Genomic DNA, 243,793 nt, shown 5'->3' with positions numbered 1-243,793 from the left:
TTAAGCGGTGACTTCAGCGGCTGCGGGCCGGGCGGGGCGGCGCCGTGTCGCCGTGCGCGGCGGCGGGACCAGGCCGCTCCGAGGCGGGCGGGCGGGCGCACTCCTGGCGGGGCCGCGACCTCGCGGGCGGCGCGCGGCGCGGCCATTGGCTCCGGGGCGGCGGCGGGCCGGGCTGCGGGCTGCGGGGCGCGGGGCGCGGGGCGCGGGGCTGGGCCGGCCCGGCCATGGGCGCCCGCGGCGGCCGGGCGGCGGAGGCGCGGAGCCGGCCGCCGGCGCCTTTGTGAGCGGCGCGCGGACAACAAAGGCGCGGCCGGGCGGCCGGAGCGGGTGAGTGCGGCCCGCGGGCGGGGGCCGGGCGCGGGGGCCGGGCGCGGGGTCGCGGGCGCCGGCGGCCGGGACTCCGCGCGGGGGTGTGTGGCCCGGGTGCCTCCAGGGCCGGGGGCGTCTCTGTGCCAGGGTCGTGGGGAGTCCGGGGGCCCCGTTGCCCGGGTCGTCCCGGCCCCCATGCGTGTCTCTGCGCCTGCGGGATCTTTGTGTGTCGCTGGTTCTCCCCGTGTGAGTCCGCTATCTTCTCCGGGCGACCCGGGGTGTGTCTGTGAGTGTGCATCTCGGTGCCTCTGGGTGTGAGTGCACGCCCGCATCTTCCCCGTGCCCCCGTGTGAGTGCGTGTCTCCCGGAGCTGGCATCCTCTCTGCCCTGTGTCCCGGGAGCCTGTGCCTGGGGACGTGTCTCTGGGTGGGAGTCCCCAGAGCCTGGGTCTGCCCTCTGCCTGAGGGTCTCTACTTGTGTCCTTTGAGTGTGAGTGGGTACCTCTGGGTGTGAGTGTGTGTACCCCACTCCCCCACGGGAGTCTCTGTGTCCCTCTGGTGTCCCATCCCTCTGAGTGGTTTCTGTGCATCAGTGTGTGTGTGTGTGTGTGACTCTGTGTCTCACTTTCCCGCCAGTGGACAGAACCTGCAGGTTCTGCTGTCACTGTGCTTCCCCTCCCCCTGTGCTGACCTTGGGGGACCCTGGGATTGCGTGAAGTCAGGGGATGCTCCTGGCGCCTCTGTGCTGGGCTAGCCTCTCCCAGCCTGGACACACACCCTGGGATGGAAAGGGGGGGGGAGGGCTGTCTGGGGGGGTGCCCTGGTCAGAGGGAAGGCCATGGCTACAGAAGCAGAACCGGGTCAGGCCTGGACACTCCTTGAGGCAGGGAAGTGTATCCGGGGTGGGCCCTGCTGGGGATAAAGGCCAGCCCCCTGGCTCCCAGGGGTGGTCTCTGAGAGGGAAGCCCAGGCCTGATGTAGGAGATTGTGGGGAGAGTTCCTCCTCCCTCTCCCAGGGCGGGGGCCCAGGCAGGGGCCAGGAATCTTCTTTTAGCCTGGAAAGTCTGAGGACCCTGGCTCAGGCCACAGCAGGTAGGTCGTGGTGGGTGGACGGCACTTCCCCCCACTTTAGACCTGAGACCTTGCCTCAAAGTCCTTGGCCTTCCTGAGGGATTCAACCAGGGGAAGCCCCTCCCTGCCTGCCTGAAGCACCATCTGCTCCTCCTCGGATGCTGGGGAGAGGGGACAGGTTGTGCACACTCATTAAAATGCTCAGCCCTTCCCTGCAGCCCTGCCTGCATGGCCATCAGCTGCAGCATCCATCTGTCTATCCGTCCACCCACTTATCCACCCAGCACTGTACCCCACAGTGTCCAGTCCTCCTACACATAATTAGAAAGGAGGGCCCAGTCTGGAAATCTCCAAGCTCCCTGTGACTGTGGGTGGGGGCCATCCTGCCCCTTCCTCAGGTTCCAGGGTGACGCTCAGAACCCTCCTCGTGCCTTGAGAGGCCTAAGGTTGTGCTGGGTCTGATTCTCCCTCACCTCCCTCCTGCTTGCCTTCCTGAGGTCCCTGCCCCTCCTTCTTCCACTAAAGCCCTATCACCCTTGCCGTTCCTTCCATAGAAAGCTGGTTCCATCCTTCACCGGTTCATGTCTTACCCAGGACCTCTTCCTCTCTGCCAGCCAGCCAGGCTCACTCATTCTTGTTCACGATGCTGTTCCAGCCTTCACTGAAGGTGGCTTGTTTACGCCCCCAGGGGACTGTAGAGAGCAAGGACCATGTCTGTCCTGATCACCAGCCTGGAACAGTGCCTGACATATAGTAGGTGTTCCTAAATTCTACTGTTTCAAGTTTTAACTTGGGAGGAGTCTGGGGAGGGTGTGTAGCTGGTGGGCTCCTCGGGGCTCAGGGACCAGGTTAGTGTATGAGTAGTAAATGAATTAACAGAATTAACACTATTACCTATGTGTTTGTGGTAAGAGCCAGATGCTAGGCTAGCTGCTTCACATATGTGATCTTTTAAATAGGGAAGGAGCAGAGAGGAAAGCATATAATCATCTTAGTCAGATAAGTTTAGAAAAGATAAAGTGGGTATTATGTATATATGGTAACAGTAACTTAGATTCATATCCCTCTTTCAGGTCGTTGTCTCTTTGTTTCTATAATGGCCCTGATAATTAGGCAAGGGAGATGGGTTTGTACCCATTTTACAGATGAGGACAATCAACCACAGCCTTCAGTGGCTGCCTAAGGTCATGGTTAGTCAGCAAAGGACTCAAGCTTGGGTCTCCCTGACCACCCAGTCCTTGCTTTTTGCAGCTGGAAGGTGGTGAGTGGGCCATTGTCCTTGCCCTCAAGGGGTCTGAAGTCCAGGAAAGAGAATCGGTTTCATAAAAAGCAGAGTGGGCTAAAGTTCTCTGTCCACCCACTGTGCCACCTGGGTCCCAGCTCAGCTCCTTCCTGGCCATGTGTCCCTGGATAGTTCCTTGGTCTCTTTGCCTCGCTGGGGGTTGTCAGAGCCACCTTCCTTTGGGGTCCTGGTCTGATAGAGCTCCCAGGAGTCGCCGTCCTTACAGAGCCTGTGCTGGGCCCTGGGCAGTGGTGTGCTGGAGCCAGTTTGTACCTAAGCATGAGAGTTGATCACTAAATTTTAGGAATTTTGTGAGCTAGCTGTTAAACACAGCCTTTATAAAAAAAATTGTATGTATATAAATTTACAATTATATAAATTATACTAGAAGTAAGGGTAATAAATACTAAAAATGCAGTACTTCCTAATTACTTCACTGTATTTCACTATTACCTATGTGTTTGTGGTTATTTGTGTCTTTTATGTGTGTGGATATATGTTATATATACACAGTCATGTGCCACGTAATGTTTCGGCCAATGGCAGAGAGCATATATGACAGCGGTCCCATGAGATTATAATGGAACTGAATTTCTTGTAAGAAATGTGGTTCAGGGAGTATTTTTTTCTCTGACAGGAGCAGTATATTTGGGGCTTGGCAATAGATTCCTTCTTGCTCACAGCACCTCAGTCCTGAGTGCACAGATTACTCCCCAGTCCATCAGCTACTGACCTGTTTCAGCACAGAGGAGCCGGCCCCCCAGTGCTACATAGTCAGAGGGCTCTACAGCCCCCCAGGCCTGGCTGATGGGCTTCAGAGAACACTGCTGTAAATTTTTTTTTTTTTGAATCCTCTCCCAAGGACCTTTTTCCATTGCTTTTCAGAGAGAGTGGAAGGTAGAGAGAGAGAGAAACATCGATGTGAAAGAGATACATCAATTGGTTGTCTCCCGCACACTCCCCTACCGGGACTGAGGATTGAGCCTGCAACCGAGGTATGTGCCCTTCAGACCATGCTGATGCTCTAACCACTGAGCAAACCTGGCTAGGGCATCTTTGTTGAGGACCTAGGTCCTGTACAAGGACACAGGTCTGCAGGCACTACCTTAACAAGTACTCAGTGCCACTGCCGCTTTAGTAAAAGTTTTCTGTGGTTGTGTGGGACCAGCCTGTCGCTGGGCGTTGAAAATATTTTCCAGTTGTAATGGTGTAAAGCATAGATAAGTTTTATTTCTTCTATCAGTTCAATGCCAGAGAGAGCCTTTTATGCCAGATAGGGCCAATGGAACCAAAAACAAATTTCCCAAGTCAATAGTGAGCCCTTAGTTCTACACTCTCCATGTTAAACACCCTCTTTTTTTCTGAACATACCTTAATCTGACCATGGCTCCGACAGGCAATAGCCAAACCCACGGCCTTCCGTCTTGATTCCTCATTCCTGCTGATCCTCAGGCCACCTTTCACTCCCTCCCGACAGTCACTGTTATGGTGATCTATGTCTCACCCAGCCAGTTTCTCCTCGACATTTCCAATCAGCCCACATCCCTGTTCATGGAGCAGCATTGACAGCTCTCTGTTCTATCTCTGACCCTGTCGGAAGAAAGCCAGGGGAGGATTTGTGGGACAGTGTTTATAAAGTCTAGTAGTGTCCAGTAATGTTCTAGGCCTTCAAACTCACTCACTCACTGCCCAGAGCAACTTCTGGTCCTGTAGGCTCCATTCACTGTCAGTGCCCTGCACAGGTGTACCATTTTTAATCTTTTATACTTTATTTCTACCATTCCTTTTCTGTGTTTAGATACACAGATACTATTACGCTACAGTTGCCTACAGTATTCAGTACAGTAACACGTACAGCTTTGTAGCCGAGGAGCAATAGGCCGCACCATACAGCCTAGGTGTGTGGTGGGCTGTACCATCTAGGTAAGTGCACTGTGACGTTTGCACAAGGGTGAAATGGCCTGACGATGCATCTCTCAGACATACCCCGTTGTTAAATAACAGATGACTGTATAATGTACCTGCTGGTGGCTACTACACATTTCTTCCCAACTGTGTGTTTGGTGGTGTCACCTTGGTACCTTAAAGTTGGCCACAGTGAAAGTATTTGCACCACAGAAATTGGCAAACACTGCAAATCAGCCCTCCTGACCCCCACCCCCAGTCAGTTGTTAAACATTTATCTGCTCACCATGGGGATCCAGCAGTGAGCAACTTGGGCACATCCCGCCCCCTCCCACCCCAGCTTGCATTCTGATGTGACACCACTCCAGAGCTGGTTTAGGGTCCTCACAGGTGCAGAGCAGGAGGGGCGACAGTTGGGCTGGGCCTGCTGTGGTGGTTGGGCTCGTAAGTGGCCCTTAAATGACCTCTCCCTTTGGAAACTGGGTTATTATATTACCATGCACCAAGAAGGAGGGAAATGGGTTGAGGATAAGAGTCTGTTAATTGAGAGCCTGCTTTGCTGTTGATTGAATAACCATACTTAGGGGACCCAGGCATCTGGGAGGCAGAGTGGTGGTGGTGTCCAAGGCTAGATTGTGGACAAGTCAAATAGCTCATGGCTGGTCAAGGTGTGATGGGTGTGATGTCCAGGACCCAGTGGCCAGAGCTGTCTGCGAGAGGCTTAGGCAACAGAAGGCATGACCTATCCATATGGATTCAGGGACAGCATAAGAGAGTAGAGCCAGACTATCGAGTGGACGTCTCTTTACAAAAGTCATGGCTTTTGTTCAGTGCGTGAGCTCTGGTTGGGAGATGGACATGTGTGCAGTTACGTACAGTGGAGGTGTGAGGGCAGGAGAGTGGGATGGGGAGAGAGAAAGGGTCTGGCCTGAAGGAACGGCATGTGCGAAGGCTTAGAGGCATGAGTTGCTGGGAGTTCAGCCTGGCTCGGGTGTCAGGGCAAGTGCTGCACCTTCCTCAGGCCAGAGGGTACAGCACCTTCCTCAGGCCAGAGGGTACAGCATCATCTGGGCACCAGCCAAGGAATCCTGCCACACTCGCCTGCTGGGCGCATCGTATTGTGGGGGTCACCCCTTTCCCTGCACATCTTGAAGGTTTCTTACAAATTTCTTGTTTTACCCGAACTTTCTTCTGTTCCAGCCCTGGAATCTGTGGCTGGTAGAGTCTCAAAAGAGATTTCCATTTTCAAATCAGACCAAACAAAACAGAATTGGGAAGTGGGTCTGCTGCCCTCTCCCTACCCCCAATAATACCAGAAAAGCCGAAGATAAAAGTAACTGAAATTGAGGTTATCCAGTGTTTTTTGGCTACTTCTGCCCTTCACTTAACAATTGAGAGCTTATTTCTTCAGAGACAACTCGTGTTCATGTTATGACTGTACATGCCAGATCCTTTTCATGTGTCAGTTCATTTAATTCCCATACAGATCCTGCAGGTAGGTAGTGTTATCCTATCTTATAGATAAGGGAACTGAGTCCGAGTGGTCGAGTGACCTTCCCCAAGGTCACAATGTTTGTAAGTGGCAGGATTCAAACTAGGTAGTGAGATCTTTCTGTAACCCTACTTCCCGCCTTTATTCTGGGTTCCTTTTCTCTTTGAGGAGGGGAGGGACAGAAGATTCACCGCTGGTCTTGTAATCACAACACACTTTGCCTTTCTTTGATTTGAAATTGATGGGTGGTGTGTTTTCTGTGTTTTTTGTTAATCTTCACCCGAGAATATTTTTTTTCCATTGATTTTTAGAGAGAATGGAAGGGAGGAAGGGAGGGGGGAGAGAGACACAGAGAGAGAGAGATTGATGTGAGAGAGACACATTGATTGGTTGCCCCCTTTTCAGGGCTGGGGATCAAACCTTCAACCCAGGTACGTGCCCTTGACTGGGAATCAAACCCGCAACCCTTCGGTGCACAGGCTGAGGCTCTAACCACTGAGTCACGCCGCCAGGGCCATGTGTTTTTTCACCCGCTTAGCTGGGATCACTGCCCTGTGGTGTAGGGTCAAGGCCGAGAATAGAACCCCAGTGCCCAAACGGGCCCCCCAGGCCTGTTTTCAGGACCGTGCTAATAATAATGGCCCGTATTTATGGAGATTGCTGTAGTAATTGGTCTTATTTAGGGAGTGGCAGTCACGTTGACAGGCGCGGGGCTCCAGGGAGCTTGTTCAGTCATCAGCCATCCTGAGACGTGGGTTGTGTCAACTCCGTTTTGCCCCCGATGAGGCGGACACCCTGATCTGTCACCTTGCTTGTCTAGGTCACACACCTGTGAGGGGTGGAGGCAGCACAGGGTAACCTCGTTCTGTTTGCCCCAGAGCCCCAGCCCCCAGCCCCCAGCCCCCTAAGGCAGTGCCACCCTTTCCAGGACCTGGCCTGGCTGTGCCTTTGATGTCCCTTGGCAGCAGTGGCCACATGTGGTGGGAAACAGGGAAGGACAGTTGACCACTTGACCAGAAGCATAGGCTGTGCCCCCCTCTTGGTTTGAGCCTGGCCCTGAGCCTCCTGCCAAGGGCTTCAGGGGTTCCCCTTCCCACCTGCCTGTCTGTTGAGAGCGTAGTTTTGGCCCAGCCACCGCCCTCCCCGTTCTGTGCAGGGACACTCAGTCCAGGGCAGTGGAGGTGGTTTGGGGTGGCCCCTGCCCACGTCGTGCATAGGGCCGCATGTGAGGCGGCATTTCTGGGTCTGGCCCCCTCCTCCTCTTTGAGATCCTGGCCTCTTGGCCTCCGCAGAAACCCGTTCCAGGGGCCTCCCAGCCATTAGCACTCAGGCCCCAAGGGCTCTCATTACTCCCCTACCTTCCTTGTTTGAAGTGGGCAGACTTGGAGAGAGCTTTAAAATGCGGGCTTGTTATCCAATTTTGCTAGAAAAACAATCGTTTAAATTAAGTAGAGGAATAACAGTCTCTGAAAATTGAAGAAAAATGTTCCTGGACCAAGACATTGCCCAGAACCTTTGAATTACTTCTAAAAATAAAGCTGTATTGTACTTTAAATTATGTGTTACATGATCATTGACGAAAACTTGGAAAATGCAGATAGAAGGAAATGAAACTCTCCATTCCACAGACCCAAAGACCACCTCTCTCAATATCTCATTCATTGATTTTTGGTGATTGATTTGCTCATTTAGTAAGTATCCATTTAGGGTCCAGAAAGAGCCAGGGCTGTGTTGGGCTTGGCAGGTAGATGGGTGCCCTGCTCCTTGCTGGGCCTCTTCCTGTGTCAGACTTTGGGCGACTCACTTGGCTCCTCTGTATCTCAGTTTCCTCATCTGTAAAATGGGAAAATACTAGTTGCTGCGTCATGTGTTGTGTGGATTTGATGAGAAAGTGCAGATGGGCTGCTCTGGACAGTGCCTGGTCGTGGAAGGGCTCAGCGTTGTGGGCGGCGTGATGTCGGTGAGCTGGCCGACCGTCAGCAGCCTTGCCCTGTGGATCTCACGTGATGTCGGAGGGGACAAAACCCAGAGAAACCGCTCAGATTATAAAGTAACTGCATGTGGTCGATGAAAGAATGTCCAACCTAGAGAAAAGTTGTGTGAGAGTTTATTTGAGCCAAAATTTGGAGGACACAGGATCTCAAAGGATTGAGAAAATGCTTGGGAGAGTGGCAGTTCGGTAGTTCTTTCTGTGCATTTGGAGTCAAAGGAGAGAGTAGGGAAAGTCCCACGGAATCCACAGGCGGTGGATTAGGGAGGCGGGAGAAAGCGAGGCGGGGAAATCTCTAGAACTGGATACAAAGCGAAATGGAGAAACACACGCTTCTACCTTGGTGGGTACAGGAGAGTGACCATTGAACATCGACAGCTCATACAGACGGTGTGCAGGCAGCAAGGCAGCAAGGAGGAGCTCGGCGGTCGTGCTCTGGTGCCTGCCGTCGGGTGCCAGGCGTCTGGAAAAGAAAACGACTTCGGCATTTCAAATGTATGTTATCCGAGATGCGTAAGGACATTGACAGTGTTCGCTTTGGGTAAAGGGTGACCTTTGCTAAGGAAGCCACAGGCCTGGTATACGACTTCCCCCTACGACCCGCCCATTTAGGAATTTATGGTCGGCCCATCCTGTGTGGTTCCTTTCCGTCACTGAGCCTGCCAGGCCTGCCGTGTGGCCTCCTGCGCTTGTCGGGTCTCCTGTGTCGCCCCTTTTCGTTCACAGTGTCATGTGATAAGTCCTGTGAAACAGCTGATGCGATGTGATGGGAATAACTGGGGGCCTCTGGGCTGACATTCAGACTGGGGTGTTGTTAGCACATAGACGGGGCGGGTGGGAGCACTCAGAGGTCAGAGGTCAGGTGAAGGAGGGGGAGCCAGGAGAGGAGCAGCCTCTTTCAGGGGCGGGGTCTCCGGGAAACCCACACGGGGTTGTGCTTCGGAAAAGGGCTAGTGGTCAGCAGGGCTGGAGGCCCCTGAGAGCCCACGTTAAGATGAGACAGAAAAGGGGCCACTGGGTTCGGCAACGTGGAGGCAGTTTGGGCCTTTTTGTAAGAGCAGTTTTGGAGGAGTGATGGGGCTGCCATTCGCGGTGGGAGAGGGTCGGGGGGCTGGGAGGTGAGAAAGGAGAGACAGCGTGTGCGGACAGCTTCTGAGGTGCCGGATAGCGAAGGGGGGTTGAGAAAAGGTGTCTCGCTTGGAGGGGAAGCCAGGACACCCAGGAGAAGGATTTGTGCTGGTGGCCAACACACTTGGGGCACCTACAGGAGCCGGATCTTTAGGCGAACCAGAGAGGAGGCGGTCCCCAGTGTGATGATGTGAGTGGGGGGCGGTGTTATGGGAGTAGGAGTGCTCCTTAGGAAATGGGAGAAGTTGGGGCGGATTTGGAGTATACATGAGGGGAGGTTGGGAACAGTCTCATTCGATAGCCTCATGGTTCTCAGTGACACCTTGACCAGGCACACGGGAGGGTGGGGTACAGTCCAACAAAGACTGCCCACGCCAGGAGAGGTCATTTGCAGGCACAATGGGAATGAGCAGAAACTGATGGGTCCCCAAAATGATGGAAGCAGGCGCTTCTTAGCTGGTCCTTTCTGTAGAGGAGGGAACGGATCAGAGAGGTCAGTGGTGTGTCTGAGATGGAAAAAAGGGGCCCACAGTCTCCAGGGTGCTGGGCTGCTGGGGTGTGCGGCCAGTGCTGGTGGACGCGATCTGAGCCAGTTGGGAGCTTGGTGTCGGGAGAACTCGGTCCCTGCAGCAGAAGCCACTTTAGCTGGGCCAGGTTGGACGGCTCCGGGCCCAGTGTTGCCCTCCCCTCCCACTTCTCTTCCTCAGCCGTGAAGTGCACAGAAATCACCTTCGTGCGCCAGGTCTGCACTGAGCACCCTGGGAGGACTAGCTCACTGCATCCTCGCAAAGGTGCAGGTGCTGGTACTGTCCTCACCTTATAGAGGGGCAGAGGCCACCCAGCCAGCTACAAAACCAGGGTGAGGCCCCCTACAGGTGGCCCAGCTATCTCTCTGATAGCATTCCTGTTTGGCAAGAGGAGGAGACCTAGCTCGGGGAGTAGTTAATTTGTTTTTGTTTGTCCGTCCTTGCATTCCTCTCTTCCCAACACGTATTTACCCAGCACAGATTTCTTTATGGAGCTGGCACCAGGCTAGGAGCTAGAGATGAGTAGAATGTGTTTACTCTCTTTCTGCTGGGGGAGGCAGACGACTGGGAGTGCCTAACCCAGGCATAGAAAAGAGAAGCTTCCTAGGGGAGGGTCTGAGCAAAGCAGTCAAGGGGCAGTCAGTCCAGGGAGAGGGAAGCATTGCACAGGGGTGCAAAGGCTGGGGGCAGAGCCATGGGGGATGCTGCTGAAGGGGTCTGAACTTCTCACTAGGAGCTCTCACTTTCTCTTGAGGACTACAGGACGCCGGTCAAGCGTTTCCAGATAGGGAGGGACAGGATCAGAACCTTTTGTCTTTGGTGGAGATGGGGTTAGAAGGGTCAGGAAACATCAGGGAGACCTTTAAGGCTCTGATTCCTAGGTCATTCTGCAAACCCTGCTGCTTCCTCAGTGCCTCCTAAACTCTGCTCATGTCTCTTTTCTAAAAAGGTTCCTGAGACTCAGAGAGGTTAAGCAATTTGCTTGCGGTCACACAGCATGACAAGGCGTCTAGGCAGGAACCTGTCCCTTGAGTGAAACAACCAGTTTCAAGGATGGAAACAGGTGGTGAGTGCCCCCAAGGAGGAGCTCACTGGAGGCTCCAGGTGATGTCACCATCGCACCACCCGCAGGTCCTCTTGTGGTTTTAACCATTGCCCTTGTGCATTCTCAGAGAATGGGCAGTGCCTCTGGGCGGGAGGGGCTGGGCTATTGCTGGGAAGTGGGAGTTGGCCCTCCCCTGAGTCAGGGCCCCATGGGTTGTTTAAGCATTTTCCTGGGCCTTGGCCTCCTCCCCAGTTAGTGACTGGAAAACTTCTTGGGGCTGGGCCGGGGTTTGCTCCTGGACATAGGTCATGTGAGGCCAGTGATGGGGCGATCTTTGCTGGAGGCAGCAGCTATATTTTACAGATGCCAGGCAGAGGCAGAGGCCTCATTTTCAGGGGTCAGGAGAGGAGGGAGCAGTTCCCAGAGACCTGCTCCTTACGAGCCCCTTCACCTTGGGCGGCCGCCTTGCCTCTCTGCAATCTTGGTTATCTGTGAAGTTTGGATGATATGAAATGTGATCCCAAAAGATTGAAAAAATTACCTGTGTTTACTGAGGGCCTGGAGTGTGCCAGGCACCATGTATTATCTTCTTTCAACAATTTGTGGCAATCTTGTGAGCTATATATGGCTAATACCTTCATTTAACAGATGTAGCAACTGAGGAACAGAGAGGGTAAGCAATTTGCCCAAAGTCACACAGCTAGTAAATGACAGAACTGGAACCCTGATCCATCTGACTCTAGACATTTCCCTTGAAACCCTTTGTTTAGCTGAGCCCTTCCTTGGCAAGTTACCTAATAGAATCTTGTGGGGTTCCAGCATTCAGCCCACCCCACTTTGGGACAGCTGATTCAGTCCAACCCCTTAAGTTTTATCACGAGCCTTGGAGCTCCAGTGGGCCTACAGCCCTTTATTCATCACCTCACAGCCACTTGGGGCAGGCTCGGGACCCCAGCCTCCTGGGAATTCCAGCCTCCCGGACCCCAGGGCCTTGGGAAGAGCACTGGATTGGGAACCTGTTGCCTGGGTTCCAGTGAGGATGGTGAAGGAACAGTGACAGGAAGAGCAAAAACAGTGCTTAGTCCACTACTGGACAGTGCAGGCCTCAGCTGCTCACAGCTGCACCCGGGACCAGGGAGAGGTTGGGGTGGGACCTTAGAATCTACATTAAAAAAAAGGCTTCCTCTTGCCCAGACTGCTTGGAGCAGTGGTTGAGCGTTGACCTATGAACCAGGAGGTCGTGGTTAGATTCCTGGTCAGGGCACATGCCCAGGTTGTGGGTTTCGGGCTTGATCCCCAGTAGGGGGCGTGCAGGAGTCAGCCGATCAATGACTCCCTCATCGTTGATGTTTCTATCTCTCTCTTCTTCTCCTTTCCTCTCTCTGAAATCAACAAAAACATATTAAAAAATAAATAATAAAGGCTTCCTCTGACTAAGGTAGTTTTGAAGTCAATAATAGTTCAAGGACCACACTACGAAAAAGGCTGTTAGACTCTTAACCTAAAAATGCTTAGGAGAGTAGAGATCTGTCCGAGTTGGTGCCAGGCTGTACGGCCCTGCTCTGAGATGCCTTCATCCGTAGTCATAGCTTGTAGCTGGGACTCCTTTTCCCCACAAGCTAGCGTTTCCCAAACCTGGCCAATTACTGAAATTGCCAGAAAGCTTTTGAACAAAATACACATTCTTGAGTTTCACCCTTAGAGATTCTGAGCCAGCAGATCTCGGCTGGGGCCTAGAAATCTATGTTTAAAAAGCTTCCTAGGTTCTTTTGTTCATTTGTCATTTATTCAACAAGTATTCATTGAGGCCTGCAATGGCCCAAGCCCAGGGTCAGGCGTGAAGACATCATTGTTAGGCCAGATGCAGCCTTGGGTAGTATTCCACCTATGCTGCAGCCCGGTGAAGGAGGCAGACAGTGATTACATAGGGATGCTCGGCCAAGCTGGGAGAACGTGTCTAGAAAATGGTGGGGTCAAACTAAATACCTGGTCAAAGCTGGGATTCCTAGGTAGCTGAGCTCCAGTAAATTCCAGATTGAAGTAGAGCCCTGTGCCCACTGGTCATTACTTATGGGATCCTATTATTTATTCATTCATTTAGTCATTTATCCATCTATCCATCCATCTATCCATCCACCTACCTACCCACCCACCCACCCATCCATCCACCCACCCACCCACCCATCCATCCACCCACCCACCCACCCATCCATCCACCCACCCATCCATCCACCCACCCACCCATCCACCCATGCACCCATCCATCTATCCATCTATCCATCCACCTACCCGGCCATCCATCCATCCACCCACCCACCCATCCATAATCTCTTGAGTCTCTACCGTGTCCTGAGGACTGCTCTGGGTACTGGAGGGACAGAAATGAAAGGAACTCAGGGAACTCACAGTCTAGTGGTGGAGTCAGAGAAAGTGATTTCAGTCCAGAGTGTTAGGTGCTCAGAGGGGCGAGTGGCCAGCTCTCTCAGTGGGCTTCATGGAGGATTTCCCTGAGGTCTTGTGTTAAGGCAAAATGTAGGTGCTAGTGTCCCCGGCAGAGGAGGTGAGACAGTTTCCAGTCCAAGGATGGACCTTGCCCTTGGGAAGGCAGGTCGTGTGGCTGGGGCAGGTGGGGGAGCCTATTCTGCTCCCAAAGCTCAGGCTCCGCCTTTTGTTTCCCCATGAGACCTGGCCTACAGTAGGTGTTCAACAAACATTCTCATTGGTGAACAGAACAGGGAGATGGGGATCACCCATCAGAAAGAACGGGCCACACCGAGGAGCTTCTGGCTCTGTGCGGCCCTGCACAGGCGGAGGGAATGACACCTCTGCTGGGCAGGGAGAACAGGGAGGGCGATGAGGGGCCTCCCCAGCTCTCACCTTCCTCAGCCTCCTGGGCCTCTAGCTCTTCCCTTGGGCAGATCAGAGCCATTGTGTTTATAAAACCTTCTGAAGCCTGACTCTCCTGCAACTCAAGGGTTCTGCCTGCATATGTGTGTGTGTGTGTGTGTGTGTGTGTGTGTGTGTGTGTGATGGGGACAGAGTCATGCGGGGGTGGAGTACTTACAACGGTGGTTTCTGGAGTCACACCACCTGGTTTTGATTTCTTACTCTGCCTCTTGTCAGCTCTGTGTCCTGGGGCAAGTGTCTCAACCTCCCTGTGTTTCAGTTTCATTTCTCAGCTTGCAAGTTCAGTTTCTCAGCTCATCTGGTTCTTGGACTGATAAAGACAGTTGTCACATGTAGAGCCATGCCTGGTACCCGGTAAACATCCCATAAACAGCTGAAAGATGGATCTTTAGAGGCAGGATGTTTATTAATTAGTCTTGGAGCCAGGAGACCTGGTGTGAATCCTCCCCTCCCCCGCCATACCTCTGACTAATTAGAGACCTTGGCAGGCTGATTCAGGCCCTAGGCTGAGGTTTCTCACCTGGGAAATGGGGAGTGACGCCCCAAACAGTTTCTGGGAGAGGCACTGAGTCTGGTGGTTCCTTCTCTGCATTGGGCTTTATTGAAGTCAGGAAACTTGGGTTTAAACAGCTAGAGTGAAATCTGCATTTGATGAGGGTGGGCCACCTCCACCACCCACAGACGCTGGGGCTCAGTCTTATGTTCGTAGGGCCTCAGCTTTCACCTTCCCATGTTCTCACTGGTTTCTAGGATCCTATGGAAATGGATCATCAGATGACTGGGGCTCTGGGTCTTCAGAGCAAGTGCTACAGGGTGGAGGGTGACACTTGGTCTGCAGAGACATGGGGAAGGGACTGACCTCTCCCGGCCAGCCTGGGTCTGGGTGCCCTGGAGAGACCAGGGTCTCTGACTCCTGTCCCAGATTCAGCACCACTCCCACCTCATGTCCCTGCTTGGCTTGAATTCTCAGGGCTGAGTGACTCAGGCATGCCTCATGCCCCAGAAGATTTGGGTCACAAGCAGGCAAATATTAACTCCACAAATCTAGCTCCAAATGCAAACCTGTTTGGGCTGGCTGCCTAGGGGATGGCCAGGTTCTGAGCCCCCTGCCCGGCTGATGGCCAGGATAAGCAGGTGCCCTCCAGGGGAAAAAAAGGTACTTGCCTCACGCCAGGTGATGGCATTTATTCACCATTGCTGTCCAGTGGGCAGGGCTGCTGTGGTTTTTTTTAAGCAGAGGAGGAGCCTGAGGCATAGAGAGGGCAGGAGGCCTGCTCAGGTTTGCACAGCTAATGGGGCAGATCTGGGGTTGGAACTGGGAGGGTCTCCCTTCCAAGTCCATGCTTTCCCCCTAGGATTCCCAGCAGTCTCCTTGCTGCTGTTAGGGCCACACCAGGATGCTCTGTGGGGCAAGGGTGCTGAGGTTTGCTTTCTGGCTCCTCTGAGGCTTGGTCTCAGATTCCTCTTTTTTTTTTTTAAAAAAAAATCTTTATTGATTTCAGAGAGAGGAAGGGAGAGGGAGAGGGAGAGAGAGAGATAGAAACACCAATGATGAGAGAATCATTGATTGGCTGCCTCCTGTTTGCCCCCTACTGGGGATTGAGCCTGCAACTCGGGCATGTGCCCTGACTGGGAGTTGAACCTCTATCTCCTGGATCACGCCAGCAGGGCTTGAGCAATTTTCTTAACCTCTGTGCCTCTGTTTCCTAATCTGTAAAATGGGGATGACAGTCGTTCTTCTCTCACAGGGTTGTTGCAAAGATTAAAGTAATTACAGGATTAAAGGGCCTAGAATAGCTCTGGGTACTTAGAGGCAATTAGTAAATGTTAGCTGTTGTGATACTGATTTTGGCACTAACTCCTCTGTGGCCCTACGCAACCCAAGGAGCTGCTGCCTTTTTTATGTGCCCAGTGCCTGGGCTCTGGCTTCCACCCCACTCAATACCATTTGCGGTGAGGAAGGACTACCTGGGCCAGGTTTCTGGGGGGCGGGGAGCAGTGGCAGCATGTGGGCCCCTGACTCTCACTGGAAGCCTCTTTCTACCTTCTCTTTGTCTCTGTCCTGCTCACGTGTTCTCACTGATGCTGTGTCCAGATGCTATATGCAGAGATGAAATACTCATGCTGATGGATAGATCCCCCCCAATCTAAGTTCAGGGCCCCTCACAGGAGTGCCTGCAGCCCCCGCATCTCCCCCACAGAAGCACTGCCTGCTATTCAGTATTGGTACCTGTTCAGTTCTCCTTCCCCTGCTGAACTGTGAGGTCCGAGGGGTAGGGACCGATGAATGAGTGTGGAAGGTTGAGCCATATGCTAGGCTAGGCTCAGGGACACAGAAGGGACCTGGCCTCAGAGAGCTCACAGTTGGGTGGTTTATTTAAGAATTCAAAACCAACTGTTTGGTGCCAGAAATTGCACTGGGGTGCTGGGGACAGGAGAGGCCTAACATAGGGCCCCTGCCTTGAAAAGCCGAAGTCTGCCTTCTCTCTCTCTCCCTCTCTCTCTTCTCCCCACCCTTTGTATTTCAGATGCTGGGCCAGGTGGTGGAGGGGCACAGAGAAGTGGGTCGTGGGCCCTGCCCCCAGTCTAGTGGGGAGACCCTCGTGGTATAATGCAGTTTCTTTAGAAACCTGTAGCCTGCTGTTTATCTGCTATGGAAACCAGTGCTCATGACTTTGGCCTTTGTGTCCCTGTGACTAATAACAGTAACACCATCCCGCATTAAAAGGCCAGTATCTGCTCTAGATCTCAGAGGACTTGACCAGGTGCCCTTGGAGTAAATGTTCTCCACCTCGGCACTGGTGACACTCCAGCTGCATAATTCTCTGTTGTGGGGCTGTCCTGGGCACTGTAAGGTGTTTAGCAGCATCCTTGGCCTCTACCCCCTAGATGCCACTAGCATTCCCTGCCCTTGCAGCTATGACAACCAAAATGTCTCCAGACATTGCCAAATGTCCCCTGGGGGACAGAATCGCCCCTAGTTGAGAACTGCTGCCTTAGATGGATTAGTAAGACTATCTGCCTAAGTCAAGGTGGGACGGAAATTTTGAAATCTAATACTGCCTGCTGCCGAAAACAGCAAGAGAGGGAAAAAGAGTCCGTGGGTGCATACTTGACCTTGTTTGGCATAAAATGCAAATGTCCATTGGGAGGGCCCTTGGAGGCTGAGCAGTGTGTGCCTTGGCCCAGACCACACAGAGACAGAGCCCCTGGCAGAATTAACCAGATTGTCGCCTGGTTTTTGTGTCCCTTGCTTTGTGAGGTTATGATGCAGGGCAGGTGATCAGATGACCATGTGGAGTACACAGGGCCAGCATCGGCCCTGGGAGAGTTGAGTCAGTGTTCGGCTGTCCGCCTAAATGTCAGTTCTCCCTCGCCACAGAGCGTATCTGGTTTGTAAGGGTGTAGGGGTTTCTGTAATTGTTTAGCATCTGCCTCCCTGCGGGACTGTGGAATCCAGGAGGGTAGAAGCCAAGGCTGTCTTGCTTACCAGCAAATCCCCAGACCTTGCGTGGTGCCTGGCGTACTGAAGTGCTCAATAAATATTTGTTGACTGATTCAGGGGTGTGGTTGGATGGCAGAAGGGTCCAGAGAGATGAAGACTGGCTTTCCTGCCCTCCCCTTGAATGCTGTTGAGCTTAAAGGTCCCCAGAATGAGGGAGTGGGGCCTGGAGACCTCAGTTCTAACACAGATAGTACGTGTATGGAAGATGTGAGCTCCATCACTCGCGTTCTGGTTTGCACCCTAATGTGGAAAGAGATGGTGTCCCATCTTCTGACCAAGCCCTGGCCGCAGGCAGCCCTTGCATGAACCAGGTGAAGGCTCAGGCTTGGCAGGGAGTGCAGGTGTCCACGCATGCAGTGTCCACACGTGCATTCACCCTTCTGTCCAGCACTGAGCACCTGTTAGGTGTGCTGGCTGTAAGCAGGGAAGAGAGCCCTGAGTCCCACCTGCCCAGCCCCACTCTCTCTCTGCAGGTCCCTCAGGATGCTTCTGATGTTGTTGAGTGACAGCCCTGGGCATGGGGGCGGGGGGTGTCACTTTGCTGCCTGGAGGGGATTTGCCCCTGAATTTAGCCAAATATATTGGAGCTCAAGCGCAGAAGTGGAAGCATCCTGGTTTTTGCAACTCTCCTAGGCTGATATCCAGCCAGCATGCTTTACATAAAGGGGTACATCTGCAGCCAGCTCCGAGGTACCCCACTTGACCACACAAATTCAGGGCCTTGGAATGTCTCTCTGGCACCAAGCACTGAGCTTTGGTCATTGTTGTGTTTCACACCAATGAAAGGAACTCGATTTATCTTTTTGGGGTCCTTCACTTTCCTGACTGTGATCCCCTTCCCTGGAATCTTGACTTTTAAAGGAGTGGGAGGCTGGTGGAGGCTTTGGGAGTTTACACAGCTGAGTATTAGCCTCTGGGCCAGGTCAAACTGGTGGCTGTCCCCGAGCACCTCTGTGGGCACCCCCTGTCCTCAGAGTGGGGTGCTACATGGTGAGATGCTGCATGAGAGGCTACACCCTCTAAGCTTGCTCCCACGTGGAGGGCAATGATGGGGAGGGCCCTAGGATCACTCAGCTCTACCTGGGACAGCGCCCTTCCTGTGGGCCAGGGCAGCTGTTCAGTTAGAAGGTTTTTCATTCATTCATTCATTCATTCATTCATTCAACAAACATTTGCTGAGCACCTACTGTGTTCTAGGCTCTCAGCGAGGCACTTTTTGTGAATGATCTCATTGAATCCTTATAACAATTCTATGTGGTGGGGATTCTTACAGTTTTGTACAGAGATGGGACCAGGGATCAGAATAGTGAAGTAGCATCTTAGTGCCACAGTAAGCGGAGAGCCAGGACCCAACCCAGCTTGACTGCAGAGCTCACTTTCCTAAAAACCACCCATAGGGCATCGTGGCTGCAAAAAAGGAATACCCAAGGGGCCCCAGCAGGGCCAGAGACTGCTGCAGAGCAGGAGCCACTCCAAGTGCAATGGGCCCCCCATTTTCCACTGAACAAGTGGCCGCATCTCTGGCAGCAGGACATAGGCCGGGGTCGGCTCACAGCTCATGGCAGCCAGCGCGGGTTCAGTGCCAAGGACAGGAAGACAGGGAAGTTCAGGAATTCTTTCTAGGACTAGCATGTGAACCGCATCTGAGCTATCCAGTTTCTTTTGTGTTGCATTATGGGGTTGATGAGCACCAGTCTGGTTCTTGTTAAAGTTGATTGTGAAAGAGGACCAGTGATTGGGACTGGCTCCCTGTGGGGATCCTGGTCCTGGATTTGACTCCACCCCAGGACAGCAGGATTCAGGACAGATTCATTTCATGGTTGAAACCACTCTCCCACTCTCTCTGCCCCTAACACCCCCAGCCTAGGCTCCTCACCCTGTCCCACAGCCCCAGACAGCATCTTCTCAGAGGTGTGAAGTTAATAGCCAGGGAGAGAGGGGGATGGGTTCACTGGGGAGGGAGAGGCACCCCTACAGGGGAAAGATGGGGACAGACCTCGGTCTAATCAGGGATCTGTCTCTGATGAACTTGACTTTGGATACTCTACCTCTCTGAGCCTCAGTTTCCTCCTCTGTAACGGGGTTGATCTAGCCCACTCATGGGCTGGCAGGAAGACATGCATTTCTGTGCTTCTCTCCCGGGTTTAGGGGACAAAGGGCAGCTGGCTTGACCCTCCGCCTTCCCTGGGGAGGGGTTTGAATGTAAGTGCTGGCTGCTCCGAGAGTTCAGCCAGAGCTATCCTGGGCCTTGTGGCCAAGGCCTCCGGTCCCCTGGGGCTCCATGCAGGGCCTAACTTTCTGGAGACCTCAAATGCTGCCTGGCCAGCTCCCCGGCCGTGGTCCTGTGGGCCGAGTTGTTTTTAGCTCTGAGTTTTGCAAAGGCTGTTTCTTCCTGCTCAGAGCTGTCTTTGGGACAAAGTAGAGGGTCCCCTCCTTGAGAGAGGCAGAGGGTGGGCCTGGAGAGAGATCGGAGCCAGACTTGGCTCTTGTGGGCCTTGAAAGGGAGGCCTACTCCTCTCCTGGCCTGCCAGCCAGGGGCCCAGCACCCAGCCTGGACCCTGTGCTTCTGTGCTCCCTCCCTAGGCAGCTGGGCATATGGCAGGTCCCTCACCTGTCTGCGTGGGAAAGACTGTGCGTCTCTCCTGCCAGAGCGGTTGAGGGTGGCAGCTGTTGGAGCTTCGGGTCCTGTTGCCTCTCCCAGCCACATGCTTCTGACTCAGCAGAGCAAGAATGTGGTCTTTTTGGGAGCAAGTTCTTAAAAATAGCCCAAGTCCTTCCTCCTGCTCCTCCCCTCTCTCCTCTCTGCTGATCACACCCTGGCTTTGGCCCCAGACCTCTTCTCATACTGGTTTTGGGGAACCGCCCCTTGCACAGCTTGGCGGTGACTCTGTTTACGAAGCCCTCCTGGGAGGAGCCGTTCTGGCTGCAGGCTGATTTCAGATGGGAGGAGACACAGGCCCAGACTGGGATGCCTGGTGGGCCTGGCGCCTTATCCTGTCCCCTGATGGTGGTGGCAGGACGGACACAGACCAAGGGGTTCCTTCATTCATTTAGCAGGTGTGTGTTAAGGCCTAGTGTTTGCCAGGCACTATTCCAGGTCTGTAGGCAGAACAGTGAACAGAAACAACAGTGCCCTGGCCTCTGTGGCGTCTACATTCTCAAAGGGGGAGGCTGTTATAAATACCTTGAAGACAGGGAAGCTGGGGGAGGGGAAGGAGCATGAGGAGGAGGTGTGTGCTATTTTACAGAGGGTGGTGGGGAAGCCTCTGATATGCTGACCTTTGATCAGAGCCCTGAGGAGGTAAGGGAGCACCCATGTGTGTGTGTCCAGGCAGAGGGAACAGCAAGTGCAAAGGCCCTGTGGCTAGAGCCTGTGTGGGGTGTTTGAGGAACTGCACGGTAGTTCTTGTGATGGGGGTCGAGTAAGCTGTAGGGGGAGAGGTGGGATCCGAAGTCAGGGAGGTAGTGGGGGAGGGGGTGCGTCATGTAGGCCCTTGCAGACCAAGGTGAGGACTCTGACTTCCACTCTGAGTGAGGTAGGAAAGCATTTGAGGGTTTGAACAAAGGAGTAACTTGGCTGCTGTGTTGAAAACAAAGTGGAAGCAGGAGACCAATCAAGGGGTTATTTTAATGGTCCCAGGAAGAGCTGATGGCGGTTTGGACCAGGTGGTAGTGGGGGACGTGGGGAATGGTGAGAAGTGGTCAGATTCAGGACATATTTGGAAGGCAGAGCCAACAAGGTATGCTGATGGGTAGGATGGAGGTGTGAGAGAAAGAGGGAGGCAAGGGCGAGTCTGAGGTTTTTTTGTCTGAGTCCTTGGCAGGCCGGAGCTGCCATCAGGTGAGCTGGGAAGGCTGGGAGGAGCAGCGGTGGTGGTGAAGAGTTTGGATGGATGTTGAGATGAAGATGCCCAGTCAGCCACGGGCAGACATGTTGAGCAGGCTGGTTTCCAGGCAGAAGTGTGGATCCAAGGGACACTCAGTCGAGTCATCATTGTGGAGATGGTCTTAAAAACCATGAAATGGGCGAGGTCACCCAGGGAGGCACAGGTGGAGATGGGTTGTGAGCCTGGGAGTGGTCCAGAATTTGGATGTCCTGAGGATGTGGTGGAGGAAAGGGGACCGATCAGGAGCTGGCCAGGAGGAAGAGTGGAGGGAGCATTTAGAGATGGGAGCAGCCAAGTGATGGGGACGTTGAGGTGTGGCTAAGGCATGTCCACTGCATTCGGCATCATGGGGGTCACTGGTGACTCCAGGGAGCCGGCTGGCAGAGCGGTGGGGAGAACACCCAACCTTCCAGGTGCCCTTCTGGAAAATCCAGCTCCCTCCAGCCTCTCTGCCTTTGTTTGGGCCATTTCTTCAGCCTGGACTGTCCATTCTGGCCCTGCATCCACTCTGTTAAGTTGCATGGTCAGGCACAGCTTCATTTCTTGGTCCCGCCTCATCTGACTCCCAGCTCCCCGGCCTGTGAAAGGGGGGAGCAAAGCCCACCTCTCGGGTTTGGTTCTCGCATGGAAGTGCTGCACTGCTAGAATGAGTGTCCTAGGGCCACGCTGGCACTGAATTGCCTGAGAGGTGGCTTCAGATGTGGATACTGACGCTCAGAAAGGTGAAGGAGTAGCACAAAGTACATGCTGTTCCCTTCTGGCCTCCAAGTGTGTGTGCTGTGGGGCCCTATCACATGGGCCACCCAGGACTCAGCTGAGGATCTGGGGCCCTCTGGGGATGAGGGCAGGAGATGAGGTCAGGATAGTTCAGCCCATATTAGGAGACTTTTCCCATCCCCCTTCAGCCTGGCACCTCCTGTCTGGGCTGGATAGCTGGGGACAAAGGGGTTAATGTGCCTGGGGTTTGTGGGGAGGAAGAAGGGCTGGGGACTAGTCTGGTGGCATCCCCAGTCACACATAGACAGGGCCTTGCAGCTTCTGGCTGGCTCTGGTTTCCCAGGCAACAGCCCTCGGGGATCCCCTCTGGAGGGGTATGGGGTGGGTCGTGGGTGGGCTTCTCTGCTTCGAGGCCTCTTCTTGGGGCTACTCCCTCCTGTCCTGACTGGGGATCACTGACCAGGGTCACTCCTAGCCAAGAAAGTCAAAGGAGGAAGGAGGGCGGGGCTGGGGGCGCCTACTCTGGTGGGACAGAGCCTCCATTGTCTGAGGCTCAGTCATTGACCAAGCTTCACCCCTGCCCACAACCAGGAGGGCACTCCTCTCAGAGCCTCCCTCCCCCTTCCCACCCCTGGAAAGCCCATTGAGTGGCCTGGTGCCTAGTGGATGAGGGCAGGAGCTAGCCCTCTTGTCCCTCTGGCATTTGGAGGCTCCTGCCATGGGCTGGGGAGGACCTGGGGCCTGGGGGATGCTTGCCCCACCCCCTTCACCCATGTACTCATCCAGCGCTTGTAGTCCAAGGGTCCTGCCCTGGCTGTCTGCTCACAGCCCAATGATGCCCCTCTTAGTAGCTGCATGGCCTAGGGGACATCCTTCAGCCTGTCCCCTTCCTTTTCCTCATCTGCTATGGGAATTAAATTAGACAGAAATGGAAAAATGTTCAGCATGAGGCCTGGTGCGCGGCAGTGCTCAGATGTCAGCTGTTATCATTTCGAGGACAATCATTTTGTGATCTCAGGGCCGATGAGGGTCACGAAGGGCAGGGCACGGATTCTGATTGATGGTCAGCCTGGACTCAGTTGAGCAGTCTGCAGAATGGGATAACACTGAGCATCCTCCAGCAGCGGGAGAAGCTCTGGGAAGGGAACTAACATTTATTAAGAGCCTGCCAGCATTGTCAGACATCATTTCATTTCCATTTGTCTCTGACCAATGAGGACAGGAGACACAGAGAAGGCGACTCACTTCCCGAGGCCTTGCCACTGGAGAGCAGCAGATATAGTGTTTGAAGCTGGTTCAGTGTTTGAAGCTGGTTCCCTCAGATCCCTGCCCGAGCCCTTTCACATCTCTCTCTTTAAGGCTCTGAGTTCTGGTCATGTTCTTTTTGCTGTAGCTCCTCTGGTGTTTTCTTGGGCCAGGCACCTGGTCTCTCTAGAGCCCCTGGGAGCCCTCTGCCTCCAGACTTCGCAGCAGATGGCCATTTTGCTGGGGCCTCCGAGGCAGTGTGTTGGTGACCTGCCACCCTGCATACACTAGCCGTGCTCTCTCCACTGTCCAGCTGGCACCCCTACCTCTCCCTCTTGTTTCTGGTCTTTCTGGACCGAGCAGAGGACAGCTAGGGGCTGAAGTTCTCACCTGGAACTGTGCTCCTCTTTCTGTTGGGCAGGAAGTCCCACACCTGCAGCTGCCCCAGGCCCAGGGTCTCCCTAGTCTCACCGACTCCACAGTGAGTAGATCCCAAGCAGGGCGAGATTTTCAGGATGGCTGGTTCTAGGCCTCTGGACTTGGCAGCTCAGCAACTGTTGTCTAGCATGTGGGCCAGTGCTCCAGACACTGAGCTGAAAAGAAGAGGTCACAGTCTAGTGAGGGAGATAGTTATACTATGGGTTGTATGTGTCCCAGAATCACGTGTGCTCTTTGATCATAGACTCCCTGGCTGTACCCCTGAGCTACTGAATCTTGTGCCTGGGACACATGTATTTTTTTTTAAAGCTCCACAATCAGGCTTGGGAACCACAGCATGATATGGGTCTGGGGAGTCCTCACAGAGGAGAAACTGGGTCTGGGTTTTGAAGGTTGAGTAGGAGTTTGCTTGCTGGTTATGAAAGAGAATTCCACCTAGAGGGAGCAAATAGCTTGAGCAAAAGGCCCAGAGGTGTAAGATAGGTTGGCATGGTCATGGGCCTGACAGCGCTTCATGAGGGCTGGAACAGAGTTCCCTGTCAGGCACGGGCTGGGAGCTGCTGAGGCCAGAGGGGTCAATGGGGAGGGGGAGGGGCGCATCATCTAGGGCTTGCTTAGAGCCTGGACTTCATTCTGAAGGCCGTGAGGAAGAGTCAGAGGGTGTGTGCTGTGGAACAGTCATTGTGGGGGATAGGTTGGCCAAGTGCACGCCTGACAAGGGCTAAAAGCCAGAGAGACCTCTCGGAGGGTACAGTCGTGTGGAGGAGCTCTGGTCCTGACCAGCCCAAGCACGTGGTCCTGTTCCCCTGTCCCACACCTTTTTTCCTGGCTTCCAGGAGAGAGACATGGGTACCTATGAGGCCAGAGATGGAGGTGGGTGTCTGGGCCAGAACCTATTCCTTGTTTTCCTCAGTGCAACCCTGGGTGGCAGCCACCCTTCCTCTAGCGAGGCTGCCCGACTTGGATGTGCCCGCATCTGCTGCCTTCCCAGCTTCTGGGACTGACTTCTGCCTGCATGGACCCCTCCCCACCCCCTCCTCCCCGACTGGGTCCTCTCTCCAGCGGCCAGCCTCCCCTGTCCTCAAACTCCTGGTCAGACTTCTGCAGCCTCCCTGACTTTCAGGAGCCCTCCAGATATATTTCTCCAGGTCTCATTCAGGAGGAAGAGGGATGGGGCCACTCAACTGAGTGGGGTGGGAGATGGCCCAGGATGGGGTGAGTCACACAGGCTAGTGAGGAGAGGCAGGTGCAGGCTGAAGGAGCTGTTCCCTATGGGCCTTTGGGCTGGGTGGACCTTGAACTCCTGAGGCAAGGGGAACTAAGCATTTTGGTTAAATTAGAGCCTGGAAGACACCTGCCGTGGTGAGCAGGGCTGCTGAGGATGGAGGGTGGTGCTAATGCTGGCTGCTCTTGGGTGGTCCAGGTAATGAGCTTGACCTGCTGAGGCCCACCCTGCAGCCAGGAGCTGGGGGCTTCCTCCCTGGCTCCTCTGCACCTCACCCTGTCTGAATGTGGCCACTCTGAATAGTGTAGTGGGGAAGGGCACTGTTCAGGGGATCTACCTGCCTGGCGGGTGTTGGCAGTCACTCTTAAAGAGATTGACCCCCCCCCCCCCAGCCAAGAGAAGAAACTCCCCTACCACCCAAGCATGACGCTGTTACCATCATAATGATAATAGTGGCCGGTTTGCACGGAGAGCTTACTCTGTGCGAGGTACCTTGCACACCCCACTCAGCCCTCATTCTGTCACCGTGGGAACTGCATGGCAGGGACTCGTGAGAAAGGTGTTCACTGTACTGCCGGCAAGTGCAGACTGGGACCTGAACTCAGATCAAGTAACAAATCTCACCTTTTAAACCACTGTGGTCATGTCTGTGCCACCCATGACCTGACTCCTTTCATGTAGCAGCCCATGGGATCGTCTGGGCAGGTGCTGTCTCCACTTTATAGAGACAAAGCCCTGGGTGCTAAGAAGCCGAGGAAAGGTCAAGGTGACTGAGAGGACCAGGCAGAGCCCAGCCTGCAGGTGGATCTGGCTGTCCCAGGCTGCTGTCCCAGATCCCCACAGTTTGAAGCCCTGGGATCTCAGGGTCCCTCTGTGAGCCACCCCTAGGGTACCTTATACTTTTGGGGTATAGAGTCCAGACACACAGTCCCATTTTCTGTCCCCCATTTCAGTGGTGACAGCTTCAAGGATGAGCATCTTGGCGCTGACTGAGCGTGCCCTGGGGCTTTGTGGTTGACCTCAAGTATGCTGCTGGGAGTCCCGTGGGGCAGGCAGTAGGACTCCCATTTTACAGATGAGGACACTGAGGCTCAGCTTGCCTGCCAGTGGAGCTGAGACTCCAGCCTGGGTCCCTGACTCCCAAGGCAGAGCTGTGGTCATCACAGCCTATGCCCTGAGTGTTAATGACAGCCATAGACCAGTGTGTCCCAAGGACCTTCCAAAGAGCTTTACACATTTTTACTCTTTAGTTCCTTAATAACCTCTTGAGGTGGGTACTTTGTAATTTCCATTTTGCAGGAGAGTAAACTGAAGCCCAGAGATGGGGGTTAAGTAACTCATCCAAGGTGTCATAGCTACTGAGTGGTGGGACCCAGGTGGTATCAGGTAGCCTGGACTCTCTCCTAACTATTGCACCATGAGGGTCTCTAGTGGTGACGTTGGGCTGCTCTGAGCCATCCCCACTCCCTTGTCCACATCCTGTGAGACTAAGGGAGGTGTGTGCACAGTGGTGGCCACATGCCTATGGGCATGCATGGGGCTTGCCAGTCTGTGTCCTTGCCTGGGGACCTCATTGCCCCAGATTAGCTTATAACAGACACCCCCCAGATTCCAGCTTCAAAGTCCAGGGAGGCCATGTGATTACAGGAGTGAGAGTAGGGCTCGGGGGTCAATACCCTCTGACTGATTGCTAGTGTTGTCCCCTGTTCCCTTGCCTCTGTGACCTGGGGCAATGACTTACTCTTCTTAGCCTTGGTTTCCTCATCTGTAAATGGAATAATGCAGATAAAGCTCGGCTTTATGAATGTTGGCATCTCTCTTCCTTTCTGGGGGAAGCCTTGGGCTTGGAGTGGAGGGTGGGAATCAGCCCTGAAGGGTGAGGAGGAAGGGGCTGGCATTAGACTCTCTGGCCTGAGGGGAAGAGCCTGAGTTTCTGCATCATCAGAAAACTGCATTTAAGGAGCAGTTTGCACAGGAGCCTGGGCTGGGCTCCTCCTTTCTTCCTGCTGTAAAATGGGTATACGTTTCCCTGCTCCTTCCTGAGTGGTTCTGAATGAGCCCGCAGGGAGGAGGTAGCTGCTGTGCAGTTGCTGTTTGCTCTTGCAGCATGCAAAGGGGCCTGCAGACATTTTCGTTGGCTTTCCCAAGTCCTTTGCTGGGGATAAAATTTTAGTCCTGAGACTTTCCAGTGTGGGGCTAAAAGGCACAGTCTCACACTTAGTGGAGAGCAGTTTGTATTCAGTCAGAATTGACCCAGCTGATCTGTTTCTAGGAATGTGCCCTTGGCTCATGCATCCCTTCTCTCAAGGTGCTATGTATGGAGGGTGTTAGTTGCTGCATTGTTTACAACATCAAAAACCTGGAAACAGCCTCCGTGTCCATTGGGGGGGCTCCTGAGGGTCCTTGGCATTGGTCAAAAGAAAGGCCAGTGGTGGTTGGGGCTTCCTGGGAAGCTGGGGTTACTGCTCTGCAGCTGCTGTTTTTTCTGGGTTAATGATTTATGATGGGCGAGGGCTGAGCCCTCTCTGGGCTGTGCTGTGCTCCTGGAGCTGCTGGGGAAGGAGTGTGAGAGCTAGCAGGCTGGAGTGCGCGGGTCGTGAGTCAGTGACCCCTCTCTGTTGCCAAAGCTTTGGCCTTGGACTTCATCTAATTAGACTTCTGGCCTTCTTTCCACAGGCGAGCTGCTGGGACGGTGCTGATCTGAGCTGGACTTCGTCTGATGGCTTCCTCCAACCCTCCACAGACTGCCATAGGTACTGTACCCTGGGCTTCTTGCACTTCCCCCCTCTGAGCAGGGCTGTGGGGGCTAGCAGAGGGCCACCAGCTTGGGATCAGGCTGACCCCGGGGTGTGAATCTGGCTCTGCTGGTTGTTAGCTGTGTGACCTTGGCCAACTGACTTTACCCCAGTGGTTTCTGTGTCTGCAACAGGGAAATAATAATTTCCTCCTCAGAGTGGGCTCTGGACAAGGTTTGATTCTTTACCTGTGTCCTTAAGATCCCCTGAAGAGATGGGCAGAGCCCACCTGGGGAAAGAAGTGGGCTGGCGGATGAAGCTTTTGAATTGAGGGTGGGGACCCAAGGTTTGCCGGGAAGGGGCTGGGCCGTCTGTCTCCACCTGTGAAGGTGCCAAGGTCAGGTCATCTAGCAGCGGTAGGCCTTCTAGAGTTGGCATAAAATAAAAACCAAAAAACCCCACCAAAACAAAAAATACTTACACTAATAAAATTATTTGTTCATCTGGAATTCAATTTGACATCCTGTATTTTATCTGGCAACCAGGGCAGTGGGGCCTCAGACACAGCAGGTGGAATCCAGGCCCCACCCAGGGGGAGCTGGACCCAGACCATTTCACCCCCTGGGCCTGGCTTCCTGTCCTCTTGCCCCCATCGGGGGAGGCAGGCATCAGAGTGGTAGCGAGGAGGGCATTCTCGTCAACCTGACCTGCCACTGCCACTTGGATGACTGGGTGTCTCTGTGGCTCCATTTCATCACCCATTAACCTGGGGATAGTAACAACACCCTCTCTTGTGTTGTTGCAAGGCTTAAATATAGGTAAGGCTCTGGTGTGTGGTCACTGATCGATCAGTGAATGGAAGCTGTTGTCACCGTGGGGCGTTGGCAGGGTGCTGCGTGTGCGGCGTGCTCTGCACTGAGCCGTGTTCTTCTCCGGAGGGTGGGGTCAGCACAGCGGACCTGCCTTCTCCACAACAGTGTGGCTTCCTGGGTCCCGGCCTCCTGGCCTCTCTGGGGTTGGCTCTCCCGAGGACGGGGGTTGTCCAGGAAAATTAAAGGTGTGTGTGGCCAGTTCTGGCTGTGCCACCTGTCCAGATGGGTGGGAAGGGCTCGGTTCAGCTGTCAGTTATCCAGGGATGGGCCTCCTGATTTTTCCTTCTGACAAGGAGTGATGTCTGATTGCCTGGGTCTCAGGAGCCTGGGAACAGCACTGGGGACAAGGGCATCTCCTGATTCATGACCGTGACTTTGGGTCCCAGGATGCCCCCCCCCCCGGCCCCTGCTGCCATGATCACCTTGCATCCTTTCTCCTACCTACCTAGGGGGCCAGACGTGGAAAGAGAACAAATTCATTTTATGATTAAATCCATTCAGTTCCATCCAAGAAACATTTGATGGACATTTATTATTCCAGCTCTGTCTTATATCGCTGGCTAGTTTCATCTGGTCGAGCCAGGCTCTTGGCCATTTTTGGCCTCTTTGGGTGCTTCCTGTCTTCTTACCAAATAAAATTCAGATTCCCTGAAACATCTCTTCGGTCATCTTATAGCCCCTTCATTGTTGCTCACGTGTTCAGCTCCACTGGGCTCCTGGATGTTTGTTCTTGGCACCTGCTGTGGCCTCAGCTGGGAACACCTGTCCTCACCTGGTCCTGTCAGACTTCTGCTCATCCCCAGGGCTCTGTGCAGGGCAGCCTTGTGCCTGAGGCCCCGGCTGGCCTGGGCCCCCTCCTTTCTTTCAGCACCGGCTCACTCTCTGGGGTTTTAGGTTTTTTTCCTCTTGCATCTGCCTGCCTCACCCCTCACTGAGCTCCTTGACATTGATCGGTCCCATCTTCTCCCTGAGCCTCCTGGTCCGGGGGCTGCTGGACCAGTTCGTTGAATGTGGGCGTGATTGTGTTGACTGATGGGCTAACTGAGGCCGTTTGTGCTCTTAAAAGGAGAAGGTGCGGAAACGACCCGAGTCCCTGGACATGGTCTGGGCCTGGCCTGTGAGTGGGGAAGGCCTGCCCATCTCACCCCCAGTCAAGGACTGGGCTATGACTCAGGGCAATAGTAATAATAACAATAATAATAATAATAATGTGATGATGACGACGTAATGACAGTGGTAATGAATAGAGTCATCATCATAAGAATGGCTGACACTCAGTGAGCGCATACCTGGCGCCAGGTGCTTTATGTGTATTAGTTCACATAAGTATTTGTGTAAACAAATATTGTGAGGGTTCACTGCTATTACCCTCATTTTACAGACCAGGAAACTGCAGCTTGCAGGGTAAACTAACTTGACCCTCACACAGCCAGTGAGCAGGAGAGCTGGAGTCTGACCCAGGCGGCCTGACTGTAGTCACTGTAGTGATACCGGCCAGTGTAAAGGGAAACCCTCCCAGTCATTGTCTGCCCAGCAGATCCCAGTAGGCAGGGACCAGGGCGCTGAGCCCCCTTAGTCAGGATGGGCCTGTATCCTATAGCCCAGAAATGGTGGGCAGGGACTTTGTGGTCATTTGTTTCAATATTTTTTAAACTTTAAAAAACCCCACAACCCATAGACATGACAACTGGAGTGAGAGTGTGTATGTGTGTATGAATTCAACAAATACTTATGTGCCTACCATGTGCTGGGCACTGTACCAGATGCTGGGGTTACAACAGTGAATGAAATAGGCAAGAATACCTGCCCTCATGAGGCTGTTTTCTCATAGAGGAGACAGACAGTAAAATAAATGAAACTTTGAGCATGTTACATACTCGTAAGGGCCACAGAGAAGAGTAAAGCAGGCAAGGTTAACAGGGAGCCCCAGTGTCTCCATGGGCAGGTTGGGCCAGGGCAGTCTCGCTGGGAGATGATATGTGATAAAGACCTGAAGGAGGGGAGAGTAGAAGACAGACACCTGGGGGAAGATCATTCTGGACCCTGGAGCTGAGAGGGTCAAGATCCTGAGGCAGCAGCCGTGTGGTGCATTCATGGTGCAGCAAGGAGAACAGTGTGGCCGGAGTGGAGTGAGCGAGGGAGCAGTAGGAGGTTCTACGCACACATGTCAACACATGCGCACAGACATGCACACATGCACACACACACACATGCACACACATGAATAGGGCTGCATACACACATTACATGAAGCTGAGACAGTTTTATATATTATATTAACTGAAACAGAAGTGTAAAAGACAATATCAAAAGTAATACTAAATGTGATTTTATGAATATTATAATATTTAAAAACATCTAAAACAAGCAGTTCATAAACAAAACAAAATGCTGCCTGAGAGTGTCCTAATTGACTTTATGGCCCCCCAGGGGGTGGAGAACTATCACTTGAAAACCACTAACCTGGCTTCCCACTCAGCCCCTGCGTTTCCCTTGCTAATGCATCATCATGGGGCCAGGTGTGCAAGGGCTCAGGCGACTTCCAGGAGGCAGCAGGGCTTAGTGGAAAGAGTATGGGACATGAGCAAAGCCAGATCTGGGTTCAGATGCAGCTCCCCACTTATTAGCAGGACACATCACTTTAGCTCTGGAAATCCCTGTGGCTCCATTGCGTGAAAGGGGGGTGGTTGTGAGGCTTCAACAGGGAGCTCCATGGGGCACATTTTAGGCTCTCAGCTGTGATTATTTCTCCACACCTGGGGAAGGAGCTTGTGCCCAGAGGAGTCCACCTGCTGATGTTGGCCCATGGAGTCTCCAGAGCTCCCAGGAGGGGCTGGGTCCCCACCTCAATGGCCTCCACCTGTCATCATCCCATAGAAGTTGGGGAGGGAGGGTGAGCTCTGGGTTTCTGCTGCAGCAAAGCAGCTGAGGAAGGGGCTTCTTGCATTCGATATATTTGCACCTTAAATGTTCTGCTCTGGAGGCCCCCAGGTCACCATGCGGGGAGGGATTGGATTTTTCTGGTCAGAGAGACTGCTGGAATCAGATCTGTCCATCTGTCTGTCTGCTGGTCCATCTACCCATCTCTCTGCTCCATACACCTCCCTGCCCATGCACTTGTCTTCCACCTGTGAGCACACATGGACCAGGCAGTCCTGTCCTCAAGGATCTCAGGCTGGGAGGGGCGGTTGTTACAACAGGTGCTATTATGTAACACAAATACCAGGCACGATGCCCAGCCCTCCATCTACCCGGCAGTTCTCAAGGAGGGGCGATTTTGTCCCCTACGGGGCACTTGACAGTATGCGGAGAGGTTTTTGGTTATCAGAGCTGGAGGGTATTACTGCCTTCTCATGGGTAGAGGTCAGGAGTGCTACTACAGGTCCCGCAGTGTCCCCACAACAGAGACTACACAGCCTCGATGTCAGCGGTAGCGAGGCTGAGAAACCTGACCTACATCTCAGTCCATGTGCACGTCGGCCTCATGGGGTAGGGGCTGTTTTTATTCTTCAGTTCACAGGGGAGGAAACCAAGGTTCAGAGAGGTGCAGTGACTGCCTCAGAACCACACAGCTGGAAGGGGGCCCAGACAGGATGGGCTGAGTGAATGCTTGAGGTTCTGTCCTGCCCCAGATTCTAGGGACGAAGCCTGGGGACCTCAGCGGGTGAAGTGGGAGGAAAGGCAAGGGCTTGTTACACTTCAGGATGGAGAATCTATTCCTTCACTCGTTTACGAAAGTTGCTGGGCTCCGACCCGGGGCCAGGCCAGGACCTGGCCCGTTAAAGGGGCACCAGATTGGTAGGGGAGTGTGAACGGGCACAAAGCACACCCTTACGTGCTCTACAGGAGTGGATGAAGAGAGCAGGGGGCTAAGACAGAGAAGGGGGACAGGGCTTCCTTCAGTTAGGGCGGTGGCTTGGGTCAGGGGCGGGGAGAGTCCCTCTGTTTGAACTGAGCTTTGAGGGGACAACAGGAGGACATGGGCAGGAAGGGGGTCTCCCAGGAGGGAGGGACAGGGCGTGAGGCCGCACTGGACAGACCTCCACGCTGGGAGCACCGCCCCCTAGCCCTGCCCCAGCCAGTCTGCGCCCTGGCACCTTCAGGCTCCAGACACTTCCAGGCAGCTGTGTTTTATGCCAAATAAAGTGCAGCGTGCAGAACGGGTCTGCACGTGCTCATTGGCACACATGCAAAACCCGCAGCCATATACGCACACATGGAAGCACACACGTGTGTACCTGTACACGTGCAGACGCATTTAAACAGCTCCCTTGTTGCTTTCTCGTTTCCCCGACCATCTTGGCGGCTGCTCTTGGTTGGGGGCCATCCTGCATCTAAGGCAGGAGGATGGTGGCCACAAAGAGACGGAAAAGTCACGGGAGTTGATCAATTCCAAGCTCCAACGGGTTATGAGGAGTGGGAAGTGCGTGCTGGGGTACAAGCAGAGTCTGAGGATCAGACCAGGCAAAGCGAGACTGGTCATCCTCATGAGCACCTGTCCAGCCTTGAGAGGTCTGAAATGGAGCCCTAGGCCATGTCGGGGTCCGTCACTGCCGTGGCAATGACATTGAATTGGGCACAGCGTGTGGAAAAGGCTACAGAGTACACACACTGGCTGCCACGGACCCAGGTGATTCTGGCATCGGTAAAAGCACGCCAGAACAGACAGGTGAAAAGTAAATCGTGCAAAGCTGTCCTTTATTAAAAATGGCCAGAGCTTGGTTTAAAAAAAATAAATATAAAAACAAATCGCCTATTTGCTTACAAAATAGGAAAATAGAAAACAAGAGTATGAAAGACGCATTCAAGGACAGATGCACACATGCTCACCGTGGAGCTCGAGCGCTCCGCCTCTCCGTCCACCCCTATCTGCTGATTTTTTTAGTTTTTATTTACTGTTTTCCTCACCTGAGGATATTTTTTCCATTGCTTTTCAGCGAGAGTGGAAGGGAGAGAGAGAGAGAGAAAGAGAGAGGGAGAAAGACACTGATTGGTTGCCTCCCGCACACGCCCTGGACCAGGCCTGGGATCGAGCCTGCAACGTGCCCTTGGCCCGGAATCGAATCCAGGACCCTTCAGTCTGCAGGCCGACGCCCTAACCACGGAGCCAAATGGGCCAGGGCAATCTGCCTTAGAGCTCTAACCCAACCACAGGACACTTCAGGGGCACGGAAGGCCATCTGGCCTGGGCGTGGGTTTAATCTAGTCTCTGGGAACTGCTCTCGATCCCTCGCTTAGACCTGCAGAGCTGCTCACCCATTTCCAGACACCTCCCCCTTGGCCTACCCCTGGGACCCTGCAGCCCAGCTAATACTCCTCCTCCCTTCCAGGGGATCAGCTGGTTCCTGCAGGAGGCCCAGGCCCCTCCCCAGAGGCGGAGGACGACCCTGGAGAGGCCTTTGAGTTTGACGATAGTGACGATGACGAGGACACCAGTGCGGGCCTGGGTGTCCCAGGCGTTGCTCCAGAGTACGCAGACGCCCCACTGATCGATTTCGACGCTGCCCCGGTCACTGGTAAGGTGCTCTGGGATGCTTGGGTCCTCCCATTTCCAGGCCTCTGGGCTGGGGTGGAGGCTCCCTGCTCCCAGTGATGCCTCTGGTCCCTCTGCTGTCCCCAGAAAGCAGGAAGGGAGAAGCCATTGGGAAGAAGCTGCATTCCATTGCCTCCCCTGGGAACTGGGATTCCTCGCATTCCTGCAGCATCTGGTGTGCTTTGGCACATAGTAAATGGAAGTGGTTGGCCCAGCTCTCTGGAGCCACCCCCCCACCCCCCCATAGCTTCTCCCAGGGAATCACATCAGCCAGAGGAGCAGCCTCCCTTTAGTTGGGATTGGAAGGCGGGTAGCCCTGGGGGTGGGAAGGCCCTGATAAGGCTGGTGTTAAATGGCAGCTTCTGGGCTCTTGATTTTGTCATCTGGGAAAGACCGGGGGACCGGACTAGCAGGAACTTCCTGCAGCCTTGGGGACAAGGGACTCCTTGAGGAGCTGGGGGTGGGGGGCAGGCCTAGAGCAGGCAGGGCCGCTGGTTCTGGTTGGAGTTGGGATGTGGGCCATGGGGGTGCGGGTGGGGGCGGTGCACGCAGGACAGGTAAGGGAGCTTGATGACAGTGAAGAGGCTGGGAGAAGGGAGGCGGGCCCTGCAGGCGCCCAGGCTGGCCAGGCCCCGTCTCTAGCACCCCCGGGGAGTCCACCGGCAGCCTCCGGCCTGACGGGCTCTCCCTCTGCTCTTCTCCACAGACGCAGACCCAGACCCAGCGGCTGCACTGCCCCAGACAAAGTAAGTGAGCCTCCTTCCTTCTTTTTTGGTGGCTGGAAAAAGAGGAGAGACTGGGCAGGTGGTGTGGGAAAAGGTGGAGCTGCAGCCAACATGGCTCAGGACAGGCCTTTGGGTAAGGAGGAGCGCAGTTCGAGATCCCTGGACCCGAGGGAAGAGATCAGTCCCTAGAATTCACCCACGTTACTCCAAACCCTGGCTCTGCGCCTTGCTAGCTGCGTGGCTTGAAGGAGTCCTATGGATTCTTTAAATGTAAGTCTGTTCATGCACAAAATGGAAACAGTGAAGTCCTCACCTCGCTGGGTCGTGGCTGAGACTTAGACGGCTGTCTGGTGTTCAGCGCAATGCCTGGCCCGTTGTCTTTGCCATCGCCGTTTGTTTTGCCAGTACCGTTCCCGTGACTGTTGTCGGGGAACCCGTCCTTCTCTATCTGGGAGCCTGTCTGGGGCACAGCAGCCTGATGGTTAAAAGCCTGAATTTGGAGGTGACTGCCTGGGTCTGACTCTGCCCCAGCACTGGCTGTGGGTCCTTGTGTAAGTCACAATCCTCTGGACTTCGGTTTTCTCATCTGTAACATGGGCCACTGCTTCCTCCTTAGAAAAATGCATTGTTCGGTAAGAGGCCCAGCATCACAGCAGGCACCCGGTCAAGGCGGTTACTTTTGCTACCCTTCCCTCTGGGGTCTTGGGCAAGTCAGCTCTGGGGTTGCACGGCACATTTGGGGGTTGGGGCCATAAAAACTGAGGCCTCTCAGAGCTTTACTTATTGCTGCTCACTGCTTGGCTTTGGAGACATGGGTGCTTAGGGAGTCCCCTTCTAAGGGAAGTGTTAGTGGTCCATCCAGGCCCTGGAGTTTATGGCCAGGGAGGGATGTTTGAGACTTCCTTTGTCTTCCAGGTGTGAGTTGGGGGGAAGGCTAATTCTCAGGCAGGTGTTGCCCAACTGGAGGTCTCTATGATGCAGATGTGGCCCTGGACCCCTGGAGCAGAAGGCAGTCCTGGATTCAAATCTCTGTCCACACTTGTATGTGCTCTTTCGTCACTGGGAGTGGGCGGACCCTGTGTGATTAAGGCCCCAAGTGGGAGCTGGCTTTTCCTCCCTGGTCAGGGACCTGCAATGAATCAGCAGTCCTGTAGTACTGGACTGGGGAGATCTGAGATAGCTGTGATCTCCCAGGATGACAGCCCTCCAGGTAGGCTGGGAATGAAGCTGCCCGGAAACTCCCAGTCTGGTAGGGAAGGCAGACACTTCACGATGGGACAGAGAAGGGTGCCCAGGGAACTGGGACACTGGCCCGAAGGAAGCCATGAGGGGGTCTTGGTTGAGCAAGAGAGTGTAAATTCACTGGTGGGAGAGGGGAGGAATGAAAGGAGTACCCACATGGAGGAAGCTACTGGGCAGAGGCCAGGCTGTGTGCAGCGAGCACCCTTGGTTCTTTCAGGCCACACTCCCAGAGACTCCATTCCCTACCTTGGGGTCAGGAGCACAGCCTGGCCTATCCCTGCCCACCTGCTTGCCGTGCCCTGGAGACCTGATGACTGCAGCCAGGTTGTGTGTCTGGCTGGTGCCACGCTGAGGCCATGACCCAGTGGTCCCCAGAGCTGCTGCCTAGTTGTTTTCATCAGCCCACTGGTCGGGACAGCTCAGGGTGGGCCAGGCGTTTCTGAAAGAGGCCTGGTCCTTTAATCCTCCGCCCGCCACTCCGCAGCACTACCCCTTGTCCTATAAGTTGCCCTGGAGCAACCCCAGCTCCCTTGCACACCATCTCCAGGAGGCACCAGGGCCAGAGCTCTGGAGTTCAAATCCCCATTCAGCCCCTCAAGAGCTGGGTGCCTTTGGGCTGCCTGTGAACCTCTCTGAGCCCCAGTTTCCTCATGAGTAAGATGGAAATAATAATACGCACCTTGAAGCATCCTGAGGAATAAATGAGACTGATTATGGGAAGCACGAAATACACACATTGTGTTCACTTCTGCTCCCACCTCCTGTCCAGTTTGGATGGCTCCAATGCATTGGGGCTGGAGGGACAGAGACCGTGTGCCCAGTGCCTTGGACTCCTGGGCTGGGCCTGCATTGCCACGACTGGAGTCTCACCCACAGCAGGCATGGATAAAGATCACACTTGGGTTCCTTTAATGGGGACAGACATTCATGGGACATGAGACTCTGCCCAGCATTGATCACAGCAGGAGTCCTAAGAGGCCTCTGTTCAGCCCCTTACTTTTACAAATGAGGAGACTGAGGGGCAGGACTGCCCAAGGTCACACTCCAGCGGCCCCCTGACTCCTTGTCCAGTGCTCTCCACCTTTCTCCCAGCTTCATCCCTCCCTTCCAGGTCTTCATTTGCTTTGGTTCCAGCCTCTTCCCAGGCCGGTGATTTTCCACTCGGAGTCCTCTGGGAGGTGAATCCATCCAGATCATGTTCCTCCTCCTTGTTACCCAAGAGAAAGGAAAAAACCCCTTGCTTTTCTTTTTAAACTTCCCTAAAGGTAGTCATTAAGCAAACACTGCTTTAAAAAAACACACAAATCTTCAAGTGGAGGACATTTCACCTCTTGTTACTGCATTTTCTCTGTGGCTCACCTGCCCGGGGTTTGGAAATGGCCTTGGGCTTTGCCTGGCTGCCCACCTGGCCTCCAGGGAAGGTCCTCACAGCACAGCTAGAGTAACTGCCCAGATCCAGGCAGAGCTGCAGCGGCAAAGTGGCCTCACTCCTCCCAGGGCCCTTGGAGGGAAGGAGGCAGAGCCAGTCCTCACCCCCGCTCGCCAGCTGGTGGCAGGGGCCTGGCGGGTGAACTGAGGGCTGGGGGCTGGCTCTTCGAGGGTCTGGGAGCCCTAGCTCTGAGCCACAGAGCTGGCTTCAAGCCTTGCCCTGCTGTCACTAGCTGTGTATCACTGGGCATGTGGCTTCCTGTCCCGAGCCTCACTTTCTTAATCAGTAAAATGGAGATAATAAGTCTCCTTTCTCGCAGGGCTCTGTGAGGCGTACGGAAGTTAACATTTTATCCCATGCTTAGTCTAGCTGGCACATACTGGCTGCGCCAAACATATTTACTGTTGTTATTCTGGGCCCTGGTTTAGATTTGGTTTTAGAGGGAGCTGGTTGGGCTCTGTCCCCTGGGAATCCGACGGGCCTGGGTTTGGTCCAGCTCTCACCCACCAGCTACCCCACCTCCAGGAGTCTGCACAGGTGGGGGAATTCCACCTGCCAGGCGGGCGGTGTAATTCAGGTCCAGGGGTGCTGGGTCTGTCTCTGGCTTTGAGGCGTGTGGATTTCCTGGTCCCTTTGCCTGCTTGGTTGGGCTGCCCAGAGGAGGAAGCTGGGCTGCTATGGGGTAAACAGAGCTCCTGGCATTGCTGGGGGGGTGTCATGCCAAGGACTGTGGGGTGAGTTTTAGGGGTGGACTACCCTGCTCGACCACTAAGCTACCCTGCAGGGATGCACTGGGGCTCCAGGTTTGAGCCCAGAATCTCAGACTCTAGCTCATGGTGGGGCTGTGTGGTTAACTCCATATTAATGATCCGATTGTTTGTATGTTTATTAAAGTAAGACCTTTGCCTGCAAGCAGATGCTCTCTAGCTTTTGGGAGAGTTGTTTCTGAGCAGTCGGGATGTCCCGAGCATCCCAACTGGGGAGCCAAGCAGAGTGGACTCAGAGCTGCCTGTGTGATTCTGGGGGAGGCCCCTTCTCTTGAAATGGGAGCAAAGTAAAAGCCAGCGCCCGCCCCTGTCGCCTGCACTGAGGTACTGTGATGGCAGAGGGATGAAGAAGTGTCTTCCCACCTGCAGGCCAGCCCCAGGGGGGCAGCTTGCTGCTGTGTCTTCATTCTCAGGGCTTGGCGTGGTGTCAGGCACAAGGCGGCTGCCGAGGACATGCCTGCTGATGGGTGATGGGTACTGATGGATGGAAGGACGGGTGAGTGGGGCCTGAAAGGTGAGCTTCAGTGTCTCCATGAAAATGAACAGAACACAAGCAGCGTGGAAATGGAATCTCTGCACCTGGGCTCTGATTCTGGCAGCCGCCGGGGGCGGGACAGAGGCTGGCAGGAAGGGAGGCTCAGGGCCGTTGAGTGGCCGAGGCCACACGGTCATAGTCCCCTGATCCTGCCGATGCTGACAGTGTAGGCTGCCATCTACTGAGTGCTTCCTGCACATTATGTCATCTCCTGGGCACAGCAGCCCCGGAGACAGGGACTGCTGATCACTTCCATTTGCAGATTAGGAACTGAGGCTTGGAGTTGGAGTGGTTTACCCAAAATCTGGCAGGGCTGGTAAATCGCAGGGCTGGAGCTTGGCCTGTCTGACCCTTGGAGCCCGCAGGGTTGGCCTTTCCTGGCAGACTTTGCAGCCAGTACACTCACAGCCAGCCTGAGCTCTCGCTGGGGGAGCTGCGGGGGAGCTGGGGTTGAAAGAGTGGCCTTGGGTGCCCAGTGGTCGCTGGCTGCCTGTGTTTTCCTGGACACGCCTCTCACCCCTCACTCAGAGCACTTGATGTGGACTCCGGCCTCCTGGGGAGTTGTTTGCTTTTCCTGCCCTGTTCACTGCCATCCCAGAGGGGCCCCTGCAGTCTCAGCATTTCCTGTTGGGTCAGGCCTTTGGCTCCTGGCCCAGCTGTAGGGACTCACAGTGGCCCACTGGAGGTACCAGTCCTGCTCCACCCTGAGCTTATCCAGACAAGATGGATGGGCCAACATCTCTCACCCAGACATGGACCCAGAGGGAAGCAGCTCGGCACCTGGATTCCTGGAAGGGCCAAGGAGACCGTTCTCTGTGGATGCATCTTGGGCTGACAGGGTCAGGGTGAGAGGAAGCCAGACTCAGGGAAGCAGTGTTTGCACAGAATGGAAACAAGCTGGAGGGCCTGCCTGCAGCCTGGCCTTGGCCTTGTGGCTCCTGAGACCTCTGGGTGGGGAGCAGGGGGAGCAGTTGAACAAGGGTGGAGTAGCCCCAGCCCCCAGAGGAAATTCTCCCTGGGGAGTTCAGTCATGGAGTTATCACTCAAGGTTTTGTGTATTGCTGCAGACCCAGCCTGGAATTGTTTGGAACCCTGGGCTTGGTCAGAAACTTGCCATTTCCCCAAATCCAAGTATTCATAGCCTTTTGTGTCCTGTCCTACAGGGTCTATGTGGGCAGTGGAGTCCCTTGTGGGAGGGTTATGGGGCCCCCTATTCTACTGAAGATGCTCTCTGGCCCCTTGCCAGTCCCTAAATTGGAAGAGCTTTATTTTTCTGGTTTCCTCTTTCCACCCTGGTTAAATGCATTTCCACATCTGAACTATGGCCTTTGGGTCACAGACCCTTTGAGAATCCAGTATAAAAACCACACTGTCTCTCCCCTGAAAAAGCTACACCTGCTCATTTGCGACATTGAGGGCCCTGTCAGGAATCTGGTGAGGTCGATCCCTGGGTCCCTGTAGCAATAGGACTCTGCCGTCTTCAGCTTTTATCTGTGCCTGGCACAGAGAAGCCACAATACTAATAGCTTGCACATGCATGGGCTTTACTGTTTATATAGCCTTCCTACACACATCTCATTTTGATTCTCACAACTGTGGTAGGGAGAAGAATGCTTCCCCCCCCCCCCCCCCCCCGCAAAGAGGTCCATGTTCTAATATCCACAGCCTGTGAAATGTTATCCTACATGGCAAAGGCACTTTCCAGACGTGATTACATTAAGGATCTTGTGATGGGGAGGTTTTCCTGGATTATTCCTCTTGATCCAATGGAGGGAGGCAAGAGGGTCAGAGTCAGAGAGAGAGCGAAAGATGCCTCAGTCTTGACTTTGAAGATGAAGGAGTGGGCCACAAGCCAAGGATTACAGGCTGCTTCCAGGGACTGGAAAAGGGCAAGGGAGCGGGTTTTACCCCGGAGTCCCCAGAAGGAGCACAGCACTGCCAATGCCTTGCTTTAGGCTCATGAAACCCATTTCGGACTTTGGACCTCCACCGCTGTAAGATAATACACTTGTGTTGTTTAAGTCACTGAGCTTGTGGTGATTTGTTACAGCAGCAATAGGAGACTAACACAAGGCCCTGGAAAAAGGGAATTATTATGGGGCACATTGTGCAGACCAGAGAGGTGCAGTCACTGGTCTAGGGGGCCGGGCTGGCAGGTGGTAGCACTTGGGCTCAAAGCCTGAGGTCAGATCCTCTGTTTACTCTTCATCTGCAGAACCCGCTGCCCACCCAGGACAGTGTTGGGGGCTGTCCTTGGCCTGTATTCTGCTGGTCGGCTGGTGTCCTCCCTGCCCTTGACCTCCATTCTCCATCCTCTTAGGGTACAGATCTTTACCGAGCACCTATGATGTGGCAGGCACTGCAGCAACCAGGCAGACAGTCCCTGCCCCTGGGGGCGGGGTGGGGGGCGCTGACAGTCTGTGCAGGGCTGAGTTATTTTCCTGAGCCCAGGGGCAGGGGGAGGGGGTGGGGGTGAGGAATGGGCTCTCGAGCCAGATAATAATGGCCTGCATGGAATCAGAACTTGTTATTGACCATACCCTGTTCTGAGAGCTTTATCTGCCTTATTTCATGAGTCCTCCCCCAGGCTCTCCCAGGCCGGCCCTGTCAAAATCCCCACTTTACATATTCAGAAGCAGGCGCAGAGAGCACCTGTCATCAGCCTGAGGTGACAGAGCCAAGCTGAGATGAGGCAGAGCCCCATTGGCTCCCAGAACCAGTGTTGCAAACCTCTGCCCTGCCGTGTCCCACAGGGATCTGGTTGGGACCCCACCCGCTCTACATAGCAGCCCCATTGCCTTATCTGCCACATTTCCGCTCCGTGAAGTGGAACAGGAGACCCGCCTGATGAAGCCTTTGGAAGGATGAGATGAGATGTCAGAGCAGATGCTTAGTCAGTGAGATGCCCTTTATCACTGTCCCCAAAGGGTGCTGGTCTGACTGGGGCAGATCAGGGCACAAGGGACCCGTGTTGGCCAATGCATTGCTTACCATTTCCTTAGATGTGTTTTCTTTCTCCCTTTTTTTTGGTTACTAATGGTTATACATGTTTGTTGTAGAAAAGTTGGAAAGCACAGAAAATGATAGAGTAAAAGCAAGATTTAATTCTACCACTGTGCGTTCCTGTCCAGCTGCTTTGCTCTGCATATATACAAGTGAATGCACATTTATTTATAGAACTGTGGTTTTATTACACATACTGTTTCATGGTGCATTTTGTGACCTAATTACATAGCAAGAGCATTTTTCCATGGGAACCTGTGTTCTTCTTCAAAACCCCACGTGGTTCCTGATAAGTTATTGCTGGAGCCCTGGCCGGTGTGACACAGTTGGTTGGGCGTTGTTCCATGCACTGAAGAGTTGCCAGTTCGATTCCTGTTTGGGTCACACGCCTGGGTTGTGGGCTTGATCCCCGATGGAGTGCATACAGAGGGCAGCTGATGGGTGTTTCACTCTCACATAGATATTTCTCTCTCTCCCCCTCTCCCTTCCTTTCTCTCTAAAAATCAATAAAAATATAAAAATTAAAATGAACTTGTATTTAGAAAAAAAATAAGGTATTGCTGGGGGTGCAGTGCCTGTTCATGGTCTGATCACAGAGTCCAGGACCCTCCAGATGTCAGGGAGGAAAGTATGTGCAGATCAGAGGCAGGGTCTGGGTCAGCCTCTGGGGCTGTGGGGCCAGGCTCCTGTGTGGAGATGGTTCCCTGGGGGGCCTTGGTGCTCAATCCCCATTGAGGACTGTGCTGTGGATACTGTGTGAGGGGTCCCTTTGCAGATTTCCCCTAGGGGCTCCTCACTGCTGCTACTTGTTCAGTAAGTGGATGTGTCACTGTGTGTGGGGTGGCACAGGACAAGCAGACTGGGTCCTGGGACCCTTCTGTATATGAAGGATGGCCGGCTGCAGCGTGAGGAGGGGAATGCGTACAGGGACCCTGTAACTGGAGGAGGCGGGGGCAGGATGGGGATGGGAAGTGGTGCACGTGGAGAATTTATCCTGTGCCAGACCCTGTGATGAGTATTTTACATGCCTCTTTATTTACCCATTAGCAGAACCCTTAGAGGGAGGTATTGTTGCCCCATTTCACAGATATGGAAACTGAGGCATAGAGAGGTGCTAAGTGCTTTACTGGCCCTATCTCAATCCTCACAGTAGGAAGCAGAATCGATTATTCACTATAGATTATTGACTGTCCCTGTGGCAGAGCCCAGTGGCAGAGCCGTGGTTTTGTCCAGAGCTGCTGGCTTCAGAGTGTTCTGTTCACGCCTCAAACCCATGAGCCTCGGTTCTCAACCCTGGCTGCACACTGGACCCAGCGGGAGCTTGACTGACACCAGTGCCTGGGCGCCTCTGGACCGACGGGTCAGAATTGCTGGGTAGGGCCCCAGGTAACTGCAGGGGTCAGCTGCTTTGAATCATCCCAGCGGATGACTTGAAGGTCCCTCTGACTATAAAATGTTACAGGAACTAGAAAGCGGCCAGAGCCAAAAAGAAATCTGGCAGTGGGATTGATCTGGGCTTAACGTTTTTGTGTCTCTTGGACGTAGGGGTAGTGGAAATGGTGGTGGTGAGAGTTTCAGGGGCGGGCGATGCTCTGAGTAGCGCTATCCTGGGCAAGCCCTCTGTCTCAGGCCTCCGTGTGCTGCAGATCGGGTTGTACTCAAGGCCTTATAAGGCAAAGCTTATTCTGGTCCTTTCTATTTGCCAAAGGTGGAACTTTCCCCCTTTTGTATTAGTCATACCTTGTTCTGGAAGAGGCCCCAGGGATGCCCTGTGTGGGGATGCCCAGATAGGAATCCTCAGCCCGTTTGGTTTGAGGGTCTTCTCCTTGACCACTCACACTCTGTGGGCTCTGGGAAGGGACCCTGTGAAATCTCTTGTCATTGAGGTTCTCTGAGAACCTGGGGGCTGTGCCTGCAGCAGCAGGGGCTGGGGGCACTGCCATTCTCTGCAGTGGGGATTCTTATCTTAAAGAAAATAGGCCAGGGAGGGCATCGGTCATCACTGAGTGTCCACTGTGTGCCAGGGCTGATGGAATGGCGCGGCCAGGACAGAGCAGGTCCTTGCTGTCACAGGGCACTCACTCCCCTCTTGTCCTCGGCTTGTTCCTGGAGAGAGAAGAGGTGAACACAGAAGTGCTCTGAGCTCCATGGTGGCCTTCTGTTGCACTCGACCCAAATCTGGTCCATGAACATTGTCGTTGGGTGCCTGGGAGAGGTCCTTTGTCCGTCTCCTGCCTCCTCTTTTTGGTCAAGCTTCTCATTCTGAGTTCCTCTCCATGGACTCTGCTCCTTTCCTTTATATCCAGTGGCAGGGGCCTCACCTTGTAAGACTGCTGTTATCTCAGCTGACCTTTCTCTCCTGGGCATGCTGAGAGGCATCAGAAGTGCAGGAAGCTCAGATAAGGGTGAGCTAATTGGCCTCTTATTGCTTTTTATGGCTCTTTTATTATCTGGGGAGTCCCCAGAAAGAGTGTTTGCTTACTGGGAAAATTAGACTTCTCAGCCAGGCAGCAGCTGGGAGAGGCTGTCCCCCGGGTGGGTGCAGGGTGGGTCAGTGGCCTTGGCAGGAAGGAGCAAGGAGGGAGGAGGCACCCCAGCCTCATTTCTTGCCATACCCACCGCTTCCCTTGCCTGGGAGGCCCTTTCCTCTGAATGTGCCTGGGGAACCCAAGCCTGGGGCAGCAGAGCCCGGGTCAGAGCAAGGTTTGGGGGCAAACCTCAGCTCTATCGCTTGTGGCCAGGTGACTTGGGGCTAGGTCCTTGCCTGTTCTGAACCTCACTCTCCTCATCTGTGAAATGGTCATAATAAGACATGCACTTGTCCTCAAGCATTTGACATCCTCCAGGCACAGAGTACATGCCAGCAAAGTACAGGGCTGCAGTGGGTAGTGGTGTCCGGCAATCCTGGGAAGACCTGTCCACTCACAGGCGCTGGCCTCTTCCCTCCCTTGGGCCTCCCAGTCTCTCTGCTGGCCTCAGCCATTGAGGCCGAGGGGGTGGTTGTGAAGGTGACTTCTCTATGCTGTGTGACCCACATTTCCCACCCCAGGAAGCCAGGACCAGTACCTGGGCTGGCGACTCAATGGAAATGAGCCCAGGCTAGCTTCTCCAATAGAGGAGGTGGCTTAGATCTGCGTTGTCTTGTATGGTGGCCACAAGCCACATGTGGCTATTTCAACTTAAATTAGTTAAAATTAAACATTAAGGTCACTGTGTTTTGGCAACGTGCAACCAAGAGGCTCATGTTTTCAGCCCCACCCTGGCTTTCAGTGTGTCATAGAGTATTTCCAGAGCCCTTCTAAAGCTGCCTGATCTCACCCAAAAATATCCCCCATCCCCACTCGCCCTTGATGCCACCTTCAGGGTTTACCCGGGACTTTCTCACGTGTTCCCTGGTTGAACTGCACTGCGGCCTAGGAGCTGGGTGGTACGATTTGTATCCAGTATTTTTTTGATTGTGGCATCTTTGTCATAGATATTTTTGCTGCATGACTAATTGGCTGTAAGGCAATTTTGCCATAAAAGAGAAAAAATCATGACAAATAAAAGAGGGAGATTAAAAATGAATAACAGAACTTAAAAAGCTACTGTGAAATACAAAATATTTGAATACATCTGAAATGTGTTTAGGTTTATGGCAATCCTGTGCCAATAACTGACTTTATTTTGTGGATTGTACCTAAGTACCTGTCTTCGTTCTATGGGGAAAATGTGGGTTCACCTCAAAGAGGGCCCTCGGCCCTTCCTTTTCTCTCCTCCCCATATAGCATGTTTCAAAATAAGCAACCAACTCCCCGGCAAGTTGTCCTCTGGAAGAGATGCTAACTATTTTAAGATCACTCCTGTTTATAAACTATTTTCTCCACCAGTTTGTCAATGGAGAAATGAAGCCAGACTGACAACCAGACAGACAAAACAACAATAGCAACAACAAACCAAACTTGTTTTATCTTTTTTTACAGCAATATTGCCTTACAGCCAATTAGTTACGTCATGAAAACGTTCATGGCAAAGTGTCTACCACGAAAGTACCTAGAACACTTACGATTTCTTTTGGACTAAGACTTGAACTTGCGTTTCTGACTCTATCCTGAACGCTCTCTCCTTCCTTTTAAAAAAAACGATGGCTGAATAGCCTAGCGAGGTTCAGTGACCTTAGGTCGCAGTGAATCTGTGATGTCAGTGGATATTTAAATGCAGGTTTCCTACTTCCGAGGCGTCTGGTTGAAAGAGCACAAACTTTGCAGGCAGACAGCCTGCTTTAGATCCCATCTCCCTGTGATGCACCGAGTGACGTTAGTCATTAAGTCTCTGCGAGCCTCAGTTTCCCCATCTGTAGCCCAAGGATGTTAACACCTACCTCATATGCCCTCTTGTGAAATGAAATATGCAAATACAGGGGTGGGCAAAAGTAAGTCTACAGTTGTGAGTACTTGAAACACAATTTATTCTTGTGTTATTATTGATTAGTAATTATATTATTTATTTGTATTACAGCTGTAAACCTGCTTTTGCCCATTCCTTTACAGAGGCAAAGCAGAGCAAGTAGCACCCCACAGGGGCATTGTAACGGTCACCAATTGTCACGGTTAATGCATCAAAGCAAACTTTCAACCAGACTCTGCCAAACCCCCTCATGGACTCCGGCTGGAATGGTTTGGTTCTGTCCGAGCATTTCGGAGCAGCTGCATCCAGCACCTTCTAGATGTCTCTTGCTTGAGCAGATGGTGCTCCCGGAAACAACTGGTCGGGATTGGAGCTCAGGTGGCTCCCTTGGTCCCAGCACCCCCCGCCGGTGCAGTCCAGCCCTGTCCCCTCTTGGCATTTATTTCCGGTCGGTGGAAAGCCTTACCCTAAGACTGTGTCCCTTACCCCAGGGTGACACTGCTGACTTCTGGCAGTGAACTTTGAGCTGAGACCAGCTTCTCTAATAGGTGACTTAGACCTGCATTGTCCTATACAGTGGCCACTAGCCACACACAGCTATTGAAAGTAAAATTAAGTTCCTTCCTTAGTCACATTAGTTCCACCAGCCACATCCAAGTGCTCGGTAGCCATGTGAGGCCCACGGGACAGCACAGACATAGACCGTTTCCATTGTCACAGCTATTTGGGCTGTTACCCGAGACGCAGCCATAAGAGCCCAGCTTTGGGGGCCAGACAAGCGGACTCCACCGTCTGGCTCTGCCCCCCATGGGCAGCATGATCTTGGGCAGGCTCCTCTGCCTGCTGCCTGCAGAGCTGGGAGGGTGAAGGCAAGGGGCCCACTCACAGGAGGCGCTGCTCATTCCCCCCCTCCTTCTCCCTGCACTGTCCTGGTCTTCATCTCCTGCCCCCCACTCCCCCCCCCCCCGCCATCCTCCGCTAAGGGCCAAGGGCTAAGGGCCCGGGTACCAGGAAGTTCAAGGCAGTTCTTGGCCACAGTGGCTGCTGTCTTGGACAGCTGGAGGCCCCTCCCTTCTGGATTGGCCAACGTGGCCTTTGTTTTTTGAGCCTGGGCTTTAAAAAAAAAATCAACAAAAAACTTTCAGCCCGGCCAGTGTGGCTCACCAGTTGAGCATCATTGACCTAGGATCCAGGAGATTGAGGTTCGATTCCTGGTCAGGGCACATGCCCGGGCTGCGGGCTCGATCCCCAGCAGGGGGTGTGCGGGAGGCAGCTGATCAATGACTCTCTCATCATTGATGTTTCTCTCTCTCTCCCCCTCTCCCTTCCTCTCTCTGCTCTGGTCTGTGACACTTTCTCAGCCTTCTCTTGGTCTTTATGATCTTGGCAGCGTCAAGGAGTAATGGGCAGGTATTTTGTAGACTGTCCCTCAATCTGGGTCTGTCTGGCATTTTCCTCATGATTAGACTGGGGTTATGGGCTTGGGTAAGAAAACTGCAGAGGTAGGTGCCCTTCGTATGTCACATCATGTCAGGGGCGCATGATGTCCGAGTGATGTCGCTGGAGATGGTCGAGTGATCGCTTGGCTCGGGTCGGGGGGCCTGCTGTTTCCGCACCGTTTCCCTCTGCACGCCTGCTCCTGGGAGGCAGGTGTCTGAGAGTAACCTGTCCTTCATTCCTCAGGGGTTGAAGCTTTGTCTGTCATGCGTGGTTTTGTGAATCTTTGCAAGCCCTCCTGTCCCCCAGGAGGCGGGTCCCCCAGCCCTGGCCTCCAGCTCCGTGTGGGGGAACAGCGGGGAGATGGAGGTTCCCACTGAGCCTGCGCGGGAGGGAAGACGGGTACCCATGCCTGGGGAGCACCAGGTCCTTACCCCTGTGCCACGTGATCTTTATGCTCTTAGAGCAGCAGGTGGGCCCATGGTGCCTTCTAAAGACAAGGAAGGGGCTTGTCCGAAGCCTCCTTGGCCTCCCGATAATGGCCTTGGGGCCCGAGGCTCCTGTCCTCAGCCTGCCCCTGCTCGTCATGTGCACTGTGTGCTGCTGGAGGCTCCAAGAGCCAGCTTTCCCTGCCTCCCTTGCCATCAGCTCTGTCCCCCGCCCTGTCGGCTCACTGGCACTGTGTCTTGGCCTGCAGGGTGCCAGCTGTGGTGAGTAATGGAGATGCCACGGACACAGCTTTGTCCAGGGTCCGGCGTTCCAGCTGGAAGCGGAAGAGCTCCCGTCGAAGTAAGTCCCCCGCCTAGGTCTTGGCCCCAGGAGGGTGGTGCCAGGATAGCCTCAGAGTCCCCTCCTCTAAGCTGAGAGAGCTGATGTGGGCTGACGGGTCCTCACTGGCTGGGCTGCTGTGGGCTGGGTGGCAGTTCTGAGGTGGATTGGCCACTGCCCACACTTGACAGTTGCCCGTTTGCCCTGAGAGCCACGGTCCAGGAGTGGACCACACATTCATCCATTTATCAGTTCCTCGAATACTTCTGAGGCAGTTGGTGGGGGTGCCCGTGACCAAGACGAGGTTCCTCTGGGAGCAGAGCCAGACACACAGGCAGGTGACTCCCATGAAGAGGGCAGGTGCCAGAGTGGGGAGATCCCATGCGTCCTGAAAGTGGAGAACCAGGGAGCAGGGGCCAGCAAAAGAGTGTCCGGCAGCTCGTGCAGGAGCCCAAGGGCGAGGGGACACCTGGCACTGGGAGCAGTAATGCAGCCATGATTGCATTTCAGTCCAGTCACTGTTGGGGTGTAGCTGCGAGACAGGAGACACGGTGGGGTGGGCTGGAGTCCAGTGAGGAGGCTGGCGAGGAGGGAGGCTGAGCCCGGAGCTAGGAACCTGGACGGAGGTGGATAGGTCTGAAGCCATTGGGAGGCAGAGGCCATGGGGGGAGGGAAAGGGGATTGGGATGAGGCTCTGGGGCCCTGGGACAACTGGAAGCACCACAGTTAGGATGGTGGGGACTTCAGAGGCCATCAGGTCCCATGTCTTCCTGGAGGGCTGTGGGGTGAGGACAGGCTCCCATCAGGGGTGGGGACTGGCCTTCGAAATCCTTGTTCTGTAGGGCCCTATGCCTCTAAAGAGGGCAGAGAGTGGGCACACAGTTTTGGGGAGAGATCTCATTAGATTTTGCATCTAGGGGGCTGCTAACATGGGCAGGCCTCGCTCTCCTCATAGACCTGGAGGGATGTGCTCATTTGCTGAATTTTCATTAATCAGGACCCTGCTGGCTGGGTTTCAGGGGGACTGTTCTTAACCCCTCTCTCCAAATCCATTTCTCTCCCCCTATTTCCACTACTCACTAGGGCTGGTTGTCCCTCCTCTGCGTCTGGGTGGGAGGTGCCTCCTTCAAGGGTAGTGCTGGGGGGCCTGGGCCACTGAAGATGTGCCCGGGTGCTGGGTCTGCTCCCTGCAGGTGTCCTCAGCAGCTGCTGTCAGCCAGATGGGCCAGCCAATGTGTGACAGGGAGGCAGGTGGGGCCTGCCCTGGTCACTGGGAGGGTGCCTTGGAGGGGTTGGGGGGCGGAGAGAAGGAGCGGAACCAGTGTCCTCTTAAGGGCGGCGGGGCAGGGGCTCCCCAGGGCCCAGGCGGCCTGATGCTGGAGGAGGGAGCTGCCAGCTGGTGCAGCCTGATGTCAGCCTGGCAGCCTCCTCGCCTTATCCCTGCCCTTTCCCTCTCCCTTTTCACTCCCAGTCGACCGGTTCACTTTCCCTGCCCTGGATGAAGATGTGATTTATGACGACGTCCCCTGTGAGAGCCTGGATGCCCATCAAGCGGGTAGGGGCCCCTTTCACGCTTCCTTGCTTCTCTAGGGATGCGGTGGGAGGGGCTGGGCCTGGGGAAGGTCTTCTTCCATTTCCTTCCCTCCCCACCCAGCCCATTGCCACTCCTTCCTGCTTTTAAAAACCACTGCAGTCATCCAGGGAGAGGGAGGGGCCAGGCTGGGTGGGGCAGGGGTTAGGGCCTCTGGGCTGGGCACGCTCTGGCTGAGGGGGCCCTGGCGAGTCATTCCACCTCTCCGAGCCTTGATTCCTCTCCCAGGAAAATGGGGTGCTAGTCTGGGCTTCCCAGGCTTGCAGGGAAAGTGACAGCTTGTTAAGTGGTGAAGCAGAGAACGCTGGGAACCCTGTGCCCTCCTCTGGGTGAGGCCCTGGGTGGGCCTGGAAGAGGGGGAGATTGTGGCCTCAGACGGGAGACAGAGTAGAGGGGAGAGAGTCCTGCTGGAGCTGGGCCCAACTCACCCAGGGGGGAGGGGTATTTATTATCCTCATCTTTGCTTGAACACAGGCCAGTGACTCTCATGTTTGTCTCTTGTACTCTGATATTACGTCCTTTCTACAAAGAAATTGCAGAGGCGGGCCTGGGATTTGAACCTGCGTCATTCTGACCTAAGTCCAGCGCTCTGTCTCCTATCCCAGGAGGTCTTGGGCAGCATCTTATGACAGATGAAACACATTTGCTCCCACTGTTTAATCAACCTCATGAGGTCAGCAGGGCAGGCTTATGGCTCCAGTTGACAGTCACATCGGAGAGGTTAAGCCACCAGCCCCAGATCACAGATCCAGGATTTTATGGACATCTGCCCCACTCTGCTTTTTCTTCAACACTATTCTGTCTGCTTTCAGGGGCTCCCCGTGTCGGTGGAACAGCCCCTGCTTTTGAGGGGCTCCTAGTCTGATAGGGGTGGCCTTCACCATCCTTGGGCTATGCACAGTCCCACAGGAGAGACACACAGACATGACAAGACCCATGGGCCCCCAGAGCCACACTCCTGACTCCAGTTCCAGCAACAGGGACAAATGGGCCAATGATAGGTGCCTCCCTTTGCAAGCCCAGGAGGTGCTTAACATCCCTGTGTGTAGCTCATTCGAATCCAGGAGAGGTAGGGAAACAGTGCATTGTGTAGGGAGGCAGTGGTGTCTTGTAGGAAGGTCCCAACCCAGGAAGGAGACCTGAGTGGCCTAAGGCTGCTGTTTAACTTCTGTTGGGCTGTTTTCTCACCTGAATCAAATCAAGCAACTAATTACTTGGTCCCTAGTCTGCCCTGAGCACTAACGTCCCCAGGGTATGGGGAAACTGCCTGTTCCTGCCATCCCACAGTTTTACCCTGAGGTGGTTAAGAGTAGGTGTCAGACAACTTGCCTTTGTATCTCAGCTCTGAGCCTGCAGATTGAGGGCCACCGGCCCCCGGCCTCCACCCACAGGGCTGTGGGAGATTGAGTGAGACAAGACTGTGGCACCTCAGTAGGTCTGCTGCACAGGGACGCTGCTGTGGTTAGTATGACACCTGCCGGCCTGGTCCTGTGTGGACTGATGTGGGCTCATCAGGCACTGGGAGAGGAAGCTATCAACTGAGGTGCAGGCCACACTCGTAGCCCTGGGTTCCAATCTCAGCTCTGCTGTTGATTAGGGCATGGGGACCTTTGGGCCTTGGTTTCTTCATATAAAATCAGAATGTCATCCTGACCTCTCAGGACTTTGGGGAGGGTCACACCAGAGGACTTCTGCTTAATCTCTCTGGGCCTCAGTTGATGCATCTGTAAAATCAGGGCAATAAAGCTCCATCCCTGGGTTGTCGTGTGGATGCCAGTAGAGACTGACATGGAGCACTAGTGGTGGTGGTGAGTGCCCTGCGGAGGGGCTGTGATCTTGAGCACCAGTGAAGCCCGAGGCCCCAGGAAGTGGAGGGTGGGACCAGGACCACTGTGAGGCCCCGAAGGCTGAGGATTTGGCACAGGCTCAGGAATTTGGTGACTCTGTGTCCACTGGAGAGAGCATTTCTAAATGAGCCCAGGGTGGTCACCAGGATGGCAGGGCTTCCGTAGAAAGCAGTGCAGCAAATAGATGGAGCCTGGCCTGGGAGTCTGCACCCCTGCCCCCTTCACTGCCTGACCTTGGGCAAGTCACGTTTCTTCCCTGGGTCCCTGTTTTCTCATCTGTCTAATAGGAGGGGATGATAATTTATACCCTGCTGACCCCGCAGGATTTCCGGGAGAATCCACCAAGAGATGTGGCGTGTAGATGCAGGCAGTTGGGAGGCTGGGCGCCCTTGGAAGCGTGGGGCGGGAGACGGGTGCCATGCCACCATGGTTCTTCCTCAGGGGCAGCCCCAAGCATTGGGGCCTCCACTGCAGTAATAGGACAATCAACCCAGCCCCGTAAAGGTCACAGCCTAATCACCAGCTGCTCCACTCTCTGGAGACATTAGTCACTATTATTTATTGCTTAACAATAACTGCATGCTCCCTCCTGATCCTGGGACCCTAGTTTCCAGCTCAGCCTCAGTGCATCTTCCAGACCTCCCGGCCCCAGCTTGCCTGTGGGGAGCAGGTGGAGGCTTGAGGTCAATGGGATGACATCAAGCCTGCTGAGAGCCCCCTCGAGCGAGGATCAGCAGCTCTTTGCTGGAGCTTTATGTACATATTTTATTTACTCCACCCTTCTGCTTAGCTTACCATTATCATCCCTATTTTACAGAGAGGTCTCTGAAAACCCAAGCTCCCCATTTCCAGCAACATGCTTTTTGAGCAGATTTTTAAAACCCTTCCCAATGCCACATTTTTTGATGTTGACAACAGCATTTTCATCTGCGTGCGTTTCTTGGAGTCTGGCCTCACTTTTGTGAGGTTGGCAGTTCAGTGCTGTAGGTAACAGACCTGCAACTGAAGCCCCAAGCGGTGAAGGTGAAGCTCCAGATCTCCCATTGGGCTGGGGGGGACCCCCATGCTTTAGTCCCAGGACAGTGGCTTCCACCTCAGCCTGGAAGCAGCATCTCACACCTGACTCAGCAGAGACCCCAAGAGTGCCCAGGCCCTGGTGGCACTGTGGCTAGTGGACTCTCAGGCCTTTGTCCCCAAGTTTTCGGTTCAAGACATTTCCTGTGGGGCCTTGCAAGAAAAGGGATCGCTCCTGGACATTGGACCAGGGACGCCCCCTACTGGATGATCCTAGAGCCATGTGGGAAACTCAGGTTTGGGGTGAGGGATGCTGACTCATTTAATGCCCGACCCCCAGGATGCTGAGGCCAGAGCACTCGGTCCATGTCTTCTCTTTTCTACTAAAAAATGCCTAGGAGGCCCAGGATGAGCACTCAGATCCCAGAAAAGTAATGCTGACAATGGGAGGAAATAATTGAGCCTGTCATGCGCCTGACACATTTCTTGTGCTTTTATACATTTTCTCATGTCCTCCTCACTTTACTGGGTGGCTTTTGTGTCTCATCACCTCTTTTTTATGGACAAGGAAGCAGAGGCGGAGCCCCAGGGCCAGCCACCTGCGCGCTTACCTGTCCCCCCCTTCCCCCGTGCACCTGGAATTGGGTCTGGTGGCTTGGCCCGGGCCTCTGCTCACTGCCCCATGGCTTGGCCCACAGGGGCGGAGAGGAGCCTGCTGTATGAGGATGCGCCCCGTGACGGGGCGCCCAGGGAGGTGGAGGACCTAGGCTGGAGCTCCAGTGAGTTTGAGAGCTACAGCGAAGACTCAGAGGAGGAGGCCAAGCCGGAGGCAGAGCCCGCCAAGCACCGAGTGTCCTTCCAGCCCAAGGTGAGAAGGTGGGAGCGTCTCTCGCGCCAGCCAGGGCCCTGAGAACCCCTCAAGGAGGGGTAATGAAGGTGGTGAGAGCCAGGCCTGAAACTCTTACCTAAACGATTCCCAGGAACGCGTGCTGGAGGAAGTGGCCCAGGTGCCCTGACACAGATGACCTGCCGGCATTGATCTTTGGCTGCGGAGAGCCCTAAACCTGGGGTGGGCTTGGTTCATACCTGGCACAGGTGCCCTCCCACCCCACGTCTATGGCAGATCCCACGTTGATCATGATGCTCGTGGGCTCACATCTGGCCTCAGAATCCTCCTCAGCACAGTGCTCCAGGCAGCCCAACCAGCTGATTAGATTTGGCACTTGGATCAAGTCATTTTCATCTTCCTGCACTGTGTTGGTCTGTGTTCTCAGACCAATCAATCCGAGACCCCCACACAGACCCCTGCCTGGGGAGGGGAACAAATGGGGGCTGCTGTGGCTAAGACAGAGCTGCCAGAGGCTCCTTCCCGTGGCCTTTCCAAGTGCCATCCAGGCATTGGTTTCCTCTGATGTTTCTGCCTGGAACAGGATTCATTCTGCTGATTTCAGGAGGGAGTCAGAGGCTGAGAGAAGGGTGGATCGTCTGGTTCCTCCTTTCCCGTGACTTCTCCCATTTATTCTTCAGAAGCCTCTAGAAGGCAGATTCTATCCATGCTGAGATCTGGGATGTAGTGGGAGCAGCTTCTTACAGGCTGGCCCTGCCTGACCACAGGTAGACTGGGTTCCTCTCAGGCGAGCTCAACGTGTTGGCCAGTCCTGCCTGAAGGCCAGGCAGGGACGAGTCAGGGGGTCCCAGACCTAGGCTGGGATTGTGGGCGCCTCCAATTCTTTCCTAGCACTTCCTGCTCCTTTGTAAGTTTGGGGATCCCCTCTGGGAGAGGAGTGCTGGCCAAAGAGTCTTCAGACAGACTTTCCTCAGATCAAGAAGGGCCCCCCAAATCCCCAGGAAACCTGGGAGCTGCGTGGGCCTCTCCTGAACCCTGGCCTTCTCGTGGCTGGGCCCCCATGGGCTGAGCCACGGAAAATGGCCTTGACTTCTTGCTAGCAAAAAAGTCAGCATCTATGATACCTACTGTGTGCTCAGCCCATGTCTTAGGGTATGGCTGGGGTACATGGGGACAGGAAGACCCAAACAGGCTTGGGCAACCTTTGTGGTCTAAGAGATACTGAATGTGAAATAATTTGCCAAAAATGAGACAAAATGCCTTTTGGTAAACATGAGCCCTTGTACCTAAGGCTGTCTGCCTGACGTGGGTGCCATCTGATGGGGTTGGTAAGAGGAGGCTTCCAAGAGAGATGAGCTGGGAGCTGGGGTGCAGAAGCCAGAGGAGATGGAAAGGTATCTAGGCCAAAGGAATGGCCCAGGCAAAAGCCCAGGAACAGGCAATCCCTGCTCCTGTCCTCAGATGGGGCAGCGTGCGCTGTTTTAGGAGAGAAGAGGGGCTTTAGTCATGAAGCCACCACACCCCCTGGGCAGCCTGTCTGTAGGAAGGCAGGATGGGTACTTCTCAGCTCTGCTCTGGGTCTTGGGAGCAAGTGGACTCGATGCCTGGGCAAGCCCTTGTTTTCAGCCTCTGGCTGTCCCTCCTAATCCCCTACAGCCACTTTCCCAGCCCCTGCCTTCTTGCTGGGGACTGGGAGGGTACCACAGGCACCTCTCAGAGGGCAAGAGGTATGGGGACACTGAATCAGGGCTCTCTGGTGGTGGCCCTCAGCATCAGGATCACGTGGTAGCTGGTTGAACTCACACATGCCAGGGCCTCACCCTGCTCAGGGACTCTCGTTCAGGGTTTGGGGTGGCAGGGCAGTGTGCCTTTTAACCAGCACCCTGCCCCCAGGGATGCCAGAGGCCCACAGAGCACTCTGAGAGTGCTGGGCTGGCCCTCACCAGGTCTTGGCCCCAGGGTCTCTGGCTGCTGCCATGAGCTCATGTCCCCTCGCACCCTGAGGCTGGGGCTTTGGACTTTCCTTAGCAGACAAACAACACAGCAGAGTTCTTTGAATTTCTAACCACGAAGACTTTTTCTCTGGCCATGGGCCAAGGCCCTCCTGCTTCCTGAACAGCAGGCTCCAGGAGAACAGGGGATTGTGGAGGGGCCCTTCCCCTGCCACCGACCTCTGCCAGGGAACCCCCCTGAGCCCTGCCTGCAGTGCTTCGCCCTCCTGAACTTCTTGGGACACACCTGCTCCTGTGCCTGGCACTGCAGTGGCTGCATGTTTTGCACACCGCTGCTTGGCTGTGTGTTGTGTGGCTGTGGGGCACTGGGCTGCAGAGATCTGGGGAAGTTTTTGTCCTGTCCTTGGAGCGGGCTCCTTGCACCCTGCCCAGCTGTCAGAGAACTGGTGGAGTTCCTCCTTCAGAGATCTTGAGAGGCCAGCTCTCGGTGGGTGGATTTTTGCCAAAGGAAGTGACCAAGGAGTCTGCAGAGGGACCTCCTTGGAAGCAGCTGACCCAGATGTAAGCAGGAGCCCGATCCTCATATGTTAATAATACCTGCTGGTTACCACCCGTGCTCAGTGGCTGTTATTATTTTTTTCCAGTTGTGGAATGGGCTGCATTGAACTTTTCTGCTTTCTGATTGTGACCTCTTCCTAGTCAAGGTCATTGTGATCGAGCTGGTCAGGGGACAGGGCAGAAAAGCCAGCTCCGACCTCAGCCTTGTTTGCGCCCCTGCTCTGATCTGGCCAGTTCCGTGGGTGACTTCTGACCCCAGGTCTTCTGACCCCTAGAGAGGCAGAGGGCATCAGGTGGCCCACATCGGCTGTCTGATTTTATTGTGTCCATCTTATTTACAGATGAAACAGAACTCAGTACATATCTCAAACTCCCCAGTTTTGGGGGAGTCTGAGTAACTCACAGAAGGATCCCCGTTCTGTTACTTCTTTGTATAATAATCGTGAACCTTTGCCTATTGTGTTTCAGCTTACAGAGCAGTTTCAGTTCTTTTTCCTAATACCCTAGAGTGGTTGGTATTATGGGCACTAAGAGTCTCATTTTGATCATCAGAGAACCTAAGCAACCGTAGCTCAGAGAGGTTAGATGATGTGGTCAGGGTCACACAACCAGTAAGCGGTAGAGCCACACTCATCACACATGATTTGAAAGAAAATACCTCATCCATCCATCCATCCATCCATCCATCCATCCATCCATGCATCCATCCATCCGTCCATCTGTCCATTCGTCTATCTGTCCATCCGTCCACCCATCTGTCCACCCATCCGTCCACCCATCTGTCCATTCATCCATCCATCCATCCCACCATCCATCTATCCAACTACTCAATAGATATTAGCCACTTATTTGAGTAAGAGCATGACGAGAGCTTCCATCTTCTGAGTACTCACTAAACTCTGGGCTTTGCGTGTGTCGTCCATTTAATCTTCTCAGCACTCTCTGAAGTGGGTATTATTAAGGCCAGCGTAGCAGTGGGAAAGCTGGAGCTCAGGTGGAGAGACTTCCCAGCTAGGAAGCGGGCTGTGGTGGTTTGAATGCAGGCTCACCTGCCTCCAGAGCTCGTGCTCTTGGTCTCTGTACTTGTCAGCTTCTCTAGAAGACATGAGTGTCTTGGTCTTCTGTATGCTTTACCAAACATCACTATTGCTTACACACTTCATGCGTTTGAATGTCTGTCTGTTCACCTGTCCATCCATCCATCTTCCCAGATAGTATGTAAGCCAGTCACCCATCCATCCTTACATCCAGGTGTCCCTCCCTCCCTCCCTCCCTCCCTCCCTCCCTCCCTCCCTCCCTCCCTCCCTCCCTCCCTCCCTCCCTCCCTCCCTCCCTCCCTCTACTCATCCACCCCTCCTCTAGTGCTGTGCTAGAGCCAGCTTGCCCTAGCTCACAGGGACCCAAGAACCAATTGCGGGCATCTCTTTCCAACTCCACATCCAGTGATGTCAGGTTGGTAGCTTGAAATGGGTTAGGTGGCAGCATTCTTACCATGGAAATGCTACAAAGCAGAGCTTTTTCCTGGAGAACCAGTAGTTAAATGTTTATCAGCCCAGCACTGTGTCCATCCACCAGTCCATTCATTCTTTCTTCATTCATCTTACTTCTGTTCATCCCTTCTCCATCCATTTGCCCTGCCATACAGTACCTAATTAAATTTATCCATTTGCTCAGTTATCCATTTATCTTTCCATCCATCTATCCATCCATCCATCCATGAGCCTGTCCATCTACCCATCTGCCAACCATCCCTCTGTCCATTCACCCATCTTTCTGTGCGTTTTCCTACTCATCCATTCATCTCTTGCCCACCTATGCCACCCATCCATCCACCTGCCATCCATCCATCTCACAGAGTTGCCAAGAACCTCTTATGTCACAGGCCCCTGGGATGGGGAGATGACAAAGACACAGCCCTTGCCCTCCCAGCACTGTTCCCCTTCCCTGAGAGTGGGCCTGGACTGTTCCCCTCTCACCTCTCCTCCCAGCATCAGGGTGCCCTGCTGCAGAGACCCGGCCCAGCTTCCTGGCATGTTGGGCAGGGCGATGCTGGGGCCAATGCCAGGCGGGAGCCTGGCTGGACTGCTGCTTGGGCCCTGGTCATCCCCAGGTCCCAGGTGCCGCCTGCCCCGAGTTGTCCATCCGCCACTTTACCTGAGTCTCCTTTTTCCTCTGTTGCCCCTGTTTTGTCTCCTTCCTGTCCTGCCTGCTCCTCTCACCTGCTCTCCTTCTGCCTGGCCGCTTGGGGGCTCCAGCTTTCTCCAGACCTGACTAGGCTAAAGGAGAGATACGCCAGGACTAAGAGAGACATCTTGGCTTTAAGAGTTGGGGGGAGAGACATGCAGGAGCTGAAGCACAAGTACGATTGTAAGGTATTGTTTGTCTGTCCCTCCCAAGTCCTGGGGCCACAGAGGGTGGGCCTGAGTCCTGGGCTGCCCCCAAGACCCGAGACCCAGAACCGGCTGCATCTCCCATCCGTGTTGGAACTAGTCGATGCCTCAGCAGGCTCGTTTCTTTCCATGTTCTTACCTCCCCTTTTCTCCCCACTCTCAAGTGAAACTTAGCCACCTGCAGGAATTCCTGGTTGGGTTTTCAAACGTAGGGCCCTCAGAATCACCCGGGGTGCTTTGAAACATGCAGATTCCCGTGCTCCACCCCCAGAGATTCAGATTCTGCAGGTCTGGACCAAGGCCTGGGAGTCTGCATATTTAATAACTATGGTGGATGGGTTTGGGTTACACTTGAAAGATGTGAGTGTTAGTGACATTAGACGTCCCTCCCACTCCTGGCTGTTCAGAGAGATGCAGGGTACCTTCTTCTCAGATGGGACCCAGACTTCTGGATAATGCTGCTGCTGACAGCAATAGCTTCCATTAATTGAGCACCTGCCATGTGCTATGGGCTTTGAAGGCCCATAGGCCTGGGTCTGAATCCCCATCCCAGGACTTTCTGTGTGATCCTGGGCAGGCCTCCTGACCTCTCTGACCTCAGTTTCCTTGCCTGAGAAATGGGGACATTAACAGTTCCAGCCCCTAGGGCAGATGTAAGGATTAGATGAGCTCAGATCTGTTAGGTGCTCCATGCTACGCTTGGCACAGCCGGAGAGCTCAGTGGATGGTGTCAGTATTACTTGTGTGCCTGACTGTCCTGTCCCCAGGGCACCCTGGGAGGCAGCTGTCTCTCACTGCTGTCATTTAGCGGTAGTGAGGACGGTAAGGGTCATGCCAGCGGTCAGCAGCAGAGCTGGGCTTCAAACCCGGGTGTATGCGGGTCAGAGCCTGTATGATCTCCAGCCTGTGGCACTACCCTCCTCGTCAGAACCAGGGGGCTCCCAGGGAGAGGACCAGAAGAGGCACTCTACAGTTTGCAGGGCCCTTTTATAGACGCCCTTTGAGAGGCCTGGGACCCGGGGTCAGGCAGGTTTAACTTCTCAGGAAGCCAAGGCCCAGAGAGGAGCAGGGAGCACATGGAGTACAAGAGACCAAGACCAGGGTGCTCTCCCTGGCCTTGGCCTCTGCTCTGCGAAGATGGGTGGGGTGGCAGGTGAACTTAGGGACACCTTTGGGGTTGTCTTTCACCTGTTCTTTTTTTGCCCGGGAAAATGCCAACAGAAGGGCTTCAGGTGGTTCCCCTAAAGACCCCTTTGGGGGTTCCTAAAACAGCTCCCCCCTCCCCCCATGGCTCTCTGCCAGGACGGGAACTGGGCTCCAGGACAGAGGTTTCCTATCGGGGGGTGTGTGCATGACCTCCTCAGAAGAGGATCCACATCTTTGTGCAGTTTGGGGATCAACATCTGTCCGTCTTGTCAGTCCTCAAAGGTGTTTATGACCCTCCTCGCCCAAAAGGCCAAGCAAGACTTGCTACTCTAGAATTGTCCGTGTAGATGCCGGGAGGGGCTGGGGACTTCCCTTCCCCTCTGCTGGTTGTTTCTAGAAAGTTGACCTTGTTCCTGAAAAGGCAATACCTGTCCCCCCCCCCCCCCCCCGCCTTAGCGCCCACTGGTTGTCAGCAAGCCTTCCTCTCCCAGACCGCCCCCCCCAGTGCCCCGCCCCTTATGCTGGGACCCGGGGTGTTTGGAGGAAGGAGATAGTGAGAGCAGAGACCAGAGCCCCCCAGATAAGTGTTCCTCACCTTCAGCAGAGAGAGAGCTCCAGGAAGGAGAGGGTTGTCCTCGAACCCCACTGCCCATTATGACAGCCATGCGGTCGTCTAACTTCAGACGAATTAAAATGAGACATAAGCAGGAATTCGGGTCCTTACCGCGTCAGCCGCTTTTCAAATGCCGCAGGGCTGTGTCTGCCCGGCATTACCGTGTGGACAGCGCGGGGAGGAAGCATTTCCACCTGTGTCGAAACTTCTCAGTGGCGCTGGCTGTGTGTCGGGGAAGATGCCAGGGCTGGGGTGGGTGCTGAGGGGACAATAGAATGAGCTAGGGGACAGCGGCTCTGTTCGCAGGCCCAGGGAGGCCGCCTTCCCCCCGGGCACGCCTCCTCCCCGTGTCCGTGCCCGTGCCCGCTCCCTGCTCAGCTTGCTGCGCCCGCGTCCTGGGGCCTCCCCGCCCAGGGGAAGCTGCGCCCTGCTCTGTGGCAACTTCAGCTTTCTCCCCTTTCCCGGACAGTGGCTCAGTAAGGAACCTGGGTGTTTGGGGGGCACGGGACGGGCTTCCTCACGCGGGTTCAGCAGATGGCGCGGCGGTGCGGGCTCACCTCCTTGCAATGGCTCCCTAAGTAACCGCCAGCATTTGTGCCGCTTGCTCTCTGCGCAGCGTGCTTCCCAGGCCTGTCTGTTAGCCCTCGCAGCCCTGGGGAGTCTCAGTGGGTCGCGTCCGGGGAGTGGCGGGGCTGGGATTGGACCCAGGCTGGGACTCCAGGCCTCGAGCCTTTCCCCCACGCTACCTTCTCCTTAATTTGATGGGAGTAGGTACTGTATAATTTGTCCCAAAGGGAAAAAAGTCAAGTTAGGACCTCCCCTTGCCCATAAAGAGGGTTCCCCTGAGGGAGCTCCCCCGGGGCATGAATGTCCCATCTTACCCAATCCCAGTAAGTCCCAGGGTGGCACTGCCCACTGTCCTTCTTGGCCTCTGCTGCCACCTCCCTGGGAGGGAATGGGCCCGGGGGTCTTGATGTTTGTAGTCCTGTCCTGGAGGCCTGGGTGGAGCGGGCGGCCCTTGGCGGCAGGTGCCCCAGGGCCTCCCTCAGCTTCTCTGATGAGCCCCTCTGCCTTTGCTCAGATGACCCAGTTCATGAAGGCTGCCAAGAGCGGGACCAAGGATGGGCTGGAGAAGACAAGGATCGCCGTCCTGCGCAAAGTGTCCTTTCTGCACAGGAAAGACGTCCTTGGTGAGGCGCTGTGGGCCGGACTGGGAGGGGGGTTGGTGTCAGCCCTGTGACAGCAGGGACCTTTGGGCAAGGTCACTGGTGTCTGAGCTCCTCTGGCGGTGGGCCTTGGGGACTGAGCCCAAGTGTCAGACCGCTGTCCCAGCCTATTTCCTACTTCTCTTGGAGATGTGGCCTTCTCTTTCAGGAGAGGTGGGGCCTCTTTCTTTAGCATCGCTGCCCTTGCCCTTTGCCATGGCCTTGCCCTTGGCCTCCCGCCTTCCAACCTGTCTGGCTCACCTGGCCTCATCTCGGAGCTCTGTTGTTCATTCCTTCCTTTATCCATCCACCCATCTCTCCATTAGCTGGTATTTACTGAACACCTACTAAGTGCCGCGCCCCATGCTGGCTGCAGGGGCACCAAGGTGAATTGAACGGCATTTCCTCCATGAGCTCCTGCGCAGTGGGGGGGACAGGCATGTAGAAAGGAAATGACAGTACAGATGAGGGGTGACATAGTGGCATGGTGGGGTACCGTGGCGAGAGGTAGAGAAAGTGGGTATGGAATATGGGAATGAAAGGTCAGGGAAGGGCGTAGAGCAGGAGAAGCAGACCCAGGTCAGTCAGCAGGGGGAACAGGAGGGGAGGGATGCTCCGGGGGCAGGAGTGAGCATGTGCAACGGCCGGGAGGCGGGGACATATGAGATGACTTTTGTGATAGCTCACATTTATCGAGTATTTATTGTGTGCCATGCACTACTAACAGCTTTACAGCTCCTCACTTAATCCTTATAAACACCGAAGAGCTACAAAGGACTGTCCTGTTCCCATTTAGAGATGAGGGAACAGGCACAGAGTGGTTCAATGACTTGCCTGGGGATACACAGGCATAGACAGGATGGAGGAGGCTTCTTCCTCCGGCTGGAGTGAGGGTTAGGGGTGAGAGATCGGGGCCAGGTGTTTAAGCCAGGGAGAACTGTGAGGTTCTGTGCCCTCTAGTATTTTACCCTCTCTGTGCCTCAGTTTGCTCATCTGGACAATGGGCTAATACGGCATCTGTCTCAGGGGCCATGGTGAGGATGACTGAGGTGGTGCATGGAAAGAGCCTGGCCCAGACCCCAGCTCCTGCGTGGCAGGCGTTATTCTCGGTGGTGGGGCATGAAGTGGAGTATTTGGTGCCAGGACCGAATCTCACTTTCCTGGGTTCAGACCCCAGTTCCATTGCCTCCTAGCTGTGTGACCCTGCACCGTTAATCCCACCGCTGCACGCGCTAGATGCAGCGCTAAAGCTTTGGGGTCGCCCTGGCCCCAGACAAGGAAGGGGACAGGCCCAGAAGTCATTCCAAACTTAGCGGAGTGGCCTGGAGAAAGGGCAGGGTGGACAGATCGGCTGTCTGGGAGCTGCTCTTGGTCACTGTCCCTACCCCCAGGCCAGCCAGGCGGCCAGCGGGCTCTCCCCAGGCCCTCCCCGCCCAGCCCATTAGCTCAGAGCCTTTCCTAAAGTGACCCTCCCACCAGAGGCGTTATTAATAGCTGTGGTAGGGCTCGAATCACCAGCCAAGAATGCTACCCAGTGGCCAGTGGGGGAAGAGGAAGCCGCAGGGCCGGAGGCTGGGGTGGGTGCGGAGTGATCGCCCGGGTACCATGTGGGCCAGGAAGGAGGGCCTTCACCACCCCCACCCCCAAGCTGTCGTCCGTTGTCCCTCCTCTTCCTCCTCTTCTGTCTCCTGCTCAGGTAAGGGCCCACCTGAGTGTCCCTGCTCTCTTGGCCCCCTGGAGTCCCCGTTGCCACTTCTTCCCAACTTCCCCATGGCACCCACTTCCTGCTGCCCACAGCCACCGCCATGGGGTTTCAGAGCCAGGAGCAGCCAGGGTCCCGTCTCCTCGTGCTCGCATCTCCCTCGTAGGGGCCGGGCCTCCAAGGCCAGACCCTGGCACTCGGCCCAGCCCCCCTTGTTCTCACTGCCGGAGCCTGTCTCCTCTCTTCTTCTCCGGAGATCCACGCCCACCCATGCCCGCGGTGCCCGAAGGACGCCGGCTGAACTTTTTTCCCCCTTACGTCTTTGCATATTTTTTTGAAAGATGAAAGCCCAAAGCCAAACAGCTCATTCTTTTTGGGGCTTTCTTCTCCCTTTTAGGCGTCCAGAAGAAAACTATTTTTAGAGCCTAGTGATGGGGACATAGGCGACAGGCAGTCTGGTGTGGCCCCAGGAACCGCTTATCCCCCAGGACCCTGGGCCCAGCGGGGCTCCCAGTCCTAGAGTCTGAGCAGGGTGTGTTGTCCTTGCCTTGCATGTGTCACTCACCCATCTGACTTTCCAGGTGACTCGGAGGAGGAGGACATGGGGCTCCTGGAGGTCAGCGTTACGGACATGAAGCCCCCAGCCCCGGAGCTGGGCCCCATGCCAGATGGCCTGAGCCCTCAGCAGGTCTGTGGGAGGGGCAAGGGGCTGGGGGTTTTCTCCGGAAGGGATGTTGGAGTCCTAGCCTATTATCTGGGGCCACAAGATCTGCATCTTGAAGGGGAAATGACGATCGGGGACTCTTGGCAGATCCCCAGCTGGGGCCTCGGGCTCTCTTCTCAACCAGCTGCGCACACTCTCCAGACTGGGCCCCGCTGTTGTCCTGGGCGGAGGGGCCCCAGCGTCTGCAGCTTTGCTTCCCACATCCATGGCAACTAGAGCAGCTCCAACTTAGAGGTTTCGAATGAAGGTGGTGTTTGATGGAAGGGACTAGAACTACAAAAGGGCTGAGATGCACTGAACTAGTCCAGCTCAGAGAGGACTGAGCGAGTTGCCCAGTTCCATCTTCCATCCCCCTGTCGTTAAGCTGGGGTCTTGGAATCACCACGGGCTTCCCCTAGGAGCTGGGTCCTCAGGCGATGTCTTCCCTCTCTCAGTGTCACACCGAGATGGGGCGGCTTTGCTCGGGGACCTTGGCTGTCACATTCGATTCCCTCCCAATCTGGGTTTTCCCAGCCACGAAACAGGGTGAGAGACCCCCGCTTTCCTCTGGTTGTGAGGACACTGAGCGAGATGTTGTAGGGGCTCCAAGCTGAATGAAGGGATTTGTCACTTTTTCGGGGTGGCAGAAAATCCTGATGTTCGGCCTCTTTTAAAAATCAGGGAGATATGGCCACACATCTCATCTTGGGAGTATATCTGCCTGTTTCCTTTATTTCTGTTACCTACCTGGCCCCTGAGCAGCGTTGAGATGGTGACCCCTCTTCTCTGCCGAATGCAGAGTTACTGTCAGAGCAGTAGGAGCTGGGCGGGACCCAGGCCCCCAGCTCAGACCTAGGGTTCCTCTTCCTGGCGTTGGCTGGTCTCTGCTCAGGAGCTTTGCATTTCCTGGGCCAGGCAAAATTAGTTATTTAGGCCAGTGGCTTTCAACCAAGGTGATTTTGTGCCCAGGGGGTGTTTGGCAATGTCTGGTGACGTCTTTGGTTGTCACAATTGGGAGATGCTACTGGAATCTAGGGATGTTGCTAAACATCTTACAGTGCAGAGGACAGCCCACAATAATCACCTGGCCCAGATGCCAATGTGCTGACGTTGAGAACTCTGGGAACAGCTTGGGCAACTGGGGCCGTCCCAGGGCCCCTGTCCCCTTCTGCAGCGTGGGGGGCATGGGTGTTTCTCTGGGGTGGGCCCTGGAAGGAAATACCAGTGCTCCAGGCCCCGGGGGTCCCGGACGCTGGCTGTGTGCCGTGCTGGCTCTGTGGCGCGGTTGGCGCAGGCACTGACCATGCTCTCTGCCCGTGCAGGTGGTCCGGAGGCACATCCTGGGCTCCATCGTGCAGAGTGAAGGCAGCTATGTGGAGTCTCTGAAGCGGGTCCTCCAGGTACGGCTCCGGGGCCTCTGGGGAGAGGGCAGCGAGGGCCCCGCAGGGACACTTGGCAAGGAGTGTTTTGGGACTGCGGGTAGTTTTAAGGGGAGGGGGCCAAAGGCCAGAACTTTTATGGGGACAGTGGGACCTCCCGATGGGAGATGCCAAGAATTCCTGTTGCCCTGGTGTTCACGGGAGGGCTGCGTTTTCTGAAACAAAGCTGGGGATCTCTGGAATGAGGGCTGTTTTGGAGAGTCTAGGGCATGTGGTCCTTTTTCGTGTCTGAAAGGGGCCGTGTCTTCCTCGCTACCCCGGGAGCCCTGGGACAGGGCCGTGCCTTCCCATCACACTGGGGCTCTCTGAGGCAGGGGGTAGGTAGGGTGCGCCCATCAGATGCCCAGGGAGTGCTAGATGGTCACGTGACCTGGTTCAGGTGTATCCGCCTGGTCTGTCGTTGGCATTCCTGAAACAGTGAATCTGCTGGGATGTTGTGGGCTCTCGGAGTGAGGCCAACAGGGAAAGGAATTGTCGAGTGGGAGCCCCCTGAGGGGAGCCCCGACCTGCGACCTCAGACAGGTGGAGATGAAAACCTATGTTTCTGACAAAGCTGGGTGGAGAGTGTGGCTCTAGGTCTGGGGGCCAGGGGAGCTCGCTGGGACATCACTGTCGCTGCTCCATCAGACAGACCGGCTCAGGCGCAGGCAGAACCGAGCAGGGCCAGCTCTCCATGGAGCTCCTCCAGGCTGGTGTCTTCCTCCCAACCCAGCTTAACACATGAGTCATGGGCGTGGCTTGTGGGTGGGCACAGAGAGAGGGGCCAGGAGGGTTACATCCATGAGATCCTTCTAGAAGACAGGTGAGTGAGGAGTGAGGGATATGTGCTCCCCCGACAGGAAGGTCCAGGCATGGCCTTGTCCAAGGTGGGTGGAGGGGCTCTGGCCTGGTGTTGGGCACTCACCCCCACCCACCCCGGCAGGATTACCGCAACCCCCTGATGGAGATGGAGCCCAAGGTTCTGAGCCTGCGCAAGTGCCAGATGGTGTTCTTCCGCGTGAAGGAGATCCTGCACTGCCACTCCATGTTCCAGATCGCCCTGTCCTCCCGTGTGGCCGAGTGGGACTCCACCGAGAAGATTGGGGACCTCTTCGTGGCTTCAGTAGGTGTCCTCAAACTCTCTTTTCCTGGCTCACCAAGGGAAAAACCATAGCCTGTCTGACCTTGAGGTCATTTGGGCCAGCCTTCTGCCTCTGCCTGCTCACGTTGTTCAAGTCAGTGGGGTCAGGGGGTGGCAGGGCCTGAATCTGCCCAGTGGTCTGAGCCTGGGGTAGGCATGACACTTTCCAGTGTCCAGTATGTCCTTGGAGATGTTTGTAGGCGTGGTGCTGGTGAACTCCAGGAGACAGGCCACTGTGGGCAGCCACTGGTGGTCTGAAGTTTCCCTGCCAAGCATTCCTGAGTGACCGCTTTTTGCGATGCTCAGACAGACCACACCTTGGCCCCTGGATGATGCCCCAGGGGGTCGGGGCCTCCAAAGTGCACTGGATCATGCTCCAGAAGATCTGGCCTGGTCCCCCTCAGTTTTGCCATGCCTGGCAGCTCTAGGGCCCTCTCAGACCCAGGTCCCCTCTGTGGATTGAGGGATGTGTTGAACTGTGGTTTTTCAAACTGAAATCCATGGGCCCCAGAGAGATTCATGGAGCTAAGGAGGGCGAAGTTGGTGGAACTCCACTCTGACCTGTCTTAGATAATTGGGTTCTGCTAAAAGAAAAAGTACTGTTTTGAAAACCTGAGTGCTCAGTAGATCCGACACCCTGGTCTGTGTGTCTAAGGAGTTTGGAGTCGGGAGCACTGTCCTTGATGGTTTATTTCCAGGGGGCAGTTTATTTCCAGGGGGTGTTGAGGAAATGCATGTTGGAAAGGGGTGTCACACCTGCTTCCCCTTCACCTGTGGGCCAGGGCTGCTGAGCTAGGGCAGGAGGAGTGTCCGGATACCCCTTGTCCCTCCTCTTTCTCCCTGCAACCTCGGCGTCTCTTGGCCTCTCTGAACGAACCCAGTTTCCTCCCCTCACTGGGGTGACAGGTGTGCTGACCTCAGACTAGTGGGGATCCTCCAGGTGGTGCTGTCAATAGGTGTGGTGGTGGTGAGGGTGGGTGCGTTGTGACCCTCCCTCTCCACACCGGTGCCTGTTTCAGTTCTCGAAGTCCATGGTGCTCGATGTATACAGTGACTACGTGAACAACTTCACCAATGCCATGTCCATCATCAAGAAGGCCTGTCTCACCAAGCCCGCTTTCCTCGAGTTCCTCAAGGTGGGCCTGGCGGGGATCCGCAGTCCCTCCCAATAGGGCGGTGGGCAGGAGGGCTTTTAGGAGAGAGGGGGGATTTCAGCCCAGCTTCAGGTATTGTGTCTTCGCCTGGACACCTCCTCTTTCCTTTGGGGCTTGCCTTGCCCCATGGGAAGACAGTGTGTTCCTCCTGCTCCCCAACAGGCGACTCATAAAGAGTTACAGTTTCTGTTAACATCTGGAGATCCTGGGCTTTGCCAGATGTCACAGGAGGCCTGTGACATCTTGGGGATGGGTCGGCCATAGGGAGACCCAGCAGTGCTGGGCCTGTACCTCTGGTGGGCTGGGCTTGGGTGGGTTTCCAGGTATAGCTCAGGGTGTCGCTGGGCTGTCCCTTTTCCTTATTGGTAAAAGAGTGAGGAGAATTTCTCAGAGGGGTGTCTTGGGGTTCATGTGGGAGATTAGAGGTGGAAGGACCAAAAGCCTCATGTAGCTATGGCCAGGCTCCCCAAGATTTCCTTGGGTGTGCATTCAGGTGAGTCAGATGGAAATCCTACCTGCAGGGAGAATGCCACCAGGTGGAAAGTGCAGGTGGGCCAGGAACCCACTGCCCCCATCCAAGAGGGCATCTGACATGGGTCCTGGGGGCCGTGGGGTTATAACAGGTGGAGATGGAGGAGGGGTGTAACAGGGGCAGGGTGGGAGGGCAGAGGTCGAGGCAGGAGGATGGGGTTAGATGAGCGAGTCTGGTTGGATCCTGGGAGCACTGTTGTTGGGGAGTCCTGGGAGAGAACACCCAGAGGCAGCTGCGGTCAGTGTGGGTGGCTCTGGACCTGTAGGACATTGCATTTTGGGCTGTGGGGAGCTGCTGCAGGGTTGTGGGCCCGGGCAGATGGAAGCGGAGGCCAGTGGAGAGGCTGTGGCAGCAGCCTGGGTCACCAGGAACGAGGCCCAGGATCTAGGGGACAGGTGGGTGGACAGAGTGGTAGAAAGAGATACAAGAGACAGGACGGTAAGACTCTTCTGCCCACCCTTCATCGTGGCCTGGGCCTGGCTACTTTAGTTTAAGTGGAGGGAATTGTTGTCTTGGCTACTTCTAGAGGTCCCACCTCGGCAATAAATTGCTGAATTTCCCAGTTGTGCTTTTAGTCCAGAAGCTTAACATGACTGCTGTAGTTTCCCCAGGCTGAGGGGCTGTGTGGGGACCCCCATGGTGGCAGGGAGCCCTGGCCGCGGGACCAGAGAACCCCCTGGCTCTTCTCTCAGGCCCGAGGCTGAGCAGAGTCCAGGGCCCAGGGAGAGGAGCCCATCCCGGGCAGCGGCTGCACCCCGGGGCACTGGGGCCTCGCTGCAGAGGGTCAGCGAATGATTCCACCTCATCTTCAACAGCGACGGCAGGTGTGTAGCCCCGACCGCGTCACACTCTATGGGCTGATGGTGAAGCCCATCCAGAGGTTCCCGCAGTTCATTCTCCTGCTTCAGGTACCACCCGGGATTCCCCATGGTGTGAGCCTGTGGGGTGGGGGCTTCTCACCCGTCATCCCCAACCCGAGCATCTGCTGTGGATTGTGGGCGGGGACTTGCCCCACCCTGGCCCCCTCTTTCTTCACTCCTGGAGTGGAGCCCATCAGATCGGATAGCATATTTCCCATCTCCCCGGTGTGGGATGCTGAGTGGCTGGTGGTGGGTGAGCCCGGGACTCAGGAGGGGAATGAAGGCATGTAGAATCCCAGGACCTGTGGGCTCTGGGCAGGGAGGAGATGCTCAGGGAAGGAGCTGACCTGGGCCACTTCAGGCTTCCCAGGGAGCATTAGGCCTTTCCCCCCACCCCCCAGGGCCCCGAGTCCTTGGGACACCTCTGTCAGGGGTGAGCCCTGCTGCCCAGCTGGGAAGGATGGCTGCCGGCCTAGGGCCCCAGCAGTGTCTTCCTTTCTGTCCTCAGAGCCGCCAGCTGCGAGAGTGGGCTGTCAGCATCACGTTGATCGGTGGATCAGGGATTGGTCCACATGTTTATTTTATTTTTTTCACTCATTAGCTATTTCTTGAGGCCATGCTCTATGTCAGGTACCACCTGTCTTGGCTGCAAGCTGAGCTTTCAGACCTGGTCTCTATAGGGGATGTGGAGGCTGAGGCTTTGCCCTCAGCCAGGGGAGGGTCAGCTAAGGTGGGGTTCTCAGCCCTGGCTCTCTTTGGGCCCTGGCAGGACATGCTGAAGAACACCCCCAGGGGCCACCCGGACAGGCTCTCGCTGCAGCTGGCCCTCACGGAGCTGGAGACGCTGGCCGAGAAGCTCAATGAGCAGAAGCGGCTCGCTGACCAGGTGGCCGAGATCCAGCAGCTGACCAAGAGCGTCAGTGACCGCAGCAGCCTCAACAAGGTGAGTGCCGGGGCCTGCCCACCTGCGTGCCCTGTGCCCTTACCTGTTCACCACCTGCTTCTCTGCCTCCTGCCTCGTGGCCACCACTAGGTGTCAGTGTTCTCTGAGGGAGGGGCTTTGCTTTTCTCGGAGCCCACAGACCTTACCTAGAGGATTAGTCTCACTGGACCCTCACATTTATTGCTATTCATGTTACTCTAGGATAAGAGCTCGTCCATGTAGTTGCCAGTAAAGATACCAGAAGTGATAGTCTAGTATTGTGCTTAAACAAGTGGGCACTGGAGTCAGAGTTCGGGCTTGAATCCAGATTTTGCCACAGGTGCTCGCTGTGTGGCCTCCGGGGGAGTCATACAACCTCTCTGAACCTCACTTGCTCCCACTGAAAGGAGAATTCAAGAGTGCCTGACCCCCAAGGCAAATGAGGGAGTTGGCAAAGCAGCAGGCCCAGTGTCCTTAATACCAGGTGGCTGTTGTCAGTATCAGTGTTATTTTTAAAGAAGAAAGGTGAAAAATCCAATTTGGCAATTTAGGAATATTCTGCCAAAAAAATCTTGAAAAACTTTCAAATGAGCCTGTAGAAACCCCTGTTTTTAAAATACAAAGCCAGTACGCCCCCCCCCCCCAAATAGTCACCTCCTAGAGTCACCTGTTAGTAAACTTCAGTCCTCTATATCTCTATGGCATGTGACATGAGCCACCTGCAGCTGTACCCAGATCTGCACCTGTGCTTCTTTCACTTACTAGAGGGTGGAAGCCGGCCCAGATGGCTCAGGGTGAGGTGGCCCCTCCCCAGGGCACATTGGTGAGAACATGGGTTCTTCTTTCGGGAAGTGACATTATGTGGGGTCATAGGGAGGTGTTCAGATCTTCTGGGGGGAAAAATGGGGAGCCTTCTGGCTCTGTGGGCCGGAAAGCAGAACTAAGGCCAGTGACTAAGGCCAGTGGGATTTCAGCCACATGGGGTGGAACTTTCTAATGGCACAAGAAGGGTTGCTGGGAAAACAGCCCTTTCCAGGTGGGACCACAGTTTACAGTATATAGTGCTCTCTAACCCACATTGCCATTTAAAAAAAAGTTTAATCCTCACCTGAGGATATTTTTTCCCCATTGCTTTTCAGAGAGAGTGGAAGGGGGAGAGGGAGAGAAAGAGAGAGAAACATTGATGTGAGAGAGACACATGGACTGGTTGCCTCCCACACACATCCAGACGGGGGGCAGGGAGCGAACCTGCAACCCAGCTCTGTGCCCTTGACTGGGATGCGCTCAGACCACTGAGCAACACCCACCGGGGCCACATTGCCTTTTTTTTTAAAAAAAAAAAAAAATCTTTATTGATTTCAGAGAGCAGAAGGGAGAGGGAGAGAGAGAGAGAAACATCAATGATGAGAGTCATTGATCAGCTGCCTCCTGCACGACCCCGACTGGGGATCCAGCCCGCAACCCGGGCATGTGCCCGGACCTGGAATCGAACTGCGATCTCCTGGATCCTCGGTCGATGCTCAGCTGCTGAGCCACGCCTGCCTGGGCCACAGTACCATTATGATTTTTTTATCTTGACCGCAGCCTGTGAAGCTGGGCTGGGACAAGACAAGCTGCAGGGTCCCTTGAAATTCTAGGCTTCAGGGGTCCTACATCTTGAGACTCTCCCACCTCAGGCCATATTCAGGCTGCATACAGTAGTTTTAAAAAAAAAAGAATTAGTTGCCATCATTTGAAAATGGAGAGATATGCCATAAAATTCAGACTTGGGGATCTTCCTGAAGGATCGAAAGAGCTGGGACGCTGGCCCACTGGCCCACTTTCCTGCATGGTCACCCGAGCAACAGCTGCCTGCTCCGCTCAGCACCCATCCACATTTTCCCAGTGTATCATTTTCCCATGTTATCTGCTGGCCCCACAGGCATCTGGGTTTGCTTCCCCTATTCCTGAAGGAAAGAGATGGGAAAAAAAGATGGGGTAGAAGAAGAGCCTCCTCCTGGGGGGCCGTCTCCCCATCTGTGATTTGATCAAGGTGGGCATGAAGGCTGGGGGGGTCATCCCTCACCTTCTCCCCGCCTCCAGGCAGGATACCCTCGGCTAGTGACACAGCCTTCTATTTTGGAATGTCGCTCTAGAAAAAGGCTTGGCCATGGCCACCTGTGCTGGTATTTAATGGTCTTTGCACTTGGGAGGATCTTCAGCCCTCTCCTTTAGCTCCTTTTCTGTGACCGCGAGGGTTCCCCTTGCCTCTGCTCACACACCTGTGCAGCTGCAGGGGGAAGAAATTATGAGGCGAAGGAAGCCCGTTTCCATAGCAGTTACTCTGGGAAGAGCCATCTGTTTCTCTCCTGCTCTGTCCCCCATGGGGACCCGGGCAGTAAGGAGTGGTGGTCACTGGCTGGAGGTTAGGAAAACCTGTTGTTGGGCAAGGAACCGAAGGCTCTGAGCCCGTTTCTCTACCTGTCAAGTGTGTGTGTGGGGGTGTTTGATGCATGTGGATGTTGTGAGGAGCATGGTGGTGGCAGCCACCATGCCTTCCCCCTGCCAGGGCCCCCTTGGGCAGTCACAGCCAGTGCTGAGACCAGCCCAGTGAGTTGTCCGTCACCCAGGGGAAAGCAGAAATGAAACTGGGTGGGCCCCAAACGGAACCATGTGGCTATTTCAAAATGTGCCTGCTCAGGACCCTCCAGGGGGATGTTTGTGCAATATCTGGGCTTTCTTTTGTTTTTTACATCTCCCTAAGGGCAGGGGGATGGTTGCCAGAAAGCCCAGGGGACTTTCCTTTCTTAAGTTTTGGGTCAGGGCACACTTGACTGTCTTCCATGGGGCCTGCTGTCTTCAGGGTTCCAGCTATGTTTTCATAAGCTGGTGGTCAGCTTATTGGTAGAAGTAGTGGGGATGGAGGAGCTTGGTCTTAGCAGTTGGGGGGAACCCGAGGAACCTCAAATCTTTTTCTTGTGTTAGGGGCAGTGGGGTATCCCCTGACTCCTATGGCCCAGCCAGGAGCTGGAGGGACAGCGCCTGTGGCCTGGCTCCATCCAAGCTGGGTCTCGGCAAGTCACTTCACCTCTGGGATCTTGGTTTCCCCCCCTGGGGATGGGGATGGCCTCGGGACTGCTGAGCAAATGAAAAGAGAAGCAGAATATTTAGTGCCAAGCACAGTGCGCGCACACAGTGGGGTTTTGTGCCGTTTGGACGTCTGTGTTGACACGAGACATGTGGTTCTTTGGAGACTGACAGGCCTTCTTTCCAGGAGAGGTTGTGGGGTGCTCTACCCTTTTCCTAGTGAGGATGGGGAGGAAGGAGAGGATAACTGTTGTCCTCGGAGTCATGGGTTTTGGGAGTGAATTTTGCCGACACTCTGTCCCCCCAATATTCCCGTTAGTAAAAAGGTGTTTTCCTAGTGGGACCCTAGGTAGGATGGTAGGAAGGGGGGCTCTTGGTGTCCAGCTTGAGATTGGTAAACACCTGTGGACATGCCTGAGGCTTGAAGGTCCTAGGCCACCTCAGAGGGTCACCTCATTGACCAGCAGATATATTCCCCACCCCACTGGGAGCCTTTCCAAGGGGAGAGCCTGGCCGAGGCTGTTCAGTAGGTCAGGGTGCAGGGACAGGACCACTTCCAGGCCAGGCTCTCCCTCGTGAGGTCACACCTCTTCATGGTGAGCTCAGTCGCAGCAGCAGCAGTGGGGACAGCTGCCGTCTAAGAGGTGTCCACCCTGTGCCATATGCCTGTCAGCTTCTTGGGTGTGCGACTTGTACTGTCACATGGGGCCCATGCTCAGAAGGGCCCACGCTGGGTTTAATGCTCTGCTGTTGCCATCTTGAAATTCTTAGTAACTTTTGAATGAGGGGAGCATTTTCTTTCTTTTTAAAAAAATGTTTTTATTGATTTTAGAGAGAGAAGAAGGGGGAGAGAGAGAGAGAGAAACATCGATGAGAGAGAAACATCAATCGGCTGCCTCCTGCATGCCTCCCACTGGGGATCCAGTCTGAAACCGGGGCATGTGCCCTGACCGGGAATGGAACTGTGACCTCCAGGTTCATGGGTTAATGCTCTACCACTGAGCCACAGTGGCTGGGCAAGGGCTGCATTTTCATCTTGCTCTGGGCTTGGTAAGTTATGTAGCCAGGTCTGCTCATGTGTACCTTGGTGACTTGAGTGGTGGAAGTTGTCACCCCACTTGACTGATGAGGTGTGGACAGGTGAAGTGACCTGCCAGAAGGCTTCACAGCTGGTGCTGGGGGAGCCAGGGCTGGAACACGTCTGTGACTCCGGGGATGGTGTCCCTGGCAGTGCTGGTCATGCGGGATTGCCATAGGGACGGGCTGCCAGTGGCTGGCTCACATGAGAAGGATGCTGGCTGCTGGGCAGGGTGGGTGGTCAGAGAACCCAGCGTGTGGTCCTCCCCAGTGCCTCTTGTCGTCCTGGAGGGGTAGGGCGAGGCCCCACTTTATCTTCTGCCTCTCCCAGCCTCCATCTCCTTATAAGAAAATTCTGGGTCTTTGGCATGGTGATGTCTGTGAAACAGCCTGCGTGCTTGTTGGTGTTGACCTTGCTCTGTCCCCCTCCCCCAGATGTTGACCTCAGGCCAGAAGCAGCTGCTCCTCTGTGAGACGCTGACAGAGACTGTGTACGGTGACCGCGGGCAGCTGATTAAGTCCAAGGAGCGCAGGGTCTTCCTGCTCAACGACATGCTGGTCTGTGCCAACATCAACTTCAAGTAAGTGGGCCTGGCCGTCGCCCCTCCTTGGGGACCCATTCCTGTCCTGTCCCAGGCCCTTGGCTGGCCTCTCTGTGACAGGGTCCCTTTGAACTCAGCTTAGGTCTCTGATATCCGGCTTCCTCTCCCATCCCTCTTGGCCTGCTCTGTTCCTGGCCCTGGAGCTAGGAAGCACCTGGAGAGGTCATCGGGGGCCACCCTGGCTCTGGGCAGACAGCTGTCCATGCACAGTGTGGTCTGTCCTGGAGCTCTGCCGTTGGTAACTGAGCAGCCTCCTGGGTTTGGACCACTTTGAAATTCATGAGAATCTTCCTTGTGTCCAGCCCAAATCCCAGCTGCCCTAGCTCACATAGCCCTTCCTCCGGCTAGGTCTCAGCGTTTCTCAGCACGAGCCTGTGCCTTTCTCCCCACCGCCCAGAGCATCTTTTTCCAAAGCAGCCTGGTGTTCTCGTTCAGGGTCAAAGGTTGTAGAAATGCCCAGAACCAGCTGCCAGTCTGTGCCCAGGAGGGTTGGAACCCTGGATGGGGTGAAGGTGATTCTTTAGACTCGTGGCCCATGGGTTGCATTAGGCCTCCAGGAATCTTTAGTTTGGCTCCCATAAGGAATTCACACAAAGATGGAGACATTTGTCTTCTTTTGAAAATTTGAAGATCCCATATTGCCCAGGGCTACACAGGCCTGGAGCTGGGTCATGTGTCCCCTCCTCTGGGCTCGTGCTCTGCTGTTCGTCACCGCCCTCATCCACCGGTTCACTACGCATCCTTTGCTCGGCGCTGTCGGCGGTGGGGATTATGACCCTTCACCAAAGGAGCTGCAGCTGGACCTTACCAGCCGGCTCTTCTCCACTTGTGGAGGGAAATCTCTGCTCTCAGTTTTAACAGCATTTTAAAAACATCACGGGAACAACACTATGGCCACAGTAACCAAGACCCAAGAGGGAAAGCAGTCACCCGTAGTTGAATGTTCATCCCGGCCTGACTCTCCCACCCCTGCCTGGAACACACACGGGGTCAGGGTGCCCGTGGAGTCTTAGACTCGACACCTGGGGTCGGCTGTGCATTCCTGCCCGTGGCCACAGCTGGCGCAGAGTTGGGGATTGTCCATGGTTGTCCACTCTCACACTCACACTCTCACACACACACTCACATACTCACACACTCACACACACACACACTCAGTTGTGGATCCCGCATTCTAGAAAGGGAGCAAGCAGGATTGTTTGGGGACTTGGACACTGTTAATCCATCAGATATTTATTGAGCCCTTACTTTGTGCCAGTTCACAGGTTTAGACAAGACCCAGTCCTGGTAGGGACTCCGGCAGGGAAGCCTCTGTTCCAGGTCAATGTGGCAGTCAGCTTATGGCTGACTCATATACGCACTCACGCATTCATGCACTCACACACACACACACACACACTCAGTCACTCACGCACTCACACTCTCACACTTACGCAGTCACTCAGTCACACACACACACACACTCACACACACACAGTCACGCACTCACACACTCTTACACGCACACACTCACATACACACTCACACACACACTCAGTCACTCACGCACTCATACTCTCATACAGTCAGTCACACACACACACACACTCACGCATTCTCACACTCACACACTCACATGCACTCTCACACACTCACACTCTCACACTCATGCACTCATTCGCACACACACTGTTACACACTCACGCACTCACTCACGCACTCATGCACTCACTTGCACACTCATGCACTCAGTTACTCACACATGCACTCACGCACTCATGCACTCACTCGCACACTCATGCACTCAGTTACTCACACAGTCACTCACTCACGCACTCACTCGCACACTCACGCACTGTAATTTTTCAGGCCCATTGATGTCCTTGACACCACATCTGATCAACACCTTCTCTGCCCACCTAGCATGATGTGAATGTTAGATGGGGATGCTACTGGCCCACTTTGCGGGGGATCAGTTTGGGTGAATTGGGGTGAGTCCTGTGACCTGTCTGAGCATCATCTCGTCCAGAGCAATATAAGCTTCTTAGGAGGGCCGCTGTGGGAGCAGGTGACAGGAGGCTGGTGCCCAGCCCAGTAAGGAGGCCTCTGTGTGGCCCCTCTGCCCACACCTGGCCCGTCCCATTGCCAGCCCCCAGCAGCCTCATTCCCTGTAGAAACCACTCAGTAACAGTAACGACCTTTTCTTCCTTCTTGCCTTTTTCCTCAGGCCTGCCAACCACAGGTAGGGGCTTGGGGGCATTTGGGGGGCTCATGATTCTGGACCTGGGGCTGGGGCCTGAGCACCTGGTGCTTTTGCCTCATCGGCGGCTCCCTGCCCTGCCCGGCTTGGTTTTGGCCTGAGGTGTTGCGCTTGGGCTGGGAGGCGCCTGGCTGGGCTGCTGTGCGGAGGAGCGGCACGTGGGGCTGGCCCTGGGCTGGGTGCCGGTGGCCCCACAGGCCTGGTCTCTCTGTCCTGCAGGGGCCAGCTGGAGATCAGCAGCCTGGTGCCCCTGGGGCCCAAGTACGTGGTGAAGTGGAACACGGCACTGCCGCAGGTGCAGGTGGTAGAGGTGGGCCAGGAGGGCGGCTCCTATGACAAGGACAGCGTTCTCATTCAGCATGCCGGCGCCAAGAAGGCCTCTGCCTCGGGCCAGGCTCAGAGTGAGTATCTGCCTGGCTGCCCCGGGGAGCACCTGCCCAGGCTTAAGGGGCCCACTTGGGGGCCCCCAGGCCAGTGGACCGCTTGGCCCAGAGACTCTTGCTGGTTTGCAGCCCCACAAACACATACCCACAATCCAGACTCCACAAGCACACGCACATCCCACAGCCATATCTCCACCCCACATGCTGGACAGATGCTCCTGGCCCTGCCCACTCCAGCCCCATGTGCCCTCATGCATGCACATGTGTACACACATGTGCGCACACGTGCAGGCACAAGCAACGACTTTTGAGTCAGGAAGCGTGACTTCCAGTCCCTGCCTGGCCATTGCCTACCTCCCTGTGTTCTGTGGGCAGGTGTCACCTCCTCTCTGTGCCTCAGTTTGCCCCTCTGGATAGCGAGGGGCCCAGGTGACACTCACCTTGCACCTTACACCCTCCGGGACCAGGCTCAGGGTTTCCTGGACCTACCTGGGTCCTCCTTCCCCATCCTTACCATCCCCTCAGACACTTTGGGACTCAAGGAGAATGACAACTCGAGGGTGATGCTCGGTGGCCTCTCTCTTTGTTGTGGACTTCTTTCCATCTCCGTGGTGGCCGAGACCACTGTGCTCAGTGCTGCTGCATTAGCTTTCTGGCTGCTGTCCTGCCCTCCACCTTTGTCCCTTCCTGTCCATCCTGTACCCGTCCCCAGAGCCAACTCTTTAAAATGCAGATCAGATCTGTGCATGTCACCAACCCTCCCGAAATAGGCCGGTAGCTTCTCCTGGATCTCAGGATGAAGTTTGGGGGCTCTGACTCAGGCCGTGAGCCCCTCCTGGAGGTGCCCACCCACTGCACTTCCTCAGCCCACTCCTCCCCCTCGATCCCTGGGCTTGGCCACACTCCCTAGGAGGGGAGTGAGCACCCTCCTGCCCCAGGGCCTTCTCCTGCCTCCGCCCTTCCCAAGTGTGCTCATGCCATCTTGTTTTTGTCTACTTGCCTTTACTTATCCTTGCTCAGGTGATCCTTCCTCGGGAAGCCTTTTCTAATTCCTTTGGACTAGACCAGGTTCCCCTCCCACCCCACCCCAGTGCTCTCAAGGCCAGGGTATTGGTTGCTGGTTTGCCCCTTGGTGTGACTGTAGCCCTGCCTGGAGCTGGCTCTAGGTGGCGTTAACAAACGTTTGTTGAATGAATGAAGGGTGCTGAACCGCAGGGCCAGCAGAAAGGAGCACTTAGCTGGGAGCACCTCCCACAGGCTGGGAAGGTGCTTGGCTATACTCCCTCCCCCACCAGCCAGACTCGGGCTCAGGCTCGGGGCTCTGTCCATCGCCTGACCCTGGAGGTTGCCTCATGGGACTGTCAGCAATTCTGGAAACAGGGTGATTGCATCACGCACTCTCGCCCTTGGAGGGCCGGGCCAGACAGCTGCGCCCACGTCTGGATGCTGTGTATCTTCCCCCTGGTCTGTGAGGCTGGAAGGGCTGCCTGCTTGGAGAAGCCTCCCTGGGGAGGGCTCTGGAGCCACCTTCAGCCCAAGCTCTGCTCCACTCCCCCCACTACTCTGCCCTCACCCTGGGACCCTGGTTCAGCAACTGTTGCATCTGTGGCAGCATTGCTGAGATGAAAGCAATATGCTGCCAGACCCCCTTTAAGGGGAAAAAGAATTCTTGTTGAACCCCAGTTGGCCATGAATGACTTTTTATCATATTGTTATTCAAATGTGTGCAAATCTAAGACTAGGTATAATTGACGCCTTATGCTCATAGCCCTCGCACAACCATAAAACCAAAACAAAAATCACAAATAGGATAAAAATGAAGCCACAAAACAATAAAATTCAGATGAACAGCATTAATTTCATGTGATGGGTGATGTTGTTTTGCTGGAACCAAATTGCTCACAATATGGATATGGCCTCCTACGGGGCAGGTTCTTTTGAGTTCCTTGCACCCATAGCGCAGGGTGCCTTATGGTGACCCGCATTTCCCACCAGCTTGCCTGTTGGGGTCCCCGCAGAGCCTGTCTTGTCATTTGTTTGGTGGGAGCCATCACTTCCCTCCCCTGCCCACCTCGCTCCCTGCTCCTATTGGTGACCCGTTGAGGTGGCCCTGCTTAGTACCAAAGCCCACGGGAGCCCTGGCTCCCTGCAGTGGAATGTGGCTTTAAAGCCATTATATCCAGGTGACTCAGGATGTGCATCTGGTTTTTAGATAATCATCTAAATGACAACTCAAAATAACTTCTCTCCCTGGGATTCCATAGATCTCAGCTTGAGAAACTGTGGCCTACAGAATACATCCCAAATGGCATTCAAGGACTTCCCCATCTAGTCCTGCTGGTCCCTGCTGCTCTGTCACCTTCTGCCCATCTCCCATGCCCCTGACACTCCATTTGTATCATCAGCAGAGATCTGGGCATCGTCACCCCGCCCCGTCACTGTCTCCTTGCTCTGATATGCTCCTCAGTACCTTCCACCGTCTGTGGTTGTAACTGACTGCTTCCCCAGTCTTCCCCTTTCCCCAGGCCATAAGCTCCGTAAGAGTAGGGACCCTGTCTGCCTTGTTCATGGCTGTCTCTCTAACACCTGGAATAGAACCTGGCACATAGTAGGTCTTCAGTATGTTTTTGAGCAAGCCACAGTGCCTTTGCACTTTCCATCCTACTTTTTGACAGTGCCCATCACTCTCCTGGCCCGTGAAAGCCCCTCATCTCTTACAGGCACAGGTGGTTCTCAGTCTTCTTGTCTCCTATGACCCTTTGTAGTGCTTGAGTGTGTCCTGGATCCCAGGTGGTAGACTTTACCTGTGATTGGATCTGTGTCCCCCAGTAGATAAGAGCCTAGTAATGTTTCTTTTTGTATCTCTGGTGCCATATCCCTAGGGCTACCCCTCTTCTTTTTTGCAGTGAGTGGATGCTTGGGTTCTCATTCCTGGGGCTCAGCTGGGTCTCTCTCTGCCTAGGTAAGGTGTACTTCGGTCCCCCACGACTCTTCCAGGAGCTGCAGGACCTGCAGAAGGACCTGGCCGTGGTAGAGCAGATCACCCTCCTCATCAGCACACTGCATGGCACCTACCAGGTACACAACGCTGGCCCGGCCTTGTGGGGCTCCAGGCTTCTCCCTGTGGGCAGTGCCCAGACTCAGCAGGCAGACTGGGGGGCGGGGGGGAGGCTGTTCTCCTGGCCCATTCCCCTGATGGGCTGACTCTGAGTTCCCACAGCAGGAGAAGTGGCTACACCCCCTGTTGCTACCTAGAAATCTGGTGTGTGACCCCTGGTTGAAGCTCTAGTTCAGGTTGAGAGGGGCCTGGCTGCCCCGCATTTTTTGTTGTTACTGTTTTCTGCACGGTGGCCAGTCCGTTATGTGGCCCCTTCTTGGCTTTGCCCCAGGCTGGAGAGGAAGCTGGCTAGGAGGGTGTGTCCCTCTCAAAGCAGGGGTGCCAGGTGGTACCTGAACCAAGGGCTGAGCAGCCTGCCTGCCGCCCAGAGCCCAGGGGAGTCAGCCTCCTGCCTGTGGCTGAACGGGTGTCCAGGCTGCTCTCCATGACTTGTCCCCAGCTTCTCTCCCCTGGGGCGCCCCAGCTGCTGTTGGATCTGGTGTGGCTTCTGGGGAGCTAGTGAGCTATGTGTTAACGTCATTCACTTTCTCAACCCTAGAACCTGAACATGACTGTGGCTCAAGACTGGTGCCTGGCCCTGCAGAGGCTGATGCGGGTGAAGGAGGAAGAGATCCACTCGGCCAACAAGTGCCGCCTCAGGCTCCTCCTGCCTGGGAAACCTGACAAGTGAGAGCGGAGGCGCCAGCGATGAAGTGGGGGTATCCAGGGGGGCACCCGGAGCGGTCCTATTTGATAGTATTGCTGTGATGGGAATGGGTGTGTATGCACTGAGGGCCATGCCTCACACCCAAGGGGCCCCTGATGCTCCAAGGTGAGATGACAGTGTGGTGGCAACAGCGATGTCCGGCTGCCCCAAGCCTGGGCATAACCCCATTCATTCATTTCTTCATTCATTCATGTGTCCGTTCGGCAAACATTTACCAGGCAGCTGTCCTGTGCCGGGTGCTGGGAACAGACCCGAGTGAGACTCGCTCCTTCTTGCAGAGGCTCCCAGTCAGTCACGTGCGGGTGTCTGATAAGGCCCGTGGAAAGCTGGCCAGGTGGAGCCCTGGAAGGGCCTCTCACGTCACAGCCCACAGAGGGCCAGACACCTCTGGACTTGCTTGGCACCCAAGCCAAGGCTCTTGCAGAGTGTGGCCTGGCCACTCTGAGGGAGGTGCCTTCTTCTTGGGGCTATGTGGGGTAGAGGGGCTCCTCCCCAGGGGACTGAGGCTTTGCTGGGCAGCCACTGGCCTCTCTGGCGACACTTTGATGCTCTGAACAGAACTTGCTTTTTCTCTGAGGCACATGGGTTGAGGGAAGAGCTGGGAGCTTGCCCAGGGGAAGCCAGGGCCTTGCTCCGAGCACTCACAGTCCTCGCCCTTCTCACCGAAGGTCCGGCCGCCCCATCAGCTTCATGGTGGTCTTCATCACCCCCAACCCCCTGAGCAAGATCTCCTGGGTCAACAGGTTGCACTTGGCCAAGATTGGACTCCGTGAGTAAAGCCCCAAAGAGAGCACCTCAGGGGGCAGGGGTGGGAGAGAGGAGGTTCGGGGTGTGTGTATATATGTGTGCGTGGGGGGCGTCCAGGCTCACAGGGAAGGAGGCTCCTGAGTTGGGGGCAGGTGGTGCAGTGGAGAAATAGCTGGAGTAAGGGTTCTGAGTCCTGAGACTCTGCTTAGTGACCTTGGACAAGTTGCTTCCCCTCTCCAAGCCTCAGTTTCCCCATCTATGAAAATGGCAAATTAGTGGTTGCCAGGGACCTGGGTGGAGGGGGAATTGGAGAGGAACTGCTAAGGTTTTTTTGTGTGTGGGAGTGATACAGTGCTCTCAATTTTGGGGTGATGGTTGCCTAACTCTTAATATACTAGAAACCAGTGAAGTGTACACTTTAAAATGATGGGTATTATGGTAGCTGAATTATATCTCAACAAAGCTGTTACCAAAAAGCGATGCAGGTTAGACTAAACTGATTTTCAACCAAGGACCTCTCTATGATTTTTTTCTCCCATGTCCCCCAATAGAATACAGGTAATAGTGGACATCTATATTTACAGGACACTTCCTGTGTACAAGCATCTTTCCAAGCATTTTACACACTCCCTTCCTTTCACATTCACAGCAACCCTCAGAGGCAGGTCTGCTGTGAACCCCTTTTTTACAGCTGAGGGTTCTGAGGCCCAGAGAGGTGCTGTGACTTGCCTGAGCTCATACAGCGGGCAGGGGTGGACCTGGGCAGTTGTTCCTAGAGCCCACTCTCCATCCCTGTCCATTGTTCTTCCTCCAGTTGGCGAGTGTCTGTCTGCCAAACCACATTCATTAAGTTATAATTACTTTATTTGTGTTTTTGTAAATTGACAAAAGGCCCAGGTCCTTGCCGATCAGAGCCATTACTCCCTGGGATGTACTGGAATTCTCATTTGCTGATTCCAGCCAATAGCGATGATTTTTTTGTTTCCGCTGTGATCTTTTTATAGATAAGTCTATATTTCCAATAGGTTCTGAAACATTTCCGGAAAGAAGTCAGGACTTTCGTCAATGGCTTTCATCAATTAAAAAACTATTGAGTCTCTACAGTGATTTTAGGCATAGGAGAAAAGAGCAATGACAAACACAGAAAGATCCTTGCTCTCCAGGAACTCACTGTTTATGTGGGGCAGGCAGACTTTCCACGAGGAACAAATCAACAGGGAGGGGCATGCTGTGAGGGTACAGAGCTGGCTGATGTGACTGGCATCCAGCCTGGGGGTCAGGAGTGCTGTCACAGAGGGCATCTGAGGCAGTGACATCTGAAGCCATGCAGAGCTTTGGGGAAATGATCCAGGCTTGAAAACAGCAAGTGCAAAGGTCCTGAGGTTGCCAGAACTAATGAATTGGCAGGTGGGGGGGGGGGGGGAAACGTCAGGTTTTCCAGAATGCCAGGGTGAGGTGTATGGAACTTGTTCGGGATGAGACGGGGAGCTGTTTGTTGTAGCGCTGAGAGCTGGTTTCTATTTGAGTGGATCATTCTGGAGCTGGGCACAGAGGGCATGTGGAGGTCAGGAGGGAGCGGGGAGGAGGTTGTGGCTTTGGAGGAGCCCGGATCAGAGGCTTCTGCTCATCCAGTCCCTTCGAGGATCTGGTGCTGATGTTCCACCGGCCTTTGCTGGATGTTTCTCGGAGGCCAGGAAGGTGGAGGAAGGATTTTTAAGCAGAGGCTGTTCCTGGCCCTGGCAGAAGACTATGGGAATTCTGGCCAGAGGAAAGGCTAAGTTGGCTCCCCACCTGCTGGGCCTCAGGCCCCCCCGACCCCGCCGCTCTAGCAGCAGTTGCATCTCGGGCAGATGCCTACACCCTATTTGTACACCTGCTCTAAAGGCAGGTAAATCTGTTCGAACCCCAGATGCTTTGCCGAGCGGGGCTTGGTGTAGGAGGGAGAGGAGCTGACCCATGTGAGCATCTCAGCTCCCGCTGCCTGTGGAGAAGCTCAGCTGCCCTGTCTGCGCAGTTTCACTGCAGCAAAGAGTTTTAATGGAATGAGAGTCATTTGAGATCTTATCTAACTGCCTGGGTTCCCCTGGGGCTTGAATAATCTGTGCCTTTTATTTTCGCCAGTTTGTTTTTTTATCTGCAGTGCCTGGTGGGGAGGGGAAAATAACACGAGCCCATTAGAATATGGTTTAAAAAATTTACTCACAAAGGGTGTTATTCCTTTAATTTTTTTTTTTTCTATATCTCCCTCCCACCCTGACTACAGTGCTGAGATCATAAGCCGCTGAAGATCGAGAAGGGATAGGGCAGGAGGGGGGGCCCTGGGATCCAGGAGGGGGCGTCGGTCCTGCCCCTGGGAAGGGCAGGGGGACCTGGGGAATCTGAGCACCTGTTCACATCCCATCATGGCCAGCACCATGCCATGTGGTCCTGGGAAAGGCAGGCTTCTGGGGCCCTTTCCCTGTTGGGTTTTGGGATCTTAGCACCGCGTGAGGTGGAGCCAGACTGCCTGGGTTCAGTTCCTCGCTCTTTCGCTTCCCAGCTCTGTGATCTTGTGCAAATGATTTAACTTCTAGATGCCTTAGATTCGCCATCAGAAAGTGGGGATAATGCCAGTGCCCCCGTCGCAGGTCTCTGGCGAGCGTACGGGGAGATGGTGCGCGGAGGGTGTCTGGGATGTGACCTAAGGTCACACCTGATTTAGTACAGAACCTGGCCATTTCTCTCTGCCAATCAGTCTCCCATTTTTTTGGGCTCCAGACAGGGGTTGCGGGTGGAAGGTGCTAGAGAGGGAAGAGGCAAGGTTGGGGCTTCTGACGCTCCCTTCCTGTGTCTCCCCCACCTGCAGCTCTCAAAGCTCAGCATCCCTGGCCCATGGGTCCCTGGATCCTCTCCCACCATGGCCTTTTGTTCCTACCTCCCCAGAGGAGCTGGACAGGGCAGGCCACACCAGGGATGATCCCACCCTCACAGGGGCATATTCTCACAGGGGCATATTCTCATCGGGGCATATCTCACAGGCTTGGCCTGGAGGGCCCTCTCTCGCTGCCTTTGACTTGGTTTCCCAGCCCTCAGTCCTCACAGTAACACCATTGCTCCTCCTTGCGATGGGTCCAGTTACAGAGGCCTGAGCACGCCTGGGTGCATGCCAGGAGCACTCTAACCCTCATCCCTGTAACCCTCAACCACCCCTGAGGTTGGGACCTGGCCGAGCCCTCAGCTGGAAGTGGTGGGTCTGCCCTCCAGGATGGGGCTGAGGTGGCCTTGGGACATGACTTGGTTTTACCCCTGCAGGGTGACCGTGACCATTTGCCTGGCCTCCCCAGACGCCAGTGTCTGTCTGCAGGGGAGGGGTGTTTGGAGAGGACTCATGCTGAGGTCCTGCCAGCCCCGACATCTGTGCTGGGAGGTGTGAGAGGGAGGACCAGAAGGGCAGTCGGCTGTCCTCAGGGCAGAGTGACAGAAGGCTCGGTGCTGGGACTGAGCAGGACGCATTTGGGAGGCTGGTCGGGGCTGGGGAAGCAGGCCAGACCCACGGTGCTGGTGGGGGAGCCCCATGGGCAGTACCCTCAAGTGTAGTGATAGGCAGCACTCAACCTCAGGGCCAGCGAGCAGAACGGGCACTAGCTCTTGAGTGCCGGGGGCACGCCAGGCGTCACATCTGCTCTTTCCAGTGCTCACCACGGCTCCAAATGGTTGGAATTATTCCCCCATTTTCCAGATGAGGCGACAGTCTCCTAGGGGCTAAGTGTCCAGCGCAGTGTCACGCTGAACTGGAGGCTGAGTGGGGATCGGCCAGGGCCCTTCTGGCAGAGCTAGCCTCCCACAGCCTGCAGGGTTGTTCTGTGGGCCCGGAGGTGGGGAGCGGAAGGGGACATGGCCCCCAGCCCTGAGCTGCTCCCGCTGGCCCCCGGGCGCTCTCACGTTCAGTGGGAGCCGCAGCGCTGGGCACTAAATAAGCCCCTACTTAATGTCATTTGGAAATCACAGCCTTGCCGTTGGTGCCAGTCCTTAATGTCACTTATCCCAAGTGGGCCTTCAATTTTCAGCAACAACAGCCTTCTAATTTGGTCTCAGCCGCTCTGGTTTTGTGACAGGGACAATGGCAGTGGCAGATGGGAAGCAACAACTCCATTTTCTTTTAACGTTCCCAGGCGCAGGCAGGGAAGGCACCATCTGGAAGGAGAAGGTCAGATCATTAAGAAATATATATACTAATAAATTGCCAAGACTGGATGGGCTGTGGGTCGGGGGGTGGTCGGGGGAGGAATGAGCCCCTGTCCTGGAGCTCCTTGAGAGCAGGGACACACTCAGCTAGTGCCCAGGTTGATTCCTGCTGAGGAGACGGGTGCTGCCCGGCAGGCGGGTGGGCTGTCTCGGCCATCACCCCGTGTGGCAGGCACTGTGTGATGTGCCCCTATGGCTTAGTTCCTTGGCTCTGGGCCCTGCCTTTAACTTCCCCTGGCCTCTGCTTGCCCAGGGCACAATGGGGATGGAAACGCTGACCTCCCCTGGTGGCTGTGAGGATGAAATGAGACAGCGGGTGGGACAGCTTTATAAACTATGAAGTGCGGGGAACGTAGTCCTGCTATGCCAATGCCCGCCCTGTGCGTCGTTGTCCTTTCCTTGGCCTCGCCTCCTCCTTGGAAGGAACCAGGCTTGCTGTGCCTTTGTCTGCAGGCCCCAGTTTAGGGAGTGAGTTCACCAGCCAGGGACTCTGCTGCTTGAGGGAGTGGGTGAGCTGGGCGGGAGAGCTGGTGTGGGGCCGGCGCTGGAGCCTCGGCTGCTGATGCCTGACATTTGCGACTGTCTTTAACTTCTCCAAGAACATCCGCACCTGCCACCTCATTCCAGCTCCTCTTGCTGTGACGGACACTCCAGTGCCACCTTTCTTTGGCGGCAGTGGCATTTTTAAAAAGCCACTTTATTGAGGCATGATTGGCACACGGAAAGCCGTGCATGTCTAATGCACACGACTTGATGAGCTTGGAGATTAGTATGTGCTTGTGAACCCATCCCCACTTTCTATGCCATAACAAATTTATCCAAAAATCCCCTCCTGCCCGCTTAGTTGTTATTTTTTGTGGTAAGAACAATTAATGTAAGATCTACCCTCTGAGCAGATTTTTAAGTACATCATACAGAATTGGTAGCTTAGGCACCATGCTGTACAGACTACCTAGGACTTAGCTTGTGTAACCAGGCCTGGTGCCCTTTATTGACGTCCCATTTCCCCTCCCCGACGATGGTACTTCTCCAGGGCTTGCTCTGCGCCGGCTGGTAAGGCTGCTCCCACAACACTTCAGTCCATGACCTGTCCTCCCATCTCCAGAGCTCTTGGCTCCCCTTAGCTTGATGTCACTGTGTTATGTGGCCCCTCTCACTTAGGGTGTCCCAGTGCCTCTGGCTCTTTGGGGCAAGGCTGCCTCCTTATTGTCCGGTGTCACTATGCCCAGGGTCAGTTATGCCCATGGCTGTCTGTAGGGGGCTGGATGCTAGAAGACTGCCTGGTTTAGTGCAGAGAACCTGGGCTTTGAGTTAGACAGGCCTTGGTTCCCATCTGGGCTAGGCCATCTAGGCACACGCGTGACCTGGTCAGCGTGATCCCCGAGTGTCAGCCTCATCTTTCATGAATTGAAAATCATTATCTGACTGTGCATGGTTCTTGTGAAAATGAAGCTGGGGGACACGTGTATACCACTCAGTGTATGCCTGATTCACGGACACATAGTAGGTGTGTCCTAGCTGCGCTGCGCCCCTGCTGTCCGGGGTCCCGGGAAGGCAGTCGTCATGTGGTGTCTCCATGTGGAGCGTAAGGATGGGCTCCTTAGTGGGGAGACCTCTTTGGAAGAGATGGAAGTTTGCTCACTCACTCACTCCTTTCATTCATTCTTTCAACCCGTATTTGCTGAGCACTAACTCTGTGCAGGCAGCATGCCGGGTGCCGGGGAGACAGTGACGAGTGGGATAGCCTGGGTCCTGCTGCCCTGAACTTACATTCTAGGGACATATGGAGACAGATTATAAACAAGAAAGTAGACACACAGATTTTAGACCGTGGCGAAGGTTACGTGAGAAATCAGATAGGGTCTTTAGAGTCAGGGCCTTCCGCCTGAGAGATGGGGGCCACTGTAGCCAGGGTAGTCAGGGAGGACTTCTTGGAGGTGGCAGTATTGAGGAGCCCTGATCCATGTGAAGGAGCCACAGCAGAGAAGGTGGTTTAGTGGATGATCTTGAGCGCAGAGGTCTCCAAATGTGAGACCGGGGTCTGGGCTTGGGCCTCGGTGTCTATACTTGTAACAGGCCCCCAGGGGCTTCTATGCCCAGCTGTACTGGGGGACCTGGAGGTTTCAGGGTAGCTTCAAAGGAAGCCAGAGGAAGAGTCTTCCACTTCACCACCATCATCGCAGTCAGGTATAAAAGCAGCTGAACTTACATCATCATCACAATCCAAAATCATCTTGTCCACTTGCTGGTCTGTGACCGGGTCCCAAGGTAGCCGGGCCTGGACTGAGTTCAGCATCTTAACGCTTCTTGAAACCCCTTTCCATCTATTATTTCACTGGATGCTCATGACAGCCGCGGGAAGAGGGCATTGTTATAGTCCCTACTGCATAGGTGAAGAAATTGAGGCTCAGGGAATTGGGGTGATTTGCACAAGATTGCTAAGCAAAAGGCTGGTTAAGCTGGTACTCAGACCTTTGGTGTCCAGACTCCTTGCTGGGGACCCATGGCCATGACCACAGAGTGAGGCTGGGTTTTATCTCAGATGGACAGGAGTGGGGCTGGGGGCGCAAGTGGCTGGGTCCGTCTAGGCCGCTATGCAGGCCTTGGGCCTGTGGGGCTCCCTGGGCTCCCAGGGCTGTTCACTACCCACTTGGGCCTTGGGCTCTGACCAGCTTCGCCCACCTCCATCCTTTTGCTGTAGGAGAGGAGAACCAGCCGGGCTGGCGATGCCCAGATGAGGACAAGAAGAGTAAAGCCCCGTTCTGGTGCCCAACCCTGGCTTGCTGCATCCCTGCCTTCTCCTCCCGGGGCCTCAGCCTGCAGGTGAGTGGAGCAGATCTCGCTGAGCTCACCTTCTCCTGGGAGACCCAGCGTGTCCAGGCCGTGGCCACAGCAGGAGAGGGCCAGGCTCCAGCCCAGCGCCTCAGCTTCTTACTGATGGAGTTGGTCAAGCTTTTTTACTGCTCTAGGAGTCAGCTTTCTCACCAACAACATGGGGGTAGCTGCCCTCCGTGGGTCAAGTGAACGGAAAATTCCATTATTTTGAGCTAACAAATAGCAATGATCTCATCTGTCCATGGCCTGACTCCAGCCCAGAAGACAGGCCGGAATATGCCCAAGCGGCTGTGCCAGACTTTGTGGGTTAGACCCTTTGTAGGCTGGAGCCAGGCAGAAGCCGGCTTTGATGTGGGCGGGGCGGGGCCCCTTTCATCGCCATCATGCCTCCCATTTGTCAAGCACCTACTGTGCTCCCCTCCTGCTCTGCCTCACTCTCTCATTTTAATATTTATGAGAACCCTATAAGTAGATATATGTAGATATATTTCATAGGTAAGGACCACCTAAGGCTCAGGCAGATGACATGACTTTGTAAAAATAACACAAGGATGGATCCAGGAATTATAACCTTGTTCTAGCTAATTCCAACACCTGTGGTCTTCACCTGCACTGGTCATCTGTCCCTGATGTCCTGGCCACCCTCACTCCTTTTTCTGGAGCAAGTGCTGCCCATTGTCCTCCCAGGGAGACGAGGTTATCTAAGCTCTGGGGAGGGGAGAGCAAGCTTAGGACCTAGGCCCAGATAGATGAATCCTGAGAGATAAGTTGACTGAACTGTAGATTGGGGCTCTAAGTAGCTGAGAGAACAACTTTGAGATGCCAATTTATTCATCAGTTCATTCATTCATCCATTCATCTATCCATTCTGCATATAATTGTTGAGCACCTACTGTGTGCCGGGCCTTGTGCTGGCCACTGGGAATCTAGTAGTGACCAAAACATGCAACATACCCTCATATAGCTTTCAATCTAGAGGGAGATAGGAAAGACCCCAGCAAACAAAAGGAAATAGAAAAGAGTGATATGTGTTATAAAGAAAATAAATCAGATATAATAGGTACAGAGATGGGGCCAACGTATTTAGTGGGTCAGAGAGGGCCTCTCGGAGGAGGCAGCATTTAAACTGAGACCCAGCTGGCAAGAAGGATGCCACCTCGTGAGGGCCCAGGGGAGGAATGTTCCAAATAGACAAAGCCACAAAGAGGCCCGCCATAGGCGCTGTCAGGGAAGCCAGCGTGGCCACAGCTCTGTGAGCCAGGAGAAGAGGCTGGGCAATGAGCTGCGACAGTATTGACACCTCCAGCATGGTCTCTGGGTAGAGCCCAACCAGAAGGGGCACTGCGCTGGGAGTCGAAACTGAATTCCAGCCCTGACTTTTCCACTGACTTGCTGTGTGACCTGGAGCCAGTCTTGTCCCCCTCTCCACTTCCCCAAACTTCAAGGTTACTGACTCCTAAATGAGGGGCCGGAGGAGGTGACCTCTTTGGGACCCCTCGCCTATGGCCATTAGACATTTTGTTAGAATATTCCCTCGGGGCTGGTGCTGGCCTGGGCCTTCAGCGCCAGCAGAGGGCAGCAGCCGCCTGGCAAAGGGTCCAGAGGGGCACCTTTGAGCTGTCCCCACTCTGCCTCCTTCCCCTGCCATCTGCCTGGGGTTTCTAGCAAAGCCCTGGAAAGGGCCAGGCCATCTCGTCCCATTGCTGTGCTGGCCAGAGAGAGACAGACTGGCAGGATCTCACTCAGGAAACAGGACCCCGAAGGCCGCCTGGCAGGGATTTGGGGGAAGCAGTTGCAGGAGGAACAAGCAGTCGGTGGCTCTCCGTTTCAGCCTGTTACAGACGGAGCACCCGACCCCTGTGAGCAGCCCCCACAAGCCACCCAGCCCTGTCCTGGGGGCTTGTCTGCAGAGTGATTCTGATGATCTGGGGGTCCCTCCGCTGCACTTCTCTGGAGGCATGCAGGAAGGCCAAGGAGGGGGGTGGGCACAGGCCCGGCCCTGCCCCTCTCCTTCCCTGTGGCCTAGGGCAATCCTGTGTCCTCTGTGGACCTCATTTCCCCTCTCTGCAAAGTAAAGGGGGGTGGGGTGAGTGTAAGTGATTTTCAACAAAGCTTAACTAGAAGCTGGCCAGTTTGAAAAATCCTTGGGGGTCCCCGAATATCATTCAGGCCCCTTCTAGCCAGAAGGTTCTAGGAGTGATGGTGAAATGCAAGTGCGTAGGAACTTCTCAGAGATCCTGCCAAGCCCCCCGCTCCCTGGGCCACCCTCAGGGAGTCTCATTTGGGGCTTGAATGGGGCCCAGGAATCTGCAGGTTTAATGACCCCTGAGCCCTGCCGGCGGTTCAGACTAAAGTTCTGCAGCCAGATGCTGGCCTCAGGTGCCTCGATACCTAACCCAGCATGTGTCATCTCTGTCTCCGTAGCTTGGGGCTCTGGTCCACAGTCCTGTCAGCTCTCCCCTGCTGGGCTTCTCAGCGGTCAGCACTTCTCTTCCGCAGGGCTACCTCTGGGTGAGTAACCCTGTCCCCAGCCAGGAGCTCTGGCCTCAGGACAGCAACAGGGAGAGTAGCACTGGGAGGGGTTGCCGGAGAAAGCCACCTGCCTGCTGTCCCCATTTTGTGCATTTTACTCAGCAAGGTCCCTGTGCTTGGAGTTGGCAGGTGCAGCCTCACCAGGGACAACAGAAAACCGGGGACAAATAGTGAGCATGAGTCTTACAAAAGGCCATAGTGCTGTGAAGGAACTGAGTGGGAGCTGTGCAGTGTCTGGCAGGTCCCCACCACGGGTCAGGGAGCAGGGCTGGTTTTTACCCATCTCTCTCAGAGATCCCAGCCGCCCTTCCTGCCCTCGGGGTTCCTGGCAAAGCTTTCCTCGATTCAAATAGGCAAACTTCCTGCTGCTTACGTTGCAGATAGTGTCCTTCCGTAGACACCCTGAGGTGCCGGCCTCACCACCCCTCTGCTTACTCCAGGGAAACTATGGCTTACCCTTCAGAGTCCAACCCAAATGTCCCTTCTGAGGGCGATTTGTTCTTCACTGTTTCTCCAGTATCTAGCACATGGTGTATCCATCCATCCATCCATCCATCCACCCACCATCCATCCATATACCCTTCCTTCCTTCCTTCCTTCCTTCCTTCCTTCCTTCCTTCCTTCCTTCCTTCCTTCCTCCCTCCCTCCCTCCCTCCCTCCCTCCCTCCCTCCCTCCCTTCCTTCCTTCCATTACCCATCCACCCATCTATCCATCCATCCATCCATCCATCCATCCATCCATCCATCCATCCACTCACTCACCCATCCCTCCATCCATTCAGCAAGTATATACTGAGTACCTACCTTGTGCTAGACACTGAAGTAAAACAGTGAACAGGCAGAGAAGGACATTTTTATTCATTTATTTAAAAAAAAAATCTTTATTGATTTCAGAGAGAGGAAGGGAGAGGGAGAGAGAGAAACATCAATGATGAGAAAGTCATTGATCGGCTGCCTCCCGCACGGCCCCTGCTGGGGATCGAGCCCACAACTGGAGCATGTGCCCGGACCGGGAATCGAACCGCGATCTCCTGGATCCTAGGACGAGGCTCAGCCTCTGAGCCACACCCGGCCGGGCAGAGTGTATGTTCACTATTTGTTGATTGAAATTTACCCTAAAGACAAGGTGATAGAAAGTTGACTGGATGTCTAGTCCACCTTAGCTCCTTAGCTGGCTTCCTCTGGGCCCTGAATCTAACTTGCTGCCATGTAGGCCGGGGACAGGTGACGTTCAGTGACAGCAGGATGCATGTGGCAGGAGGGGGATGCTTCTCTCATTTTCAGCAGGAAGTCGAAGTTTGGGACAGGCCCTGGGAGGGCAGGAGTTAAGCTCCGCCCCTGCTCTCCCGGCTCCTCCTGACGGCTCCTTTGGGTCTCTGCCCCAGGTTGGGGGTGGGCAGGAGGGCGCAGGAGGCCAGATCGAGATCTTCTCCCTGAACCGGCCCTCGCCCCGCACCGTCAAGTCCTTCCCGCTGGCGGCCCCGGTGCTCTGCATGGAGTACATTCCAGAGCCGGAGGAAGGGGAGAGTGGAGATGGAGACAGGGACGAGAGCCACACGGCCGCGGACCCCTCGGCTGCGGCGCACCCCACCATCTGCCTGGGGCTCCAGGATGGCAGGTGAGGGGCTGGGGAGGAGGGCCCGAGAGCTGCCAGGGGCAGGGCTGGGAGGGTGTGCGGGGTGGGGGCTGTTTTGGTTAGCTTGTTGCCCACCAATATTTTCCACCCCTGGTTGGGAGAAGGAAGGTGGGGACCAGGGTTGCCCAATGTGGGAGGCAAAGTGTCAGGAATCTCTGGCCCTTTAACCGAGACCCTTCGGGGGCTGCTTCCCACACTCTGGCTCGCTCCCAGGTAGCGTGGTACAGGGTGAGCGCTTACATGTCAGCAGGACCTGGGTTTGAATCCACCATTTCCTCCCTGTGATTCCGGGTCTCACTATTTAACCACCCCGAGCCTCAGTGTCTCGTCTGTAGAACCCCTCCATGCAGGGCCACCGTGAGAGTCTAGGATGTGGACACTTGGGCCATCAGTTTACTTGGCTGTGATTGATAGCATCCACCCCCCTGTGGCCTCAGTTCCCTTTGCAGCGAGGGTGAGGGTCCTGGGCATGATCCGTGGGCAGAGTGGGCTCCTCGGTAAGACACACTCCGAGCTGCTGAGTCAGCAAACACATTCTTGCAGCAAGGGGAGCCCCGGCCAGAGCTCTGTCCTGCTGGGAGCCATAGCCAGGTCCAGTGGATGGAGAATGAACCTCCATCCTGGTTAACTGGCAGGTAAAGATGGTGATTCGTGAAGACCCTGAGACGGGCCATGCCCTACACCCTCCCTGCAGCTCTGTGCTTTCTGCTCCTGTCCTGGGGGGAGGAGATGTTTCCTGAGCACCTACTATGTGCTGTTGCCCGGGCTAGGGTGTGTGGGACTCACAGCAGCCCCACTGTGAAGTGTTTCCTTTGTTTCCTACACAGTAAACCCAGGAAGAAGCAAAAAGTTAATACAGAACTGACGTGGAGACCCTGGAGGCTCCATGAAGTCTGGGTCTAGGTGCGCAGCCCGGTGACTAGGAGGAGCTCAGAGAACACCTTTTCTGTTTTTAATGAGATAAAATTCACAGAACATAAAAGTCACCATTTTAAAGTGTACAATTCAGTGGCTCCCAGTGCATTCATGATGTGCAACCATCGCCACTCTGTAGTTCTAGAACATTCTCACCATCCCCCAAAGAAACCCTGTACCTATTAAGCGGTCACCCGCAATTCCCATGGCTCTCATCCCCCAGGAACTGCTCCCCTGATTCCTATCCCTGTGGACTTGTCTCTTCTGCACCTTTCATAGATGTGGAATTATACAGCACGCGGCCTTTTATGCCTGCCTCTCCGCATAACCCTGTCCAGTTCGTTCATCTAGCACGCGTCCCTGCTTCCTTCCTCTTCATGGCTGTGGGCTATCCATCATGGCCCCAGGTTTGAGAGGGGACCGAGGCTCAGCAGTCTGGGGTCGATCAGGTGGAAGGTGGCTTGCTGGATTCACCCTCTGGTCTGTGTGACCCTGAAAACTCGGGTCAGCACTTTACTGCGCTGCTTCTGGAGCCCCCTGCCTCCTGAGTCTTCCACAAGACAGAGGCCAGGGAAGGCACCATCCGAAAAGGCGCCCGTGGAAAAGCGAGCTCCTAAATGTGGCATGAAGGCCGGGTCACTCAGCAGGGGGCCTGGCTCGCAGAAGGGAGCCCCCAGCCCTTCTCTCCTGGAGAGCGGGGGGGCTAGTGAGTGACTTGGGCCTCTCCCCGCAGCATCCTGGTCTATAGCAGCGTGGACACAGGCACCCAGTGCCTGGCGACCTGCAGGAGCCCCGGCCTGCAGCCTGTGCTCTGCCTGCGGCACAGCCCCTTCCACCTGTTTGCTGGCCTGCAGGATGGGACCCTCGCCGCCTACCCTCGGACCAGTGGTGAGGATGGGGCCGGGGGTGGGGGCAGCCCTGGGCACTGACCGGGAACCCGATCCTGTGCCCGTGGTTGTGGGAGGCAGGCCAAGGAGGCAGCTCAGAAACACATCAGGGCATCTGAGAGCTGGGGGATTGGAGAGCCCTGATCCCCATCGGGGTCCCTGCAGGAACGGGGTGCTCACTACTGCACAGGTAGGTAGCTCCGCCCATTGGCAGGAGACTCCAGGGGATAAGAGCAGAGATTCTGGGCTCACACAGACCTGGCTTCTGGTCCAGGCTCTGCCCTGATGAGAGCTATGCTCATCGGTTGGGGGCTTCTCCTCTTTATGCCTCGCCTCCTCGATCTCTAAAATGGTAATAATGGGAAACCCACCGCTTATGGGTTCTGGCAGCTCAAACAGTCCAGTGAAGGCAAAGCCTCGGGCCTGGCCCAGGGATGCCCAGTGGAGTCGGGCATTTTAGTCTATTATTTTATGGAGCCTTCGACGGCACAGACTGGTGAGCGGCTGTGTTCCAGAAGCTGGGTGAAGGGCTTGATGTTTATGCATTATCTTAATTGTCACCACAGCCCTTGAGAATTGCCTCCCCTCTACAGACCCAGCCCTGAGGCTAGGGGAGGGGACACGGCTTGTCCACAGACACACAGCGCTGTGGCCCCCTGTTCCCTGTGGTCCCCTATCCCCTGTGGTTTGTTCAGTTCCCAGTCTGATGATGACAAGGGCTGGGGGGAGAGGGTAGCTGCCCCTGGTGCCCCCCAGAGAGGGCTGATGGGTCTGAAGCTCTGTGGCCGCCCAGCCTCCCTTCCTCTCCCTCCCATGAGCCTCTAATTGCTGCGTCATCACAGCCTGTTGCAGGGTTATAAACGGATATTTGTACTGAGCTATTTTTTTTTTTGCCACTTGGCACTGTGTTGGTATTTTTAATTAGCTTTTGATAAGGCATTTATAGTTTTTAATTAAAGGGGGAAGAGGGAAGGAATAAAATTCCTCTCACCGTCAGAGCGTGCGTGTGAATACAAATTATAGGCTCAGATCTTCAATTAGACAAGGGGTTCTGGAGGGACCTCCACCCTGTGGCCCCCACTGAATACTGTGAGACACGCTCACCCCACTCTAGCCCTTCTGGTCCCAGTTTGGGCTGCCTTTGGCCCTTCCTCTCTTGGTTCTTGACTCATCAGTTTGGGTACCCCAGTTGGGAGGAAGGAAGGGGGAGGTATGAGTTTGCTGGGGCTTGCCTAACAAAGTACCACAAACTGAGGGGTTTAAAAAAGGTAAATTTATTGTCTCACAGTTCTGGAGGCTAGAAGTCCAAGTTCAGGGTATTGTCAGGGCCCCGCTACCCAGGAAGGCATCAAGGAAGATCTGTTCCAGGCCAGGCGCCCACCTCTGGTGGTTCCCTGGCTGTGGCAGCAGGACTCTGATCTTCACATGATGTTCTCACGAGTTTGTGTCTGTGTCCAAATTTACCTTTTTATAATAACACCCGTCACATTGGATCAGCGGCCCACCGTACTCTGGTATGACCTCATCTTAACTAATTATATCTGCAACAACCCCATCTCCAAATAAGGTGACATGCTGAGGCCCTAGGGGTTAGAACTTCAGCACATGAATTTTTAGGGGACAATTAAACCCATAGGGGGTTTTGGATCTAACCACTAGCCTTTAGCCTAGGGTTGGATTTGGTAGTTTGTCAGAACCAGAAGGGCCATTGGACACCATTGAACTCCACACCCTCATATTCCAGGTGGGAAGGGACTCCCCAGAGTATCAGGGGTGACCTGAGACCTGAGCCCAAATGTCCTCTGTCTGAGGCTAGAGCCCTCTCCAGGTGTAAAGGGGCCTCGGCTTCTCTAAGCAGAGCTGGCAGCCGTCTGGCCTGCAGGAGAAGGTTGAGACGTCTCTCCTTGGCAAACATCTGTCCACCAAATATTTACTGAGCACCTACTATGCACCATGGATACAGTGGCCAGCAAAGCAGATGTGACCCTACCCTCACAGAGTTTATAGAGGGAGACAGAATTAGTCAAGTGAACAAGTAGGGAGCTTACGCTTATGTACCATGCTGGGGGTCCTAAAGGAGGGAACAGGGTGTCAGGGGAGAGCCTGACCCTTCTGGGCATGAGGTGGGCTGGTCAGCAAAGGCGTCTCCAAGGAGCAGGATACTGAAGCAGAGTCCTGAAGAAGTGGCCAGGCAAGTGAAGAGTTGAGGGAATGGTGTTCTCGGCAGAGGGACCAGCATGTGCAAAGGCCTGGAGGCCTGGTCTGGTGGGGGAACCCAGAGGGGAGGCCATCTTGCTGGACAGTAATCAGAGGGAAGTGGCATGAGGTGAGGTCTGGGAGCAGATGCTGGATCCTGTGGGCCTTGGGTTTGTCTCAGTCGATGGGAAGTAGAGGGAGGTGTTAGTGGTGGAGCACTGTGCGCCACCTGGCTGGTGGACAGGAGTGGAGGCAGGGAGACTGGCTGGAGGCTGCAGCAGCCACAGATGAGTCTGTGTCACTCTCTCCTCATTAGCCCATCCTCTGTGCCTTTGGTTTGACTTTGGCCAGAAAAGCCTCTGGGAGAGGCCTTGCCTGGTGCTTCTGCCTCCTGTGGTGTCCTTTGGAGGTGGCCGGGGCAGGAAGCGAGGCTCTCAGAACGTGCTGCACAGGGTGGTGGGGGATTCCTCTCCATCACCTTCCACCTGGGCTGCGTGTGGCTGCCACTGGATCGCCAGTCTTATCCATGACCGAGCTGTGGGACCTCCTGCAGACTCACTAAGGCCTTGGATACCCCTCAGATACCCCGACTGCATCCCAGCCCCAGAGCCGGAGCACAGAGCCCCAGCCCTGGGCCTGCAGAGCCCACCTCTGGTGCCCCCTGGTGGCCTGCAGGGTCTGGGGGTTGTGAATGATCCAGACCCTTATCCTGGGCTTGGAGCTAGTATAGGATGAGAGGTTACCATACTTGGCTGAGACCAGGCCTGGATAAAACTGGCATCCCTGGCCCACACTTTGGCTCACTGCAAAAGGGCAGGGCCAGAAATATTAACTTGGGATTTGCCTGAGTCCTGGAGGACCTGTGGAACCAGCAGCTGAGAAGTGACCGAGGAATCCAAGGCAATGAGGTCACTTTGAGTCCTGGTGTCAGAGCTGGAGGGGCCTCAGAGTTCAACCTCCAGTTGACAGGTAGGGGAAATCGAGGTCAAGAGCACTGTGGCGATGGTAGTCATTCATTCATTTGTTCATTTGTTCACTTACTAAGAAAATATGGATTCAGTGCCCTGAGGTCCCAGGCACTGAGCAGGACACAGGGCCCAGAAAGGAGCGGATGGCCACTGTCCTTGCCCTGTCCTGTGTTCGAGCAGAGCTACCTGGATCCCTTCTGCCTCCCTCATCTCTGAGCAGGCACAGGAGCATGACCAGGCCTGGGTGCAGGTGTGAGAATGTTCCTGGTTAGATGCTGGGGATGTGGGCCAGGGTCACTTCCTGCAGGAGCCAGATGAGGGAATGGGTGAGGGGCAGGGCTGGGGAGTGAGACCCAGCTTTGAGACTGCACCTGTTACTTTACCTCTTGGAGCCTTAGTTTCCTCACCTGTGAAATGGGGATGAAGACACCCCCGCCACACAGGCTGGCTGTGAAGGTCAGGTGTGACCAGTCACACAAGTGCCCAGGATGGAGTCTGGAGTGTGGACTTGTGCTTGTCCCTCCCATCTAAATGATTGTTACCGTCCTTATTACTGACCAGGCATGGCTACCCTTTGGGCCCCTCTCAGTGTCAATAACTTTTACTCCGTGTCCTGCCCCTGGCTCCAGCTGGATCTGGACCCCCGAGGGAAACAAGCTGGGCTTTCTACCAGGGGAGAAGGGTCTCCGGCCTCTCAAAGGTGCCTTTGCTGAGACAGGGCCTTCATCTCCCTTCACCTGGCAGTGAGAGAGCTGATGACGGGCCCAGATGAATGGGCTCTCATGCAGGGGTGGGTGTGCGTGTGAGTGTGTGAGTGTGCATGCGTGTTCTGGAACACGTGCCTGTGCGCCTAAAGCCTGGAGGGCAAGGAGCGGGTGGAAGGTGGATCTCCCACCCACAGGGGGTTCAGGGGGTTCTCCCTGCACAGAGCTCACAGTGATTGTGTTTGAATCTCAGAACTGTGGCCCTCGAGGCTGGGAAGAACCTTGGAGGTCAGAGTTCTGTCGCCTTGGGGAGTAGATGGGAAAACTGCTAAGGATCCCACTGTGGGCCCTCTAATCGGGGACTCCTGTCCAGTGTCCTTTTGATATCACAATACAGGTGTTACACTTTAACACAGTTTATCATTCTGTCCTCGAGTCAGGACATCTTACAGGGTTCTGGAGAAGCCCAGCAAGTGGAGGTATGGTCAGTGCATGTGTGACCCTCAGGGCTATCAGACTCTAGCTCCTGCCCCGGGCTTAGCCATGGCCATGCTGTTCTAGGAAAGTGAAGGGCAGAGGTTGCAAGGGCCCCAGTGCCCATCACCACTGTGCCCTCGGGGCAGAGCCCCCATTTCCTAGTTTTCGAGACGTGGTTCCAGCATCCCCAACTGCTTCCTGGGAAGGAGGTCTCAGTCCCCACCTTTGCCAAAACTCCAGCTTCTGGCTACAAGCACTACTCATCGGTGGCCACTCGGGGGCGCTCAAAGCCTTGTATTTTGTGGCTCTGGTGTTCCGGTGGGGGTCAGTGTGCCTCGTGGAGGCCTGGCTGCCTTGGGGCCACTCGCCCCTCCTTGCTCCCAGGTACGGTCCCAGAGCCCTCTGGAAGCTCTTGGAGCCTGGAAGGGCAGCAAGGGTTGGGGAGTTTGGCAAGGGCCGGAGTCAGCTGCGTTTCAATACTGCTTGGCCTGTCAGCCCTTGGGTGGCTTCGGGCAAGTTCTCAGCTCTCTGGTCTCCATTGTCACATTAGTCAAATAGAGCCAACACCTGTTTCCACAGACTGCTACGTCGTGGCAAATGACACCAAACAGCATGAGCTAACGAGCACCCGGTACTCTCTAGCTATGTGATCGGGGCTGGCTATTTAAACTCTGTGTCTCCGCTCTCTCAGTTGTAAAACAGAGATAAGAATAGAACACAGGCTGGGAGTTAAGGAAACAATTCATGGAAACAGCGCCTGGCATGCGGGTAGATAGTGGTGCGCGGCACCCGCTGTCGACGCTCCTTACCGTGTGCCAACCCTGGGCTAAATGTTCTACGTTTCACCCGATCCCTGCAGCATCGGTGAGGTGTAGGCACGGCTATCATGCCCATTTTACAGATGAGGAAACGGAGGCTCAGAGAGGCGAAGTCACCTGTCCCAGTTCACGTAGAAGTTCAGAGGCTGCAGCCAGGGTTCTGGTGGTTCCTTGGCTTGTCATGTGCTCGTGTGCCTGGGCTGGAAAGGCCTGGCTGTGTGTTTGGTGGCGGGGGGTCCCCATTCCCCAACTCTTGGGTGAACTGGGAGCTTGCCAATTTTAAGTAGGACGGAAGGGTGAGTGGCCAACCTGTTTTACAGGCAGGGAAGAGTAGGGAGAGAGGGAAAGCCTAGGGGTGTGGTAGTGGTGGGGAAACTGGTCTGTCCTCCGGGGCCTCTTCCTCCCACACCCTAGGCAGTGGCTTCCACTGTATACCCTGGTGGCCCCTCCAGGTCTGTAGACAGCTGTATCCCATCGTGTCACCAGCAGCTGGCTCACAGCTGGGAGAGTCTGTGATGGGGCTGCTTTGCACTCCTTCCAGGGACCCAGTGGGCGGCGTGTGGGGTGGTGGGGCACTGGCAAGTTAGCAGCAGGCTCCATCCTGCCTCCCAGGCCCAGCCACTGCGGCCTGTCTTTCCAGGGGGTGCCCCCGTTTCTTCCCCCTTTCCCACCAGGCATCCTAACAAGACAGGACAGCCACTGGGGTTCTGTGTGATGTAAGAGAAAAACCAATCTTAGTGAACACTGCTCACCTGCCAGGGAAAATTCTTGGCCTGTTCTTGGGTGAGCCAAGCATCCCTGGGGTGGGCTGGGGACAGCCTTGTTCAGTGCCCAGCCAGGTCGCTTGGTTTGTTTCATCTTCAGGGTGGCAGATTGGGGACTGATTTCTTCTTGGGACTTTCTCCTTCCACACCTGGGGGCAGTGGTGTCCCTTGAGGAGAAAGGTCATCAGAGATTTTGGTTAAGGTGACAGATTGCAATGGCAGGCGAGCAGATCAGTGAGAAGGCAGGTGTGTGTGGAATGAATGAGCAGGAGAGAAAGGGAAAGAGGAAGAGACGGGGCGAGTACAGCCCCCAGGGGAGGGGACATAAGCAAAGGCAAATGGGAACAGCCTGGGAGGAGGGAGGGGGCCACAGAAACAGGTGAGAGGGTCTTGCGGAGCCAGTCTGGGCCCACCGCAGCAGCCGTGGATCTCGAGGGTTGAGGGGCCCTGGGCCCTGGGCCCTGACCTGCTTCCTTCTTTTCCCTTCAGGAGATGTTCCCTGGGACCTGGAGAGCCCTCCCGTGTGCCTCACAGTGGGGCCAGGGCCCATCCGCACCCTGCTGAGCCTTGAGGACGCCGTGTGGGCCAGCTGTGGGCCTCGGGTCACTGTCCTGGATGCCACCAGCTTGCAGACTCAGGTACTGGCCTTTCCTCATGGCTCGTGGCCCCTACTCATGGGGCCGTCAGCTGAGCACACCCTCGCTGACCCTCCTTACCTTCCACAGTGCTCTCAGGTCCTGACTGTGTCTCAGGAATCAGTCAGAGTTTGTCAGGGAGCAGGGGCCACCCACGATCCCTGCTGGGCCCTACCTTCTGCCCCCACGCGCATCCCCAGGGCTGCGGTGAGGGGAAGGGGCCTGACTACACTGGGCTGTGATCTGCATTCTGAGTGTGTCTGTTGCTGCCAGTGACGGTGCCTGCCCTCGCACTGGTGCCCGGGACCCAGCTGTGCTGAGGGGACAGCTGTTGTAGACACGGCCATCCTGGAGGCTGGAGGCAAAATGGGAACTGAGAGGTGTTTCTGGAAGGATCTTCCAAGGAAGGGTCCTTTGGACCTGGGAACCACAGGCCTGAGGGAGCAGAGAAGTTGGCTGTGGATTGTTGGGGAGGGGTTGTGGGCAGCACAGCCTAAGGATCTGGGGAAATCCAGGCCCCATGTGGCCCCTGCCAGGACCATAAGACTTTCTGGAGGGGGTGGAAGTGGGAGGCACCTCAAAGTCATAGTCCCTATCCCTGTCCCGGCTGTGCCCACCTTGGGTCCACTGGGCATCCCTCCCTCGAGTGTGGTTTGCCAGTAGCTGCTTCAGATGAGACCCTGGCTTTGCCCCTGCCAAGCTGTCAGCCCTCGGACAAGGCACCAAGCCTTTCTGGGCCTCAGTCACTTCATCTATAAAATGGGATAATAGTGCAGAGCTTCCTGAAGGAGTGAGTGGGAATGTTTATGTTTCACACAGTGCCTCACACAAAGTAAGTGTTCGATGAACACTAGTTATCGTTGTAATTATTTGCCTCACTTAGGTCCTTGCTGCCATATTGTGGTTTATTTGGAAAATCAAGCTACTTCCTTAGAGTCCGCATCGGTGGGCGTGTGTCTGTATTGCACTGTGGGTCTGCCGTCCTCTCCCTTCACTGGCAGGAATGCTTCCTCCTGCCCACAGCCGTCCTAGGAGTGGGAGACAGATAGACAGAGGGAAGCACAGGGGCCTGGGCCAGGCCCTGCTGCCCTCTCATCGGATTCTGCCCCTCACCAGCCACAGCGCTGTCCTGCCCGGGCCCGCGCCTCAGCTCTGGCCCTGCCGTCCCTGGAACCGAGTGGCCACCAGGCTCCAGCCCGAGGCTGCGCTGATTTAAGATTAGTTCGGGATCAATATTGCCTTTCACCTGCTTTGCACACCGCAGAGGGTGTCGGAAGGCGCTGGGTGGGGGCAGGCAGGGGGAGGAAGGGGCAGTGAGGGCGCCTTCGCGGTGGGGCCGGAGGGAGCACGCGCCTGGTCTGCAGCCAGGGAAATTGCAAAGTTTGTGCGCAGCTCGCGGTCAGTCCACGCGCTCCTTGGGCACAGTAACGAGGTGATGGCCATGCATATTTAATAAAGCCACGCTCGCTGCTGCTTGCAACCGAGAGCAAGCCTCCCGCCCTGGTGCCCCGGCTCTGCAAACGGCTTGGTCTGGCTGCCGCTAATGACCCCCGATCTGCGTGGCTGCTCCCCGTTTGTCTCGTCTTGGTGCCTCACGGGGCCGGCCAGGCCTGGAAGAGGGGGCTGGAGGGGGGCTGCTGTCTGGGCTGCTGAGGCCTCGCATGTGTGCCTAGGGCTCAGCACCTGCAGGAAAGGGCCCTCTTGATCTTCGCAGCAGAATGCCTCACTTCAGAGGGAGGGCATCGCTTCTTAGCCGATCCTCCCCCAGGCTCCAGAAAACCCCCTCTGGGGATTTGGGCTGCTGACGGCTCAGGGCCTGAGCTTGTTGATTCAGGGTGTGGCTGGTGAGGCTCTGGCCCAAATTCCAAGACACAGGAGCTTAATCTAGGGAGTGTGTGAACTCTAAGGAGTCCCCCCTGGTTTCTTACCCTATTTAACAGCCTCGGCCGCTGCCTCCACTGGGATCAAGGCTCTGGATGATAAAAATAACCAGCACATATTGAGTACTTAATGTGGCCCAGGTATGGGTTTCAGTACTTTGCATGAATTAACTCACTGAATCCTCAAACCACTCTCTGGGATGAGTACTCTTATTATTCCCACTTTACATATGAGGAAACACAGAGGCACAGAGAGGTTAAGTGACTTGTCCAAGGCCACACAGCTGGAGGGAGGCCGAGCTGGGATCTGAGTACAGGCACCCCACACCCGAGTCTGCGCTTAACCTGTGTGCTGGCCACCCTGGTAGGCCAAAGGCTCAGTCCCCTTTGGGTGGCATTGTCCCCTGCATTTCTGACCTGTCACACATGAACTCTTGGGAACTCATTTGTTTACTCACCTGCTTTTTCCACCAACACGCCTTCCGGGCCTAGGATTGCACCCTGTTCATATCTTTTCCCCAATGTCTTTCTAGCTCATGTAGCTCACATGGCTGGTGCACTGGTAAAGGGCGGTGGAGGGCAGACTAGTGGTGTCCTGCTTTCCAGGCCCTCACGGAGGGTACGGATGGATGGACACGAATAAGACCCAGTCTCAGCTCCTCAGGAGCTCAGAGTCCCGTGTGGAACGGTCAGTATGAGGAGGCCTATTGGGAACCCAGGGGAGGTGTCAGACCCAGCTGGAGGAGGGACAGGAGCAGGGGAGGTTCTCGGAGGGTGGGATCCCTGAGGAGGCTGGGCACTGAGGGGTGAAGGAAGAGAGGAGGCAGGGAGGATGGTCTGGGCAGAGAAAGCCCCATGAGCCAAGCCCAGGCCAGAGACAACCGGTGTGTGTGGGACTCGGGGTGGTGTGGATGGCTCCCCAGGAGAGAGGCCTCCAAGGCACGGCCGCCCTGGGCTGTCTCCATTAGGCCCGCTTGGCCCCCGCTGGCTGCCCCTGACCCGTTGAGCCCGTTTCCCGTGGAGCAGTGCCTGCAGCCTGTCTCTGGGTTTGACGCTTGCCCACCAACTGCTTGTTCAGCGCCTTGATCCCAGTGGAGGCAGCAGCGAGGCTGTTAAATAGTAATGTAGCTCGCCGGGGCCTGTGTCAACACCGCAGCCTCCGTGTTCATTATCTAGATCAGCGGCCACCTTCAAAGTCTAATCCAGTCGTCTGGAGTTCATTTTAACCGATCGCCAGAGGGGAAAACCAGCTGTGGGATGATTGTTGCATCTTAATTTAAAAAAAACTTATTGGGGCCAGGCTGAGAGGAGGCCTGTGGTGTGTGGGATGTGATTTGCCGAGCGGGGGTGGTCTGGGCACCGGGCAAGGCATGTTCTCTGGCACAGCGTGGGCTGGGGTCTCCGTCACCCCTGCTCATAAGGGTGGCAGCGGCAACAGGGATGGGTGGTGGAGATGGGGCTGGGCTGTGAGTGTGCTTTCTGTGACCGGAGCCTCATGTGGCTGCAAAGAGATCAGCTGGGCCCATTCTGTAGATGGGGAAGTGGACAAGAAGGCAGGCCTTTCGACCTGGAGTGGGTGGCCTCTGCCCCCCAGCCATGCTGACCCCCCTGTTGGTTTCTGAAAATATCAGGCTCCTTCCTACCACCAGGCCCTTGCCTCTGCTGTTCCCCCTGCCTGTAATACCATTCCCACAGCTTCCCTTGGGCAGCAGGTCTCAGCTCAGCTGCCACCCCTCAGGGGGACCTGCCCTGATGGCTCTATCAGAGTCTCCTCTGCACCAGTCAGTCTTGACACAGTTCCTGCGTTTAATGTCATCAGAGCATTGACCGTGGTCTGAAGTCACCCCCTTGACCATGGTGCATTGACACCTGCTGGGCTGTAAGCAGAAGTAAACAGGGCCTGGTCTGTCTTGTTTGCTGGCGTGTCCCAGGGCTGGGCCCAGCACCACCTCTTGCTGGTGTTGGTGGGAGAACATGAGGACACCCTCCCTCTGTGGGGCTGGTGGGGTGTGCTGTGGCTCTGGGCCCGTTCTCTCTGGGTGGAAGTTTGGAAATCTGGGCGGGAGGAGGCTCAGGGTGCCTGGTCAGTTGGAGAAGTGTCCCGGGAGGAATAGTGCCTTCGAGGAAGCAGAGTGGAGAGGTCACACTGGAGACGGTGGGAAGGAATGTGCTAAAGGGCTAGCCAGAGGGTCCTGTGCCCGGGAGGAGTGGGTCCTGCTCAAGGGCATTCACTACCACAGGGCAGTGATTCGGGCAGGTGGGACATATGTGGTGGGACAGATGTGTCACACAGAGGTCCCTCCACCCCCTTTCCCCAGAGTCTCCTTGTTGCTCTTGGCCCGGCCTAGAAAGTGCCAGGACACAGGGGCAAGTTGTGCCTGTGCTTGGGTACCAGGCCTGGCTCCCCGAGCCCGCAGGGCTGTTGTGAGGGATAATTGGGATAACCTTCTCCCACAAGACCCCAGCTCCCCCACCCTCAAGAAGCCTGTCTAGACCCTTCTCCTCCACATGCCCTGGGTCACACCCCTTGGACTTGCTGCCACAGGACTGTCGGTTCCCTTCACAACACTGGTCACACCTGCACCTTGATGTTTTGGGGACGATTATCAGATTAACCAGACTGACGCTTGAAAATCAGGCTGACACATAGTAGGTGCTCAGTGAGGGGCAGTGAAGGACAGGGTTTTTACCTTAGGGAAATGGGCTCTGTCTGTGGTGGGTCTGCTGGGTGTGGAAGGGAGGTGTGGGCGGAGCAGTTGACTGAAGACTTGGTTTTAACCAGATCCCAGGCTGGTGGGACACATGCCTCCCATTGGCTCCTGAGCCTCTGATACAGGCATTGACGCCTTTTGTCACTAAGCACAGCAGATGAGAAACTTCTCCGGATTCCCGGATACCAGTGGCCCTCAGGCTTCCCCCAGCCCATCCCCACACACACACCTTCCCTACCCTTAATTTCCACATTTAGCGCCCAAACTTAGTTTGCATGTATTAGCTGTTGTAAATCTATCATAACAGTGTGATGCAGCATGAATAATGCATCGCTGGGCTGTATTAGTTTTCTGTCTCCCATCTTATTTATGACATGAAATGGGTGGGAATTTGCAAAAGCGAAATCCAGGCGCAGGGCTTCTTGGGTAATGGTATGCAAATTGACGTGAGGGCGGAGAGAGATCCGCCAAGTCCTCCTGGGCAGGCCCCGCCTTCGTGCCACCTGAGCCTTCAGGTCCGTGTCACATCACTCCATGGAGTCATCCCAGTTCAGCAGTTTTGCCTTAAATTGTGTGTGTGCGCGTGTGCATTGCTGTCATCTTGTCCTTTTTTTTTCAAATTGCAAGTTGGCAGGTGAAACTTGAGAAATCGATTTTTCTAAAGGTTGTGGAGACTTCCCTGGAGGCTCTGACAGTAACAAGTTCCAGGAGGGTGAGCGGTTTCCAACAGCGTGAAGAATTGAGGTTAGATGTTCAGAAGAACTTCCTTTTGGGACACTTGTGAGCGACAGGGTGTGGGGATCCTGGGGTCCCCCTTCCTAGAGGAGCATCGAGGGCTCAGGACCGTGGTTTCCAACTCTGCTCCAGAGTCTGGGGTGTCTCAGGGCATGTCTTGTGGGGCTGGGGATGGCTAAGCGCAGGGCTCCAGGCCTCTTCTTCTCATCTGGAAGAGCTCAGATCTTTCTTGTATCCAATATTAGGTTCCCCCACATCCTGGTCCTGGAAGATTTACATTGATGAAAGGATTTCATGGTTGGAAAAAAAAGTGGTTTGAAGTTGTTGGCTCAGGAACATGTCCTGTAAAGCCACAGAAGAGGAAAGGGAGACGGTAGGGGGAAGGCAGATGAGAGGGGACATTGTGGAGAGAATGGGTGTGGTGGGGGTGGGGGCTGGAGGTGAGTCAGGGACAGATGATAGCAGCAGGTGGCAGTCCTCCTTCTGGGCCCCTGCCCACCCCCAGCGTCTCTGGCTGTCCTTCCCTCCCTGTAGCTCTTCCATGTCCCCCACCCTTCTGGTCACTGTCCCTTCTGAGTGCTGCTGCAGGGGTCCAAGAGGACAGGTACTGAAGGAGCAGCTGCCCAGCTCCCTGGAACTTGACAGGGCCACAGACAGACCCACTGGGTGCCGGGCCCTGTGCTGGGCTTTGATACAGTGGAGGCTGAGATTGGGAGCTAGGGCCTCAGTTTCCCCATCTGTAAAACAGGATAATTACAGAACTTACCCCAGGACTATGCCTGATGTATGCAGAGTAAGTGTCAGCAGCAGTTTTGTGGTGATTACAGGACTTGGTCACGGTCACCGGGAACACCCAGCAGGTGGTGGAGCCAGGACCTCAGGGTGTTTCTGACCCCCATGCCCCGGCTGAGGCCTGCGGTCCATTGCGCCCGGTAGATGTGTGTGCTCCTGCATCCTCCCACAGGATTGCACATTATTTGTGAACAGGGACAGTGTCTCCTTCCCCGTATTTTCCTGTGGCGCAAGTGCAGGCTTTGAGCTAACTTCTCTGTTGCTGTCCCTCTCCCTCTCCCTCTCCACGCCCTCCTGGCTGCCTCCCTCCTGCACCAGCTCTTCCCTTCTGCCTGAGCTCCGAGCCACCCAGGGCCTCCAGCTACCCCAGCCCCCTCACTCCCTGGCCTTTGCACGGCCACTGTGCTCTGATGACCAGAGGCAAAGGGCCCAGGCAGGGTCTACAGGTGCAACTCGGTCTGCCCCTTTGAGCTGGGGAGCAAATAGAGAGCAGAGCAGCCATAGGCCGATACCTGGAATGATGTTCTGAAGCCTGGCTGCTGGGGATCTTTCCAGACCAAAGCTCCCATCTCACTTGACCCTGCTTTAGAACTGTCCAGCTGCCTCTTTCCCAGCTCTTCCATCCCTTGGCTCTTCCAGCCCCGGCCCGGGTGGGCCATGACCAGCACTTTGGTCCCTGTACTGGGCCCTGGGCTTCAGCAGTCCCTGTCCTCATGGACCTGCCCCTCTGGGGTGGGTGTGGTGAGAGGGGTCATGGGGTTGGCAGAGACCACCCCCAGCCCCCGTGAGTTAACTCTTATTGAAACTCTCATCTGAGAGGCTGTTCCAAGCTCTTGGCAAGTAGCAACTCTGTAATCTTTACAACAGCCCTCTGCGGTAGTTATCTTATTTCCCCATTTTAAAGTTGAGGAAACTGAGGCAGGAAGTGGTGGAGGTGGGACTGGACCCTGACAGTCTGGCTCTGAGCCCATGGCCTCACTGCCTCTCCCAAGCAGGAAACAGATGACAAGATCATCTCAGGCGGCAGTGAGCGTCATGCAGAGGGTGAGCCAGGCACACTGAGCCCAGCTTGCTCTGTCCAGGATGGTCCACTCCTGCTCTGAGCCTCGCTTCCTCGCCTGATCAGAGACTCAGGGGTCCCACCTCCCGTGGGGGTTGCAGGACCTTGAGGTGAGCTGAGCTGTGTGACTGCAACTTGGGCACGCACAGGTGCCAGAGATGCACATTCCTGTCTCTACTGCTTGGCCTCCATGGGGTCTCTGCGGTGGTTGGGTCAGGGGTGGGCACTAGGCAGACCCCCGGCTCAGCCCAGGCACCTACTTATACAGGGCAAGGCTGGAGTGGCTGCCAGGCAAGATTATGCAAAGGTGCTTGGTGGCCCCAGTAGTTGCCAGCCCAGCCTCCCCCCTAAGGTGTCCATGGAGAGAGGGACTGCTACACTAGCTTGTATAATTGAAGAGATCAAAAAGAAATTAAATAGTACTAATGAGAATATCAGTAGCGCATGTTCTGCGACGCTTTCATTTTCTGCTTCCTCCTGAACAGCCAGATGCGCCCGAGGACTTTAGTTTGGTTTGTTTTTAAAGGCAAAATGTCTGTGCAGCCGCAGCGGGACAGCCCCCCTGCTGGGGTGCTTTCTGTGCCTTGGCCTGGGCTGTGGTTGGGGTGGCAGGGGTCACCCCCAACCTCTGTGCCTACCCTCTTATGTGCTTTGTGACAGGTGGGCTTTAGTGCAGGAAAGTTTAACTTTTGGGTGCTGGTTGGCCATCTTTCTAGGAAAATGCACCAGAGACACCAGACTTTGCATAGTCAATTCCAAAATGGCTTGTTGAAAGTTTGGGGTTGGCTCTCAGTCTTGGAGCTGACTGGGAAGTCCATTCCTCCGTCCCTTCTAGGTTTCCGTGGTGGCCCTGAGCTAGGAAAGCCTAGCGTCTGATGAAGTCTCTTGTTAGTCAGGAATGACCTCACCCCCATTTTACAGATGAGTAAACCGAGACCCAGAGATGTTAACTGTGCTGGTGAGAGGTGGAGGTGTATGCCTCTGCCAGAAATGTGCCTCGACGGGCAGCTCTGCTTCGGGTACACGGCCCCTTGGCCTTGACCGGGTCAGATTCTGAAGGCAGAGTATTTAGCATTGGATGGGGTGCACATGAAGATGTTTGCGCATGGCTCGGAGGTTGGGTGTGGGTTTTGGGGTCCCAGTAGGGTGACCAACCATTCTGGTATGTCCAGGATGAGGGGCTGGGCGTCCTGTGCTATGACTGGGGCCTCCCTGGGCAAATGGGGATGAGCCGGTCACCCTGCTGGAATACTGGCTTCTCCCCGTTTCCTAAGCACTGTGACTGTGCGATCCTCATGTCGCCTCTCAGTTTGTTCCCTCAGCTGTGAAATGTTGATAATTATAAGACAGATAAAGAAAAGGAAGGGAGTTGTTGTGCTAATTGTCTTTAAAAGATGGGCTGTGCCTGCCCGGTGAGCAGCTGGAGCGTGACCTCTGGTTGATGGAATGACCCCACACTGCTGATTTCTGGAAGCTTCGGTGTCCTGCCTATTACATGAGGATGGACTGATGGTGCTGGGGCGTTAGGTGGAGGTGGAGTTGTTGAGGTGTTGGCAAGTGTTGTGTGGCTGATTTCTGTGCCCATGATGTGCCTCCCAGGCCAGCTGGTGGTGGTGCCTGAGCGGGGAGTGGGAGGCAAGAGCCCCTCACACCACACCTCCCGCCGGGGGGGGGGGGCACTGAGCTTGGGGTCTGCAGGTCAGGCCCATACCTAGCTCCTCCCCTGCCCAGAGGGTAACCCGGCTCATCCTGTCCTCTTTCTGGGCACAGTCTTCTTTCATAAGGGTCTGTGAGGATGGACTACTGCAGCCTGGGAAAGGCCTGGCACACAGTAGGTGCCCAGCAAGCAGTAACTGCTGGCCTTCTGCCTTCGCCTCGGCAGCTCCCGTCCCGGCCCCCGAAAGCCCCAGCGTTCCTTCCCGGCTCCTTGGCATCATCTTAGCTCTATTGACTTTGAATTCTGAGCTGCTTACCTGGGAATTTATAGAAACCAAGCACAGAAATGTCACCTGGAGGCACATAAATATTATACGACTGGAGGTTGGGCTGTGTCAGCACTATTTGGGGCAGTACCACTCACCCGAAGCCCTCCGTGCAGATGCCAGCGGAGGGGCTGCCGCGAGGCTGTGGCGACAGGGCCAGGAGCAGGTGCAGGACACCTGGTTTCTCCCCAGCCCCCGGCCGGCTCCTGACTGCAGCCCCTGTGCACAGAGCACCCGCGGTGCGCAGCCCTGTCCCTGGAGCCTCCCAGCACCACTGACAGATGAGAGAGGAGATCCAGCGACCTGGCCGGAGAAGAGCAGGGAGCTGGGAGGCAGACCCAGGCCCTCCCCTCTGCTGCCAGCAGTATTGTTTTTTTAAAAATAACTTTGCCTCCCCCCGCAATCTTTTATTTAAAAATACATAAAACTACAGGAAAGTTGAAAGAATAGGACAATAAACACACATATATTCTTCACCTAGTAAACCAGCTGTTAACATTTTGCCATAATTCCTGCCCCCTGTATTACGCATACACCCCCCTGCCCATTTTTTTGGATAAACCATTTAAAAGCCAGTTGTGGACATCATCACCCTCACATCCAAATCCTTCAGCATGGTTCTCCTACCTAACTTCAGTAGCATTTATCACACCCCAAAATTTAACATCAATGTACTGTCCATATGCACACTTTCCCAGTGGTCCCCAAGGTATCCTTCCCAGCTTCTCCCCAGCCCCACCCAGGATCCAGCTGGGACCCCACATTGCATTTGGTTGTCATGTCTCTTTAGTCTCCCTTTGATCTAGAATAATCCCTCTGCTTGTGTATGTGTGTGTGTTTGTGTATCCATGATGTGGACTTTTTTGAGACATTCAAGCCTGTGTCTTCTTTTAAAAGCCCCACAATCTGGAATTACCCAGTTGTTTCCTCCTGATGAGATTTGAGTGTTTGGCCAAGATTCTTGGCCAGATGTGACTTCTCGTCGCATCACCCGAGGAGGCCGAGCACAGAGGCTCGACCTACCCTTGATCACTGGGTTAAGGCGGGTCCGCCAGGTCTCTCCGTCATAAAGGTACCAGACTCCCTTTGTAATGACTAGGTCACCTGCAGGTGATTCCTGGAGAATTTCTGAATATCCTGTCCCTTAGCCAACTCCCCCCCCCGCTCCCTTTAACTACCACTACACATCCATAGGACCTTTTTAAAGCCCCCAACCCTGGGCCCCCAAGACCGGCCAGGGATTAGAGGAGGCAGCTGGAGGTGAGAAATGAGAAGCCGTGACCTGGGTTGGGGTGCCGGGTGGGCAGCATTTCACCTGTTGAGGTAACAGCCTCCCCTGGCAGTTTCTGAGGTCCTTTCAGGGCAATCGAATACCGCGTTTGGAAAACAAAATAAGCTGTGTGGCTTGTCAGCACCGAGCCCAGTGGGCATCGAGGGCTGGGCCTCGCCGCCACCTGCCCCCACTGGGGATGCTGTGCTCAGCTCCCTCAGCCCCCCTCGGACACCCACGATGCCGGCGTGTCCCTGCTCCTGCCCTGTGTGTCCAGGAGGCCCAGCCAGGACTCCCAAGACCTGACTCCTGGGAGCAGGCTCCTGGCATGGGGAGGGGGCCTGGGGAGCCCAGAGAGAGCCGAGGAACGAGGGGCTGGGCTGCTGCCCTTCCCCCAGCCCCCTTACCTCTGGGCTTGGCGGGTTCGCGCAGGTCTTGTGCAAAGCCCTCTGGGCCTGGAGACAGACTTGATGCCTCTGGAGGAACGAGCCTGGATTTCCACCGCTGACTTTTCTTTTAATTAGATCCCGACAGCCCCGCGCAGGCTGGCTGGCTGCGGATTCAGCGCAGCTTTCTGTCCCAGGCCTCGCGGCTCAGTGTAGTTCGGCTTCTCTGGAGGCGGGAAATGCTCGCTTTTCTGCGGAGCCGGGCAGGAGCCTCGCTGCACACATGTGAGGACATGTCGCCTTCCCGATGGTGCGTGTGTTTGCGTGTTCGTGTACAAGCATGTGCGAGCCGCCTTCGCGAAAGTCTGGACAGAGCACATCGGGCCCCCCTTCCACCCTGTTCCCCATCCGCTCGTCCAGCTGTTTGCCGGAGGTGGCCCTGCGGGAGGTGAGGTTGGGCCTCAGTGTCCCCTCTGTGACCGGGGTGCACGGTTCCTCCTCTCCAGCAAGGCCCTTGGGAGCGCCCTGTTTGAACCGGGTGTCCTGCCTGTGTGGGGGCCTAAAGGGAAGTTGTCTGCAGTGCAGGCTGGCTCCGGAGGTGACCATCGTCCTGACCCCTCCCAGGGTGTCCCTGAAGGGTGAGCCTCTCAAGGAAAGAGAGCTGTGTGGGGCTGGGTGGGAAAGGTGGAGCCACTAAGCAGAAAAAACAACTCCGATTCAGACAGCGGCATGGTGATGACCAGAGGGGAAGGGGGTGGGGGGAGGCAGGAGAGGGGAAGGGGGGGACAAGTGGTGATGGAAGGAGACTTGACTTGGGGTGGTGAACACACAATGCAATATACAGGTGATGTGTTATAGAATTGTGCACTTGAAACCTACATAATTTTATTAACCAATGTCACCCCAATAAATTCAATAAAGAAGTTGAAAAAAAAAGGAAAAGAGACCTAGAGGCCAGTGTTGCCAGGGCTGTGGGCAGCATATTTGGGGTGAAAGGCCAGAGAAATGGAAATTCACCCCCCCAACACTGCACGGACTGGGCCTGGCTTTGTGGAGGTTGTTAGGAGTTCAGCCTCCCCCCAAATTCCAGAAGCTCCCTAGCTGAGCCTCCAGCACCTGGGCCTTCATGGGTGGGGGTGGGGTGCTGAGGAAAGAGGGACAGAGACTCCCCCCAGGAGCCCCTAGTATGAGCCCTCAGTCTGAGGGAGGAAATAGCTCCCTGCCCTCTGAGTGTGCTCAGCCTGATGTAAGAGCCCTTCCTTGCCCCTGGGGAGCCCCCACTTTGATGGAGACATGTGTCCCTGCTGTTGGTGAACTTCCTGTCTGAGAGGGAGCTATAGCTGCCGCTCTCGGGGTCCCCCAGTGAGGGGCGAGCGGTAGAACCCTGCCCCGAGATCAGGACATCTTTCCGCCTCTTCCCGCCCCTCCTCTGGGGATCCTTGGCTTTCCTGTTCCCCCAGGCCTCGTGCCCCTCTCCCCACTCCTCCGCTGGGCCGCAGAGCTCAGCCATTTAGGGACTAGTTTAGCAAAAGCAATTTTGTTGGCCGTCTCAAAGTCATGCCCTTCTGGGTCCTACATTCGGATCAGGAATGAGATCAGGAATGAGCTTAGAGTTGATTGGCTTGGCTCCCCTGTGGAGGACCCCCCATCCCCCACCAGCTTCTTTATCTCTATGGGAAACCTCTTGGTGAGCTGAGTCGGGATGGAGTTGGGGTTGAGGCCCTGGCCAGAATGACTCTGCAGGACAACAAATCGAGTCAAGTTACTTCCACCTCCTGTTCACCAAACTCAGGAGAGGCCCAGAATTCCAGCCTCCTGCCACGCACAGCCGATGATCTGAGCTCCTTTCAAAGGTGAACCTGATCATGTCGCTCACCAGCTCGGCCTCCCCCAGCACTTAATACAAGCAAACTCTTCACTGTGGATTCGAAGGTGGCCTGGTGTGGTCTGGCCCCTGCCCACCTCTCCCACCTGTGTCTTACCACCGCGCTCCCCACCTGGACCACCTTTCTACTTATCAAACACGGCAAGCTCATTCCTGCCCCAGGGCCTTTGCACCTGCTGTGCCCTCTGCCTGGAATGCTCTCCCCCTCCCCCACCCTATTATCCCAGGGCTGATTCCTTCACATTTTTTATGTCTCTGCTTAAATGCTACCTCCTAGAGAGATCTGCCCTGGCCACCCAATCTTAATGGTTCCCAGCATTTTTTCTGTGCAGTGGTTATCCTTATTTGGGGTAATCTTTATCTGTTTATTTGTTTCAGTGGTTGTGCACTGGGAACACACACTTCCTAAGAGTGAACTCCTTTAGTTTTCTCTTTCATCATTACCTTTCCAGCACCTAGACCCATGCCAGGCACACAGTAGGAGCTCAAGAACATCTGCCGAATGAACGAGACCATCTTAGGAACTGGGCCTGTGCCGAGCTCCCCCTCACTCAGGTCCCTGTAATCCTCATGACAACTTCTGCTTACAAATGGGAAACCGAGGCCCAGGCCCGCGAAGTTACTGAGGAAATGAGATTTAATCACAGGTCTGATATCAAATACGTGTTCTGTCCAACGTCTTCCTGCAGTGTCGGGTCTCTGTCCTCTGTGTTATAGATGAAATGGAAAGGGGGACCCTCCCCAGGTGCTGCCCCTGAGCTAGTCCTCAGTGTCCAGGTTTCTCCTCCCCTGCACACCTTCCTCCCCAAGTTTTTTTTTTTGTTTTTTACTTCCTGCTGTACCATTCACATTTTCCTGTGCTCTGCACAGCCTCTGTCTGTAAACAGTTTGGAATGGATGTGGAACAGCCCACCGAGTGGATGTCAGAGCGTCCCGATGGCTAGGCACTTAGGTTGCCTCCAGTCTGCTGTGCTGGGGAGTAACAACTGAATGTCGTAGATGGAGCTCGAGAGTTTATACAATCACTCGGATCAGGTTTTACTGTGTGCTGGTGCCTGTGCTGAGCACTGAAGGTCCTGAGGCTCAATGTCTGTTGTTGGAGATCGTAGTCCAGGGTGGGAGGCGCTGAGGAGAGCCTTAGGGTGACATGGGTGTCACTGGGCTGGACATGGAGGATGGCGTGCAGAAGGAAGTCCGGTGCAAGAGTGGCTGGGGGTGCCTCATGGAAGAGGGACATCACCCTGAAGGGGAGTCTTCAGATGCCGACAAGCTGATTCCAGGAGGGCCGTGGGTGATGCACACAGCACATAGGTCATCGTGAGGGCGGAGGTGCGGCCGTGTGGTTCGTCCTGAGCATCCTTCGGGCACAGGCTTTGGTTGGCCTGGAGCATAGGGAGCCTGCTAGGAAAGAGCCGAGGCAGAGGTGGGCCGAATGCCAAGCTAAAGAACTTGGACTTTGTTCTGCAGTGGATGGGAACACTGGCTGTTTGTCCTCTCTCTTTAAAAAGAGTGTTTGTTTTTTTTAAAGATCAAAATTATATATACCCTATTTAAAAAATCTAATAGCATAGAATGGTTCATCCCCAGCCCCTCTTCCTGGGAGAAAATACTTTTCACCTGTTTCTGTTTTTAATTCATGTTGCACTTTCTTCATGACTCTAACTTGTCTGCCCTGCTGGTTCCTGACTTACCAACTTTGGACATTCTGTGTTGCCCCCTGCTGTCAAAGATGCGGAATTGGCTCACAGCTTCCACCTCCCTTCCCAATAGTTGTGTAGGTACCTCTTCCCATTGACTTTCACTTCTTCCTTTCATGTCATGGCTGCATGCTAGAGCCGGGTCCTCTCAACTCCCAGGAGCCGAGTGCGTGAATTTCTCCCTGCTCCTTGTTTAGTGATGTCATGTGGGTAGCTTGACATTGGCCCTTTTGGAAGTATTTACACCATGGGAATTGGTAGACATGACACACCAGGATGCCCCTACCTGTTAAACAATTACCAACATGCCACTGCTGGGCTTCTGGGGTTTCTTACCAGACTCAAGTGGTTCAGACAGAGGCCCGAGTAGCTTGGCCCCCAGGTATTTGGCTGGCAGGCCCAGCCCTGCACCAACACCCCCCACTCTGTCTGCAGCAAAGCTTTGAGGCGCACCAGGATGAGGCTGTGAGTGTGACACACATGGTGAAAGCGGGCAGTGGCGTCTGGATGGCCTTCTCCTCCGGTTCCTCCATCCGCCTCTTCCACACAGAGACGCTGGAGCACCTGCAGGAGATCAACATCGCCACCAGGACCACCTTCCTCTTGCCAGGTGAGGCTGCTGTGGGGGCGCTGTTCTGGCTGTCCTGGGCCGGTGGAGGGAGGGAGCTGACATTCATGGAGCACTTTCTGAGGCCAGGAGGAGATGTATCCTGTCCAGCCCATCACATTAACCCTTGTGGTAGCCTTGGGTCAGCCTTGAAAACTGGGCCCCCAAGGGGGAAAGTGGCAGTTAGAATTCGAACCCAGACCTATCATCAAGTGCCCCCCCTCACCCACAGCACAGTGGCTCAGGCTCGCAGGAAGTGAGGCTACAAGCTCAACAGATTGTCCCAAGTCAGGCAACTGCTAAAAAGCCACTCTGGGTGGGTACCCAGGCCTGTTTACACCCGCTGCTCCTCAGGTTGACAAAAACCCCAATTCTCCCTTAAGTCACCTTCAGACTGAGTTGAAGGGAGAGAGAGAAGGCCGAGCGAGGGGCTCTTTTCTGAGAGGTTTTTCTAAGAAAGTCAGCTGTCTCTTTTAGTTCACTGGCCGGGTTTGGAGGTGGGGGGAGGTCCAAGGGCTCGGGCAGCATCCCCGTGGGGCCTGTGCTTCCTCCTGCGTAGCTGTTTGTGAGACCAGGTGGAGAGGATTAAGGCCGGAGCTCCCCTAATCCCTGCCTCGTACCTGTCTGAGGCCTTGATGGAGTTGGCTCCAGGTGTGCCCCTTACATCTGCTGCCCCCGCCCCCGCCCCGGCCCCAACCCCACCCCTGCAGGCCGTGCTGGGGAGCCAGGGTGGACACCTGCTCGGGGCCCATGCCTACCCCGCCGGCCTTAGAGCAGCCTACAGAGCCAGCAGCAGCTTGCCTTGCCTCCCTGCTTGGCCCAGCTTCCACCAGGCAGACTGACCTGTGGCTGGTCTGGGAGGCCGAAGAAGCTCTGTCTGGTGCAAGCACTGCAGGCTGGGCTGGTTTTAGCAGCTGGGACAGCTGGAGAGCCCTGGGGCCAGGGACAGAGAGCGGGCATGGCAGGCTGGGGCCTGGAGCTAATTGTTACCAGGACTCGGCAGATGGGCTGTGGCATACGCTAGGAGCAGCTGTGTGCTGAGCCGGAGGCTGACCTCTGTGTCTTATGAGGCTGGGCCAAGGGCAGGCACCCTGGCCAGCACTTCGGGGGCTGTGCGGGCCTCTCTTACCCCAGAGGCCTGGTCCCAAACTCCAGAGAGGGCGCCTGGAAATCACCCTGACTCCTTCTTCCTCCCGGATAGTCGCGACTGTCCTTGAGTCTGGACTTGTGGCTACAGGGTCTAGTGGTTACTCACAAGATCAACAACAAATAGCAATAGTATATAATAACTACCACCCTGCCATGAGCCCTACTATGAGCAAGGTCCCAGGCGCTTCACCTACAGGACCTCACTTCATCTTAACCCCATGCGGTGGGGGCTGTCCCCACCTTACAGAGGTAGAAACCGAGGTTTATTCAGTGGGTCAGGGGGCTAGTCTGTGGTCAGGGGGCTAGTCTGTGATCATAAAAGGTCAGACTCACTCCAGAGCCCCACTGTGTGTAATGGAGGAAGGGATGACTTCAGGGTGGGCCAGAGTCCTGGCTCCCCACTGTTGGGCCTCAGGCAGGTCTCTGTCTCCAGGACCCTCTGGTCCCTCTATTACTGGAGGTGGTTCCTGACTCAGGGTAAATGCCATCAGGCATGGGAAGACACCTTGCCCAGGTCTGCGGTGGGTCCACCACTGGAAGAAATACCCCCTAACGTGTTCCCCGAGGTGTAGGAGGGCCTTGTGGCACCTGTGTTATGGATCTTTTTCTTTTGCAGCTTTAGTTTTATTGTATTTCATCGGATTTAGCGATTATACAAAGTCAATCGGTTTACCTATGATAGATGTGTCTCTGTATCACAAAAATATTTCCCCATTCATGCTGATGGCTAAATTATTTCAAGTTAGTGGGATTAGGAGAAAAACGCATAATCTATGGGCCTCTCTGATCTTCAGTCCCATCTGTGGGAGGGGAAGAGAGGGGGAGAGAATCACACTGCCGATAGGGCCAGAGCCGGGACGCGAGTGGCAGCTCTCACAGGCTTCCTGCCAAGTGTCCCCCTCCCTGGGCGTGTTTCCCCATCTGCACAGTGACCATGCTGTGCAGGGCGGAGCAGAGCCTGGGGTCAGGCAGCCCTGCTGGGATCCTGGCTCTGCCGCCTCCCAGCCCCGGGACTGGGAGCGAGTGGGGAACCTCTCTGATCCTTGGTCCCTGCCTCTCAGGGAGGTGTGGGCCTGAGACGGTGCGGTCCCCAGCTTGAGTAAGTCTCAGTCCCCAATGGTGCCGGTCACTGTCATCATCTTCGTCACATCTTCTTGGCCATCCCCACGCCTCATCACACTGGCCCCTGTGGGACATGCATCTCCTGAGGGGCTCCCTTGGTCACCCCCCACCCTTCGAGTCTGTGCCCTTCCCACCACAACAGCTACATCAGAGCAGACAGGAGCCACCCCTGCACTTGCAGGACCTCTTTGGGGCTGGGCCCTGGGCACTTCTGGGGTGGAGGCCGAGGTTCCTGGGCGCAGGGCTTCCTGAAGGTCCCCATGGGTTACTGCCCTGGGCTTTTGTCCCCGGCCTGACCGTTCCTAAGCAGCAGCAGCAGGGAGCCCAGGGCCTGGCAGGCCGGGGCCCCCAGACCCGCGGGGAGCTGGGCCGGTGCCAGCCTCAGGCAGAGGGCAGCTTCAAACCCACCCACCTTGTGCCCCAGCCAAAGGACAACAGAGCAGAACTTCCCATTCTTTATTAGAAATAGTTTAAAAAGCCTTTTCAGTATCTTTCTTCCCCTGCATCAGCAAATGAAATAATTGCATAATTAGTAATAAATTTGTTCCTCCTTTAAGCGTGGATTTCTTTAAGGGGGCGTTAAAAATTTATCACGCTTCCTCCCCCCCGACCCCCGCCTTCCACCCGTGCACCCGACTGGTATTAATGCATTTTTGAACCTAAACTCCCTCCTCTTAACGAGACAGGTCATTAATAAAATGTTCTCCGAGAGCCCGAGCTTTTTAAAGTTGTATATCTCCAGATAGATGGCTTGGGCGAGCTGAATACTGCTGCATTAAGTCTCTGTGATAAAATATTTATCCACCATTAGGATTTTTTTCCTCTCGAACTGTTTGTGAAGTGCCTTGCTCTTTTCCTCCAGGCGAACCGGGAGGAGGAAAGGCCCCGGAACGAGGCCTGACGATGAAGTCATTTCTCAATTCTGCATCTCTTTCCGCTTCTCGCCGCCTTCCTTCCACTCCCCGGGTTTCGGTGGTGGGGCCGGGGGCCGGGGTTGGGGAGGCTGTGAGGATGTGGGGGCGTCAGGAAATGGTCTCCTTCTGGTCTGCAGGCCCCTGGGGCCCTGGGAAAGGTGACGCACTGGAGATGAAAAACTTGCCGCTGTTTTCCTCTCTTGGCTTTATTGTTTTTGCGGGTTTATGGCTCTGGTGGAGCAGGTCTTAAGACATTAGAGTCTAGGTCCTTTTAATAATTACAGCTGTTATCCTAATAGCCTCCATTTATTGATTGTATACTAGGGCTAAGAGCTGTGCTCAACCGTGTGTATATATTATGTCTTTATATACTGTATATATACATGCATATTTCTAATAATCATAAAATTGAGCAAGGTGGGTTTATAATATTCATTGATCAATGAAAGTGACTTGTTAATTCATACAGTTAGTGACATCAACACCGTGCCCTCTTTTACTTGTCTTCATTCATTCATTCGTTCATTTATTCACCCATTTACTCACAGGGTACTAGGGAATCGACTTAGAGGGCACCGGTAAGCCTCTGCCCTCACGAAGCTTACGTTTGGGTTGACAAACAGTAAATAAGCAAAGGAGATAGTTATAGACCTTGGCCAGGGCCAGGAGGGCAGACAGCTGGTGACAAGAGGGGGCCTCTTGCTCTGACTTCCCCAGGGGCCGGGAGCACTGCTGTGGGACTGGAGGTGTCCTTGTCGTTGGAGCTGGCACTCTGTGGATTGACGCAGGTGTGGGGCAGAGTCCCAGCTCCACCGACCCGCAGACACCGTTTGTGAAATAGTCCCTGTCGTCAAGTGATGAACTGGCTTTTTTTCAGTGTGGTTTGCATTTCCACATTGAATCAATACTACGAATGTGCCTCTTTGAGTTTGCATCATATAGCCAGGCTCATATATCTCCCTGCCTGCCGACAGCTCCATTTGGCTGTGTAATGTGCATCTCAAACAACACATCCGATAGGTAGAGAGCTTCGACTTCCACCCCGAGCCCGCTCCTCCCCCACCTCAGCCGATGGCACTGCCGCGGACCTGGCTGCTGGAGACGAAACCCTCGGAGTGTCCTCGATTCCCCTCCTTTTCTCTCCTCCCAATATGGCCCATCAACAGCTCTGTCGTTCTGCTTCAAAACAGATCTCAAACCTGTTGGCTTCTTGTTTTCTTCCTGTCACCACTGTGCCTCGGTCACCGCTGTCTCGGCCCCCTTCCCCCCACCATATCCTCCGTTGCACTGCTAAAACGCTCCCCTAAAGTCAGGTCTGTCACTCACCTGCTTGGACCTTCTGGTAGGTTCTCATCATGCTCCGAATGAGCAGTCACAGTCCTTACCCTGACCCACCCACTCTCCTGACCTCCCTCTGGTCGTCTCGAGTTGGCCCCCTTCCCTGAGCTGCACTGGCTTCAGTGTGTTCCACTGACCCGCTAAGCTCATTCTTGTCACAGGGCCTTTGCATGTGCTGTCTCCCGGGGAGGCAGGTGTTAGCCTGCTCCCAGCCTCTCCCTCTCCCCCATTCTCAGTGACTGGAACTGATAGCAATGGAAGAGCAACGATAACGGCAGACAGCACTTGCCTGTGCCCACCACGGGCCCAGCGCTGGCTCAAGTGATTCTCATTCATTGACTCGTTTCATCCTCAGGACAAGGCTATGAAATGTCATCATTGTCTGCCCTTGCAAGTGAGGAAACCACGGCATGGAGAGGGTTAGGGACTGGCCCTGGGTCATGTTGCCAGGAGGTGGCAGAGCTGGGGTTTGAACCCAGCACCTGGCCCTGGAGCCCTGCTCTCAGCCACTGTGCTGTGAGGCCACTGTTCTTCCTCCCTGTAAAGAGCAGTGGGACCCTCCCTGCCACCGCTTTTTGCTAAAATGAAGAGAAAGCACCCAGCGGATAGCCAATAAGAGCTAATCTGGGCCGACATCAGAAACAAGCTAGTTGCTGGCCCTGAACTGTCCATTTCACTCTCAGGCCCAGGGACCACAGTGTGCGCTGTGCCCTCCCTAGAGGAGGGCCCACGTGAGCAAAATGTCCAGCCCACTGGAAGTTTAGGGGCTGCGCCAGTTTGCCAGTTGCCCTGCTCCTTCGTATCTACCCTGCCCCTCCCCATGCACCCCTTTCCGCACCAACATCTTCTTCACCCTCACACTGCATCTTTCCAGGCCTCCCTGGCTTCACTGTCCAGGCAGCTGGTTGTGACCCTGGTGTGGGCTGCCCTGAGCCTGCCTTTTGGGCCAGAGGACCCAGCCACTGCATTCCGGGAGCTCACATGGGCCAGCGCCGTGCTCTGTGGCATTACCTCATTGCATCCTTGCAGCAACCCCAAGTTACACGGGCGGAAACTGAGGCTGGCTGAGGGGAGCGCTCAGCTCGGGTATCCAGGGGCCAGACCCCAGCCAGGTCCGCCTTCCAAGCCCCAGCTCTTAACCACGCCCCATCCAGCTTCTTGCTTGTCTCACCGGAGGAGCCCAGACTGTACCCTTTCCTCAGTTTGAGGTGGCTCCCAGAACCCACCCCTGCCCCCCAAGGAGGGTGCACCGCTGCTCATGCTGGCCCCTCTCTCTGCAGGCCAGAAGCATCTGTGCGTCACCAGCCTCCTGATCTGCCAGGGTCTGCTCTGGGTGGGCACTGACCAGGGTGTCATTGTCCTGCTGCCGGTGCCTCGGCTAGAAGGCATCCCCAAGATCACAGGTGAGTTCGGGGAGCCAGTCTTGTCAGGCAGGGCCCAGGAATTAGCTGCAGATGGCGGGGCGTGGGAGGATGGTGAGTCATGCCCAGATGTGTGTGTGCGTGTGGAGGGGTCTATTCTCCAACTTTCTGTCAGTGTAGGCAGCACTGGGGCACAATGCAATTAAATCGTCTCAGCCCCACAGTCTCCCGTCTTCTTTGAGTCTCAATTTCCCAGCCTGGCAAATGGGCATAGTAGTGCATATCGGCCAGATGTCTTGAGGGCTGGCTGAGACACGTGACTGATGGCAGAGGCTCTGCTGGGCCCCTCCTGATCCCTCCCCACAGCAGCTTCAAAATGTCTAGGCTCCAGAGATAGAAATAACCGAGGGCTCCTGGGGATGAAGGCCGTGTACAAATGTGTGTGCGTGGATTAGAGGAAGGTCTGCCCCGACGTGTGGCACCAGGGCCCAGGAGAATAGGGTGGGTCAGGGAGGACCCCAGAGCCCTGGGTCTCTCTCTGCCTCCTCCTGGAGGGTGATGACAGAGTGGCCGGAGAGCAGGGGTGAGTGGGAGGGAGGAGCCCTGAGGGTAGGCCAGCCCTGGCTGCATCTCGAGCTCTCTGCTAAAGAAGACTTTCTTCCTAAATTCTGAGATTTCCTGTTTTCACCATATAGGTCATGTTGTTCATCCCAGGCTAGGTCCTGGGGTTGCAGAGACCCTGCCCCCAAGGTGTGGCAGTCTGGTAGGGGGGGCTGTAGTCCAGGGTGGCAGGTGCTAGGATGGTGGGTGGCCCGGGGACTGTGGGCACAGAAACAGGATGATCAGCTCTCTGTGGGTGGATTCCAGAAGGATGTGCTGTGGAAGAGCTTGAGCTGGCCTTCCAAGGATGAGTTATGGAATCAGGGGGGTGAGAAAGGCTCTCTAGGTGGAGGCAGTGGCTTGGGCAGAGGCACTGAGCTGTGAGGGTGGCTCAGGCAGGGAGCTGCAGATGCTTTTACACTGAAGATCCCCCAGTGGTTTCTAAGATCACTCCTGTCCTCCTGCTTCACCCCCAAAGAAAGTAGCCCTAGAGAGTGGGAGAGCCCTACTAGTCCAGACCCATGGCCCTCTGGCAAGGTTCCAACATAGACTGGCAGTTACAAAAAACAAACAAAAACCCCACAACCAGAAAGTTCTACCAGAGACATATGTCTGTGCCTCGCTTAAAGCTCTGGACCTTTGAGCCCCTTCTCTCTGCCCCATTTCTGCAGGGAAAGGCATGGTCTCCCTCAACGGCCACTGCGGGCCTGTGACCTTCCTGGCCGTGGCTACCAGCATCTTGGCCCTCGACATCCTGCGGAGTGACCAGGAAGAGGCCGAGGGCCCAAGAGCTGAGGAGGACAAGCCCGACGGGCAGGCCCCCGAGCCAGCACCTGTGCCCTCCAGCCACGGGGCCCGAGAGCTGACCCGCAAGAAGGGCATTCTCCTGCAGTACCGCCTGCGCTCCACCGCCCACCTCCCGGGCCCGGTGCTCTCGGTGCGGGAGCCCGTGCCCGCCGACGGCTCAGCCCTGGAGCACAGCGAGGAGGACGGCTCCATCTACGAGATGGCCGATGACCCCGACGTCTGGGTGCGCAGCCGGCCCTGTGCCCGCGACGCCCATCGCAAGGAGATCTGCTCTGTGGCCATCATCTCCGGCGGGCAGGGCTACCGGAACTTCGGCAGTGCCTTGGGTGCTGGCGGGAGGCCGCCCTCGTGCGGGGAGATGGACAGTACCCTCCTCATTTGGCAGGTGCCCTTGTTGACACTATAGCCCCCACCCAGGGTGCACAGCTGCAGCCATGCCCCACCGTCGGCCTGCCGCGGGCCCTTCGGTCATCCAGGGTCCCCCGGGCAGTGCGGGCGGAATCGCCTTCCAGGGACCGGCGCAGGGCCACGCGGACGGACGGGTCTGGGTCTCTAGTACCTGCCCCAGGCAGACTGGCCTGATCTATAGTAACTATCTTTGCAGAGCAGAGGAAAACCCCTTCCTTTTAAAAAACAAAACAAAATTTAGAGTGTGTGGGGGAGGGTTTGGGCTTGTGGAGAGGGAAGACCCCTCTGGAGGAAATGGCCATTTTTAAAAACAAAACACAAAACCTCACAACTGCTTGGCAAGCCCAGCGCCTCCTGTCCGGGCCGAGCGGGGCCCAGAGGCGGCCACGCGCCCCTCCTGGAAGGGCGTGTGTGTGTGCGTGTATGAGAGCATGTGGGCTGCTGTGTGAATATATATAAATACGTATATATGGTGTATATCATCTGTGTATAAATAAAATCTGTACATATTGGAGCTCTGGGAGATGCTGGAATAAAAGGCAAGAGTAACGCCAGTACTTGGATTGAAGGGTTTTCTTTTTGAGATGTAACAGGGGAAGAAACAGAGAGCAGCTGTCACTGGATAGGGATTGTCCTGGAGCAGGAGGGACACTGCCCTCAGCAGGAGTGTCCGAAGCCAGGCACCAGGGAGACCTGCCACAAGCACAGGCCCTAGAAGTGTGCCTTTCGGTGTGGTTGCCACTGGTCACCAATGGCTATTTGATTTTTTAAAATTAATTAATGAAAACTGACTTAAATGGAAAATGCAGTTTCTCAGTCCCGATAGCCACATTTCTAGTGTGGCCTGAAGAGCCCCCCAAGGTGAGTGCAGACTGTGTTGGACAACACAGAGACGACTGTTTCCATCACCCTGGGAGGTTCCCTTCCGCTCGAGAAGGGGCTCGTGGGAGCTTCTTTTCTGAACATTTTTTTGAAAAAAAGGCTGGGCCCCCAGCTCTGGAGTGGTATGGAGGCAGGAGGCCTTGGCTCTGCCAACCTGGGAGGGAAGGAAGCTGAGGGCTTTGCAGCGTGGAAGGCGAGGTCTGGGGCTGTTGCTATGGGCAACAGAGCAAGGCAGGGATGGGGCTGAGGTCCCTGCGTCTGCTGGAGGATGTGAGTTCTGGGCGGTGGGAGCAGAGCCCAGGCCGTTGGGGGGATTGAGAGGTGGGGCTGCCCTGGGCCCTGGCTTCGCTCTTCTGGCTCAGCCTCCATCCTTATATTCCTAGAGCTGCCTGCATGGAAAAAAACAAAACCCCAAACCACCACCCAAAAGGAAAGTGTTTCGTCCATCTTCCCACCCTTCCGCCTCTCATCTGTCCTCGTGTCTGTCCACCCACCCATCCATCTGTTCTCTCTTCCACACTCTCCCACAGTGGCAGCCCCAGGAGGCAGGGCGAGGGAAAGCAGGGCTCGCGGAGATGGGAGGCAGACCTCGCCACTGGGCCCGCCGAGAAGCTCGACGACACTCTGGGAACACAGCGAGAAGAGCCACCGCGGAGAGGCTGTTCCGGTTGGGGCCTAACCGCCTGGTGGGGTCGCACCCACTGGAGGATCATTCACTCGCTCGTATCTTTTGAAAACATCCTCAAACTTCTGCTAGACTCAGGCCCCATGCTCGTTGCTGGGGCCGTGGAGGTGAGCAAGGCAGTGGCCATCCCTGCCCCCAGGAGGTGCATGGTTAGAGGGCAGGGCGGGCATAGGTGCCAGCCAGTGTGGGCTTGGGGAGGGGAGGGCGTGCAGAGACGGGAGGGCCTCTCACGGGGCGGCCTCTGCGAAGGTGGCTGTGGAGTGTGCAGTGGTCGGCTCCATTGCCAGCAGGTAAGCTGTCCGGTGTGGGTCCCAGGAGGGGGTGGGGGAACTGTATGGAGGGACCATGGCCATGGGCACTGACCAACACATTCCATTCCAGCTGAACCCATCTTCCCTGGGCCTCAGTTTCCCATTTCATAGCAAAGGGACGCCCACTATGTCCTGTGCACCTCTCACGGGAGAGGGGTGTCCTATCTAAGTACAAGTGGGACCAAGTGCACAGTGCTCAGATCAGTTACCAAACACCCGTTGGGTGGGGCTCCCTGTGGGCGCCTTTATCCAGTTCATCAAATGCCAGTCAAGATGTTTCCTAGAAAAATGACTGGTATGTAGAGGATGAGAAAGCCTGAAGTCTAGGATCCGCCAGGCCTGTGTTCAAGTCCTGCCGCACTGAAGACCTGCCTGTGGCTCCCAGCCTCGGTTTCCTCATCTCTAAGATGGGGACCACGACACCTTGCACAATTGCTGTGGATGAGTGGAGACAAGGCCACGGAAAGCACCTGGACCAGTCCTCCAACGGCAGCTTCGTGATTATTCCTTATATCATTGTAGTCTGCCTTGTTCCAAACTATTTTAGGCAGGCTGTCCCCCCTTTTGCGCAGGAGTTGGTGTCTGAGAGCTCTGTGGGTCTGTTAGATCTGGATCTGTAGATCGCTCAGCTGAAGGGGACCCGGGAGATCTAATGGGCCTGTGACATCTGTCACTGAGAAAATGACGACTTTGCTACTATAGTGAAATTATATCAGTCAACACTCACTTCCAAGTCTCTGACAACAAACAGCAGGGAGGTTTGGGGGCCGAGAGGATGCAGTTAGCTGCGGTGCACGCAGCCCTGGAGGGGGCAAGGACAGGGTGGGGGGTCTGGTTCTGGAAGGGACTGGGGCTGAAGGTGGGGGTTGGGATTGTATTCTGGCCTGAGCTGGCCTGGCCTGTTTTTAAACCCTGGGCTCAGGAGGAGACCCCAGCCGTCCCTCCCTGGAGCCAGAACCATGTCAGGCTCCTGGGCATAGGCCTCTCTCCCTATCAGATGGGAACCAGCCCTCCTGCCACCAACATGCTTTGTGTGACTCTCTGAAAGCCTAGGACTCATGCACAGAAGCCCAGGAATTGCCCCGTTGTTCCTTGGGGGTAACAGAGCCTCCGCTGCCTGCTTCCTATAGACAGAAAGCATGTGCGTGTGTGTCCATGCGGGAGGTGGTCACATGGGTGTAGAGTCAGAGCTTTAGTCACTGAACATGGGAATGTTACCAGCACTGACCTGACCGGTCTGAATGGAGAGACAGAGCCACTGACCGGGAACATTCCCGGTGTGATGGGGGAGAGGTCGTTTTCTCAGGAAGCTCCCAGTCTGATGGAGGACTCGGTCCATCTCACAAGTTGATGGGGAAGCTGCTAGTCTGATGGGGAGACATGGGTCTGTCCCTAAGGACCCCAAATCTGATGGGGGAGACCTAGCCTAATTCTCAGGATCACCTGCCGGTTTGATGGGGAAGATAGTGTCTGCCAGGGAAGAGACCCTAGTCTGAGGGTGGAGACCCCTGGGCTGAAGGAGGAGAGAAATCCTTTACCCTTAGGGTGCTCCCAGCCTTACGGGAGATGGAAGACTTAATAGTAAGACACACGGCAGGAACTTTTTAACAATGCAGACCTAATTCCAGCACTGCCAAACTAGTCTAAACTCCTCATTTACACTTTCCCAGAGCCGGCAAATAGCAGGAATGTGTAAATTGAGGAAAATTAATTTAATTACCTGAGCTGTTTCTTGTCATCTTTTCATATCAACAGAAACCACGACCCTTTCCTGGCGAGAAGTGGGTCATTATGGGCTCTCCCCCCGAGGCAGACAGCTGGTTCCCTCTCTGCAGGAAAGGCTCTTACAGGTGCCCGGAGCCGAGTTCTGGAAGCCAGCCCGCCCGGCAGATGGGCTGGGCTGTGTGTGGAGCAGGCACTAGGCCTTGAGTCAGGAGACGTGGGCTCGAGGTTTGGCACCAGTGTGAAGGTGACCTACAGGTCCCTGCACCTCTGTGAACCGTCTCACCCAACACTCATCCAGACATGCTGAAGTCCCGTTGGGTCCAGGGACTGTGTTTAGAGCATTACACCCCTCACCGCAACCACCCCTAGAGGAGGTTATATTATTATACACACTTTACAGATGAGGAAACTGAGGCTCAGGGAGGTGAAGTCACTTGCCTAGTGTCACACAGCACAGCAGACCCCAGGGCTGTGGGTCGTAACATTGCCGCCCCTTCCTGGGCCTATTTCCCAGCCCTGCCCCCTCCACTCTGTCACCTGAGGACCCTGTGTGAGGACAGGTGCCCAAATGCCAATATAAGCAACAGAATGTTTGCATTGGTCTCCTCTTCTAGAACTTGGGGATATTAACAGCATCGACTGCCTGGGCTGTTTCAAGGATGAAATGAGTTAATTCCTGTTAAATTCTCGGAGGGCTCCTGGCCCTCAGTGAGCCCTCGTTAACTTATCTCACGCAGGAGCCCTGCCGGGCGTCTGCAGTCGAGATGCTCCTCGGTGGAGCGTTAACCGCCCAGGCATGTCGCGAAGCCCCTAGCGCCTTTTTTGAGGGGTGCACCTCTGCTGCAGCCAGCTTGGAGAACCCAGCAGTTTGTGCAGAAACCTCTAACAGTTCTGCTGGCTTTAGGACTCACACAGGCCAGCATCACTCACCCAGCATTTTGGGAAATAAGGGTAAACACCATCCAGACGAATAGACATCCCACTGTGGGCCATTTATTGGGTCCAGAAATAGATGGTGTAAATCTGCAGAAAACATACTCATGTTTGAGCAAGGTATCCCTGAGTAGATTTCATTCATTCCTTCATCACTCATTCAGTCATGCATTCATTCATTCTTCATTCATTCATCTATTCAGCAAGTGTCTACTGCTGGTTGCCACGTACCAGGGTAAGGGGCCAGTGTAGACACCGCCCCTGCCTTCCTGGAGCAGAGCCTCCAGCCTCATGGGCAACACAGGTGTGAAAGGAGAAGCTTCATGAAGGGTGAGAACATTGGCTTGGGGGTCTCACAGAGTGGAGTCTTTCACTCGCTGGCCTCAGTTTCTCCCTCTGTAAGATGGAGATAACAGTTTCTTATCCCCGGCTGCTGCCGATGTGTGTAAAGTGCTCGGCACAGGGCTTGCTCACTCAGTGTTAGCGCTTTTTAATGGTGATATTAATAACGGGCCTCTCCCGGGGCCCCATCTGGAGGGAAGGGAGGTCCATTGTGAAGCTGGCCTCTGCTGCAAACCCAGGCTGTGGGCTCCTGGTTCTAGGGATTGGGCTGTGGCCCAGGGGGCCGCTTCCATTCCAGGTCTGACTCTGGTCAGCCTGAACCTAACTGACAGACAGACATGATCTTCTGCCCTTATTATTTCTGCTGAATTAGGCGACCAGGGCTTTTCCTTTGGCAAATCCAGGGACATGCATTTTCATGCTGTTTTGCATAAATCAGGAACTCATTTGCATCCATTTGCATGTTTCACTGGATGTGAGGTTTGAGAGGCCCAAATTTAATGTGTGTAAAATGAAATAAGTGTGTTGAGTTCACCCCCTCTCAGCTGGCCTGAACCCTACAGGCAGGAGCTCAGAGGGGCCGGCAGTCTCCACGAGATGGTTAGACCAGGGAAGGACTTGGGGCCAGCTCTCCCCAGATGCTCAGGACTGAGGGGGAAAGGAGAGCCCTGGGCAACTGGGTACAGAAAAGCTGAAGAAACAGATGAAAACAGAGCAGGGTGTCCTCGGGCCCTCATGACCTTGGAACAGGTATGGATGGGGGAGTGGTGGTAGCTCTTCTAACGGTCCTCATTATTCAGCACCTACTATGTTCCAGGCACTAACTGGGCTCTTTACACATGATAGCCATTTTCTCCTTAGAGCCTTATGAGGGGGGTTATTACCTCTATTTTAGAGATGAGAAAACTGAGGCACAGAGAGCTGAAGTGGCCCATCCAAGGCCACATGACTTCTCTTTGAGGGCCATGGACTCAAACACATGCCAATTTGGTTCCAGATCAGGGAAAGGAGAAAGTCAACCTTTGGCAACCCTTGGAGCCCCCCAAGCATCCCTCTCCCAGGGGAAGGCTGTCTCTTCTTTTCCTGTGTTTTGCTAGACTATGTCATGAAGATGGAACCATAGGAGCACCCAGGCCTCCAGAATGGCCTGGTCTCCATGACAACAAAAACACAGCCCAGCAGCAGGCCAACCACAGGGAGGGTGGAGGGGTGGCTTTCTTGAGGGCAGGAACCTCATCTCCAGCCCCTGGCACAAGCCTGGCTTGAGCAGGGCCTTTGTGAGTGGTTCTTGAATTCACTCATAGATGAATGGACAACAGGTGACACATCCCTCCCTGGGTGAAGATTCTAGGTCACCTCCCCTCTTTGAGAAGTGGTGTTCATTTCCATCTTTTCGAATCAGAGTTGGTCTTGAATTACTTTGACAATGAAATATGATGGAAGTGACACTGTGTCAGTTCTGGGCCTGGTAGCATCTGCTTTCATGCTATGGGAACTCTAAGTTGCCATGTGAGAAGTCCAGAGACCCTAATGGAGGGGTGGCAGGGACAGAGGCATGGAGACAGAGGGGGCCTGAGAGAGAGTCCCAGCCATGGGCGTACATGGGTGAGTCATCTTGGACACCGCTGCCTGGTCAAGTCCCCAGAAGACTACCGATCCAGACAACATCATTTCCAGCAGAAGAACCACCCAACTGAACCCAGTCAACTCCCAGAATCATGAGAGGGTAACAAAGGGTATGTCTTAAGATGCTAAATTTGGGGTGGTTTGTGCCATATAACCCCATCCCTCCTCTTCCAGTAGTAAAAGCATCCTCTGTGATTCCCCCTCACCTGCTTACCTAGTGGGGGTCCCATTCCTAATAACACTTTGTTCCTTCAGTCACGGGAGTGGGTGTGGGACCCAGTCCTGGTCAGGATAACGTCTCACCCCCTGAACTGGTTTATCTTGGGTCACATGCCCATCTCTGAGTGATTAGCTCTGAGTGATTAGCTCAGAGATGGGCATGTGACCCAAGATGAACCAATCGGAGCCCTTCCCTGGGCTCTATATATTGATGCTGGGTGAGAGAAGCTCTGTTTCTTCTGGGTTTGCTGAATTGGGATGATGTAAACCCGGGAGCTATCTGTGGTCACTTTCCCCCCTTGTCCCTACACCAGCTCAGTAGGGAGCAATCCCAGCCACAATGGCAGAGAACCAGGCTAAGGCAGGGACAGAAGAGGTGGTGTGGTGACACCTTTGGGAACTTGGAGTCCCTGGGCCAGCTTTCCCTCTGGACCTTCCAGTTTCATGAGCCAATAAATGTTTGTTTGTTTTTCCCTTTAAACTGGTTGAGTTGATTTCTGTCGTTTGAATTGACGGGACACACGTCACACCGACAGGGGCTGCACTGTTCTGACTCAGAGGCTCGGGTCTCCTGGGAAAGAAAAGCTGCGCCCGCTCTGCCTGAGCCCTGCTGGGCGCATTACCTGCTCCCTCGCTGAACCTCACCATTGCCTTCAGGGGAGGCAGCTCCTGGACGTTTTGCAGGGTGGGATCAGTCGGAGGCCGAGCCACCCGTCCTCTCTCCAAGTGGCAGCTCTGCCATGGGGCAGGGTGAGACAGAGATGGGGCCGAGAGGAGGGGGAAGGCAAGGGAATCCCATTAATTTTTCCAGTCCGAAATCAATTTAATGGGAGCCTCCGATGACTCTTATCTGATTTTTCATTTTCAGTATTATAATTATCAGCTGATATTACTGGCAGCTCAAGCTTGAAATGGGACAGCGCGGTGGAGGCTGTCAAAAAGGGAAGAGCACCAGATTACACCAATTATCTAATATTTTGCTAATGAGACACCAGTGAATCTCTCTTGTTTACAGCAAGGGACAAAAAAGCTTCCCACTGTCGTAATTCTCCTTTGCTGATTGTCACGTGCGCAGCTTGGGGATTTTACATCCCAAGAGAACTTCTGTTTTCAGGATCCTTCATCCCCTGGATGCTGCTGGAACCCCTGACATCCATCCTGGGTCCTTCCTGCTGCTCTCTGTGTTCAGGGGTTCCAGTGTGGTCAGCCCTCGTGCACATGGCACTATGGGGTTGCAGCATGCATGGTGAGAAATTTCAGGCCCCCCCAAACCAAAGAGCAAGTGGAATGAGTTGGGCTGAAAGATGTTCAGAGTTAGAAAACTTTCTTCCCCCTTGCAGATGGGGAAAGAGGCTCAGAGAGGAGCGTGGCTTGGCTAAGGTGCCACAAGAGATTTGTGGCAGAGCTGTGCCGGAACCCCAAGTCTCCTGATTCCCAGTTCAATAGTTTTCCACCCACCGCCTATGGCCAGTGTGAACCCAGGTTGTTTGAGTCTCCCGTGCAGCCTACTAGACTGGGAAGCAAACCTGGATCGGAAGGAAAACAGAGTCGTGGGAGGTGCGCAGGCCCTGGTGCAGCCTGTTTGTCTGCAGGCTCAAGTCTGCACAGCTGCCCTTCCTCAGCACGTGGTGTGCTGAAAAGCGTTTTGCTGTTGGGTCGGAAGAACTGGGTTCAAATCCTATGTCTACCGCTTACCAGCTATGACCTTGACCGAATCCTTTAACCCTTTGAGCCTAAAAGGAAACAGAAGACCCAGAATGGGGGAGGGCTCAGGAAAATCAGGAGTTCACGGTTTATTCAAAAGAACCATCTTCCAGAAGGACACACAAGGTCAGTGATTGGGGTGGAGGCTTCCATTATCTTATTTTAGTAATAAAAATAGCTGCTACTATTTACTGAGGACCCACTATATATTCCAGGCATGTGTCAAATTCTTTATGTATATTACCTCATTTAATCAGTGCTGGGAGGCAGGACTGCAACACCCATTTTACAGCTGAAAAAACAGCCTCTCAGAGATCAGGTGGCCTGACTCCCATGGCACATGGCAAAGCCAGGATGGAAACCCAGCTCATTTCCAGAGACCTTTAGAACAAGGTGGGTCTGCTGGGTCCTTTGGCCTCCAGAGGATGAAATGCATGGAGGGCCTGGCTGGTGTGGTTCAGTGGTTGAGCATCAACCCATGGACCAGAAGGTCGTGGTTCGATTCCCAATCAGGGCACATGCCCAGGTTTCAGGCTCCATCCCCAGTAGGGGGCATGCAGGAGGCAACGGATCAATGACTCTCTCATCATTGATGTTTCTATTTCTCTCTCTCCCTCTCCCTTCCTCTCTCTGAAATCAATAAAAACATATATGTGTGTGTGTGTGTGTGTGTGTGTGTGTGTGTGTGTGTGTGTGAAATGCATGGGGGGACAAGGAGGACAGGGGAGGGGACAGTGCACCTGGGAGGCACTGTCCACAAGCCTCGTCACCCCTCACCAGATTCTAATTTGTAGAGCTCAGGCCTCAGGGCAGCTGCTCTCAAAAACATGGTCAGCTTTGCTCTGCTGAACTTCATTAGCTTTATCAAATTAATTTACGCAAGCCAGTGTGGCCACCTAATTAAGACGTTTCCCAGGGCCCTGTGCTGGCTGCTTAATGAGGCAGGAGCGGCTGGACTCAGGTTCAGAGTGTCGTGGGGCGAGGAGGGGGCGGTGTCAGAGCGTGACCCGGTGGTCGTGGGTTTCTGCTCTTCCACCGCCCAGGGCTGGGAGTGACCAGCGCCCGCCGTTCAACCCGTCTGCCTGCCGTGGTGCCCGCTTGGCCCTCTGGGATGTCTTGGGGAGGAGGTGCGCCGGCCTGCGGTGCCTGAGCTCCTGTAGTTAATTTTGTAAGTGACACAGATAAGACTTTCTGTTGTGCCTGATAATGGCTCAGCCCCGCGGCAGAATGCCCTCAATTTGGTTAATGAACTTTTTTCTTTCTGTAAATGAGATTTTTGAGACGGGAGCGGATAGGCGAGGAGCCAGTTTGGAGGCCGTGGCAGTGCTCCAGGTGAGCTAGGGGCTGTCTACGAGGGAGGCGGGCTGACGGAAGAGCTGCTCCTGAGGCGAGATGGCTGCGGGTGAGGGAGGGTCAGGGAAGGCATCCTTGTTTCTGGGCTGGGCAACTGGACAGCTAGTAGTCAGTCCTGACAGTTCACTCACTCATTCATTCATTCATTCATTCATGCATTCATTCATTCATCCATCCATCCATCCATCCATCCATCCATCCATCCATCCATCCCATACACACACAGTCACACACATACACATATTGCTCACCTACATGCCAAGCCCTGGGTGCCAGTTCCTGGGGATAAAGCCATGAATAAAACAGACCAATTCCCTGTCCTCATTGAGCCAACACTCTAGTAAGATTTAGCCTTAAACTCATAAATACTTAGGATCTTAAAATCTGGAGCCTTCGAGTCATTGAATTTTAATATTAGAGACTTTATATAATTCTACTATCTTCCATTAAGTGAGTGAACTTCATGCACCATCTCATTCAGTCCTCGCAATGACCCCAAGAGGCAGACTCTAGGCTTATCCCCATTTTACAGATGATGCCATTGAGGCTTAGGGAGCACTGGGTTCACGTGGCCCCTAGGTGGCTGAAGCCAGGATCTGACCCAGGCCTATCAGACACCTCTGCCCTCCTCGCTGCCTCCCTCATCTCATAAATTGAGGCAACTTCCAACAGGTGGGGTCAAGCCTCCTCGGTGGCACTCAGAGTCCCTCTGTGGCATGTCTTGAATGAGGTCATGCAGTCCCTGCTTGGCTCTACACACATTCTTATCCTGATCCAGGAGTCCCCAAGGGCCCTCTTCTCTTTCTGTCTCTGCCAGATTCTTGCAGCAGGCATCCTGCAGCGCCCCCCCCCCCCCCCTTCAGGTCTACTCCCGACCTGCAGGGTCTACTTAGCTGACTGTAGAGCAGTCTTGGACATAGTAAGGAGGGAGTGATAGTGACGAAAACAGCAATAATCACTGGCCCTAATTGTGGACTTACTGTGTGCTATGCCCCACCTCATCCCATCCTCCCAAGAACCCCACTGGGCAGGCACTGTCATTATTTCCATTCTACAGATCAGGAAACGAGGCCCAGGGAAAGGACTGGATAGTCTTTGCTCCAGGTGTTGATGGGCTCACAGGCAGGTGGCAAAAGCCTGGTAAATGAGACAATACTGTGTGATACCCTGGTCCCTGACACAAACAGCTCACATCTGTGAGCGCTCATTATGTGCCTGGCGCCACATTGTGCGCGGTACCTGTGTCTGACACCTCAGAGCAATTCTCCACAGCAGATGCTGTTATCAGTTCCAATTTACAGGTGAGGACATGGAGGCCCAGAGAGGTTATGTCACTTGCCCAAAAGCACACAGCTAGTGAGTACAGAGCTGTTGCAATGCCTATTTTCTGGTGTATGAGGGGAGGGCACCTCCCCAATCTCCCACTTAGGTCCTTTCCAGGTCCTTCCAGGCCTTTTCAGGCCTGTAGCCACTGCCCTCTCTGTGTGTTTACAGCCTGCATGGGAGTCGGGGCCTCTTACTGGGTGTCAATGAGCAGCCTTGAGGGGAGTCAGTGAGTACAAGCTCCTCACCTACTTGCTCACTGACCAGGAGGCCTCTGTACCTCAGTCTCTCCTATCTGCCCGAGCCCCCTCCCCACTGATCCTCTTAGCTGTTTGCTCTTTCCATGTGCGGTGCCGTCTGTTCTGGGACCTGTCTCCATCCCTTTACCACTGGAGTGTGTCACAGGCTCATCGGTGTCTCTCACCACCACAAATGCCAACTCTGGACCTGTGCAAAGAGCCTGGGACCTGGGGTCAGATCTGAGATCAGGTGTGGGCCCCACACTGCCAGTGTGGCCCCCGGGGCCTTTGCCCTCCTCATCAGCATGGCAGGCCGCAGTTTCCTAATCCAGAGTGGAAGATGGTGACGAGCCCCTGGTAGGCGTTGTGATTCTTAGACACAGCTGTTCTCACGACTGATTCACTTAGGCATCGATGAGGGATTTGGGACACGTGGCTCACCCACCCACCCTCTGCAGAACACAGGGGAGTCCTAGCTCCTGCCCACCAGGAGCTTGCTGCCAGGTTCAAGGAGGCAAAAATGCAAGACGAAATCAACAATTAAGTGGTAATTGAGATTGTTGTGATAGACAAGGCAACGCGAACTCCTACTCCCAAGGAACTCACTATGCAGCCTGGGAGACAGGTAATAATAAAACTGTCTGTAACAACAATACAGTTAATAAATAATAAGGATAATTTGTCGAACTGTAAAGTGCTTTCCATGGATTTTATCTTAGTTCTCAGAAAAACCGGAGAAAGCAGATATTACCCTCCTCAGAGGTAACGTTGCTTGCTCCCAGGGTTCGGAGCGGAGCTCAAAGGAGGTGGCGCTGTGATTTAAAGCAAGTGCTTCTGTTCTACGCCTCCTCGCTCAGGGCTGTGGTCTCATGAGCGCCCTCTATGTGCCAAACCAGGCACCGTCCTTGCAGTAATACCAGTCTTCAGTACGGCAATTAGGGTTGCAAGTGACAGAAAACCCAACCGAAAGTTTAAAGGGAATTCTGGTTTACATAACTAAAAATGAGGTAGGTCCTGCTTCAGGCAAGGATTGATCCAGCCTCCATGGCCTGATTGGTATGGATATATGCCTTTTCCCTTTCTCCATCTCTTGGCTCCACTTCCTCAGTGTGGCATCATTCACAGCAGGCCCGGCCCTCCTGCTTCCAGGTTGCCACCAGCATCTTCTCCTTCACAGCTGTGAGTAAATGAGAGTCCCCTTCACCCAACAGCTCAGTCTAAGTCCCAGAATTTGGCCTGTGTTTGGCCAGACTTGGGTCGTGCGCCCATTTCTGAACCAATCACTGTGGTCAGGGAAATGGAAGACACTGATTGGTCTAAGCCAGGCAAGCCATCCCCATGGCCAAGTCACATGGCCAGGAAATTTAGGGCACTGGGGGCAAAAGAAGAGAATGCCAAGGAAGTAAACTACGAGTAAATGCCCACTGCTCCCTTCCTCCAAGGTAGATGTTATTCTCCCATTTACTGGATGAGGCAACTGAGGATCAGAGCAGCCACACGGCAGGAGGGTGCTCTCGGATGTGGAGGGAGTGCTCCAGAGAGGAGCGCCCGCTCGCCACTGTGGGTGTCTCACACCAAAGCTCCCGCGTGCACACGTGTGTTTCACAAGGTCCTAACCTTGTCCATACCCTGCCTTGAGCAGGTGGGGAGAAGGAAGCCCGTAGGGGTGGCCCAACTTGCTCAAGGTCACTCGGGGAGTCAGGGGCAGAGTCAAGGCCTGGACTGTCTGGCGTGTGTGGCGTGTGTCCCCTGTGTCCTCTGCACTCCCGGGGGCTCCACGGAGCCTCCCAGAGCCGCCCTTTGTAAAATTCTCTATGCAAATATCATGCCCCAGTGCTGTTTACTCAGTGCGGAGACTGGTGCTTCCAATCCCTTATCACTGAAGCGGGATCGCCACTGCGGCCTCCCCCCTCCTCCCCCTGCTCTCCAGGCTGAGATAAGGGACATTATCTGTCTCAGAGTCCGGAGCTCCAGGAGCCGGAGACGTAATAAATGATGTTTGCTGATCAGCAATGTGTTCGGCTGACTCTCCTTGAAGAAAAGACACAGAAATAGCTCAGCGGGCCCAAATGCCCCAAGGTCTGAATTCCCCCGGAGAAGTGAGAGCCAGGCAATCCGAGGCCTTGGCAGACACCTAGCTTTACTGGGACCCTTCTCAGTGGGAGCCCGTAGGGAGGCCTCCAACTCCACGCAGGATCAGCTGGGCTACTGGCAGGGTGAGAGGAATGTCCAGCGTCCAGCTGCCTCCATCGGGCTGTGTGAGCTTGTCTCTGCCCCTCTCTGGGCCTCGGTTTCCCCATAAGCCATCGGCCTGGATAATCTCTAGTACCTTAGTAGGCTCTGTGAGCTAAACTCCAAGCTGTCTTGGGTCCCCCTGACGCAGGCAAAGCTCGTGGGCCACCCCTCGTCTGCTTGCCCGGGACCAATGGCACGCGGCAGCCTTCCCTCCGCCGCCCGTGGCTTCCACCTGCCCCCTCCCGGAGGCCGACTCTAAGGGAAGCCTGTCCTTTGTCAGCAGAGCTGCTTCGCTCAGCAAAGGGGCTTTCATCTTTGTGAACAGGGCTTCCCAGTGCGTCAGCGGAAACTTCTGGCTGGGGAAGAAACAGGCTCTGCACTCCAGTGGGAGCCTCCAGAGAGCCCAGCCTCTTGTCCCCTGGAGCGTCAGGGCTGGAGCAGCGTCAGGAAGGGGAGCGTGCTGGTGCAGCTCAGTGGTTAGGGGCATAGACTTTGGAGTCAAACGGACCTGGCCTTGAATTCTGGCTCGGCCACTGACTTTCTGTGTGACCTTGGGCTAATTGCTTAATTGTCATGTGACTCAGTTTCCCCAACTGGATTACAGGGGCTAATAACAGTACCTAATTAAATTACAGGGATGGTTCAAGAAATAAATGATAACAAGTATAAAAGATCCAGCACACTACCCGGCCCATGGTAAAGACTCTATTATGATAACTTCATTGCTTAACAAACCTAATCTTCATTCTTGTACCTGTGTTCTTAACAGTGACCTTGCATTTGCTCCCACCCAACAGGCAGAGCCTGTTTCTCCATCCCTTATATGTGGTCTGGCCTTGTGACTTGCTCTGGCCACGTAGGAACGTGTTGGGAGCAGTGCTGCACCAGCTCCAAGTCCAGGCCTCCTGCATTTCCATGTGTTTGCTCTTGCACCTTTGCCTTTGCCATGAGAGCATGGCCAGGCTCCCTGCCTGAGGACAGGAGGCTGAGATGCCCTAGTTAACAGCCAGCCAACCCCCAGACACAGGAGCCCCGCTCAAACCAGAGCCATGTAACTGATCCAAGACTCCTGACCTAAGCAAATGCTGATTGCTTTAAGCTACTGCGTTTGGATGGTTTGTCACATAGCATTGTGATGGCACTAGATACTGGATACAGAGATCTGTGCTACTAAACTGAGAGCACCTGAGGTAGCCCCGTGTGCTAACTTGCTGTGTGTGGCCTTGGGAAGTCACATCTTTCTGAGCTGTGCATTCCTATTTGCTAAATGGCAGTAATAACACCCAGGGATGTTTGTGGTGACAACTGTAGCTTAGAGGCTGGAATTAGACTGGGGTTGGGACCCTAGTTCCACCATTTTCTTAATGCCTAACCTTGAAATAGCACTTCACCTGTCTGAGCCTCATGTCCTTCACTTGATGGGTAATAAAACCAACTCAGAAAGACTGATGTGAAGACTAGGGGTTCTTATTTCAAAAGCTGAGTCACTTGGCGCATATTAGGGACAGTTTCAGTTATCTATTGCTACATAACACAAAAACCCAATTTAGAGTTTTAAAACAACAATTGTTTACGATTTCTCTTGATTCCATGAGTTGATGGGTTGGTTTTCCTGCAGCATCTGTTCTCAGCAGGGTGACTGGGGTGGGGACGTGTTCCTGAGAAGTGGGACTTTTGGGGACAGTCCCAGGCACACTGAGGTGGGCTGGTCACTCTTATTTCCTGGGCCACTCCTGCAGCTGCACTGGCTGTAGGCTTGACTGGGTTGGGACACCCAGGATGGCTTCACTCATAGTTGACAGTGGGCTGGCTGTGGGTTGGGAGCTCAGCTAGGGTTCTCTGCTGTGGCTTCTTCCTAGCCTGGCCTTCCTGACAGCTTGGGAGTCTCAAGGTAGCATTCATTCCAAGAAGGGGTGTCCCAGAGAGAAAGCCCCAACGAGCAAGCATCTATAGAGCTTCCGCTTGCTCACATCCCATTGGCCAAAGCTGACTGCATGGCCTGGCCCAGAGTCAGTGAGGGAGGGTCCTCTACAAGGGCAGAAATACCAGGAGGTGCGGTCACTGGGGGCCACCTTGCACTGGTCTACCACAGGGTTTTTAGGTGGTTTGGGTTGCTTCTGTGATTCTTATCGATATAATGAAAGGTCTGGATTGATGATCTCCGAGGTCCCTCCCTCTGAGCTCCTTTATTCTGTGATCCAGGAGGATGAATGACTCGCCCAGGGCCTCACAGGGAGGTGGGGGGCAGAAGCAGATAAATCATGGAACTCCCATAAACAGCACTATTGATAAAACAATCAGTATCTGAGAAACAATGGAAACATAAAACATTATACATCTGAGCATTTGTTAGGAGTTTTAGATGTGGAAAGACCATGGTGGTGGCCAACCATTCAGTGCCAGCATTGCAGACTGTGAAGGGTTAGGAAGAGAGTCGGGGACCTGGTGCGACCGGGATGACTGTCACGCAGATCCTAGGCCCCTTCCCATGACGATGCAGAGGCCCCGCTGGAGGAGCTGTGTTTTCTAATCAAGGGTGAGGCTACGTTTTCAAACTGAACTTCAGAGAGGTCAAGTCACTTACCCACGGTCACACAGCTAGGACACGGCAGGGCAAGGATTAGAACGAGCCTGCCTAGTTGCAAAGTCCTGGGTATATTTTTGGAGCTGAGCTGCCTCCACTCTTCATATAGCAGCAGCCCTTCTCTAGGAGGCTGGGCCAGGGTAGGTAGCGAGCACCAGCCTTCTGCCTCCTCTCCCTGGAAGAATGGAAGGACCAGACTGAAATAAAAGGGGGTCCCTTGGGACTGCACCCAGCAGGTCTACAGGTCAGGAAGTCACAGTGCCTGGCATTCTCGACCCTGAAACTCTTCTGACAGGTAGCCTGGTGGGTGGTTAAGGCCAGACTTTGCATTGGGATGAGTTGGAGTTTGAGTTGCAGCCAGGTCCCTTACTGGCCTTGGGACTTTGGACAAGGACCTTAATGTCTGTGGGCCTCAGTTTCCCCAGACAGCTGTAAGGATGAAAGGAGAGGATGCACACTGAACCCTGAGCCTGGTGCCTGATCCTTGTGAACCCTCTGTGATGCCCACTGGTGTCCTGCACTGAAACTCCGTGATCCTGCCTGGCAGTGGCGGCAGGGACAGGATGACAGATATACGCCCCTAGGCTTCTTTCAGACAGGATTCTCCCCCAAGGCCCAGTAAAGTGGGTGCAGACGTGTCTCCCCCACCCCTCTAAGCCCCGCACTAGTGGACGATCAAAAGGAAACATGAAGAAAACGTATCAGTTGGCCAGCGGCGCCTGCTGCTGATTTATTCCTGGGAAGGGCCCCGTGTCCCCTAGAAGGGTGACCTCTATTAATGTTGGCGTGTTCAGAAGCTGCGTATTGGGATGCAGCGTGCCTCTCCTGTCTCTTTAAAGAACCTGCTGTTAAGTTTCAAAGACCCAGGCCGGGCGTGAGGAGTGTCTGGGAGCGCAATTCCTGGAGGAGGGATCTTCCATCAAACGCCTGTGATGAATGGGGCCCGCGCCACTGCAGACACTCGCATCGGGTGAGCGGCCCAGCGCAGAGGCTTCGCTCGCCGGGATAAAAGGAGACTCACTCCAAACAGAATGCCTGAGCAAACACCAGTACCTGTGTGCATTTCTGCCTCTCTGCCCTTTGCTGCAGCCCTGGTCCCCTCTCCCGCCCCCTGCCACCGCCCCCCGCCCCAGCCTGAGCCAGTCTGGGCTTCAGGGGGGCCAGCTCCTCGCCAAGAAGCAGGTACTAAAGGACCTCTGTGTGCCCAGGACCTGTGGGGTGGTTTGCATAAGCCTTCTCGTTGCATTCCCACCATGTACGGCCAGTTGGGAGTTCTTATTCCCACAGAAGAATGTGAAGCCCAGAGGGGTTGGTGTATTTTCCTAAAGTCACACAGCCCAGTAAGCCAGGAGCCAGGAAATTTGACTCTGAAATGGTTCTCCTTGCACTGCCATGGGAGTTGCCCATGGGGCCTGGCCAGGGTCGGGGCCTGGTCCCCACGGCCTCTGTTCATCACACCTCTGAGCTCCCCATCCATCCCTAATGTGCCCCAGGATTGATATTCTTCCTTGGCCTGGCCAGGGGCCGGATCGATTCCTGTCTTAAAGGCACCAGCCTCCCTTCAGAGCCATCAAAGGGCGTTTTGCGGAGTTGGTTATTTAAGGACACAGCACCTTTCATTTTGCTCTTGACTCAGAAGCAGTGTGGGCTCTCATCCATTGACCGCGGGCGCAGGGCAGGCGCCGTGCTCCGTATGGATTATCTCATTAAATCTCTCGATGGCCATTTGAGATGGGTTACTGTGATCCCCCTTCGGATGAAGACGCAGAGGCTCAGGCTGGTGTGGTAACTCGCCTGGGGTTAGGGCTGGGACTGGAACCTTGTTTACTGGATGCCAGGTCCATATGCGTAATAGGGACCTACGCCAGCTCAGGTGAAACCCTGCCTGGCAGCCCCTGCCCATGCCCACTAGGTGTCCGGGGTTATCCTGCTGCTGGCTACGCCCGGCAGCCTCAACCCCCGGCCCCAGTCCTGGGGGTGGGTTCCTCCCTCTCACCCCTCACGAGCCTCCTGCCCACTTGATTGCAATTACAGATGAGATCCACTGATTAGGGTTCAGCGGGCGAATCGATAACCTTCTCTCGGCCCAGCCCACTCCGGGGCTGCTTTGCAGCTCGGAGGGTGGGGCGGCTACTTTATCCTGCAGGCAGCACTGAGACTTTCCTTCCTGGACAAGGGGACCCCGTGAGCTCGTGTCTGCAGCTGCGACCACTGCCATGGATGTTCCCAAAGCCTGGGCTTCTCTTCCTAAACGTCCCCCAAGTTGCTGGTCTGAAATCTCAGGGCCAGACTGACTCCAGGGGCCACTGGGTGTCTTCCTCTGTCACCATGCTGGGATTGACTGCGTCCCCCTAAAAGGGTGGCATCTGTTTAGCTTGCTTGGGTGGTGGTGAGTCCTTGCAATGGCCACTACCAGGCTGTGAGCTGCCACCTGCAGAGACAGGGGCCTGCATCGGGCCTGGCACAGCACACAAGCGAGGGCAAAATGGAACCGCCCAGGATCCCCTCTGGTGGCTAGCCCATCTTCCTCCTAACCGTGGTGGCAATGAAGGTCTGCCTCAGGGGGTGGGGGGCCCGTGTCCATGTGCAGGGAACAAGATTTTAGCCATGGTGCTTGGGGGGGGGGGCGGGAGAAACATGTGAATCCTGTAGTGTGAGCTCAACCCCTAAATGTTCTTTCAGGCAGCTCGATGCAGCGTGAAGAGTGTGGAGTCCAGAGGCAGGCGGCCCTCGTGGAACTTGGCTCTGCCGCCTGAAGCCGGTGTCTTTGGATGTGAGATTTGATCTTGCTGGGCCCGCTTCCTCCTCTGGGAATCATGAACTACAGCAGTAGCATGTACACGTGAGCTGATGGAGAGGAAACAAAGGAGTCAGCCCGGGTAAGTGCCCACCACAGGGCCTGGCCCAAGTCAGGATTGTACAGTGTTTGTGGTCATTGTTTTATTTGATCTTCATGTGAAGTCCCCCCTGAGAGATGATCAGGAAACTGAGCATCAGAGATGGCGAGTAACTTGTTCAGGGTCACAGAGCGTAAAGCGGGAGCTGGGATTTAAACCTATAAATCCTGCCACCCCATATGGTGCTGTCTCTCTTTAGAGGGCAAGGGCCCAGGGCTCTGGCTCTCCCATTTTCCCCCGACTTATCACATGACCTTGGGCAAGTCACTTCACCTGTGTGGGTCTCAGTTGTTCCATCTTTGAGATGGTCATATTACTTTTGCTGAAGGAGGCAGAGAGCTGGGTTGGACTGGACAGGGCCTCAGGAACAATCAGTCTCATTCTGTCCTGTACAGATGTGGTCACTGAGGCCCAGGCAAGAGCAGAGACTTGGCAGAATCACACAGCATTTGGGATGGAGCCAGGGCCAGAGGTGACCTCTGGTGGCCCTCCCTCCTGCTGAGACCTCAACGTCCTCTCCAACTGGCAGGTGTGACACCGTATCTTGGCTGCAGGCTGCTTGCTTCCTGCCTCTCCCTCTTCTACCTCTTCTGATGGCCTGGCCACATAGAAACTGGGCCCTCCTGCTGAGGGCTGGGGTTCCAGTGTCTGGCTCTTCACCATCCCTGTCCTCACCTAGAGCTAGACTGACTGTGGGACTGGCAGTGTCACCAGCCAATCACCCACTCCTCCTCTGCCCCATTAGGAGCCCATCAACATTGTGGCCTGGGGGGGGGGGGGGGGGGAGGAAGCATTTTTTGAGTGTACAGAACCCCCATCTTCACCAAATCTCAGGCTGGAGGAGAGACCTGGAACAGGCCCTGTTTGGCAAGTGGAGCCAAAACACGGGAAGGGATCCCCCAGGAAGTAGAGGGAACTATCCTGGAAATAAATGACACCTTGCCAGACCCAATATTGAAAGGAAACTGGGGTCCTGTCTCAGGAGGTTAATGCTGGGCTCCTAATGGTGATGTTGGCTTATTGACATCCCAGAAAGTCAGTGCCCCAGGAATACTGAGGTCTGAGGATCCATGGGACCCTGTTCTCTGGGAGATGTGACTGTAGACATATTAGTCACCCAAGAGTAGTGTTATTTAAGAGGAACTGAGACTCCCATCCCAGCAAATCGATTCTCCCAGAGTATTGATTCCACTGTGCTGTGGGTGCCCCGGGAATATTCCTCTCTGTCCCGCAGGGCCTCCGCAGCCTGGCTCTCCCGAGAGCTCAATCCTGGCCTGACAGGGTCCCAGGGAGTGACTCCTCCTGGAGGGACTTTGGAGGAATGAGCACGGCTCTCACACTTAAGCTACATCCCAATCACCTGGAGAGCTTCACACACACAGACACACAGACACACACTCCCCCCTCCCCTAGGTGCCAGATTCAGCAGGTAGGGGTGGGGGGATTTGCATTTCTAACACATTCCCAGTGATACTGATGTTGCTGGTCCAGGGGCCACACCGTAAACCCACTGTTCTAGAATTTAGTTGCTAGGTTCTTAGCTCTGGCTGCACTATAGACTCACCTGTGGAGATTTTAAAACACTCTCAAGGCCCAGGGCCCCACTCTGAGAAATCAGCTTAATAGGTCTGGAGTGTGGTAATTTTAAAGGGTTTCTAGGTGATTTGAGTGTATGGTTGGGAGCTGGGGACCACTGGTTTCAGCTGAGCTTGGGTTGAGGCGAGTAGGCAGAAGCTGTATCCTGCTAGAGGTTCTGAGATTGGGAGGCAAAGACACCCACTGGGGCTTTTGGGGAGATCCTTGGGCTTAGATCCCAGCAGGGGCCTCCCCAGACTTGGAGGACTGTCCCAGGCAACCCAAGACTCTCCTCTTAGAGCTCCTGACATGGCTTGTCCTGAAACAGGTACCACTACGGGTTCTGTTCACTCACCCACCCACATTCAATAGACATGTATTTGGCACCTATTATGAGAATTGCTCTGGACCCTGGGGCACACAGCTGTGAACAAATTAGAGATCCCTGCCTTCCTGAAGCTCAGGTTTGAGTTCGTAGCACCAAGGCTGCACAGTGAGGTCCGAAGGTGCCCTGGCACCCGAGTGTCTCTGTTCACACTCATGACTATTAAAGCGACGGGATCTAGAGATGGGGGCAGGCAGTGCAGTCAGGGCTGGGCACAGGGGCCACGTGGAGGCTCCCGGCACAGCCTCTGGGCAGATTCTCCAAAACCTGGCCAAGAGAGGAGTCAAATTGTTTCCTAGATTCCATCTGTTGGCAGACCTTGCTTCAGATTCTAGGTGACAGGCACTTCAGGGTCACTCAGTCCATCCCCCTGCCTGCAGCAAAGATGACAGCGGGTCTCGCCCAGGGCCTGACCCACAGTGGTGGGTCTGAGAGCCACTGCACTTCTGTCTCGTGTCTCTGCTGTGTCCTGCTCCTTCTTTGCTTGTGTGTCTCTCTTTTTATTTACTGTCTTAGTCTCCTGCTTTTCTCTCTCCGTTTCCCCATGTTGGCCTGTCTCCATCCCTCAGGCACAGACAGGCGCCTGACCACCTTAGTACTCTGGGATTCATCTCTCCCAGTGGACCTCCCTTCTCTGGCCACAATCCCTTTCTCCTGAACGACACGTTCCAAGCCTGTTGCTCCATGACACCTTGGGCACCTTGACTGGTTTCCCTCCCTCTGCCAGTGGATGCCAACCTCTCTCCCTGGCCAGGGCCATGCAGAGCAGTCCTCAGGACTGGTTGGGTCAGCTACGCTAGCTCATCTCCGATACAGTCATTCAGTGAACATTTATTGGCTGTCAATGGTGCCGAGGCACCGAGGTAGAGAGAAATTAATCACAGTCCATACCCTGAGGAGCCAGGTGAGTAAGAGTCAAAGTGCCATCCACCTACCCTTCTGGCCTCTCATCATTCACGCATCCTTTCATCTATCCATCCACTCATTCAATGAGTAGCGAGCACCTACCAGGCCACAGACACATGGGCATATGGGAATAAACCTGAGACCATCTCTGTCCTCAAAGTCACCTCTTAGTGCAGAACATAGATACACGAATGGACAGTTAAGGGGCCCTGAGCTCTGAGCTCTCGCCAGATTCTGGTTCTGGCACCAAGACCTCTTCGTGGGCTGGGCTGATGGTGGGCTGGGTGGGCTGTGCTGGGACAGTCACTGCAGCCCCCACCCAGTCCAGGCCTGGTCCAGGGATGTGGTGGGGCTGCCAGGATCCAGCTGGGAGGGATCTGTGGTCCTGACTTGCTATGAAGTCTCCTAGAGCTGGGGAAGGGTTGGGGGCTGCAGCCCGGAGCCTGCTGTGAAGTGTGTCCCTTAATACTTTGATGATGTCGAGCATAAGAATGCAAGCTGCCTGCCTCGGAGAAGGGGAAGAAATCCATTTCCCAGCTAGGGAATTATTGAATATTTAGAACCCAGAGCAGATCATTTAGAAGGGAAATGAATTTCCCTGGCTTCCTCTGGGCAAGATAAATCAGCGCAGATGCTCTTGTAGTTTCATTTACCCCTGTGGAAGGGTCTGGGTGGGTGTTTATGCAGCACTAACATAATTGTTCTTCCAGGAGTGGCACCAATTGCTCCCAGAGCCATCAGCTCCCTCTTAATGCTGGAGTGGCAGACCCCACTGGTGAGCCCTTGCCCTGCTCATCTCTGGGCCCTGGAGCCCAGGAAGGGGGGTGGGGCAGCTGTCCACAGTGCCATTTCCCTCCTGATGGCTATTGTTCTGCTGGCTTGATGGAGTGTTGAGCAAGATCCAAGTCTCAGCCAATTACAATGGGAGGCCCAACAAACAGCTTGGGTTTGGGCCAAGGGTAGAGCCGTGAGGCGAGAGGATTAGGAGTGCTGGATTTAAGTTAGACTTGAGAAAGGACTTCCCCTGTTAGAGGGTGTTTGAGGTATTGCTCTCCCTAGGGGATTGGTCAGAGCAGAAGAGACCCTTATCTACGGGGAATAGAGGTGGGGGAGGGACTGAATGGTGTCTGAATCCCGAATGACCTAGGAGCCTGTGATGACCAGATTACCAACCTGTTCATGTATTAGAGACTCCTGCCTTGGCCCTGGGCACTGACTAATTTTTCCTTCGCAAAGTTTCATTCTTTGAAACCAGGCCAAACGTTTTTGGTAAGGGGCCAAATAGTAAATATTTTCATTTTTGCAGCCCATACAATTTCTGTCACAACCACTGAACTCTAGGTTAGGGTTAAAGGGGCTTTAGACAACATGCAAATGATGGGTGAGTCCGTGTTCAATAAAGCTTTATTTATAAAAACAGGTGGTGGGCTGGATTTGGCCCCTGCCACAGTTTACTGACTCCTATTCTAGATCTTCAGTTATCAAACTGAGACTGAGCCAGGGCTTTCTGGCTTTAGCTGTTTTAGAAATAGCTCTATTTTATTTTCCTGATTAGAAAAGTAATCTTTGCCTATAGTGAAAAATTAAAATAATATAGACGTTGAAAGCCATTGGTAACCCTCTCCCTCCTCAAAGAACCACTGTGCACAGTTTGTCTGTATATATTTTTCTCCTAACACTGTATCGTTTTAAAGGTCATCTTGTGTAGACCATACTTACTGAGGCTGTGAGATTCTGAGTCCCAAGTTGACTCGGGTTGAAAAGAAAACTGGAGGTGGCTTCTGGGAAGTTGAGCCCAGGGTGGTAGGAGATGGATAAGTGGACTTTTCTTTTCTGGGACTGTTTCTTTCCTGCCAGGTGCTGCTGGGTGCCCTTGGCAGTGATGTCTGCTGGGTGCCCAGCCAAGGGGAGAAGAGTGGTGGGTGGAGGAGACAGGGAGGAGGCCCAGGCAGCTCCTCCTGGCTGGTAGGAGGTCAGAGCTCACTGGGGAGACCTTGCTGAACCCAGTAGTAGGCAGGGCCCCTGACACGCCCTGATGGGGGTGTTCTTGGCAGTGGGAAGAGGAACTGGAGGGACACAGGTTTGGGTTGTTTGGATGCCCCAAGGGGCTTTGGGCACTGGGCTAGTTGACCTGCCACTTTTAGAGGAGCAGGGAGGTCCTTTCCAGAAAAGCCCTAGAGTGCAAGGGGAAGTGTCCTTACCCTCCACACCCTTCACCTTGAGCAAAATACATTAAAACAGTGGGGAAAAAAGGGTACAAAGCAGGAGAGAGAATCCCAGTCTTTTTTTTTTTTTTTTTTTAATTACAGTATTTTCTATCTTTTAAAAAAAATATGTTTTTACTGATTTTTAGAGAGAGAGGAAGGGAGAAGGATAGAGAGATGGAAACATCTACGATTCGATCAGCTGCCTCCTGCACGCCCCCGACTGGGGACTAAGCCTGCAACCCGGGCATGAGCCCTGACCAGGAATCGAACCAGTGACCTCTTGGTTCTTGGGTCGATGCTCAACGGCTGAGCCCCGCCGGCAGGGCGAGAATTCCAGTCTTGATAAAGGCTCCCATGGTCCCTTCGTGGTCCAGGCTCCCTGGGGTGGGAGGATGGGAACCTGGCTCCCTGTGGGTCCTGACAGCATCTTTGCCCTGAAACAGGAGCTCAAATTCCCAGACCCTAGCTTTTCTTCAGCCTTAGTTCCGCAGAGGAGAAGACATCCTTTCCCAACCATGATGGGATCGAGAGAAAGGAGGGGAGCAGAATGCCGCCTGGGTGAGCTGCGTGTGTCCATGGCAGAGGTGAGGGGGTGCGTGAGCACTGCCCCTGCCAAGGCCAGGCTCATGGCCACCAATCCCCGATGCTGCCGACACACACCTTGGCCCTCACTCACTCATTCCCGGTCATCGGCATTGTAGGATCCCGCTCAGGGAAACGCCCAGTGCACCAAGGTTTTGTGTGACAGGAGGACAGCCTGGTAGTTATTAGAACAGGTTTGGAGATCACTCAGTCTGGGTTCAAGTCCCAGCTTTGTTACTTCCTCTTCATAGATAAGTTTGGCCCCTTTGAACCTCAGTTTTCTCATCTGTAAAATGGGCATAATATTAGCACCCTTTAGATCACTGAGATGATCCATGTAAAGTGCCTGCCCTTGTGACAGCTATGGGGGTGATCTTTCATTCCTTTGGTAAAATGCAGGTAGGGACATTGACATAATTTGTACTAAGTCTCAGGCTGATAGGAGGTCTGGAGAAAACTCTGTGAACGGTCCCACCTTTTATTATTTTATTATTTTACCCGAGAATCTCACGATTCTCAATGACTAAGCTGGACAGCAAGCTCCTGGGACAGAAACCTCGCCCATCTTGTTCATGGCTGTATTTCTAATGCCCTGCCAGGGCCTGGCACCCAGTAGGTGACAAAGGAGGGCTTGGTCCCACGGAGCGGAGCGGTGACCCCCAAGCCCGCCACCCCTCTGGCCTCTCCTCCCCCCCGCCCCAGAGCCAGCGGCCCAGTTTCCCACACCGCCGTATTACTCCGCAAATTAATTTCAGGTTGGCTGGATTTAATTGGGTTCCCAAGGTAAAAAAAGAAGGAGGTGTAATTAAAAAACAATAACAACAATGGAACAGAAGTTCAGCTATCACGGCTGATTTTTCACGGGAGCTGATGACGACAGGGACACTCGCGCAGCCCCGCGTGGCCCTGGCAGCTGCGGGAGGGAGCAGGCTGGGCGGCCGGCCCCCCAGACCGGTCGCGCAGTTCCAGGGGGGCCCTGAGGCTGGGTGTCTCCCCCACCCCCAGGCACCCCACCCCGGGACAGACCTGCATCCCTCAGGGCCAGGCTGGCCTTTGTCCCTCTTTGTCATGGGGGGCTCTGAGACCCCAGTCAGCATCCTGCAGCCTTGTCCTGTGTTCGTCCCTCTAGGACCCGGAGCCCCCCTTACCCATCCCTCCAGGCAGAGATTTAGAACAGGTCCTGGAACCCAGCGAGGGCTGGTAGGCTGGCTTTTGCTACTATTATCGGCCTCTCCCTGCCCCCACTTACGTTAGTCTGCTCAGGGCTGTTATAACAACATACCACAGGCTGGGTGCTTAAACCACAGAAACTTATTTTCTCACGGTTCTGGAGCTGGAAGTCCAAGATCAAGGCGCCAGCGGGGTTGGTGTCACCTAAGGCCTCTCTGCTTGCCTTGCAAATGGCCACCTTCTCCACATGTCATCACACGGTCTTTTCTCTCTGCACGTGCATCCCGGGTGCCCCCCTCTCTCCTTGTAAGGACACCATTCCTATTAGATTAGAGCTCCACCCTTATGACCTCATTTAATCTTAATTACCGCCTTAAAGCTCCCTCTCCAAATACAGTCACATCGGGGGTTGGATTTTCAATATGTGAGTCGGGGACACAGTTCAGTCCGTACACCATGTGGTGGCAATCGGGCCGAGGTGAGTGACGGCTGCTCTCGCAGGACAGGATGTTTATTTCTGTTTATGACAGTCCCAGCTAGGGCGACCACCCTTCGAGGTTTCCCCAGGACAGGGGATTCCTGGGAGGCCAGGCTTTCGGTTGTACAGGGAGGCAAACCAGGAGGAGCCGGGCGCTCAGCTCCTGATCACAGCCTGCTTCCTCCATCTGGGCTCCCTGCTCAGTCCCTGGGCCTTGACCCCGTGTCGGGTGATCCCTGGACCAGGGAGGCCCCTGGGAGATGGGAAAAGAGGTTCTCCCCATGCTCCAAGGAACAGGGCGAGCATCTCGGCTGAGGAGGGAGAGCGTTAGCACCGGGGCCTCTCAGAGCCCCGGCTGCCAGGGTTAAACCCACCTCGAAAAAACATTCAGCGAGCACCCAGGGAGGGAATGAGCAAAGCATTATCATGATTAATGTGATTTCAAAGACGTACTTTCCCCCCCTTTCAGGAATGTTTGTGCGCCGCTGTGCTGAGTGCTGCCTCCTGATTCCGAGTGTCCTTCCCCTGGAGTGATTGGGAACGAGGTCACTGTTCGCCAGGAGGGCTTCTTTGCCCCGATCTACCCACAAACAGCCCCGTGAGGCTGAGGGGCGTGAGCGTCAGGAGGCAGCAGGGTGGCGCAGGCGAGGGGACCCGGCCAGGTGCTGTCGCTGGGCCCTCGCTGGCTGCAGCCTCACCTCACCCAGGGGCAGGCGGAAGCTCCAGGTCAGGCGGTAGAAGAGGGAGGGTCTGAGGTTAGGATCAAGACCTTTATCTTCAGCCAACAAAGGGTCTTATTGGCTGAGAAGCTGCTCCAAGCCTCAGTTTCCTCACCTGTAAAATAGGGACAAGAAAGTTGCTTCCCCTTCTGGATGGCTGTGTCATCTTCTGATTCTGAGACGTGTGAGCGCTTCTCACACTCAACCGTGCACGCCAGTCCCCTGGGGCGGGGGGAGGCAGGCTCTGCGTCTACAGCAAGTGCTCAGGTGATGTCCGTGCTGCTGGTCTGTGGAGCACGTTTGGAATGGCACAGCTTGTGAAGATGCGATGAAATGTAAGTTCTCAGCATCATAGGAACTGCTCGAGGTACATATTACTTGTCATCACCACCATCATCATTATCACCACCACCACCATCACCATCACTATCTTTATTTCATTGTCATCATTCATCACCAGCATCGTCATCTTATAGAGAAGATAGAGATCCAGTTATATACAGATGTTGGAGGTGGACAGTCCTACATTGAAATCTCTACTCCATGACTTGCTGGTTGTGTGACCTCGGGCAAGTCACTTCATCTCTCTGAGTCTCAGTTTAGTCATCTGTAAAATGGGGTGTTACAGCCAGTTTCTAAGATACCAGGCCTCCTGGTATTTACACCTTTCATCAGTCTCCTGCCACCTGGCACTGGGCTTGATTTGTGTGATCAATAGAATACGGCAGGAGGGATGGAATATTCTCTTCCAAGCCTGGGAGGCTAGGTTATGAAAGATGCTGCGGCTTCTGTCTTGGGTTGTCTCTCTCTCTCTCATCACTCAGTCTAAGGGAAGCCAGCTGCCCTGTCCCGAGGCCACTCAGGCAGCCTATGGAGAGTCCCATGCGTCAAGGAACTGAGGTCTCTGTCCAACAGCCGGCGAGGAACTGAGGCCTACTAACAGCCCCATGGGTGACTGGGACATGGATTCTCCAGCTCCAGTCGGGTCTCGAGATGAGACTGCAGCCCTCACCAACAGCCCGAGTGCAACCTCCTGGGAGGCCCAGAGCCCTCCTGCTAAGCCACTCCCATATTCCTGACCCTCCAAAGCTGAAGGAGATAATAAATATAATTTTAAGCTGCTAAGTTTGGGGGTAATTTGGTACACAGTTGGGGGTAAATAACGTGTGGGGCTAATAATATCTACCTTGAAGACTTGTTGTGAGCGTGAAATTCATGAAAGCACTTTGCACAGTACATGGCGCACATTGAAGGCTACACAAAATGTCACTGAGCAGTGACAGTGTGACTAATACTATTGTGGACCAGCCCCAGGGTCCCACAGTGAGGGTGGGACAGGGTGATGACCCTGTGCTTCCCAGCCGCCCAGGTTTAACCATTTGTGCCTCAGCCTTTCTGACCTTGGTGGGCACTGAAGGCTTCACCAGAAAGGAACTGGCAGGGTCAGAGCGAGGAGGGCAGAAGATGTGATGCTGGTGGCGACAGTCACTGGGCCTCTGGGACAGGGAGTGGTCATGTTGTGCGCTGGGAGTAGAGGGCTGAGGCACTGGATCGGTGTATACATGTGTGTATGTGTGTGCATGTGTGCCTACATTTGTATGCATATGTGCATATATATGTGTGTGCATGTACATGCATGTGTGCATCTGTGTGTTCGTGTCTGAGCACAAGTGTGATTGTAGGTCACCTCTGAAGACCCTTCAGCCCGAGATTGGCTGATTAGCTGATTCACTGTTTATTTCTGGGCCTGCACTCTGTGAAAGACTCAGAAAAACCATGGCAACAAAGGGAAAGTTAATGAGCAGGGACTGAGGAGGCCAGAAACCTGGGTATTTCTGAGGCCGTGGAGAGAGAAGTTCAAGAGAAGGTCCCCTGGAACTTGTCTCCATGGCCATGAGACAAGTCAGAGAGATATTAGAGAGGGATGGAGTGGGAGATAAGCCCCTGGACCTTGAGACCCAACATTCCAGGCCACACAGGATTCTCTGGGCCACCAGACTGCTCCTTTGGGGTCAGTGGCTCCAAGGTGCTGGGCTGCTGAAATTAGATGCTTTGTTCTTAGGAGGCTGTCTGTAGCCTTTACCAGGTTCTCAGATGGGTCTGTGATACAAACCATGGAGACTTCCTGGATATTACTCATTCTAGAGACAAGAGAAATGGAGGCACAGAGAGGTTAAGGGACCTGCCTCAGGTCACACAGCAGGCTATGGCAGAGTCAGGGCTAGAATCCAGGCCTCCTTGCTGAATATTCCATCCCAGAGTGGGGCCTGCAGTGGGTGTCCTGGGATGCTGTGGTCCAGGGCGCTCTTGTGCTTATGGGACCCTCTGGTTGGTAGGTCCCCAGTCAGGAGAGCTGGGCCACACCTACCCCCTGCGTGGCCCAGATGGGCAGCCCTCTTAACCCCGGCTTCTCCACCCTCAATTTTTTCACAGGGAATAACTGGGGCAGAAAATTCTGGGGAGGCACACAGTCTGCCAAATGTGGGCCTGGCACTAGCCCAGGCACCTGGATGCCAGGTGGGTTGGAAATAGAATTAGTGAAGGGGGCCCCTGGGGGGCTGACTAGCTGGGAGCAAATTGGCCACCACCTCTCCTGGATCCTGCCAGACCTTCTGTGCCAGAGATGTCTTCTCCCTGCCAGATCCTTCCTGCCACATGCCAGGAACATCTGGAAGGGATTTTTCTGGCTGGTTCTGGGGTGCAGAAATGGGTCACAGGGGTCTCAGTCGTGTACACATCACAAATGTCTACCAAAGAAAGGGAACAGTGTCTGGCGGGCCTACTAAGGCAAGGCACTGAGTGAGCACCCCACACGTCATCCACTTCACTTCTCATCACTCCTCTGATACAGGAGTCTCCATTTTACAGATGAGCAAATCAAGACTTGGGAACTCCAGATGACTCACCCAAGGTCACCGATCTTTTAAATGGCAGAGCTGAGATTTGGATCCAGGTCTCTGATTCCAAAGCCTGCCTTTCTCCATCTCTGAGTACTTCTCTGAGTGCCCTCTAAACCCACTATGTCCAGGTCTTAATCTAGATACTGAAGATCTAGAGGTTAGTGAGCTCTGGGCCTTGCCGTCAAAGCACTCATAGTTTAGCGAGTGTATTAGCTATTGCAATTATGTTAATGCCGAGTAACATAAACTATATGCAATTATTCTTCTTGCTAACAGTGGGCCAGCTGGGGTGGCTGTGCAGCAGGCTGCGGGCTGGGTCCAGGCAAGCTTCCCCTGTCTCTCATTCCCTTGCCTCAGTGGCGACTCAGGCCCTGTTTTCATGGCTGGGCAGAAACATACACCTCCTAAGGCTTCCTCTTGGAGCTGGTGCGTTATCCTGCTATTTGCATTACAAGGCAAGTTCCATGGCCACGCCCAACCTTGGTGGGGCGAGGAGAGTTTCATCGCTCACTCTAGTGGGAGGCATTGCAGTCACGTGGGAAAGGCATGAACACCTAACTTTCTAACAGGGAGGCAGGAAGAACAGGGATAATCCAATTATCTGCAGCAGGGAAGACAGGCTTGTGATGATAACATTGTAGTGCATTTTATCAAATCTAGGAAACCATCAATTGTAAGACACACCATTAATCTATGTACAGCTAAGAAAGGAAAGCAGCTGCCAACTTAAGCATGACACGCGCCGTCTTAGCTCATCCTATTTTTATTCTTATTGAAAGAGCGATTTGATACTTGCTTAGACATGGAAGTGACAACGATATGAAGAGTTTTGACCAGGTTTGCTCATGTGTAGGCAGTGACAACCGTGTCACAACTGCCACTGTCCAAGGAGCCTGCGAGATGCCGTTGGTTGAAGACACGTTCTGATCGATTCCAGAGATGTTAAAATGTGCGTGTCTTAGTGGTGATGGCATCCAGCATTCACTTATGATGAGCGCTTGCTCTGAGATGGATACTCTGCTGACAACCCAAGGGGGAACTATTATCACCCCCATTTTGGAGATGAGTAGGACAAGGCTCAGAGTGATCAGTGGTCTTGCCCAACACCCACAGTTGGCAAGCGGAAGAGCAGGGATTTGAACCTGGGACAGCCTGACTTCAGAGACAACGGGGTTAAGCGTGTGGACACTGTGACAAACTACCTCAGTTACCTCATCTGTGAAATGGGGGTGACAGAAGTGACTACTGCATAGGTTGTTAGGAATATTAGAGTTTTGAACACAGTGTCTGGCACAGAGCACTCAAGGCATGCCGGTCCCTCCAGTAGTACCAGATACTTTTTGCCTCTGTGAAGCCGACATCAGGGTGATAAAAGCAGTGACTGAACTAAGAGAAGAGGGTTATGGGAGCCCAGGAAAGCAGGCCAGTAGCTTAGTGATTTTTCAGGAGCTGTCATAAGTTTAATGTGAGAAAAGCAAAAAAAGAGTGTGTGATTCATGCATGCATTTATTTACTCAAAGGTATTTATTTACTTACTGTGTGCACGCAGCACACAGTGACCCGGTTTAAAACCAAAACTAACACGACTAAATTTAAAAATTGAGACATCGTTCGTCTACAAGGAAACGCACAGGTCTTAAATGTTCAATTTGAAGGCTTTTCACAAATGTCTACACCCGTGTTACCACCAGCGCAGTAACAATGGAGAATATTTCCACCACCCCAGCTCCAAATCCGCCCTTCTTGCCTGCTGCGCGAAAATGGATCTGGGCCCTTTAATTTTCCCCGGCGGCCGGCGGGCTCAGCTTGGCCAGCAGAGGGCGCCAGGGAGCCCCCGGCAGGAAAGCTCCTCCTCCCGGCTCCATGTGCTCCCAGACCCTCAGCCCCTCCAGCGCCTGCCGGGCCTCTGCAGTGCACGGGGTCAGTAGCACCCAGCGCCCAGCAGCGCCCTCAGCTCCCCCTTTCGGGCTGCTTTGCAGTGGGGTGCCTCCGGTGAGACATCTGTGAGCAGCTTTGGTGGCATCCTGCAGGGCTGATTTCTGGTAAGTTCCACAGGTTGGATTTCTAGCAAGTTCTGCTGGTTTGGCACGAGACCAGCTTTTTGCTGTGCAGTGAGCCACGGGCCGTGCCTTCAACAAGGTCTGGACGTCAGCCCTGGAGGGGGTGCATGTGTGTGTATGTGGGGGGGCGGAGGCATTTGGGGGAGCCTCAACCTTAGCTCTGGGGCTTTTCCTTGGGCACTTTATTCCAGCCGTAGAAGGGGGCTGTTACTCGGGGGCCCTAGGTGGGAGCTCCTCCGGGGGGGGGGGTGTCTATCTCATCCTTGTGGGAGGGCTCTTCTTTGGGGCTCTAGGCTCTATATTAACCCTGGGGGGCTTTTCTTTATCTCTTGGGAAGCTCTCCCTTCAGGGGGTCTATCTCATTCTGGTGGGAGATCTTTTTGGGGGGGCTCTATGCTCCATATCAGCCCAGGGTGGGAGAGGGGCTTTTCCTTGGGGGCTATGCCTCAGCCTGGGTGGGGGTATCTTTCTGGAAGGCTCTTCTTGGGGGATCTACTTCAGCCCTGGGGTCGGGGGAGTTTCTTTGAGCCTCCATCCCTGCCCTTGAATGGGGGGTTGTTCCTTGGGAGCTCTGCCTCCTCCCTGGGAGGCTCTTTCTTGAGGTCTTTATTTTACCTCTGGGGGAACTCATCCTTTGAGGGGTCCTACCAAGCCCCTCAGGAGACCTTTTCTAGGGACTCTATCTTAGCCTTGGGGAAAGGGGGTTCTTAGGGGCTCTCTCTCAGCTCTGTGGTTGTGGCTGCTCCTTACATCTGTTCTCACATTAATTATAGTTCTCTGTTTTCTTTATTAGCCAATACCTCATTCGTTCAATCCTCTATTGTAAGTTCATAATTCTTCATAGGAAACTTTCTCTGTTAAAATAATTACTGTGGTTTCTTTTTCTAAAGAAAAAAAAAATTTTTATTGATTTTTAGAGAGAGAGGAAGGGAGAGGGAGAGAGAAACATCCATGTGAGAGCAGAACATCGATCAGCTGCCTTCTGCAAGCCCCCTTCCCGGGATCGAACCCACAACCTTTCGGTGCACGGCCTGATGCCCATCCAACTGAGCCACACCAGCCAGGGCTGGTTTCTTTTTCTTGATAGAACCCAAACCAATACTGAATTGATGTCAGGAGTGATGCCGGGAGATGGCCTGCGAAGGTAGAATTCGCAGACTGGTTTTCTCATGCCTTTGAGCTCGAGCGTGGTGCTGAGCTCCTTGGGAAACCAGATGCTAGCAACCTAAGATGTGCAGTGGCCTTACAATGAACCAAGCTCCCATCCACGGTTGATAGAGAAGAAGCGCCACTGAGGCACGTCCCTTGGGAGCTGGTGTGAGGCTGCACTTGACGGCAAGTGAGGGCTGTGGGATGGAACGAATTCTTTCAAGGGCTCTTAGCATTTACCGAGAGAAAGCGACAAGCGAAGGTCCATTCACTCCGAGAGCGAGCCACGGTCTGAGAACCAGGGAGCTTCCCTGACAGCCCTTCAAGGTGCTGTTTCTTATAGCCACAGGGTTCATATTGCTGGAAAGCAAACACACAATTTAATTATGTTTTTATTGTGCTGGTTGCTGAATTACAACCACAATTGAATTTACATCTTGGCAGATTTCTCATGTGAAAATTAGGGCATGAATTGGGAACAAAAGAGGTCCTGAAACATGGAATGGGGACATCTGTTGGACCCAGATGAAATGGATGATCTTAAACCCAAGTGGCTCTGAACCTCCCTTGATGGTGGTGGTAGCTTTCATCCAGTGTCTGAGGAGACTGTTCTTTCTGTTAAAAAACAACCCTGTGAAAGCCTTGGCAGGAGCAGGTGCCCTGAGAGGGGAGGCCCATTTTCTCAAGACTTGCTGTGACCACCCCCTGTCATCCCTAGACTCTAACTAGGATCAAATCTCAGCATGTCCCCTGGTGTCAGGGACACACCAAAAATATTGCAAGACTTTGCTAATATATATCAACCTGGGGAACATGTGTGAGAGTGGGTGCTAATAGGGCAGGGAATAACCCTAGATTGGGCCGACTTCATCACTTTGGATGCACTTAGCAGCCATTCTGGATTTGGTTATTAGCGTGTGCAGCCGGAGGTGGCTCTGACAGCTTACTTGGTTGATTGTCTAAAATTTGGACCCAACCGTGGCCTATTGTTAATTCGGTTGCGATGGCATGAGATGGAGGGGGAACTCCGGAAGCCTGGGGAGACAGGGCTGTGGACTGGATTGTTGCGTGCGGTCTACACACTGCTGCTCCCCCCCAGCTATGTTCCAGAAGAAGGAGGGGAAAACATCACCCTGGAAATGCTCCGTGGCTGCTTTTTTGTATGTGGGGTGTAACAGCAGAGGCTGCCTCCACTGAGATGGGCTCTCTGATTGCAGTGGGGATAAGAGCATCTGGGAGTAGCAGAGACCAAGGGGCAGCACTTCACTGCCAAGGACAAGGTAGGCACATCTGCTGTAAGGCAGCAGGGATGCCAGGCTGTCAGAATGCCTTGGCCCATAGGGATTTAGGGGCTGGCTCATGGATCACAGTGTCCCCGGGAATGAAATAAATGGGCAGCCCACTGGAGTGCTGCTTGATATATATAACATAATAATAACCTCTGGGTCTGGTAACCAAACCCTGATTTGCTTTGCTGCTATAGAGAGTCTTGGCCTCTCCTTCAGTTTCCAGACCTAAGTCAATTCCCAGACCCAGAAGCCCCTGGGAGGCCAGGTCCCTGTGAGGAAGGAGCCTGCATCGTTGCTGCAGTAATTACCATAATACTTGGCCCACGCCTCCCCCAAAGGGACCTGTGGCCATTTACCAGAGTGATGGTGCACTGGGGGAAAGGATTGTTCTGGGATTACTGGCACCGGCTCTGAATAAGCACAGATTCTTAGGGACCCACCGTGCCACTCTGGCCCATATGTCAGAGTGAGGATATGTGATCGGTGATAGAAGAGTCCTAGCGCCAGTCTGACATTATTTCCCCAGTTCCGGAATGAATAATTAGAGTATGCATACTTAGCAACTAAACACTTTCTTTTCTCTCTTTCCATTTTTATTTTGTATGCAAATGTTTAGAAGTTAACTTTACAATTTAGTATTTAGGTGACAGACTCTTCTGTGGAACTGTGACTGAGTCAGGATTAATAAATAGTCAATGGTGAACGATAGCTATGGATTCTTAGGTCTAAATGCAGAGTTGTGTTGCTGTACAGTGGTTCAGTTATGTGAAAAGGGCTCATAGGGAAGCTGAGCCACCCAAGGGATGGAGTTGCTGGCTATGGGTGGTTGCTGCTCAGCTCCAAATCCGCCCTTCTTGCCTGCTGGGCGAAAATGGATCTGGGCCCTTTAATTTCCCCGGGCGGCCGGCAGGCGCAGCTTGGCCAGCAGAGGGCGCCGGGGAGCCCCCAGCAGGAAAGCTCCTCCTCCCGGCTCCATGTGCTCCCAGACCCGCAGCCCCTCCAGCGCCGGCCGGGCCTCCGCAGTGCAAGGGGTCAGTAGTGCCCAGCAGCACCCTCAGCTCCCCCTTTTGGGCAGCTTTGCAGTGGGGTGCCTCTGGTGAGACATCTTCTGTGAGCAGCTTTTGCGGCATCCTGCAGGGCTGATTGATTTCTGGTAAGTTCCACAGGTTGGATTTCTAGCAAGTTCTGCTGGTTTGCTGTGCAATGAGCCACGGGCCGTGCCTTCAACAAGGTGGGGATGTCAGCCCTGGAGGGGGTGCGTGTGTGTGGGTACGGCCTTGGGGGTTCTACCTCAGCCTTGGGGGGGCTCTTCCTTGGGCATTCACTCAGCCTGGGGGGCAAAGGGGTGCTTCCTTAGGGCTCTCTTCAGCCCATGATGGGGGCACCTGTTCTTCAGGGGCTGTATGTCCGCTGTAGAGGGATCCTTCCTTGATACTATCCTCTGGAGCAGCGATTTTCAGCCTGTGTGCAGCAACAATTTTTAAAAGATGCAATACCTAAAAAAAAAAAAAAAAAAAGCAATACCTGCCTATTCAGTCAGGGGCACTTATCTCTTTTCCTTAGATTGTCAAATACAAAAATGACAACAGCCACACAATAATAGCCATCTGGTGTGAATGAATCCAGATCGTATGTATTTTTTTTGTCAGATCAGAAAAAAATATTTTTTGGTGTGCCACCAAATTTTAGTAATTAGTTTATGTGCCATGAGATGAGAAAGGTTGAAAACCGCTTCCCTAGAGTTCTCTACGGCTCTCCCAGTCCCTTGTTAGCTCGATCTCCTATTATCATTAAGATTTCTTTATGTGAAACTTTCCCTTCCGATTGGCTGCAAAGTGGGTCACGTGGTCTGTATAAGTCATAGTTTGTTTACCCTGTTTCATGACGATGTCCCCGGTCCTGGGCTGCCGGGACTTGCCTGCCAGGGTTTCAGATGAGCGAGCCCCTTTGTGCACCGTGTTTTCACTGCTCTTGGGCAGAGACTTCGACGGGGCTCCTTCGCGAAGGCCTCGCTGAGGGGCTTTAACCTCGTCTGGAGGGTGTGGGGACTTCCCGGGAGTCTGTGGGTCTGTTTTTATAGGAGGGGTGGGTCTTGGAAGGATCGCTTGGCCTGTGTCAGTGGGAGTGCGGGGCACCAGCTTGCGTTTCCCCAGATGAGGGTGGCAGCTCAGCCTAGTAACTCAGGGGGCGTGACTTTGCTCCAGCATCTATTCCGGAATCTGTGAAATGGGAACGTTCACCTGCATCCATAGGATTGTTGGCAGGACCAAAAGGCATAATGCCCGAGGGCACGTGGCATGGGCTGACACTGAGTTGGTACACAGCGGGTGGCACCCAACACGCTGTTATTAGGTGTTTAAGCCAGGGTGTCTCAGTTTCTCCCTGGCACCAGCCATTATGTGTCTAAAGGGGTGGGAAAGGGTCTCGGTGCCCTTCCCAGAGGCACCTCTGGACCCGGAAAAGGCAGGACACGGCTGCCCACTGTTGCCTAGCATCTGGTGCTTTCCAACAGCTTATGACTTCTCTCTGAGGAGTGGACCCTCAAGGTGGCCTTGGGTTCTGGGCTCCATGCCTGGCTCCCCAACAGTAACCTCAGCTGGCCCTGAGCGGCTGCACCCCAGCACGTCAAACGGCTATGATTAGTCAAATGAAATTTCCATCTGTTGAGGAGTTTATGCGTTATTACTGGCTATAAAACCAATCAGAGGCAAAGGATGGATCTGAGCGGGTAAGTGCCTGTAACTGTGTGCAGTAGTGAGTTTTAAATAAGGGTGCAGATGTCCTCATTGGAGTGAGCCTGATCCCCAGCGCTGTCTGGGCTGGAGGGGGACAGAGGGACAATCTCTCTGGGCCAGGTTCTTGCTGTCGCAGACTTGGTGTGACCAGTCCACGTATACTCGCTTCTCTTTAAAATGGGACAGTTAATTACCTCGTGTCCATCCCAAAAGGACACTGGCCACCATCCTTCTTGCTTCCTTCCTAGCAGCTATAAATGTCTTGTTTGTCCATGTGCTCCCTGGAGTATAAGCCTCTGAGGACAGCCTTTGCCTCCTGGTGGGCACAGGGAGGGTAGAGCCAGCCAATTTAACCTTTGACACCTGTGCTCCCAACCACTAGGCTTCCTGCCTCTTGGCTTGACAAGAGTTGTGAGCTCATTAAATGACATTAGTGTCATTGCCCAGGGCCCCTGATGTGAGGTGGAGGTTCCTCCTGGATCAACCCTCCCCAACACCCAACTCCCAGGGAGTGAAGTCTCACCCCTGGTTTTAGATCAGCTGAAGTTCATGCAGCCAGCCCTCCCGGGTAATTACTATAATTTCCCCTGCAAAATGCTCGGCTTTTGGATGACATTGTGACCGAAATGTAAGAAGCCTGCCCTTGTAATTGAGGCTTCAAGAGGGAGCTGGTGCTCAGCGCATGTGTTGGAAGCGTCGTCACCTTTGAACTCTGGCTTTTTGACTTTGTGGTGCCTCTGCAAATACAATAATGACTAGTGGGTGGGCCGTGTTGGTTCACTGTGCCCCCAAGGTTGTGTTCCCATCCCTGGTCTAATTTGGAGCCTCATGGCAGCCCCCTGAGCTGGGAGGGGTGCTGGGTCCTGACTTGATTGGGCAGAGAAGTTGTGTGTTCCCCAAAATTGAACAGCATGTGCACGGCCGGGCCTGGCTCGAATGCGGGTCTCCTGCCCCCATGTCATGTGCTCTCTCAGTATTTCTCATCCTCTCTGCTCATGTCTCATTAGAGAGGACCTCCTATGGCTTCACCACCCAGCTGAAGTTTGTTGCAGGAGGGCAACTACAGAAATAAAACTCAGCCTGGGACACTGATGGCTCACCAGGCACAGTCCTCATTGCCTTGCACGTGGTAAGGCGTTAAATACTCCCAGCAGCGCACTGTGGTGAGGGCTGTTACTACCCCCGATTTACAGAAAATGGGACTGAGGCCCAGAGAGGGTGTGCCGACCTGCAGGCAGGGGTCAGGATGCGATAGGGCCAGGATTGGAACCCAGCCATTCTCCAGGGTCAAGCTTCTGACATCCTGCCACGTGAATTGTTCAGGGTTAGCATTCCTGGATGTGCTGTAGTTTGTTTTCAGGGAGTTTATTAGTTCATTCATTTGTTCATTCATTCACCATTCATCATTCATTCATCTATTCAACCAACCTTGTTTTCGGGTACCTGTTATGTGCCAAGCGTCATTCCGGGTGTTAGGGATTCGATCCTTAATGACCAAGTTCCCGCCCCCATGGGCTTCCATTCCAGTTGGGGGCGACAAACCACAGCAGACGAATAGTGCAGTCTCAGCTTGGGAGTGCTATGGAGAAACATGAATGGAAAGGAGATACAGAGTGATGGGAGAGGGGAGGCTTTAGCTAGAGTGCTCAGGGATGGTTAAACAGACACCTGAGGGAAACAGAGGCAAACCCTGAGAACACCATGGGGGAGAGGGTCCAGGCAGAAGGAGCAGCACGTGCAAAGGCCCTGAGGTAGGCATGTGCAAGGCTTGCTCGAGGACCTGCAAGGAGGGTGGTAGGAGGTGAGGTCAGAGAGATAAGAGTGGGGAGATGCTGGGTGGTGACGGGGGTTTGAGCAAGAGGAATGATATGATCAGACTTCCACTGTTGAGGACAGGCTGTAGGGGGTGAGGAAGGGGCAAGGGGACCTGTTTGAGAGCTGCTGCAGTGGGACAGGGGACAGAGGATGTTGGCTGTTTAGATCAGGGTGGCTCTAAGCAGCCTCTTAGAAATCTGTCCTCCTACCTTTCCTTGCCTAGCTGACTTCCTTCCTTCGTGGCTAAGACCTTGCCTGCACTCCAGTGGGGTGAGTTTGGCTTCTTTTATGCCCGTGGTCCCAGGTGCTGCTCTTTTTTACCCGCTGGGCTGGGTTGTCCATTAGTCTCTTGTCACCTGGTAAAACCTTTGCTCTTTGGATGACGAATGAAGTGTGTATCCTACATAGGTACTCAACTTTTATTTTTGGCATCTGCAGAAACACCTGCTTTATATGTATTTTGTTCAATTACCTCTCACTGTTTGTTTGTTTGTTTATTTATTTATTTATTTTTAAACAAGAGGCACCACCCCACTTGGCTTCTTGGTTCACTTTGGTGTTCATTAGCTGACATGGGGAAGAATTAAGCTGCATTACTCAAGCAGTTGGCAGCTTGGCTTTTCCCCAATAGCACGAGGGTCTTGGACTCGCTGGCTACACAGGAGTGGTGCCTACATATCCCTCTGACAGGACTGGGCATCTGTGGGTTCGGTTCTGGAAGGGGGTATGAGCGTGTATGTGATTATGTGATGTGGGGTCTAGAGAATCAGGCAGGGCTTCCTTTTTTCCCCCCCAAACAACAGGCTCTGGCCAATTTCCCCAGAAAAAGAATGGGTCAGAAGGAAGCTCATAGAATCTGAGGTCCAGCTGAATGACTGCCCTTGAAAAGCCTGGGAACCCAAGGCCCTCTGGGACCCCCAGGGTAGGTGAGCCCAGCTGGCTTTTAAGGATCTTGCAGTATGGAAGTCCATGTCCTGGGAGAGAGGGGATCTAATTGATGGGGCTTTGGCCATGTCACCAGTCCTGGCTTGGCAGAGTTTAGGGCCTCATGACCAGTAGTCCTGCTGAGACTGAACTTGGGAGGGGCGGATCGGTCGTGGGAAGGAATTTGGGGGTGCTGGTATCATAGGAAGAGGGGATGGGTACTTAGCTACCACAAACACCTAATGCCCCCTGAAAGGATGCCCACGATGTGTGAGCTGTATCCTGGACCTTCGAGGTGCTAGGGGCAGACAATATCAGCATACAGAATGTTAGAGAACAGGACCAGTTCCCCTGAGCGAGTGGCGGGGCTGAGGCCAGAGCGGACAGAGGCTTCTGGGACTGGGGGAGCTGTGGAAACTCTGGCTGGGCTTGGAGGGCAGGGCGGTCTTGGTAGGAGGGGAGTGGGAATGGTGCTTGGAGTGAGGCTCGCTGCTTGGGCAAGGACACGGAGGCTGGGACATGCCTGTTGGGCTTGGTGGAGGTGGAGACCAGCTGGTGCTTCACCCCAGGGAGCTAGGGCAGCAGGGATGCAGCTAGAGCTGCCGGCTGAAGATGCAGTTGAACACCAGGCGGAGGAGGGTGGCTGGCTGGCTGGGTGGAAGCCGAGTTCGTGGAGTAATAGAATATACTGCTTTGGTGGAGCACCTACTATGTGCCTGACATCCTTCTAAGAGCTTCATTGCGACCTTATCTAACCTGCCCAGCAATCCTGCCCCATAGTTTTGCTATTATCCCTACTACACAGAGGAAGAGATGGGGCTCAAAGAGGTTAAATGACTTGGCCAAGGTCACACAGTGAGCAAATAGCAGAGAGGGGATTTGAACCCACGTCTGGCTGACATTCTCCACTCATCTGCGTTACAGAATCATCAGCTGTGAAGTCAGCGGCAGCCTGCTGATGTGGCCTGAGCTATTCCCCGATGCTTCTTCCTCCAGCCTTTTCTTCCTCTGTGTTTCTAGACAGCATTGAGCGTGGCCGTGGGTGGGCAGGGGTGGCGCGGAGTGCAGGGGGTTTGGAAAGGGTCCGAGGAGATGTCCTCCTTGTCCCTGCAGAACATTTTCCCCTCCCTCCCTTCTCCCTGCAAAGCGCCGGACAAAGCTGGCAAAATCGGTGTCAGCAGAAAAATCTAATTTTCACCTTAAACATGTTTGCAGCTGACAGATGTTAATCCAGCCTCTAGACTTTCCTTTCAGGCAAGTCTGAGCTAAGCTCTGCCCTGGACGTCGGGAGATCAGCGCTGTCATGTTCACTGTCGTGTTTTAGGCAGGATCTTCTCCTCTATCAGCCTCAGTGTTTCTACCAGTAAAATGGGGGGGGGCTGGCACTTGGGGTTGGGTGTCATAAATTCAGCTGCCTCCAGGAGCTCTCCAGGAAAGACAAAGGTGTGAAATGGTCCAGGTGCAGGAGAGCAGAGGGTGCTGGGGATGGAGGGCCTGGCAGGCACGTGGTCGGGGCCAACCAGTTGTTGCTATGTAGGGCTGCCGTGGCCAGATCTTCGGATTACGTTCAAGAAAAGCCAGCCATCTCCATTGTGCTGTAAAATAGTTTGGATTTTAAATGGTAGCCACTTTTAAAGAAAATTTTGGAAAGATTATACAGGCCAATAAAACAGCTTCATGGGCTGAAATGGGCCTGTGGGTCACCGGGGTGCAATGCCTGGACTAGATTATTTGGATTTCTTCCAGCCGGATAAGGTACAGATACATTTAATATGCAAATAAATAAAAATCAAATATTTGCCTTCTGGATGTATTGACTTATATTTATTGACGAACTCTGCGGTTTATAATGTGCATCTAAGCTCCGAGTTAATAAGGGGCGGGAACCTCTTTGAGGAACTTTAATCACAGATTAGGTGTCGTGTACCTGTCCCTGTCCCTCTGGATTACTTCAGCCTCTGACGTCGATTGTGAAGCCTGCCTGCTGCAGGCGTAGCTTAGCCTTGTTTCTATGGCAACTAGCGTGCAACCATCTCCCCTCATTGTTGGGTGTTCAGAGAGAGAAAAACTGGGTGAGTGGCCTTGGGATTTGCGTAACCTGGACAGCAGCTCCGGGAACTTCGACTTTCCACCTCTGCAAGATTGTGAACGTGACAGGTTTATTTGGAGCCAGCGGGCAGCCCAAGAGTAAAATTTATTGGCTCTCCTATGTTTTTAGAGAGCTCTGGCTCGAGCTACTGACTTTACCACACCTGCTGCTCTTCCCAGTCTGGAGGGTTCTGTGGATCGAGTTCTATAGTATCCAGAGAGCAATGGGTTTACAGGCCCTTTTAAGGGTGGGCCAACAGGGTTAGAAGAAGATCTAGGGGTCATAGTGGCCAGTGAGCTGACCGGGTACTCTGCTTATTCCCGCCATGTGCTGTGAGGCCAGGGGACGGCTTCCCAGGGGCTGTGGTGTGATAACTGTCAGCCCTGGGCTCTGACAGGAGGAGCAGGGGAGTGAGCAAGACACGGGCGTTGGAGTCAAACTGCCCGGTTTCCAGTCCCCGGCTCCACCACTGTGAGGCTGTGGGACGGCGGCAATTGACTTAACATCTCTGAGCTTCTGTTTCCTGGTCCGTAAAATGAAGATTATAGTAGTAACCTCCTCATGGGTTATTATAAGGATTGAGATGATCATATAAAGCACACAGGAGTCCTCAGTGTTTTCCGTAAAGGACCAGACAGTAAGCAGTTTAGACTTTATGTGCCGTAGAGTCTCTGCCAAACTCCTCAACTCCGCTGTCATAACTTGAAAGCAGCCAGAGACAATATGTAAATGATGTACGGGGCCGTGTTCCAATAAAACTTTATTTATAGACCCCCGAAATCTGAACTTTCATGTGTCACTAAAGAGCCTCCCTTTTCTGATTTCCCCCACAACCATTTAAAAATGCATAAACCCTCCTTGGCTCGCGGACTGTACAGAAGCAGGCAGGGACCCGGATTTGGCCCACGGGCCCTAATGTGGCGACGCCTGATGTGGAGTAATGCCTGTTCCGTGCTCGTGAAGTGTTACCATTACCTTTATGTTTATCACCTCTTTCCGTTCTAGGAGGGGCGGTTGAGCCGGGAGAGGGAAGGTGCATAATAGCTGCGATCGGAAGGGAAAATGGGGTTTGTCCTGTTACCCCAGATAGGGCCGTCCTCTGGGACTGGTGGGAAGAATTGACAGAGAGATGGATTTCGGCCCCAAGGTCTCTAGCAGCTAAGGTGGAGCAGGCTGCCCTGGGTGTAGGGAGCTCCTGTCTCGGGAGGTGCTCGCGCAGAGGCCAGGCCCCGACACCTGCAGCGAGAGTGGCCGGCTCGCTGCATGAATGGACGCTTAGGCGCTGGGTCCCTGCAGCTCGGCTGCTGGGGGAGGGGAGATGCCTATTTCTCCAGGTCCCTTTTCTTAATTCTCAAATCAGCTTGCCCTCTTCCTTGCTTCTTGAATAGTCTAGCAGTGTGTACGGGGCCAGCATTGCCCCCATTTAATAGGTGGGCGAGTGGGGGGGACATAGGATGGGCTGGATACCTGGTTAAACCTGCAGGTTAGGAGGAGTATAAAAGACTTAATGTTTTCTTACATTTATTAATTTAATCCTCACAACCTCTCTGAGCTATTTCCATTTGATAGATGAGAAAACTGAGGCACAAAGAGGTTACCTACCTTGCTTGAGGTCACAGAGCTGGGCTGTAGAGCTGGGAGTCAAAACCAGGAATTTAACTCTGAAGCCTGTCCTCACTCAGCTCTCCCAGCTTCATTGGACACCAGGTGGGTGACCAATATACGTAGAATCCAGGACCAAGGGGCCAGCGTGAGTTCATTAGGAGATTGGTGAGTCTGGACCCACTCTGGATGTTACGCTCCCTTCTGTGCGATGGGGACATGACCCTCCACCACACCGTCCTTACCTTGCAGGGGGTTTGTATGTACGAAGGACAGCCCCCTCCCCTGTAACGCGACAGGTGCGGGCCTCAGAGTCACTGTGCAAAGCAGAATTGCACAATGAAAACCACAGGATTTATGGGAAAATGGGGTTGGGGCGCAACAGTCAAGTAAGTTGTCAGTGACACATAAAAAAAGATAGGAATTGAATGAGATGGTAACCGAGTTTTATTGATGGTTAACGGTTAAGAAATACATAAAGTCCCATATTTAGTTTAGTATTTATCTTGGGAAAAACCTGAAGTTTTCTTGTGGAAGCTTGTGCCCGATCTACCTGCTGGCTGCCCACCCGGTTCCCACTCCTGCCACCTCGTGTGCAAAGGGGAGGAACAAAGGAAACAGAAAGAGAGAAAAAGACAAGAGGGCAGAGAGAAATAATACGAAATGGGCGGAGGGGAAGTGGAGGGAGGGCGTGTTTGCCCTGTGAAGTGACAGAAGGAAGGCTCTGGGAGATCAGATGGACAGGTGGACGGATGCAACCCAGGTGTGGAGGAGCGGGCCTCATGGTCCCTGTGAGGTGCGTGGCTCGGCTGTGGCGGTCTGTTTACCAAGCATCTCTCATGGCTGAATTCTTCCATAACACGAAATTCATGCACTGCTCAGATTGCCCCTAATATGCTGATTGCACTGGAACAGATTTGCATTTCCAGAGCGAGCGCTAGAGCAGAAGTGAGAAGCCACCAGTTACGAGAGGTGGGAGGGTCCTTTAAACAGGGACTGCGTTGTGAGGTTCGCCTCACCCAGGAGATGGGAATGTACTCCGAAATCCAGGGCTTCTGGTGGCCCCTGGAACTTGGGTGAGGTTGACCCACCTCTGAAGTCTGGCCCCTCCCTGACCCCAGCAGCTGGGCTTTTGGGATCTCAAGGCACCAGGTTCTCTTATAAATCTTGACCCCACCCATTCTTTGGGGGAGAGCCAACCTGGAGGGGTTCAGGGCTCTGAGCCTGCAGACTCAGCAAAGAAGCAGTTTGTGTGGAATAGTGCTTGACCAGGGAGAGGGACCACGTGGGGTGGGAGGAGGAGGGTCCCTCTGGAGCTAGAGGAGAGTAGGAGTGGTGGCCATGCATCCCCAGCTCCCTGGAGCCTCTGCCATCTGGCCAAAAAGTCCCCCATGCTGCGTGCAGAGCTCTGAGGGAGGAGGGGTCTCTCTCTGGTCAGACCCAGGAGACCTAAGATTCTCTTGCTTCGCAGCAGAACCCGCTGTGGGGCCTGCATGTGGGTAATGAGGTCTTGTGAGTGGCTCCTCCTTGGAGCAAAGAGGGGCGAAAAAAAGGATTGCCCGGAATTTATTAGTCTAATTACATTTTCCTAATGCGGTTGACTCTGGCTCACAGCAGTGCGCGTATCAAAGCCACAATCACCCCAGCATTATTGGAGTTTTAATAAGAGTCAATTGGTTATTGTCCTTGCTGCGTTGGACACTGTAGACGTAATTCCTGAAGCCCCTTGGGGAGGCAGGGAGCTTGCTTTCTTTGCCGGAATATTATTTACATTAATAACCAGGATTAGGGGCTTGTTTTACGTGTTTAGGAGAAGCAGAGAAATTCTTTGTTCAGGCAGCTCCGGGCCACCAGCTGAGTGCCCACCAGCGCCCCCTGAAGTCAGGGGCTCACCGCCCGCTGCACCTTGCTGCGTGAGCTCTGGCAAGGTGGCTCACCGCTCTGGTCCCTCCTGTGTGAAATGAGAGGGCTCGAGTAGGGACAGTGCAATGACAAGGCACCGAAAGCACTTTCCTAGCACATGGCAAGTGTAATAAATGCTGGCTGTTTCGGAAATGGCCAAATAAAGGCGCAGTGGCAGCTAAGCCCCAACGCACGTAGATATTTATGGTACTTTGGAGTCCAGCAGTTTCCCATCTGGAGTGAGTTTTTCTAGGGCACCAGGCTCTGCCCTGGTTACTTTGCATGATGTGGTGGAGAAGACAAGGGACCTCAAGGGCTCCAATTTCTGCTTTCCCATTGGCTGTGTGACTTTGGCACTGTCCTTGACCTCTCTGTGCCCCAGCTCCCCTGCCTGTAAAATGCAGATAGTAAGGGGAGCTCTCTCATGGGGTTAATATGAGGGGATTAAAGGGGGCCTTCCATGCACCGTGTGTAGGACAGCACCTGGCCCATGTTGGGCAGGTGCTGGTTATTGTGAGGATTTCCAAGCTTCTGTTGTCTACTTTATAAAATGGGAGATGGTGCCAACTTTGCAGGGTCACTCACTGTGAGGAAGCGATGGGATTGTGTTTGTGTCATCCCTGGCATATCGGGAGGAGTCAGAGATGGTGGGCGCCATTGTCGTGGTCTTGAGGCTCTGACAATGACCCTAGAGGTGTCTCTTCACTTGACAAAGACAATCAAAAGTGCACACTGTAGACAGACAAGCAGGAGCTAAGCCTGGGGTTCTCTTGTCTTCAACTCCGGGAGTAGCTGTCATCATCTGCACTATGGAGGTGCTGAGGCTCAGGGAGGTAGGATCACTGGCCCAGGCCCCTCAGCCTATAAATGTCAGGGACAGGATTTGTACTCCTTAGCCTCTTCTTCCCAACCCAGAATTGTGACCTGTCCTTGAGGGCCACAGGGAGCCACAGAAGGCTTTAGAGCTGTGGACAGAAGCTTGTGGTGGGGACAGCACAGAGGTCCCATCCTAGCAGCCTTCATCCTGCCCCTTCCACTGGCTCTGGCAAGAGCTGTCCTCTCCGAGAGGCCCTGCTGGGACCTAGAAGATGGTCATGACCACAAGCTCGAGCTAGCTCCTGTGTCAGCTGCTCTGGGGCCGACCGTGTTTGGAGCAGGCAGGGAGGATTCTTGTTGGCACTGAACTTTCCTTGCTCTCGTGGGGCCCCCAGGTGCACGGGAAGCCCCAGGAGTTGGGAGGGAGGCTCCCTGCAGCCTCCCGGGAGCTGGGACAGCTGCTTTATGGCAGCCCCGTCTCTCCAGACCAGACTCAGCTTCCTTCCCTGCTGCTCTCTTCCCTCTCTCTGCCACATGTCCCCAGTGGCCTCATTTCCCCTCGCAGGCAGAGCACATGCCATCTGCACGCTTGGCAGCCTCACGTACGTTCTTTCGCCCAGCTCAGTGGTAATGGTTTTAAATAAGATTGGTTTTAGCACCAGTCCCTAGGATACCCTTTCTACAGCTTTCCTTCCAGAGGAGACTATTTGTCTCTATTCTTTGTTTCCTGCTTTGTTTGTTTTTTCAGGCGGTTAGTAACCTAACTACAGCAGAACAAGCCCATCTCCTGGAAAATGCAGATAATAAACATGTTGTGCTGGGCCAGAACTTTCAGGAAGCCTAAGGTTCGGTGTCCTGGTTCTCCGGGAGCCTCTTAGCCTCTCCAGAGTGCTCACGGAAACGCCACCTGTCCCCACCAGTGACTTCTGCGTGCCCGGCATCTCTTGATCGGCAGAGTGCCACTTGAAACTCTCTATCCCAGGGCCCCAGGCACGGGCCATTCCCACTTCTAAGTGTGTCCTGATTCTTTCACTCATGCCACTCGATAAACCATAAACGCGTGCCCAGGGGTGGAAGGCAGCCGCGTCTCTGAGGTCCTTGGCGGGTGCCAGCAGGCGTGGGAAGCAGCTTTCGGCTGGTGCGCCAGGCCTCCTAGGTGGCCGCTGCTGACTGCGGCGCGGGGCGCGGGGTGCGGGGCGCGGGGCGCGGGGCGGAGGGGTTCCAAGCCGAGCTTGCGCTCAGTGAGAAGGAGCCGGGGATGGCTGGTGATGTCTGCCATGGCCCCGAGGAGGCGGAGCTGGGGGTGCGTGGGCCAGAGCGTGCCATTTGGCTGGGGCCCTTTCCCCTGGCCTTTCCTCCCTTGTCACCCGGTGAACTCTGGAAGCCCGCATTGTGGGTAGTGGCTGGTTCCTTTGAGGGCTGACTGGGAGGCGAGCTGTCCCAGCTGGTTTGAGGAGCAGCTGGGAATTCCTCCATCCTGAGACCTGTGTTTATCCAAGGCTTGTGCTTGTCCAACAAGCCATGTGGTGCCCCCTAGGGTGAGGCGGCTGGGGCGCCTCTGGGAGGTTGGGGTGAGCAGGGAGGGCTTATCTGGGCACCAAGCCTTGAATTCTTCCAGCCTTGGTGCAAAGGGCTTGCTCTTGCCCCAGTGGAGTCTCACTGGGCAGAGTGGCTGTGAGGTTGAAGCCTGTCCCAGGTATCCCAGAATGCCTTTCAGGCCCTGGGGGTGGGCGTGGGGAGGAGCACAGGACTAGGGTCTCCACCAGCACCCAGGAAGGGGCACAGGCCTAGCTGTTCCCACCGAGCCACTGGGTCTTCCTTCCCTTCCTCCCTCCCTCCAGGATAAAACTCCCGATGCCCAGTGGCTGCAGTGGTATTGTTAGGCATGGCCAGTTTCTGGTGAAATAGGATCCCAGAGCCCTGGGGTCCTAAGAAGCAGAGCAGTGAAAGAAAGCACAGCATGCTTGGGGCCCAGTCTGCATTCTCGCCACAAAGCTGTGTCATGGATTTGCTGCGTAGCTTTAGGTAAGTTGCTTTCCCACTCTGAGCCCATCTCTCTTCACTTGCAAGGAAGGGGGATGCCTAGAGGCTTAAGAGCCTTTTCTGCTCTAACTATGGAAATGGGCCGTCCTGGGCACAGCCATGTGTCAGGTGTTGAGGCCCAGTGGTGGTGGTGCAGCCCTATACAGACCTCGCAAAGCCTTCTATGTCATTGCAGAGGGGAGAAGTGAGGCCCAGAGAGGGCAGGGCTCTCATCTGTGGGGTCAGGAGATCCCGGGTCTCCCGCGGTCTGGCACTGCCCTTTCCTCCCTGTGGTTCTGGCCCTGGGGCTGGGAGCCCTGCTGTCTAATCCTGCCCTGAGATGCAGGCGGGGGCAGGGGCGGCATGGCTGGGGCTCTGGTGAAATTATTTTAAGACCTTGGAAAGCAAATTAGAATTTCAAACCATCCAGCCCTTTGAAAGCAGACTGGGGGTGTGTTAGAAGTAATTTAATTTTTACTTTGTTTTATTAATAGGATGTGGGAGGGGAGGAGAGAGGAGGGTGTGAATGGTGGCTGAGGGTGCTGGCTTCAGAGCCGGGGTTGATGGAGCTGATACAGAATCAGGAACGTTGGGGAAGAGCAGGGGTGGGGTGTGTCCTGATTCTGACCAGCTGCAGGGAGTGTCCAGGGGGCTCTGGCCTGCAGACGCTGATTTGGGAACTATTGGCTCATACCATAGAAGGTCTAGACTGGGGCCTCCAGTCTCCCTGGGACTGGGGTCTGCATCAGAATCCCTGGGCTGCCCTAACAAATTCACAAACTTGGTGGCTTAAAACGACAGAAAGTTATTCTTTCACAGTCCCCGAGTCCTGAAGTCTGAAATAAGCATCGCTATACTGAAATCAAAGTGTCAGCAGGCCCACGCTCCCTCCAGAGGCTCCGGAGAGGATCCTTCTCACCCCTTTTAGCTTCTGGCAGCCCCCGGCATTCCTTGGCTCGTGGCAGCATCACTCCAACATCCGTCTCCACCCTCACACGGCCTCCTTCCCCTGTGTCCCTGTGTCTTCTCCTCCTCTTACAAGGACACCGGGCACTTACAAGTCATTGCATTTAGGGCCCAGCCGAAACCCAGGATGATTTCATCTCTCGATCCTTAACTAATTACATCTACAAAGACCCTATTTCCAAATAAGGTCATCTCCTGAGGTTCTGGTGGATGTGAGTTTTACGGTGGGCGTTAGGAGGGTGCAAACCACCTAAATCCATTCTAAAGTTCAACGTAGACATTTCCCCCAGGAAGACCTTTCAGAGACCCTGAGATGAGCGACCTGTACTCTTCCAGGGCACATCTCTGGCAGGTGAGACTTCTAGGACAGAAGACAGGCCATGGGAAACACAGAGATGGGGGATCTGCAGATCAGGCCACCAATGAAGGAGCCCGATGGAGCAAAGAGGAGACAGGCAGAAGTGTGTTCTGGAAGGCCTAGGACAGTGGGCCACACTGGTCAGGTTTTTAAGAATATGAATTTTTCAGATTCTTCCCCAGAAAAATATGCATGTGCCTCCCCCATCCCAAAGCCATCCCTGGACCCCCAGAGACCCTAGTTAGGACCCTCACCAGACAGCACAGACAGCTCAAGTCTGATTTGGCAATTAGGAGGCCAGGGGTGGAGGCTGTGGCATCCGCTTCTGGTTTTGAGGATGGTAAGAGGTGACACGGGTGAACGTGCTTTTAAAAGCAAGATGACTTATTGCGTCTCTTTTTGTTAAACTGTACAAAGAAGTATCTATTCATGGCAGGAAAAATGAGGCAATGCAGATAGGCAGAGGGAGGAAAATGCCTCTGATGTTGCTACCCACAGACCACCACTGCGCGGCCCCTGACCTCTGACCCTTGTTCTCTGTATTTTATTTGACCCAAAAGTGATGATAATATATCTAACAGTGAAGCCCACATTTTTGCCTAAAACAGTGAGTACTTTTTCATGTGAAGAAAGGCTCGTGGAGCATCACCACTGACTGCATGGGATTCTGTTGTCTGTTTGGGAACAAATTGCCCTGTTTCCCTCCTCCTTTGTAAACAATTCTGCAGTGAACATCCTTGCAGCTTCTGTGTCGGTCTGCTCCTGCAGGGGGAGGTGTGTTGTAAACTCTAAGCCGTGAAACTGTAATGCTTCCATTTCAGTTTTTTATCTGACCCTGGGTCTGTGTCTGGGGCCTTGGGGAGGTGGGCGACAGGCTGTTGCGCTTCCTGTGCCCCTGGCTGGGACCCCGTGTCAGACTGTGCCTGAGGTCTCTCTGTGACAGTGGTGTTTGTTATTGAAAATAGTCATTATCTAATGCTTGTGTCCTGGACTGAATTGGCATGGAGCAGAGGAAGGGGAGGCCCATTCCCGCTGTCCTTTGGCTCTCTGGTTTTTGCAACTCTGGTCTCTGGTGTTTCCGAGAAATGAGTCCTTGGTCTCTTGTGAGGTGTGAGGGACCCAGACGGCAGGGCTGTGCCACTCAGATGTTGTCCCCAGGTCTCCTCTGCAGACAAGCCTTCACTCACTGGGAGTGTCACCCTGTTTCCTGGGGGACGCATTGCTCGGGCCCTGCTTGCCTGGAATTCTGGAGTGAGAACTAGCTCTTGGCCTGGGCTGGTACAAGGGGAGGTCCTGGCCACTTGGCTGGAAGCCTTTGAACTGTTTATATTTTGGAGTTTGGGGTTTCCAAGGCAGCCTCTGTCACCCTCTGGGTCTAAACAGAGCCTGTCCTCCCTCCTGCCTCTCCCTGTGCAGACCGGCAAGTTGCTCAACCATTTCAGGCCTCCGTCTCGATGTGAGAAGTAGCCCCTCCCTTACGAGCCTCATAGGAAGGTTAGGAAGCTAGTTTCCTTCATTCTGGTGGGGCATGTGCTTGGAAGAATGATTTATAGTAACCCATTTTCCCAGGAGTTGTTCCTGTTCAGAAATGGAGCTCATTCTTTTTGCCCCCACTTTTTCTTGTGAGCAGCACAGAACATGAGGAAAGAGATTCAGTGCCTGCTGCCTGCCAAATGCTCTACTCGTATGAAGCCGTTTTCTCCTCTCGTGCTTCTCCCCATTTTACAGACGGAGGAGACTGAGGCCCGTGAGGCAGCAAGGTGGGCCAAGAGCGTGCTGTGGAGTTAGATGAGATACAGCACAACCTTGGGTGCCAGCAGCGTGGCTCTGAATGCTCGTTGGGCCGGTTGCTGGCTGTGTGACCTCCGAAGCTCTGTTCTTTCATCTGTAAAGGGAAATAACGCCTATGCTGGGTGGATCTGTGGATACGCCTTCAGAGCCCGGGTCCGTGTGCTCAGCGTCCAGCCCTGCGCGCTCGGCACGTGCTGGCAAACACATGGCGAGTCCGTGTCACTGGGAGGGTTTCACTCTCCACTGTGCTGCTGATTCCTGAGGAGATCTGAGGATCTTAGGTATCCTCAGAATCTTAGGTACCCTTCCCCTGCCATGACGGATGCTTGCAGGGTCCTTTGCCCTAACTCACCACGGCCTGGAACAGTAGTTAACTTGCTTATATCTGTTATTCTTCATCCCAGTGGTCATTTCTAACAATTCTTGCTATATTTTTCTCAATTCTCCCCTTTATTTCTGAATTTGACGAGTGTGTTAGTTTTCTCTTGCTGGGTGACAAATTATTACAGATTCAGAGGTGGGAAACAGCACACGTGTATCACCTCCCAGTGTCTGTGGGCCAGGAGCTGGATCCTCGGCTCGGAGCCTGACAAAGCTGCCGTCACAGTGTGGACTGGGCTGTGTTCTCACTTGGAGGCTTGATCGGGGAAGAATCGCTTCCAAACTCATCCAGACTGTTAGCAGATTTCATTCCCTGTGCTTGTATGGCCGTGGGCCCAAGTTCTTTTCTACCATTGGCCAGGGCTGTCCTCAGGTCCTGCAGGCCACCTTCAGACTCTTCCGTGTGGCCCCCTCCATGCACAGTTCACAACCCGGCACTTATTCAGGCCGGCAGGAGAGCGTCTCTCTCTCTCTCCTGTGAAGACGGAGTCTTATATAGTGAAACAATCATAGGAGTGACACCCATCGCCTTTGCGGCCTCCTGCCGGTTAGGAGATAGCCATAGGTCCTGCCCACATGCAAGGGGAGTGGATAAGGCAATCATGTGGCTCATTGGGGCCCCCTTCAGGCCTGGCTGCCACAACGGGCTTCACAAGCTTATTAAAATTGTGTAAAATAAGAATAATTAGCTCAAAGCCCTTCTCCTAGAGTTAAGAATACATAACTTGTTTTGGCTGTCTGGTGTCTAGTTTGCCTTGTAGTTCTAGGCTGTGTTCTGGAGTGTGAAGGGTGCCAGATAAATAAGGTATTTAGCTTCTTTTCAGAATCTACTGGCTTTTCTTGTCTGGATTGTTTGAAGTGAGAGGAATAATGAGGGAAATACGGAGAAAATGAACGTGAAGCCAAGAGGGACAGAGGAGGGAGGAGAACTTCCTTTGCAGACATAAATGCCTTTTATAGACAATTTTATCTAAATGCATAAATATTGTATACTTTAGTGTAATTTTTCTTTGTTTTACGTATCCTCGAACCCTCCTTTAGTGACATCACCCCCCCTTACGCCCACCCTGCAACCATGGTAATGATCTAGTATAGGTCTTCTTATGTTTTTCCATGTTCTTATCACCATATACAAACATATATTAATGTTTTTACATCTGGATCATCACCATTCAACATGCCCCATGGAAGTCTTTCTATACTGATGGCTATAGTTCTAGTGCATTCCTTTTAACGACTGTATAGTATTCCAGAGTGCAGATGTCCTGTTATTCGCTGACCATTCCCCCATTGATCATTGATTGCCATTCATTCCCTGTTTGTTTTCATGATGAGAAGCGTGAAGATAAACTTCCATGCACGACATGCCCTTAGGAGCATCCATAGAATTGATCTCTTTGGAGTAAAATTCCAGGAGTCGAATTGCTGGGCCCAAAGTGTACTTGTAATTTTAATAGCTGTTGCCAGCTGGATTCCCCAGAGGCCAAAGCACTTCCTATTACCCCAGTAATTGGAGAGTCATCTTTTCCCTGTATCCCGCCAGCAAGCGTTGTTATTGGTCTTGTTAATTTTGACCAGGTTGAGAGGTATAAAGCCATATCTCACTGTTACTTTTAATTTGCATTTCCCTGACTAGCATTGAGTCGGAGCAGCTTCTCATCTGTTTGGCCATTTGGACACACTTGCCTGTGAATTGCCCCTGCGAATCCCTCGCTCATTTCTCCATAGGGTCGTTTGTCCCCTTCTTGTCAACTTGTCAGCTCCATATGGCACAGATTTTAACCCTCCTTTGGCCTCTGTATAACAGTGATTTTTGCCAGAGAGATTGAGTTGTCTGTTAACTTTGTTTATAGGTTTGTTGTGTGTGTGTGTGTGTGTGTGTGTGTGTGTTTTGTCATGCAAACCTTCCGAAGTTTTACAGGTAGATACCTGTCTTTTCTGCCATGGTTGCTGGGCCTCCAATGTTGGCTGAGAAGCTACCTCACCCACATGTGTTTGCTTTCTTTTCTCATCAACAGTTCAGGATAATAAACATCGGCCAAGTGTTTGATTTGTGCCAGACCCTGGGCCACATGCCACTGACATGGGATAAATAAGAGGTGGTTGTATCCTCAAGGGGCTCGGTGTCACACAGGTTATTGCGAGCAGTGTGAAGGAGCGCAGGTGGCCAGGGATCTGGGGGCTGTTCCCTCAGCTCAGAGACTCCCAGCCGGGATATAGAGGTGCCAAGGCCTAATGCCCCCAGCACAGGCAGGTGGGGCCTGGGGTGGCCCAAGCCCCCTGGAAGGTCACCGTCTGCCATGGGTGGCCTCTCCGACTACCCTACACTTAAGGTATCATTTCTCTGTGTCCCATGTCCTGGGGCTGCCTTAGCTGATGCTTTCAGGATGGTGACTGAAGTAGCCAGTCGAGGAAGGAGGGTGGGGAGGGGACATCCGGAGGGAAGAACAGCAGGAGGGGTGGCAGAAGGGCTTGTCCTTCCCAGGGAGCCCTGACCAGGGCTATAGGTAGGAGGGTGGGGAAGTGTGTCACCATCTTGCAGTCGGATGCAAAACAGAAAGAGAACCAGAGCTGAGGCCCACAGCCAGGGGATGTGGCGGAAGAGAGAGTTGGGCCGGTGGGCTTGGGGACCTCAAGCCTTTCTGGCTCATCTGTGCTGGAGGGCGGCCCTGCCAGCTGACCTTCTGGCGCAGCTCGGGCCATCTCTGGGGCTGGGGCTGCAGCTGCTCTTGATCTGTGGTCGCCGACGTGGGCCGTGTGGATCCCAGGAGAGCGAGAAAAGAACCAGGCGGCGCAGGAGACAGAATTAGAACTTCATTTCTATTTATCCCCTCATCTCCTCATCTCCTCTAAAGGTGTATTTTTATGTCTGTTTAATGATGTACATAAAATCAGGAAGGCAGTGCATGTTGATAATCATAAACAAATGCGTGCTGGGGCGTGCGCGCAATCCAGAGTGCGGGACCGTTGATCTTAGTGGCTGGGCTCTCTCAGCCCCCAGCCAGCCCCGAGGGTGAGGACACCCATGCCACAGAAGGGAGGGACACTGGCAGGGGTGGGGGGGACCTGAGAGAGCAATTACTGGGAAGGAAATAACTTCTCCCACGTTCCTAGCAGGGCTGGCTCTGCCTCATAGATCACCTGGAAGGAGCAGCCCCCTCCCGATCCCTCTCCCATTTTATTTCAGCTTCTTTTTTTTTTTTCCCTTTAGAAAATATCTTGCAATTTGTAGTTACTTTGTCTATTTAATGTTTTGCCTATTTTTTCCCCTAGACTGCAAGCTCCCTGAGAGGAAGGACTGGATGTCTCAGTCTTTGGGGTATCCCCAGAGCCCAGTTCAGTGCCTGGTGCATAGTTGGTCCTCATATCCATCCACAGCACAATGAACGGATGTATTAGCCCATATTCGGTGTATTCCATTCCTAGGAAGGTAGACATCACTCTCTCAAATTTGTAGGTGGGAAATTTGGTTTCAGAGAGGCTGAATAATTTGCCCTAGGTCACACAGCTATTCAGGTATGGAAATGGGAGGAAGGGAGCTGACATTCCCTGAGTTCCTACTAGATGTCTGGCTCTCACTATACCTTGATACCATCCTATTGGCTGTGAAGAAGCCTGTTCACAGAAGAGTAAACTGAGGCTCAGAGGGGGGAAGTGACTTGCCCAAGGCTACTCAGCTAGGCAGCAGAAGAGCTAGGATTTGAACCCAGGTCTCTTTGGGTCCCAAGCACATTTTCTTTCCACCATCTTGACAGTGAGTCCTGTATTCTGAGTTAACTCAAGGGCCTGATGGTGACTCTGAGGTCCATAGGGGGCACATAAGGGCACATACTAAATGGCAGACACACTGGCAGACCCCCCTGAGGCAGGTGGTGAGGAGGTGGCCGGATGGGGTGCCCCGATGGTGGGCACTGGTCTGCACGCACCAACCCCAAAGCCTGGCTGATTCGCCTGCCTGACGAGGCGGGTGATGTTTTATGCATGGCGCCTAATTTTGCCCTGGCAGTCTCTGGCTATATTTAACACCATTAATCATTATTGTTGGCTCCCAGGGGGATGGATCCCTGATTAGTGTCAGAAACACATCACACAAGGAATCGAGAGGGGAAAAAATAAGAGTTCGCTCCCCGCCCCATTCCTCTGAACTGGAGACGAGACGTGTGTTTGCGGCGCCCTTCCCTCTGCCATCTGTGAGGCCCGTGACGCGCGCTTCCTTGGGCTGGGTTCCCGCCCCTTTGTTGCTGGGCCGCAGCCAGGGCCTGTGACCCCAAGGGGCCCCTCTTCTCTGCATCAGAGCCGTGTGCAGCTCAGCCAGCGGAGGAGCTCAAGGAGGGGAACCCAGCACTTAGCAGGCTCCTGCTGTGGGCAGATGTCCCCACCCGGTACCTTACCTGCCTTAGAGGATGTGTTTTTAATCCTTCTTGATGAATGGGGAAACTGAGGCTCAGAGTTAGGTTTCACAGGCCTGTGGCTGGTTTGATCAAATATATGGACACCCCCCCCCCCCCCCACCACCACTTACAAAGAACTACGTGAATGTTGTGAGTGTGTGGCTTTGCTGCAGATACCTGGAAGGGTTTTCTGGCTGCGGGAAGAGCCTCACTGGTCTCATAGTTGAGAGGCCAGGGATTCGTGCACAGCATTTATTTTCTGCTCCCTTTGGGCTTCAGGTGGGCAGCTGGAAGTCCTTTCTCATCCATCTCTGTCCCCTCCTGCTCCATATCTTTGTTCTACCCCTGGGGCCTTCCATGTCCTGCCACCACCTTTATGTTGACATCGGAGACAACAGCTCCTTGTCTCATCCAGGGTTCATGAAGGCTCTTTCCCGAGCAGTGCCTGCGCTCCTGCTCATAGTGATGGCCTCTCTTGACTTAACTTTGGGGCTTTGCTAAGATCCTTCCCCAGCAGCAGTGAAGATGGGAGAGAAAAGAAAAGAGAAGGCGGGGATGGAGGACCCTGTCCTGCCATCACCAGTCACCCAGGGAGGTGGCTGACTGAAGGTCAAGGAGAAGCAGACAGAGGGCCACAGAGTGGGGTAGGGATGGACCTAAGGGACAGGTCCTGCAATAGGACTCTGTCTTCTGGGGTGAGAATGCTCCAATCCTGCAGCTCCCCTGGAGAGGGGCTGACCCTGTGGGATCCCCAATTGGGGGAGGGGTTGGAGGACTGCCAGGGGGCCCCTCATCCTTGCATACATGGAGCCGGTGCATGTGACCACCTGCTGTGACACGCACAGGCCCCGAGCAAAGGGCTCCATCCACTGTTTGACCAAGGAGTGTTAGTGCTTCATGGGTGAAATGGGAAATGGTTTTGATTTTTCCAGGTGTGGCCCTTAACAGAGTTCTTTCAAGTTCTCTTTCTTGGACTTTAATGTCCTCAGGCAGACCTCACTATTTTCTGGCCCTTTCCAGCTATTAAAATGTCATCCAGTCTGTTTTAGAACCTCGGCTCTCATGTCTCCTCTTAAGCTCCCTGTTCCACTCCCACCCCAACTCTCCCAGGCCCCTCCACGAGCGGGGAGAACGGGGCTTGCTCTATTTTACTAGGCAGGTGGCAGAGGGTGGGGGACCACCCGCCCTGGTTTGGGTTGCTTCTACTCACTCTGGTGACCTCTGCCACTCTGATGGCATCTCCAGGCATCTGCTTCTTGACAAGTTCCATCTCTGTGCCTGTGTCACCTCTCCATGGCCAACACTCTGTTCTTCATGTCACTTACCTGTTCTGTGCACAACATGCATGGAGAGAGTTGGTGTTTGGGGCTGGTTCGGTTGCTTCCTGATCAGTCCTGGCAGGGGACAAGAAGAGGTAGCCTGGCCCCAATTTCGGGCAGTTCCTTGCCATCTCTGTAGAATCTGAGGGTATTTGTCTCTCATTTTGGCTCTGGCTTTAATTCCAAGGCTTCAGGAAAAGTCCCACCCACATGCTGCTTCATGTAAATTTCTCTTACTAATGTCTCACAACCACCCTGTTTGGTTTATGGGATTTTCCCCATTGACAGGCGAGGAAACAGAAGCTCAGAGAGATACAGTCACTTGCCCAAGGCTGCTCAGCAGTGGCGAGTGGGTAAGATTTGAACCAGGTCTGACTCACCTATTGCCCTTGGTTAAGAGTCTGGATTATGGAGTCTGACTTCCTAAACTGGGATCTCAGCTCTGTCATTTCCAAGCTGTGTGAACTTGGGCAGAATTATTTACCTTCCTTTGCCGTGGTTTCCTCCTCTGTAAAATGTGAATGACAATCCACAGCAATACCCAGGTGTTGGGAGGGTTAAATATGTCACTCTGAAAGATTCGTGATTGCGTTTGCCACCAGGACGATCGCTGGCATTGTCCATCAACTGCACTGCTCCCTCTCTGCCTCAGAGAAAAGATGGCTTTTAGGCCTAAAAGCCTGGAAAATAAATACTGAGCAACGAACAGTCACCACGCATTGATTGTGTTTCCTCCTTTGCCTTGGCTGCTAGGAAGCTCAAATTGCTGCAAGTATATGGGCCTTCCTGGTCTCATCTTATTTTTCATACTTTTCTCGTTGTTGTAATTTTTCACTTCACTGTGTCTTATTTCCTACTATATGAAGTTGTATAACATTTTCTAAATTTCTATGTGAGGCTCTGGTTGTCACAAACCGATGGTACATCAGACGGGAAGTCAAGGGCAATGCAGAGATCCTAGAGACTTGCTCTTCCAGACTGTGTAGTCTTTCCCCCTCAGAGCAAAGCAGCTTTGAAAGTCAGCCTGCTCTGGTGCGAGTGAGTGGTTAATAATACTAGAAATTCCCTCTAACCCTTTGAGAGCTGAGGCAGTAGGACAATTTGCTGATAAAGTCCGTACAAGGAGGATTACCTGGGAGGCCCCTGTATCAGTGTGGGATTAATGTAGGACAAATGTAATATTGGATTAATGCAGAAACCCCCAGTAAGAGGCCCAAACAATAGAGAAGCTGATTTCGCTCACAGTCAGATAGTTTAGAGGTGGGTCCATCCTGGCATGGCATGGGGCCCCACCGTGTCGGGACCCAGTCTTCCTTCCTCTCGATTTGTGTTGTGTAATAGCTTCCATTCTCCAAGTCACTCATGTCCCAAGACAGTTACAGGAGCTCGCCCTAATGTCTGCGTTCCAGCCAGTAGAAGGAAGGACCTAAGGGCACTTTCTCCCAGTAAGGACGCTTCCTAGAAGTTGTAGATAGAGCCCCCCCTTTACTGCCCATTGACCAGTTTCAGGACCAGACCTAGCTTGGAGGGAGGCGGGGAAAGGAAGCCTTCATCCCACGCAAACTTGGGCTCCTCAGAGCCCGTCTCCCCCACCATAAACGCTCACTACCTTGCAGGGTTCCTGCGAGGATTACCTAGGAATGTGGTAAGAGAGCAGGTGTGTCACAGATGAACATTCCCTTCTATTTTTAGTTTTCCCTTCCCTCCATTACTTGGGACTAAGAGGGAAGCTTCAACTACACCAGGAGATATTTAGGCGCAATAAAGAAAACGCTCTTGGAGGGAGAATGTGGGGCTCACGCCAGGACGCGGGTGAGCAGGCTCCCCTTGGTGACAATCGGTGAGGCCAGAAAACAGAAACTGAAAAGCAGGGCCAGGTCCTGTGTCGCTCACTAGAGGTTAGATATGCATAGAAATGGGGTGTGGACCCCATGACCTTGGGATGTCCTCACCTGCCCTGTGATCCCCAGGCATGGCAGTGGTCTTTCCTATGTGCATGAGATACTCGCACAGGACGGGCTGGCTTTGCATGCTGGCTGTTTTCCAACTGGAGAGAGCTTGGCAAGAAAACTGGCGCGGGGTGCAACATCTCATTCCCCCAACACTCCCCCTTCCTGCCAGAGCTGAACCCCCAGGAACCCCTCTGGGGCTTTTAAAACTGAGCTAGTAAGTGTGGGAGCCCAGCAGGCGGCTGCTTCTGCTCTGTGGCAGCTGCTGGGAATGATGCTCCTGCGCTCCCCGCCCCCGGGGTTCTCACCAGGGTGTGGGATGGTGAAGTCAGCAGTGGGGCGACAGGTCCTAGGGACCCCCAGCTGCCCTGACTACTGAGCATGCCCAGACCGACTCTGCTGGGTATGGTATGGCTCCCTGGGGGGTGAAGGGGGGAGAGGAGGAACGGGAGGTGGTTTGGGTGGGCTGTAACCTGATGGAGGGGGCAGAATGGCTCTGTGTGTGTCTGTGTGTGTGTAAGGATCCTGGCACAGGGGATGCTGGAACTTTCCAAACTCCGGGCTCACACAGCTACCATGAGGCTGGTCTGGGAGTCAAACCCCAGGTCCCTTTGGCTTCAAACGCCTCCAGCGTGCTTCTTGACCCTGCCTTCTAACCTCTCCCAGGTGGACCCCTCCCCAGCAGCTGACAATATGCCCTAGATTCAGCCTGCATCGAGTAGGGAGGCTTGGGTGGCAGCCAGTTAGAGTATTAACATGCCCTCCTAGAGTTAGTTCATTAACATTGAAGCTGGAAGTTCCAGAAAAATAGAGTTGGCACATCTCTGGTGCTCCAGGGGGAACCGACCAGCCCCGAGGGCCGCAGCGGATGGCAGAGTCTACTGACCACTGACTGGGGCTCCTCTGCTCTGGGCTGCTCCAGGGACATGCTGCTCGGGTGCCTGGTGGGGGCCTTCCCTGGCAGTACCCACCACTCCTGGCCCCAATTCTCTCCACCACAGGCTTAGGGGCCAGTTCTGGAGCACCTGTCACTAAGAAACACTTGGTTCAGCAGAAAGGGCACAGGCTCTCACCAGACCAGGTTGGGGGCCCGGAACTCTCCTGCCTCGCTGGTGGGCCAGGGTAAGGTCCCCAACATCCCAGAGCCACAGTTCACTGGGTGCCCAGTGAATGAGCCATTTTTACCCGCAGAAGGGGGGTGTGGGTATGGGGTGGGGCAAGAAGTCTGACTTGGCTCCAGGAGAGACAAGCTGGGACCCATAATAATAGAGACTGGAAAGCTGTTGGAGCTGAATGGGCAGAGGACAGAGGTGAGGGGAAGGTCCCTCTCTCCATGAAGGCTTTTTGGGTGGCCAAACCCTCCAGTCAGTTCGCAGGCCGAGTCATCCCCCACCACGATTTCCCTCTCGGAGCGTCTGGGCTCGCAAAGAATTAGCTAGTTTGGCAGGCTCTCCCTCGAAGGCAGAAGTGTACCTGTGTGTAATTCTGTGACGTGTGCAGTGTCGCTAAGGAGCCTTATTCAGCCCACTCCGCTGCCTGTCGCCTGTCCGTCCTCTGCACAGTGAGGTGGTGCAGGGCGTGGCCCCTGCCCACATGTCACTCTGCAAACATCAGCTACCCGCAGGTTCCTGGAGCCAGAGCAGAGTGGGTCAGGCTTGGCGCCCCCCAGGGGCTCACCCTGCACGGGGGGGAGCCTGGCAGAGCGTGTGCAGTTAGAACAGGCGGCCGGGGTGGGGACCGGGCGGGCGGGGCACCCTGCCACCCCGGAGGCAGGACCCAGGCAGCATGTTGGAGGGGTGCTGGCTCTCAGAGAAAGCCTGACAGCTTCCCTGGCAGGTGCTGAGCACAGGGAAGGACGTTTTGGCTAAAGGGAGGGAGGGAGAGGGAGAGGTAGAGATTGAGAGATTGAGATTGATTTCCAAGGCCCGTAGATGTTTCCCTGGAGCTCCGGTTTCAAGTCTGAGTCGTGCCCTAATTTCTACCTGGAAGACTGAGACTCGTGCGATTGCCTCGGATTCATTCCACATACTTTTCGGATGCCCAAACTCGCTTTTTATTTTTTTAATTCTTCCATTTTTGTCCCCAGGCGAAGCAAGTTCACATCATTCTACCATTTGTCCAGCCCAGGCCCCTCCCTGGTCTCGCTCTCTGCAAACCTTCCATTCCCAGTGTCTGCTCCTTCACCCTCCCCACGGGGACACCTATGCCCGTCTGTCCTGAGGTTCGTGTGCCTGCACATAAAATATGGAGGGGTTGTTCTGTAGGCTTTCGTGTTAGCTCACGGCACCGGCGTGCCATCCGAGAGCTCGTTTTATTTCTTAAGCGTAGGAGTGGAAATGCCATGTCACCAGGGCCCCACATGGAACTCACCGAGTTCCACCAGTTGACCTTCCAGAAGGTTCTGCTGGGCTCACTCCCACCAGCACGGCCCACTCGTTGGTGATTTTCCAGGTTTCCTAACCTGATGAAACGCCCCCCTGCCTTCCTGTGTGTGCTGCTGATCAGTGTGTGCGTGATGACCTCTCTGGGCTTCCTGGCTGCTTGGATTGCTCGCCTGTGAATTGACTCGTCATATGCTTTGTCCAGTTTCCCATTTTTAAGTAGTTTTTCTTGTTGGTTGGTAAGAGTTCCTTACTTGTCACTTTCGGACATTGCTAGTATCTTGTCCCATTTTGATCCATTTCTGCATTTTGATCCGTGCTTTCATTGAACAGAGATCGATCATTTTTATGTTGTTATCTCTCTTTTATTTGGCCTTAGAAATCGTGTGTATGTGTGTGTTTTCTGTCTTGGGTTTAGAAGTTCTTTGCTATGTCAAGGCCATAAAGAGATTCTCCTTAGCTTTAAAATTGATTTTTTTAAATTTTTAGTTTTAGAGAGAGAGGAAAAGACAAGGGGAGAGAGAGAAACATCCATGTGAGAGCAAAACATTGACCAGCTGCCTCCTGCACCCTCCTCATAGGGGATCGAGCCCACACCTGGGCATGTCCCCTGACCAGGAATCAACTGGCAACCTTTCCGTGCACAGGACATTACCCAGCCAACTGAGCCACGCTGGCCAAGGCTTCCCTTAGCTTTATAGTTGTACTTTGAAGATTTAGGACTTGAGTCCATCTGGATTCGGCACTGTGTTTTCTGTATGGTAAGCACACAGCTTTGTTTGGCTCCAGAATGCAAGTCAGTTCCAACCCCTGCCTGCCACCACCCACCTTCCTTCCTCTCTCCTCCGGTTTCAGGAGCCACCGTTATCACGCTTCCACTTTCCACGCACAGGAGGGCCTGTGTCTGGGCCCTCGCTTCTCTTCTGTGTGTTTGTTGTTATCTGAGCATCACAGCTGTTTTTTATTACTGTAGCTCTGGGACATCTGTTAATCCCCCGGAGGCCAGAGGCTTAGCTCTTCTTTTTCAAGATTGGTGGACCTTTTCTTCTGTAGATAATTTTAGAATTCGCAGGTCAAATTCTTTAAAAAACCCTGCTATAATTTTTTTTTAAAAAAAATATCTTTATTGATTTCAGAGAGACAAAGGGAGAGGGAGAGAGAGAGAAAGAAGCATCAATGATGAGAGTCATTGAGCGGCTGCCTCCTGCACGCCCCCGACTGGGGATGGAGCCCGCAACCCGGGCATGTGCCCTGACCGGGAGTCGAACCGCGATCCCCTGGATCCTAGGCCAACGCTCAACCACTGAGCCACGTCTGGCTGGGCTGCTATAATTTTTATTGAAATTCATTATAATTTCTTTGGGGAGTTAATACAGTAACCATGATAACATGACATTTAGGTTTCCTTTTTTTTTTTTTTTTATCATTTAATAATTTAATGCTTTCCCTCATATGAATCTTGGGTATTTAGATAAATTCTGAAATAGTTTATATACTTTAATGATAATATGAATGGTATCTCATTTTCTGGTATATTTTTAGTTGCATATTGCCAGTGTAGAAGAATGCTAAATTTTTAAGTGGATGACACTGAACACGTTCAGATTCTGTTGGATTTTTTTTTTCTATAAATGCTGACATTATCTTACATGTGGCCAATGATAGTTTTCTTTCTCTTCTTCCCATTTTTTTATATTTTATCTCTTGTCCTACGGCACGTGCCAGGGCCTCCCGTGCGATGTTGAATCGCGGCAGCGTGACAGGCTTCCTTGCTTGATTTCCAGTCTTAAAAGGAATAAGTGTAAGCTTCTCAGCTAAGAATGGCATTTGCTGTAGGTTTTTACCATGTAGCATTGATCCAGTTAAGGAAATTCTCTTCAACTTCTTGAGTTAAAAAAAAAAAGACGTTAACTTTTATCAAATCCTTTTGTCAGCCTGTTGAAATGATTGTTCTAACTTCTGTACTAAATCCTACTTTATCTAAGAGTACTTATCAAGTTCTGTCTACATGCTAGACTGTGTTATAGGCGCTTTATAAATATTAACTCACTCAATCCTTACAGCAGTTCTGTGAGCTCGGCACTATTTATATTTATTATCCCCTTCTTAGATGAGACAGCATAGGCACAGAGAGGCTAAGTAACTTGCCCAAAATCACACAGCTCATCAGGCCCAATGCTAGCATCTGCAGGGCCAGTGGAAGAATATAAATGGATACTCAATACACCAATATTCAAAGTTAGAAAGGAGCTAACAAACTGTTAAATAAAATGTATTTTTTCCATTTGTCTGAGAAATATACCTTGATAAAGATAAAATCTACAAGGTATCAAGATGACCAAACTTAATTATTATTGCACATTTTGGTATTCTATTGATAAGTCTGATGAGTAATCAGGCTAAACATAATTCATAAATTATACAGTTATCCCATAAAACTTACTTTCCTTGTCTCCAATTCAATAAAATCACTAAATTTTGTTGTAATCAAGGCTTCCACATGTTCTATTAATAGTGATATAAAAGACTAACAAATAAAGCATAATTATTCTAAGTATACAAAATTAAACTTTCACCAACCATTAGTTAATGTCAAAAATAATTTTATCAAAAATTGTCATTTAAAATTCAAAATGATGTGCCAACATTAAAAGGCCAAATACGGTTTTTAAATTCAAAATTCTTTAAAGCTTAAAGTTATTTACCCTTTGAAAATATAATTCAAGCATTAACTGCCCGTGTAGCTACCAATGGGCATAATTGGAATCAGGTTTTACCTTCATTATGTCTAGATCTAGGCACGTACAAGTGTAAGAATCATACTAATTGTTCAGGGCTTCAGCATGTCCCAGACCTGGCCGTGCAGCTGCTGTGGCCACCACTCCAAACCAGCTCATTCACGGTGGCCCCGGACGGGAGCAGGAAGGGAAGCCAGGAAGCCACTGTCCCAAACCCCCAGGAAAAACTGCTCAGGCTGCGGGAACCTACTGCGTGGAAGCTGGGGGGAGATTGGACAAGGTGTTAGTTTGTCTTTTCTCTTACCATGTGCTTCTGCTGCTGCTCACGTCCTCCTGGTGACTCAGAGCCGTGTCCTTGTGGTGTCTACAGCACAGACAAGGCCCCCCCAAAGCACCCGGACTCAGGGTGCCTCCTGTGTTCAGGGTCCAAGCAAGACCTGGGAGGCATTTCCCGGGAGACTGAGCATGTTCATCAGGAGAGTGGATGTTGAGTTAGGGATTGTATTGTGTCGGCGCCGAGTGACTGAGGATGTGTGTGTGTTTGTGTGCACGTGCGTGTGTACATACTCATCGGAGGGGGCCCAGGGCCGGGTCCCCTCTTACCAGGATGTAAGGGAGTCACTACAGCGAGTAAGGAGTGGAAGAACTGGGACTGAGCCCAGGCCGACGCAAGTCCATGGTCTTAACCAAGACACAGCACCGCCTCCCAGCCACATGGTTTTATGTCGGCTCTTGCACGAGATTAGCTGATCCTCTATTTTGGATTTTTGCAAATACATCCATAAGTAAAATAGGCCTGCGGTCTCCTTTGCTTAAACTGTGCTTACTCAACTGTGGAATCCAGATCATACTAGCCTCACAAAATGAGTTGGTACCTTACCTTTTTTCCTGTTTTCTAGAAGACGGGAATAGTCAATGAGGTTGAACTCGCCCATACAGCCATCTGGGGTCTGGCCCTTTGGGGTTTTCTTTGATTATAATTTTAATTTATTTAATGGTTTGGTCTGCTCACTTTTTCTGTTTCTTCTTTTACCAATGTGGATGTTTTATATTTTTCTGGAAACTTTTGTTGGGTTTCAAATTTGGGACCCAACCTTGGGGTCACATGGGGGAGAAGAAGGGACTCAAGGCTGTCCTCTGGCTGTCCCCTGTGGGCGGTGCCTGGCCATCTCCTCCAGGCTGCTGCTTCCCCACGGGCAGCCCAGCCACCGTCTAGTCCAGTCCGTCTCCTGGCAGCTTCTCCCAGTTCTCAGCATGCACTCCCATCTTTCTTTCACGGCGACAGTGGGACCAGGCCTGGGAGAGGACGGCTCGTATTGGCCTGGGAGCCGCAGATCAGCAGCCGGTGTTCGCCCTCAATGGAGTCAGGCCCGTGGAAACTGCTAGATGTGTGAGGAGACCTCACAGTGCATCAAGGCCCTGCAGGAAAGAGTCCTTCAAACTGTTAGTGATGTCTCTTAGCGATGATGTCTGCGGGGGAGAAGGGGTCACAGTGTGTGCTGCACTTGTTCCCAAATTAAGTCATCATCTCAGCTGAAAGTCACTATAATTTGAGATGAGAGAGAAGAGAATGTGAGAGAATAAGCTTAAAGCTTTGCCAAATTCTAGCAATATGTCATTGGGCAGTTTATTTTTTCTCAGCCTTGGTTTTCTTATCTATAGATCTGAAAGTTGGATATAATACTTTAAAGGGTACTTATAAGGCCTGGGTGAAATAATATACATAGCCTAAGAATTCTGTGTCTGTTAGGAATCTAACCTACTCAAACGGACTTAAACAAACCAAGGAAATTGATCCACTTGAAGAACTCAACACCCCAGGGGTAGGTCTGGCTTCAGGAGCAGTTTGATCCAGGAGTTCATGATGTCACATCCTGGCCCTGTTTCTGTGGGACATTCTTGGCTCTGCCCTTCTCCATGGGCCTGCTTCCTCCTCAGGCTGTAGCCACGTCACAGTAAGAGCTGTGGCCATTTCAGACCTGATATCCACGTGCTAAGCAAGAGAAAATGGTTCTTTGAGGGGCCTCCTGTGATAAGGCAGGAAAAGGTTCTTTACCAGAAGCCGGGAGTGAATGTCTCCTCATCTCAGTTGGCTTAAATTGGGTCACATGTTCCTCCCTGAATCACTCACTGTGGTCGGAGAGTTGGGATAAACCCATTGGATTAAGCCCCTTGGGAGTAATCCCTGAGCTGAGAGTTGAGTAAACCCCATCCGAGCCACTGGTGGACATGGGGAAGGGCACGTCCACAGCAGGATCTGGATGCTGTTGACTGGGAGGATGGCAGGATATAGGGAAGGCAACAAAGGGCTGCCATAGTTTTTTTTTTTTTTTTTTAAATATATCTTTATTGATTTCAGAGAGAGGAAGGGAGAGGGGGAGAGAGAGATAAAAACATCAATGATGAGAGAGTCATTGTCGATCAGCTGCCTCCTGCACGCCCCCAGCTGGGGACCGAGCCCGCAGCCCGGGCATGTGCCCTGACCAGGAATCGAACCCCGATCGCCTGGATCCTAGGCTGATGCTCAACCCCTGAGCCACGCCTGGCCGGGCCACCATAATTTTTTAATATTTGTCCCTTGCTTTATTCTTCTTTGTAGACAGTGTTTTATAAAACAAATATGTTTTCTACCACCCCCACATCCCCCACTAACACACACACCAGTGACAGCTCCGCAGTTGTCTTGCTCATCAGTTGTCAGGCTGCATCTGCAGAGCCTAGTACGCAGCCTGCCACACAGTCAGTGCTCAGCAAATATTTGTTGAGGATTGTAGCTCAAACCCTGCCACCGCCTCCTAACGGCCCAGCGAGGGCTCCTCTGCTCTCAGTTGCTTGCCTTCCCTTATCATCAGGTCCCAGGGATCAGACGTCACCTACCTGACGATCTGTGATGTGCAGCCTGGACATTGGAGTGTCCACTGTGGTCCTTGGAGGCAGCTGATTAAAGGCGTTGCTTCCCCCTTTCTCCTTGTACTCCTCGCTCTCGCCTGCCAGGATCTTATTAGCCCTATTTACATGGCCGGGATGTCGAGCGATTAATTTTTAATGGCTTGGTTTATTGCATGTTTGAACGGTTTATTGAGTAATTCCCACATTTAAGTGATTAATTCCCCAGAGTTCAGAACGACTGGTTAGTTTTACATTAATCAGGGTTTCTGAATGCCAAGAGACAATCAATCAATCCTCCCTGCCAGGGAGAGTAATGTTAAAATACCTCAAGGTCCAATGAGGTTAAGAAAAGGAATAATTAAAGCCCTGTCTTCCCCTGATGCAGATTTGATGTCTCTCTCTTTCTCTCTCTTTCTAATTCTGCCTCCCAATCCCTTCCGTAATAAAGACACTCCCTGAACCCAGATGTTCCTTGGAATGGTCAACTCCGCCTCTGTCCTTGGACGTCCCTGTAATGAGGTCCAGCCTGTCTGCCCCTGGGAGGTGGGGACTCAGGGAGGGGACTTGGGAGCCCAGGGGGCCTGTGGCGGAGTGCCTGGCTTCTTTCTGTCCTTCCCAGCCTGGTTGCTGATTTGCATGGAGGCTGGGACATGTCTGGCTTTGGGATAAAATGTCTAGTGTAACCTGGTAGACAAGGCTTGATCTCCCCCATGGGACACGGGAGGGTGTCTGGGATGGGAGCTTGGCCTTTAGGACCCTACCACAGGGCCCCATGGCCTGGTCAGTTTTGAGCAGCAAGGATAAGGGAGCTGATTTTGCATCTGTATGAGTTTGCTAATGCCGCTGAGACAAAGGACCACAAACCTCAGGCCTTAAAACAACACAGAGTTATAGTCTTACAGATCTGGACCTGGAAGCGCAAAATGAGTCGCCCTGGACTAACATCAAGGTGCTATCAGGGCTGTGCTCCCTTTGGAGGCTCTAGGGAGGGCCCATGGCTTTGCCTTTTCCAGATTCTAGAGGCCAACCGCATTCCGTGGCTGCTGGCCCCTTCCTCCACTTTCCAAGTCATCCGTGTTGTTGCATCTCCAGTCTTTGTCTGACCCTGACCTTCTGCCTCTTCTTCCACATTTAAAGGAGACTTGTCACTCTACTGGGCTCACCTGGATGACTCAGGACACTCTCCCTATCCCAAGGTCAGGGGATTAATAACCTCCAATCCTCTTTGCCAGGTAACCTAACATGTTCATAGGCTCCAGGACTGGGAAACAGACGTCTTTGTGCTGTGCCGATAGGATAGGAAAAGTGGCTGCCTGGTTAGAGGCACAGGCTCTGAAGCCAGAGAATCAGTAGCTGTGGGAAACTGCCTCAGTTTCCTGATACGTACGACTGAGGCCCATGATGGTGCTGTTGAAATGCGTACTGAAGAGCCGGCGTGGGACCCGGATCGTAGGAAGTGCAATCGTAGGAAGTACACTCAGTGTCATCAGCAGCAACAATGAACTGGGATGAAAACCAGAATGGCATGACCTACCTTATAAGAACTCAGAGAATGTAGATAAGGTGCTGAGTAAGTGGAAAGTTCCTTGCAAAATGTTTACAACCACAGAGCAATTCACAGGGGCTCCAGATGGAGGCTCAATAGACAAACCCAGGAGTGTCCCATGTGTGCAAACACTGTGCAGTCCCCAAGGGGGAGTGACAGCCCCAGAGGGAGAGAAGACCCCAGGTAGACAATTAACAGGAGTCGACAGCAGTAAGGGGCTCACGGCTTAACAAGAGCTAATGTGCTATTGCTCTGCACCCCGTTTTCTTCAAATGACATTGCTAATCCTTCGAGCATCCATGCAAGGCAGTTATTCTCATCTGAAAACTAAGGCATAGAGAACTGATCAATCTAAGGCCACATGGTTAATCATGGTGGTGGTCACGAGCTTGGGCTCTGGAACCCACAGGCATGGGTTTGAATCCTGATTGCCCTGTAGCCTGGGTGTCTTAGAGCCCATTCCTTTATTTTCTAAACTTTAATTGTCCCGTCCATAAACCAGAGATGGTACTACGGCCTTGTCATTGGGCTGTTGTGCAGATTAAATGAGATACTATGTGGAAAGCACCTCTCCCAGTGCCTGGCACGTAGTAAGCGCTTGGCAAGTGCTGTTTCGTGGTGGTCGTGGAGGAAGGAGCTCCCGCACAGACATTAGCTGGTGTTAGGAGCTTTCTGGAGGAAAGCTCGGTTTGGATCTTAAAGACCTGAAAAGGTTCGTGGGAGGGAGCCCGGCAGAGAAGAGATGGCGAAAGGACAAATTTTCCAAGCAGCAAATATTCCAGCGTGGCTCTAGCTTCAGGTGCGTGGAGAGGGAAGGAAGGGGAGGCCAGCTCGGGCCGGAGCCCGGGCCTACCCGTGCCAAGCTCACTTTGGGCTTTATTTTGTTCACAGTGGGAGCGGCGGAAGGGTTTTGAGCAGGAACATTGCCAGCAGCCTACAGAAGAAACGGCTATTTTAGGGACACGAGCGTGGAGTCCATATGGAACCGTCACGCTGCCGGCAAACCGATGTGTTTTTAAAAATTTATTCATTCAACACAAATTGATTTAACAAAACGATGCCGGTTGTGTGATGGGAATGCGGAAGCGAAGGACAGACGCTTGTCCACCTTGGAGCCCGCACTCAGGCGGCGCTTGGAGGGAGGCAGACAGGAAACCAGAAAACGCACAGCGTGATGTCCTGGGGTTAGTGCTATGACAGCGATGAAAGTAGGCGCTGCGACACTGGCCAGGCGTCCCGTGGGCGGTCAGGGAGGGCTTCTCGGAGGGGGGCACTCCAGCTGAGAGGAGAAGCAGCTGGATTCTAGAAGGGCTGGGACAGGCGGTCCAGCAGAAGGTCAAGCAATGCCAGGCCCTGGGAAGGAAGGAGTAGGCTGTGGGCCAGGGGCAGAAAGGTCAGTGGGGCTGCAGGCCCGTGATCCTGGGGAGAGGGCACAAGATGATTCCGGAGAAGACGGGAGAGCCAACAGTGTAGAATCCAGGCTTACCTGCGGCTTGTTCTGATTTTATTCCAGTCTTTTCTCTGCTGGATTACTCCCATCAGCACAAAACCTTAACATATTATTTTTCATCTTAAAAACCCCCCGTCCCTCCTGGGCTCCCGTATCTCTCTCCACATCTTCTGTCATATTTCTTCGCTTCCTTTCATAGCAGAACTCATCGACATGTTTTATACTCGCTGTCTCCAGTTTCTCTGCTCCCACCTTTTCTTTTAAGAACCTTTTAATTTTAAGGACCGTTCATACTTTGCAAGAGCAAACACAGCTCGACTTACTGTCCTGTAGGCAGCGGTTATTATCTTTGGGCCACATTTGCTCTGAGATTTTTTTCTATATATACATGCTGGTGGGGGTTTTTCCTGATCTTGAAAGTAAGATTGCATGACATTTTACCTGTAAATTCTCATTGAAGGATATTCTCTTTCAAATCCACAATGTGGTGATCAAATGCAGGAAATGTAGCATTGAAAATATAACCCATATTCAAATTTCACCAATAGTTCCCCAAACGTTCCTTTTAAAAATTCACTTAAAATTTTGCATGCAGTGCGATGCACTCTTTTTGATGTGCAGTTCCAAGTTTTGACAAATGCGTACAGTCATGTAATCACTGTTATAATCAAGATGTAACGCAGTTTCATCACCGGGCTCCCCCCGCCAAATTCCCGCTGTGTCCTCAGCTCCCCCTCCCCCCCACGCCCCTCAGCCTTGGCAACCGTTCATCTGTTTTCTGTCCTCAGAGTTCTGCCTTTACCAGAATGTCGTACGAACGGAAACACACATATGCAGGTCTGGTTTCTTTCACTCAGCGTGCTGCCTTTGAAGTCATTCATGCCATTCGTGCATGTTTCCGCAGTTCCTTCCTTTTCGCTGCTGATAGTGCACCGCCGTATGGATGTACCACAGTTTGTCCATTCACCACTTGAACGTTTAGGTTGTTGCCAGTTTTGGATAATTTACATTGGTGTAAAGTGATTTTTACATTGGTGTAAAAAGGCTTTTGTGTGAACATTTTAAAAAATTTTTTCTCAAGAATTGCATTGGTGGGTTGAATGGTATGTGGCTATTACAAGAAACTTCCAAGCCATTTTCCTGCTTAAATCATTTCTTATTCCCATTAGTTGTGTATGAAAGTTCTGGTCTTCGCGTCCTTCCCAGCTGTTCATATTGTCCTTCAGCCTTTCTAATAGGTATGTGGCAGTATCTTATTGTGGCTTTACCTTGTATTTCCCTAAGGACTAATGATATTTAGCGTCTTTTCATGGGCTTATTTACCATCTATATAGCTTCTTTGGTGAACTGCCCAAATCTTTTGCTCATTTTTAACATATTTGTTTTCTTATTGATTTTTGATAGTCCTTTATATATTCTGAATATGAGCCTATATCAGAAATGTGATTTGAAAATATTTTCTACCTACCAGATTGGGGATTATCTTTTTCGTGTCCATAATAGTGTCTTCCAAAGAGCAGACATTTTTAATTTTGATGAAGTCCGGTAGATACATTTTTCCTTTTACAGATTGTACTTCTGGTGTTGTATCTAAGAACGCTTAGGTACTCTTAGGTAAAGCCACAGAGATTTCCTCTTATCTTTTCTTCCGTAAGTCATACAGATTTTTGTCTTATGATTATAGTTTACAGGATCCATTTTGAGTTACTTTTGGTGTAAGAGATGAGGAATGGGTTGAGGTTCACCTGTTTCTTACCACAAAGAGGTTCAATTTTTTCCCCAGCACCATTTGTTGAAAAGACTATTTTTCATCACAGAAAGTCCTCACACCTCTATAAAAATCAATTGGCTTTATTTGTCTGAGTCTGTTCCTGGGTCCTCTGTTTTCTCCCCTCTACTAATCTATGTGGCTCTTCTTTTACCCCAATACCACACTGTCTTGATTACTGGAGGTTTATAGTGGGTCTTAAAGTCAGGTTGCGTGAGTCTTCCAACTTTGTTCTTTGTCAAAGTTATTTTGGCTATTCTAATTCCTTTGTCTTCCCATATCAATTTTAGAATCATCTTGATATCTTAACCCTCCCCCCCCAAAAAAAAACCCTCCTCCTGAGGCTTTGATTGGGATTAAATCTATAAATCAATTTAGGGAGAATTAACATCTCAATGATACTGAAGCTTCTAATCCATGAACACAGCATATCTATTTATTTAGGTGTTCTTTGACTTCTTTCATCAGTGTTTGTAGATGTTAGCATATTTTATAACATATTTTGTTAGATTTATACCAACATATTTGATGGTTTTTGATGCTATTATGAATGGCACTGTTTTTAAAATTTTTATTTCTAGCTGTTTATTGCCAGTATATAAAGTAGAATTGATTTCACCCAGCCAGAGTGTCTCAGTTGGTTGAACGTCTTCCAGTGCACTGAAAGGTTGCTGGTTTGATTCCCAGTCAGGGCACATACCTGGATTGTGGGTTGGATCCCTGGTTGGAGTATGTACGGAAGGCAACCGATCGCTCGCTCTCTCTCTCCCCCTCCCCCTCCCCTCCCCTCCCCTCCCCTCCCCTCCCCTCCGCTCCCCTCCCCTTCCCTCCCCCCCTCTCTCTCCCTCTCTCTCTTTCTTCCTTTCTTTTCCCCTTTCTCCGTCCCTCCCTTCTTCTCTCTCTAAGCATGTCTTTGGGTGACGATTAAACACCTTACTGAATTGGCTAGGACTTCTAGTTAATTGTTGAATATGAGTGGTGAGAGGTGACCTCCTTACCTTGTTCCTAATCATAGGGGGAGAGCTTTCAGTCCTTCACCATTAAGTATGATCTTATCTGTGGGGTTTTTGTAGATGTCCTTTATCAGGTTAAGGAAATTCCCTTCAGTTCCTAGTTGGTGAGAATTTTTATTGTAAATGCACATTGAATTTTGTCCAGTGCTTTCTTTGCATCTATTGAGATGGTCATGTGGTTTTGAATTACACTGATTTAGAAATGCTGAGCCAGTCTTACATTTCTCAGATAAGTCCCACTTAGTTGATGTATTTTATCTTTTTATTTTTAATTTTTTTATTATTTTATACCTGAGGACATGCTTATTGATTTTAAAGAGAGGGAAAGGGGGGGGAGAGAGAGAGAGAGGGAAAGAGAAAAACGTAGATGTGAAAGAGAAACATCGATCAGTTGCTCCCATATGCACCCCAACCAGCGATTGAACCCATAACCTAGGTATGTGCCCTGACCTGGAATCAAACCCTCAACCTCTCAGTGTGCTGGACGACTCTCCAATCAACTGAGCCATGCTGGCTAGGGCTATCCTTTTTATATATCGCTGAGTTTGCTATTATTTTATTGAGAATTTTTTATATATATGTTCATGAGATATTTTGGTTTATAGTTTTCTTTTTTGGTAATACCTTTGACTTTGGTATCAAGGTAATGCTGCCCTCACAGAATGAGTTGGGATATGTCCCCTCCTCTTCTGCTTTCTGGAAGAGATTGTGTACAATCAGTATAATTTCTTCCTTAGATGTTTGGTAGACTTTACCGGTGAAGCTATTTGGGCCTGAAGTTTTCTTTGTTGGAAAGCTTTTAACTAAAAATGCAATCTCTTTTAATAGTTATAGAGCTATTCAGGTTATATATATTTCTTTTGCGTGAAGTTGGGTAGATTATGTCTTTGAAGGACTTTGCCCATTTTACCTAAGTTGTCAAATTGATAGGCGGAAAGTTGTTCATAATATTTTCCTGTTATTATTTTCATGTCTGTAGAGTCAAAGTAATGTCACCTCATTCCTGAAATCAATCCTTTGTGCCTTGTCTCTTTTTTCTTAGTCGGCCTAGAGGTTGATCAATTTATGGATCTTTTTTCAAAGAGTCAGCTTTTTGGTTTTATTGACTTTTCTTTGTTGGTTTCATTTCCAGTTTCATTCATTTATTTATTTATTTTTTATTTTTAGCCTCTGCTTGCTTTGGGTTTAATATGTTCTTTTCTACTTTCTTAAGGTGGAAGTTTAGATTATTGACTTGAAAACTTTCTTCTTCTTTTTAATGTAAACATTTAGTGCTATAAATTCCCTCTGAGCACTGCTTTAGCTGCATCTCACGAATTTTGGCAGGTTGTATTTTTATTTTCATTCAGCTCAATTTTTTCTTTGAGCAATGTGCTATTTAGACTCGCGTTAATTTCCAAATATTTGGGGATTTCCCAGATATCATTCTGCTTTGATTTCTAATTTAATTCCTTTATGCTCAAAGAACATGCTTTATGTGATTTCAATTCTAAATTTGTCTAGATTTGTTTTGTGGCTTCTAATGCGGCCTATCTTTGTGAGCATTTCATGTGTTTTTGGAATGAATGTTGTTTGATGAAGTGTTCTATAAATATCAGTTAGAAAATTGGCAAAGATATGGAATTTCTGAACAACCAACTTGACTCGCTGGCTTTTTCTCTTGATTTCTGGAAAGGGAATTGAAGCCTACAAGTAGGATGGTGGAGTTTTCTATTTCTCTCTGAAGAAAGGGTTTTGAATATCTGTTGTTAGATGCATATGTATTTAGGGTTGTTCTGTCCTTTTGGTAATTCACCCTTTTACATTATGCAATGTCCGCCTTTACTCCCGGTAACGGTCCTTGTGCTGGAGTCTACTTTGTCCCATATGAAGATTGCCGCTCCAGCTTTCATTGGGTTCATTTTTGCATGGTGTGTCTTTCCCCCTGCTTTACTTTGAACCAACCTTTATCATTTTATTTAAAGCGGGTTTCTTGTAGATAGCCCCTAGCTGGGTCTTTCTGTTGTTAATCCAGTCAAACAGTCCCCGTCTTTCAGCTGGTGTGTCTCAGGACATTTTGGTTTAATGTGACTATCGATATGGTTAGATATAGGTTACTATCATCGTCTCCCCCTGTTGCTCCTTTTTCCCTGTTCCATCTTTCCTGCCATGGCTTAGATTGTTTGGCATAGTCCACTTTAATCAATCTATGGGATAAATACTGTTCTTTCTGGTAATTTTTTTTCTGATCTGGGATCAGAAAACATACATTGTATTGGTGGCCCAGCTCTTAGCTTTTGAGCTTTCCCTGACATTGTTTTGTAACTACTGGTGTTTTTGAGGAGCAGGGGCCAGTTTTGGAGAAGCTATTGGGGACGTCTGTGTTGCCAGATCCGATGGATAGTTCTTTGTCGCCCATCTTAATTTCTCAGCACATTCGATTTCTCTCTTCTTGTTTTAAAAAGCATTTTTGAACGTGTCAACATTTCTTTTTCTTTTTTTTAATCCTATGCTTATTGATTTTAGAGAGGGGAAGGGAGATGGAGAGAGAGAGACATTGATGTGAGAGAACATCGATATATCGATTGGTTACTTTTAGTTCGTACCCAGACCGGGATCAAACCCAAAACCTAGGTATGAGCCCTGACCAGGAATCAAACCCACGACCTTTCGGTATACCAGACGATGCTCCAGCCAACTGAGCCACACAGGCAGGGCCAGTTTCTCTCTTCTTGAAATACTTTCTCTGATGGTGACTTGCACTAGGATGGTGACAGTGAGAAGGGTGAGATGTGGTCGGATTCTGGGACATAGCTCCCTCTGGTTTCCCTCCTCCCTCCCTGGCTGGTCTTTCTCCCTTGACCGGCTTCTCCCAGGGCCCAGCCTCCAGACCTTAACGTGCCCCCAGGCATCAGTCTGTATCTACACCCTGTCCCTTCCTGGTCACACCCACCCTGTAACTTGCAATTCCATCCATTCAGTGACTCCCAATTATATCTCCAGCTCAGACATCTATAAACTCTGTCTTCGGACATCTTCATGTGTGTCTAATATGCATCTCAAATGTTTATTGTGTCCAAAAGAAAATTCCTGATTTCCTCTCTGCCCCAAGTCTGCTCCTTCTGTACATTCTCCATCTCCGTAAACACAGACTCCAGTCTTTAGCTTTTCAGGCCCACAGTCTTGGTGTCTCCCTTCTTTCCTCTCCTGGCCTCACACTTCAGTGTATCCATCTTCATTAAATATATCCGGCATCCTACTCTTCTCACCCTTCTCGCTGCTGCCATCCAAGTGCAGGGCACCGTCATCTGTTAAGGCCTTTCCGTCTCCTGCTTCTCCTGCCCTCTGCAGTTCATTCTTCAGATTGGCCCAAATGATCCTTTTCGGCAACTCAGGTGAGTTTATGTGATTCTTCTGTTCGAACGCTCAGGGGTTCCCCATATCTCTAAGCACAACACAAAGGTCTGCAAGGCCCATCTGAACCTCCAACACCCTTCCCTCACCTGCCACGTCCTGCTATCCTGGCCTCCTGGCTGTTCCTAGGACACATCTAGCCATTTCTTCCTCAGGGCCTTTGCACTTGCTATTCCTTGGGCTTGGAATGCTTTTCCAGGTAATCACGTGCCTTGTCCTCTCGCTTCATTCAGTTCTTTGTTCCAGTGTTACCTTTTGGAGAGGCCTTCTTGGACTGCCCTGTTTAGCACCATGCCTCTGTGCCTCTTATGCTCCCTGTCGCTTGTGCCAGACCTTATTTTTCTTCATTGCACTGATGCCCCCTGGCATGACGCACGTGATCTGGTGCTTACTGACAGTCTTTCTCAGTAGATTGTAAGCCCCAGGAGGGCAGGAACCGTGTCTCAATATTGTGTAGTGGGTGATCAGTAGGGATTTGTGGAATAGATAGCTCAGTAAAAATGCTTTGAATATGTAATTTCATCTCTATCCTTAGAGCTGGCCCCTTGGGGCCACTCACTTTTCTTCCCACAGTCATGGTCCCAGGGAGGGATGGCCCCCAGCCTCCCGGCCTCATGCTCCTGGGCCGGGTCAGCTGGTCCACCATCCTGGCGTTCCCCTCAATGGCCATCCTGATCGACAGCCATAGTGAAAGTCACCGTGTATCCCCTGCGGTTCCAAATGCCAGGGCCCAGGAAGCACCGATCAGTCACCTGCTCTTGTGGTACTGAGAGGTCACTGGCAGAGCCGGTGTCCCGGGCTGTCCTCCAGCGCCCGGTTCCCCCTCACTCTGGGTGATGCCGTGTGAGGAAGCTATCGCTCAGCCTGCCAGAGGGCGAGGGAGGAGGCGGATGTCTCAGCTCCGTCTCTCCCCTGTTTGCTCTCCTCCATCTGATGTCAGAGCTAATTCAAGGCAGTGACAGCCTGATCACTGCTCCCACGTTGGTGACGGAGGGGAGCCGCTGACCAGGGCCAGGCAGTGGCTGTCATGCCCACAGTGATGGGCAGCGGCAACTGCTATCCAGAAACAGGGGCAGAGCAGACAGCTGGCGGGGTGCCAGCCTGGGTACTTGGCCCCAGACGTCTCTCTTACCTGGGACACCCACATGCACCCTAAGCACCGAGTCTGCTGTCTGTGTGGCCGTTTGTATTCTACAAGGCAATTTCATAAACCTTTAATTTGCCCCTACACCCCCTGGCTTTTCCCTTTAAAATTTCTCAGAGTAAAAGTCACTTCTTTTTAGTGTATAGTGGTGAGGTTTGACAGGTGTGCGCCCACCTCCACAAGCAGGATAGAGCAGAGTTCTGGCGTTACCCCCACATTCTGCCCTGACCCCAGGGGTCCACCCCTCTCCCCACCCACTGCTGCTGGCAGCCACTGATCTGTTTTCTGTCCTTAGAGTTTTGCCTTTTCCAGAATGTCCTATGAATGGAGTCGGACAGTCTGTGGCCTTTTGAGCCTGACTGCTGTTACCCAGCTTAGTACATTGAGATTTACCCAGGTTACTGGTTCTTGTCTTTTTTTATTGCCAAGCGTTATTGCATTGAATGGCGATTTGTTCACCCGTTCCCTAGTTGAAGCACTTTTAGGTTGTTTCTAGTTTTTGGTGGTTATGAATAAAGCTATATAAATGTGCACATAAAGGTTTCCCTGTGGGCGTAAGTTTTCATTTTTCTTGGGTGAGCACCTTGGAGTGGAGAAACTAGGTTGTGTGGCAGGTGCACATTTAACTTTCTAAGAAGCTGCCAACTGTGTCCGAGGTGGCTGTGCCCCTTCACACCCCCGGGGCGTGAGGGTTCCAGTCCCTCCGCCTCCTCGCCAGCACTTGCTACTGTCGGTCTCGAACTCGAGCCACTCTCAGAGGCGTCCGTTAGTATCCCGTGGTTTTAATGTTCGTTTCCCTAACAGCTAGTGATGTTGAGCATATTTCCACGTGTTTGTCTCATCGGTCTTCTTTCCTGAAGTGTTGAAATCTTTCGCCCACTTTTAAAATGGAATTGTTTTTCTTATCATCGGGTCTTGCGAGTTCGTTCTGTGTTTTGGATACAAGTTCTTCATCAGCTGTATGATTTGTACAAATTCCCCTAGTCTGTGGCTCATCTCTTCATACTCCTAACAGTGTCTTTTGAAGAGCAGAAGGTCACAAGTTTGATGAACCCCAATCCACCAGTTTATTCTCTTTTGTATCTTACATCTAAGAAAACTTCACCTTTCCTAAGGTTATAATGATTTTTCTCCTGTTTTGCTTTTTTTTTTTTTTTAAAAAAAAAGGTTTATAGTTTTAGGTTTACAAATGACCCATTTTGACTTAATTATTTACAGGGTGTGAGGTATTCCATACCTTAAAGTTTTTGTTTTTTTTGGCCTGTGGATACCCGATTGTTCCCTGCTATTGTTTGTAAAGACCATCCTTCCTCCAGTTCATTGTTTTTGCACTTGTCACAGATCCGTCGATTTCTCCACAGATCTATGTGACTGTCTTGTCACGAATACCTCGGTTTTACCGTCAGCCTGGAAGCCAGGAAACGGCGCACCTGCTTTTTCAGCAGGGAGGTTATTCTACCACGTCACAGATGAGGAAACCGACTGCGGTCGTGGTTAGGTGCCCTGCTCACAGCTTCCCTTATACGTTAGCTGCTCAGCTCACACTCAAAACCCCTCTTCTCACGCCTCCCCCGATGCTCAGAGGGGTGCCCTTCGGAGTCTGGTTTGGGTTCAACTCTGCTTTTTCTTTTTTTTTTTTTAAATAGGTCTTTATTGATTTTGAGAGAGGAAGAGATAGGGAGAGAGAGATGGAAACATCAATGATGAGAGAGAGTCATTGATCGGCTGCCTCCTGCATGCCCCTTACTTGGGATCAAGCCTGCAACCCGGGCATGTGCCCTGACCGGGAATCAAACCACTATCTCCTGGATCCTAGGTTGATGCTCAATTGCTGAGCCACACCAGCTGGGCTCAGCTATGCTTTTATTAGTTGTGTGGCTCTGGGAAAGTAAAGTTAACCCCCGTGCCTCAGTTTCCCCATCTGTAAAGTGAGTGTAACGATGGTACCCGCCTCATAGATTGCAGTGAGGATTAAATGCCTATCAGATCGGAACATACGGAGTTGCTGGTATTTGGCCATTTTTGACGGACACAGATGGCAATTTTACACAGTTCCACCTAATACGCAAAATGTCCTTTCTAGGACTAGAGAGAGTATGTCCTTCACAGGTGGTAGCCAGGGCTGCCTTTGCTCTCATCGTTGGCACTGTCGCTATTACTACTGCTCATGCCGCTGTGGCCCCTGAGGCCGATAGTTAGTGCTCCACGCGTCCTCGAACCAGGCAGCCAGCCACCACCAAGCACGTGCTGGGGGACAACCTTCTTGCCCAATCTGCAGAGCAATAGGGCCCAACCTCTGCTCTGTGGAGCAGAAGTGCCCACCTGGTGTCATAGACAAGGGTTCTCAGATGGGCCATGGGGTGAGCCTTGTCAGGTGCTGGGGACTTTGGGATGGGAAGGACATTCCAGGCGCAGGTGGCAGCTCATGCAAAGGCTTGGAAGTGGGAACGGACAGGCTTCGGGGAGCCTGAGGTTTGACGCTGGGTGGAGAGTGGGAAGCGGCCCACGGTGGCCAGCCCGGGTTCCCTGGGTTCACAGAGAACCCCCATGCTTTCCCTCCGCAGGTGGCCCTGGTTTGCCAAACGCCCTTGAGGAGCCAAGTTCAGAAGATCCATCACACCTGGGCCCCCGCCTCTGCCATGACCGAGAGAACCATCATCATCGACCACGGGTCCGGCTTCCTGAAGTCTGGCTTCTCCGGCTGGAACGAGCCCCAGCTGATCGTCCCGAACATCGTGAACTACAGACCCTGCAGGGAGAACCCAGGCCCCAGCTCCGCCCGGCGGCGCCTGGGCCTCGGCATTGACATTTTCCACCCCGACACCTTTAGCTACCCCATCCAGCGGGGCCGTGTCCTCAACTGGGAGGGCGTGGAGCACATCTGGTCCTTTGTCCTGCAGAAGCACAGACAAGATCATGAGGACTTCCCCGTATTGGTCACAGAGACCCCCCTGAGGGAGCCTGCGGACCGAAAGAAGACCCTGGAGGTAAGGCCTTCTCAGAGCTGCCTCACCAGGGAGTGGGGAGCAGCCGGCACTTTGTGTTTGGACAAGACTGGCCATCAGGGCGTCAGTCTTCTTTCTGAATCATTTGTCCCATGAATATTTTCCTGAGTGTCTCATGTGTGCCCGGCGCTGGGTACAAGGGACTCACGGAGGGTCCTCCCACAGATAGAGACCCAGCAGGAAAAATCCTCTGGAAAGGACGTTACTAGGAGACACCGGACATTTGGTCATGTTCACAGATGAGATCCTGGCCCTCAAAAGGCTTACCTTCCGGGGAAGACTTGACTGTGAATAGGTTCACAAGGGAGAATACCAGACAGTGGTCAGTTCTAGAAACAAAATGAAGTGGGGTGATAGCTGACTAGTGAGGGTCAGAGGAGCCCCTTTGAAGAGGGTGATCAGGGAGGGCTTCTCAGAGGAGGAGATTTCTGCCAGCAGACAGGGGAGTGTGGCAAGAGGGAGACAGAAAGATGAGGTTGGCAGGGGCCAGAGCTGGCAGGCTTGGTAAGCTGTGGGAAGTGCTTGGATTTTACTTTAAATCAAGGGTTGACAGACTATAGTGGGTGGGCCAGATCTGGGCCAAGAATCTGTTTTAATAAATAAAGTTTTATTGGAACACGGCCATGCCCGCTCATTTACATATCATCTATGGCTGCTTTTACTACAACAGCAGTGTTGAGTAGTTGCATCAGAGACTGTAGAGCCCATAAAATATTTACTATTGTAGGTTTGCTAGATGAAATACATGATACCTAGTTAGATTGGAACTTCAGATAAATAATGATGAATGTTTTAGTATAATAAATATGCCCCAAATATTGCACAGGACATACTTATACTAAATCATTACCTGTTCTTTATCTGAAATTCTAATTTAACTGGGCATCCCACATTTTTATTTGCTACATCTGGCAACCCTGGCTGGCTAACCCTTTACAGAAAATGCTTCCTGAGCTCTGCTCTAAATGAACAGGAAGCTCCTGAAGGGAGTGCATGCAGAGCTGGGGTGCTGGGAGACATGCGGGTGCTCTGTAAAGATCCCGGGGATGATGGGCGGGGGGGAAAATCAACCTGGGGACCTTGCCAAACCCTAAAGTCTTGGCTGATGTTTGAAAGTTTTTATTAAAAACAACAACAAAGCGTGTCTTCACCTACCAGGAGGGGAGGGATTTTCTTTATCCCCCCACTTTTTGGGAGGCAGTGTTGTAAATATGCCCCGCTTGTTTCTTTTCTAATCTCTTCTTTCCTCTTCTAAAGAAATGGTTTCAGCTGCGCCTCTGTCCCTTGGCTGTGGCCCCCCTATCATCCCCCCAGTGCTCCCATAAGCCGTGTCTCAGCTCAGCACCATTTCTTGCAGCCTGATGGCTCTTCCCACCCTTCCACCGAAAGGGTCTTCTGAAAGGCCATCGTCCAACAAGCTCTGAGGCAAATCTGACTCATCCCCCAGAGCTTCTAATCATTCGCTGATGACCACAGCGGGAGCTCCACGTGCCCTGGGCCCGATGTTCGGGGGGCAGCCGCCAGTCCCTTGGGGACACAGATCTGTGCCCACTTCAGTTTTGAGAGCTGGGCGTAGCACGGGGCTGAGTAAAAGGGAAATGGGTCAGGGCCCTTTGTTCAAGGGAAACACCATGCATGTCTGTCTCCTCCCTCCTTGCAGATTATGTTTGAGGCCCTGGATGTCCCGTCGCTGCTCCTGGCTGACCAGCTGGAGATGTCCCTGTACGCCTCTGGCTTACTGACGGGCGTGGTGGTCGATTCTGGCTACGGCCTGACCCGAGTGCAGCCTTTCCACCTGGGCCGCCGGCTGTGGCCCAGCGGCAAGACGCTGGAGTTCGCGGGCCAGGATCTCTACGCCTATATCTTCAAGAGCCTCTTTAAGGAGGGTGGCGGGCCACACAAGCTGTTCCAGCTGGACACGGTTGACGCCATTCAGATGAGAAAGTGCTACGTGCCGCAGAACCTGGCGGAGGCGCTGGACTTCCTTCAGAGCCTGCCCAGCGGCTCCGATGAGAACAACACCTACCAGCTCCCCGACGGCACCTCGGTGGAGCTCACCCCCATGCAGCGGCTGGCCCCCGAGATGTTCTTCAGCCCCCAGGTGTTCGACCAGCCGGGGCCCAGCATCTCCCAGGTCGTCCTGGATTCCATCAACGCCTGCGAAGCGTCCCTGCAGCCGCAGCTCATCCCGTACGTGATTGCCTGTGGGGGGAACACCCTCTACCCCGGCTTCATCAAGCGCCTGCACCGGGAGTTGGTCACAGATGATTCCTCCTTCCCCAAGGCCAGCGTGTGGTCGGGTGGCAGAAGAAATGTTAGCGTCTGGCTGGGAGCGTCTATTGTGGCTCATCTGTCTACTTACAAGTCTGAGTGGATGACCAAGGAGGAATATGACGAGAGATAGAGGCTGTGACCTGTTGGCTTGCGCTGGGGGACCTGGCTCTCATCGGAGGGGCGCAGGTGAATTAATTGCAGTGGAGGGTCTGGGCAGGGGTGGGGTTAGCTGGCATTGGAATTCCGAGCTCATGGGGGATTTTTAAAGTTCTGGGCTTTTATCTTGTTTCAAGGATGGGATCCAACCCATGGGAGCACAGGGTTCTCCAGGGGTGGGCTGTTACTAGGATGGGAGCGGCCAGCTGCCATCCCCATGCCTAATACCCACTCACTGCTCACGGGCATCTCCCTCGGGTTGCCCATTCTTTTAGTTGAGTAGGTTTTAACTGGGGCAAGGGAGAAGTATTTTTGAGTAGGGGAGAGGGAGGGTAAGGCTGGGGAGAGTTGAAGTTTCTAGTCCCCCACACTCTGGCCAGGGAGGAGCGAGTGTCCTTCCCCCATGGCCGGGGTCTTGTTTTATATATACAAATAAACCACTTGTTTAGAATTTGAGCTGACTTCTGTGATGAATGGGGGTAGTGTGGGCAGCCCCAGGGGGAGACTAGGGAGTATGAGTATGTGAGAACCCGGGGGGCCAGGGCAGCTGTGGAGGAGCTCGGGGCTATGGACAGTGGTTACCACTGAGCAGAATAGGAAGGGCCTGGAGCCTCTCATTCCTCCTCTGCCACGTTTTTTTCTCTCCATTCATCCCACATGTTCCAATATTCTGTTAAAGTCTGAGCTCCTATTGGTGTAATAGTTGATGAACAGTTGAGAACCTACTAGGTGTCAGATGCTGTGCTGGGCACTGGGGACTTGGAGGTGAAAGAGGTGCGTGGGGTTTCCGGTTTCAAGGAGATTATCGTCTGCCGTGGGGACATAGGCATAAATAACTGTTTTCGATGATGAAAAGTGAGACAAGTGATGTGGCCTGGGGATTGAAGGGATGCCTTCTTTCCATGGTTTGACTGAGATGGAGACCACTGGGGACTGTTGGGGACTGTGCCCCTCCCTAACTTGGCACACTGTGAGGTTACCCTTCCCAGATCTCTGGCAGGTAGGTCAGGCCATGTGACCATGCCATAAGTGCTGGCCAATTTCATGTGTGTCCGACCCTTAAAATAGCTCTATCATCATGTGGAATTCAGAGGATCCAATGGGGAAGGGGACAGTACAGCTGCAGATGGAAGGAGCCTGCAGAGCCCCTTCCCCAACCTACACTGCACTGGGACATGAGGGAGAGTCTACTGCGTTCAGCCACTGAGATGTGGGGGTTGCTTGTTACAGCAGCTATGATGCTTACTTTGACTGATACAGAGAAAGGAGCCATAATGTATTATCTACTTAACAAATATTTTTTTCTGATAAGTGGTGAAAGTGGTGTTCAAGTCCAGCCTGTGCCTCAACCACTGTGTTATATGGTTGCTTCTGAAAGGGGGTCTTGGTTCAATATTAGGAACTAGAATAGAGTAATAGTGGGTGGAGGACTGAGGCCCAAGGAACCCTGATGTTTCAGGGACAGGAGGAGGAATTTGGAGGCCAGAGTCCTGCTCACATTGTCTTTGACGTGTGAACTATATTCTCTTGGCCACAAATTTATCCCTAAACTTGAGCCATCAGTGTTCCACAGGGAAGGAACTGGGGCCCTGGAATGATGCCTCTCCAGTGAAATCGCTCAGAACTTGCCTGGCACCAGGCCCAGGGCCTTGGAATCACACTTGAGGTAGAGGCTGGCTCTGTCATTAGCTAAGTTGGGCAAGTAGCTCAATCTCTGAGTCTCTCAGGTATAAATTAAGGGGTAATAGTTATTTTTCTCAGAGATTTGGGGTTGAGGATGAGCTAAGATGAGGAATGAGAAGCCACTTTGAAAACTAGAAAGTGCTTGCCTTGGTCAGTGTGGCTCAGTTCGCTGGGCATTGTCCCGTGCACCTAAAGGTTGCTGGTTTGATTCCTGGGTCAGGGTACATGCTTGGGTTGCTGGCTTAATTCCCAGTAGGGGTCTGGTCAATATTTCACTCTCACATCAATGTTTCTCCCTCTCCCCTTCTTCCTTCCTCTTTCTCTAAAAAATCAATAAAGTATTCTTTAAAAAACACACACACACACAAAAAACACTAGAAAGTGCTATTGAAATATGAGATGTCACTTTAAATCTTATAATTTTGTATTTCTCGCCTATTAATTAGGAGTATTAATAACAGCAGCAGCCACTGTGCCTTGCCAGGCATTGTGGTGAGTGCTTTACAAATGGAGTCGCACTTAATTCTTACATGCACACTGTGAAATAAATGATATTTGTCTCCATGTATAAACAGAAAAATTGAAGCTTGGTGATGTTAAGCATTTGTTCAGGTCACGCTGAAGCTCAGCCTAGTAACGGGTTGTCCAAGTTAGAAATGGATTTCGTATCCCTAGACTCTAAACTAAAAGTGGCTGAAATGTATTGGAATTTATTTGTCTCTGGTAACAAGTAGGCAGTCCAATGGAATAGTGGTATAGCTATATCATCAAGGACTCTTTCTATTTTTCCATTTTTCCATTTTTAGTGTGTTGCCTCATGATCAAAAAATGGCTGCAGTAGCTCCAGGCATCATGCCTATATTCCCTGCAGGAAAAGGAAGGGTGAAAGGAATGTGCCACCTGAGACTGTCTCTATATTAGGAAAGATTCACCCACAGCCTTCTGTTTATGTCTCATTATTTAAAGGTAAGCTAAAAGAAATAGGAGCTCTGGCTGGTGTGGCTGTTACTTGGAGTGTTGTCCCATATACTGAAAGGTGGCGGGTTCAATTCCCAATCACGGTACATACCTAGGTTGCAGGTTCAATCCCTGGTCAAGGCACCTACAGAAGGCAACCTATCGATGTTCTCTCTTACGTCGGTGTTTCTTTCTCTCTCTCTTCCCCTCTCTCTAAAACCAATAAACACATCCTTGGGTGAGAATTAAAAAAAAAAAGTAATAGGACATTGGTCATTGGGTGAGCTGACCCCCTACATCTGTCCCTTGGAAGGGGAGAGATTTGAACCTAGATCCATCCATATTTAAGCCCATGTTGTTACCTACAGTGCCAGATCCCCTTCCCAGTTTTTTGGACCTTATTGGATCTGTTGGCCTGAGAGATGAAACATAATCTTCCTACACTTGAATGAATGCTGCTTTTGGATGGCGATCAGGTGTTGATATACTGAGCAGTAATCTTTGTGCTCCTAGCCGGATTATTTGTGTACTCCAGAGCCTTAAACAGCAGAGTGGGGGCGGGGAGGGGGGGCAGAGAAATGACTATGAGGACGCAGAGGGAGCTGGGCAAGGGATATTGTTTTTCCTTATTTAGCTCTGGGCAACTGTCATCAAAACTCTTTTTCTCATTTTATTCGGAATGTAACATTTAACCTTTCAGTTCAAGCATCAAATCTGGCTTCCTAGTGTATAATTATGAACTTTTCTTCGCTTTCTCTCCCCCGTTCCCCACCCTGAAAGCTTTTAAAACTCTCTCACTGGGTATCATCTCTCTCTTTCGACTCTTCAATTAAATTAAAAATAGCAGCTCCATGGGGCTGTGCAGGGCCATCAACCTAACATAGAACTTCTGGCACGCCAGGCCTGGCAGCTGCTCAGAGCTGGGGAAGCTTTTCCTCCACCAGGGGTCTGGGGCTGCCTGCCAGGGGCAGCCAGGTGCAGGGGGGTGGGGGGCAGGGTCTTGGCAGCTGGGGAGGGAGGGCAGAGTGGGGCTGGCAGAGGGGACAAGGGGAAGGGCCTTTAGCCGGGCCATTCCCAACTGTGAGGGTACAGTCCTGCCAGCTTCTGTTGCCAAGGCTGGAACTTGGCACTCTTGTATTTGGGTTTGGGTGAGCTTTGGATGCCCAAGTTCCCCGAGATAACCCTGGTAGAAGCTCTAGGTTCTGCTGATGCAGAGAACAAAATCAACATCACCACTAGAACCCTCCTGGCTCTAGAAGAGACTTTTGTTGCCTCTCCCACCTTTAGGTGCCTTTTCCTTAGAGAGGCAGGTGGTAAAATGGACAAGGGCTGGGCCCGAAGCCAGGCTGCGCAGATAAGCATGCTTGCTGCGCTGCTTTCTGGCTCTGTTGCCTTGGGGGAAGTTACTTCATCTCTTGTGCCTCAGTTTTTCTGTCTGTAAAATGGGCCTATTAAAGATGCCTACCTCATGGTAGGTTTGATGATTACCATATGACTTTGATGAGTTAACATATATAAAATGCTCAGCAAGTGCCAGCTATGTAAGGGTTAGCTATTATTATTTCTGTATACAGCGGCCTCTATTGAACAAGTTCTTAGGCAAAACCCTGGCCTATTGTTTATTTTTACTTGCTCACCTGCAGGTAGGTACTAGTGATTCGATATGAATAAAACATCAAGTGCTAGCTTACCGCCCAGGAAGAAGCATCGCAGGGTCATTTCTTTCCTTGTCTGAGTGATGGGGCAGAAGCACACTCTGTCCACAGAGCTATCACAGGGGTGGGGAGTGACTGGCTATAGGGAGAGGCTGTCAGCCAGGGGTCTTCCGTAGGAAGTGATGCCTGAAATGACTCTTGCCAGAGAACCAGGACTTAGCACATGCTGTTCCTTTTGTTTCAAATGCTTGTCCCTGCCACCGGTTCCATAGCTGCCTTTGTAAACCTGGTGTGTTTGTGGGGGGGATTAAATAGATGGGGCATTTAGAATGGCTGGAAAATTAGGGCAGTAGGGAGTAAGGACAGATGAAGGTGGAGGTAAGTAGGGCCAACTCTTGAAGGACATTGAGTGTCATGCCAAGAAATGAAGACTTCACCCTGAGGGTGATGGGGAGGTGTCTCGGAACTGTAAGGAGAGTCATGACATCACTTGAAGAATTGGAACTCTGGGTGTAGCTTGGAGAATGGCCCAGAGAGGGATGAGGCCAGAGCAATAACATAAATCATGAAAACATGCATCCATTAGACTCCAGGCTAATGTGCTGCATTGTCCGGGACCTTGCTCCTCTCCGATGCCTTACAGTGGAAATTTGGTGATGCTTGGGGTTGTGGTGGGTTCGAGGGACGAACAGATCTTTCTTCCTATCATCTAGCAGCTGTCTTGTAGCCATCTGGTGGTTGTCAGTTTGAGAGCATGTCGGCCTGGGTGGTGGCAGGAGAGGCAGCTGGGAATGCGGGACTTGGGGAGAGTGGTCGCCACGGTGAGAGTGGAATGACTTGGTGGGGAGGGTGCGTCCTGCCCTGCCCCAGCTGGGATTCTGTGTTTAGCACTGCAAATCCCGGACAGCTCCGGGCTTCTCCCTTCTTTCGCACCCCATTCATGGCCACCTCTTCCAAGAAGCCAATCCCTGCTGAGAAAGGAGGAACCATTGCTGACAGGAAAGCGCTCTGGTGTCAGAATCAGACATCTGGGGCTTGGACTCTGCTCCCCACTTTGCATGCTGTGTCGCATGGGTCAAAGAATCGCCCCTTTCTGGTTCTATTGCCTCAGCTGCAAAGAAGTGTTAATAGTACCTACCCCCCAGGGCTGATCTGGGGCTTAAAGTCATTTGCCCAGTCAATGAGTATAATTAGGCACCTACCTGTGCTGAGCCCTTTTCTGGACTCTGTTAAATTGAAGAATGTTTATGAAGTTGCTTAGCACAGTGTCTGGCACATAGTAGGTGCTCAATAAAGGTTAAATTTCTCCCCAAGTCACCTTTTGCAATGAGCCAGGATTAAAGACTGTAGGAGCAATCAACCACACACAGATTCACAAAGCACAGCCCAAAGCTCACACATGCTGCTTGCAAAGATTCCTTTCCATCCTGTTCTTTTGATGAACTTTCCCACTAAGGTCTCTGGCTCTTGATATACAACTGCTCTCACAGAACTTTGGTGTTTAAAAAGGCCATAAAATCAGGGTGTGAGAGGTGGGTCCGACTCTTGTCTTTAATTAAGATAGAGTTCACTGGACTTGCCCAAATTCAGGCCACCTCTGATGTTCCAGCGAGAGACTGATGCTGAACCTGGGAAGGATGACATTGGTTGGTGGAAGACACAGATTCACAGGGCAAGTGTCCTGAATCCTGCTGGGGGTGCTGTGCTACCTCCGGCCTGAGCCACTTCCCCTATGACCCTGCACTGGGGGGGGGTCACCATCTTTGTCCAGTTCTCCAGGCCAGCAAACCAGGCTCCTGGAGGGTTCCAGGGAGCCCTGTGTACTGTTCCTGCTGGAGACATTCATCTGGGGGAAGGGGGTTGGCTGTAATCCGTGTTTAATTTCTCCAGGGCTTCCATTATAAATTCTATAACTCTACCAGTCAAAACATGACTAATTCCGGGGACTGCAGCCCCCACCTGAGAGTAAAAAGCCCTGTGCATTTTTGCTGCCTTTTATCACCACTACTAAAGGCTTGGCAGTCAGAATTTAGCTGCTGTGGGTGGTTTTTTCAGGCATGTGGATTTCTCCCCCTCCCCCCACAGGGTGGCTATAGGATAAATGCTTGCTGGCTGGGCTGGTTTTCTACCAGATTTATAATATTCCTGGCCTGAAAAGCCGTGGGTTCGGGGGCAGTATGCAGAGAAGGGGCCATGGTATTCAGGGTTAATTGGGCCTTTGATGATTCTGACAAGGGCAGGACGCTGCTGCGTGATTTATGAAGAAAAGAGTGGGTTCATTGAAAGTGACTAGAGCAGGATTGCAGGTGTGACGTTTAACCTGCTGAAGGAACGGGGTTCAGGGCGCATTCCCTTACCAGCCAGCTTAACAGTTGTAGGGAAAGGGGGCTGCGAGGCAATGGATCCATGTGTGAATCGCTGCTTCGCCCCTGCCAGCTGTGCAACCCTATGCAGTTTACTTAGCCTCTCTGAGCCTCGGTTTCCCTTCCTGCAAAATGGTGCTGGGAAGCCTTCAGCCCTGTCTGTACTATGGGGTTTTATGAGCATGTGCCCTTAGCAGGAGGCCATCCAAGGCTGGGGGGACATCCCCTTGGTCTGTCATTTTATCTAACATCTTAGTCATTACATATTCATGAAAAATGTTCCCTGAGGGCCTTGCTAAGGTTTTAGTTTGTTGTCTTTGCAAGAAGCAACCAATTTGGTTTTCACTTCTCTAAAAATAGTGCCTGATTCCAACCGCCTGGCCCTTTACCTGCCGTTAAGGTGGTCTGACTCCAGATAAGAAGTGGTGGCCCTGTGGTGAGTTTGGGGCAGGAAGTCAGTGGGGGACATGGATGGAGGGGGTGGGTGTGGAGGGCTGGCCCGGCCTCAGAAGAGAAGGGTGGGCCAGTGGGGCCGGAGGCCAGTGGGGATGCAAGGGTGAGAGGCGGGTCTGCATGATGAGCTTGGGAGGGGCCATCCAGGGAATGAGACCTGGTCAGCGAGGAATTGTAAAGGGCTGAAGGAACAGTTACGGAGACCCGAGTTTCTTTCTCTTTCTAGCTGTGTGACCTCAGGCTGATTACTTAGTGTCTCTGAGCTTCAAACGCCTCACCTGCAAAATGGGAGTATCGTTAGTACCTATCTCATGTATATAGAGGACCACGTAAGCCACTGCAAGCAAAATGCTCAGCACAGTTCCCGGCACTTAATCCATGCACAATGATTGTTTGCTATTATCGTTGTGATGTGATTGCGATAATTATTATTAATCTTTTTTTTTCAGCTAGTCTGTGAGGGGATTGTTGGCGTGAACAGCCACAGTTGATCTGGGGTGTTGGCCACACCGGAGGCTGTGAGTTTGCTGCAGTGTAGAAGTTTCTTGCCAGGTGTAGATGGACCCCTCGGGAAGGCCTGACTCCCCCAAGAGTTGCACAGCACATCTCAGACCAGGCTCAGCAGAGCTGGCCTCCCCCCTCTGGCTCACACCTGCCCTGAGGTGGTAAACTGTGTCAGTGTGGAAAGATTAGAGTCAAAAGAGGGGATGTCAGTGTCAGCCAAGGGTGCCTCTCAACAAAACTGTTGACCTGGTGGCCAAGACCTTGAAAGTCAGGCTCGCCTTGGATAAGCCAGAGTGGCAATAAGTGATCCTCCTGCTGTCTCTGACTTCAGAATCTACCCAGCAACAGCCACTCCTCACCCACTTTGCAGCTGCCCTGCAGGCCAGCGTCTCTCACCTGGGCTCCCACAAGCAACTCCCTCCTGCCCACGGGCCTCCAGCTCTGCCCCCGAGCAATGTATGCTGGCCGAGGCGAGCCCAGTAAAGGTGATGCCACATCACGCTCTGCTTAAAGCTGCTCACTGGCTCCCATCTCACTCAGAATAAATGCTGAAGTCCCCAGGGCGTCCTATAAGGCCCCGCTCCGGGGCTCCTGCTACACTCTGATCTCTCCCTCCCTCCCTAACTGCCCTCCTGCCCCACTGGCTTCCCCAGCGGTCCTCCTTCTTGCCAGGTGTGCTCGTGTCCCGGCCTCTGCCCTGGCTGTTCCCTCCGCCTAGAGCACCTTCCCCAGGCATCTGCTGTTTCATTCTCTTCATTTGACTCTGCTCAAGTACCACCCTACTAGAGAGGACTTCCCTGACCCCACACTCTACGTTAAAAACAAGCAGCCCCCACACCCCCTCTCTTCCCTCTCCCTGCTTTATTTTTTTAAGTATCAGTTTGTCTCTCCACTGGACTGGAAGGTGCTTGAAGGCAAGACTTTGTGTTCAGTGCCCAGAACAGTGCCAACACGTCGTGCCTGTTCAATAAATGTTTGTTGAATGAATGAATGGTTGAATCTTCCTTTCTGGAGAGCACTGTAATTTACACAGAATGGCCAGCCAGCTCTTCCTTCCCTCCTGAGGACCGAGCAGAAGTGTGTGACTCCAACATCCAGCAGGATGCATTTAGATTAGCTGCCTGCAGACTTTTCTGGCATTGAGTGAGTGCATCGGCATGGTCTTGTGAGTGCATTGATTGAACGAGCTTTCTTAGAGATTTGAAAGCCTCTCACCGGCAGGATTATGTATTAGGCAGCTGCCTGGTAGAACTTTCTGCCATGGGCAGATGGGTCTGATTAAAGAGATAATGAAGAAGCCCAGAGAGGTGACAGAATACACTCAAGGTTGCCCACTTATCAATAGCAGAACAAGTTCCAAATCAGGTCGTCTTACTTGACAACCCTCGCTTCCATTTATTGAGCACCTACTATGTCTTTGGCAGCGAGATTCACAGATGAATGGCTCCTGTCTGTGAGAGCCTCACTGTCTAGACCTTTGATCTTACCACCTCAGTGACCCATCTCAAATCCCATTATTTAGGGCTGTCACCTTTCCTCCCCAAAGCTGGAATGTTCCAAACATACCCTCCGTCTAAATGCCTCCATCACCTTCCCCCACCCCACAGGCCTTCTGCGGATCCACCTCTCTCTTTCCCTTCAGTCTGGTTCAAAACACCATCACCTGCCCAGCTCAGCCTCGTAGGTAGGAAACCCAGGTCCCAGAGCTGGGTTCACTGCCAGCCTCGGTGCCCTCATTTATCAGTGAGGGTGAGAAAACGTACCTCGCTGCTATCAGGAAGCTGCAATGAGCAGCGCCTGTCACGGCGCCTGGCCTGTCATAAGTGGTCAGCCCAAAGCTTGCAGCGAGGTGGCAAAGGCGAGTCCTCCGGAGTTGGGAAGCCTAGGTCCCAATCCTGACTGTTGCTCTCCAGCACTGTGACCTTGGACAGGTCACTTGACCTTTCTCAGCCTCATCTGCTAACTGGAGTTAAGTCAGAGGATGGGTCGTGGGAAGCTTTCAGTGAGAGCCGGCGGGAAGCCCGCAGCACAGGTGTCTTCTTGGAATAAACCTGCTGTCTCCCTCTTTTTATTGCTGGAAAAAGGGTTGGAATGCTGGAGAAGGAAATAAGAGGGGCAAAGTCCCTTCCAGCTCCCTAGTTTACAGCTGGGGAAACTGAGGCCCAGAGAGGTGGAGCAGAGATGTGTGTTGCTGACTCCCAGGCCTGCCCTCTTTCCTCGGCTCCGCTGTCACTGTGTCCCCTCTGCCCTCCAGGGGTGAGTGACACAGCGGGGGCTCTGTGACAGCATCCTGCCCGCTCGTGGAACACTCCTGAGGTGGGCGTCCGTGGGGGGCCTGTCGCTGACACGCCATTATGATCTGCACTTGGGAGAGTCACACTCTGGTGCCATGAAGCCCAATTCTTTCCCTCCAAATGAGAAAAAATGTCTTGGATACGCCTCGTGCCTCAGTCACCCCTAATCTGCAAACCCTGTAATTCTCTGAAAGAGAGAAGAGGGGGGAGAATGCCTGCGCAGTCTGGCCGACTCCTGGGCCAAGATTTAGTGACGGGAGCGGTAGCGAGGTCTCGCATTACTGAGCCTTCATTACTTTTACAAAATATGTTCCGGTGGGTTCACCCGCAGCTATAAAGCGCCGTCGTAAATAATTAAACTCCTCTTGTCAAGGGGACCGAGAGGGGGTTGGTGAGAGCGCGATACCGTGTGAGGAGCACTGGGCTGGGAGATGGGGGCCTGGGACCCCTTGGGCTGTCTAATCATTGTGACCTGGGGCCAGCACCTTGCCCTCTTCCCCATGTGCACAGGAGGAGGTGGGGGCAGGTGGTCTCCAAAGTGCCCGCCAGCTCTCACAGTCCAGGATGCTCCAGGAGTGACCCTCAGAAGGGGTGGGGCCAGCGGGCCAGCCCAGGTTCCTCGCCTGTCCCTTGGGGATGGTTCTGAGTTGTGCTCCACGCCGATTCTCAGGGGGTCCCGTCGGGGCCGGGCCCTGGTTGCCACAGTGCCGACTGCCATTGCTCACTTGTGTCCTACCCCCCCTCCCCGCTCCCTGACTGTGCACGTGGTGTCCTGGGACCACCTCGTCATAATTGACCTGCTTGTCTTTGAGGGGAACTAGGAAAGGTGGCTGGGAGAAAGGAGAGAAGGGTGTGCCGTGTTTCTCATGGAAAAACACAAGTTTACAGAGGTTCGTCCGCATCACTCAGCCAGGAAGGGACGAGCCTGGTTCGGAACCATGAGGCCCACATGATTACGTGGGCAAAGGATAGAGGAGCTGGGTCTCTGGAGTCGAAATCTTACCGGGGTCTTGTTTATAGAGGAGTGAATGGTCCCAGGGCTTGGCTTCCAGAAGATTCCCCAAGAGGCAGAATTTAGAAGAGCCTTTGCTGACCCCAAATCCAGGGCGGGGACCGCACAGGGGCTGAATGGTTAACACCAGGTGTATTGAAGTGGAGAGAGTCAAGGAATGAGGTGTCTAGCCAGTGGGAGGGGAGCGGCCCAGCAGCTGCGGGTCAGAGTGGGAGGGCCGCCCAGGAAGAGCCCTGCAGGTGGGGACGTGGAGTTAAAACCCCAATTGCTGGGGAAAAGCCTCCGAGCCCAGCCGGGCCCAGCCCTCCCAGCACAGATGGTGCAATTAGAGGATTGGACAGAGTCCCTGCAGAAGATGATGCTACTTGAGGAGAGGAAACGGTTCTGTGGGGGGCCTTTCTCTATTTTAAAAGCAGTCAGCAGTGTATAATTCCTCCAAGCAAATTGTATGTTTAAGTGCCTAGGGTGCGGATGCAGCCCCGATGCTTGCTTATATGTGCAAATTAGGAAGATGCTGGGCCCTGGTATCTGGAGCACCTGCTGGGGGTGCAGAGGGGTTCTCAGCCCAGGCTCTGGGAAGGTGGGGGCAGATGGCATTCCCTATATGACCTACTGAGGCAAGACAGGGTCTGTCCCTTGCCCTCCTCTGAGAGGGCAGTGCTTGACCCCAAAGACCAGGTCAGGGTGGAGATCAAGGGCTGCTGTTTCACTGTCCCCCCCCGCCCCCCCATCCCCAGCAGGGGAGCGTCTCCCAGGTTTGGGGGGGGGGAGCTCATTAGCCCCGTGTCCCCAGGGAACAGCAGGATCACCAAGCATTTGTGGAACTCCAGGAGGGCAGCGGCCCCATCTGGCTTCTTCACAAGGTATACAGTAGGCGCTCAATAAATATGAGTTGCGTGAATACACTAGGAGAGGGGAAGTAGAAAGGACCAGGTGACTCAGGCTGTGATTTGAGCTCCCTCACCTTTTGGGGACAGGAATGCTCTTTAAATGTTCAGCTCCCTGGTTTGCTTTCTTTGTGTGTGGAACAGAGGATAGTGCTCACCTAGGAGATTTTGAAAGACTTGTGGAGGTGGTACCCATAGACTGCTGGGCCAGTCCTTGGCACATAGTAGGTCTTCAGAATATGGGAGGTCCTGTGTCCCCTTGTTTCTCTTAGCCCTGCTATGGCCATGTGGCCTTTGGGTCAGGGTGGGGAACTGTCCCCATTCTGGCCCTAGGGGACCACAGGGTGGGTCATTAGTGCTCCCTCTATGGGCTAGGCCCCTTCCCTGCACCCTACCCCTCGCTCCCCCAACTCTCAGGCCAGGACCAGACTCCACCTGCAGGTAGAGGAGGCAGGAGCCCAACTGCAGAGGAGGGAGAGCCGGTCCCACATCCCCAGACCTGCTGCCTGCTTTGAAAAGGGCAGGGATGGGGGTGAGAAGTTCGAAGACCTCCCACTCTTGTCCATTTCAAGGGTGCAACCGTGTCTTTCTCTTCCAGACCCTGGGGTAGACAGGAGACAGGCTGGATCCAGGGATCTTCATAAAACTGACTCCCTGTCGTAAAACAGATCTCAGGGCAAACGCCACCTCCTAGAGAAGCCCTTTCTGACCAGTCCAACGACCAGGCGGCCTCCCCCAGTGTGCTCCCCATATCTTGTCTTCAGAGCACTTGTCCTCTTTGAATTTACTTATTCATTTGTTTGTTTGTCCATCTGTCTATCCACATGTTCATCCACTCACCTACCTGTCCGTCCATCCATCCAAACATCCATCCATCCATCCATCCATCCATCCATCCATCCATCCATCCATCCATCCATCCATAGCCTAACTCCCCCTTTTACAATGTAAGCTCCACCAGGGCATCATTTAGTCTTGATCACTAATGTGGCCCCTCCACCAAGAATCATCGTGGGCAATGGACACGGCAAATGCTCAGTAATGTAACCTGCTTGTCCCAGGTCACAGAGACGCTGTGTGGCCAGGGGAAGGCTGAGAGGAGGGCACCAGGTACCTTTCCAGGGGTGTCTCCCACCTCGGAGGCACCAGTGCCGTCTTCTCTTCCTGCTGGAAAGCCCCTTGCCAACACCCACCCCCTCCGGTGGTCGCCTGGGTGAAAGGAATTTGAGGACTGAAGAGCCCCAGGCGGGGGCCCTGCTGGGTGAGCTGAGGAAGCCATGTGACAGCCCTTGAGGATGAAACATCTCCGCACGTGTTTAATTGTCCTATTATAGGACCGCAACTGGGCACTAGGATTTCCAATAATTATTAACAGAGTATTAAACAACGAGTTATCATGAAAAATTAAAATTAATTACATTTCTTGGAGTTAATTAAATTATTCCTTCAATAGGACAAGCAGCTAAGCAGACATAAAAATTAAAAACCAGTAACAAAAGTCTGCAGGAAGGCGGTGTAACAATGCAGAGTGCTTTTCAGTCTCCAGCCGGGAGGAAGGGCTCGGCGAACAGGCTGGGCCTCGGGACTCTCACAGTTTCCTGAGAGGAGGGCAAGCTGACCAGGGTGGACCCAGACGGCCTGCTCAGGATCCTGCCTGAATCCCCACCCATCAGGCCCAGGCCGAGGCCTGTCTCCCTCCTCCACCTTCCTTCCCTTTCCTTCCTTCCTTTTAAACTATTCCTTCTCTTTTCATTGTGGGTTAGGCATGTCCTGGGCACTGGATGCACAAGGATAAATCAGTCAAAATCCCATCCCTCTGGGGTTCATGGCCAAGGAGAGAGGCCTAGCATTGTATTAATGGATAAGGGTCAGCTGGGGTTCAGCTTTTGACTCTACTGCTTAACAGCTGTGTGACCTTGGGCAAATGACCTACTTTCTGTGAGCCTCAGTTTCCTCATCTGTAAAATGGTACCTACCTCATGAAACAGTTAGGGGACCAAATGAGTTATTACATATAAAGCCTTCAGTATAGTGCCTAGAATATAGTAAGTGCTCAACTTATATAGTTAACGTCATTATCACTAGTGGTCATTTTATTGGTTTGACAGGGGTAAGCAAAGGAAAGATACATAACCTGGCCTATGAAGGTCAGAGAAGCTTTTCTGGAAATCAGATCATTATCTGAGTCTTTAAACATAGACCTTGGCTAGGTTGAGAGGTGTGGGAAGGGCATTCTAGGCAGAGGGAACAGTGCAAAGGCACTGTTGCATGCATGGGCTGCCGGGAACTGTAGTAGTTCTGCATTCTAGGAGTGTAGCCTGAAAGTGTGGAGTGGGGAAAGATGTGGCTTGGAGGGGTGCGGGAACCAGACTCCAAAATTGTATAACACCCTTGTGTAGTCGTCCTCTTTCACGCTGTGTCAGAGTCGGTCTGTGTGACCAATGGAACATGACAGGAGGGATAGGATGTCACTCTGAGGCAAGGTCCTAAAAGGCACTATGGCTCTTGGATCAGTTGCTTTGGGGGAGGCAAGCTGCCATGCCCATCAGTCCTGTGGAGGCCCATGCGGCAAGGAGCCCGGGTGCCCTGATGGCAGCCACTGGTACTGGTGAGTGGAGGCCAGAGATGCTGCTAGACCTTCTATGATGCACAGAACAGCCCCCAGGACAGAGGATGAGCCAGCCTCGAATGTAACTGTCCCGAGGCTGAGGAACCCTGGTGTGGACCGCTCCACACATCCTGGGGACAGCCCGAGGTTCTGAATGGATGTGTGCTCACCAAGTCCTGCTCCTGGCACAGGCCCTGGGGACTCAAGCTGCTCTTATCTGTGGCAACAACTCAAACTTGGGAAAAGTCAGATGGTCCGGAAGCAGGGATCCCCTTTGACTTGGTGCTTCCAGAGCCTCCGTGAGGGGCAAGAGGGAGGCTGAGTGGGTGGGGGTCTGGGGCCACTGTTCACCCAGCAGCTCTGTTTATTTTTTTCAAATCTGGGGCTGTGTGTATAGTGAGTATAAATTTTCAAGCCACGTAAATACTCTGGTGTGCCCAAAACAGTAACTATTTTTCCCACCAAACCGAGTTTCTGTCCCCAGCTCCCTTTTTGCCAGAGGGCAGAAAATGTAATCTTAGGCAGTTCCCAGTAAACACGGTCATCCTGGGTTTAAGCTCACCCGATTCAGGTCTGCCCTCCCCTCCTGAGCCTCAGGGCGCCGTCTAAGATCCAGTCCATCCGGGAACCATCAGACCTAGTCTAGCGCCCCGTCATCAGCCTCGTCCACGCGGTTCTCCAGGGCGGCAGACAGTGTCCAGCTTGGTGCTTGGCATGGTCACTGCTCCCAGATGGCGTCCCCTGGCTTCCCCTTTCTTATCTGATCTCCGGGAATTTGGTTTGTGCCTTGACTTGGAGGAGGGTTCTCTCCTCTCCCCTCCCTCTCCTACTTTCATCTTTCTCCTGTTCCTGCTCCCCTTTTCTCTCCACCTTCCCCTCCTTAGTGGAATCCAGCAAATCTCCAAGCTCCTCCACAAAGAAGCCCAGAGCTTAACCCCAATTCCCCAGCGGCGGCGGCCCGCTCAGGTTGTGTTTGCCAAACACTCCTGGACTGGGCTGCTGGCTTCAGGCTTCGCAGGTGAGCTCTGCAGGGCGCAGCTGGGAGCTTCTGCATAACGAGCCGTGTTTATTCAAGCGCCCCGTCCGCTCCCCCGCTCGCTCACCACCCTGAGCTCCCCCAGAGCCTGCCCACGCCTGAGTCGTGCGGGCATCACGGCCTCACGGGAAGCCAGGCGCGCCGGGCACACCGCACTGCGGCCGGCGGGAGGCATCGGCCTCTACCCAGCTGGGGCCGCTGGAGCTCGGAGAGGGAAGGACATCTGTCTAGATCATTCGGCAGCAAAATGATAGGGGCTGGCTTAGCATTCCCTGTGGCTGCAGAAAGCAGGGAGGGTGGGTGGCATCTGTGGAGGGGAATGAAGGCAGAATCGACCCCGCCTCAAAGCGATTGCCCGTGGGAGCTGGGCCACGGGCTGCAGGGCATGGCCTCGTCTCCTCCCCACCCCTCGCACTCCAGGCAAATGACTTACTCTCTGTGATCCCCTCAGTCCGCACAGTGAGTCTTCAGCCAGACATTGTTATTTCCACCTTACAGATGAGGAAACTGAGGCTCATCGAGGTGATATGTCCAGGTCCCACTGTACATCAGTAACTGAGATGGGAGTTTTAAAAATTGCTGTTGCTTTATTTTTTAAATATATGCTCATTCAAGCTATTTAAACAATACTAATATATATGTATATATAATACATAGCTCATTCAAGCTATTTAAACAATACTAATATATATGTATATATATATATGTTATATATATATATACATATATAGACACACACACACATAACGTGATTAGACTTTCTCACCCTTCTTTCATTTCCTGTCCGCCTCATTGCCTCCCACCCAGGTAACCAATATCTTTCCCTACCTATAAATATATACAAATGTATCCGTGTACATATAGAGGCACTGGGGGAAATTTGGGGGCTCTATCCATGCTGCTCCCTAACTTTGTTTTTTTAAAATATATTTTTTCCCAACCTTATAGTCTTTGCGTGACAGTGTATTCTGTACATCTCAGGGCAATACGACAGACACGGGTTATTTCTTTTATAGTTTTCTAGTAGCCCATAGCATGGATCGCCATAGGGCCTTCAGTCAGTCCCCCTTGATGTACCAGCTCTTCAAGGTTTTGCTCTGACAACGCTGTGAGAGCCACCCTTGGAATGGCCATCAGTCGGTAATGGCGCTTTTATGCCTGAGGATCGATTCTAGGAGTGGGACTGCGGATAAAGGGTTTTAAACATTTTATGTTTTCATAGATACCAGAAGCAGGATTTGAATCTAAATACGCCAGCCTCCAAAACACAAGAAAGACCCCACCCCGACGGGTCCTGGCCTCCAAGGCTCCTGCCCCTGCTGGCCTGGAGCATCCTGCCTGGGGTGCAGGGATGCTGGCATCCCAGCCTGGCAGGCACCTCTGGCCTCAAGTTGCAGCCATAACCAACCCCATCGTGGACATGGAGACTCCAGACACTCAGCCTGATCTGTCCTCAGGAGGGTCGTCATTCCCATTTTGCAGATGGGGAAACTCACGGGGCAGGAGGGGCAGGGCCAGGCTGGGACAGGGCCTGTGGGGCTGAGCACAGAGAGGAGCCTTACTGAAGGCCTGCGGCTGGTAAGTTAGACGTGGGAGAACTCCAAAGAGGGGCTTTTGAAGCACTATTTGTGAGGGGGTGGGGGGAGCACTCTCTGTGCTCTCTTAGGGTGGAACTGGAGACAAATCCCCCTACGCTCCACCCATGGCCCGGTCCAGGTGTGGGCTCCCCCCGCCCCTCCCCTCCGGGCTCACAGGAGCGTGCAGACTCCCTCCTGCTCCAGCTGTCGGTGGGAGAGACTGGGCAGGCCGTGCACGGGGCCCGTTAGTGAGATGATCGATGTGCTCTTTGCCTCAAAGAGAAGGAGTCACAGGAGGGGGACCCTGGGAAGGGACAGCGCTGGGGCCATATGCTGGGGGGAAGTGGTGCCCAGCTGCCTCCTTCCTCTAGTAGCTGACAGATGGAGGGCAGAGGAAGGCAGGGCCGAGCAGGGGCCAGGTGAGGAGGGCGAGCTGGGACTCCTAGTCTGGTGGAGGAGGCACAGTTTCTGTCCACAGGAACTACCGGTCTGATAGGAGAGGCACCACTTCTTCCCACAGGGACACCCCAGTCTAGTGAAGCGAGTGACAATCCTGGTGCTTGGAACCTCCCAGTGTTATGGAGAAGATAATAGGAAAATATTAGAAAGCCTTGATATAGTTTTAAATCACTGAGAAACCTGCTTAAAAACACTGAGTGGCACCTACCTCCAGGAGAGATGTGATGGGTGGTGTGGCTCCATGGGAGGAACACGGGCTTTGGAGTCACACAGGCTTGGTTGGAATCCCTGCCCCACCACCGACAAGCTATGTGACCTCTCTGAGCCTATTTCATTGCTAAACAGAGGGATATTATTTAAGTGAGTTCATGTACAGTACTTGGCTGTGAGTGCCCAAATCATGGCAGCTACTCTGACTAATCTTATTTGGGCAGGTTTAAGTCATGGAGGGCTTCCTGTAGGAGGAGAGCCCTGAGGTTGGACTCTGAATCTTACTTGGGCAGGTTTAAGTCATGGAGGGCTTCCTGTAGGAGGAGAGCCCTGAGGCTGGACTCTGAGGTCTCGGCCTCCCTCCTAAGTTCCCTGGAGGATCTCAGCCGCTGGACTGTCCTCAGACGTTGCTGGTCTCCCTGCCTCTCCTCGCACCTCTCCCGGGCAGCTGAGCCAGCCGCTCAGAGCGCTGACGCACTGAAAGCAGGAGGACAGTTTGAAGGCTGTAGTGGAAAGTGTAGCGAAGATAAGGGGAGAGAAGACACCTGCTGCAGGGTCCAGCTTTTACCGGAAAAGCCATCCCGTTTGAGCGTCACCTGGGCTCCCCGGTCACTCCTGTCCGCCTGGCCTGGCCATGTTCAATGCAGACAGACGGGAAGCTGGAGTGTTAGCAAACACCGTGGACAGGTAATGAGGTGACAGACGGGAACTGAGGAGGCTCTGGGGACTGACCGGAAAGCAGACCCCTGGGAGCGCCTTCTCTGTGTGCGGGCGTCGGGCTTACGGGCTGGACGCCCCTGCCTCGCCTCCCTCAGCTGGACGCGCTGGCCTTGGCCCGCAGCCTGCCTGGCCCGAGTGGCTCAGGGCTCCCTCTTGTCTGTTTAAACTCTCAGCCCCCGCCATGTGTGGCTTGGGGCCCAAGGTGGAGCTGGTGGGTGTGGTTGACACTGGAACAGGTGGAGCCAAGGAGAAATCAACCAGAAGTTGGAGGATCAGAGCCCCAGAGTTTGGAGTGGCAGGAGAGGGGTTCTCATGGTGACTGGGCTGGGAGGACACCGGGGGTGTGCTCTTCTCATTTTCACTTGTTGAGCAGTTGCTATGCCTTGGTCACTATGCTAATTATGAACATTATTGCATCCAATCCTCCCAGCCACCTATTGTTGTGGGTGCAGTTGTTATCTCCACTTTACAGATGAGGAAACTGAGGTTCAGAGAGGTTAAGTCACTTTTCCCAGATGACACAGCTACTCTTTGATGTAGCCAGGATTCAGATGCAAACCCAGAAAATTCCAAAGTCAGTGTTCCAAGCAGGCCAGTCCTAGAGAGAAAGTCCATGGGATGGCTGGGGCCAAAACCTCCTAGGAAGACACGGGAAGCTGGAGTTCTTTCCTTGGGAGGGGCTTGTCTGCCCCTTTACCTCATCTGCAGACCCAAAATAGGCCTTTATGATGGGGCTGGTCCGGCTTAAAAGTGTGGCTCTTTGGTCCCCAAGGAAGTGTCGCTTTCTGGTCAGGTTGATTCAAGTCGCCCCACCTCAGCCCTGTGCCTTGCAGTGCTCCAGACACACACCCCACGGGGGTCCTCACCTTGGACTTGCCTCCTGCTTCTCTGTCTTGGACCTGATCGTGGCTTTTTCCTTGGACTGCACAGCTCTTGCCTTTGGCTATAGACTCCCTCTCCCACCTCTGTCCTCAGAACTTGATTTCTGCCCAACCTGGTACCAGGGTCCATGCCTGGGCCCACTGGCTCCTCATGCCTCTGGAGGGGCTTGGTCCCTGGCCTGGAGGGGTCGTGGGTCCTAGTTTTTGACTAGAGCAGTGTCGGGAAGGGTTAAGGCAGGGACGGTGCAGGGGAAGAGGAGAGAAATAGCCCAGCAGGTTGCTCGGGCCAAACCCCTGCTCCCCGGGACAGGGCTGCTCACAGATAAATGGGCAAAGTAGAGTGAAGGTGTGCAATGACACAGAGTTATTTCGAAGCGATTATCTGGGATAACAGTAATTATGCCCAAGAACAGAGAAGGTCAAAGCAGCTGGTCCCACTGCTCAACTCCAGTGAGCCTCTTGCCAAGAGGAGGCCGCTGTGTGTGGAAGGAGGGGGGACAGGGGCGGGGGGAGAGGCGGAGAAAGCCTAGCTCCTGGCCAGGGGCTCAGAGGGGGCTGCCAAGGCCTGAGCTCCTGCCGGAAGCTCGGCTGTCAGTGCCTTGTGTCACCCAGGAAGCAACCCCGGCTCTGGCTGGTTCTGGGACACGGGGCCAGGGTGCTCTTTCTCCAGGGTCCTTCGGATGCGCCTGTGAGTGCACACGGGCCACATGAGCCCTTCCCTCTGCTCTTTCCCCTCACTTTGTCCCACCTCTGTCCCTTCCTTCCCTCACTGTTCCCATCCTTATGCTATCAGGTGCCCACAGTCTGCTCCTCCACCCAATCACCCCACCCTGTCTACCCAGACGCTGGCCTGCTCGGTCACACTCCTACCCACCCCATCACCCCCTACCCCGTCACCCTCCATCTGCGTTCACTTTTCCACCACCCACTTTGCCATGTGTTCATCTTCCAGTGCCCACATGGCTGCCCACCGCCCCGTGGCATGCCCACGGTAATGCTCACCCATGCAGCCAGGTCCACCTGTTCAGGCTTTCTCTGCCTGCTTTTCTACCCATCCCCCCACTATCCACCCTTTGACTACCACCTACCTGCCTACCTACCAGTTTGCTCTTCACTCGTCTCCCCCCCATCCCTGGTCCCTTCTCCTCCCCTCCCCTCCCCTCCCCTCCCCTCCCCTCCCCTCCCCTCCCCTCCCCTCCCCTCCCCTCCCCTCCCCTCCCCTCCCCTCCCCTCCCCTCCCCTTCCCTTCTTTCTTCCGCCCATCGGTTCATCTACGCCTCAGACCCACCCACCACCATTCACTGTCCACACACTTACCCATCACCCTTCCACCCACCTACCATCCCCATTCACTGTCCACCCTTCCATCCCCCCACCTACCCACACTTCACGTCTACCCTTCCACCTAGCCACCTAGCCACCCACCATCCTTCCACCCACGCACCCTTCCTTGGTGCTCCCTCTGTTCACACATCCTTCTAGCCCAGTGAATTCCCTCCTCTCCTATGTGAGCCTTTAGCCTCCTTAAGATTCTCTGATGGGCCCCATCATTCCCTGCTCCCGAGAGTTTGTCCATGCTCTCCACCATGCCCCAATGTCCCCCTTCTCAGCTCCGAGAGCTGAAGTCATACCCGCTCTTCAGGCTTTATCCTGGGCATCTCTTCTAGGCAAGTGTAAGCCTCATAGAAAACGTGTACGTCTTCAGCCAGAGAGGTAAGTGCTGTAATTCTGGCTCAGCCATTCACTGGCTGCTTGACCTTGGGAAGGATTCTCGAAACCACCGCAAGGCTTGATTTCTTCATATGTGAAAGGGGTTGATGAGACCTACTTTGTAGAATAATGAAAGTGTTAAATAAGATTATCTATAAGGTGCCCAGCAACTACAGGGCACCCAGGGGCTTCTCAACAAATGTTCCACTCCACTGAGGAGGAAATGCAAACCTAATTAAAGATCCCCTTGACTCTCGAGGTGTATAAATGAGGTGGCCAGCTGGGACAGACATGCTTCCCGAGGCTGACTTCCCCCGCTTCTGTTCTCTGCCTTTCATGGTCTCCACGCTAACCATTGATATACCCACCAGAGGTGTTAAAAGCAAAGACAAAGAGTGGGCAGTGTGGCCAGCAGGATATGGTTAAATCAACTTTATCTCAACAGGGGGCCCAGGATGAAACCATGGGCATCATGCCAACTGCTCATTAGAGACAAGAGACCAGCTCTGACATGCATAGCAATGATTCCAGAGGGCTCAGGTTTGATATTTCCAAAGGGAGCTGATGTCTGTGGGAAAGCCGTTTAACTGAACCCTGTGGTCATGGAGGGCCCCTGCTGAGATGAGCAGGGCGGCGGGACCCCAAAGGGAACGTGCCCTGAATTTTCCACCTCCCACAGGGACGCTTCTTCAGAGAGGCTTGGAAAGTCTGAAGCGGGTGCCGTGTTTTGAAGTGAGATGTCTTTTTTGAGTGAGGATGCCTCTCTCTTAATTATCCAGTGATGTGGCAGAGAATCATAAAACCATTCTCTTTGATTTGTGACCCCACCCTAGGTTGTAACCCAGCCCTAGTGGGCTGGTAAATGTTTTATAACAATCCTTCTCAGTCATTAATAAAACCAGGACCTGGTTTGCTGCACTTGCCAATTTCCGTAGTGTAAATACTCCCACCATGGCTGATTTCAAGCTACCAGTGTGACATCATTGAATGTGGAGTTGGGAAGAGATGTAGAGTAGGACAGCATCATAGAGTATCTCATCATAGAGACACAAGGGACGGAAATAACCTTAAGAGCATAGATAGTACAATATAGTAAAATAATTATGACTGAGAAATTCTGAGTATTTATTATCTTTGTTTTTTTAGTGCAATTTATTTACTGGTAAGTTTATATGTTTTAATTTTTTTTTTTTTTAGTAATCACTGTGTTAACAACTGGCTCATAAAATTCCTGAAAATTTATCAGTGGCTCTCCTGAGCCATTGTGAGCTGGCTCCACTTATTTTAGTCCAGATGAATTTGTTTCCCCAGCACTCTCAACTTCAAGGGGGTGGTGAGAGCGCCATGCAGAGTATGAGCTGGGGAAGTGAAGGAAGCCACCTTGGCTTTCAACTCTTGTTGGGATCTTCTCCAGGATGAGTAATCTACGGGTTGACCTGGCCATGTTCATGAAGGACAGATGGGGACATGCATCATTCCCTTGAAAGACAGGTGGTGGAACAGGCTGTGGCGTCCAGTAGACCTGGGTTTAAAATCAGGTTTTACCATTGAATATCTGTGTGACTTTGGGCAAGTTACTCAACCTCTCTGAGCTTCTCGAGTAGATTAAATTATTTATTAATTCAACAAATACTTATTGAGCACCTAATATATGCCAGGCACTAGAAATAAAGTAGTAAACACTCAGACAAAAATCCCTCTGTGCTTATAGTTTATATTCTTACTGGACAAAGAACCCAGTTGTCTGCCACACAGTAGGTATGTAGACTTTATTATTTATGTATTATTGATATTATTTAGATATTACTGTTCCCTCCAACCACAAAGTTTGGATGAAGTGACAGTAGATGAATTTTTTTTTCAAAACAAGGACATATTGCTATCAAAAGTACAATATTCTCTTTCAAAGGAGTTTGACATTTGTAGCTTTTTAAAATAGAATTTGACTCCCTGCTCTGGCGTGGAATCTCTTACCCGGACTTCACATCATCTGTTGGTTAATCACCCATTCATCCATCCATCCAGGAGGAATGCACCTCCAATCCCAGTATTTCCTTCCATGTGAAGGTAGCTCCGTCAGCGTAACCGTTGTCCTCTCCAGGGGAGGTCGAGCGAGTATCTGATTGGGGAATTTGATTCATGGGGAGCAGGAATAATTCCCACAGCTTCTGAGACCCTCACTATCCCATATGGCAGCCTCTTGCCACATGGGGCTATTAGCATTTGAAATGTGGCCAGTCTGACCTGAGATGTGCTCTTAGTGTAAAACACGCTTTGGAATTTAAAGAGTTCAGCTCGGCCGAGCATGGCTCAGTGGTTCAGCGTTAGCCTAGGATCCAGGAGATCACAGTTGGATTCCCGGTCAGGGCACATGCCCGGGTTGTGGGCTCGATCCCCAGCAGGGGGCGTGCAGGAGGCAGCCGATCAATGACTCTCATCATTGATGTTTCTCTCTCTCCCTCCCCCTTCCTCTCTCTGAAATCAATAAAGATATATTTAAAAATAAATAAAAAGAGTTCGTATGAAAAGAAAAGAATATAAAATATCTCAAAGATTTTTATATTGATTATGTATATCATAGTTTGGAGATTGTGGATTGAATAACATATATTATCAAAATGAATTTCACTTATTTCCTTCTATTTTTTAATATGGCTACTAAAAACTTTAAAATTTCGTTTGTGGCTTGCGTTATAAGTATTTCTGTTGGACAGCACTAGGCTGGCTATGGGCCTTTCTCCTGTGATGGGGGCTGGGAGGTGGGTGGGCTGCCCTCACCCAGAGTTGTCTGTGACAAGGTGGGTTGGTCTGCCTAATTCTGGGGTTCATTGAACAGGCCCATTTGGCTTTCACCGAGAGCTATGTTCTGTTCTCCAAATTAGCCTTTCTCTTTACACAGGGTGACATGTTGGCCTCCATCTGCTATTCCTTTGTCTTATGTCCCAGTGTGCTCAGAACTTGGGTGGAGAAGAGGGGAACTATTTTGGGTCTCCTTAAGGACCCCTTGCCATTCACCCAAACAGTGTGTACCAGGCGTCACTTTGTCCCCGTGCCCCGTGCTGGGTACTGAACAGCCCAGCAGTTTAACATCTTGTCTGGCCTCAAAACTGGACTGAGACTTTAAGTGATATCATGCTGGAAAAATTTCACACGGACACATAGATCCCAAAGTTTGCTTCTCAGGCAGTTGCTGGATTTCTGGAGGGACACCCGTGGGCCTCCTAAGGGTCCTCAAACCCTGATTAAAAACCCATGTTTAGAGAGGGTCTTTCAACCGCAGTACAATCGACGTTTTGGGTTGGATAACCCTTTATCGTAGGGCTGTCCAGTGCATTGTAGGACGTTTTAGCAGCATCCCTGGCTTCATTAGATGCCAGCGGCATGCCCCCGACAATTTATGACAACCAAAAATATCTCCATTGTCAAATGTCCCCGGAGGGGTGAAATCACCTGGCTGAGGCCACCAAGCTGGAGGGGGCTGCTGCCCACTGGCTTCGACACCAACACCATGGGTTGTCCTCTTTCTAAGCAGGCTGTGGGCTCTGCGAGTACTAAGGCCATGTCGTCTTTGTCCCTGGGTCCCCACAATCTGGCCTGGTCCCTCCCTGTCCCGCCGGGCACATGCCAGTTTTGCTGAAGGACACTGGCGGTTCCATGATTTGCCCCTTCCCGCTGGCATGCCCAGCCCTCTGCTGAGACCCGTCCTGTTGCCTGTTAGGTCCTGAAGGACGTGCCATCTCAATTATTTTAAACTCACACTGTGCTGAGGCATCTCCCTCACCTCCCAAACAGAAATCACTGCCTCTGAGCAAGGGAGAAAAAAATGTTTCTGCAGAGCCTCGGTCCGGATGTCCCTGGGGCTCTGCAGGCGGCTGTCTCCCTCCCCCTTTGCCAGCGGCTGCGAGTCTGATGGACACTCGTGGGTGGCACGGAGACACCCGCCCGAGCGCCACTGACCTCGCCCCTGGCCCCGCGCCGCTCTGCTCCCTTCGGTGCAGCCCGGAATCAGGGACTTCCAGGGGCTCCAGAGAGCTCCTCCCAGGGCCACCGGGTGCGGGGACCCGGCTGACGCGAGCCGGGCGAGAGCGGGCTGCCTGTTCCATGGTCAGAAAGCAGCCGGGGCCCCGAAAGAACAGGCCTTGGGCCGGAGCTGGTGCGCGTCCCGGAGCCCACACTTCGTCTGCGGTGTGACCGGGGCGAGGGACTCCGCCTCTCCGACCCCCTGTCGTTTGGAAAGTGGGACTGGCGCGTGATTATCCCTGAGGACCTTCCCGCGCTGACACTCGAGGCTTGTTTTCAGTCCGCACGGCTGGCACCAGCTCTGGTTTTCCTTCGTCCCGGAGAACGTACTTTCTATGGTGCAGGGATTTGGGCAAACACGTCCAGTTCAGCCCTCATGTCTGTATTTGGAGGTTTTTCACTCCAGGCTGCTTTTACCTCCTGTGTCCTCTCAGTTTCAATTTCCAGGCTCAGCAAAGACCTGAGAGATGGTAGTTATTCTGTAATTTGAGTATCTTATGTCATCCTCAGGTTGCCCCCCCTATGGCTCAGTTTCCCCATCTGCACATTGGACATAATCAATAGTTTCTGCCTAGTAGAGTGGTAATAGTCATTATTATTTCCTCTCTGTAGATGAAGACAGTGAGGCATAGAGAGGCCACATGCCTTGCCCAAGGTTACGTAACAGCGAGTGATAGAGGTGGGGTTAAACCCAGGTGTGCTGGGGCCAGAGTTCAGGTTCCTACCCACCTGGGGACATGGTCTTGCGAGTGAGAGAACATCCTTTTCAAGGACCCAGGGAGGAAAGGATTGTGGATCTGCCCCGAGGGCACATATACGTGGAAGCCTGCGGGTGGGTCACAGGTGGGCCTGCCAGTGTGCCCTGCACATGGAAGCTCGAGGGTCTGCATGGGCAGGCCCCAGTTCACTCAGCAGATGTTCACTGAGCACCTAGCTGTGTTAGGCACCACCTGGGAACAGAAGCACTGCTGTGGTGCTTACAGTGTGGCAGGAGGGGGCCGATCACAATCACAGTAATGCATACATGATAGTGCATGCGAGAAGGTGGGCAGTGCAGCGGTGGGGGGAGAACAGAACAGAGTCAAGATCGGGGGTGAGGAAAAGGGAAGGACAATTTTAAATAGTGAAGTCAGGGTAGGTCTAACCGAGAAGGTATTATTTTAGCAAAGACTTGGAGGTCTTAGCAAAGACCGTGTGCATATTTGGGAGAAGAGTATACCAGGCAGAGGGAACATTCAGTGCAAAGGCCCGGAGGCAGGCATGTGCTTGGTGTGCTGAGAAGATAGCGAGGGGATCCGTGGGGCTGGGGAGGAATGAGCACGAGTTTCAGAGAAGGTCAGGGAAGTAATGAGGTGAGATTGTGCAGGGCTCTGTGGGTTAGAGTCAGAACCTGGGTCTTGACTCTGAGAGAGACGGGAGCTGTTGAGGATTCTGGGTATCCAGAGCAGAGCACCCGGAGGCCCCATCTCGGACAGACCGAGCAGTAGGGCTTCTCCCCAGTGGTCCCCTGTGGAGAGATCTGGCCCAGGGGTGTGGGACCCCTGTAGTCACCTCTCCAGGAGGCCCCAGAAACATCTGGAACCCAGCACTCAAGCCCAAGGCTCTGCTTGCAGGGCATCCAGCTGTCCGGCTCGAGCTTCCTGGACACACCAGCTCCTGGAGACTGAGTTTCCCCTCCTCCCCCCCACCAGCCAGGAGCTTTTCATCTCATGCTTTGTCCCCTGGGCAATTATTTATTATTTCCTTCTCCAAAGTGTTTCTGAGACACGGCTCTTATGAAAGATGCTACACTGAATAAAGGGGGACGGCATCATAATTCACCCTGGCTCCAGCTGAAATATTTGAACGACAACCCATTACTGTCCAATTTCGCTGCTCTGCGCTTTGAGGGAGAGCAGGGACCCCCCACTCGGGGTGCTCGGAGCTCTTTGCAGAATTGAATGAAACGGGTTTGGCAGCTGTGGTGCTGAACGGAATATCATGAGGAGCCACAGGATGAGGAACAGTCAGTGAACATAGATAAGAAGGCCTGCTGCTGCCCTGCCTCCCCCATCGGACTGAGAGGTCCTACAGGGCAGGGATCTGACTCTCCCTCCCTCCTTGGTGTCTCCCACAGTGCCTTGTTCAACATGCTAAGTGGAGTGTTTTGGGTGAATGCAGCCCTGGAGTCAGGCTGGCCAGGTTTAAATCCTAGCTCTACCTCTTGGAAGCTGTGTGATCTTGGGCCAGACCCTTGGCCGTGAGGATCCTCATGAAATAATGTGTATTAGTTATCTGTGGCCGCGTAACAAATGATCCATAAGTTAGCCAATTAAAAGAACAAACAATAATTATTTCATACAGTTTCTGAGGGTAGGGGATCTGGGAACAGCTTAGCTGGGTGATTCTGGCCCAAGGTCACTCAGGAGATTTCTTTCAGTCAAGATGTCAGCTGGGCCTGCGGTCATCTGAAGGCTTGCCTGGGGCTGGAGGACCTGCTTCCATGTAGATCCACCCAGGAGCCTCCTGTCCTTATGACATGAACCTCTTCATAAGCTCATGACATGGCAGTGGGCAGCCGATGACCCAAACAGCCACCCAAATGGAAGCCACAGTGTTCCCCACACCCCCTGCAATGGTTTAATAAATTTGCAGAGCTGTGCAGTCATCACCACGATCCAGTTTGAGAACACTTCCATCATCCCTCAAAGTTACCTTGTGCCCATTTACAGCTCATTCCTGTTCCCTCTCTCAGCCCTAGGCAACTACTATTCTGCTTTCAGACTGTATCAATTTGCTTTTCTGATCATTTCATACAAGTAGAATCACAGAATGTGTAGCATTTTCTGTCTGGATTCTTTCACCTAGCAAAATGTTCTTCAGGTTCACCCATGTTGCTACATGTGATCAGGAGTTCATTCCCTGTGCTTGTTGAGGAGAATTCCATTGTATGGATATAACACATTTTGTTTATCCCGTTCATCAGTTGGTGGACATTTGGATTGAGTACAGTTTTTGTCTGTGATGAATAATTTACATACGTGTCTTTGTGCAGATGTATGTTTTCTTTTCTCTTGGGTAGATTCCTAGGAGTGGAATTGCTGGATCATAACAAATTTGTGTTTATCTTTTATAAGAAGTTCCAAACTGTTTTCCAAGGTGGCTGTACCATTTTCAGTTCCCACCAATAGTACACAAGGGTTCCAGTTCCTCTGCATCCTTGTCAACACTTGGTATTATCTGTCTTTTTGATGAAAGCCACGCTGGTGAATGTGTAGTGGTAGCTTGCTGTGGTTTTCATTCGCATTTCCCTAATGATTAATTGTGTTGAGTATCTTCTCATGAGCTTGTTAGCCATTCATATATCTTCTTTGATGAAATGCCTGGTCCAATCTTTTGACTGATGGGCCTTTGTCTTATGCTAAGTTGTAAAAGTTCTTTATATATTCTGAATACAAGTCCATTATCAGATATATGATTTGCAAAAGTTTTCTCCCAGTATGTGGTTTGCCTAATTATGATGAAATTCAAATTATCATTTTTTTTTCTTTTTTGATCATGCTGTTACTGTCATATATAAGAACTCTTTGTTTAACCCGAAGACATGAAGATTTTCTGTAATTTTTTCTAAAAGTTTTATAGTTTGGGTTTTTGAACTTAGATCTATGATCCATTTTGAGTTAATTTTTCTGATTGAAACTTTGTGTGTGTGTGTGTGTGTGTGTGTGTGGCTATCCTACTGTCTCAGAAACAATTACTGAAAAGATGATTGTTTCTCCACTGACATCTTAGGATCTTTGTTGAAAATCAGTTGACCATAGATGTAAGGATCAGATTTTGGACTCTTAACTCTGTTCTGCTCACCGATAGGTCTATCCTTGTGCCAAGACCACACTGTCTTGTTAACTGTGGCCTTAAAGTAAATTTTGAAATTGGGTAGTATGAGTCCTTTAATTCTGTTCTTCGTTTTCAAAATCATTTTGGCTCTTCTGGCTTCTTTGTATTTCCATATAAATTTGGGGATCAGGTTGTCAATTTCTACACAAAGGCCCGCTGGGATCTAAGTAGGAATGACAATGTCTTTTATAGCCATCAATTCTGCCATGTTCTTCTGGTCGCACAGGCCAGCCCTGGCACAGTGTGGCAGGGAACCACACAGGAGGTGAGACTATTGGGCCCATCCCTTAGCCTACCACCTAATGGGTACGAGTGTTCACTGGAAACAGGGAGGGCTGGGTACTTGGGAAGAACTTGACCACTGACCCTCCAAACTACCCATCAATGTCCTCAAATGCTTCTCTCATCTTTCTGATAATATGGACATGGGAGTTGAGGTCCAGGGGTCAGGGTGGGGGTGCATTAGAACTGGAAGATCCAGGAAGCCAGAGTGTCATTGAAGTTCAAGTTCACTTGGTGGCCTTGGGCTGCCATAAGTAATTTGTTACTGCTAAATACAGCAGTCCCCTCTTACCCACAGGGAATATGTTCCAAGACCCTAGTGGATGCCTGAAACTGCGGATAGTTCCAAACCCCATATATATACTATGTTCTTCCTATACACACATACCTATGATAAGGTTTAATTTATAAATTAAGCACAGTAAGAGATGAACAACAACAGTAATAAAATAGAATAATTATAACAAAATAACGTAATGACAGTTACGTGAATGTGGTTTCTCTCTCTGATAATTGATCTGATAAGCTACTAAGTGGCTAGTGGGCAGGCAACGTGTACAGTGGTAGCTTATACAGTGCGCGTACCATGGACAAAGGGGTTATTCACATCCCGGGCAGGGTGGAGAGGGATGCCAGGAGCGTTCATCACTTACTCAGAACATGCAATTGCAACCTTATGAATTGTTTATTTCTGAAATTTCCCATGTAATATTTTTGGACCACTCTTGACTGAGGATAACTGATACCATGTCATGGAAAGCCAAACTGGGTAAAGGAGAGGACTACTGTCCTTGCCACAACAGGGCGACGTAACAAGGCATCCAAGAATTTGGTTGTATCACAACGTTAAGCGTTTCTTTTCAAACTCCTAGGGCTGTGGTGCCGGTGAGTACGATGGATTGGTCCCATGGCCCTGCTTCTGCCAGCAGGTCAGGGGGGCTCAGGTCTGCCCCACATGGGCCTGCGGGGGCTCAGGCGAGGGCAGCGGCTGCCCGGCTGGACCGCCAGAGTGCAAGGGAGCAAGTGGACTCACGTGATGCGACTGAGGCTTTGTCCTGGAGCTGCCACACTACAGCTCCTGTCCCAGCACGTCAGCCAGATCAAGTCACAGGCCACACCCAATGCCCATGGAGGAGGGACTGCAATCAGCTCTTTCCAGTGGGCAGTTCTGCAGGAGGATGCGGCAAAGGAGGAACTGGTGGCCAAAGAGGAGACCGCCCAAGGGCACCTCCAGACTCAGTGACGGGGCTGGACTTGAACTCTGGGCTTCAGGGCGGCCGTGCGCGGCTTCTCAGCCCTCGCTGTGCGACTGGGAGCCGCGGCCCTGCCCGCCTGGGCCAGGAGGGAGTTAACAAGATAACCGAGTGGCAGCCACGCTCAGCAGCAGGTTTCTTGTTTAGAAATGCAAATGCCTCGCAAGGCCATGCTCACTGCTTCACGTTTTTACGCAGCACAAATGACTCTTTTTCTCTCCAAGACTTGTCTGCGATTGTTTGTACGACAAAAACCGGAGGGAATTGAGCTATTTGCTGGAACAATCCTGCAGAAACCAGCCTCCGGGAGGAGGCCTGCCTCAGCAATGAGGGCCCTGGCCCCTACCCTCCTTCCTCCCGCCGGCTGGGACGGAGGGTGGGCAGAGGTGGCGGCAACGGGGACACAGTCTCCTGCCCTCTCCGTCTGCTTCCTCCAGAGGCCAGGAATGGGCCGGAGGGCAAGGCTGGCCCGGCGGGCACCACGCACGTGTTGTTTCCATTGCACAGGCGGGAAGGTGGAGGCAGGGGTCCTCAGGTCCCAATTTTCTCTCTCACTTTAGGAGACCAAGGGCAGATCTCAAGTTTCCAACAGGGGGCAGCTTCTTACTTTCATTCTCTGAACCCCACTGGCTTTATCTCTGTGCCGTTGGCCAGTCATTCAATGGCCACGGACCCCTGCGTGCTCCAAGGCAGCCCACTTGTGCGACGCAGCGTCATTTGGGTTATCAGTTTAATCCTCACAACGAGGATCGTTACCACTACTTTACAAAAAAGGGAAACTGAGGCTCGGGGAGTGGAAGGGTCAGATTTACTATATAAAGTTGTCATTTTTACATCTTAAAAAGTGGTTGTGTATTGGCTATTTCATTGATTCAACTTAAACATTTGCCCCAGGTCAGATAACTTACTGTTCGTCTAGTGACAACAAACCCATCTACCATGTTGTAACCCGCTTGCTGGTAATTTACTTTTAGCTGAATCATCAGCTTCTGTTTTGATGAGGGGCATGAATATTCATGTCAGCCTCTATTTCCATATATACTTCACAGCAGTTACCGAGGCTATACCAACATATTGCTGTGAAGTATCATATATCTATATCTATATATATATATATATATATATCCCTGGGCTCTTGAATGTCCTCAAAGCAGAAAACCTTACTGTCCCCTTACTCAGCATGTGGATGAAAAGGGGCCGCATGCTAACCTGACAAGCTCAGGGAAGGCCTGCATGGCAGCCTTGCAAACTTAGAGACCTAAAGTAACAACAAAGGATAGTCTGAAATTAAAACTTTTTTAACTAAAAGCAGTTTATAGTGGGTAGTCATGTCCTAGGCCAGTATCTTCCCTGACAAAGGTCAATCTTTACCTTAACTGAGCCTGTCTATTGTATTTTTGCATCTACAATAACATATCGTTGGAATGTCAAAGTAATTTTCCTTTTTCCGGACCCCTCAAAGCACAGGCACTGCTCTGTGGAGACCACACAACCCATCACTGTTACTGAGTTAATTGTTGACTGTTAACTATCCTGCACCCACCTAAGTAAAAGAAGTGTGTGTCTATCATTTTACTTTTTATCCAACCCCAGAGGTTTCCTAGCTTTGCTTCCTCCCGCCTCCCTAATCTATCACCAGTGGATTTCAGGTAATCCACTTATGTCTCCTCTTTTGATTGTAACGTATAAAACAAGGTGCAAAACTGTCATTCTCCAGAGCATTATCTCAATCCGTTGAGATTCTGCTTTCTGGCATTTGTCGACAGTTTGACTCAAATAAACTCACAAAAACTCTTCATAGGGTTGAATGTTTCTTACGTTGATAAGTATTAGTTATCTATTGCTGTGTAACAAATGACCCCCAAACCTAGTGACTTAAAACCACAAACATTCATCATCTCCCAGTTTTTTTGGGTCAGGGATTTAGGAGCAGCTTGGCTGGGTGGTCCTGGCTCAGGGTCTCCCATGAAGTTGTAGCCAAGATGTTGGACAAGGCTGTAGTCATCTGATGGCTTGGCTGGGGTTGGGGATCTGCTCCTAAGAAGGTGCACTTACACGCTGTGGGCAGGAAGCCTCAGTTCCTCACCACGTGGCTGCTTGAGCTTCCTTATTACATGGCACCTGGCTTCCTCCAGAGCAAGTGACCCTGGAGAAAGACAGATGGAAGCCACAGTGCCTTTTATAATCTTCCCTCGGAGGTCACACACTGTCATTTTCTTCGCATTTTGTGCATTAGAAGGCAGTCATAAGCGCAGCCCCCACTTAGGGGAAAAATAGTAGGCTCTATAGAAGGGAAGAATGTTAAAGGGTGTGTGGACCTACTTTAATGCTGCCATTTTCAGCCCTGGCCTCAATGCTGATAGTACATGAGGTGGGAGAAGCTTCCTGGTGTCTTCTGGTGTTTTTTTGTTAATCTTCACCCAAGGATATTTTTCCCATTGATTTTTAGAGAGAGTAGAAGGGAAGAGAGAGAGAGAAACATCGATGTGAGAGAGGTACATTGATTGGTTGCCTCCTGCACGTGCCCTGAATGGGGCTGGGAATTGAACCTGCAACCCAGGTGCATGCCCTTGACCGGGAATTGAACCTGTGACCCTTCCGTGCGTGGGCTGACACTCTAACCACTGAGCAACACTGACCAGGGCGCTTCCTGGAGTTTTTCTTCTGGAGTTTTGTCCTTAAGTTGGCCACGTTTAACATTTCTCTTTGGGAAACTGTTCTTTCACTAAAAAGAGGAAAAGCCTATTGACCCTCTCCTACGCGGGGACACAGTGGAGAACGTGGCAGACAGTCTCTGGCCTCAGCTCTCTAGGCCGACCAGCCCCCTTTTTCCTGGGGGATGACTGTTTTATTAACTGGTCCCATAGGGCATGGCCAGGCCAAGGAACTTTGGTGAGGGGAGGTTGTAAACTGTTGTAGAATAGACACTGGACTGGGGAAAGGAAGGACTGAGTTTTATTTCAATCTGCACAAATAGGCTACACAACTCTATTAAATAGTCTCAACTTTCTGGGCCCAAATAGCAGAAAATCCAGCCCGAACTGGCTTACGCAGAAATAGGAAATTTAGTAGCGTATATAAGTGAAAAAGGTCCAGGGCAGATCAGGCTTCGGAAGCTGCATGATATGGAAGTGGGGGAGGCTAGCTGGCCACTGAAGTTCAGCTCCCTCTTTCTTTGTGCTGAAAGTTTGCTGAGAATCCCCTCCCAGCCAAGAACTACATTTCCCAGGATCCCTTGCATTCACCTGTGGCTACTTGACTGGTGCCCCCAATGGAATAGGGTGGAAGTGGTATGTGTCATTTCCAGACCAAGGAGCTTAACATATGCTTCCTCCACCCCAACTTCCCCCAAGGGTCGAGGGCAGAGAGCTCCAAGGCACCGAGGGGAGGGTGTTGCACAAGGTAGAAAAATCCTGGATCCTGATTCACCTGAAAGATCCACATCAGACTGCTATGGGAGCATGAAATACATTTTTATTGAGCCAAGCCACTGAGATTTGGGGGTTTATTTGTTACAGCAGCTCCATTGCCCTAACTAATAGGTATCTTCAGGACCTCTTCTCTCTGCTTTCTTCTTTGTTCACTTCATTCTTAGGCTCCATGGCTGGCAATACAGTGCCAGCGACTCTAGACCTTCACATCCCAGGTTCAAGGCCCTCCTAATAGTTTGAACAAAATCTCAGGCCTTGTATCGCGTTGCTTACATTTGTGAGCTTATCCCAGAATGAATTATGCTACCCAGGAGGTTGCGGGACTTGGATTGGCAGCCCGTGCATGTCCATTCCTGAAGTAAACTGCACGTAGGCTGAAATTAGGGGAGGGGACTGGATGCTAGGCATCTGTCCGTCACCATGAACTTGCGCAGTGCTCATAAACTCCCTGGGCTTCAGGGTCCTTTTCTGTTCAGCGAGGGTGCTGGACATGGGAGTGTTATGGAGGGATTATCGGGATGGAATGACCTCGGAGGGTTGCCTAGCCTTGGAATTTGTTACTCGGTGATGCACAAGTTTCCTCCCAGCTGGAACATTGTGGAATTGGCTCATTTGAGTTTTGGGTTGATTGGCTCAGCTGAGTATTTTCTATCTCCTCCATCCTTTTGTTCTTCCTCACATCCACGCAGGGCACTTTCTGGAAGGACATCAATGTCTGGGCCCAAAGTGTGCGGTTTTGAACATCACTGACTCTGTCTAGCCCGCTGCCAGCATTCCAGTTGGTTCTGTTGCCATACCCAATCCTTTGATCAGAAAGGATTGATCAGAGCCAGTTTCTCCCCATCAGAGGCAGCGGTTTTCAAACCTCGAGGCAGTATTTTCATGTCCTCACCCTCTTTGCTTGCCCAGGCTCGCCTAATGGGAACATGGTCCCTAAGGCACTTTGTGTGGCAGATAATGAGGTGGATGGCTCTTTTCAAACACCTCCTCCCGGAGGCCCTCCAGACTGCCCAGTCCACGCAGAGCTCTCTGAACTCCTCGGCGACGTCTCCTTTGGCACCTAATTGTAGTTTGTCCTTCAAATGAACAGTTTCCTACTTTTCGGTTTTGTGTGAAGTCCTTTAAGACAAGAATATGTTTTCTCCTCTTGTGTTCCCCATGGGTCCTTGGGCAGAACTGAGCACAGAGTCAAGGAAATGAGAGAAGATTAAGATGACATTTATTTAACAGGGACTAACTGTCAGACACCCCACCGGGCGTGTTTGCATGGGAGCTCTCATTTGCTTTTCACCGACACCTGCGAACTGGATATTCAGACAGATATTTTTACACACGAGGAAACTGACACTTAAGACAGACCGCATCACACGCCCAAGGTCACGTAAAGAGTAAGAGAAGGGACAGTGATTTAAATACAGGGGCGCTGTCGTTCGTCCAGTGTTTATGTCTTCTGTGTGACAGGCTCCGGGCCAGACTCACGGGGGGATATAATGAGCTGAGCGGGAGTCTCTATAATTTAGTGGTAGGGTCTCTGGAGTCCAGCCTTATGGGTTCAAATCCTGCTGTGAGTGAGGCATGGCCTCTCCCCAGCCTCAGTTGTCTGTATGTGAAGACGATGCAGGACGTCCAGGGCCTCTGTTTATCCCTCTGTTCCATACCGCTTCATTTACCACACCCTTACACAACACTTATTTAGCACTTACTGTATACCCGAGATGATTTTAAGTGCTTTGCAAGTATTAACGAGCCTAACTCATACAGCCCTAGGAGGTGAGTGCCATTATTATCATTGCTGTTTTACAAATGAGAAAACTGAGGCTCAGAGGGGCTCAGTGACTGGTCTAAACATTCAGGCTGGGATTTAAACCCTGTCCGCCTGACTCCAGAGGCCTTCCTCTTAGCCTCTGTGCTCAGCTGTCTGTTTATTTAATAAATAGTGGCGGGATTGGATTGAATTAAATCACCGGAGTGATTTTTGCCAGTCTTGCTTGGGGGTGAGTTTTCATGAGTCCCAGTGGGGCTGAGTCAACCACATCCATCTTTCCCTTGGCCTCTGATTTGGGGAGTGAAGTCACCCTCCCACAGTGGAGGCCCTGGCCAGGTTCCAAGCAGACAGCACAGCTGTGGTGGCCCCTGGGAGAAGCTGCTGAGACCACCCTGGAGGCTGGGCTGCCCGGCGTGGTCCAGGGGCTCCGAAGTGCAATGCTCTGCTTAGCCCCGGGCTGGTGATTCCAGGTGCCACCAAGCCCTCTGCAGCCCTGACCCCCAGCACCCCATCCTCTCCATCCTTCCAGCATCGGCAGGGAAAATACTCCCCTCTCGAGGCAGCCTGCAGGCTCCCCCTCCGGTGCCTGCACGCCAAGGCTCCCCTTGCTCAGAGCAGTTTTGATCTTGCGGGTCTCTTTTCCCCTCTGCTACTTGTCTGGCAACAATCAGATGCGGCCTCTGACAAATCTCAGGATTACTGCGCACTCAGTCCCTGGCTCGGCTGGTGCTGGCAGCCCAGGCGGAGGAACCGAAGTTGGCCAGCTGGCCGCTGGCCTTGTTGGGGCCTGGGGACTGATGCAAATTCGCCTTCTTCCCTCCGGCCTTTCTTTCCTTTGTGGCTCTGACTGTTTGCAACTGGAGATGCCCTTTGCAGATGACTCTGCTCCCAAAACACGTTGACTAAGGACACAGTTCCACCTCGCTGCCC

At 53.2% G+C, this 243,793-nt stretch overlaps 2 protein-coding genes and 1 pseudogene across 6 annotated transcripts; all 3 read left to right on the top strand.

Annotated features, from left to right (window-relative positions):
- Window positions 1-245: 245 nt before the first annotated feature.
- Window positions 246-124,494, top strand: ARHGEF10L (Rho guanine nucleotide exchange factor 10 like; the record flags this gene model as incomplete). Of its 4 annotated transcripts, XM_081143657.1 has the most annotated exons (29): window positions 8,456-8,543; window positions 27,349-27,425; window positions 33,610-33,795; window positions 34,519-34,558; window positions 48,034-48,125; window positions 49,576-49,659; window positions 53,255-53,424; window positions 58,169-58,285; window positions 61,144-61,252; window positions 63,551-63,657; window positions 64,995-65,072; window positions 66,034-66,213; window positions 67,251-67,367; window positions 68,733-68,825; window positions 69,547-69,720; window positions 74,278-74,423; window positions 76,651-76,665; window positions 76,903-77,084; window positions 80,029-80,144; window positions 80,723-80,850; window positions 81,559-81,659; window positions 88,563-88,684; window positions 91,121-91,207; window positions 92,614-92,846; window positions 94,513-94,667; window positions 101,083-101,231; window positions 116,062-116,236; window positions 122,037-122,159; window positions 123,389-124,494. In XM_081143657.1, 28 exons carry the CDS (start codon window positions 27,392-27,394, stop codon window positions 123,928-123,930), a joined length of 3,855 nt encoding a protein of 1,284 aa, XP_080999783.1. In that variant the 3' UTR covers window positions 123,931-124,494. The 4 variants fall into 4 exon arrangements, with proteins under 4 accessions (XP_080999784.1, XP_080999785.1, XP_080999783.1 ...); XM_081143658.1 differs by lacking the exons at window positions 8,456-8,543; window positions 76,651-76,665 and adding an exon at window positions 246-327; XM_081143659.1 differs by lacking the exons at window positions 8,456-8,543; window positions 58,169-58,285; window positions 76,651-76,665 and adding an exon at window positions 246-327.
- On the top strand, window positions 32,627-32,959 carry LOC308560683 (large ribosomal subunit protein eL30 pseudogene; annotated as a pseudogene). The gene has a single exon. The product of its transcript is annotated as a large ribosomal subunit protein eL30 pseudogene (transcript).
- A 79,868-nt stretch (window positions 124,495-204,362) lies between the features above and the next one.
- Window positions 204,363-207,682, top strand: ACTL8 (actin like 8). Its single transcript, XM_081145195.1, has 2 exons — window positions 204,363-204,779; window positions 206,458-207,682. The coding sequence occupies exons 1-2, from the start codon at window positions 204,432-204,434 to the stop codon at window positions 207,199-207,201; spliced, it is 1,092 nt and encodes a 363-aa protein (XP_081001321.1). The 5' UTR covers window positions 204,363-204,431; the 3' UTR covers window positions 207,202-207,682.
- Window positions 207,683-243,793: the final 36,111 nt, after the last annotated feature.

This window comes from Miniopterus schreibersii, assembly GCF_964146895.1.
Source record: "Miniopterus schreibersii genome assembly, chromosome: 8".
In the NCBI taxonomy this organism is placed as follows: Eukaryota; Metazoa; Chordata; class Mammalia; order Chiroptera; family Miniopteridae; genus Miniopterus; species Miniopterus schreibersii.
The sequence above is the reverse complement of the archived record's forward strand: the minus strand, read 5'-3'. Positions and strand labels throughout refer to the sequence as shown.

Coding starts and splice junctions, on each gene's coding strand:
- ACTL8 (XM_081145195.1), top strand. CDS start 204,432: ATGACCGAGAGAACCATCATCATCGACCACGGGTCCGGCTTCCTGAAG. Junction 204,780..206,457: donor ACCGAAAGAAGACCCTGGAG/GTAAGGCCTTCT, acceptor CCCTCCTTGCAG/ATTATGTTTGAGGCCCTGGA.